The sequence below is a fragment of the Spermophilus citellus genome (genome assembly GCF_964194105.1).
Source record: "Spermophilus citellus genome assembly, chromosome: 8".
NCBI classification, from domain to species: Eukaryota; Metazoa; Chordata; class Mammalia; order Rodentia; family Sciuridae; genus Spermophilus; species Spermophilus citellus.
The window spans coordinates 147,746,263-147,987,699 of record NC_138189.1 but is presented as its reverse complement, the minus strand read 5'-3'; the positions used below and the strand labels follow the sequence as shown (position 1 = coordinate 147,987,699).

At 36.7% G+C, this 241,437-nt stretch overlaps 2 protein-coding genes across 8 annotated transcripts; one reads left to right on the top strand and one right to left on the bottom strand.

The window, feature by feature from the left end:
- Positions 1 to 7,006: 7,006 nt before the first annotated feature.
- Positions 7,007 to 181,454, bottom strand: SCLT1 (sodium channel and clathrin linker 1). 6 transcript variants are annotated; one of them, XM_081304470.1, is made up of 21 exons: positions 181,314 to 181,454; positions 173,544 to 173,611; positions 153,174 to 153,232; positions 152,587 to 152,659; positions 149,196 to 149,251; positions 140,987 to 141,122; positions 135,626 to 135,748; positions 133,770 to 133,835; positions 126,488 to 126,558; positions 88,928 to 89,018; positions 85,508 to 85,599; positions 79,206 to 79,383; positions 68,322 to 68,420; positions 63,069 to 63,140; positions 58,889 to 58,963; positions 56,808 to 56,953; positions 53,090 to 53,282; positions 48,874 to 49,070; positions 14,137 to 14,215; positions 11,332 to 11,427; positions 7,007 to 7,520 (listed from the first exon to the last, which is right to left on the bottom strand). In XM_081304470.1, exons 1-21 carry the CDS (start codon positions 181,345 to 181,347, stop codon positions 7,458 to 7,460), a joined length of 2,067 nt encoding a protein of 688 aa, XP_081160596.1. In that variant the 5' UTR covers positions 181,348 to 181,454; the 3' UTR covers positions 7,007 to 7,457. The 6 variants fall into 6 exon arrangements, 5 of the variants coding, with proteins under 5 accessions (XP_081160596.1, XP_081160597.1, XP_081160599.1 ...); XR_014023321.1 differs by lacking the exons at positions 7,007 to 7,520; positions 11,332 to 11,427 and adding exons at positions 12,471 to 12,522; positions 33,033 to 33,106; XM_081304471.1 differs by lacking the exon at positions 58,889 to 58,963.
- Positions 181,455 to 182,182: 728 nt separating this feature from the next.
- Positions 182,183 to 207,916, top strand: LOC308654805 (UPF0462 protein C4orf33). 2 transcript variants are annotated; one of them, XM_081304477.1, is made up of 6 exons: positions 182,183 to 182,314; positions 188,950 to 189,130; positions 200,940 to 201,000; positions 203,828 to 203,879; positions 203,988 to 204,187; positions 207,190 to 207,916. In XM_081304477.1, the coding sequence occupies exons 2-6, from the start codon at positions 188,950 to 188,952 to the stop codon at positions 207,308 to 207,310; spliced, it is 615 nt and encodes a 204-aa protein (XP_081160603.1). In that variant the 5' UTR covers positions 182,183 to 182,314; the 3' UTR covers positions 207,311 to 207,916. The 2 variants fall into 2 exon arrangements, with proteins under 2 accessions (XP_081160603.1, XP_081160604.1); XM_081304478.1 differs by lacking the exon at positions 182,183 to 182,314 and adding an exon at positions 184,342 to 184,406.
- The last annotated feature ends 33,521 nt before the right edge of the window (positions 207,917 to 241,437 follow it).

Here is a 241,437-nt window from a genome sequence, read left to right as displayed (position 1 = left end):
TTGCTTTCACATTCTCTTGTCGACTGAAGAGGCCACAACTGGGTTTCATTTTTGTCCCAGTCAATTAAACATGTTCCCAGTGTTTTTCTTTAGCATTAATTGTTGAGTTTGCTAAGGCCTTGCTCATTTCTCCTTAGCGACTATTTACTTCTACGTTGCTTGCTCCAAGACCCTAGAGACGAATAACTGTGATTCTTCCTACTAGGTCTTAAAGTTGAATAACCACAATAGTTCCCTAGGGAAATTAAGTCCCTAGGAGCCAAAGGAAGGGCCTGTCATCAGTAACCAAGCAATCTGTGATTGGAAACGCGGCACCAGGGACTCACATTTGTGTTTTCATCCAAGTCAGTTAGGAAATGGTTTCCACCTTTGAAACATTAGCCATCTGCAACAAACTTCGCCATTGACGTCAAGGTTGAAATCTTCAACAGGATTTCCCCTTAATGCTCAGAACTGCATTAGATGGTGTGCTCTAGGCACCTAGGAGTTTGGTGTCCTAGTCGTTGGAAGAGGATGCAAGCTCTTCAAGGCGGTTACCCCAGCCACAGGCCTTCCCCTGCTCCCTGTGCTGCTGCGCGAGCTCTGCCTTCCAGCCTTCGCGGAAGAAGCTGTTTACTGGGACTTTCTCGGACGTGTACAGGCATCAGAGATTTGGGGACTCGTTTTTCTCTGTCCTGTCTCTCAGCCTGGAACCTGGGAGTCTGAATCCTTTCTTCTTCAGTAGCGGATGGTGATCAAGGCCTGATGTGGAACTTCATGTCAGCCCAGTGTTTCTTGCTTCTCTTGATCCCACAGTCCAGGCCTCCTCATCTCTTGCTTGCATTGCCGCGCAGCCTCTGGTCTGATGGACCTTGACTCAAGTTGGGCGGAAGTCATCCCCTCCTAATTAGCTGTGACCTTGCCAATACTATCTGTACAGTGACAGCTTCTGCAACAAAAACTGATTTTGTCATTGCACGCGGCTTCAGGGGACCTCCTGACTTCTGCAGATAATTACAAAGGCTTATCAAGTGGTAGGCACTGTTCTGCATTTCAAGTGTATTAATTTGTTTAATCCCTGTAACAAGAAGTAGGCGTGATTATCTCCAATTTGCAGATGGAGAAGCCGAGGCACAAAGAAATTAGTGAAATAAGAAGTGAAGTGGTGGAGCTGGGGACGGCTCCAGCCAGCAGGACTGAGCCCGCCAGGCTCTGTGGCCTCCAGTTCAGGGGGCTGTATTTTTGAGTCCACTGACATACTTTGAACTTGAGTCAGTGGTTCTCTACAGTGGAGCTAAAAACCCTGGCCTGGAACATCATGTGCGCTACAGGCTAAAAGACTACGAGTGGAAGAACCTCCTTCAGTCCCTGCCTTCTTCTAGGAAGAGTGGAATTTAGTCACATTTACATTTAAGTAACATACATTACATTTGTAAAGTACATGCATATGTGATTAAAGAATAAAAAAAAAATCACTGCCATCAGGAATGAAGGAAAAAACAACAAATCAAATTCTCTTTCCTGACCCACAGTGCTTGGAAAGTTAAGAGAATTATTTAAAGTCAGTTTCTTGATAGTGAGCCTGGAAATAGGACTGATGTGGAATTTCAAATTGAACCTGTGCAAAACTTCCAAATCAGAATTTTTGTGATATAACATATAATCCAGCTAGTTTACCAAATAAGCAATACCAAATTAAGTAGCAAAGATTTAAAAAAGAAACACACTGTGTACTGTTGTTCCTAATGTAAAACCAATGTGACCTGTTATAACATCTTACATATGACTGAGGGTCTTTTTCTTTTTTGTTGTGGTGAGGATTGAACCCAGGGCCTTGTGCATGAGAGGCAAGCACTCTACAACTGAGCTACATCCCCAGCCACTATGGCTGACTTTTAAACAGTGCATTTGTAATCATGGGTTAATCAACTGTTGCTTACACTTGTCTGGCTAGTACTTCTAATTTCAGGATTATTACTGATAGAAAACAACTTCACGCCACAGATCTTTTCTCTCCTTTTCCCTCCCACTGTGATTCAGCCTCAAAGGGAGACCCTCCTTTTTCTCACCACTTTTGGCTCTGCTCCAGCTTCTCTGAATTGTTGGAGTTCACTTGATCGCTCTCTTTTCTAAAATATCAAATGTGTATGATGTTATCTTTGCCTCAACTATATCTTTCAAAAACCATGCTTTAAAATGCCATGCTTATTTTGATAAAAGAAATCATGTAATACAATACAATGTCAACCACTTTACAATTACCAAGTACAATGCAGCTTTCTTAGGTAGAATAAAATTGATGAAACTCATCACTCAAGTTGGAGACCTTGAAAAGGTAGATAGCTGACCAATGATGACTTCCTTTGCTTAGATGTACATTTTCCATTAGTAACTTGACATGTGTAGGTTATTTTCTAGGTTTGGAAAAACAATCAAATCCTACTAGATAGGATGCTTTTTCTAGGACATTTTCTATGATACATATACTTTGACAACCAAAAGGGCTTTTTGGGTTAGGATCAGATCAGAGTCAGGGCAAAACAAAACCAAAGAGGCTCACAACTCAGAATTTTGATAAGGTCTGTGTATGATGAAGTGGAAGAACTTTTCAAATCCTATTCTGCATCTGTATTTTTCATCAAGAACTGTACAGGACAGAATGTGCGTGGTCAGCCACCTTAGGTCTATGAGAGCACCCAGTTGTCTGTGTGAGGTGAAGTCTCCTGATCCAGGAGTTTACATCCTGGGCCCTCGGAGATTTCTCAGGCTTTGGCTGAATGTGCCACCAAATGGGAGAGGCATCCAAAGTGTGGGCTCTACCCTGCACAGAAGGAGAACGTGTGGCTTGAAACAGCTGGTGCTGCTTTCCAGCTATGACCCTGGGCAAATAACTTTGTACTTTTTATCTTTGGAACAGAAACGACAGTACCCTACCTGGCAGGGGTGTTGGATGATGGGCGATGATAAATGCAAATGCCTCGCACTTCACAGAGTCTCAAAAGACATTATTAAGTCCACAGTGTAGTTGTAGAAATGTGATTATAGCTTCTCAAATTCTCTCTAGAGTAGTTTACATGAAAGGAGATGCTGGTCTCAATCTTCACAAATCTGAGTGCTAACAGATTTCCTTATACATCACATCATGCTCTGGTGGCTTTTTTTATTCTGTGAAAAAAGGACTCTGCTGACATTGGATGAGAATTTCCATGATGCCTTCTCCAGGGAACTCCAGGGCTTTAACAAGCATGAGAGGGGCAGGCGGTGATCTCAAGGCTGCTGCGTGGAGTCACTGGGAAGACCAAGCACTTTCATGTTTTCATGTTTCAAGCATCTTTCATGTTTGTGAGGCAGACAACGGTCTTTCCTGATGTTCTCAGGACAGTCAAAGCAACAGTATAAAATACTGAAACAGGTTGAAGACCACCACTGATGGGTGCCGACTCTTCATTGTAAGGGAGCTGGTAGTGGGTGCAGTTTGTTGACTGTACTCATCTGCCTGGTCTTTCTCATCTTTTCAATGATTTGCATGAAAATATGGGTAGCATGTTTATCAAATCTGTGGATGACTTTTATTGTAAGTAAAAAATTGTCTGGGGTACAAGAAATACAGCAGTAAAGCAAAACTAAAACATAGTCATGGTCCCTGTGCTCCGTGCTAACAAACTAGCTGACAGAACCAGGAGCTAAAACGACCTTGGATGCATGGCCAGTCCTGCTTCTGGGACAAAGATTTGGCATAGCAACAAAACCTTGGAAAAGGACTTAGGGTTTTAGTTGACAATATGCTCAATATCTGTCAAACAGCAACTTCCAAAAAAAGAAAAGAAAAACGAAATGATTTTAAGCTACATTAATGGAAGTGTAGGCCCCAGAACGGTAAGACGCTGCTCATCTGAACACTAAGAAACATCACATATGAACATTTCCATGAATGGCTGCTGTGACTCTGGAAGCATGCTTTCTTAAGAATATGTCATCATTTTCTTGTGGTGGGGAAAGGCAAGGGCACAGAATTCAAGACCATATTCATCCCCTGGAGTTTCTGGTAATTGACACCCCCCACCCCTCACTCTCCTGCAGACCTCTGTCAGAATCTAGAACAAGGGACTGACAGTTTACTCCTTTGCTTTGCGGGGCATGAGATGATGTATTCTAAGCACACCTGGTGTGAAGCTGGGGTTCAGTAAGGACTTATAGACTGGATGAGTGAAGAAGATTTGCAATTTATATATCCAATTGCTGGTCGGTAACTGGGTAACAGGGACTCAAAACCAAGTCCTGTGAGAAAATAGGAATATTTACTGAGAGGAAAAAGAATTTATTGTTAAAAGCTTGAAAACTGCCGTGTGGAACAAGGTCTAGACTTTTTCTGTTACACAAGGTGGAACGAAGGCAGGAGACACACTGCAGTCCACTGTAGGGAAGAACTTTCCAAAGGTCAAAGCCCTGGAGAAAGGACTGGGCCACCTCGGGGGGAGGTGAGCTGCCCCTCTGTGAACTTCAACAGCTGTGCACACCATCAAAAGGTACTGCACTTCATCTGTGTCTCAAAATAAATGAGCCAGCAGATTCCAAGTTGCCTTCCCTCACTTGCTTACATTCAGTTACATTCAGTTCTGGAAGACACAGAGGTGGCCTCAGTGCACACCTCAGGAGTTTCAGAGGGAATGTGTGGCACATGGGGATTTTTTTGGTGAATTTTTGTGCTAGAGGCACTAGTTTTGTAAAAAAAAAAAAAATTACTTTTGATGCCTTTTCATCCTATGACTGTTATCTGAGTATACACATATTTATTTTTCTTCTCTATATAATCTAAGAGAACTAATATCATTAAAAAAGCTATACAATTTAAGGGCTGGTAAAAGGCAGATTTTATACATAACCTCAGGGTATTGCAGTCAGTGTCTCTCTCCGTCTATTTCTACCTACCGATACATACATTTTTCGGTAAACTAAAGACATTTAATAATTTTTGATAAAATTTTTGCAAAAAAGCTCATTACAGACTTATTTTGGAACAAATGATAGAACACATTATGGTTAAAGAACAGATTTCTAGTAAAATGTTTAAAATGTTTTTTCTCTCTGATTTGTTTGAGAATTGCTTTGGCAAGATGGTGCGGCTATGAAATATTCAATATCTGCTGAGTAAATGCATGGCTGAATTGTTGCTAATGTTCTCCCCACTCGGGCAGCTATGGTGCTCACACCAGAGGAGAAACCAGAAGATCACCGGCTGCCCCAATTTGCAGACTTGTGTACAAAGGAAAGAAGAGGTGATCATATCTCCTTTCTTCCTTAGGGAGACACAATAAAGAAACATGAATGAATAAAATGAACTAGCTGTGCTGTCCTCGATTTCAGATTTATGTAATTTTCCCACTCTCAGTCTCTGTCTCCTAAAACACAGTTTACAGGATAAGTGATACTGTCTCTATAAATGAAGTTAAGACTTACTGATATGAGAAATGTTAAAATCACAACATTTTTACATCAGTAATTACTAACTAACAAACTTCTTTTTTCTGTCTTTTTTGTGGTACCAAGCATTAAACCCAAGGCTACCCTGCCAATCCTTTAAAAAAAAAATTTTTTTTTTTCCAATTTTTGAGACAGGGTCTCTAGTTGCCCAAGTTGGCCTTGATCTTGGTATCCTCCTGCCTGAGCCTCCCGAGTAGCTGAGATTACGGGTGTACACCACTGTACGCACCCAGCACGAACAAACTTTTCTCAAAACAACAACACAAGAGCCCATCATGCTCGGTATACCTTAAGTCTGTTCAAATTCACAGAGGTCAGAGTGGCATACTGTTATAGGCCCCCCTCCCCGTCTTGGAGAATATCCAAGTACTGAAGAGGAGCGCCAAATGGAAAGAAAACTGTTAATATCAGAATGCAGAGAGGAGTCGCCCTGAGCTCATTTAACGTGCAGTCCGTAAGGTCTTGTGCTTGAACACTCAGTATATGAACAGTTACTGAACACCCTCTGCATGCCAGGAGCTGTGCTGAGTGTGAGGATACTGTAATGACCCACAGCAGACATTATACTGCTCCCAGGGAGCTTGCAGTCAGCTAGGGAGGAAAGAAGTCCAATGAGTTAATTGCAGATTTTGATCTATACTATGAAGGAAAACTACAGCACACTAGTAGGAGTGTCCTCACAAAGAGACTCAGGTTAACGTGGTGGACAGTGAGGGCTCCTCTAAGGAAGGAATGTCTGAGTAGAGATCCAAAGGTTATGTAAATGGAGAAAGATATGCTAGGAGGGAGGGCCATATGTTGATGGAAGTAAAGGAAGGCCATCAAGTCTAGAGCACAAGAAATGGAAGGGAGGCCAGGCATGGTGGTGCATGCCTGTAATCCCCGTGGCTCGGGAGGCTGAGGCAGGAGGATCATGAGTTCAAAGACAGCCTCAACAATTAGCAAGGCCCTAAGCATCTTAGTGAAACCCTGTCTTGGTGTTCAACTGCTGGTATAAAAACAAAGAAATGGAGGGGAAGGGTGACGTGGGAAGAGAAGAGGTGGCTAGCTGCATCAGGTAAAGTCCGAGGCAAGCTCTGATGTTTCCATGGCTTTAATTTTCATCTCCAAGCCAGATTCCTGTGATTACCCATTTTTTTTTTAAGCACCATTCCACTTCGGCTAAATATCTACACATGGATATTTTCATGTTACCCCCAACTCAAACTCTTTGTCTTTTAACTGGACAACTGCAACAGTCTCCTAACTGCTTCTCCAGACGCACACCTATCCACCCTCGTCACCAGAAACCATCGTGCATCAAGCTCAGGCCAGAAGCAGAGAATGGATCAAAGAAGATCCACAGGACTGTAATAGCCCAAAGCTGTGCATTCTTAGAATCAAGGATTTCCATTTGATTAGTTCTGTTTTCAGTAATATTAAAAAACCCCACCCCAAATCTTAAATTAATTGTGTAAATATTGGCAACCATGTAAGTTAAAAATGAATTACTATGATTATACATTAAAATACATGACAGCATGATTTTGGAAAGTGCATAATTTATTCCATTGAAGAGTTCATAATAAAATTAATTCTTAGGAACTTTAAAAATGAATTAGAAGTAACAATTAGATATAAAATTCCCAAATTTTGGAACCTGAAATATTAAGCTCTGAAATTTTCTTAAAACCTCTTTCTCATAATTAGCATAGTTTAAAAAGTATCATGCTCTTCCAAGGGAAAAAGGGGGATTAAAAAATAGACACACTGATGAAGCCCATAAATTCTTCTTGGCTGGCTTTATTCTCCACTGAAGCTCAAATATAGGATTATATTTTCTTTACTTTCAGGACGCTGCCCCTGTTCTGTTTTCCAAAACCCTTAAGACAGAATGGAAAATGCTTATGCAAAATGACACAAGCCTTAACCATTCTCTGCAGGATTCATCATTTCAAATACCTCTAGTCCAACAGCTTTCCCCACACTACAGTTCTGTGAGTGAACTATGAATATTTTTAAATATTTTCCAGATTCATCATGGAGGCTGCTTTTCTTCTCTGTACTGTAATCACACTGAGCTGCAATTAAAATAAACAATCAGTAAGTAGTTACTTTCTCTATGGAAAATCTTAGATTAATACAAAGCACAATGCATCACAACCTACAGTTCTTGAAAATAATCTCATTGGAAGGGGTCTTGAAAGGTCATTTTTTTTTTTTTTTTGGTTATTCATTTCTGTTTTAGTCTTGTGTGTTCACAGTGTCTGTATTACATGAGAGAAATGCATGTCAAGTATGACATTCCCCGGCTCAGAGTGATGTACTCAGAACTCCCAAACATGTTCCAGATGGATGAAAATCACCTAAACCAAAGTTAATCAGAAAAATGTCTAAACCACACAGTGAATGTCAGCAAACACAACACAGGCTGGTAGTAAAAAGATGAGAGGATGTAGTAAGAAAAGTCTAATAGTAAAATAATCTTTAGCTACTAATTTGAATTGTAGAAAAGATCTATGAATACAAGAGAATACGCGGCACTGGGGACATGACCTTCCCATCAAGGTCTTTCATTCCACAGACACAACCACTCCATTTACAACCACTCCTTCCAGCTTTTAGGTGTATTTTTAGAAATACTCTAAAAGATAATATGTATATATATACATATGTATTTCTTCATTTCTTTTTATTTAAAAATGATAAGGCCTATGTGCTTTTCATTATGGCTTTTTTCTTCTAAATGATCTGAATTAGAAATAATTTCATATTAGATCTACTTTCTTCTTCTTCTTCTTCTTTTTTTTTTTTTTTTTTTTTTTTGTTACTAGGGATTGAACTCAGGGCACTTGACCATTGAGCCACACCCCCTGCCTTATTTTTGTATTTTTTTTAGAGACAGGGTCTTGCTGAGTTGCTTAGCGCCTCACCATGGCTGAGGCTGGCTTTGAACTTCTGTTTCAGCCTCCCAAACTGCTGGAATCACATGGGTGTATCACGGCCCCTGTACTTTATTCTTTCAACATTTGCAGACTATTCCCTGTGTGCACATCCATGACTTAACCTGTCTCCTGTTGTTGGGTATGCACATGGCTTTTAGTCTGTTATAATTGGAGACATACTTTCTTCCTTGCAAAGACTTTTCCAGGTATAAACATGGGTCAAAGACTATGCAACATTAAAAATTTTGGGGAGATACTGCTAACCAGTCTCCAAAGAGGCTGTGTCAGTACACACCTACATCAGTAATGCACACAAGTGCCAGCACAATGCATTATCCAGTTTCAGGATCTGACAGGTGAAAATAATATGTGATTAATATTTAAATTTATATTTGTCTTGTGGGTGAGGATGAGCATCGTTTTAAAAGATTAAAAGACATCTGTCTTTCCTTCTCTGTAAAAACCCTTTATCCACTGTCTATTGGACAATAACATTTCTTTCTCTTTTTAAATTATTTTTTCAGTCGTACATGGACACAATACCTGTATCTTATTTTATTTATTTTTATGTGGTGCTGAGAACGGAATCCAGTGCCTCACACGTGTCAGGCAAGTGCTCTACCGCTGAGCCCCACCCCGGCCCCAGCACTTCTTACTTTTAAACTTAGGCACTTTTTCTGTGTACTCAGGAAACTAGCCTTTTGCTGGATGTGTTGCATATGTTTCTCTCAGTTTGTCACTCGCTCTATGACGTTTTTTTTTTCCCTGGTGCTGGGCTCCCAACAGGTCCTTGTGCATGGAAGGCAAGTTTTCTACCACTGAGCTACACTCCTAGCTGTATGACTTGACTTAGATGCAGACATCTGAAATTTCATATGGTTACATTTATTCAACCTTTTTTTTTTTTTGTAGTTTCTAGCTTTTGTGTTCCTGCACAGAAAGGCTTTACCACACTGATTTTAAAAAATGGTTCTGTTAAAAGAATGCAGTGTGGCATTCAACAGTTTAGAGTACTACACAGGACTAGAAGAAGAACACACAGACAGAGGTGGTCAGAAGAGCACTCAGGGCTGCTCCGTACACTGCTCCTGCTGACCCCACACAGGAACCCGCAGCCCTTTAACTCCTTTGTTTCAGTTAGTTTCTTGCCAATGTGGGACATTCTTTCTAAGAGCAATGTCCAGTTTTTAGAAGAAAAAAAAATTAGAAAAAAAAAATGAGAAAATTGGAAAGCAGTCAGAGAAGGCAAAGATAAAGATGAAAAAATGAACATATGTCCTATAAGAGAAAATTTATCATTTGGTCTCATTTAAAATAAAAATAAAATCAACTCTAGAGCAGAAATTCTTTTTTGTATGGGGAGAATGCTCAGTGGTTACTTCTTATCTTCCAATAAAAACAGAATGGAAGGAGAAAAAAATGTGAAGTGGTAATTGTCAAAACATAAAAGAGCTCTCAAAAAGAATGGTAGAAACTTTGCCACTAGTGAGTTTAAATGTCAGCAGGAACAAGTGTTGGACTGTTTTGGTTTAATTCTATCAGGAGGGAAACTTCATGAGATGTCACATGGATTATATAATTAAGATTCTATAATTATACCCTTTTCACTGTTCAATGCAGGGTGGTTGGTTTTAAGTAGGCATTTTCTTTACCATATTTCCTTAAAAGGTAAATGTGTTAGCCAGGTATGGTGTTGTACATGTAGAGGCCCAGCTACCTGGGAGGCTGAGCAGGAGGATCACTTGAGCCCAGGAATTGGAGGCCAGACTGTGTAACACAGCAAAGCCCCATTTATAAAAGGAACATAGCTTTAAGTATTAATGATACAGAAATTAATTTAACATATAGCTGTCTAATTATTTAGCTCTATTTCATCTTTCAATAACTGTATGACGGAGGTGTTACTATCCCATATCAAACAGGAAATTGATTAGGAAGCTGAAATTGCCCAGTCACATGGCTTCTTAATGGCAGTAGGCCACAGTCTTCCTATGTAAGAAAAATACTTATTTTGATAGAAACAGTATATTCATACTTAAATATAATTAATAATATGGCAGCTGCATTCTTTTTTGTTGCCTGTTGCTCCATCTACCTGCTTCTAGTCTCTTCGTTACCACTGAACAGGTCTATTTCATTCCAAATAGGAGGGACTATTGCTCCTACAAATGGCCCATTTTACGTATTTATTTATTTAGTTCGGGGTGAAACCCATGGTCAGGTGCACATGACGAAGGTGCTCTACCACTGAGCTGCCTCCCTGACCTCTGACCTCTGGCCCATTTCAGTTATATGATGTTATAAGATGTATTATGAGAAATTATTTGATTCATGTTCCTATTCTATTTCCCATTTGACAATTTTCATATTGTATTTTAGATTTATTTGGTTATACATAAATGTGCATTAAATACAGTTCACTTGTAAGTGAAATAATTTTTCCACTTAAAGCCAGTGCAATAGGTAATATTTGGAGCAATCTTATCTGTGTGGGGGCGAGCATCTGCCTGGGTTTAGACAGACTGTAAGTCTAGAGCAGTGCTGACTAGCAGGTCCTCTTCTGAAGGCAGGAATGTTCTGTATCCATACCGTCCACTACGGCTTCCCGTAGTGATCCAGGCTACCGAGCTCTTGAAATCTGGCGACTGTGACTGAGAATCTCAATTCTTAATTTTAATTGATTTAAATTTAAACAGTTGCCTATGGCCAGCAGCTATCATTGGATAGTGTAATTCTAGATACAGATGACAACTGGATGATATTAAGATTTATTTTTGTTTTTAAAGTTCACTTTTCAATCATGAGTATTAAAGGGACTAATTTTAAATACATTAATCAAGTAAAAATAAAACTACTAGCTCTAGGGAGGTCTGAGCATGTCCACTATGTCTTAATAGTGATCTACTCCAACTGTTCACTATTTGGGGATAATGAGCATGCTCCCTACCTGCTGGGAAGCTGAAGCCGCTCTCTCTTCTGCCTGAGTCAGACGCCTTTGAAGTCTGTTGGCTTTTTCTTGATGCTCTAGAATTAGCTTTTCATTCTATTAAGAGAAAATATAAAACAAATTAGAAAGCCATATGTGACATGGAAATGTTTTGTGGAGAAAAATCTGTGTTGAGAGCCACAGCCAAGTCGGGGTGGCACCTGGCATTTTGCCAGAGGGAGTGGTTGAGAGGTGATGCCAGCGAGCCATTGAGAAGATGATGGTTAAGTTAAGCTGCGTATTCAGTTGTATATAGACCTTTGCTGTCTGGCAATAGGGCGGCTCCTGCTTCCTCGGGCAGGCGCCTGCTACTTTGGAGTTCCGGTTGAGTTCCGAGAGACAGTGCGCTGAGTTCCCTGAGAGTGGAGGGTGAGGGTGTTCCCGGGAGCGTGTGTGGAGAGTGCCGGTGAGAGTTCGGGAATAAAGAGTTGCTGTTTGAACCTATAAGTGCTTCGTGGTGGCTCGGTTATTTGTGCCCAGCCAGACTGCGGCTATCTGGACATCATATTCCCACTTAAAAATAAAAGATAGTATTATCTCCAAATTTACATTTTCCAAGATATGTGCTTCAAAGTATAAAGCTGGTTTTACATTCTTTATAAATTGTTTTCTCCCCTTCTATACCACCAGAAAAAGCAAATTAAGAAATTCAAAAGCAAAGTGAATTAGAAGTTAAGAGCAAGACTTTCAGTTTTTGATTGGTTAACTTGAGATGTTAGATCACTGCTTCAGAACCACCTGGAGAGCCTGTGACCTAAGGACTATTGGGCCTTAGCACCACAGCCATGGAGCAGGGGTGCATCCCTAGAACACCTGGATTCTGCAGGGGCTCCTAGAGTCAACATGCTAAAATCTGAACCCCCAGTCCCTGTGAATGTGACCTTATTTGGAAAGAGTCTTTGCAGATGATTAAGATCTGATCATTATGACAGGCCATAATCCATATAACTGATGTCACATTACAATGGGAAATGACACAAAGGCAGACATGCACAAAGGGAAAACCATGGCAAGACACAGAGAACAAGGCCCACAAGCCAAGTAATGCCTGATGCTACAGGAGCTGGGGGAGAGGCATGTCCAGATCCTCCTTCAGAGCCCTCACACGGGTGACATGCCGACACTGCCATTCTGGACTCCTGGCCTCCAGACCTGTGAGAAAATAACTTTCTGTTGTTTACACTCCCAGTTTGTAATACTTTGCTATGGCAGAACTACAAAGACAGCATCAATACCAAGCTGTCACTGATTTTAATGTCACGCAGACAAGTTCAACTAACCTATCAATTAAAAATATGTTTGCTCTCAGGGCAGGGGTTGTAGCACAGCGGTGGAGCGCTTGCCTCACATGTGTAAGGCACTGGGCTCAATCCTCAGCACCACCTAAAAATAAATCAAGGTATTTTGTGTCCATCTTCAACTAAAACAATATTTTAAAAAATGTGTTTGCTCTCTTCATACTTACCTGCCTGGTCACAGTACATCTAAAAAATTGTTTTTTTTGTGCAACTAGAAATGCTAGACAGTTTTTCTGGCATTTATCTAAATTGAGAGAAAAATATAAGCCCAATCAGGAGTGGTTAGAAAATGCCTAACAAATCCTAGCATACAAATGATCAGAGTGAATGCCATGCCTAGTAATAGAAAACACTGAAATAATGGATTATCCTGCTCAAATAAACTTACTTTATTTCTCATTATGCCCAAAAGCAAAATTAAATTTTATGGAGAATTAACTTGGTTGTACCAATTTACCAAGATGTTGTGCCCAGCCAGACTGCGGCAAAATAGGTACTCTAAAATTTTAAGAGGTACATCATACATTAGAGAAAACTTGAGGAATAAAATCATATCATTTATAATAATCATTTTTATATTTCTAATTAGACTACATATCATGTACATTCATCTGTGCTGCTGTCATAATGGCTAAGAAACAGTTCAGACTGTAAATCACAATAAAAACAACTGTTTTTCCCCCCCCAATGGATACTTTTGGTTTCTTTTGATCTTTGAATATTATCAACATCACTATGTTGAAAATCTTCATTTTTTCCTTACTTCATTAAAACAGATTTCTGGAAGTAGGAATTAAATTAAGGACACTTAATAACTCTTCCTAGTTTTCTAAGTTGCCGATAGCAGCTTATATTGCCATGGTGCTTAAGAGCCATGATGTCACTGTGGCCCCTGTAGTAAACTACAGAGGTGAACCACGTCAACCATTAATGAAATTCTAACAAACACACTCAAAATTTGAACATCCAGTGAAGAACCAGAGCTCTGGAAAGCTTCAGTTATCATACAGAAATTGTTTAAGTTCTTAAAGCCTCAAGGAAAAAATAATGAACTTTTGTTATATTTAGTTTTAAGATATCAATCTAAATGTATATTAACACACTCCAGTAAACAAGAATATTTTCTGTGGGTCTTTTGTGATGGATTAAAACAAAATGAGGGAAATGGATTAAATAAGATAATCTTAGAAATGCATAGGAATAATGAGAATCCCAATAATCCTCTGAAACAATGAACAAATGACACTATGAAATGAGACTTCTACCTTTTATCATCTACAGGTGATGAATCACGGACTTTCAAAGCTTTTATCCACATTACATTACGGGTGGACTTTTAAGATTATGGATGATTTCTATGTGGCTATTTCCAGGTAGAGAATTAATTTGGATTTGGTGTAGATAAAATTCTTTAACACATGTATCAAGCTGCAGTAGAAAGTACTTCCCAAGGGAGTCATTATCTTACCTCAGCTACCTTTTCATTTGCCATTTCTAGCTGAGAAAGCAGCTCTTGGGTATGAAGTTTCTGTCGACTCAGCTCACTCCTATGAGAGAGAGAGAGAGAGAGAGAGAGAGAGAGAGAGAGAGAGAGAAACCCATTAAGTAATTTTTCCAAATCTAAAATTGAATCTTTATCAGTGAGACATATATTCATGTTTTGAACAAAAATATCATCTTGATGTGCAAAATAAAGTCACTAATAGACCACATCTGAAATTTTTAATTTCTTTATTATATATTCTAGAGGTTAAATGCATGACAATGTACATATACTTAATACTACTAAATTGTACACTTAAAATAGTTAAGATGGCAAATTTTTAGTGATACATATTTTGTCATAATTAAAAGTTTTATAATTAAAAACACAACTTATCACATGGACAATTTTGTTATATATATATATTTTAGCATAATAAAAAAAGAGCAAAACAAAAATTATTTTAAAGGCATAGACGCATTAAGCATTAAAATACTTATAAGACCTTAAGATAAATAAAAGCATATTCATTTAAACAGATATGATATTTGTTATTAGAAAATTTCATGAGTAATTGTGTTTCTTAGCTATGGTGTGCATTTTTTTTTTTTTTTTTTTTTTTTTTTTTTTTTTTTTTTTTTTTTTGCGGAGGGAAGGCCTGGGGATTGAGCCCAGGGCCTCAAAAATACCAGGCAAGCACTCTAACACTGATCCACACTCCCAGGCCCAGTAAGCATGTTTGAGATTGCACATTCAGTGCTTGACAGGGGAGTTCAACTCTAGAAATTTAAAGTAACATGAACTTCTCCAATGTCACTTTGGTATAGTATATTCAAGATTGGTCTTGGTGGTGTATAGACTGTATTTTATTCATTCATATCCTTTATGCTTCATTAGCTGAAATTATCTGTGCACAGAACTGCTGTGGCCATCTTTTTTGTTTGTTTGTTTAAAGTATAAGAATTATATTGCTTTTGGTTAAAGATCATTTCAAGAGTCCCAGGTGAAGAGTAGATACAATGTAGTCTTAAAAAGTAGTCAGAACAGGGCTGTGGCTGTGGCTCAGTAGTAGCACACTTGCCTGTCATGTGTGAGGCACTGGGTTTGATTCTCAGCACCAAATATAAGTAAATAAAATAAAGGTCCAACAACAACTAAAAAAACATTTTTTAAAAAGTAATCAGAACCGAGATCAAATCAACTGCTTAGTATTAAAAATGGTTAATTCAGAATTGGCTTCTGTCCTCTGACCTCATTTGTGCTTCTTAAATCACCAAAAAATTTAACAATTCCAAAATAACTTGAGCTTTGATTTTTTTTCAAATAAGCCACATGAGCAGCTTAAAACTTCAGTCTCTTAAGTGTCCGATATTTGAGTGAAAAGTTAAATTTAGAAAGCTATTTATGATAAATATGTAGGCTCGAGAGAAAGGTCATGTTGCTCACTAACCAATTATAGTAAGTTGCTGAACACCCCTTGTGGCTGGTGCAAGCAGGTGGAGGTAAACATGCGTGTCGCTGTTACAGAACCAATGTATTAAAAAGGTGACTACTTATTCCAACTCAGTGGCACTGACTGAGGAGTGAGCGCCTATCTCTGCCTCCATGCCAGCAAACTCAAATTTTATTTTAGCTTTATTTTGTGGTGATGACAAGACAGAATAAATTGTTGTGCTTATTTTATTTATTTATTTATTTTTTGGGGGGAGGTTCCCGGGATTGAACTCAGGGGCACTAGACCACTGAGCACATCCCCATCCTTATTTTGTATTTTATTTAGAGACAGGGTCTCACTGAGTTGCTTAGCACCTCACTGTTGCTGAGGCTGGCTTTGAACTTATGATCTTCCTGCCTCAGTCTCCCGAGCTGCTGGGATTATAGATGTGCACCACCGTGCCTGGCTATTGTGTTAAAAATTACTACCTCCCAATGAAAGAAAAAAAATGAAACAGAGAAAAACCAAAATGACTAAAGTGGTAGTCATCCATGCCAACTGTAACTAAAGGCAAAAACTAAACGCATTAGTCCCGATGGAAAACCACCTGTGAGTACAGCTGAGATCAGAGTGAAAAGTATGGCCCCTGTAGAGCATTAACCAACGTGCAGTTCACAGAAAACCGGAAAATGTCTCCTGCAAAATCTGATGCTTAAGCTATTTACTTACTACTCAAGACAACTGTCTCAACGATCCATAGCAATAAATTCCCACAAATCTTATAATCAAAAAGATCAAAATAATTAAATAAATATACACTTGACTTTTTGCCTTTATAAATATTCATCTCTGAATAATAAGCTGCTACCACTGGATGGTGAACCACCTTATTATTCATCTTCATATATTTATAATTTAGTATTTAGCAGCAGAGCTTGGTGATGGGGATGGTAACATCTAACACATTCACAGAGCTTCCTATCTGCCAGGTACTGCTTCCGGTACATTCAAAGATTGAATTTTAGTGAGATCCCATTTTTACATATGAGAAAATGAATTAACAGAGAAATTTAAAAGTTAAGAAACAAGCAAAGGTCATAAAGCTTGTTAGTTGTGAGGATTCAAAAACTTGATACTTTGAATCTAAAATCTGTGCTTTGAATAGTTTTTTTTTTTTTTTTTTTGGTGCTGGAAATTGAAACTGGGCCTAGCACATTAAGCCTGTGCTTTACCCATGAGCTATACACCCTACCCCTGCAAAGCCTGTGCTTTCAATTACTGCCCTGAATGGCAACACGGCAGGCCAGGACTAAGAGTTTGCTAAATGGGTAAGTAAGTGTGTGTGTGTGTGTGTGTTTCTAGGAATATTAATATTTATATACTTACTTGGAAACCGAGTAAATTAGATCCTTACTTCTAACTTCTTCCCTAATTTCTAGTCATATTCAAACTTACTGTGTCTAATAGTCAACTTTTCACATTTGACTTGCAAACCTATTTCTCATCATGCTACTTAATTTTTATATTGACATCTTTGCCCCAATGTCTACATTAAAAATCTTAAGTCAACTTGTATTTCTAACTTTGTCTTAAATGCAACATATCATTTGCCCTGAAGAAGATTCTCTCTTTGAAATGTCTTTCACATCTATTTTCCATTGCTATTCAGTGCTCACATAACAATGCAAATTCTTAGAACTCAATTTTTAGATTTAATGCAATGGCTTGGATATAAAATGTTCCCTGAAAAGCTCATGTGTTAGTTTGGGAATGTTCAGAGGTGAAATTACTAGATCATATATATATATAACTTAATCACTGAATTAATCCATACATGGATTAATAATTTGAATGGATTACGCAGGGGGCATGGTTAGAGGAGGCAGGTAATGGGGGCAGGCCACTGTGTCCCTGGCTCCTCACTTTCTCTGCTTTCCAGCTGCCATGAGTGGAGAAGATTTCCTTCTCTAGGCCCTTCTGCCACTATGACGATGTTCTGCCTCATCTTGGCCCCAGAGCAGGAGTTGGGATGACTATGGACTGAGACTGCTGAAAGAGTGAGCCCAACCCAAAATAAATTTCCTCCTCTCAGTGATTACTGTCAGGCACTTTTGTTTTGACAATAAAAAGCAAACACACTTGGGATTTTCATTTCAAGTGAAAAAAATATATGCTAAGCAGGGTTGGGGATGTGGCTCAGTGGTTGAGTGTCCCTGAGTTCAATCTGCGGTACCAAAAAAAAAAAAAAAAAAAAAAAAAAAAGAAAGAAATTTTATTCTTTTTTTAAAAAAATATTTATTTTTTAGTTTTTGGTGGACACAACATCTTTGTTTGTATGTGGTGCTGAGGATCGAACCCAGGCTGCACGCATGCCAGGCGGGCGCGCTACCGCTTGAGCCACATCCCCAGCCCAAGAAATTTTATTCTTTATTGCTCAACAAACATTTGCTGAGGAAGCTACCAGAAAAATATTTTAGATAAAGATTATTTTTATTTATTTATATTCTACTTCTTTCTACAAAGAACTTGTAGTTCCATCAGTCTTAGGGCTGTCTTCTGACTGAAATCTTAGAAGGTATTAAAAGATGAAGAGAGGGGCTGGGACTGGGGCTCTGGTAGAGCACTTGCCTAGCATGTGTGAGGCACTAGGTTCGATTCTCAGCACTGCATGTAAATAAATAAAATAAAGGTCCATCAACAACTAATAAAAATATATATTAAAAAAGATGAAGAGATAAGCAACTTCCCTAACTCTGTCCCAGGACTTTCCTGGAGCCTGTCTGTAGGTACTAGTGACTCCCTCATTTCTGTCAGGAGATTTCATCACAGGGATAAAGGAAAACCCCAGAGGGTCAATCAACTCTGTATGGAAGTTTCCTCTTCACTAGAGAACATAATTGAGAGTTCTCTGTATCATATGTGATGGAGGATAAACATTAAATACAACTGTCCAGAAAGTTTCATAGTGGCATTATAGTTGAAATACTTAGCAAGTAAAGCTATATATACCCTCTGCCATGGAAATCTTTGAAAACAGAAACAGTCTTACCTATCAGGGATGATTTACGTGTAGCTTGACAGAAGGAACAGAGATAGATGACATTTCCAATTTCTACGTGACATTATGGTGCTTAAAGAATTTAATATGAATGTAAATGAAACTGTGCCCAATTTCTCTACAGTTTCTGGCATAGTAAAATCTTCTACTAATTTAAAAGTACACTGGGAAGAATGAGGAGTCCCTTATGGTAATCACAGGAATTGTCTGCTCATTAGTGTCCCAAACATTTTTAGTTCACGTATATGATTCATGTTTATGTGATACAAAATCCTAATCAGGTCTATAGAATATAATTTATAAAAATAGTTGCAAAACATAATTTCTGGGTAAGTAAATGTTGAGGTTGAGTAAATAAATTTAAAAACTATCATGACTCACATTTATTTATTAAAACAATAAATGCTTTCTAAAACACTAAAATCGACATTGATAAATGACCCCATCAGGCCATTTGTGGGTCGTCAGGATTGCACAATGCAGTTTGCTTCTTCAGTTTCACTGTGGCAATGTTCCACGCAGGTGCGGCAGGCAGAAGAGCGAGGGCCTAAGGCCAGAGTCCTAATCTGAGACCTGTGGATGGGCTTCAGGTACATTCACAAATACCCTGAAATCATGCAAGATTTCGTGTGCTTACTTACCTTTTCTGGGAAGAGGTCCACAGATTCAGTCAGATTTTCAAAGAATTCTGAGGCCTAAAGAAGGATAATGTCCAAGACTTCTCCCTGGATTTAGTATTTTTTTTTAAAGGTATAGATACACTGTTTCTTTGGTCCTTGTCTTTCTTATACAAACTACATCCATTACTTACATTCTAAAATTATTTCCACTTTGGTTTCTTTAATGTGGTACAAGAATTTAAAAAGCACTTGGAAAATCACCTCAGTGCAAAAATTTTCTAGATTTTTATAGCCTTCCTTTTATTCTGTTGGAGTTGGCTTGCCTATACCTAATTCAATTGCAAATCCTTCAAAATTTTCTACTTATTTTATCATTTTATTGTATTCATATATCATTGGTTCATTTAAAGTTTAAATTATGTGTTTCCAAAACAATTACAACTAGCATAACCTGGTTTAGAAACAAACCCACTGATACTTGTTGAATGAGAGGGAGACTAGAACACTACAGTGCAATGGATGAGGGAGGGGGTGCGGCAGGAGCTGGGGTTCAGGGGACGGGGAGGGGTGTGAGTAGGTAGAGGATGAGGCAGGGCCTTGGAGTGCAGGGGAAGAGAGAGGAGGTGGGTGCCCTGACCTAGGTAGAGGAGAGGCAGGGGTGAGGATGGAGCAGGGAGAGCCGTGGGCACTGGTCAGCGTGCTACACGGAAACTAAGTTCAATGTTTAATGTTATCAGATGATTAAGTGGATACCAGCTCACAGTAACCCTTTTCTACTAGACTCTATCTTTACTTCAAGGCTGCAAACTAATATTAATCTCATGTCATAAGTAAAGGAACTGAGATCAAGTTATTTAATGTCCCTAAGGCCCAGGCAGTGATTAAACGAAAAAAACAAAAACAAAAACAAAAACAAACAAACAAACAAAAAAACGGGGTTCATACACTTTAAATCACAATATTTTCCCAACTAAACCATACTGCTTTTCATCTTAAGTCCAATCAATGACAAGAGGTGCCAGTGAAGCATCACTGTGATGTGATATCAAGACCTAACAGGCAAAATGATTTTCTGAACAACAACAAATGTAACCCTAAAAAGTGACAAAAAGGGTAACCTTACAAAACTGATGAGGAGAAAAAAAAAATTCTCTGCAAGGTTTCCATTCTTTTTTCACTCAACTAATAAACCATACCACAGGCTCAAGCAGGCGGGTCATCTTTAGGCATGTCAGAGTGCTTTAGGTCACAGTCCCAGGCTCCTCTCTGTGCTTTCCCTCTATAGTAGCTTATCTAGCACATGCCTATAGAGAACCTCACAAATCTGTACCTGTAACCTGACTACTGAGCATCTCACTTGTGTATCTGACAACCTACCTGACATGTCTACTAGGAACACTGGTAAGTACCTGTCCCAAATGGAAACTACTGAACTGTTCTTTTACCAGTTCCTTCCATCCTAGTAAACGGCACTCACCCAGCTGCTCAAGCCACAAGCCCAGCGCCAACTTTAATTATTCTCTTTTCCTCATCAGCTATATCTGTTTTATCAGCAAGTGTTGACCTACCCTCTCTAACATATTTCAAAACTCCCCACTTCTCTCCATCTTCATTGAAACAAGATTCCCCGCCATTCTCACCTGCCGCCTGGGCTTCTGTGGTGCTCTGTGTACACTCTTCCTGGCTCCACTTCCGCCTCCTCTAGCCTACTGGTTAAAAGTGGTCTTTCAAAAACCTGAGGCTGTTCAAATGCTCCAGTGATTCCCCATTATAGAACTTTGGCTTAAAATAGTCTTAATTGAATATTTTATTCAAAGTAAATAGAAATATCTTACTAAAAATAGTCTACTCATGATCTGACCTCTGCTTCTCAGCTCTCCCTCTTTACAGACTCTTTCTCCACTCACCGTCCTTTCCACACAGATCTGCTGTGCCTCAACACTGGGCCTTGGTACCAACCTTTCTTCCACCTGCACAGATACTTTCTTGACTTTTCTTTTCTTTTTTTGTCTATTTGATTTCTTCTCATCTTTCAGGTCTTACTTTAAATGGTACTTTTTCAGACTACTTTTTCTAAAATCGTCTAGATTTTAGTCTCTCCAGTCTTTCCCAGTTCCTCTAGTTCACCCATTTACTTTCCTCACAGTACCTAAAACATAAAATTATTATTTTTTACTCATTGATTTATCTTCTTACTCTTTACCTCTCCCTACTAGAATGAAAACTCTGAGTCAGGTGTGGTGGTGCGCGCTTATAAGCCCAGAAGCTCAGGAGGCTGAGGCAGGAGGATCGTGAGTTCAAAGCTGGCCTGAGCAACTTAGCAAAGCTCCAGCAATTCATAAGTCCCTGTCTCGTCGTGTCTGGCAAATATAAGGGGGTTTTCAACCTGGGAAAATTTTTGTTTATTCTACAGAATCAGCTGACTTGTTCCTTCAACATCTCCAATTTCCCATGTCGTGCTTTTCCAAAGTTTTTGTTAACTACATGTTCCCATGGCAGAACGAATGAGCTAATTCAGTGACTATAATTTTCAGAGTAGCCATCAAATGGTGTAATAAATTTGGGAGACCACTGCTAGGAAAACCCATGCATTCTAAAGCTTCTAGGGTAGAGATTATTCCTAGGAAGCTTATTTTTAAAAACCTATTTGAAGAATAAACTCAAGGTTACAAAGTAACAGGTGACACACCACCACCAGTTTTAAGTGCTTCTCTTAGACTGGGAGAACTACAAAGCTCCTTACGGAACACACGGAAATGAGTGCCTGTCACATGCCACATGCTGTGCTAGGGAGACGAGGGGGAGCAAGATCGACCAGGAACACTGGACGGTTACCAGGCCTGAAACACAGGCAGTGAACACTAGAGTCACGGTGCACACATGGGACACACACGCAGGATTAGGGGATTAGAGCTGTCCATCAGGGGAAGGAGGTGTTTACACCAGGTATGGAAGATAAATAGAAGTTAGGTGGACAAAGACAGGGAAGGAAAAGAACAGTGCTGCAGACAATTGAATCCATGTGTGAAGCTCAGGAAATACGAAAGAAGGATAAATGTAAGAAACGGAAAGAAATTCAGTGTGACTGGGACACAGTGTTACGGGGAGGGGGAGAGGAAGAGCTGGAAATGAGGGATCACAAAGGATTTTGTATGTCAGGATAGGAAATAAGATTTATCCTAAATACAGCAGAGAGGCAGTGACTTGCTTTAAGAAGAATTGACGTGATTAGATCTGAACATCTGAACATCTTGCTGATGGCAGCAGGAAAACAGGATGTAAGACAGTAGTCAAATCATGAAATTTTAGCAGTAATTCAGGTAAGCATTGTTGATAGCTCAAACTATAGTAATTGGAGAGAAATGGACAGATTCAGAGATATTTAGGAGGTGGAATTAGTAGCATGGGATTTAGAGATGTGAGAGAAGGAGCTCAGGATGACACTCAGAATTCTGCTTGAGCAATGGGTAGATACTACCATGGAAGTGGGAAATAAAGGTAAAACTTGGGCTGGGTTTGACGTACAGAGACGCCTAGTAGAGAGCTGTAAATATAGATTCCTTCAAAAAGGTGGGCATTAGAATGTTTTATGGCATGGTTAGGAGGGTAAGAGCAAGGCCTTCCCTACAATGTGGCAGTCTCTGGAAACACTGTGAATAGTTTAAGTAAAACAAGTCAGAGATGTTCCTTAACGCATGAGAGGAGAAGTTTCCATTTGGGCCAATGTCTGAGACATTATAATTAATTACTATAATAGTTCAGATCATTCTGTTATAATTAAAGCACAGTTTTCAATAAAGGTGAGCCATGTAGATTTTGGTTGCTATAACATAAAGGAAAACTCCTTCAATACATGCAATCCTGTAGTGATGGCTAAAGATTAACTCACAAAATGCATTATCCTATAGTATATGAGAGAATTTAAAACAAAAGGTGCACTATTCACTTCAGGGGGATGACAGATCTGCCAGCTGCAGCAAGCGCTTCCTTCAAAACTCTCTTATGACAAATTAACATAGCATGTGCCAGATGTTTTTTTTTTTCCTGCTGAATTATAGTATAATATGCTTCAGTTACTTTTAGTAATTATGCATTTTGTAATCTGCCAGTACCTGCAGCTGCCTCTCATCCTGTTAATTAAAAAAAAAAAAGCCTTAAAAAAAGCAGTTATGGCAGCCAAACATTACAGATGTACAGCCGAGAAATTATGTTTTAGAGAGTGAAAGGAACTTCCTAGGCTCAAATGCTGTGTAAATAATTCAATATGCATATACACGCACGCACACGCGCACACACACATACACTGAGCATCACTAATCCAAAAAGTGGAAACTCAAAATGCTCCCAAACCCCAAACTTTGTAATGATATACATGCATGTGCACACACATGCAAAGTTGGTCTTGAATAAAAGAAGCAAATGTCACATGTTGCATAATCATTTGTTCAACTCTTTTATTCAATATAATCTTATTAAATAGCTTGTTTCAATTTTATGGAATATGTCACGTAAGATGTTAGCTCATAGTTTTGTAAAGACATAAATGATAGTTTCTATCATAATTCAGTTAGTGCCATAAAAAGGAATGAGCAGAATGGTATGGGTGTGTAAGAACATAAAGGCCATAAATCTTTCAAGGGAAAGAAGAAAACCTCATAGAAAAAATGGCATTTGAGTTGGGGGTCTGGAGAGAAGAGAACCTTTCCAGGTGGGAGCTGGGGAAGGACATCCTTACAGAAGGCACAAACTAGCCCCAGGTGGTCCGCTCTCACTCCATCTACATCTGATCCTTTTAGTCAGCACCTTTCATTAGTACTTAAAATAAAAAAGGAAAACCCAATCAATCTACCTTTTTTTAAAAGTCATTTTAAATGTGGAAAAAGTTTGAGAAATTCTAACCTTAAAAGAGTTTATTATTCCAATTCATTCTCTTTTAAATTGACAGATAATAATTGTACACATTGATGGAATACAATGTGATACTTCAATTGTGTATGCAATGTGGAGTGATAAAAATCAGGGTAATTAGCAGTTTTCCTTAAACACATATTGATTTATTTGTTGTTATGGGGAAGCTTTGAACTTCTGTGTTCTAGTTCTTAATAAAGGATATAATAAATTGGAAACTACAGTGACCTTACTGTGCTTTAGGGCATGACAGCTTATTCCCCCTATGCAAATGTACTTTGGTCACCATAATCCAACCTCCCTTTATTCCCACCCCCGACCCCGCTCTCCCTAGTTTCTAGTGACCACTATTCTAATATCTACTTAGATTGATCATCCCCCCTCCCCTGCCCCCGTGCGCGGGGCCTTGTGCATGCTAGGTAAGATGTACAGTCAAGAAATTACAGGGCTGGGTTGTAGCTTAGGGGCGGAGCGCCTGCCTCTCAGGTGTGAGGCCCTGGGTTCAATCCTCAGCACCACATAAAAATAAGTAAGTAAAACTATTGGGTCCATCTACAACTAAAACAATATTTTAGAAAAAGAGAAATTATAATGTTTTAGAGAGTGAAGGGAACTCAGGTGGGTGCTGTGTAAATAATTCAACACACACACACACACACACACACACACACACACACACACACTGAGCATCACTAATTCAGAAAGTGAAAATCCAAAATGCTCCAAAATCAGGAGTTGTCAAGTGGGCAGGGCTAACATCATATTTAATTTTTAGGAAGATAATTCTGAAAGCAGTACAAAACATGGAACAGATTGGGGAAAGACTGATGACAGAGAAATCAGAGAGAAGCACGTCCTTTAAGAGCCATAGTCAAAGACGTGGGAGACCTGACCGGCACAGGGGCGGAGTGTCACTGCTCTTAACATGTATGGAGGACCTCTGGAGGCCATCCTGGGAGCTCTAAAAGGACCACACCATGGAGATTTCTGCTAGTTACCTTCCTGCCAGTACCCTCTGACGACTCCTGTTTACCAAGAACTTGCAGGCAATGGATGTTAACTATCTTTGACATTTTTGCTAACTTGCTGAATAAAATTATTGCTTAAAATTGCTTCTAATACAAGTGAGGCTGAACTCGCTCTGACACGTTTCAAGGAGTTTTGCCTTTCTGCTTTTGTGAGCTGCCAGTTCATGCACTTTGTCCATCTTTCTACTGGTTGTTAACATTTTTCTTAATTTGTGGAACTTAGTGAATTTTGCAATATTCATCTTTTGTTTTATTTTTCTGGTATGCTATTTAAAGTACAAATAGTATTTATGTTTAGTATCTTCTTTCATATAGAATATTCACTTTTTACTTTTACGATTAGATCAATTAATTACTCTTCCTCTTTTCGATTGTGTTTTGATTAGAAACACTTCTCCATTCTGGGAGAATAAAAAAGTCTGACTTCTTCTGATGTCTCCTTTTTATATTTAGCTATTTAATATATGTCGAATTTAGTTTATGTACAGAGTAAGAAATATTCTTTTAAAAGATTTTTTTAGTTATATATGGACACAATATCTTTGTTTATTCATTTTTATGTGGTGCTGAGAATTGAACCCAGGGCCTCACATGCGCAAGGCAAGTGCTGCCACTGAGCCACAACCTCAGCCCCCAGAGTAAGGAATATTTTAGATGATTTTCCAAAGGCATCTCTTTACCATTGTGTGTGTGTGTGTGTGTGTGTGTGTGTGTGGTGCTGGGGACGGAACCCAGGCCTTGTGCATGGGAAGAAAGCACTCTACCAATTGAGCTGAATCTCCAGCCTCTGGTCTCTGCTTTTCTGCATTCTGTTCCTACATTTGTGCTAATAATACCATACAGATTTATACTTTAATATTTGGTAAGGAAGATCACATATAATTTTTTTCTGTAAAGTTTTAAAATTTAATATATGATATAGCAAAGATTTCATATTTCTGTAAATTTGTAGAGATATTAGTTATAGAAGTTACATATTAATAAGTTAATGATTAAAATCACTTCCTTTTGGAAACTCAATATTCTGTTACATATACTTCAAGATAAAAGAGTAAGAGGGAATTATTAAAATTAAAATTTTACAAATTAAACTTCAAAGTGAAAGAAGATACCATAGAGTAGTTTGAATTTTTTATTTGTTCTTTATAGCTATACATGACAGTAGAGTGTATTTTGATATATTATACATACATGGAGTATAAATTATTCTAATTGAGATCCCATTCTTGAAGTTGTACATGATGTAAAATTTCACTGGTCATGTATTCACATATGAACATAGGAAAGTTATGTCTGATTCATCCTACTGTCTTTCCTATTCCCATCTCTCACTCTTCCTTTCATTCCTTTTGGTCTAATCCAATGAACTTCTATTCTTTCCTCCCATCCCCCTTATTTTGTGTTAGTATCTGCATATCAGAGAGAGCATTCAGCTTTTGTTTTTTGGGGAATGGCTTATTTCATTTAGGCTGATAAATTTCCAGTTTCATCCATTTACTGGCAAATGCTATAATTTCATTCTTCTTTATGATTAATATTCCATTGTGTATATATGCCATATTTTCTTTATTCATTCATGTTGAAGGGATGGTGGGTTCCATAGCTTAGCTATTGTAAACTGAGCTGCTATAAATATGAATGTGGCTGCATCACTGCAGTATGCTAATTTTAAATCTTTAGGTATATACTAAGGGGTGGGATAATTGGGCCAAATGGTGGCTCCGTTACAAATTTTCTGAAGAATCTCCAAACTGATTTCCACAGTGGTTATACCAATTTTCAGTCCCACCATCAATGTATGAGTGAATGTTTTCCCCACATCCTCATCAACATTTATTGTCACCTGTATTCTTGATAATTGCCATTCTGATTGGAGTAAGATGGAATCTCAGTGTAGTTTTAATTTGCATTTTTCTAATTGCTAGAGATGTTGAACATTTTTTCATGTATTTATTGATTGAATCATCAACAAATTTGGAATGGAGCCACCATTTGACCAAGTTATCCCACCCCTCAGTATATACCTAAAGATTTAAAATCAGCATACTTCTGTGAAGTGCTTGTTCAGTTTCTTTGCCCATTTATTGATTGGGTTATTTATTTTATTTCTATTAAGTTTTTTGAGTTCTTTATATATCCTGGAGATTAATGCTCTAGCTGAGGTACATGTGGCAAAGATTTTCTCCCATTCTGTAGGCTCTCTCTTCACATCTTGATTGCTTCCTTTGCTTGATTTTACTTCTTGTGCTTTAGGAGTCTTGTTGAGGAACTCAGTTCCTAAGCTCATATGATGGAGTGTTGTGCCTATGTTTTCTTCTTGTAGGCGCAAGGTCTCTGGTCTAATGCCTAGGTCCTTGATCCACTTTGAGAGATAGGGGATAAATTTCATTCTTCTACATAAGGATTTCCAGTTTTCCCAGAACCATCTGTTGAAGAGTCTAGTGGATTTCAAGCCAAAGGTAATCAGAAGGGACAAAGGAGGACATTTCATACTGCTCAAGGAAATTATACATCAACAAGACACAACAATCATAAATATTTGTGCTCCAAAGGAGCATCTACATACAACAAACAATCAAACAAACCCTTCTCAATTTCAGAAGTTAAATAGACTACGACATAATAATACTGGGTGATTTTAACACGCTTCTCTCATCACTGTTAGGATAGATCCTCCAAACAAAAACTAAATAAAGAAGATATAGAACTAAAAAATACAATTAATAATTTAGACTTAACATATAGAATATTTCATCCATCAATGACTGAATATACTTTCTTCTCAGTAGCACATAGATCCTTCTCTAAAATAGACCATGTCTTAGGCCACAAAACAACTCTTAGCAAATACAAAAAAACAGAGGTAATACCTTGCATTCTAGCAGATTGTAATGAAATGAAATTAGAAATCAACGATAGAAGTAAAAATAGAAGCTACTCTTAACACCTGGAGACTAAAGAATATACTATTGAATGACCACTGGGTTACAGAAGAAATCAGGGCTGAAATGAAAAAATACTTAGAGGTAAACGAGAACAGTGACACAACCTATTGAGATCCTTGGGACACCTTCGTCGAGCTCATTCATTAAAAGGATAGAAAGTCATCAAATAAATAACCTAACATTACGTCTCAAAGCCCTAGGGGGAAAAAAAAAGAACAACTTCCTTTTCAAAACCAAAAGCAGAAGATAGAAAATATTAAAATCACAGCCAAAATCAATAAAATTAAATTTTTAAAAAAGCTTCTGATCCTAAGCTTTTTTATGTTGTCAGGAAAATTATTTCCCAGGTGAAAATTATTTTATTTTTATTGTATTTAATTATGGCTATAGTTACTTACCATAAGAAACTGCAGGTACCTTGTGATCATAATTGTCCATTGCCAGAAGTAACAGAGGTTTTCAAAGGAAGCTAAGAGGACTCCAGCATCTTAAGTATTTTTTTGGCTGGACTTATATTTGCTTTTGTCTCAAATATTTTCCTAGTTATAGCAAATAAGTAGGCAAGCAGCAAGCCAGAAAATAGCAAACTTACAAGAATTTAATTGTTATAAAAGGGCAAAGGCAAATTGTCAAGTATTTTCAAGATTTGTTGAGTACAGCTTAACTGGGAAACCAAGAAGCACTAGCATTTGTTCAGGGGAAGCCTTTGATGCTGAAGATGGTACCACTAAGGTGTACCAGGAAGAAGCATGCTAGGGTCTATCTGAAGAGGCTCATTTCTGAAAGCTGCTAAAAACACATTTTATATGAATGACATGATATATGGGGAAAACACTATAAGGAGAGTCAAATGCATCAAATGAACCTTTGCTTTTTAAATATATTGTTCTGTTGCCTATTTTTCAATTTATTATTAATGAAAGACCTAACTGGTTGAAGACATGGGCTGTACTAGTTAATCACTCTAAAAATAACACTACCTCTAAGGAGAGCAAAAGAATCCTTCCCCAGTGAGATGGAAGTACTGTGCAGCACTTGGAACCACCACTGGTACAAGGCAAGCACACATCAACTGCTAGTGCTCAGGAGGGCTGCTACCATGCGTATGTCCAGGATAGACCGTCACCTTTATAACATAGGTTTTCACTGGAATAAGTATAAAATTTTCTACATCAAAAATGATAAACTTATGATAACTGTCATGTGAATTTGCATTATGACTAGCAGGTGAGACAGGCCAGTTGAAAACACTTTGGTAAATATACCTTATTGATTTGGTGTATGTTTGTTGGTATTATTTATGTTTCCTGTGGGCAGGAATATTATTCATGTATATAAATCTTACCTAAAATCCAGTGCTTTCTAGAACAAGTAATTTTTCACATAATTAAAGGTGAAATATGTACAAAAGCTTCTCATACACATCTCATACACTGTATCATGGTTTAGTTTGAATGCAATAATCTCTTAGCACTTAATAAAAACTACTCCCTAAATCCAGAGTTCCCTGTTTCCTTTCTAAATATTTAACATGCTGTGCGTGGAGTCAAAACCTCATATTTGTTATAAAAATGAAGCCTTATAATAGCATTTGGGGTTTACAGATAAGTATAAGGGATTGAAGCTATATGGGATTCAAATTCAGGTCTGACTGACTCCTGAGTCAGTATTCTTATCTACAATACTGTGCTGCCTCCTCATATGGTAAAATATTATACTGTTTTGTATTATTATCAAATACATAATCCTTTTACAAAGGGGAAGAGTCAATGCAAGAATCTTGTGAAATGCTTTCTACTTTTAAAGTAAATGCTTTAGTAGCACTATGTCAGGGCACACCAACACAGTGGAGAACTGCTGGAAGGCTTTCTTAGCATATTAGGAAGTGTTTCTGTTTCTAATCCAGTGGTTTTAATAGCCAACACAGGTACATTAGGCCAAGGCTAAATGTCCACAAAAAACGAGGTCTTCCTTTATGAAATCCTGAATATAAACAATGAAACCTTGTTCACAGTGCTTTGTCACATTTTCATAATCATATAAATTATGTAATGAAATATTTAAACACAATTATTCCTTTTTTAACAAGATGTCTAAAGAAAATGATAATGCCCAGAAATTTCAAAGCATTTAAAAAATGTAACCTATTTATTTTTGCTAACTACTTTCTCATTAGTTTTTGTGAAACTTGGGATTGAACCCAGGGCCTGTGCATGCTAAACAAGTGCTCTATTCCTCAGTTACATCCCCAGTCTTTTAAAAATTTTATTTCATGACAGGCTCTTGCTAAGTTATCCTGCTTGGTCTTCCAAGTAGCTGGGATTAGAGACTTGTGCTACCATTCCGGGCCCTTGTTATACTGCAGTGTGATTGAGCATCCTTAATTCAAACCTGAGATCTGAAGTGCTTAGGGAATGAGCATGATGCCTCGAGTGGGCAATTCCACACACAGCCTCGTGTGATGGGTCACAGTCAGCAGGCAGGTGCAATAAAAATGCTGTAAAAAGTCACCTTTAGGCTATATGTAGAAACTGCATGAAAAACAAAAATGAATTTCAGGAGGCTGGGGATGTGGCTTAGTGGTAGAGGGCTTGACTGACATGTAAGAGGCCCTGGGTTTAATCCTAGTGTGTGTGTGCACACACACACACACAGTAAAGAATTTCATGTTTTGACTAGGGTCTCCTCCCCAAGATATGTGGAATATTTCCCAAAATTAAAAAAGCTCCAAATCCAAAATGCTTCTGTTCTCCAGCATTTCTGATAAGGAATACTCAACCTATAGTCCTCCTTAACCTACTTTACCCACCCAAAATGTCACATAATATGGTATTTTTCAAATACAATAAAAACAGGGGGCTGGAGGTGCAGCTCAGTGGTATAGTGTCAGCCTAGTATGCACAGACCCTGGGTTCAATCCCCCCCCACCCCCGCAACAACAACAAAACCCGCAGCTGGCCTCTGATCCAAGAAACAGGAGAGGCGATGGCTGGAAAATTCTGGTTCACTATCCTCTGTCTTTAAGAAGCTAGTTCAAAGGAGGACTGTGATTTATTAAAAACTGTGTTACACTGAACTGACATAAGGAAAAGCAATGACAACAATTAATATCTCTTTGTTCTTAAAAGGATAGATGATAAAATAAAAAAATTGAAAATATTTCAAGGACATTCAAGGACTAGCAATTCAGGGACAGTAATTTAATTCAAAAACCAAAAAAAAAAAAATCTGGATAAAGACTATTTCTAACTCATTAATATGTCATATTTGCATGATGCTTTACAGTCTAGATGCTTTGATATTTTGATATTTATACTATTTCATAAATAAGCCTGCCATCTACTGTAGCTTTTAATCTTATCAATTATAAAACTGAGGTTTGGAAAAATCAAGTGATTTATATATAATCACACATTTGTGGGGCAGAGCTTGGGTTTGAGTCTAATGTTCTGACTTTTTATATACCACAACTGACTCCTATACTAAGAGTTTAAGTCAGTCACTCACCTTTAAAAGAGGAAATTTCTATGTCTGTAAAACTAGTATTTCAATGTTTAAGGCTGTTGTTAAACATGATTCTAAGTCTCATGATTTTCAATATATAAATGGCTGTCAAAGTCAGTTAAGCATCCAGATGAGACACTTTGGAAAGAAAGGCTGTCCTAGAGGACTCTGCCTAGACTGGAGATGAAAGGAACAGGATGCTTTCAGTTGCTGGTGCAGAATAGTGTGAGATGTTCCCATTCATTTTTGAGCCATTACTTAATAAGCTTTGAGAGCAATGGCTGTCCTTAGCAATGACACACAAGTTGAGTTTGATATAAATTTAAATTTGTAGAAATAAGGAACCATTTCTCACTGTACACTTGTGCTTCTCACATCATAGAGGACATCTGTTTTCTGGAGGTATTTGGGCAGGGCTTAATTCATATCAATGTCTGAGTGAGAGAGACACAGATTCAAATCCTGCCTCTGTGAGGATGTAGAGAAAAAGGCACATTCATATATTGCTAGTGGGACTACAAATTGGTAGGACCACTCTGGAAAGCAGTATGGAGATTCTTTAGAAAACTTGCAATGGAGCCACCATTTGATCCAGTTATCCTACTCCTTGGCACATATCCAAAAGACTTAAAATCAGCATAATATAATGATGCAGCCACATCAATGTTTATAGCAACTCAATTCATAATAGCTAAGCTATGGAACCAATCTAGATATCTTTCAACAGATGAACGGATAAAAAAAATGTGGCATATACACATAATGGAATATTACTTAGACACAAAGAAGAATGAAATTATGGCATTTGCCAGTAAATGCATGAACTGCAGACTATCATGCTATGTGAAATAAGCCAGTCCCAAAAAACCAAAGGCCAAATGTTCTCTCTGATATGGGGATGCTAACACACAACAAGGGTGGGGAGAGGGAAAAATAGAAGTTCATTGGATCAGACAAAAAGGGAATGAAGGGAGGGGAGGAGAAATGGGAATAGGAAAGACAGTAGAATGAATCAGACATAACTTTCCTATGTTCATATACGAATACACAACTGGTGTAACTCCACATCATGTACAACCATAAGAATGGGAAGTTTTACTCTGTGTAGGTACAATATGTCAGAATACACTTTACTGTCATTTATATCTCAAAAGAACAAATAAAAAAATAGATCTTAATTTTTTTTTTAAAAAGTGAAGATCAAACTTGCCAAAAACTTGGTGTCAGAGTAAACCTGCAATAAATTATTCTATTATAGTTTGACTTCCCAACTCAGAATGTAGTGTTTCTGGCCACAGGGACATGACTGCTTTCATGCTGATGTTAATACCTTTACTGTTTCTCTCTTTAAATTACGTAATAAAAGAAAAACAATAATCTTACCCAGTTTGATGTCATATGATGGTATTATTCTCTTGATTTTGAAGGAAATATTCCATTTCCTTTTTTCCTTTTATCTAAGAGGTAAAAAAATCACTAAATTACTAAAAATTTGATGGTTTTAACTTATTTAGTGCTTGGGAAGTCATTTAACCAAGACTTGGTTTTTAAGGCTGGGCAGTAAAAAAGGTAAGCTTTGAAATAGGGGGAAAAAAGATAGAAAAACACCTAGTAATACTGAATTTAAACACACAGCTGGATCGAGACACAGACTACTGTCTGGACGCTAGGCCAGGCCTGGCTCTGTCACCGACTGGGGCCTGCTGGGCAGACCTGATTGGTGGGGGTGAATATCCAGATGAATTTCCAAGCCACAATTTCATTTGAGCAGGAATGCTCCTTAGAAAGTCAGCTGGTTGGCTTTACATTGCTGATTCCATGGATTCTTCTTCCTGTTTGTTTCTGTCTGAGTGTAGTTACCCATGTCATGATGTGATGTTAGGCTTTCTATTTTTATGGGACATTGCTGTCAAGAAAGATTCTTTATATTTAAATGAGAATCCAACAAGGAGGCAGTATAGCCAAGTAGAAATGGAAGCTCGGGACAAATGAAGAGCTTGGCCTTATACCCAAGAAAGGACAGATTATGGCTATACAGAGTAGATGGGGACAGATGTGCAGAAGAAGACCAACAGAGGGTCACAAACTGTGGAATTCTCTATGCTTTCTCTTTTCTCAGTGAAACAGGAACTGAGGTCCTGAGGTTATCAATTGAAAGTGATGATGGAAGAGTAGATGCCAAAGACTGAGAATTAAAAGGGTATTAAATATCACCAAAGAGAACAGAATATACAGAATGACTGCATGTCAGTGTTTGGGGGAATGTGAATTTTTTTAATTTTAATTTTTCATTTTGGGGCTGGGGATGGAGCGCAGGCTGCTGCACATGCGAAGCAGTTGCTCTTCCACCCTGGCACCGGGTCATGGATTTAGAGACTACCCAGCAGGCTGTGCGGTTTTTTCCCAGCTACCTTCAGTTGTATATGGAGGACAATGAGCGGGATCTAATCAACTTTGTCCTGTTTTTGGACAATGAGAAAGAGGAGGGGCAGAAGGGCAGAGAAAAGGGAAGATAAAGAAGGACAAAGATTCCTGTTGACCCTTTCTAAACTGTTTATGTCAAAAATAGACACACTGCCCATTTCCTTTTTCTGCTTTATTCTCCTCTTTAGTGCTGACCATTATCTACACAGAGTACATCTACTTTCTTTTGTTTACTGTCTGTCTCTCCTATTAGAACGAAAGCTTCTTGGGGACAGAGATTTTTGCCTGCCACGCCCCCCTCCCCAGACTTTTAAAAGGAATGATTCTTGGGCTGGGGTTGTAGCTCAGTGGAAAAGCACTTGCCCAGAATGTGTGAGGCACTGAATTCATTTCTCAGCACCACATACAAATAAACAAAATAAAGGTCCATCATCAACAACAAAAATATTTAAAAAAAGTAGTCCCTTCTTTATAGAATTGTTGGAGGGTTAAAATTTAAAAAAAAAAAAAGGAAGAATGATTCTTTCCTGGGTAATGTCATTTAACAAAGAGAAGCATCTGGCTGGCTTAAACCTAACAACTATTTTTAAAGCACTGGGCAGTTAGGGTATTATTTTGATGTTTAAAACTGGTAATATTAATCTCTCATTATCATAAAGAGACCTCAAGGTGATGAAGGTCTCTCTAAAATCTTCTTATGGAGAGAAGAGTAATAAGTGAGAAGTTCTGATCAATGAGATTGGAAACACATAAGGGCCAGATGAGAAAATCCCCACAGCCAGCCTCTTCCCGAGGAAGGACAGAAGACAGGGAGTGGGATGGGTCACCAGGATCCTACTGTAGAGGTCGTTTCCTGCAGAGGGAGAAGGGTTTGGAGGGGAGACAGCCTGGAGTCTCAGAGACCAGCCAGAAAACTGCCGCAGCCACCTAGGTAAGAGACACCTTGAATCAAGGCAGCAGTAGTGGGGATGGAGGCAAATAAACTTGAAAAAATTAACGAGGCAGAACCAGCCAGACTTGGTGACTGATGGTGGAGGTTCAGGGAAGGAGGCAGAGGGAGGAGCCCTTGGCAGTAGACTCTCCTAGTCATTCCACGGGCCACATCCAGGTGACTTTGAAGATCACAGCTACTGGAACTACAGGGCTTCTTGCAGAGTATCTGAATTTGAGCTAAAAACAACCCGAAACTCCCTGAAAAACAATTAATTTCCAGTGCTCAGATGGAATAACAAGAAGCAGACGGCCAAGGGTTTCTGACATGGGATGCACTCCCATGCACACCTACAGGGCAGATGTCTGCCAGCTCTGCTGGCTCAAGACGCTGGTATTGCACCAAGAATTTGGCCTTGCACTGATGGATAGCAAACTCCCCTTATCACACTCTAATAATTCCCCAATAAATCACCTTTAAACTTTTAAAGGACAATTACTAAGTACCTAGCACTATGCTATGGATGGCTATGTTTACACAAATATTCATGTTCATTATGTGTAAATCCATCAACAAGTACTCTGTCAGTAACCACCAGGGACAAGTGTCTGTGTTCTGTGATCAATGTGTACTTATATGTTAACACAGGAGTTCAAACGTGATTGGAGAAATAATCTGAGCAACGTTTTTGTTTTATGTAATGTTTTCTCTGGAAGTAGGATCTTGACTATGAGCAGGACTGATTTTTTAAAACATTATTTCATCCAATTAATTCCAGTGCCTATATCCCAGACTATGTATTCCTTTATTAACAGTTTCCATAACAATTCTTAGATCAGTGGTACTTTCAAAAGTTTATGAGAAACCAATTGCAGTATAAAGCAATGGCATCATTATGGGAATTCAAGTTTCTTAGTGATGTCTCTTAAATACTGGGGAACATTATACTTGATCATTTTTCACAAAGTTCAGGTAGATTTTGGAAGCTAAAATTCTGCAGAAAAGAAGCAATGATTGAAACAATCCCTTAGCTTTCATTCATTCCCTCAGCAATGGAGATTTTTAGACTGGAACTTGGTGGAGAACAAGAAGCAAGTGACTTTACAGAGCTGACAGTCACACGCAGAAGGCAGAGAAGAAAACTGTAGAGAGACAAGTTCGAAATATGACCATTGATAATGTTGGGTGTTACAAGGAGAAACACGTGGGAAACTTCTTAAGGGCAAGCTTTACATTTCCCTCTTGTTTCTGGCATCTAGAAGAAGGCTTAGACTAAGAAGAACTGTCACTCACCTGTTTGTTATATAAATGAAAGAGATTTCAGGGATCTGTTTTTGTTTCTGGATATATTTGTGTAAGTGTGCAAACTGAAGAATTAAGACATTTTAATTTGCAAGGTGTAATTCTGAGCTTAGTAGAGTGAAGAGAGGGCAAACCAAGATGCCAGTAATCTCAATGAGGACTTGTAGAGGGTACTGGGACTCTGAATCAGAGCAAATTCAGGTATGCCCAGACAGGTTACTAATTCAATAAAGCAAGCAAGTAAAATATTAATCAGCTTCTATTCTTTCAGTTAATATATATCATTTTAATAATTTACATGTTATTTTCAATACAAAGATAATGTCATACCATACTAGTTTCTTTTTCTTTTTTTTTTGAGAACTATGGAAAAATTAAATATAGTGGGACCCATCAAGGGGTGTCTCTTTTACTTAAACTTTACACAAAAAATATCTGCTGAGTGTCAAAAGCTTTCCTTGAGTAGGTCTGCAGTTTCTAATCATCAAAACATATTGACAGAGGGAAACCATTATGCTAGGGAGTGGGGTGCTAAGCCTTTCCAGGATGGCCTTGCTCAGCAAGAAGTAGATTAGTAGTAGTAATTAGTGTACACTTTCCCAGAATGTTTTTAAGATCTCGGCCAATGCCTCGGGCATTTTTCATCTACCATTCCAACTCTGATAAGGTCACATACTTCCAGCTCATTAGATCCCTGTGTCCTTGTGTCCCAGGCTCAGGATTCTACATCATAAGTTGCTTCAAGGAATAATCCAGCTGTTTTTAAATGCTGTCTTGATTTAGTTTGAGCTGTTGGCTAGCGGCTGTTCAGGTTCCCTTCCTGAGCAGCCTCTTCCCTAATTGGGTTCTCACACACTGGGCCACTCTGCACCTGTTCTGATGACCCAGGGCCAGGTACTAGATGACCAGGAACAGTCCCTGTGCCCCAGAGCACACAGAAATTATTCAAATCAGCCAATCCTATCAGTTCCCTCCCAAGAAGACCACACTAAAGGCACTTGCTCCCTGTCCCTCCCTCTCCCTGAGCCTTGTGACCAACCTGGGTGCTCCTCTGCGTGCCCTGTGTGGTGTACTGTGTTCATTTAGGGAACTGTGAGGATGACAAACCATAAAACTCTTTCCATTTTCTCTCTCTTGATTCTCATCTGGTCTTACCATATGTCACACAAGGTAACAGTTAAAATACAAGAGTATATAACGTAGTCTTTTAGTTGAGAAATAATACTAAGATCAACTGCTAATGTTCCTTAATTAAAAAGTAATAAGTGCAACATTGGCTTTAATAACCCTAATGCTAATGCTCTGCAATAGTTCTTACTTATTTTGTAGCCACAGTCTATTTAAACTTCCTGGATACTGCAAATCACACAGTACATGTAAACTCTGTGTGAGTTTTCAGAGCCTGGCTTTTGCCAGGGTATACTGCACTATGCCAAGTGAGATAGAACACATGTACACACACACACACACACACACACACACACATACACACCTGTTGCTATTACTATTTATCTATTTTTTTTGTGGTGCTAGGGATGGAATCCAGGGTCTTATGAGTGTTCTACCATGGAATTCCAGCTAAAGGTAGAATATCTTTAAAGATCATCTATATGGATCCAATAAAGGCACACTAAATTACCCAGATTAATCAATCCATTGAAAACTCTACCACGACACTTTAAAAGCATTAAAGAGATGAAAATATACTAAAAAATTCCAAGACCATTTTTGAATGAAAGCTAATAACTATAAAAGCAAACAGAACACTGGAGCAAAAGCACTTCCTCCAACTCAAATGGTATTTTCAATATCTCACTCTTGGGATCTGGCCGTGTTACCACACACAGAAAGCAGTATGGCAGAGAGAACTTCTCTATCACTGATCTGGGATCCCAAAGGTAAGTTCCCTTAGGGTAAAGGTGAGGCTCATCTCTCAAAGTCATAAGACTACAGAGAAGTTACTTTGGTCATGAGCAAAGCAGGAGGAGAAAAGAAAAAAATAGACATAATGAGTGTGGCCACAAACCACAGATTTACCTCCAAGAACAAACATAGGGTATGGAAGAAATCCTACCCATGGCTGAAGTACTCACACTTCGTACTGTTCTCAGGCACCCAGAAGATGCGACGTAGCAAAAACCCTCAAGGGCATCACTAACAAGCAGATAGAGAAACCAGACCACATGCATGGAAACGAAAAACAAACAAAACAACAACCAGACATGTCCAACGGCAGACACTGAAATTATCATATAAGACTTTGAAATGATGTTTGCAATAAATTGCATTTAAAGAAAAGTACATAGAAAAACCTGAAAATATCAGCCAAGGATCCAGAAGCAACAAGAATATAAAATAGCAGTCTTAAAAAATAGCTAAAACAAACTTCTAGACATTTAAAGATTAAAAACTCAACAGGCTCATATAGTAGCAGATTGAACATAGAAAAAAGATTTTTTTCTATTCATTTATTTTGCAGTGCAGGGAGTGGAACCCTGGGCCTCACGCATGCTCGGCAACCTGCCACTTAGCTGTCTCCCCTGTCCACTGTACTGTTTTTTAAAACCCATCTTGGTGGGATATAACTGTGAAAAATGAAGTGTAGTCACTGGGAGCAGTTTGGTGAGGTTTGACAAATACACATATTAAGACATGGAATATGTCTGTCACTTTAAAAATTTCCCTTATGTCCCTTTGTGGTCATTTCTGCTACCTCCCAATCCTAGTCCTAAATATCCACCAAACTGCTTTGTCATTATCAATTTGAACTGCCTTTTCCAGAATTTCCTATGAATGGATCATACAAGATGCACTCTTTTATGTCGGGCTTTCTTTCCCATCTCTTTTTTGAAATTCATCTGTGATGTTCCACATTTCAAGTCATTTGCTCCATCATACGCTGAGCGTTCCTCCCCGCATCTGTAACTGGACATTTGGGTTTCTCATTTTTGACATTATAAAGTACCTACAAATATTTGTGCACCTTTTTTTTGTGTGTGGATGTTTTCATTTTTCTTGGGTTCATATATATCTATGAGTAAATTACATGGTTTATGCTAAGTATATGTTTAACTTTGTAGTAAACAGCCAAACAGTTATTAAACTGTAAAAGTTTAAAAATAATCTGAATATAGTCCTTTATTAGATACACTAATTGCAAATCTTTTTGTTTTGTTTTCATTGTCTTTATGGTGGTTTCTGTAGAGTAGAAATATTTAAGTTAATGTAATCCAATTTATTAATTTTTCTTTTTGTCACTCTAGTATCCCATGTAAGAATTTTTTGCTTATCACAAATCTTCAATTTTCTTCCAGAGGTTTGATTATTTTCCTTTTCATGTCTGGGCCTATGAATCATTCCTAGTTACTTCTGTGTATGGTGTGACGTAATGGTGTGGTAGCTACTCCTACCAGAGACCCCAGTGATCTGCACCTTCTAACTGATGGAATACAGTCAAAGTGATGGATGTCACTTCAAGATTGGGTGAAAAAGAGACCTTGGCTTTTGTTCTCTCAACCCCTGTCCCTCCTGTCTCACTTCTTCCCCGTCTCTCCTCCCTGTGAAGGAGGCAAGCTACCATGCTGTAGATTAGGAAGAGCCACAAAGAAAGCAGCTCATGTCTCCTGCGGGCATCGGTGGAGGCAGGGCATCCCTCAGCTCCCCACTGGCTGGGCTTTGAGATGCCTGCAGCCTCACCAGAAGCCTACCTCCCAAGGATTCTGATCCAGGCAGGCCTGCACTTAAGATCCTGAGAAACACGAGATCAATGTTCTCACCAGTGGGGTATGGAAAACAGGAATTAAGATCATAATAAGACATAGAGTAGTGTCTTACAGTCAGTTATGAAATTAAATAAATATAAAGTAAGATATCAAGAAAGAAAAACAAATTTTTATTGGTGCTTTTTCTTTTTTTGGTACTGGGGACTGAGCTTCAGGTACTCAGTCACTGAGCCACCTCCCCAGCTCTATTTTTGTATTTTATTTAGAGCAGGGTCTTCACTGAGTTGCTTAGCACCTTGCTTTTGCTGAGGCTGGCTTTGAACTTGAGATCTCCCTGTCTCAGCCCCCTGAACCGCTAGGATTACAGGCGTAGCCACTGTGCCTGGCTATTGGTTCATTTTAGTTACACATAACATTAGGCTTCATTCTGACACAAATATTAAAGCACGGAGTATAACTTGCTATAATTCAGTCTCTAGCACATCCCCTTTCCCTTTCTCCTCCCTTCCCCTGTCTCTTTCCCTCCACTGATCTTTCTACTATTTACTTCTAGTTTTATTTTTTAATTAGTGTCTTGTGAATATTCATAAAGATGAGACTCACTGTGGTATATTCATATTTGTGCATAGGAAAGCTAGATAAGAGCCACCCCGCTGTTCTTCCCTTATCCCATCCCTCCTCCCTCCCCCTCACTCTCCTTCATTTACTCCACTGATCTTTCTTTTATTTTGATGGGATTCTACCCACCTTAGGAAAGTAATTTTTCTTTTTCTTTTTTTCCCCCAAAGCTTTACTGAGGTAAAACTGAAGTAGAGTAAAATGCACATATTTGAAGTATGCAATTTGATCAGTTTTCACATGTATGTAACCAATACAATCAATTTTAAAAAAGCATTTCCATTTACTTTTTTTAAAATTTGAAATCATGCAGACTGTGCTCCCTGCATGATTTATTACATTAAAAGTCAATCACCTTAAGATACATAGAACCCCACACCCACATGTCAACTATTTCAAAATTAAATGGCACACTTATAAATATCAAGGAAGAAGGCATAAGTAAATTAAAAGTGCTTTTTTTTTTTTTTTTTTTGTGGTGCTGGGGATTGAACCCAGGGCCTTGTGCATGCAAGGCAAGCACTCCACCAACTGAGCTATATCCCCAGCCCAATTAAAAGTGCTTTGAATTGAGTGATAATAAAAGCTTAAAATATCAGGATCTCTGGGATGAAATAGTGTTCAGATGAACATTATAACTTAAGTATCAGAAAGAAGCTAGAGTAACAAATCATTTTCAAATTATGGAGTAGGAAGGAAAAAATATGAGTAGGAGCAGAAATATATGAAATAGGGAAGAAATAATACAGCTAAAATTTGATAAAAATCAAACAAGTCTAATAAAAAAATGAAAGAACACAAAAATTAATAGCAATGAAAAGGGAGCTATCAAAATAACCCTACTGATGCTAAAAATATATTAAGGCAATATTACAATTGTATGCCAACATATGTGATAGCTTTATTATTTCTAATATTGGCAGAGATACCCAAAATCCTATAAGGGAAGGAAGAAGAGTGAGAAAGAGGGTTAGAGGAGATGAAGCAAAAAACTAGTCAGTTTTTTGGGGGGGCAGAAATCATAAAATTTTCTCCCCAAATGGGGCAAAGTAAGAGATTTAGGAGAAAAAGAATTGTAATTTCAGCAATAAAGCTGATAATGAAAGTCCTGTACAGTAAATATCAAATCAAAAGAGTCTTTGTGGGAATAATTCCATAATATGACTAAAAAGGAATTCCCTATTGTAATATTTCTTTCTTAGATTTCAGCATTAACTACCTTTTATTTCAAGATTTGTTGCATATTAAAAATTGACAAATAGAAATATATTTCATTATGTAAACATTTGTTATTGCAGAATTTTAAGCCCAAAACCATCAAGGATGTCATTTACTTTTAAATTTTGGTCACCAATGTCTTAATGTTCCAGTGAATATGTCCCTCCAAACCTTATTAACTAATGAGCTTTTTCCTATGGTAAACCTTCAAGGTGATCACTGTGTTTATTCCTGAAAATCTATAATGTTTATCAGTATTGAAAACTGAGTCTGCATAAGCAAGAAAGTCTATTTTGGGTCTCGATTTAGTTCTTTTAGAAGAATTTTACCAAAAGATGGAAGCCTTTCCAATCTAGGATCAACTTGTTCATATTATCAGTTGGCACTATAATTATTGGGTGAGTATACAAAGTAACTTCAGCTACCAGAGTTCCATGTTTTGCAATTTACTCTGCATATTTTCACTAATAGAATATTTTATCTAGTTTTGTAAAATGATCATAGCCTCTGTGGGCTGATATCATGGGTAGGCTCTCTGCCTTCCCTAAGTTGACTCAAGGCCTCTCCGTTCTCAGAGTCACCACTGGTTTTGATTTTCTGCACGTGTAGAATGTGGCAACACAAATCTTTTGAGCCACACACCCTAGACCTCTGCCTCAGCTTATGTTTTCATGAATCCCACAGATTTATCTATTGTGGAAAACAAAATGAAAACATTTTCCTTTCTAGTGTACCTAACTTTAGAGATTATTTTAAAAGTATAAACTATTTTAGAGCATTTTAAATAAGATTTCAGTTGTAAAGATTTAATTTACTGAATAAATTAAGGTGTTTATTAGTCAAATAACCTCATATATTAAAAATACACGTATAAATCTAAGATCTCAACTTAAATATAAGATCTCTATATGATCTATCAAAAATTTATAAAATCTCTATAATTTTTGAAGTTATTCTTTGATTTCTCTAGATAAATTATTTCCACTGAAAATACGGATGTACCTCAACACGATAAAAGCCACATGTCTCAAACCCACAGCAAACATCATATTCAATTATGAAAAGCTAAAAGCTTTTCCCCTAAGATGAAGAACCCGGCAAAGATGCCCCTTTTTGCCACGTATATTCAACATAATACTAGAAATCCTAGTCTGAGCAAACAGGTATGAGACAGAAATAAAAGATATCCAAGCTGGAAAGGAAGAAGCTAGATTGTCCCTGTTTGTAGATGAAATGATCTTATGTTTAGAAAGCACTAAAGACACCACCAACACAGAATGAGTAAAAATAGAAACAACCTTAAAATTCACATGGAACCACAAGAGACCTCCAAATAGCCAAAGCAACTGTTATGGATTAGGTATGAGGTGTCCCCCAAAAGCTCACACGTGTGGGACAAAGAAGAACACTCAGAGGTGAAATGACTGAGTTATGAGGGCCTTAACGCACTCAGTGAATCATCCCCTCTTGGGGATTAACAGAGCGGTAACTGAAGGCAGATCAGGTATGGCTGGAGAAGGTGCCTTTGGGTTCCACATGTTATGAGCTGAGCTGAGTCTCTCTCTGATTCCTGATCACCATGTGAGCCGCGTTCCTCGGCCACACTCTTCTGCCATGATTTTCTGCTTCACCTTGAGCCCCAAGGAATGGAGCTGGCTGTCTATGGACTGAGACCTCTGGAACTGTGAGCCCCAAATAAACTCCCTCCTTAAAACGGTTCTTGTCAGGTCTTTTAGTCAGAGCAACCAAAAAGCTGACTAGAACAAAGCTGGAATCATCAAACTATCTGACTTCAAAATATACTACAAAGCTACAGTGATCTGTTTTTGTACTAATACATGTTCCAATGAAACAGAGAGTCCATAAATACATGCATGCATTTGTGGTTCAGTGCTTTTCAACAAGGGACCAATGGGGAAAGGGAAGAATTTCTTCAATAAATGGTGCTAGGAAAACTGCACATACACATGCAGAAGAACAGAACTGACCTTTATCTCTACATACAGAAATAAACTAAAAATAGGTCAAAGACTTAAATTTCAAAACTACTAAAAGAAAACACAGGAGACAAGTTGTATACCATTCAATGGCCTAGACTAAGAGTGTTTGGCTATGACCACGTTATTGTTTGGACCTAGAGTGCCCACCAAAGTCTCATGTGTTGGAAGGTTTGGTCTTCAGCTTGCAGCACTACTGGGAGGTAGTGGAAGTGTTTAGGAGTTGAGGCACAGTTGTTGGAAGTTACGTTATTGAAGGTGTGCCCTTGAGGGGGACATTGGCCATTGGGATCCCAGCCCCTGCCCCTACTTTGGTTCCCAGCTACCATGAGATGAACAGTCTCCTATATCACATGCTTCTGCTATGATATACTGTGCTGTCACAAGCCCACAGAAAGGTGGCCAAGTGACCATGGACTGAAACCTCTGAAAGCAGAGCCCAAATATTCCTTTCCTAATTTTAAGTTGATTTTCTCAGGTATTTTGTTACAGAGACAGAAAGCTAAACAAAGAACCAAAGCAGAGGCAACAAAAAGTAGAAAGACAAATGTGGTATTCAACCTACCCCCAAAAGGACTCAATCGACAGGGTCAAGAGACAACACATGGAATGGGGGAAAATATTGTAAACCATGTATCTCGACATGGAGTTCACATTCAAAATAAACAAGGAACTCAATTCAATGGCAAGAAAATAAATAACTTGGTTAAAAAATGGACAAATGACCTGAATAGACATTTCTCAAAAGAACACATATAAATGGCTAACAGGTACATGAAAAAACACTCAACATCACTAATCATGAGGGAAATGCAAATCAGTGAGATATTATCTTAAAATGAGATATTACCTCACACCTGGCAGCACGGCTATTTTCAAGGGGATGAAAGATAATGAGAACTGGCCAGGATGTGGAAGAAAAGCACCTGTGTACTGCTGTTGGTAAGAAGGCAAATTACCACAGTCATTATGGAAAACAGTATGGAGGTTCCCCAAAATATAAAAAATAGAACTACCAGATGATCCAGCAACTGGGTATAAAACCAATGGAAATGAAATCAGTATATCAAAGAGACATCTGCACCCCCATGTTCATTGCAACATTATTCACAATACTCAAGACATGGAATTAACCCAGTGTTGATCACTGGATGAGTAGATAAAGAAATAGTGGAATATATACACACTGAACACTGTTAGCCTTAAAACAGAAGAAAATCTTATCTTGTGACAAAATGAATGAACCTGGAAGACATTATGCTAAGTGAAATAAGCCAGGCACAGAAAGACAAATAACACATGAGCTCACTTATATGTGGAATATAAAAAAATTGAACTCACAGAAGTAGGGAAGAGAGTGTTGGTTATCAGGAAATGGGTGGGGGTGAGGAGTTGGAGAGATTGATCATAGGACACAGATTTCAGTTAAATAAGAGAAATAAGTTCAAGAGATCTATATTGCAACAGTGTGATGACAGTTTGCATCAATGCACTGTACTTTCTTTGAAACTCCCTAAGAGAGTAAATTCTAAGTGTTCTCACCATAAAAAATCATAAACATGTGAAATAATGCATACATAAATTAGCTAGCTGAGCAATTCCATAATGTATACAAACTTCAAAACATGTTGTATACAATAAATATGTACATATTTTTCAATTAAAATTAATTTAAAAAAGACAAGTAGGGAAAAAAGAAAATAGATTCCTCTTTAATCCTTAAAGAGTATGTTCCAAAACCCCCAGTAGTTGCCTAAAACCTCAGATTAATACTGATCCCTAAATATACAGGTGGAACATGAAACCGATATGATGTACGGTTTCAGAGTTTGGAGAGTTTTGAATTTTTTAGATTAGGGATGCTTGACTGGTAAAATCTGGGTAAACATTCCAAAATCCAAAAAAATTGAAAATTAGAAACACATTTCTGGACCCAAGCATTTTGATAAATGATAGTAAGTCTATATATAGTAAGTAAGTTTAATTTATAATTTATAAATTAGGCACAGTAAGAGATTAACAATGACAATTAATAATAAAAATACATTTTATAAGAATTTTGGATTTTGGAATTGTAGAAAATAAACTGGACTTTATTAAACTATTATTTAAATTATCACTATAATCATGTGCCTACAGAGGATAAGGTTCTGGGTAAACTTGTAGTTGCTCACACATATAGAACACCTAAGTGAATAAAGGGTAGGATGAGGCTAAGTGCATTGCAGAACTTTGAGAATGAAAAGAGGTGTTTTAACTTCTAAGCTCAATTAATTACCCTAAAACAAATCTTCATCTCTGCCTACAAAGCTGAGATTTTCAATAATAAGACCCAAAGTCTAATCATGTGGGCAGCTGAATTATATATAATACAAAACCAAATTCCCAAGTTTGCAAGGTATCCCTTCCTTTGAAAATGGGATGGGGCTTGTATAGAGCTCCTGTGAAGCTCGGGCCTTGGATCTCTGCATTCTGTCATGCCTCCTTTGCCAGGGGCAGCAGCACTTCCACCCTGTTTGGGAAGGTAAGTCTGCTTTTTGTGAAGTTTGTAAAGTCAGGGAGTTGCTTTGCACACAAAAGGTGACTCTCATTGTTTCTAAACTTGTAACCAGACAGGAGTCCACTTTGATATAAGAGAATGAGGGATAAGACATGACCTGTTAGGAGACAGAATTTAACAGAATAATTACATGATTCTTTCAATTTTGTGTAGACAGAAATCTGGAGAATGGGTATGAGAATGGATTCTCAGGGCTGGATTACAGTGCAAGAAATAAAATTTTGATTAGTCCATAACAATATGGGCTCACAGTGAATATCAATTTTCTAGATTTAATGTGTTAGCTTCAGTGTACTGGTTAGTCTAGTTGGTTGAATAAAATCTGAACTCAAAGGTAGATGATGCTAAAACATCAGAATTTCCGTTATTATATCGTAGAACAGAATCCCTTCTCTTGGCATGTCTGACATTTGGGGTGGCAAAAGTCTTTGTTGTAGGAGGCTGTCCTATGCACTGTAGGATGTTTAGCACCATCTCTGCCTTGAATATGTAGCAATCCTCGAATGTGTTCAGATAGTGTTGAGAGAAATATTCAGGGTAAGGGTAAGGGTAAGGCAACATTGTCTCTATTTGGAATAAAAGTAGTTAGCAAAGACTTGGGGAAACTGTAAGATTAAGTGGGTTTTTAAATGTAAAACCAGCTCATCCATCCTTCAATTCTGTCCCTTAGGAGAATCCAGAGGACATTCCCTTCACCAAGTCTGTGACTCAGTATCCCTACAGAGCTCTGTGGCAGCTATTCTTTGTGGCACAGAAATGACAGTGGGAACTGCTGTCATGGAATTGGGCTTCCAGAATTCAATGGAAATGCTAAGATTCTTAATGGCAAGAGCTACCCAGAGTCGTCATTGAAAATGATGGGGGCATGGTAACTAGAAGGAACAGTAGAGCTGGAGCAGTAATCAGAAGAGTCTGATCTACAGAGATCTTTGGGGTTTGTATATTCACCTAATAATTTGTCTACCAATTATTTTGTAATTTCTATATATACAACTCTATTATATGCTAAGGATGCCTGATTTCTTTTTGCCCTTGTCAACCTTTCATTTCTTTGTCTTTTTTAAAAATATTTTTTTAGTTGTGGATGAACACAATACCTTTTATTTTTATGTGGTACTGAGGATTGAACCTAGTGCCCCATACGTGCCAGGCAAGTACTGTATCACTGAGTTCCAACCCCAGCCCCCTCATTTCTTTTTCTTACTGCCATGTACTGATTTGGTTTCTGAGACAAAGATGAACAGAAGTGCTATTAGTGAACTTGTCTTTTTCTTAATCTTAAAAGAAATGTTATTAATGTTTTTTTGTCATTAAGAATAACTTTGCTATAGAACATGTACCTTTATAAACTTAGGAAAATTCTATTCCTAGTTTCTAGGATTTTGAAAACAATATTTGATAAATACCAACCCATTATTGCTTATTCCATTTCTGAAAAGACTTTACAGAGTTGGTTTCTTTCTTTTCTTTTCTATTGTATTTTGATTCTTATTTCTCTAGATACTTTTTTTTTCAGTCTCTTTCAGTGGAACACTCATCTCCCTAAAGTTTAAGTTTTGGAAACTAGTCCTCAACAACTTCATTCTCTACCTATTACTTTTTTCCAACATGTTCTCATTCCATGACTATAGAAATCATGTATATACACATGATTCCCACACATTCATAGCTCCTGTTGCAATCTCTTTTCTGAATACTAAAGTTAAATACAATTGACTAGTCTTCCCAGCAGCTCTTACTTATCATGGCCCAGAGTAAACTTTTTTTTTTTAATCTCCAGCTCTTTAAAGCCTAGTACTAATTGCCACCATTTTATACTTGGACTATTACAGTGTGGGTCTCATTCTCCCTTCTTCTACCCTGGACCCTTTACATTCTTTGTTTTCTTAAAATGTACTTTCTTTTCAGAGCAATTTCAGGTTAACTGAAGTTGATTCTTCATACAGCAAATTCATCTGTTGAACATAATTATGCCAGTTCACATCACTTCAATCAAAGCCTTCCAATTGCATTCCCACTCAAAGTTCTTGAGCTTCCCATTTCTTTCAGCACAGAAATCTCAAGTTCTTTCTGAAAAAGGGCTGGAAAATTTTTCTTAAAGGGCCAGAGAGCAAGCATTTTAGGCTTTGTAGGTCAAATGGATTCTGTTGCAACTACTGAATATCATAAATGCTACACCTATATGCAAATAGCAGTAAGATCCTAAACTACCATGACCAACGAAAATCATTGTATTTTGTAAAATATACATGAAATTTACAAAAATATAACTATTTTAATTTATAATGCTTAATATTTTTAGTAGTTCAATAAGTAATTTGCTGATTAAGAAATGAGTACAAGGTCCAGAATTATACATTTTTACAAAAAGATTATGTCAAGAACATTAAACTATAGTTTTAAATAATTTCTTCTATAAAATGTGTCAAACAATTATTAATAGAGAACTTACTTTAGATTGTTGATTCTAATTTCTGCACTTTCAGTAAGTTTCTTTGTTTCCTCTTTCCACCGATCAGCTGCCTTCTGTTGAGTAGCTAAGAGATGCCTCAGTTCAATAGTGGAATTTCGATTACTGTCTTCCATTTCTCTCAACTGAACTTCAAAACCATGTTCCTTTATTAACAACTCATGTTCCATTGTACTGATCTAAGGAATAAAGTGAACATAGTAACTTTTCTTCAAATCCTAAAAACGTCAGTAGGAAAAAAGTATATTATGTATCCTAAAACCATTTTCTTTAACTTACTCTTACTTTTGATGCCAGAATTCATAGAAAATGTTCATGCTTTTAGTAACTTAGAGCTAGGTTTTTAATGAAACAATTCTGGATTTATATATTGATTTTAAGATTATCTTTCAAAGAGCTTTGTAAAGTAGAAGAAAAGTATATACTGGAATTCCTTTACTATTTCAGTTGTAGTATAAATAATGTATTTTTAAAAGAAAATATAAATAATGGTCTTCAGAATCTCATGTGAAAATGTCTTAAATATATATATATATATATATATATATATATATATATATATATATATAAATTTTTTAAGACATTGTTGGATCTTTATTTGATTCATTTATTTATATGCAGTGCTGAGAATCGAACCCATTGCTTCACATATGGTAGGCAAGTGCTCGACCACTGAACCACAACCCAGCCCCTTAATTATATTCTATGAATTTATGTTATTATAGTAAAAACATCCTAACACAGAATGAAAATACAAGTAAGTGCCTTTTGGATACCCTGGAAGTTTCTTCAAGAGGTTCAGAGAGAGGTAAGTTCTAATGGCTCCAAGGCATCATATAAGATGAACTGCCTTTTCTCATCTGCACCTACAATGCAACTATGTGTCCTGTCCTTGAGGCAGCTGAGAAAGTGGTTACTGGGATAGTTTCTTATATTCTGTGGTTCAAAAGAAAGACCCAGGTGGGGAAAAGCTGGGAGGTAACGCGACTCCTTTGGTGGAGTCTCAGGCCATCTTTATCTTGCTACTACCTGAAGAAATAGGGCAAAGAAACCTGTCTTGTGATATTTTAAGGTAATGTATTTAAAAGTGGCCACAGATGGCTTGGCTTCTAGTAATTCATTTAATATAACTATTTTCAAACTGAAGATACAATGAACAACTCAACTTTACCAATTCAAAAACAACAAAGAAAAACCAAACAACAAAAATACCCATGGCTCATGTGGGAAAGCTTCAAACTTCCTATCCTTAGCACCTCTGATAAATGTAACATACTTTCTGTAACTCTTAAATATGTTTCTCAAGTAGTATACAAGTAGAATTTAAGATTATATCAGTTTGAGACACTGGAAAACCACCTTGCACTTATCAGTTGTCGTCCTGTTCCTGCCACGCAGTATTCCTGAGGCTCCTTGACACCTACTGCTGTCTTAATAACTTCTAAATGACTGAATTCTGCAAATTTAGATTTGAACACACTTTTCTTTCCTTCTCTGCCTTAATCTCCACTTCTTTTGGTTCCCTATGATTTTAACATCTTACTTGGAAAAAAACCTCCCAGTTTCTGTCAGTGTCTGCCTATCACACGTATTAAAAACCGATTTACGCATCTACATGCAGCTTTAGGACTTTGCCTGCTTAGACGACTTCCTCTTGTCCCTTGGAAGTTCTATAGTGCAACAAGCCTTGCTCTAAGGCCCGTCTGATAACCTGGACTCTGCCTACGTTTCCAACCTTGTGTGTCGCCACCATTCCCTTCCCCCTGCCTCTACCACAATGTGTTCTCACTCTGGGTCTTTCTCACATCTTGTTCCCTTTGCCTGGAATAATCATTCCCTTCCACCTACCTTTGTTATAAGGAAAACACAGGGCCCTCTGCTGGGAAAGAAAGAGGGGCTGGTAATTTGTAATTTTATGTTTAAAGTGTGCCCATCTCCATGCAGATTATAAGCTTAAGGATGGGTACCATATTTGCTTTGTTTACCATTGTATCTTTAGCACCTGGAACATAGGTTGTCAAAAAACATTTGCAAATTAAATGAAAGATGACTCCTTGGTGTCAAACTTCAGTCTTAAAACAAACCCCAGAGCCTTTAATCAGAGCAATTCCAACTGCTCAAGTGGGAGGTCTGCGTGATGTTGAAAGGCCAATGGCCACAACTGAATCTCTTTCTGCAAAAACTTTATTTTTTATTAAGTTCAGAATGTTGGGTTGGAAAAAGGAATTTAATGGTCTTCTACCTTTACTACAACTTACTTCTGCAGACAAATACCATGCAAACCGATAATAGGTTTGCTAAAAACTATTTCATTTCTTAATTTTAGATACTTATGGGGGGTATTCAGACCACAAAGAAACTGAGAACCTTTACAGAAAAAAGGGAAGAACTGGAAAAGGGGAGAGTTGGAGCTGAAAAGAATGCAGTGGCTCGAAAATCAAATGAAAATGTCATAATAAATTGTTAAGGTTTTCATCTAACTGACCTCCCAATATCTCCCTGTCTTTACCCCAGCAGCTCCTTTCAGTGTATCCACTAAATACCATATTCTCTTCCAAAGGGAAACAAAGAAGCAAAGAGTAGCACTAGATTTCTATGTTGTCAAAGAAATAATCAGCTGCAAAGGAGCTGAGAGCCCTCCTCCTCCATAAATAGAATTATAGCTACCTATTTTGGTTCCATCAAAGTATGGTGACCTTTGATTTTTTTTTTAATTATGGAAAAAGTTTAGTATGGGAACTTTCAGCACACATAAAGTGGATTACAGTGAATTCCTGTATATCCATCATCCAGCTTCTATAACCATATCTATTAAGCTCATAGTCACCTTTGTGTTTTCTATATTCCTACTCACTTTCCTCTGCTAATATTTATCTTTCTTTCCCTTACAATGAAGCAATGTAAGTTATTTGTTTGTTTTGTATGCATTTGAAGGACTATTTTCCACTTTCACTCTCTTCATGGTATCTTTGATGATTAAAAAATCTTAATAAATTATGAAATACAATTAATTTGTCATTTCATTACAATTAGTGCTATTTGTGTTCTATTTCAGAAATATCTTCCTACACAAGGAATGAAGATTTTCTCCTAGAATTCCATGGTTTTATGTTTTAAACCTGGTGATTATTAAATCTGAGTTTGGTTTTGTACCCTATTTTATGCCATTGATCGGTTTGATTTTTTTCAAACTTTATTCTGATGTCAGTAACATTATCTTAATTACTATAGTTTTATCTCAAGTATGGTTCCTCTCCTTGATTTTCAAAGACTTCCCACAGCCTAAAGCATAAAGTACAAACTTCTTTGTATGATATATAAGACCGTCTTTTCATAGTCCATGTTATAAATATCTGGTGTTCTTAATATTTACAATAGGAGGCATTAAATATATGTTGACACTAATTAGGCTGGAACATGACTTCTTATGAGTTCTTGCAGCAACAACAAAGAAAAACACTAATTTATCACTTTACATCCTTACTATAAAACTGTAAGAGGTAGAGCTTTATAATAAAGAGTCAGTGCCACTTTTTGCAAGAGTTTGTGGAATGGAGAAAGGTCAGTGAGGTTCCAACGGGGATTCTGACTTTGTTTCTGGAAACTCCCTTTAACCAGGTTATCATGCTCCTGTTACCAAAGTGTGTCAGCAGAAAGTAAAGGGGAGAGAAAACAAAAGAAAGGCTTTTGTTGTTGTTGTTGTTTTTATTTTATTTTTTCAAGATGAGACTTTTGCTCCTTGCCTTCTTCCTGTCGTGGAGTTTTGGGACTCACTGAGTGGTTTTCTCAGAGCACACTGATAATAACATCCTCTTACAGTTAGTTTTAGAAAAGTTCAATTTTTGAGAGGCTATAAGAGAGGGAGAAGGAAGGAGGGCATTCTGTAAAGTTGTCTAATCTATAGTTTTGCTAGTGTTGCTTAAATTGCTTTGGCAAGAATATCAGTGTATTTCACGGTTGGAAAAGAATTGTGTGTGTGTGTAGATAGCGAAGGCAATCATTCTCAAGTGTGCTTGCCAAGTTCTATAATACTGCAATGACTGGTTGACACTCTGAATTATGATTTAGTGCTATCTGATCAGAAGTAAAAAAAATGGGGGGGGGGCTTAAAAATGATGTTTTACTTGGTTTTTCTCAATATTCTCTATACTTTGATTTTCCCAAGAACACATTTAATTCTAAGTAGTCTTTAAAATACCTTTAATTTGGCTTTTTTTTCAGCTTCTAGAGCAATCTTTCTTAAATTCTCAGTCTCCTTCAGTAACTCTTCATTTTCTTGCTGAAGTTTCAGCCTTTGTTCACTGACGAAGCCACAATTCTCCCTCTCAGCCTCCAATATATTTTGAAGTTTCTGAATCATTTCATGGGAACGTGATATCTCTTCTGAGGAGCTGATTTTTAAAAAAGGCAAAAAGAACTCTTAACTCCTAATAACCAATAGTAGAAATCAAAATGTCTACCTACCTTTTCTAGTACAGACTTCTGTTTCCTTTATTCAGAGCCTTTTTTTTAACTTTATATTTATGTGGTTTCAAAATGCTATGTAATACATTTAACAATGAAGGCAAATATATTTAACAATCTTAACTAAGAACAGACAAACAACTGTTACCACTCATCTGGAAAATCGATGTGAAACTTATTTCAACTTTTCACTAACACTGAGAATCATTGTATAAGGACTTTTCAAGGAACAAACTGAAGACAATAATAACATAATCATAATCAAAACTTTGTTCATCAGTAAACTCCACGAGAAAACATAACAGTTGAATACACTATGAGATTATGATAAAATCTATTTTCATATTTTCTTGTTTCATGTCTTAGAAATGGTTTTATAAATTCTAGTTGTGTAAACTTGTTTTACCATAGGTATCAGGTTGTGTTTCTTGAACTTTCTCAGTCATGGATTATTAGGTGAGATAAACTCTCAACATGTATGATTCAACATGTACTTCAATAAATACACTTCTAATTTTTATTCCTATTTTCTAAAATTTTCATCTTTTCCATCCCAGATAATCACCACTCCAAACATTCCTGGTCAACAGGTATCAGAGTAAACACCTATCAATATCAAACAATATCACTTCTATATGTATATTGTAATGGCTTAAGTTGAGGCAGACACGGTTAGTTATTTTCTGACCTTTACTGCCTCCCTGCTGTATCTTTGCTTCCCCAGTTCCTCCCACATTCTTGTATGCTCTGATTTCTATATTAAATCCTTGATTCCACTAAACATGCTGCTCTTTTTCTTCTGTTTAAAGGTTGGTTGACAGAGTTGCTAATGAAAGGAGGTATCCAAGCAATGATAATAAAAGAATGCTAATATTAGAAAAAATGCTAAGATCAGAAACAACCACACGTTTCTGAGCCCTCTGTCAAAAGTCAAAAAGTCCACAATGGAACAGAAAAACCAAGTGAATGGCAGCACATCATATATGTCTTGAGTAGAGGAAACTTTACAGTTCAGAGAACTGTTTTTTTTTTTTTTTTTTAAGAGAGAGTGGGGGAGGGAGGGAGGGAGAGAGAGGGAGAGAGAATTTTTTTTAATATTTATTTTTTAGTTATTGGCGGACATAACATCTTTGTATGTGGTGCTGAGGATCGAACCCGGGCCGCACGCATGCCAGGCGAGCGCGCTACCACTTGAGCCACTTCCCCAGCCCAAAGAACTGTTTTTTAATCAAATTATTTGGCGAAAAAAATTGAAGAAGAAGGGAAACCTAAAGACAAATGAAGACTAAGAAAAAGCAGTCCTAGCATTCCTGAAACCAGAAGTGGATAGGAAAATTCACAATTAAGAGAAAACCTTTGAACGAAGTGACTGTAAGAAAACCTTACAGTTTTTTTTAGTGCACCTTCAAGCGCATGTAAAAATTTACATTGGAGAAAAGTCCTATGTGTGTAGGGAATGTGGGGTAGTCTTTGCTACTTTCTCATGTCCTAACAAACATGGAACAATTAATCCCAGAAAGAAGTATACTACTTGTACAGGGTGTTTGGAAGTCTTTAGCAACTCCCATTTCCTTAACGAAGCAAAAGAGCTCAAGAAGCCTATAAATGGAGAGAAGCTTTTTGCATGTAAGGAACATGGGAAAGCATTTCATCTAATCTTCACACCTTATTCAATATATTCAAATACATACTGGGAGAGACTTCTACAATTGAGGGTTGTGGGAAAGACTTCAAAACATCTTATACCTTATATAACCTATAAGACTTTATAGTGGAGAGAACTCATGTGGAAGTAAGGAAAATAGGAAAGCCTTTAGATAGTACTAATCTTTCACTGAATATGTAAGAACTCACATGGGGGGGGAGCATAAGATGTAATAAATGTGGGGAAGTCTTTAAAAATTTCCATTTTCTCATTTTTACATTAGAAAAAATTCCCATGCAAGTCAAGAACATAGGAAAGACTATATATCTTATACACCTTAACAAACATGAATGAACTCACGGTAGAGGGAAGCAATATATGTCTATATATACATACAAACAAGGATATGTATGTGTGTGTGTGTGTGTGTGTGTACACACACATATATACACAAACAATACACACACACACACACACACACACACACACACAGATATCCTTGTGAGTAGGAAATATGGACCACCCTTAGTTGTTACTCAACCTTTAGGAAAGAAGTGGGAACCCATGCTGGAGTAAAACTCTGTTAAGAAGTGAAATAACCTTAAATTGTTAATCTTCCTTAGGAAGTAAATAAAAGCCCCAAGAGAAACTACATTAATGTGAACAATGTGGAAAAGTCTTAGATTTTTCCTTATATCTGAAAATTCATAAGGATTTACAGTGGAATAAAATCTTACAAATGTATGAAATGTGGAAAAATATTTATTTTCTTTTCATTCCTGAAGAAAAATGTGAACATACAACTAAAAAGAAACCTCACAAATGTAAGGAAAGTGGGATAGCCTTCAGTTTTTCCTGGATAGTTGAGGAACATATGAAAATTCACACAAACATTATGAATGAAAGAAATGAGGAAATAGTTTTCTGTGACTGTGTCCTGTAGAAAACACATGTGAATTCACCCTGCAGAAAAAATGTGAATATAAGGAAAATGAAGAAGACTTCATTGACTTCTCTTTTTACTCTACACAGAAAAACACATAAATAGAGAGACACTGTGAATTAAAACAAATGCAGGATATGAAGGGATGTGCAGTGGAGGGACACCTATGAACACATGGTATTTGGAGAAACCTTCACTTAGTACATACAAAAATTTCTAGGAATATACTGGCTCCTTCTACATGCTTCCTTTGGAAGTAATCACACAAGCAATTATCTGAATAGATTACTGAAAATCACAATATGTTTATGAAACAAATATGCAGAATCTCCTTTTGAAAAAACACTTCAGGTATTAGTGTATGTATTTTAAGAAATAAAATTGTCTTCATTTAAAAATATCTTTTGAATATATAGAGAGATTAGAGTTTCAGGTAATTTAAATAAATCTTTACTATACTTATGTAATATTCTGGTGAAAAAAGGTAAATTCAGAAGGGATATGGCATTTTATAGGTTTATCACTTTTATAGATAATGTAATAAACATGATGGTTCATTAAATAATATGCAATATCACAAGAAACATACTAAAGATAATTACAAACAAACTATTACAATAACTACATAGTATGAAAAAAATAAAATGGTATGCCACTGTTAAATCTTTTCCTTCTGAAGAAACTGGTTTTTGGAAATAGTCTTGAAAAAAACTGTATTTGGTCCTTTCAACACAAGATGTATGAGTCCCTTCTCTCTCTCTCTCTCTCTCTCTCACACACACACACACACACACACACCCAGGAATCTCAAAATTCATGGGAATTCTGAAGATGTCATCACAGAAAACCCAAAAGAAAACTTACTTAATTTCAAGTTGTTTTATTCTACTTTCTGCTCTCTTAAGTCTTAGCTGAAGATCGTCTTTTGAGCTCTCTGCAATCAGATATCTTTGGTGCATTTCTTCCAGTTTTCTGTAGTCACTTTCATTCCCTCTGCCTTCACGGTAAATCTGCAGAAGAGGCTTATATGTGTACTTCCTTATAGAAGGAAACCCTCTTAATAAATTATACAGTTTAGATACTGAAATCAATGACGACAAAAAGTCACAATCATGTATTTATCTGTTTCCACTATAATGTATTAAAACACATCAAAGATTAATTCTAATTGCTTCACATTTACAAAATAAAATGCTGAAAACTGAGATGTAATCACTTATTTTTAAAAAATTACTCATGCTAATAATATGAAATGTAAAGCAGCCAAAGCTAAAAACAAAACAAAACATACTATAAATGTCAACTTAGAGATAACCACCGGCAATTCTTTGATAAACAACCTTTGAGATAATTCTCCAAAATTCAAATACTGCAATGAGTACAACTATCTGGCTCCAGAGTCCCCCTCTGGCTTATCTGGACAGTGATGTAGCTATGGGAGTTCCCCTTCCCCAGCAGTGGCTGAACCCCAGCTTAGCTTCTCCTGAGACTCTGGCCTTGCACGTACAGCACAGGGGCTGACACACCTCAAGGGAAGCAAGGTCTTCATCTGGTAGTATTCTCCATTTTGATAAGTCCCACCCAGCTACCCGCCAGATCCAGACCACCTGGCCACGCAACCTGTGTCTTCTCCACTGACTAGACTGCTGTCACACCTGCACTATGAAAAGGCAGAGCACCAGCATGTCTGCATGGTGTTGCTAGCACAACTGCACTTCAGTCTCAGCATGCTGACTGTGACCAGGCAGGCTGGCCTGCGGGACAGGGAGAGAGCAGGGAGTGTGCCTTTGCTCTGCCTGCTGCCTTCAGCCTTGAAGGTGCTCCATTTCCCCAGTGGAGCCTATTCCTTGATCCAACCCAAGTAGTGTTCAAGAATTCTTCAAACCCCAATGTACAGCAATAGGTGGCAAGCTAAAGAGGACCCAACCTGACAGATGGAGACTCACAAGGATCTACCTTCCAGGAGCGGGGTAACCAGGAAGGTCTCACTTTGAACACACATATACATTTCTTTTCTTGAAAATCAGGCTGTATACCAAGTTCTGCTTTATAAATTATTATTTTACTATCTGGTGTCATGATTTTTGAGAACATGGATATATCACATGATTTTTTGTCTATGTAGCTCATCTTTGAAAGTCAAATGCTTACTATCATTTACTATCTCTTAATATTGGACAAGTTATTTACTACTCTAGGACAGTTCCTAATACAGCATCTAAAATATTGTATGTTCAAATTTGGTCTTTTTCTTTTCCCAAGGCACTTTAAAAAATGTGATATTTGTTGTTAATAAAAAAGTGTAAAGAGCTAAGCTCTATGGCACATGCCTGTAATCCTAGCGACTCGGGAGGCTGAGGCAGGAGGATTTCGAGCTCAAAGTCAGCCTCTGCAACTTGGCGAGAAACTTTGCAACTCAGTGAGACCCTGTCTCTAAACAAAATATAAAAAAAGGGCTGGGGATGTGGCTCAGTGGTTGAGCACCCCTGGGTTCAATCCTCAATACAAAAAAAAAAAAAGTGTAAGAAAGAAAGAAATTTTAAAGTTTTTATTAATTGAGGTCAATATTTTTCCTAATTATTATAATTTTAAAGGCAAAATCATAGCAATGTTACAATTTTCTAGTTAATTATTTTGTTATTTTTGTAGATGGTCTAACCCCAGAAAGAGCTGACTTAAAATTAAAAAATGAAACTTCCTATTGGGATACAGTTAAGCAAGGAGTTTCATGGTCAAAGAATATGATTGTTCTTGAAAAGAAATGTATGCAGGCAATACCAGAATTTAAATGAAGACTCTGAGTATATTCCAAGAAAATAAAAACACTCACCAGGAGAATACTTATAAATACAAGGGTTGCTAGTAGATAATGTGATGAAAGCAGACAGAATTGTTGGATATTTGTAGTTGTGTTTTAGGTAGGTATGTTTCCTTTTTCTTTTTACCTTTTCTAGTTCTTCTTCCACAGCTTTTTTTTCCCTAATGGCTCGTTCAATTTGGCTTTGTTTTTCATCACACTCCTATAAATTCAAGTTATAGTGTAAATAAATATATTTGGTGAAACCTTAGGGAAAATAGGGGGAAATGAAAAACTAAAATGACTTGCCCATAACAGAAATATCATACTTACGTTAACAACAAAGTAAGGTCATAGTGACTAGAAAAAAACCAAAACTTAATTTTCAAGAGCTACTCATCCTAGGATTTCAGAAGTGACCTCTAGTTATAGACTGCCAAAGAATTCTACTTCAACCGACTAGGTGGGACATAGGTTGAGTGATGGGGAGGAAAAAATAACCAGGGTCCCTTTCTCACGGTACAGATTCTTTTGTGTACTCTTATTAAATATTTTGGAAAGGGAACATTGAGCTAGATAGTAGTATAATATCCTGCGGGATATCCTCAGGCTCAAAAGGTGGCAGGTGAGCAAATTCTAAAACAATTAATTTCTCTTTGCAAAACTTACAAACAACCATGGGAATACTAAATACGTTTTATTAGCAGGAACATAAAACACTTTTGCTCAAAAATTTTATGCTCAAAAGAATTTAATCAGCAAACTTAGAAAGCATATCAATTAATAAATACAATTTCATATTTTGCTAATAAAACAAAAATTATTCTAATTACTGGTTTTCTTCACAATTATTTATTTTATACGTTAATGTGTTTTGGAGGATGAATATAAATAGCTTTTTATTATTGTGAATCATGCTTTAGAGGAGACTGCTTTTCTGACAGTATTCTGCTAAAGATATTTAATTATCTTTAATTATTTTAAATGTGACCCCCAAATTAATCACTTTGGTTATAATGAAGACCTTTACCTGATGTTACAAATCAGATGAAAAATTTAAGTTTAGTATCTTTTATTAAGATAGTATATTCAGTGTAGACCAACTGCACCTTTAATATTTCATTTATGCTCTTGTATAGTGGAAGTTGTTTGTCTATTAAAAAGTAGTTTTGGGGGCTGGGGTTGTGGCTCAGCGGTAGACTGTTTGCCTAGCACATGCAAAGCCCTGGGTTCGATCCTTAGCACCACATAAAAATAAATAAAGTAAAGGTATTGTGTCTAACTACAACTAAAAAAAATAAATATTAAAAAAGGTAGGGGCTGGGGTTGTGGCTCCGTGGTAGAGTGCTCGCCTAGAATGCACAAGGGGCTGGGTTCAATCCTCAGCACCACATAAAAATAAAATAAAGACGTTGTGTCCACCGAAAACTGAAAAATAAATATTAAAAATTTCTCTCTCTCTCTCTCTCTCTTCTCTTTTTTTTAAAAAAAAGATATTGTGTCCACCTAAAACTTAAGAATAAATATTTTTTAAAAAGTTAGTTTCGTGATGCTGAATATGGTATTTCTTCTATTTTATAACTTTTCCCATGTGACTTTCAATATGTATGTTAATGACAAAGTCAGATTAAACTTTTGGGCCTGGCATGTGGGTAGAAAGACCAGCATGTTATAGGTATGTTACATATACATGGCCATGAAATTCACCATATCATATTGACAGGTGATATTAACTAAAAGAATATTGGATTAACCCAGTGTAACAAAGGTAAAATGAGACAAAATAGTTGAAGCCTTTATAGAAAATTTTCGTATTAATTCTATTAAAAACACACAACAATACTAACACAAACATTAAAAATTAATTATTAAAAGGTTTTTAGAGTTATTAGCTAATCACCCCTGATAAACCTATGTTTGGGGAAAACAAGACAAAATGAAAACAGCTATTTTTCAAGCACTCATGGAGTATTTCTGAAATCATATCCCAGCATAAAGGAAGCCTCAGCAAATTTTAAGACAAATATCATATATACCGTGATCTGTGTCCCTTGTGTAACCAAATTAGAAATCAACAATAAAAAGACAGTCTAAATTTCTGTGTATTTAGAAACTAAAAAATAGGTTTTCAAAAAAAAATTCAAGATCTAAGAAAAGATCATAATGAATGCTTCATTTCACTCCTATATATGTGTGCATTTATAACTGATCCTCTTCCTCGTTTGCAAGAGATTCATGGCAGAATTAAAATCTTGAGTGTTCTTAAAAGAAACTCTGTCTTGCAGTAGAAGCTAAAGGCTGGGGGGTGGGTGTTGGTCTCTAAAGAGAACAGTAGCTTGGAGTGCACTGCCTTTAGCTTTTTCTTAACCTATTTTAAAAAGGTGCATGCTAACCTAAATATATACGTTTTTTTCTTCCTGCAAGCATAACTTAATTTTGGGCTAGTCAAAATGTGTTAAACTTACTCTTAGACTTAACTGTTTTGGTAAAGATGGTTACATACAATTGCTTTTTTTAAAAAAATAATTTATTTTTTAGTTATAGATGGACACAATATATTTTATTTTTATGTGGTGCTTAAGATCAAACCCAGTGCCTCACACTTGGTAGGTGAGCACTCTACCACTGAGCCACAACCCCAGCCCCATACAACTGCTTTTTAATAACAGAAAACAGGGTTGTTACGCCTGAGACTACAGCCTAGATTTTTCTGGGAATATATACTTTTTAAAAGTAAATGAAAATGTCTTCATTTGAACATATTTTATAACATATTTAATGTTCAAACACTTTAAACAGTACAGTTTTTTTTATACACAGAATCAACATGACATCAGATTATGTTTGATGTTTAGAAAAATAACTTAGCTACGAGAAAGAATTGTATTATCATAAGCATTAGAAACATGTTTGGTAATAAACTGAAGTTATCAATTTTTTAAAACTTTAGAGTGAGGTTAATATAACTTTTGTTGTTACACAGATAATAATTATTTTAAAAATCCTTACTAGTTTCTCATTCCTTTGGGAAAACAGAACTAATTTTCTTGCTCTTGAAGAGTGGACAGTCCACTGAATAATTCTAGACCGGGGTAAAGGCACTGTTATTCCTCCTCTTCTACAGAGAAGAGAGTCTTCTAATAGCTAATCAGCCCATGGAATAGAATAAGCAAGATAACAGGGTGAGGTAAAACTGTATAACAGTGAATGGCACATGACTAATTAGCCATATTGCATCCCATTAATTTTACACAATGTTCCTATATCACCAAAACAAGTGATATTTAAAAAATAAATAAAAAGTAACACTGTTTCTGATTCTATACATTCAGGACCTGTACATAATGTACACTACAGTGTTTGCAGAATGTGGGAAAGACCTGATTCCTCTTTCAGATGTATTTAAACATCATTCAGTTAATAAATATTTATTTCAAAATATACTGTGTAAAAACACCATAGGAGGCAACGGGGAAAATGAAGGAAGACAAAAGACTTTCTACACCAAGGTGCTTCCAATCTAATTGAAGGGATAAGATTTCATGGAGAGAGCACCAGTTTGTGTGTGGGTGTGTGCTGACATACAAAAGTGCAGCATCTTTATTAAAAGATAGCTCACTGCTCCGATGAAAAGTGATAACAGGGATTCAGAAGTTAAGAGTTTGTGAAGATGTAAATATCATTCCATTTCCTGGAATTGCCTTTATTTTTGTTCTCCTATAAAATTTCATCTCCTCGAGGCTGGGGTTGTGGCTCAGTGGCATAGCACTCGCCTAGCATGGGTGAGGCACTGGGTTGGATCCTCAGCACCACATAAAGATAAATAAATGAAGGTATTGTGTCCATCTACAACTAAAAAATGTTTAACAACAAAAAAATTTATCTCCTCAAATTTTCAAGTTAAATTAATATCTCTAATGCAATCTCCACTACGCAAGCTCTCTCTTCCTCTCCCCCTTCGCCTACTTGCTCTTCAGTACTCCTTTCTTCGGGAGCTTCCCGGCCTTTCCTCCCTCTCCCTTTCTGCCTGGCCTCCCAGATGAAGCCAACACATGGGAGCAGCTGCAGCTGGGTGCTCAATGGCACTGTGTGTTCTGTCAAAGGCAAGTGATTACCAAGTACATGTGTTGAATGCCATCTATCTTTCCTGTTAGACCAAGGCACAAGACTGCAGAAAACATGTCTTTCTGGATTTTCACTTTGTCCTTAACACCTAGCATAGGTCATGGCTCAGTAAATATATTTTGAATGAATGAATGTCCAATACCATCTATAGTGGCTTTTAAGCAATTTTTCAAAGAAATTATTAATATAGTCTTCTCACATACCATTTGAAGGGCTGAAAGTTCTTCTGTTAATCGAGAAATCTGTACATGATATTGCTTTTTTGTATTTTCAACCTGTAAATTAAGACACTACAAATTATTTAGGTAAAAAGTAAAAATGATTAATATCTGATACAATTTTAGGATAATAAATGTTTTTTAGTACTGGAGATGGGAAATGATCTACTACTGAGCTAAATCCCGGTCCTTGGGATAACACTTTATATAAAAAGTAAAATTATGACTTTTAGGGCATAAAAGATGAATAAACACACAATGTATTTAAGAGCCAAGAATCTGTCATGAGAATAAAAGAAATAGGATGATACATCTAAAAGGACAGTGGCTCTTGTTTATATGGCTTCTTTATCAATATTTTACTGTTATTAGAAATAAAAACTGGAAACATTTTATGAAACTTAATTATTAATTCCTTTAAAACAATAATTTAAATCATATCAATTAGTATAAATAATATATTTTTATGAAAAATAAGTATATTCACCAAAACTAAACATTTTTTGAGAAGAGTGGGGTTATTTTACATCTTTGTGAATCTCCTTAATGTCTTGCGGAATAGAAGTCAGCTAGATTCTCTGATCTGTTTCTGTATTCAACCTGTTGTGTTGTTGCAGATCAGACAGCCTTTGGAAAACCATGCTACTGGCTTGTGATAAAATGGGCGTGAAAAGAGTAACAGTGTGGCAATGTCACTCTGAAAGTAGGTGTGGTTGCAGGATCTCTGGGCAACACTTTGGGAGCTGATGCCCAGAGCAGGGTAAGAGAAAAACAGCATCACACACTGCAAATGCGACAAATAAACTTTAAGGCACTTGTATTTCACAAATGGAAGAACATTTTATGCTGCACATAAGATTACATCTTAGAGCAAGCAAATTACTTTTTAAGGAAATATTCATTTAAATTAACACAGAAATATCTTCAGAAACAGTACAATTTATGTGCTCGGAGTATTCTGAGGAATACTTGTCAGGATGGTTCCTATGACAATATTTTTTTCTAATAGATATTCATGCTTTTTAAAAGGAGTGTGAAGAACACTGATGCCAATCGTATACTGTCAAGAAAATTTCCATGATCCAAAAGTCTTTGGGAATTTTCTAGAATTGTACTAAATGAACTCTTTTTAAAACATAATGAAAACTTTCTTTGGAACATTTAGAAAAATGCCATGTACTTTATCTGGTTTATTAATATAAACTATATTTTTGAAGATCTGTCAACATTATATGTGGCCGTATTTTAGGTCATAATTGATGTTGACTTCCCTTATAAAATTAAGGGTTAGGACATTAAAGATCAATCTATTTTGTTCACGGGTCAGTAATAAGAGATGAGCCTTTTAAGGATTATATATGTTGGGCATATGAAATTGTTATTATCTCCAAACAGGTTAGGAAGACTGAGCGCTTGGTTTGGATCTGGAATGTCTCCCAGGTCACAGGCAGAGGCCTGGTCCCAGTAAGGCACTGCTGGGAGATGTCAGAACCTTTAAGAGGTGGGGCCTGGTGGAGGCCTTCAGGTCACTGGAGACAGGCCCTAAAAGGGGAAACCAGGACCCTGACCCTTCTCATTCCTCCCATTCACTTCCCAACCATGCGGTGTGTGGGTTTTTTTTTTTTTCCCCCTTTGGTGCACTATTGTTGTACATAGTGATGAGATTCATGGTACATATTCATACATGCACACAATATAACAATAGGATTTGGTCAATATCATTCCCCAGAAGTCCCCTTGCCCCCTTTCTTCCTCCCTCCCCTGACCCCTTTCCTCTACTCTACTGATCTCCCTTGGATTTTGATGAAGGTGAGCGCTTTTGCTACTCCAATACACTCCTGCAGTGATTTGCAGACTCCCTATAGTCCTAAAAGTGATGGGGTACAATGATCATGGACTGGAATTTCTGAAACCATCAGCCAAACTGAAACTTTTTCTCCTTATAAATTAGAACTGGCAAGCTGATTAATACATTGAGGCAAAAAGAAACTAAGTCATGGATGTTCCCGTAATACAAACATTTTGATCCTGATAAGCATAGCCATGTCTATCTCTCACATAATTTCTAACAAGTGCTCCATTCATTGTCTAAAGTGGACATAGCTAACTTGAGGGTTCATAACAATAGCAGGGTACATATTCTAAAATATTTTTATACTAATGCTGGAGAATTCAGATGAACTCAGCTATTCATATTTTTGAAGACTGTGTAGAACTATTAACACTGCTGACATCTTGCTCCACTATGCTCCAAAGTTCATAAGGAATTTTCTAGTGCTAGTATCTGATGAAACAAAAGGTAAACCCTTATTATAGGAACAAACACACACATCTATGAGGTGATTTACTGTGCTTGGGGCTCTGAAGTCTACACAGGGACACATACCTTCTCTTGCTTCAACCTTATTTAAGAAAACTTTTCCTCCTACAATTTTATGGATAGTAAGTAGTAGTAGTAAGGTAAATTAACATGAAATAGAAATAGCAATTGCCAATGAGTATGCTAGCCATGATTTAAAATCAAAAGTAAATAATGTTTAGCTGGGCATAGTGGTGCATCCCTATAATCCCAGAGACTCAGGAGGCTGAGGCAGGAGGATCATAAGTTGAAAGCCAGCCTCAGCAAGTCCCTAAGCAACTTAGTGAGATCCTTCATAAAAAAAAAAAAAAGTAAACAATGCTTTATTTTTAAATAGATTTTATTTGAGAAGTAGCCAAGAAATAATATCTAAAAAAATAAACTTTGTTGTACCTTTTTGTTCAAATTTATGGCCAGAACAGAAATATGTAAAAATTTGTACATTATAATTTCTTTAGCCAATAAAAATAAACACCTGTAAAGTTATCCTCAATTAAACAGGTTTATTCTACGTATCTGGAGAGCATGTTAAATTTTAATAAGTAGGGAAATCATTACCAACAGAGATGCAAAATTAAAAAACAAAACCTTTTCAATATATTTTGAAGTAAAAATTAATGTAAGCAATATATGCTACATATTATATCCTATGACAAACAGCATATAAAATATATATTTTGTTTATAAAAAAATCTACTCTTTGAAATTTCAAACACTATAGAAATAAAAAATGTTAAAAGTGAAATGTGTCTTATTATTCTACCTCTCAGGCTTAACACTATTCACAGGGTGAGATATATAAGTAAATTTTAAGTATATATAAAAAAATTTTAGTATATATATTTTATCATATATTTAAAATTTTCATTTTAGTGTATTATAACAATGTGGGGTTCATTTTGACATACTCACACATGCATATGGCAGTTTTCTCCATTTCAATCCCCAGTCCTACACCCTTCCACCCCTTTCCCCCCAAATCCCTTCCTCTATTCTATTGGTCTTCCAGCTATTTATTTGTTTACTTCTTCAATTGAGACATTATAGTTATATATAAAATTGGATGCACTGTGGTACATTCATATATGTACCTAGTAGAATTTCGTTAACTTCATTTCCCAGTTCTTTCCCTTTTCCCTCCCCTCCTCCCTCTTCCTTGGTTTCCTACTTCTACTCTAAGATGTCCCTTTTATTTTGATGTATATATTTTTGTTCCACATATGCCATAATTTTAATTAAATGAAAATTCAAAGGAAAAATGCTACGCATAGTGATTATTATTTTCTGAATACTGGGTTTGCAATCTTAATTTTCTTTTACACAATGTTATATATCTTCCATTTGTTTTAACCATGAACCTGTATTATTTTCAATAATAATTTTTAAGTTTATATATATTAAAAAAAAAAAAAACACCAACAACCCAAATTGGCAGTAGTGTGAAACACAAAGGAGTCAGAGACGCAGAAAATGCTTGACACATAGGAAGTGCTCAATAAAGACTTCCTGAGTGAATGACCAGAGCAGTAGTGAGGGGCTGGGTATTAAGGAAATCAACAGGAGCACAGGAGAAAGGAAAAGATCTGAGAGGAAGAGAGTGAGTCCAGTTCTGACAATGAGCTTCCCCTGCCTGTAGGGTTCCTTATGGGGGAGTAACAGGAGGCATGGGAGGCAGTTAATATTCATATTTGTGAAGGTATTTGGAATTACCACCATCACATCACCTTAGAAAAAATTCCCTGAGATTATCTAATGGTTAATGCAAAACACAACCTCCACCAACCTTAAAATCAAAGTGAATTCATTTTAGGATTAGAAAATACAAGTGGAGTGTTAATATCATGATAGAATACTTTGATAAAAATACTTTTGCCGTAAAATACATACAACTTGTTAATTATCTATTTTAAAAATAAGTCTTCAAGAAAATAGACTTTAGACTCTGGCCTAAAGTTATAGTGTCTCAATCCCATAAAGACAGCATGGTTCTAGTAGGAATGATACAGAAGATCAGAAATAAAAAGCCCAGGAATTAGTTTGGATTCTGCCTCAAACTGGAATTTTTATATTGGGATTTTATCTAGTTTTAGTCAGTGACAAAGGACAGTCATGAATTGCTTAACAACAGGGTTTGTTCTGAGAAGTATATTGTTAGGTGATTTTGTTTTTGTGACAATATTTAACACAAACCTAGAAGGTACAGCTGACATACACACCTAGGCTATTGCTCTTAGACCTGTAACGGCATGTTGCTATACTGGACACTGTAGGCACAATGGTAGATATTTGTATATCTAAACATATTTCAACAAGAATAAAAACTTACTAGAATAAGAAATTACTAGGTGACAATAATTTTTCATCATAACCTTATGGAACCAATGTCATATATACAGTCTGTTGTTGACCAAAATGTTGTTATGTGGCCCAGGACTGTAATAGATTCCTAAGAAATACTTTTGTGGCAAGAAACATTATAGAGTGGCTTTGTAAGAATGCAAACTTTACCACTTATTTGTCTGTGAGAAAGCAAATCAGTTAACTTTATTTTTATTTATTTATTTATTTGTGGTGCTGGGATTGGACCCACAGCCTTGTGCATGCAAGGCAAGCACTCTGTTAACTGAGCTATATCCCTAGCCCTAACTTTATTTTTATTTTTTTTAAACTGACAATGCTATTAAAAACCAGTCTAAAATGGTTGTCCCTCTAGGAGTAATATTAAAGGAAAGGAACATTTGTTTTTAACCATTTATACTAATAATTTCATAGGCGGTCTTCCTGAATTTTACTTTTCAATTTTGAAGTCTCTAGGTAATACTTAGTTTTATAGTTGGGACTTAGATTTGGAATTTTAAATATAATTAAAAACTCCTTACTTCTTTCTTGGTTCTTATAGAGGTATTTTGTATAAGCTGAGAAACTGCTTCACTCATTTTCTTTTTATCTTCTTCATTTTGCTTCTTTTCAAGCAGAGCCTACAAAAATAATCATTTCATGTTATAGATCACATAATTATTAGCAAAGAGAATTTATTAAAAACCTACTAATCACTCTCTTTATAATAACATCACCTCCTAAACTTCTGGGACATATCCATTTGAAGATGTTGCCAGAGTCATGAATGATATCCGTTTTTCCAAACCTCATACATCCTTGTCCTAATTAAAAACTTACTCTGACATTTATTTCAGCCAGTGTTTCCATCATTCTTCCAATCTCTACAGATAGAAATCTTAGAGATTTTTAAATTTTTCTTCTCTTTCAAGTGCCTATACAAATTAAGTCATCATCCATTAGTATCATATTCTTGAAAAAAAATCTCTGAATTTCTCCTTCTTTACGTTATTTGATATTATTCAAATCATGTCTTTCTTACCTGGATCACACTGTACTACCTTTGATGCGTTTTTATCCCTACCAATCATTGCCATCACCCACTAAAAATACTGTTAAAATTCTAGTTCTGTTTGTCAGTCACACTCCATTTCTTTCCTATGGTGTAAAACCCCTCTACTCATCTCCTTCCATTCTTTTTACACTCCCTCCAATCAAGTTTTTGTCACCATGGTGTTACCTTTTGATGGTACTGAGATAACTTATCGCTTCCTTTTTCTTTGGCTTTCTGGACTGCCTTCAGCGCACCCCACTGTGGGTGTTCCTTCCATCTCACTAATGTGTCTTCTCAGTCTCAATGCTGCCTCACCTTCTTCTTCTGCATCTTGTAATACTGAACCACCCAAAGCGCAGTTCTTGCTCCTTTTCTCTCTGTCTTTTCCTTGTTGATCTAATAAAATCTTCTGATTTTTAAATACTTATATTCTGACAAAGTCTGAATTTGTATCTCTAACCCAAACATCTTTCTGAGCTGGGAATTCCTCCAATTAGGTCAGATTGAATCAATCAATATCTCTTTTTAAAGTTTTCTTTTTCTTCTCTTTCTTTCTTTTTTCTTTTTTTGGTGCTAGGGATGGAATCCAGGACCTTGCTCTAGGCAAGTGCTGGCCCTGTATTCTAACTTGACCATCTTCAAAATATACCATCAACATTTTCAAATAGGTTTCCTCCAGCTTAATGAGCTAAGCTAGTGAGACATAATAGCTGTCATGACCTAACAGTCTCCAGAAGGAGAGGGGATGATGAAGAAGGGGAACGATGCCAGGCTCTGCGGCCTACTTATTTGTTCGATTGGTGACCATCTTGTCCCAGTGTCCCAGATGCAGAACACCCACAACATAAATTGAGCAGCAAATACAGCACCTATGGTAACTTTGAAATAATTATCGTAGGTTTTTAGACATCTACTGAGAAAAGTAATAGGTGATTGACAAGGGTATTTGAAAATATTTTAAATTCAATGTGAGAATGGTATAAATTTTACTATAAAAATTACCCTACTTCATATGGAATTCCAGTTTTCCATATGTAGTAGAATAACTTTTATAGTAACCCCTATCTCTCACCCTGTATAAAATTCAGCTCAAAGTGGATCAAGGACCTAGGTCATAGAACAGAAACCCTGCAAATACTTAAAGAAAAGGTAGGCCCAACACTCTAACATACCAGCACAGAAACTGACTTCCTTAATAAGAACACGACAGAGCAAGAAGTAAAATCAATAATCAATAAACAGGATGGCATCAAACTAAAAAGCTTCTTCACAGCAAAGGAAATAATCAAGAGCATGAAGAGAAAGCCTACAGAATGATAGAAAAATCTTTACCTGCACTTCAGATAGAGCTTAATCTCTGGCATATATAAAGAACTCAAAAAACACCAAAAGAAAACCAAATAACCTAATCAATAAATGAGCAAAGGAACTGAACAGGCACTTCACAGAAGAAATACCAATGGTCAATAAATATATGAAAAAAATGTTCAACATGTCTAGCAATTAGAGAAATGCAAATTAAAACTACACTGAGATTTCCATCTCACTCCAGTCAGAATGGTAATAATCAAGAATACAAGTAACAATAAGTGGTGGTGAGGATGCGAGGAAAAAGGTATATTCATACATTGCTGGTGGGACTGCAAATTGGTTTAACCACAATGGAAAGCAGTGTGGAGATTCCTCAGAAAACCTGGAATGGAATCACCATTTGACCCAGTTATCCCACTCCTTGGTTTATATCCAAAGGAGGTAAAATCAGCATATTACAATGATGCAGCCACATTAATGTTTATAGCAACTCAATTAGCTAAGCTATGGAACTAACCCAAGTCCCTTTCAATAGATGAATGGATAAAGAAAATGTGGTAAATATACAAAGTGGAGTATTAGTAAGCCACAAAGAAGAATGACTTTATAACATTTGCCAAAGGTTGAATCTGAAGACTATCATGCTAAGTGAAATAAGCCAATCCCTCAAAAACTAAAGGTCAAATGTTTTCTCTGGTAGGTGGAAGCTAACCCACAAGAAGGGGTGGTGGTGAGAGGAAGGACAGAAGTGTAGTAGATTAGACAATGGGGGGTGGAGGGAAAGGGGCAGTAAGCAAAGGAAGGACAGTGGAGTGAGTCTGACATAGTTTTCCCATGTACATACATGAAAACACCACAGAGAATCCCACCACCAAGGATAGCCGTAAGAATGGGACTCTAACTAGAATACGATATAACTATATCAAAACGGATTCTGCTGTCATACAAAACTAAAAAGAAACAATAAAAAACTGTAAAAAAGTTACTCTAGCTAAATGATCAACTGAACAAAATATTTACATAATTGATAAGTAGTATAAAACAGATTCATAAAAGTATTCTCTAGAAAGGGGATGCCATTCTATCTTGAGGAACATGCTGCATTTCAAATCATCAGTGTTCTAGGAGAAGGACGCTGGGACACGTGTGGGGTGCAGTGACGTGTCTCGCCAGCTCTCGGAGGAGGGGCTAGCGGAGGGAATCAAAACAATAAGGTGCCGGTTCCCAAAAGCCGTGCTCCACATCCAGGAAACTGCAGGCACAGAGTGTAGTTTGAACTGCCGAGAGGCATCACACTGGGGAAGGCCTGGCTGACAGGAGAAGCCAGGGGACTAGAAACCAGGAATAAACCTAAGCTAACAGATTTGAGAGACAGCAGTGGGGGGAGGAGGGAGCGGCCTCACACGGATTGTTTCCTACAGCCGGAGGGCAAAATCTTGGCCCGGAAGGCACAGCACCACCTACTGGAAGCGAAGAACATAGAAGCCTAACAGTGTCCCTTTTTTCTTTTAATTTTTTTTAAAATTTTTTAATTTTAATTTTTTTTTCTTTTCTACAATTATACTATTATTTTTTTAAATGTAATTTTTATTTTACTGCATTTTATTATTTTTTTATTATCATTTCCTTTTCTTTTCTATTCTTTTCTCTTTCTTTCCTCTCTCCCTCTCTCTTTCTTGGTTTGCTTCCTTACCTTTTCACCATCTTTCCTCTTAAGCATGAACACCCAGATTACATATAACTTACTAAATGCAAATAGATGAATACTACGAATAGGTCTATAGTCTGCCTAAGCCCTTAACTACCCCCAAGTACTCCTGTCTATTCTATTGTTAATTCCGCCTGCATTTGAGCAACCCCCCAAAGAAGCTAACATATACTAACCTCCATACCAAAGTGCCCGACCTCAACATAAAATCCGAAGTTCAAACCTCAATTCTATACATGCCATCAAATTCTGTAGGCCTTTAATGAAACTAATGAATTTACCTTAAATCACAATTAAATCCAACATCTCTAACCATTTTCTCCCAACACAAAGGAGAGATATTGGAACTATAAAAACCAACACAAATTTAAAGAAGAAAACAGAAATATAGCAGTCAAACAGAGTTGGAAAGCAATGTGAGCACCATGAAAAAACAAGGGAAAAAAGGATTACAAACAATGCAGGACAACTTAAATTCACAGGAGAACATAGAGGCTTCAGAAAAATGGACAGAGAAAGAAGGCATACCTAACTCATATGGAACGGAATCTTAGAGAACACATTAGACAGCAAGTCCAAACAATGAAAGTATACTTTGAAAATGAATTAAATAAGCAAATTCAAGTGGCAAAGAACAAGCTATACCAGGAGATAGAGATTTAAAAAAAAAATCAAACAGTAATCCTAGAAATGCAGGAAACCATAAACCAAATTAAAAACTCAAACGAGAATATTACAAATAGACTAGATCAAATAGAAGTCAGAACATCAGATAATGAAGACAAAGTATATCAACTTGAAAAGAATATAGTAAACACAGAAAGGATGCTAAGAAATCACGAGCAATCTATCCAAGAGATATGGGATGTCATAAAAAAACCAAACTTGAGAGTCATCAGGATAGAAGAAGGTATAGAGGTTCAAATCAAAGGAATAAATAATCTATTGAATGAAATAATCCTAGAAAACTTTCCAGATGTGAAAGATGGAATGGATTGCAAATCCTGGAAGCCTACAATACCCCAAACATACAAAACCATAATAGACCAACTCCAAGACACATAATTATGAAGATATCCAACATACAGAACAAGGAGAGAATATTAAAAGCTACGAGAGAAAGAAGGCAGATTACATTCAGGGATAAACCAATTAGGTTAACGGCTGATTTTTCATCACAGATGTTGAAAGCAAGAAGATCCTGGAACAACATATTTCAAATGCTGAAAAATAATGGATTCCAACCAAGAATACTGTATCCAGCAAAATAAAGCTTCAGGTTTGACAATGAAATTAAAATATTTCATGATAAACAAAAGTTAAAAGAATTCACAGCCAGAAAACCAGCACTTCAAGGCATTTTGAGCAAAACACTACAAGAAGAGGAATTGAAAAACAGAACCCAAAACTAACACTGGGAGGTAACTCAGTAAAGGGAAGAAAAAAAAAAGAACCAAAAAGGAAAAATGAGCCATATTAAAATAAATAAATAAATAAGCATGACTGGAAGTACAAACAATATATCAATAGTAACCTTAAACGTTAATGGCTTAAATTCACCAATCAAGAGACAAAGGCTAGTAACCTGGATTAAAAAAACAAATCCAACAATATGCTGCCTTCAGGAGACTCATATGATAGGAAAAGACATACACAGGTTGAAAGTGAAAGGTTGGGAAAAATCATACCACTCACATGGTCCTCAGAAGCAAGCAGGAGTGGCCATACTCATATCGAATAAAATCAACTTCAAACCTAAGGTAATCAAAAGGGATAAAGAAGGCCACTATATACTGTTAAAAAGAACCATCCACCAACAAGACATAACAATTATCAATATGTATGCACCAAACAATGGAGCTGCAACATTCATAAAACAAACTCTGCTCAAGTTCAAGAGTCAAATAGACCACAACACAATAATTATCGGTGACTTCAACACACCGCTCTCGCCATTGGACAGATCCACCAGACAAAAGCTGAATAAAGAAACTATAGAACTCAATAACACAATTAATAACCTAGACTTAACCGACATATATAGAATATATCAACCATCATCAAATGGATATACTTTTTTCTCAGCAGCACATGGATCCTTCTCAAAGATAGACCATATATTATGCCATAGGGCAACTCTTAGTAAATATAAAGGTTTGGAGATAATACCATGCACCATATCTGATCAAAATGGAATGAAACTGGAAATCAATGATAAAAGAAGGAAGGAAAAATCCTGCATCACCTGGAAAATGAATATGTTACTGAATGATCAATGGGTTACAGAAGACATAAAGGAGGAAATCAAAAACTTCTTAGAGATAAATGAAAATACAGACACAACATATCGGAATCTATGGGACACAATGAAAGCAGTTTTTTTTTTTTTAAAGAGAGAGTGAGAGAGGAGAGAGAGAGAGAATTTTTTAATATTTATTTTTTAGTTCTCGGCGGACAGAACATCTTTTGTTGGTATGTGGTGCTGAGGATCGAACCCGGGCCGCATGCATGCCAGGCGAGCGCGCTACCGCTTGAGCCACATCCCCAGCCCATGAAAGCAGTTTTAAGAGGGAAATTCATTGCCTGGAGTTCATTCCTCAATAAAAGAAAAAAACCAACAAATAAATGAACTCACACTTCATCTCAAAACCCTAGAAACGGAAGAGCAAAACAACAGCAAATGTAGTAGAAGGCAAGAAACAATTAAAATCAGAGCGGAAATCAACGAAATTGAAACAAAATAAACCATTGAAAAAATTGATAAAACTAAAAGTTGGTTCTTCGAAAAAATAAATAAGATCGACAGACCCTTAGTCATGCTAACAAAAAGAAGAAGAGAGAGAACTCAAATTACCAACATACGGGATGAAAAAGGCAATATCACAACGGACACTACAGAAATACAGAAGATAATTAGAAATTATTTTGAAAACCTATATTCCAATAAAATAGAAGATAGTGAAGATATCGATAAATTTCTTAAATCATATGATTTTCCCAGATTGAGTCAGGAAGATACACACAATTTAAACAGACCAATAACAAAGGAGGAAATAGAAGAAGCCATCAAAAGACTACCAACCAAGAAAAGCCCAGGACCGGATGGGTATACAGCGGAGTTTTACAAAACCTTCAAAGAAGAATTAATACCAATACTTTTCAAGTTATTTCAAGAAATAGAAAAAGAAGGAGATCTTCCAAATTCATTCTATGAGGCCAACATCACCCTGATCCCGAAACCAGACAAAGACACTTCAAAGAAAGAAAACTACAAACCAATATCTCTAATGAACATAGATGCAAAAATCCTCAATAAAATCCTGGCGAATTGAATACAAAAGCATATCAAAAAACTTGTGCACCATGATCAAGTAGGATTCATCCCTGGGATGCAAGGCTGGTTCAATATATGGAAATCAATAAATGTTATTCAGCACATCAATAGACTTAAAGATAAGAACCACATGATCATCTCGAAAGATGCAGCAAAAGCATTTGACAAAGTACAACATCCCTTTATGTTCAAAATACTAGAAAAACTAGGGATAACAGGATCTTACCTCAACATCGTAAAAGCTATATATGCTAAGCCTCAGGCTAGCATTATTCTGAATGGAGAAAAACTGAAGGCATTCCCTCTAAAATCTGGAACAAGACAGGGATGCCCTCTCTTACCACTTCTATTCAATTTAGTTCTTGAAATACTAGCCAGAGCAATTAGACAGACAAAAGAAATTAAAGGCATAAAAATAGGAAAAGAAGAACTTAAATTATCACTATATGTGGATGATAAGATACTATATCTAACAGACCCAAAAGGGTCTACAAAGAAACTACTAGAGTTAATAAATGAATTCAGCAAAGTGGCAGGATATAAAATCAACACGCATAAATCAAAGGCATTCCTGTATATCAGCGACAAATCTTCTGAAATGGAAATGAGGATAATCACCCCATTCACAATATCCTCAAAAAAAATAAAATACTTGGGAATCAACCTAACAAAAGAGGTGAAAGATTTATACAATGAAAACTACAGAACCCTAAAGAGAGAAATAGAAGAAGACCTTAGAAGATGGAAAAATATACCCTGTTCATGGATAGGAAGAACTAACATCATTAAAATGGCGAAATTACCCAAAGTTCTCCATAGGTTTACAGCAATGCCAATCAAAATCCCAAGGGCATTTCTTGTAGAAATAGATAAAGCAATTATGAAATTCATATTTGAAGCAGGAAGTGTGAGTCAGGCGGTAGAGCGATACCAGATTTTGAACTATACTACAGAGCAATAGTAACAAAAACAGCATGGTACTGGTACCAAAACAGGCGGGTGGACCAATGGTGCAGAATAGAGGACACAGAGACCAATCCACAAAGTTACAACTATCTTATATTTGATAAAGGGGCTGAAAGCATGCAATGAAGGAAGGATAGTATCTTCAACAAATGGTGCTGGGAAAACTGGAAATCCGTATGCAACAAAATGAAACTGAATCCCTTTCTCTCACCATGCACAAAAGTTAACTCAAAATGGATCAAAGAGCTTGATATCAAATCAGAGACTCTGTGCCTGATAGAAGAAAAAGTTGGCTCCGATCTACATATTGTGGGGTCGGGCTCCAAATTCCTTAATAGGACACCCATAGCACAAGAGTTAATAACTAGAACCAACAAATGGGACTTACTCAAACTAAAAAGGTTTTTCTCAGCAAGAGAAACAATAAGAGAGGTAAATAGGGAGCCTACATCCTGGGAACAAATTTTTACTCCTCACACTTCAGACAGAGCCCTAATATCCAGAGTAAACAAAGAACTCAAAAAATTAAACAATAAGAAAACAAATAACCCAATCAACAAATGGGCCAAGGACCTGAACAGACACTTCTCAGAGGAGAATATACAATCAATCAACAAGTACATGAAAAAAATGCTCACCATCTCTAGCAGTCAGAGAAATGCAAATCAAAACCACCCTAAGATACCATCTCACTCCAGTAAGATTGGCAGCCACTATGAAGTCAACCAAGAACAAGTGCTGGCGAGGATGTGGAGAAAGGGGTACACTTGTACATTGCTGGTGGGACTGCAAATTGGTGCAGCCAATTTGTAAAGCAGTTTGGAGATTCCTGGGAAAGCTGGGAATGGAACCACCATTTGACCCTGCTATTGCCCTTCTCGGACTATTCCCTGAAGACCTTAAAAGAGCATGCTACAGGGATACTGCCACATCGATGTTCATAGCAGCACAATTCACAATAGCTAGACTGTGGAACCAACCCAGATGCCCTTCAATAGATGAATGGATAAAAACAATGTGGCATTTATACAGAATGGAGTATTATGCAGCACTAAAAAATGACAAAATCATGGAATTTGCAGGGAAATGGATGGCATTAGAGCAGATTATGATAAGTGATGCTAGCCAATCCCTAAAAAACAAATGCCAAATGTCTTCTTTGATATAATGAGAGCAACTAAGAACAGAGCAGGGAGGAAGAGCAGGAGGAAAATACTAACATTAAACAGAGATGAGTGGTGGGAGGGAAAGGGAGAGAAAAGGGAAATTGCATAGAAATGGAAAGAGACCCTCATTGTTATACAAAATTACATATAAGAGGTTGTGAGGGGAATGGGGAAAAAAACAAGGAGAGAAATGAATTGCAGTAGATGGGGTAGAGAGAGAAGATGGGAAGGGAGAGGAGGGGGGATAATAGAGGATAGGAAAGGTAGCAGAATACAACAGTCACTAATATGGTATCATGTAAAAATGTGGATGTGTAACCAATGTGATTCTGCCATCTGTAATTGGGGTAAAAATGGGAGTTCATAACCCACTTGAATCTAATGTATGAAATATGATATGCCAAGAGCTTTGTAATGTTTTGAACAACCAATAAAAAAAGATATTACATTGTCCAGTGTCCTATTTATAGGACAATCTTTGTTTTCATTCTTAATGATAATAAAGGATATATAAGCTCTAAATTATGATTCCCAATCTGTTTCAATGAACCTGTGTCAATTTTGTCAAAATATTCACAGAATTAAACACTTCAGAGTTAGTGGGTTTAGAGAGCTAGTGACTCTGAACATCAAACAAGTAACTGAAGATGGGATCCTCCAGCAGTTAAGCAAGGAGTCACATGGGAGATGGACACTCTACCAATAGGAAGCCTGTGTGGGCATCTATTAGAATTTGCATGATAAGATCCTGGGGGGAAGGCAATGAGTGTCTACACACCTCCTCTGTCCATAGTATCCTACACAAGATCTTCATTTTTGTGACCTGATGGTAATTCAAAGTGCTCATGCAATTAGGTTTCAGAAGATAGAGGTAAACAATTTTGTCCCGTCCTGAACATTTCTGGTTAACTTGGATGCTTAAAACAATACTCAGACATATCGTGTCTATTGTGTGCTCTCTTTGTATGTGGTGCTGGGAACTGAACCTGGGTCCCTGACACTCTAGGCAAGTAGTGTACCACACTGAGCTACACCCCCAGCCTTATTGTGTTCATTTTAAGTAGTCTAAGAGACAGAACTCAGATCACATAGGGAATACTACCTGAAAGGCAAGATAAGCACTTTAGTATTTAGCTTGTTCTGTTTTTAGTAGCTTTCTTGGAAAATTCTCCATCTTGTAAAAAATGAACCAATGCATTTCCTTTAAATGCCTCACATTTCCTAGTAGAACATTCTGCATACAGTTCACATATCAATAAATGTTGATAAATAAACTAGTGATAATATGAGCTCTACATAAAAAGACAGTGCCATTAAAGTATCTTTACCATTCATACAGAAACAGTACAAGGAAAAAAAAAAACATGGTATAAGATGGCACAGAAATCACAATGTTTAGAAGGTTAAAAAAGGAAAAGTGACAAAAAGAATCTAGTTAATAATCTTTAAAGTTAAAATTAACTCTGCCAATTAAACTTTTGCTCTATTAGAGTAATTGTGTAGGAGCTGAAGAGGAAAGAGGGTGAATAAGACTCATCTGATCCAACTGAATAAAATATAGGGTATACAGTGGCAAAGCATTATAAGAGTTTTTAAGAAGTGTGACTATAGGAGAGGAAAATCAGTTACACAGGGAAGTCTGATATTTAAATATTAGCTTTGGGAAAGAAGTGACATTTTACCATATTTCATGATATTAAGTCTTACCATTCAAAAATATAGTATGTCTGAGAACAGAATAGTGTCATTCTCCTGCATTTATGCTGCAGCTGATGATTCATTTACTATTAGGCCACAGAGGAATTTTTGGCATTTTATTATTTATAAACATGTTTGTGAGTTCTCTCTTTCTCTCTCTCTCTCTTTTTTTTTTTTGAGATTTCTTACCTGACTTTTTTGAAGGTTAGCTTCTTCTAGGAGTTGCATGCTATCTCTAGCTCTTAGAATAGCCTCATATTTTTCATTTTCTAATTTGTTACACATTGCTTGAAGGTCTCTGGTTTGTTTTTCCTGATGTGTTTTTTCTGTTCTTAACTGGTTGGCTTCTTGGATTGCAACACATAATCTAGAAATTAATAATCACATTATGAAAGTTAAATATTTTTAAAGGCAGGGAGGGAAACAAGATTTAATGAGGCCATAGTACAGGGCAGATATTATGCCAATAACTTTCTTATGTATTTTCTCATTTGATACATACTACAATTATGTAGTGGGTTTTATTATCTCCATTTTAAAGAACAACAAACATACCCAGAGAGATTCAGCTTTTGACTAAGGTCATATGGCTAAAGAGCAGAGGGGCTGAGACTGAGCCTAGATATTCTCTAATTAGGTTACATTTGCTGTGATACCACACTGTATAATATGACAATATTATGACACAAACATTTAAAGATGGCTTTGTTCTTTATATTTATATGATCTTCCTTTTCTCTTTTTTTCCTCTTGGCCCCCTTCTCCTGCCTTCTGCTCAGGTAAGCCTGTTACCTTACTAATGAATACTTTGAATATTTTTCTCCTAGTTCATATGATCATACATACACACACTTAGCATATATATATCCATAGGCTTCTGCACATATTTTTGTTAAAAGAATTAAAATCATCATATTATGCTCTTTTCTATACTTTTCTCATTCAATATATGAGAAAATTCCACTAAACAATACATCCAAAGCTTTATTTTCCTAGTCTGACGGACATAACCTATTCATTTGAATTTTCCTGGGGAGTTTAAACACTTTTGTTTTGTAAGCCATATGGATTTTTTAAAAATTTCTTTTTCATCTTCTCCATCAGTTTTTTCCTGATGAACTGTTTACTTATTCCTTTATAAGAACCCTGAATAATATAGCTATTAATCCTCAGTATGTACTTTATGCTACAAATGTTTTCCACATCTACTTGGTTGTTGTCATCATTGTCTGTTGACTGTACTTAAGGAATCTTTAACTGAAAAATTTTTAAATTTGTTTTATATATATATATATATATATATATATATATATATATATATATCTGACAGTAGAATCTATTTTGATATATTTATAGAAACGTGGAATACAGTTTATTCTAATTAGGATCCCAGTCTTGTGGATGTACACAATGTTAAGATTCACTCATTTGTTAAGATTCACTCAATACATTGAAAAAAATTTCAATTGCTTTTATTTTTTAAATGCATCACAGCGGAATGCATCCCAGTTCTTATTACACATATAGAACACAATTTTTCATATATCTGTTTGTATATAGAGTATGTTCACACCAATTCATGTCTTCATATATGTACTTTGGATAATGATGTCCACTGCTAACCTCCTGCCCCCTCCCTTTACATTGAAAATTTAATACAACTAAATGTGATGATTTTTTTCCCTTTTGAGATTTCAGCTTTTATAAAGATAGTCTTCCTCTGCCATACATATTTATTACCAAGAAACTTATTTTTCATTATAATCTTTGAGGTGCTATATGGCTTTTAAAAACTATCTCAATGTATTTTCCTTTGATAAAAATAAAGTTAAAAAATGAATATAGCCAGTTCACAACTAGAACACATTAACACATATATGTACAAATCTGCCCTATAGAGAAATGATATAAAAACTAACATAATATCATCTAGTCAATAGAAATATTTTTAAAACCTCAGGTTAATTTACAAACATTTAATAATAATATATTTAACAGAGTTTATATAAACCAGACAAGTCTTTCTTAGAGAGACCTGCCATTCCCTAGATTCCTTAGTCATCTAGAGGGACTTGGAGGTTTTCAGGGAGAGATCTTTAGAAGAGAAAAGGAAATAACATGCTTTTAAAACATTTATGGCATTTGAAAAGATCATAAACAATAATTTAAAACCCCAAATAATAAATACTTATTGATGCCAAAATATCTTTGACTTTATGAAACAGCAACAATTTGATAACACTAAAAGATCAGTATAAAAATATCCTTTTCAGAAAAGGGTTCCTGAACACATAAACTAGACTTTCAATAAAGTACCCTAAGATTTAATTTTCTTTTCTTTCTTTTAATATGCAGTGATCTCTTCTTAGGGTTCACTTAGGTTATAATATTATAGTTTTACACCAAAAACAACAACACAAAACCCCCAAAGATAACTTAAAGCATTGTTGAATAAATAAACATGATTATAATTCAATACAAACAGAACCAAAAGCAAGTGAAATTCACTCATTCAGAGTGAACAAACAGTCTGCCTGGTCACTATTTCACTTTTTCTAGTCATTAGCATAAACTAGCACAGAATGCTACTAAAATAAAAGAAATAAAAATCTTCAAACAGTGGTTTTTCTAAGTTTAACTCATAGAAGTTCAGGAAAGCAATAAAATAATCAACTCCCATAAAGTTGAAAAAAACCGCTGGTGGGACTGCAAATTGGTGCAGTCAACATGGAGAGCAGTATGGAGATTTCCTGGAAAACTGGGAATGGAACCACCATTTGACTCAGCTGTCCCTCTCCTCGGTCTATATCCAAAGGACTTAAAAATAGCATACTATAGGGACACAGCCACATCAGTGTAGCAGAACAATTCACAATAGCTAAACTGCAATCAACTTAGATGCTCTTCATTAGATGAATGGATAAAAAAAAAGTAGCATATATACACAATGGAATATTACTCAGCAATAAAAGAGAATAAAATCATGGCATTTGCAGGTAAATGGATGGATTTAGAGAAGATAATAAATACTAAATGAAGTTAGCCAATCCCAAAAAACCAAATGCCAAATGTTTTCTTTGATATAAGGAGGCTGATTCATAGTGGGATAGGGAGAGGGAGCATGGGAGGAAAAAGAGGAACTTTAGATAAGGAAGAGGGGTTGGAGGGGAAGGGAGGGGGCATGGGGTAATTAATGATGGTAGAATGTGATAATCATTATTATCCAAAGTAAGGGTATGAAGACACAAATTGGTGTGAATATACTATGTATACAACAAGAGATATGAAAAATTGTGCCCTATATATGTAATAAAAACTATAATGCATTCTGCTGTCATATATAAATAAAAAAATCAATTCGTTCTCAATCTGCTGTGAGCAAAGTAATTACTTTTATTAACATTTTGGAGAAGAGAAATTCAAATACACATTTTTTTTCTGGACATAGAATAAATTAGTTATGCATCTGTGACTAGAACTAAGATATGAGTTCTTGATATGCTCAGGTCAGTAGACTATTTCTCTGTGTAAGAGAGTCCAAAGGTACAGGATAAGTTTTTCAGATATAAACCATAATGTGAATCCACAGGCTGTAATCATTTTATCGTAAATGGATTACTAATGACAATTTTCAAGTTTCTTAAAAGAACAACCAATAAGCCTTAGGAAACAACAAAGACAAAAGATGCCAGAGTGATTTTTGTAATAAGATAGCAATTTATAACAAAACTATAGAATATACTTAAAAAGCAATTCAAACTTTCAATGATAAATAAATATTATGCTCCAGAAAACTCTAGGGAAAGCATAATGATTTCTCATCTTGTATAACTATTTAGTAAACTATTTACAATTTTTACCCTTCATTATTATTATTTTTTTCCTGTCTTGAAATGGAAAGAACATTTTCATTTTGTGATGGATTAAACTGACTATGACTGCTTTGGGGAAAAGGTAAAGGTAGTCAATAATAACTTGCTTGCACATGAAAAAAATTCTCATTGCTTCCTTAATTATTCAACATGTGCTATATATTCTATATTCTATTACTTTATTACTTGAAGCTTTTTGGGGGTGAGGTGGGAGCTGCTTCTAAATCCTACCCTTGTTTTCCTCCTGCTAGTCAAGTGGCTTAGTTTTTCTTGCATTTGGTAATTTTTGATAAACTCATTTCTGCCTGAATTTAATCTATGGGAATCTTTAGGAGCCTAAATTTAAAATGTTTCCCCTCAAAGAGATTTACTTTTGCATTTCCCATGCACTATGATTTGCTACCAACTTAACTGCCACTTAAGTTTTTTGGCCTGAGTTTCCAATGAACACCCCAGGCTCCTCTGTTGCCAGGGCTGTTTACACATGCTTAGAGAAGACTATAATGGTTATCTTGTTTTGTTTTTTCCACCTGACAATATGGTAAACAGTCTCATGTCATCTGTCTTTGTTAAGAGGCAAATACTTTTCCTATCTACCTTTCAATGAGGCTGTAGTTCTTGAAGGGGTCCATTTCAAGCAGGCTCCCCTAGGTTGAGGCTCCTGCCACTTTATACAGCTCCAGGCCTGGCTTCCTTCTTTATTTACTACTCTGATTTAGCTCCCTGTCTTTGCTTGTTTATACTCTGGGGGATTTATTTCTCTTACATTTAAATGCTTTATTTATTTAAAAAAATTGTGTGTGTGTGTATATATATATCTATATCTATCTATCTATATATATATATCTATATCTACTTTATCATCACAATGTTCACATGAAGAGCTTTTCCTATGTGAATGAGAATAGTCTGCCTATTGGTTGAGTCACTTTTGTCATCTTTGCTTTCTAACCTGTAGCAGTGGTCCACCCAAATATCTGCTTCAGACCTTGAGAGCAGATGCTGTGGCATGCTACACCCAATGTACCTGGCTTTTGTTCTTCCTTTTTACTGACAACATTGGACTACACTTGAGCCCTATGCTCCCCTGTTCTCTAACATCTTCTATCCTTTGGTGTTCCAGCAAAGGGATGAACACAAAGGATAACCTTGCACTTAGTATTCCAAGAACAGACCCACTTCTCCCTTCTCTTGACTCCCCAAAGACTCAAGCACCTCATCCTTGTTTACCTGCCTGTATGAAACTTCTAGCCCCTCCCTTTTTTTGGAAACAATCCTCATGAATGAATGTTCTCCCTTCTGCAACAATCTGAATAAAATCGTCTCCTATGTTTGTCTGGTGCATTTAGTCTTTCACAGTACTGAAGAGTCCCTAAATTACACAAACAAACCTCAAAAGGAAAGAAAATTTTAACTAAATTATATTTTTCAATCATTTCACATTACTCACTCTCAATCTCTTAAACATAAACCACACATGTGTGCACGCACATACACACACACACACATCCATGGTAACCTAGTTTCTGAAATGTCTTCAATCTGGGTAATGAGGATTTGCTGAAGAAAGAAGGAAAAATAGTAATTTGCATTCTGATTACATAAAAATGTGTAAATTTGGATGTATTCTTTAATAAATAAAAGTGAAATCTCAAACATCAATTTAGGTTGATAGTGGTAGCATGACTGTCTCAAAACAAAACAAAAGGACTGGGATGTAGCTCAGCTGTAGAGTGCCCCTCAGTTCAAATCCTAGTATCTCAAAAAACACAATAGAGTAAATAATTTTTAAAAATCCACAATATTCAACTCCTTGAGCTAATCATTCTTGGCCCTGATTACTAAAATATAGTTTAAAAACTAACATTCTCCTTTTTTTTTTTTTGGCAACACTGGGAACTGAAGGCAAGCCTCACACATCTCCAGGCCTTCTGCTTTCATGTCTTCTATTTCCATGGCTTACTTTGACTATGTAAGATGGAACTATGGGGGTGTCGAGGTAATATCAAGTTTCCTCTGATACTGTGATTTAGAAATTTTAATCAGTCATAAGAAGAAAGAAGGATTTTAGGTTTTTAAAGATCAACTAGGTTCACTTCAAATTTTGCAGGGTGACCTCAAGATAGAAGAAAATGAAGGCGTACTTTGTCATGCCGTACTAAAACAAAGGCCACAGCACTCAAAGAGTTTCACTTCTTCTTTAAAAAGTATTGAACTAAAATTGGTACGACTGTTCTCTTTAAAAATAATGATGGGCTGGGGTTGTAGCTCAGTGGCAGAGCGCTTGCCTCACACATGTGAGGCACTGGGTTCGATCCTCAGCCCCACATAAAAATAAATAAACAAAATATTGTGTCTATATATAACTAAAAAAATTTTTTAAAAAGTTATGATTACTATAGCACACTGTGTGAAAGGTATAGTCTCATTAAACAAATGATTTTTGAACATATGTTCAAAGTGTAATAATTTTCTGAAAGTGAATTTTAAAATAATGTCCAAAATATTGGATGACAATTTAGCACTTTATAATACATATTCTAACACCATAAATAGAAATTCTACTTTAGCACATCTGTTGAAGTATACAGACAAAGCCACACATATTTAACAACTTACCGCACTTCTAATTGTTTTATACTTGTTTGTAACTGATGTAGGCGTTTATCTGATGCGTCTTCTCTTCCTTGGGCAGACAGCATATCCTCCTCCTAGAAAATGGAGAGACTGGAAGCTTATTTCAAGTACATGAAAACTTAATACACCACTTTAGAGCCTGAAGAAAACAGCTCACAGCACGAAGTTATGCTGCTATAATTCAAACTAAGTTTAAAGAAGCCATGTGACTTTGGAAAGGAATGACATATATAACAAAGATAGGAGAGAACTTCACCATCAATACTATATTAGACAATCAATCAAAACAGTCATTGCATATAGATTTGTACAAACATAGATTTCTACAAAGGTTTCAAACTGATTCTATAGTGGGAATCTAACAGCAAGACAGGTATTTTCATTCAGACAGCTGGCCTTTAGGATATGGTCTTTTAAATCATTATCTACCACAGTAACCTCAGGGTGTTTCTCCTCTGACATAATGATGCTCTGAAATATATTCATAGATTTTATTTTATCATCTTCCTAAAAAATTTTCTCTATTCTCCCCTGCCTTCTTTTATGTTAAATATTTGTATGATGCTATTTAAATTCCTCTTGCTTTCAACTGTGTTTCTGAATTACTTTTTGTTGTGTGTGGGGGGTGCTGCTGTAGAGGTCATAATATGCTTCTTTAATTTATCCCTATGTAAAGTTAATATTAAATTAATTCAGAAATGACACTGGAACCTTGCAACAATATACCTCCATGTACTAGGTTAGTCCTTAGTGTCATCGTTGTCATTTATTATAACTGCATACTTGAATATGTTGAGAAAAGAAAAAAATAAGACATCTTCCTCTTGTTTTTAATTCTTCCTACATATGAGTTGCCATCAGTGCAAATTTCCTTTCAGCCTAAAAAACTTCCTTCAGAATTTTTTGAAATGTAGTTCTGTGGCGGGGCGGGGGGGGGGGTTGTATTAGTTTATTTAAAAATATTTTTATTTTGTCTTCATTTTAAAAATATAGCTGCCCTGGATACAGAACTCTTAGCGAGCATTTTTTTCTCTTCAGCACTTTGTGTCTGTTATTCCAATACTTTCTGCGTCCATGGCTTCTTCCCGAGAACTCTGCCATTGATCTTGTTGTGGTTTCCCTATGCAGGTCAGTGTCTGTTGATATTTTCAACTTTTTTTTTTTCTTTTAAAACCAATTGTCAGTGCCATCATGGTGTGTCCAGTACGGATTTGCTTTGTGCTTGGCTCACGGAAATTCTTGGATCTGTTAGTTTCCCACCAAACTGAGGAAGTTTCGGTCATTATTTCTGTTTTTCTGTTCCTCTTCTCCTTTGTGCAATTTCAATTATACTTACCGGCTCATATTGTTCCATTGATTACTTCAGTATTTTAAACATTTTTTTATTGGAAAAATTCTATTGTTCTGATTTTGACTTCATAAATCATTCTCCTTTCCAGTCTATTCTTGGGTCTATCAAATGAATTTTTTTCATTTGCTATACTTTAAGCTCTAGAATTGCTGTACTAAAAATTATTTTCTAGTTCTCAATCAAATTTCTCTCTCTCTCTTTTCTCTGAGAACTTACTTTACTCTAATTTAAAAACAGATGTTTCAAGAAATTCCCTGAACATATTTATAATTCTTGATTTGAAGTTTGCCTACAAAACTCAACAGCAGCATCCATTGAGAGACTCTACTGATAGTCTCACTTCCATTCTCCAAACTCCTGTCCCTCGAGTATATATCCCACAATTCTGTCTGGTAATTTATGGTTGAAAACTGGACATTGTAGATGATATACTTGAGCTACTCTGTATTCTGCGTTGTTCTTTTGAGGACTGCAGCTTTGCTATTGTTGTCCAGGGAGACAGCCACCTTGCTTGGACTTGAGTGCTGAAGTCTTTTTCCTAGTATGGAGCATCTGATGTCTGTCTGTGGTTAGTCCTTGCTGTTGCCTACTGTTATCTCTACAGCTGAGTTTGTGGGGAGTACCCTGTGCATGAGCTGAGCATCTGGCCAGATGTGGGCAGAGAGGGTTCACTCTCCGTGTGATTTCCTCGCTGCAGAGATTCACCTGTGATTTCAAGCTTTGGGCTCTTCCCTTTGATATTTCAAAGAGTAAAGCTTCAGCTTTCTGTTGCTCAGGTGTACACATATTTAGAATGTACTCAATTATAAAAAGTAGCAAACTCAAATATCTATTTTCGTGTATTTCTATCTTTCCAGAGCAGGTTTCTCTAGGACCTCTGCCTGCTTCTTCACTGGGCTTCCTGGGGTCCCTCCCCTCTACCCATATGCACGATTTGGATGTTACGTATGAATCTGGAAAGAATATAAACTTGGAAGCAGGGTCCTATTTTTTTTTTGTGACTCTTACTACTAATATTTTCTAAATTCCCAATAGCTTTTCTAGTTCTAAACTTTGGTCTTGAATACATGAAATCAATTTAAAAGCCTTCAGAAGGCCTTAAAATGTTTTAACAATTCTTACTTCTTTCACTCCTTTTTGTATTGGGATAGTTTCTAGTGTTTTTTAAAAATTATCCATTCCTTCCCCTCCCCTACCCAGTACTAGGCAAGTGCTCTAGCCCTCAGCTACATCCCCAGCCCTTTGTACCTTATCTAAGACAGGGTCTGAAAGTTGCCAAGGCTGGCCTCAAATTTGCAATCCTCTTGCCTCAATCTCACAAGTAGTTGGGACTCCAGATGTGTGCCATTTTGCCTGACTCAGTTTTTATAATGGATATCCATGGGAAAGTTCTTGTAACCCCTTCATAAATCTAACATTATTGGAGATTTGAAATTAGTTTTTTAGAGATCAGGGACTAAGGCTTAGAAATTTATATAGCTAAAAAGTGTTAGAGGTAGAATTTTTAATAATTAAGTCTATCTAAATCTAACCCAATTGTTTTAGTCAGCTTTTTCACTGCTATGAACAAAAGACTTGACAACAGCAATTTTAGAGGAGTAAAAGTTTATTTAGAGCTCACGGTTTCAGAAGTCTGGGTTCATAGACAGTCAGCTCCATTGCTCCAGGCCCAAGGTGCAGCAGAACATCCTGGCAGAAGAGTGAGGAGGAGGAAAGCAGCCCAGGACATGGCCACCAGAAAGCAGAATGAGCTTTCTCTCACCAGGAGACAGGCCCCCAGCGACCTACCTCCTCCTGCCACACCCTACCAGTCTACAGTTATCACCCATTTACTTGATTCAACTGGATTAATGCACTGATTGAGTTAAGGTGCTTATAATCCAATAATTTTACCTCTAAATGTTCTTGCATTGTCTCACATATTAGCTTCTGGGGGGACACCTCATGTCTAAACCACAACACCTATCTTTCCTTGATAAGCTGAAATTTCTCTAAAACATAACAAGAGTCAGTCTATTATACCAAAAAATATTTTAAGAAATAGAAAACACCTTCTTTTGCATTTGTTCCTGAAGATCTTCAGTCACTTTAGTTAACTCTTCTACTTTTGCTACTGCAACCCTCAGATCTAACTTCGTTTGCCTAAAAAACAAAGTAAACAAATGAACTCTGTTATCATAGACAATAAAGAATAAAAAAATTAGGGAAGAAATCTAAGTTTTGGGAAACCATTACAAACTCATGTGCCTAAAAAAATGGATCTGAGGGTAAACTCTGAAAGATTCCTTTATCACTAACAAAATGCATGTGAAAATGTAAAGAAGAAAAAGTACAGTTGATTAGGGAGAGGTACAAAGTGTGAGTCATTAATATTTATTTGGATAAAATATATTTAATGTACAAATAATTCAATGTATTTCATGAGAAAGAACTTGATCATTTTTATAAATTAAGGAGTTTCAGTACATAAAGTAGACTATGGTTATGTCTATAATTTCTTGAATCTATAATTAGAAAAACACTGCTGACTGGCCTTTCTATGAAAATGAACTCAATGAACTGGTGTCCCTTCTATTTTCATGAAATCTTTATCATTCCTTGAACATCACAATAAAAATTAAAACATTTGCCCTTGATAATATTTACTTTCTTCAGAGATAATAGTTGCAAAGGAAAAAACAGAGTATTCTAACAGAATCAAGTAAGTTTCAATATTTTCTTGATTCCCAATAGAAACAATTTTAGAACAATAATATGACTTTTTAAAACAGAAACATTTTAAATATTATACTAATTAAGTATTAAATGTACATACAGAACTCTTTGATTATTAAAAGAAAATAAATTTTTAGGAAGAAAACTAGAGTATAAACTGTCATTTGTTTCCTTATTACATTTCACGAGTATATTTAAATATGAATCATTACTGCTATTGAACTTATAGAAAGTATTAAATGCAAAATTCATAAATATATTCTAATTTATTAACCTTTAAATCTTAAACAGTATTTATAACTACTTTCTATATTAGCATAATATAATAGAAAATACAAATTTATAAATAGCTAATAATAGCCTAGCTAGTTAGTAGGTACCAGGAATTGTTGTAAATACTTTATAATCATCTCACTTAAGACACAAGAATTGCAAATTGTGTATTATTGAAGTTGAGGAGAATGAGGTTTATAGATGTTTGGGCTGCTTTTCCAATATACCTAAGAATTCATAATAAATAATGAAATTGGTATTTAAACAGAGTCCTCTACGACATGCTGTCCACCAAAGAATGACCCTAATAATATCTAATAAGGTTAATCATTTTAGGAAAATGCTTTGCTGTCCAACATTCTTTGCCTTTAAATAAAAGACTTATGTAAGCATGTTCTGTACAGTTTTGTGAATCCTTTCAAATATCTGAACTTCTGAAATCTTTGAAGAAAGCAATACAAATATCCTGATTTTATTTTATGAAGGAACTCTAATAAGTATATATTTATACTATTGACATGTAAATGCTTTTGATATGTATCTGCTATATATATAATTTTACAAAAGCCCCCCAAATTTCATTTTAGAAAAACCATGTTGACAAAATAACAGATATTAATCATCTCAATGTCATAAGTAACCAAGCATTTTATTTTTCCTCCAAATGTTTTATTTTTCATTCTATATTGGTGAATTATAATTACATATAACAGTACGCTCCGTTGTGACACATTCATACCTACACATAGCATAATATGATCCCTTTTCCTCTTTTCCTCTCTCGCCCTAATTCCCATCCTCCACTCTACTGGTATCCCTTCTATTTTCATGAGATCTTTCTCCTGATTTTTCATCCTAGATTCCACATACGAGAGAAAACATATAACTCTATGACTTTCTGAGATTGGCTAATTTCATTTTAGATGATGTTCTTCAATTTTCCTGCAAATTTCATAATTTCATTCTTCTTTTTGGCTTAGTAAAACTGCACTATGTATACACACCACAATTTTTTTAAAAATCTATTCATCTGATGGACACCAGGCTGGCTCCAAGTTTGGCTATTATGAATCATGCTATTCTAAACATGGGTATACATGTATTACTATAGTATGCTGACTTTAATTCTTTAGGATAAATACAAAGGAGTGGGATAGCTGGGTCACCTGGTGGCTCCATTCCTACTCTTCAGAGAAACCTCCATACTGATTTCCATAGCAATTACAGTAGTTTACAATCACACCAACAGTGTATAAAGCTCCTTTTCCACATATCCTTGCCAGGATTTATTAATATTTGTGTTCTAAATGACTGCCATTCAAATAAATGTATATTTTTAAATTTTTTTTAGTTATAGGTGACACAATATCTTTATTTTATTTTTATGTGGTGCTGAGGACAGAACCCAGTGCCTCATGCATGCTAGGCAAGTGCTCTACCTCTGAGCCATAACTTCCAGTCCTCAAATAAATATTTTTAGACGTACATTATTTCATTTGGGGGTATGCTTCCTTATTAATCCATTTTAAATTACTGGGATTTTCATTAATGTAATTTTTTAATACTTAAAATATTAAAGAAAATTGAATTAAATCTTTAAAAAACAAAATTTTGCTCTGCTAAGCAAAGTACAATCAAGTATAGCATAAAGGAAAGATTAATTATAGATTTAATTACAGCATCCACTTGGACAGAAATCAAAATACTTTAATTATCAATATATTTTTCAGACAACATCAAACACATTGAGCCTATTTTAAGATAAATTTACCTGTTTTTTTTTCCTGCGTTCCTAAATTCTATCAAGGAAATCCTATAAATGTTTATAATATATTCTCACATAATTAAAAATGGTAAGATTTTAAGAGAAATAAAACCCAATTTTCACTGCCCTGTGAAGGCCTGCCCCGTGCCTATACCACGCGCTGGGGTTCCTTATTCACCAAAGCGTGACTCCACAGCCCAACATAAGGGTACATATAGGCTTGAGGCTGCTGCCGCCATGAGACTGGGATATCACTGCTTCTAACAAGGTTCAATAAAGACCTGGTAAGATGTCGCCAAGGTCCCTGTGGGCCTGCCTGCACTGGAAGTTATCTCTACTACTGATGTTAACAATTATCCTATTGCTGAGGTAACAGGGAGTCTTGCATGGGGATGCCTCTCTCTTGCTTCTCCTACTAACAGCCAACTTCTTATGATTATCCCTCTCACTAGTCACATAATTTAATACTTCCATATTCTCACATCCTACCTCATAAACATCTCAGCCAACCCCCTAGATCCCCTTCTACCATTAGAAACTGTAAATCATTACGCAAACCTATTGACTATAAGGTAGAAGATAACCAAACTCATCATTTCTGATTATAGTGACAAACCTGTAAATGTAAAAATAGAAGCTAACTGATTTATGGCTGCACGTTGGGTACATTGAGTGCTGTAGTACTGATCTCCCTCTTAAAGGTGAGATATTGGTAACCTGTAGACACACTGTAAGACAATAGGGCAGAGGCTGTAATACCTTGGATCTACACTACAAGAGAGGAAGACACACAGACATCATGACAAAACAAGGGAGGAAAGTGCCCCAAACAATCCAAGATACTACAACAATAGAATCCATAGATAGTGCAGAAGGTAAAATGTCAGAGAAAGAGTTCAGAATATACATAACTAAAATGATCTGGGAAATAAAGAATGACCTACGTGAGCAGATCCAGGCAAAACTCAATCACTCCAACAAAGAGATAAGAGAACAAATCAGGCAACCATCAATCACACCAACAAAGAGTTAAGAAAGTAAATACAGGTTGCAAGTGATTACTTCAGGAAAGAGAGATTCTGAAAAAAACAAACAGAAACACTTGAAATGAAAGAAACAATAAGTCAAATAAAAAAACTCAATAGAAAGCATCATCAACAGAGTAGATCACTTGGAAGATTGGACATCAGACAATGAAGACAAAATATACAATTTTGAAAACAAAATTGACCTCACAGTGATGATGGTAAGAAACAATGAAGAGAATATCCAAGAATTATGGGATACCATCAAAAGACCAAATTTAAGATTTATTGGGATAGAGGAAGGTTCAAAGATTCAAACCAAAGGAATGCACAATCTCTTCAATGAAATAATATCAGAAAATTTCCCAAGCATGAAGAATGAATTGGAAAATCAAATACAAGAAGCCTATAGGACACCAAATGTACAAAATTACAACAGATCTACACCAAGGCACATTATAATGAAAATGCCTAGCATACAGAATGAGGATAGAATTTTAAAGCCCATAAGAGAGAAAAATCAGATTATGATAAGGGAAGACCAATTCCTATCTCAGCAGATTTTTCAATCCAGACCCTCAAAGCCAGGAGATCATGGAACAACATATACCAAGCTCTAAAAGATAATGCCAACCAAGAATCTTATACCCAGCAAAATTAAGCTTCAGATTTAATCATCAAAAAAACCTTACATGATAAACAAAAGCTAAAACAACTTTATAGCAAGAAAGCCTGTACTACAGAACATTCTAACAAAATATTCAAGGAGGAAATGAAAAACAACAATGAAAATCTGCAGAGGGAAGAACAAGAATAAAGGAAAAGCTAACCAAAGGAGAAAACAAGTCAAGTTAAATATCAAAAATAAACAAAAATGACCAGAAATACAAATCATGTCTCAATAATAACCCTGACTGTTAATGGCCTAAACTCACCAATCAAAAGACATAGGCTGGTAGATTGGATTAAAAAAACCACAACAATATGCTGCCTTCAAGAGACTCATCTCATAGGAAAAGACATCCACAGACTGAAGGTAAAAGGCTGGGATAAAATATACCATTCACATGTTCTGCGTAAATAAGCAGGAGTTCCCATCCTCATATCAAATAAAGTAGACTCAAGCCAAAGTTAATCAAAAGGGATAAAGATGGATATTTCGAACTGCTTAAGGGAACCATACACCAACAAGACATAACAGTTATAAATATACATTCCCCAAACATTGGAGCATCTATGTTCATCAATCAAACTCTTCTAAGTTTAAGAGTCAAATAGACCAAAACACAATAATTTTGGGTGACTTTAACACACCTCTTTCACCGCTGGATAGATCTTCCAAACAAAAGCTAAACAAAAAAAACTATAGAACAATAATACAATTAATAACTTAAACTTAACTGACATATGTAGAATATTTCATCCTTCAAGGAGCGAATACACTTTCTTCTCAGCAGCACATGGATCTTTCTCTAAAATAGACCATATATTATGCTACTAAGCAACTCTTAGCAAATACAAAAAGTATAGATGCTACCCTGCATTCTATCAGATCACAATCGAATGAAATTAGAAATCAATGATAAAAAGCAGAAGCTACTACAACATCTGGAGACTAAATAATATGCTATTGAATGAACAATGGGCTACAAAAGATATCAAGGACATTAAAAATTTCTTAAAGGTAAATGAGAACACTGATACAACATATAGAAATCTCTGGGACACTATAAGGCAATACTAAGAGGAATGTTCATTGCATGGAGTTCATTCCTTCAAAGAAGAAAAAGTCAACAAATAAATGACCTAACATTACACCTCAAAGTCCTAGAAAAAGGAGAACAAATCAACCCCCCAAACAGAAGATAGGAAATAATTAAAATCAGAGCTGAAATAAATAAAACTGAAACAAAAGAAACAATTGAAAAAATTGACAAAACAAAAAGTTGGTATTTGAAAAATAAAACTGACAAACCATTAGCCATGCTAATGAAGAGAAGAAGAGAGAAAACTCAAATTACTAACATCTGTGATGAAAAAGGAAACATCACGATGGACACTACAGAAATACAAAAGATAATTAGGAATTATTTTGAAAACTTGTACTTCAATAAAATAGAAAATATAGAAGGCATTGACAAATTTCTAAAGTCATATGATATGCCCAAAATAAATCAGGATGATATACACAATTTATACAGATCAATTTCAAGCAAGGAAATAGAGGACGCCATCAGAAGCCTACAATCCAAGAAAAGCCCAGGACCAGATAAATACCCAGCTAAGCTCACAAGACCTTTAAAGAAGAACTAACACCAATATTCCTCAAATTATGTCATAAAATATAAAAAGAGGGAACACTTCCAAACACATATGGGGCCAATATCACCCTGATTACAAAACCAGACAAAGACGCATCAAAGAAAGAAGACTTCAGACCAATGTCTCTAATGAACATAGATATAAAAATTCTCAATAGAATTCTGGCAAATTGAATACAAAAACATATCAAAAAGATAGTGCACCAAGATCAAGTGGGGTTCATCCCAGGGATGCAAGGTTGGTTCAATATACGGAAATCAATGAATGTAATTAATCACATCAACAGACTCAAAGATAAAAATCATATGATCATTTCAACAGATGCAGAGAAAACATTTGACAAAATACAGCACCCAGTCATGTTCAAAACACTAGAAAAACTAGGGATATCAGGAACATATCTCAAAATCATAAAAGCTATCTATGCTAAGCCCCAGGCCAACCTCATTTTAAATGGAGAAAAAGTGAAAGCATTCCCTCCAAATGAGACAGGGATGCCCTCTTTTACCACTTCTATTTAACATAGTTCTTAAAACTTTAGCCAGTGCAATTAGACAGTCAAAAGAAATTAAAGGGATACAGATAGGAAAAGAAGAACTCAAATTATAACTATTTGCTGACAATATGATTCTATACCTAGAAGACCCAAAAAATACCACCAGAAATCTTCTAGAACTAATAAGAAAATTCAGCAAAGTAGCAGGATACAAAATCAACACCCATAAATCAAAGGCATTTTTGAAGATAAGTGACAAATCCTCAGAAAGAGAAACTAGGAAAACCACCCTATTATTTACAATAGCCTAAAAACAAACAAACAAACAAAATACTTGGAAATCAACTTAACAAAAGAAGCAAAAGACCTCTACAATAAAAATTACAGAATGCTAAAGAAAGAAATTAAAGAAGACCTTAGAAGATGAAAAGATCTACCTTGTTCTTGGGTAGGCAGAATATTACTATATTATATATTACTAATTAATATTAATTAATATATATTATATTACTAATTAATATTACTAAATTACTATACTACCCCAAACACTATACAGATTCAATGCAGTCCCATTCAAAATCCCAATAACATTCCTCATAGAAATGGAAAAAGCAATCATGAAATTCATCTGGAAAAATAAGAGACCCAAAATAGCCAAAGATGTCCTTAGCAAGAAGAGTGAAGCTGGTGGCATCACTATTCCAGATCTTAAACTGTACTACAGAGCAACAGTAACAAAAACAGCATGGCATTGACACCAAAATAGACCTGTAGACCTGTACAGAATAGAGGACACAGAGACAAACCCACATAATTACAGTTCTCTCATATTAGACAAAGGCACCAAAAACATACATTAAAGAAAAGATAGCCTCTTCAACAAATGGTGCTGGGAAAACTGGAAATCCATAAATGAAATTAAACCTCTATCTTTCACCATGCACAAAACTCAACTCAAAGTGGATCAAGGACCTACAATTAAACCAGAGACCTTGTGCCTAATGGAAGAAAAAGTAGGCCCAAATCTCCATCATATCAGAGTAGGCCCCTACTTTCTTAATAAGACTCCTTTGGTGCAAGAATTAAAACCAAGAATCAATAAATGAGATGGATTCAAACTAAAAAGCTCCTTTTCAGCAGAAGAAACGATCAGTGAGGTGAATAGAGGGCCTACAGAATGGGAGCAAATCTTTCCCACAAGCACATCAGATAGAGCATGAATTTCTAGGGTATATAAAGCACTCAAAAACCTTGACACCAAAAAACAAAACAAAACAAAACAAAACAAAAAAACCAAATAACCCAATCAATAAATGGGCCTACAATCAATCAACAAATATATTAAAAAATGTTCAACATCTTTAGCAATTAGAGAAATGCAAATCAGAACTACCTAAGATTTCGTCTTGCTCCAGTCAGAATGGCAACTATTAAGAACACAAACAATAAAAAGTGTTGACGAGGATGCGTGGAAAAAGGCACACTCATACATTGTTGGTGGGACTGCAAGTTGGTGCAGCCAATATGGAAAGCAGTATGGAAATTCCTTGGAAAACTGGGAATGGAACCACCATTTGACCCAGCTATCCCTCTCTTTGGTCTATACCCAAAGGACTTAAAAACAGCATACTACAGGGACAGAGTCACATCAATGTTTATAGCAGCACAATTCACAATAGCTAAACTGTGTAACCAACCGAGATGCCCTTCAGTAGATGACTGGATAAAGAAAATGTGGTGTGTGTGTGTATGTGTGTATACACACACATACACACACACACACAAAATGGAATATTACTCAGCAATAAGAGAGAATAAAATCATGGCATTTGCAGGAATGGATGAAATTAGAGAATATAATGCTAAGTGAAATTAGCCAATCCCAAAAAAACAGGTGTTTTCTGATATAAGGAGGCTGATTCGTAGTGGAATTGGGAGGGGGAGCATGGGAAGGTTAGATGAACTCTAGATAGGGCAAAGTGGTGGAAGGAGAAGGGAGAGGGATGGAGGTAGAAAAGATGGTGGAATGAGATGGACATAGTTATCCTAATACATGTATAAAGACACAAGTGGTGTGAATATACTTTGTATACAACCAGAGATACTAAATATTGTGCTTTATATGTGTAATATGAATTAGAATACATTCTTCTGTCATATATAACAAATTAGAATAAAAAATAAATACGTTAATTTGAAAAAAAGTTTTTATTGATTTCTATATATTCTCAAAGTTTTCCTCCTGAAATTACAGAGTGCAATAAAGTCAATCATTTATATTTAAAGATTTTAGAAAATTCTTAAACATATTTTTTAGACAAAGTTCTAAAACTCTTAAAATCAGTAGGTCTTTAGGTAACTGACTTATTAGTCAAACTGAAAAATTTTATTTTCATTTTTTTCCCTTTACCAATCTTCACTGGTAGTCTAATGGTTAAACCTATTTGATAGAGACTTATGAAGAAACTAAGCAATGGTTGGCTTGGTGGCACATGCCTGTAATTCCAGCAGCTCTGGAGGCTAAGGCAGGAGGATTGTGCCTCCAAAGCCAGGCTCAGCAATGGAGAGGTGCTAAGCAACTTAGTGAGACTCTGTCTCTAAATAAAATACAAAAAAAGGCTGAAGGTGTTGCTCAGTGGTCGATTGCCCCTGAGTTCAATCCCTGGTACAAAACAAAAATAAAAACAAAGACCCTAAACAATGGATATGAATGATCTATATACTGAACTATTAAAAACTTTTTAAAACAGGAACTCTTCAGTCTTTAAGCAGTTTATCTGCACACAAGTTATACACAATTTAATTAATTAAAATCATACACTTAAAGGTAATTCACAATTAGACTTGTCTAATATGACTAGTGGTAGTTTCTCTCTACTCTCTGTGAGTGGGAATGCACCTTTGACACTACATGTGCACAGGCATTTTGTAACTGTCTCCACACAGGCTCTCCTTGAAACTTGTTCATCTCTGTTTTCCAGAACAGGTGGTTCTTTTATATAGGCATTATCTTGGAATTTACAAAATAATTACATAATTGACATGTTACTCTTTGTGTAAATAATGATTACAATATTTTAGTGTCATGTGACAAAGTGGACAAAATATTAATTTGTATTCACTAACAAGCAGACAATTCAAATCTTTTATGTGATGAACATGCTCAAAACATGTTAACCGTGTGTCTGCGACATTTGAGACACTATGGCAAAACACACAAAGGTTCAAATCATACAAAAATGGGTGAGATTCAGTAACCTTTAGGAGGCCCATAAAGCATGCTTCAAGCAACGCAAGAGATTAAAATAAAGCGTGGACTTAAAGTAGGTAGTACATCTGCATTTAGCTGAGAGAATACTGAAGTAGGAGGTATTTAAAATTAAAAACTGGCAGAGGAATTATGTATCTCCCAAGGAGAGACCAAAAGAAAGCTTTGGAGAAGGCAGAAAAGGGGGTAGGGGTGGGGCATACCTAGGGAAGATAGGGCCACCTCTGTGAAGGTCAAGAGGACGACAAGGCCAATGGTCTTCATGGATAAGTTACCTATTTTAATTTAAAGGCAAATGGGAAACTGCTCAAATAATGGAATCAGTGATGCACGTTACAAACTTAAAACTGACATGTGAAAAAAAAAAAAGGGAGTTAGAATGATAGTTTTGTCTGTCTAACCAACATAATTACCAAGCAAGAGTCGGGGAAGGTCCAAACTGTAATGATGTCACCAATACTTGGAAAGAGAACATAGATTTTACAAAAATGGAATTTTAGGAATTTTGTACGTTCATTCTTTGAACATATTTTTATTGAATGATTATAATATACCAGGTACTGTGAATAGAGTCTGGATATGTTATTTCAAAGTGGTGGTCATTCATTCAGTCTGTCAGTATTTCGTTCGTTTGAACTGTATTTCAGGCACTCCAGAGTTAATGATCAGTATGGGACCTTGACTAAGCATTGTCCACTGAGCCCCTACCTGAACTGTATCCTGACCACTGTCATCAGTCTAATGATAGCAGTAGTAAATGTGCTGGTAGGAGGAGGTGAGGCCTTTTGGGGGGTAATTAGGGTTAGGGTTAGGGTCCTGCAGCGTCCTCAAATATGAGACTAATGACCTTATAAAGGAGGCCCCAGGGGGTGTGTATGCCTCCCTTCCATTATGTAAAGACACAGCAAAAAGGTACTCCTGTGTATCCAGAAACAGACCCTCACTAACACTGCGTCTGTCAGGGCCTTCATCTTGGACTCCTCAGAACTGTAAAGAAACAAGTTTCTGTCCTTTATGGCCTACCAGTCTATGGCATTTTGTCACAGCAGCCAAAATGGACTAAGACAATGGCAGCCTAAGGAAACAAACAAACAAACAAACAAAAAAAAAACAGAGCTAAAGTCAAAGCTCACACCCTTTATACTTTCTATCACATAAAAGCACAGTTTTAGGAAGGCATACAGATGCACAGTATTTGCAAAAGAAGTTACAAATATTAGTTAAAAATAGTTTTTGAAATAAAATGGTAATCTACTATTAGAGACACGCATTCTGAACAATGGTGTCATGAATTTGTTTTATTTTTGCCAAACCTCTGAACAAGAACAAGATGGACAAAATACCTTTATTTTATTTATTTATTTTTATGTGGTGCTGAGAATTGAAGCCAGTGCCTCACACATGCCAGGAGAGTGCTCTACAGCTGAGCTACAACAGTAGCCACCCAACAAGAAAGCTTAATATTAATTAGTGGTAGTTGAATGGAGCTAAGACCCCATGCTTGACCAATCTGTTCAAGAAGTAAAAATTAAAAAAATTCTTTTCTGCCCTTTAAAGATTAAGAAAGATACAATGTGATACAAGTATCTCACATAACATAAAAGTAAAACAGTGTGAAGAGATAGGAAAATGACAGCAAAGCCCCATTTCTCTCATCTTAAAACCTGTTTTCTATGCTCAGAAAACTAGCTGCCAACACATAAGGAACTGTCTGGCAATTCTATGACTAAGCACATCTGCTCAGGGCCATTGCTCAGATGGGACAGTTTCCAAAGACACTATGAATCAAAACTAGTGATCCATGAATTTCAGATTTCCATGGCATTTTTATAATAGAAGACACAATATTATTCAAGTTGAAACATGAAACATCTGAGAAAAATGTGTTGTCTCAATAAACTATTACCTGGTATAAATACCTTAAGATGTATATAAAAATTATTGGCACATGAAACATTTTAGTGAAAAACAAAGAGCTAAATCTTTGTAAAAAAGATTTTAAAATGAATATCATGAATATATATAAACTTGGATGTATACAATTTACCTCTTGCATTCAGTATGACAGAGTGATACCAAGAACTATATTCCTATCATATCAGCATGTCTGCTCTTCAATACAAGAGCTTACTTGTAAATAATTTCACTCTCAATTTAAAATACTTCTTGGATTTTACTTTGAATTTACATACAGAGAACACTAAACATAAAGAAAATTAAATGCCTCTATCACTCATTGAAACTTTGAGATGACTGATAACAGAAACAGATCTAAAAGTACATAGCTTAAAGGCTGGATCCACAATGAGAATCTTTTAATTTATTGTGAGAAGCTTCTATTAATTAAAAGTGATTTTTTTCAGGTGCACAATTTTAGAAATCAAATTAAGTGGTCACACATTCTTGTATAGCTGAAGGGCGTCAATTTGGAAGGTACTGTAGTAGCTCTGATGGGATGGGCTGAGCAAAGGCAGAAACAATACACTGATGGAAAAATGAAGGGTCTGAGAGACAGTTATATGGTAGAATTGGAAAACAGAAGGTATGATCCTTCCTAGTTTTTTGAATCAGGAATTGGATGGTGTCATTCACAAATACAAAGAAAAGATTCAGAAAATATGATAATAAGCTCCATTTAGAATCTGTTGTATTTCAAGTGCCTCAGAGCCACCTGGGTGGATGAGATCTCATTAACCTAAAGAACTCTGAGCTAAAAAAATTTAATGAGATCTCACCCTCACAGAGACTTTCTAAGTCACAAAAGTGCGCATGAAATGAAATGGGGCAAGTTAATTTGGCTATCATGTCACACCCATACAGAAACTTATTAAAGACTCTTTTCTATCCTCAGAGGGCACACATATATTTTTAAGTTCTCAGAAATTATAAATTGATTGGCAAGTTACATATTCTTTAAATGAAGACAGTATCTATGTCCATTACTAAGAAGACCACTCCTTAGTGGCAAAGTTATTTTTAACCAACATTTGGATAACAAATTAATATGCACCCCTATGCAAATACTTTAGTCCATCTTTAAGACACATTCTTTTACAAGTTAGTGTTAAAAGATATACACAAATGATGATCCTTTCCTTTAAAGGCAATGTAAAATTTTGAGTACGTGTGACTTGGAAAATAATCATTTCACAACCCTGCTGGATATGTGTTGTAAACAAATATACAGAATGAAAAGGGATCTAAAGAGAACCAACAGTTCAATCTCAATTTAAATGACTAAGCACTGAGTAGATCCAAAAGAAGAGAAGAGTGAGTATCTGCTAAAAATGAATGAGATACGTCTTCATGGAGAAGGCAAGCTTTGGCCAGATTTTAAAAGACTAAGGATAAAAGGCAAAAAGGAAGGAAGCAAAAGATCTTCCCAGAGAAACAGCAAAGTGAGCAGTTTATACATAAATGGAAGCCAGGGAGGATGACGTTAATGAAGGTTCTTAAGAAAATAGGCTGAAGAGTTTTATCTACTGACAGGTTATCACTAAATACTCTCAAAAGGAAAATCACAAAAGATTCAATTAGAGATTCATAGGATTTTAATTTTTTACACATTATCAGGCAACAAATGAAACTAATATGTTTCAGTAAGTAAAAACTTGTGTTTAAAGAGTTCTAATTTAGTTATTCTTGGCATGGTGATATAGAGCATCTCAAAACCTAAATTCTGGTAATGTCAATATGCCCATCATTCAGAATCTGTCAAACTTGAAAGCAACACCCTTTTCCCTAAAAGAAGCATCTGCTTATCCTTCTGTTCCTTCAAATCTGTGGCAGGAAAAGCAAGCATAGTTTTATGTATACAACTATGAACTGCTTAATGTTAAGCTATGGAACGCTGCCAGTAAATATTATGGCAAAGTTGCTCATGGACAACTCAACACTGAGACCTTCTAGGTTTTAGAAAACCCCAAATAGCTTTATCAATCTCAGTTTATTTTATTTCAATTTGTAATCTTTAGTCTAAGGATCTACAAGCCAAAGGAATCTTCCACACAGATGTCAAAAATCAACATATCCGTTCGCTCTTCCCCAGTCCACTCTCATTTTTGACTTACTTATTGCTGTGAATACTGTCAGAGAGCCAGGCTTAGAAGCTCTCTAGATTAACAGTTAAAAGATGTGGGTTCTAATCTGACTCTTCCATGAGCCCTGGACAAGAGAGCTTCTCAGCTTTTGGTTCAGTTTCACTTATTTTATAAGTTTATTTTATAATTATTTATTTTTTTTTTTGGAGTTTTCTTTTTTTCAAAAATTTTATTATTTTTTTATTGGTTGTTCACAACATTACAAAGCTCTTGACATATCATATTTCATACATTAGATTGAAGTGGGTTATGAACTCCCAATTTTACCCCAAATGCAGATTGCAGAATCACGTTGCTTACACATCCACAATTTTACATAATGCCCTATTAGTAATTGTTGTATTCTGCTACCTTTCCTATCCCCTACTATCCCGCCTCCCCTCCCCTCCTCTCTCTCTACCCCATCTACTGTAATTCATTTCTCTCCTTGTTTATTTTCCCATTCCCCTCACAACCTCTTATATGTAATTTTGTATAGCAATGAGGGTCTCCCTTCATTTCCATGCAATTTCCCTTTTCTCTCCCTTTCCCTCCCATCTCATGTCTCTGTTTAATGTTAATCTTTTCTTCCTGCTCTTCCTCCCGGCTGTGTTCATAGTTGCTCTCATTATATCAAAGAAGACATTTGGTATTTGTTTTTTAGGGATTGGCTAGCTTCACTAAGCATAATCTGCTCTAGTGCCATCCATTTCCCTGCAAATTCCATGATTTTTTTCATTTTTTAGTGCTGCGTAATATTCCATGGTGTATAAATGCCACATTTTTTTTTTATCCATTCATCTATTGAAGGGCATCTGGGTTGGTTCCACAGTCTAGCTATTGTGAATTGTGCTGCTATGAACATCGATGTGGCAGTATCCCTGTAGCATGCTCTTTTAAGGTCTTCAGGGAATAGTCCGAGAAGGGCAATAGCAGGGTCAAATGGTGGTTCCATTCCCAGCTTTCCCAGGAATCTCCAAACTGCTTTCCAAATTGGCTGCACCAATTTGCAGTCCCACCAGCAATGTACAAGTGTACCCCTTTCTCCACATCCTCGCCAGCACTTGTTCTTGGTTGACTTCATAGTGGCTGCCAATCTTACTGGAGTGAGATGGTATCTTAGGGTGGTTTTGATTTGCATTTCTCTGACTGCTAGAGATGGTGAGCATTTGTTTCATGTACTTGTTGATTGATTGTATATTCTCCTCTGAGAAGTGTCTGCTCAGGTCCTTGGCCCATTTGTTGATTGGGTTATTTGTTTTCTTATTGTTTAATTTTTTGAGTTCTTTGTTTACTCTGGATATTAGGGCTCTATCTGAAGTGTGAGGAGTAAAAATTTGTTCCCAGGATGTAGGCTCCCTATTTACCTCTCTTATTGTTTCTCTTGCTGAGAAAAAACTTTTTAGTTTAAGTAAGTCCCATTTGTTGATTCTTGTTATTAACTCTTGTGCTATGGGTGTCCTATTAAGGAATTTGGAGCCCGACCCCACAATATGTAGATCGGAGCCAACTTTTTCTTCTATCAGACGCAGAGTCTCTGATTTGATATCAAGCTCTTTGATCCATTTTGAGTTAACTTTTGTGCATGGTGAGAGAAAGGGATTCAGTTTCATTTTGTTGCATACGGATTTCCAGTTTTCCCAGCACCATTTGTTGAAGATACTATCCTTCCTTCATTGCATGCTTTCAGCCCCTTTATCAAATATAAGATAGTTGTAACTTTGTGGATTGGTCTCTGTGTCCTCTATTCTGCACCATTGGTCCACCCGCCTGTTTTGGTACCAGTACCATGCTGTTTTTGTTACTATTGCTCTGTAGTATAGTTCAAAATCTGGTATCGCTCTACCGCCTGACTCACACTTCCTGCTTCAAATATGAATTTCATAATTGCTTTATCTATTTCTACAAGAAATGCCCTTGGGATTTTGATTGGCATTGCTGTAAACCTATGGAGAACTTTGGGTAATTTCGCCATTTTAATGATGTTAGTTCTTCCTATCCATGAACAGGGTATATTTTTCCATCTTCTAAGGTCTTCTTCTATTTCTCTCTTTAGGGTTCTGTAGTTTTCATTGTATAAATCTTTCACCTCTTTTGTTAGGTTGATTCCCAAGTATTTTATTTTTTTTGAGGATATTGTGAATGGGGTGATTATCCTCATTTCCATTTCAGAAGATTTGTCGCTGATATACAGGAATGCCTTTGATTTATGCGTGTTGATTTTATATCCTGCCACTTTGCTGAATTCATTTATTAACTCTAGTAGTTTCTTTGTAGACCCTTTTGGGTCTGTTAGATATAGTATCTTATCATCCACATATAGTGATAATTTAAGTTCTTCTTTTCCTATTTTTATGCCTTTAATTTCTTTTGTCTGTCTAATTGCTCTGGCTAGTATTTCAAGAACTAAATTGAATAGAAGTGGTAAGAGAGGGCATCCCTGTCTTGTTCCAGATTTTAGAGGGAATGCCTTCAGTTTTTCTCCATTCAGAATAATGCTAGCCTGAGGCTTAGCATATATAGCTTTTACGATGTTGAGGTAAGATCCTGTTATCCCTAGTTTTTCTAGTATTTTGAACATAAAGGGATGTTGTACTTTGTCAAATGCTTTTGCTGCATCTTTCGAGATGATCATGTGGTTCTTATCTTTAAGTCTATTGATGTGCTGAATAACATTTATTGATTTCCATATATTGAACCAGCCTTGCATCCCAGGGATGAATCCTACTTGATCATGGTGCACAAGTTTTTTGATATGCTTTTGTATTCAATTCGCCAGGATTTTATTGAGGATTTTTGCATCTATGTTCATTAGAGATATTGGTTTGTAGTTTTCTTTCTTTGAAGTGTCTTTGTCTGGTTTCGGGATCAGGGTGATGTTGGCCTCATAGAATGAATTTGGAAGAGCTCCCTTTTTTTTCTATTTCCTGAAATAACTTGAAAAGTATTGGTATTAATTCTTCTTTAAAGGTTTTGTAAAACTCCGCTGTATACCCATCCGGTCCTGGGCTTTTCTTGGTTGGTAGTCTTTTGATGGCTTCTTCAATTTCATCCATTGATATTGGTCTGTTCAAATTGTGTGTATCCTCCTGACTCAGTCTGGGCAAATCATATGACTTAAGAAATTTATCGATGTCTTCACTATCTTCTATTTTATTGGAATATAGGTTTTCAAAATAATTTCTAATTGTCTTCTGTATTTCTGTAGCAACTGTTGTGATATTGCCTTTTTCATCCCGTATGTTAGTAATTTGAGTTCTCTCTCTTCTTCTCTTCGTTAGCATGGCTAAAGGTCTGGCGATCTTATTTATTTTTTTGAAGAACCAACTTTTAGTTTTGTTAATTTTTTCAATAGTTTCTTTTGTTTCAATTTCATTGATTTCCGCTCTGATTTTAATTATTTCTTGCCTTCTGCTACATTTGCTGTTGTTTTGCTCTTCCTTTTCTAGGGCTTTGAGATGAAGTGTGAGCTCATTTATTTGTTGGTTTTTTTCTTTTTTTGAGGAATGACCACCAGGCGATGAATTTTCCTCTTAAAACTGCTTTCATTGTGTCCCATAGATTCCGATATGTTGTGTCTGTATTTTCATTTATCTCTAAGAATTTTTTGATTTCCTCCTTTATGTCTTCTGTAACCCATTGATCATTCAGTAACATATTGTTCATTTTCCATGTCATGTAGGATTTTCCCTTCCTTCTTTTATCATTGATTTCCAGTTTCATTCCATTATGATCAGATAAAATGCATGGTATTATCTCCACCCCTTTATATTTACTGAGGGTTGCCCTATGGCATAAAATATGGTCTATTTTTGAGAAGGCTCCATGTGCTGCTGAGAAAAAAGTATATCCACTTGATGATGGTTGATATATTCTATATATGTCAGTTAAGTCTAGGTTATTGATTGTGGTATTGAGTTCTATAGTTTCTTTATTCAACTTTTGTTTGGAGGATCTGTCCAATGGTGAGAGAGGTGTGTTGAAGTCACCCATAATTATTGTGTTGTGGTCTATTTGATTCTTGAACTTGAGGAGAATTTGTTTTGTGAATGTAGCAGCACCATTATTTGGTGCATAAATATTGATAATTTGTGGAGAGCCATTCTGACACGTGATTGGGTGACTCCCGTTAAGGGCCTGAGGCGCCCTGGCTGTGTCAGAGCTTTCCCGACCCTTTCCTGATGAGAGAGCCCATCCGTGTGGGGGTGTGCGTGACCACTGACCCCGGAGACCCAATCACTGACCCTGACCTTGGAGTGCAGCCCCCCCTCAACCTTCATTGGATGGAATTCTCCCCTGAATCTCTTGTCCCCCAAATAAAAGGCTACTCCCCGGCGTGTTCGCGCTCTCTCTCTCTCCTGCTAGCCCAGAGTAATCCTCGCTGCCCTGCTGGGCGGCTAGAGGCGGGAACCAGGGAGGCGAGCCGTCTCGGACCTAGCAATGTAAAATAAGGTACTGGTTTGTGTGTTTTATTTTGATCTCTTCTAACTAACTTAATGCCTAGAACCTCATTAATGAAACCACTGCGCAGGCTGCGTGGTAGAATTGGCGCCCACAACGGGGGCATTCTGAATTAGTTAGATTGAGTGAGAGAGCGCGCTAAAAAGATAAGGGAAAGAAATAAAGATAAAGGAAGATAAGGAAAAAGAAATAAAGAGGAAATAAGGAATAAAGAGGAAATAAGGAAAGTAAGGAATAAAGATAAAGGAAGAGGTGACATTTGGGTCACAAAAGTACCTGGAGATATTGAAGGAAAGAGATGTTAAATTACTTAAAATGGGAAATTCTACTTCTTCGGATAAGGAAATGTATCTGACTATTTTAGACAGTATAATTAATCAGAAAGGAAAACAGATAAAGAAAACTCAGTTATTACAATTCTTAAAGATTGTAGGTGAATATTGTCCTTGGTTTTGTGACCAAGAGTCTCCAAATTTACTTACTTGGGAAAAATTAGGAAGGAAGTTACAGAGAGTCTGTCTTTCTACTGAAATACCTGGAGGTATAGAGAATATACAGAAAACTTGGACAGCCCTAGAAGTCTGTCTTTTTGAATATATGGGCCAGAGTTCGTGGCCTCCTGAAGACCTTTTAAAAGGCATTCAAAGAGCTATTAGGTCTATTCAAATGGAAAATCAGCCTGAAGCTAAGTTAATTTCCTTTCCTTTGAGCCGTTTAAAAACAAAAGCGCTAGGAGCTAAAACAAAGGTTAAAATTATGCAGGCTAGCCCGCAGGCAGCTTGTACAGAAGAAGCATCTCTAATCTTAGAGAGCCCTCCGGAAGTGGTAAACGATCTTCCTGGAGAGGAAAATGCGGAAGAAACTCCTAAAGGGGCTCAGGGTTCTTCTCAACCACGTGAGTTAGAAACCCAAATTCCAAATGGCGATAGTGCAGAGTCTGACTGCAGCTCACAATCTGAGGAAGAAGAATTAGACATAGAAACTCAGGACTTAGAGAGAAATTTTAATAGACTGCATTTAGCACCACCTGCTCAAGCTTTTCAAATTCGGCCGGTACCTGCTAGAAGGACCAAATTTAACAGGTATGCTGAATTAAAGATGACTTTTCTTACCCCAGTTCAGCAAGGTATTAGGAAGGCTCAAGAAATGGGAGAGGATACTACTGGTTTTCACCTCTTTCCAGTTTTTGAGCAAACTAATGAACAAGATCAGAGAGTTAGAGTTCATGCTGTAACCCCATTTAAAACTATCGAGGAATTGAAAAATGCATGTGAAACGTATGGCCCAAATTCGCCTTTTGTTCAGAGTCTGATAGAAAATATTTGCTCACAACCCCTTCCTCCTAGCGATTGGATTTTTTTAGCCAGATCTTGTCTGAGCGGGGGAGATTACTTGCTTTGGAAAACTTATTGGACTGATTTTTGTAATGAACAGGCAGAAAGAAACAGAAGACAGGGCATAGAAACGCCAGTAACGATGTTTTTAGGGACCAAAGTTAGAAATGTGAACTTAGACTCGCAGCCCCATGCGGAGAATTCAGATGGCGCGGATCAGCCCGCTTTCTCACCGCCGCCGGCATTTCCTCCTAGCGGGAGCCCGGGAATTCCAGGGGAAGTCGCACAGTGTGACATCATCGCGCTGGCCATGGGGGCCGCCATCTTTAGATTTACCGGAGCAAAACAAACAGTTTCCGTGCCAACCATGGGGGCCGCCATGTTTAATTTTACCGGAGCGGAACCACAGTTTCCATACAAACCCCTAATGATTTTCAAGGCTTTTAAGAGAGATATTTTAGCCAAAATGGGATTGTTATTAGTTACTCCAAATTCTATAAGATCAGTTGAGGAAGTTAATCAGAGGTATTTTCCTGGAGATGATAAGGAGACCTTTCAGGAAGAATATCTGTTTACAAGCCAGTCTCCACGACAAAGATTAGTAAATACTCCAGACCAAAATTTTTACTAGGGGCCCTGAGTACTTCCCCGATCCCTAAGACAGCTGAAAAAATCACGTGGCTCACGGAGAGCCTATATGGATTTCTCAATGGCCCATCTCAGGGGAAAAGCTTAAAATAATTCATAGATTAGTTGAGGAACAACTTCAGGCTGGTCATATTGAACCAACACTTAGCCCTTGGAATACACCTATTTTTGTTATTAAGAAAAAGTCAGGAAATTGGAGATTGCTACAGGATTTAAGGGCAATAAATCAGGCAATTCAGCCTATGGGATCATTACAGCCAGGACTTCCCTCCCCCACAGCCATTCCTTTAGATTATAGATTGATGGTAATAGATTTAAAAGACTTTTTTTCTCTATAAGGTTACATCCTGAAGATTGTGAAAGATTTGCTTTCACTGTCCCAACAATTAATTTTAAGGAACCTGTTAAAAGATACTGCTGGAGGGTGCTTCCCCAGGGAATGCGTAATAGTCCTACACTGTGCCAAAAATACGTTGATCAAGCGATAAATCCCATAAGAAATAGCTTCCCTGATGCATATATTATTCATTTTATGGATGATATATTATTGGCTCATGCTAATCCAGAAGTACTTTCAGAAATTTTTACTCAGTTAGACTCTTCACTTACAGCAATGGGTTTATGTATAGCTCCTCAAAAAATTCAAAAGGTATCTCCTTTTCAATATCTAGGTCAGATAATTCAAGGGAGTACAATCCGTCCTCAAAATCTTCAGATAAGAGTTAAGGAGTTACGTACCCTTAATGATTTTCAAAAACTATTAGGAGATATTAACTGGCTAAGACCATCTTTAAAGCTAACTACTTCTGAGTTAAGTTCTTTATTTCAGATATTACAAGGAAATCCTTCTCCAACCTCTCCACGTCAACTAACTTTGGAGGCCAAGGCAGCCTTGAGAAAGGTTGAAATTGCAATTAAAAATGCACAGCTTACTAGAATAGATCCTAAAGAAATAATGTATTTATTAACATTTCCAACTGAACATACCCCAACAGGAGCCATATGGCAAAGATTAGGAGTTATTGAATGGATTTATTTATCTCACTCCCCTCAAAAAACATTAATTCCTTTTCATGATTCTATAGCTCAGTTAGTAATCAAAGGTAGAACTAGGATTTTACAATTAATTGGATCTGAGCCTGATATCATAATTATTCCATTTTCTGTTCAACAGACTAATTGGCTTTTTCAAACTTCTACCTCATGGCAGATAGCTTTTGCAGATTTTCCTGGGCAGATAGATAGCCATTATCCTCGTGATAAGATTGTACAATTTGCATCATTAACATCACTTATTTTTCCAAAGATTGTACGTTCTCATCCAATAGAGGAAGCTTTATCGGTGTTCACAGATGGTTCCAACTCTGGTAAGGCAGGTTTCTTCAGCCGTGTTCACACAGAGGTATTACAAACTTCTTATAGTTCTGCCCAAAGGGCAGAGATTCAAGCTCTGATTTGTGCCTTAGATTATTTTTCAAATGAGCCTATTAATATTTATTCTGACAGCTTATATGCAGTCGGAGTTACCAAAAATATTGAAACCTCAGTTAATGGATTTACTTCATCACAGGAGTTATTTGAATTATTTCATAATTTACAAAAGACAGTGCTAATGCGAAAGTACCCATGTTTCATTGGACACATCCGTGCCCATACTAACATTCCTGGACCTCTAGTTACAGGTAATGACAAAATTGATAAATTAGTAGCTTTTTGTCAACAGATGTCTTCGTATGACTGTGCACTAGCTTCCCATTCCTTGCATCATCAAAATGCTTCTAGCTTATGTAAAAAATTTAGTATTACCAGAGAACAAGCTCGTCAGATTGTAAGCCAATGCCCTAAGTGTGTTATTCACACTCCATCTCTGCCATCAGGGGTAAATCCCCGTGGATTAAAACCAAATCAAATATGGCAAATGGATGTAACTCATATTCCTCAATTTGGTAAACAATGTTATGTGCATGTCATAGTGGACACTTATTCTAGATTTATTTTTGCCACAGCACGTACTAAGGAAAATACTCAACATGTAATTTCTCGTTGCTTAGCAGCTTTTTCCGTTTTAGGGTGTCCTATGAAGATTAAAACAGATAATGCTCCAGCTTATGTAAGCTCTTCTTTTCAACAGTTTTGCCAAGAGTTTCAAATTAATCATAAAACAGGAATTCCTTATAACCCCCAAGGTCAAGCCATTGTGGAACAAGCTCATTTATCTATTAAGGTTCAATTACAAAAATTAAAAAGGGGGGATAAGATTGTGACTCCCCAAAATAGCCTTAATCATGCCTTATTTGTTTTAAATTTTTTAAACTGTGACACAGAAGGTCACACAGCTGCTGAGAGACAAATGTCTCCCTCAGTAACAGGCCCCTTAGGCAGAGTTCTGTGGAAAGATTTACAGACTGGTCAATGGAAGGATCCAAACCCGATAATAATGCGGGGAAAAGGCATGCTTGTATTTTTCCAGAAGGTGCTTTCCGTCCTATTTGGGTGCCTGAACGTGCTATCAGACATGGAGGAAATAGAACCCAGACTCAAGCGACTGAGGATCGACCCGGAGGAGCCACTACCCAGAAGGAGGAGATATCGGAAAAAGATGAAGAAAGACCAGATTGAACCAGCCGAGAAGCTGATTTCGTGGAAAGATGTGAAGAAACTAACAACCCAGGCTTCCCAAATACTTCGACGCCTAGGAAAGAACAGGACCCCAGTCTTGATGGTAGCAACAGTAATTGCCCTACTGGGCTGTCAGGTAAAAGGGAATCAAGTAGACACTTATTGGACATATTTCCCAGATCCACCCCTGGTACACCCAGCTGTGTGGACTGGAGAATCTATTCCAGTATTTACTAATGACTCATTCATGATGGGAGGATTTACAGATACTCATATTACTCCCAATCATGTGACTAGATTTAATTATTCTGGCTACAGTGCCCAATTGCCTTTATGTTGGTCACATGATAAACATGCTGGCTGTCTGAAAGTATCATTTGAAGAAAAGACAGCGATTGGTAAACCTAGACTGACAAATAATTCTATTTATGGGGACTTAAAACCTAATACTAGATCAATAATTAAGATGGGACTTTCCCATAACAAGCCAGTCATTTCTACAAAACCTCCACCGATACCCCACTGTCCAAATAGTTCTACAATTGAAATTGGCACCTTTCCTAAATGGATGGATTATGTAAATACCTTTCCTGTACAAATAAGGTGTCTAAAGCTAGTGGGTATATTTTAGACTGGTCTCCAAATATTGATAAGAGACAATTACGAAGAAATTCTGCTATGACACCTGCAGGATTTGTTAGTAATATTTTGACCTATAGTGAAGGAGGTATTCAAAAAGATATTTAGCGTTTAATTGCTGCCTCAGAATATTTACATTTTACAGATAAACCTTTACCAAAATTTGTCGGCAAGAACTGTAAAGAGGGATCTTGCTATGGCTTAAGAGCCTGTGTCCAATCTCCTTATGTTTTAATTATTGGAAATGTAAAGGTTAGATGGATAGATGACAGATATATTGTTACTTGTAATAAGTGCAACCTAACTAATTGTGTTTCTAGGTATAATGGAAGAAAAGGAGTGCTGATACTTCATCAGCCCTCTTTTGTTTTATTACCTGCTAATATTTCAGAGCCATGGTATGCTGATGCTGGTTTACAAGTCTTGCAGCAAATTCATGCCCAGCTAACAAGACCTAAACGTGCTATTGGAGTCATAACTGTTGGTGTCTTAGCACTGGTCTCATTTATTGCCTCAACTGTCTCTGCATCTCTGACATTGTCTCAGAATATTCAACATGCAAAATTTCTTAATAATTTAGCTCAAAATACTTCCAAGGCTCTGCGTAATCACGTAAATATTGATGAAAGGATTGAGACCAAATTAAACGCCTTAGAGGCGACTGTCATAAACATAGGTAATGAACTTTCAGCCTTAAAATTTAAGGAAAGGCTTAAATGCCATGCTAATTATAAGTATGTATGTGTTACAGCTGCCAAGTACAATGCTTCTCTCTGGGATTGGGAGAAGGTTAAAAACCATTTATTAGGTATTTGGCAAAATAGTAATAATAGCTTGGATATTCTGGAACTTCATCACCATATCCAAGACATTCAAAATAATAGAGCTGATTTTTCAGATCCTTCTTCTTTGGCTAACAAAATATTGAAGGAGTTAAATGGATTCAACCCTGGAAATATTCTTAAACACTCCGCTTGGTACATTATTGGATTATTCTCTCTGCTGTTAATTCTCTTTTGTATTGTAACCATAGGATGACGATTCTTCCAATCAAGAATCCAAGAACTTCAGAGAGTGAACCGCCGCCTCATTGTTAAGAAAAGAAAGGGGGAATATGTGGAGAGCCATTCTGACACGTGACTGGGTGACTCCCGTTAAGGGCCTGAGGCGCTCTGGCTGTGTCGGAGCTTTCCCGACCCTTTCCTGATGAGAGAGCCCATCCGTGTGGGGGTGTGCGTGACCACTGACCCCAGAGACCCAATCACTGACCCTGACCTTGGAGTGCAGCCCCCCCTCAACCTTCATTGGATGGAATTCTCCCGAATCTCTTGTCCCCCAAATAAAAGGCTACTCCCCGGCGTGTTCGCTCTCTCTCTCTCCTGCTAGCCCAGAGTAATCCTCGCTGCCCTGCTGGGCAGCTAGAGGCGGGAACCAGGGAGGCGAGCCGTCTCGGACCTAGCAATGTAAAATAAGGTACTGGTTTGTGTGTTTTATTTCGATCTCTTCTAACTAACTTAATGCCTAGAACCTCATTAATGAAACCACTGCGCAGGCCACGTGGTAGAATAATTGTTATGTCTTGTTGGTGAATGGTTCCTTTTAACAGTATATAATGTCCTTCTTTATCCCTTTTGATTAACTTAGTCTTGAAGTAGATTTTATTCGATATGAGGATGGCCATCCCTGCTTGCTTACAAGGACCGTGTGCGTGGTATATTTTTTCCCATCCTTTCACCTTCAGCCTGTGTATGTCTTTTCCAATCAGATGTGTCTCCTGGAGGCAGCATATTGTTGGATTTGTTTTTTTAATCCATGATACCAGCCTATGTCGCTTTATTGGAGAGTTTAAGCCATTAACATTCAGAGTTACTATTGATATATGGTTTGTACTTCCATCCATGTTTGATTATTTATCCTTTTTTTTAAAAAATTTAGTTTGTTTCTCCATGATTATCTTTCCCCTTGCCCTCTGTCTTTACTGAGGCACTTCCCACTGATGGTTTTGGTTATTGTTTTTCATTTCTTCCTCGTGTAGTGTTTTGCTCAAAATGCTTTGCAATGCTGGTTTTCTGGCTGCAAATTCTTTTAACTTTTGTTTATCATGAAAGATTTTTATTTCGTTGTCATACCTGAAGCTTAATTTTGCTCGATACAGAATTCTTGGTTGGTATCCATTGTCTTTCAGTGTTTGAAATACATTGTTCCATGACCTTCTTGCTTTCAGTGTCTCTGATGAAAAATCCGTTGTTAACCTTATTGGTTTACCCCTGAATGTAATCTGTCTCCTTTCTCTTGTAGCTTTTAACATTTTCTCTTTGTTCTGTATATTGGATATCGTCATAACAATGTGTCTTGGCGTTGGTCTACTGTGATTTTGTGTGCTCGGTGTCCTGTATGCATCTTCAATTTGTATATCTGTTTCCTTTTTTATTTCTGGAAAGTTTTCTGTAATTATTTCATTCAGCAGGTTACTCATTCCCTTGGTTTGAATCTCTGTACCTTCTTCTATCCCGATGACTCGTAAGTTTGGTTTTTTTATGTTATCCCATAACTCTTGGATGTTTTTCTCGTGATTTTTTACCAGCCTTTCTGAGTTGGCTAGACTCTTTTCAAGATGATATATTTTGTCTTCATTATCTGACGTTCTGGCTTCTACTTTCTCCACTCTGTTAGTGATACTCTCAATTGAGTTTTTAATTTGGTTTATCGTTTCCTTCATTTCTAGAATTATTGTTTGATTATTTTTTATAATCTCTATCTCCTGATAAAGAAGCTTAACTTCTTCTTTTATCTGTTTATGTAATTCATTATCAATGTGTTCTTTCGCTGCTTGAATTTGCTGTCTTGTATCCTCTTTAAGGTTCCATTCCATCTGTCTTAGGTGTCCTTGAGTTCTTTATATGACCATTTTTCTGATGACTCTAGGCCCTCCTGAATATTTAGGCTGTTCTGCATTGTTTGTACTCCTTTTCTTCCTTGCTTTTTGAAGCTGCTCATGTTACTTCTTGTTCTGTTTGACTGCTGAGTTACTGTTTACTCCTATAAATTTATTTGATGCTTGGGAGAAAAGGTATTAGAAGGGAAGGGAAGAAGTCACTAAAGAGAATGAGAGTAAGCAGGTAGAATTCAAGGAATGGGGGATAAGATAATTGAAAAGAAATGAAAAGATAAAAGAAGAAAAACAAGGAAATAAAAAAAGAAAAAAAATTTAAAAAAAAATAATAAAAAAATTAAAATTAGAAGAAAAATAATTTTTAAAAATTGTAAAAAAATTAAAAAAACAAGAAAAATGAAAATGAAAGAAAATCCCAAATCAAAAAAAAAAAGAGAAAAGAAAAAAGAAAAAAAAACTAATAAATGCAGTCTTAGAGTTTGATTAACTTCTCTTCCAGTAGATGGCACTGTGCCTACCAGGCCAAGTTTCTCCTGTCAATACGCGGGAACCAATCACTGTGCAGCAGGTCCTCCCAGACTGGCCCAGTCTCCAATCCTGAGTGCCTAGGGCCTCCTCTTGTGTCTAGTCACTTCCCACTTTTCCTCTAGCCAGGCCCCTCTCACGGGTGTCGCTCACCACAATACTGGCTACACGCCAGGTCTGCTGCTCCTGGGAGCCCTGTTTTCATGAACGACTGGGCACACTCTTCCAGTTTGCCATTCCCTCAGACCCTAAGTTTGTAGAACTTGGGGCTGAGAATCCTCAGCGAATTTTACTTGCCCTCCGGTAGCCACGCCCCCGGTAGCTGGTGCAAGAGACCTCAGCTGTCAGCACTGGTGGGAGCGGTAGTTCCACGCCACGGGTCCCGCGCCACCTCTGATTCCCTCGGTCTGGCTATCGCGCTCACGGGAGAGCTGGGAGGGGCCCTTACGGGAGAGCTGGGAGGGGCCCTTAAGGTTTCCCTGATGTGTGGAGAGGGAAGGCTAGGGAATTACACACCTGTAGCCGCAGGTTTCAATGAAGTTATCTCCTCCGCTGCAGTCTGATGACGTCAGTTCTCTGCCATGGTGGTGTCTCTTGCAAATGGCGACAGTTCGTTTCCCTTTGTCGGGTGACCAATGCAACGGCTGGGTCCTTACTGTCTCTCCCAAGCCCCGTTTCAAACCTGTGGCCACTACCTATGAAGGCTCGGTTGGCATTTACCTCTGTAGGATCAGAAGGGCTGACCAGATGTTTCAGCCGGATGGATTAGTGCTGAGTCACAGCTGTTTGTCTGTGGGAAGCAGGCGAATAGGAGCTTGAATTCAGCCAATCCGGGCTCAGTGTGTGTTCACTTTATAATTATTTTAAACATTATTTTATAATTTAACAGTGAAGTTAAATTAGATGATCATTAAAAGTTTCTGTCTTGCAACAAAATTCCAGGATATTTTCCCTTGACCTTAAGCCTAATAGCACCAAAGTTCCACCCATTTTCCTGTACAGAACCTTTCATATGCATTTTTATTTTTTATTTCCATCATCATTACATGATTACATGTTTTTATGAGCCACTTTTCTTACTATCTTACTTTTAGGATCTCTACATTCTGATTTAGCCTAGATGTGCCACAAGTCTTGTGTCTTTGTTTTTCCTTCCATTCTTTTCTGTGCCTCAAATGTGGTATTGAGTTGATTACACAATTCCATGACCCATTATCATTATTAGCTATAAAAGACTATTATCGTTTATTCTTATTTTATAATCCTCTCAAATTTCTCTCCATTTGATAAATTCCCATTAAATAAATGGTAATATCCTTGCCTATATTACATGCCTGGATAAAACACATATTACATACGTGTTTTTATGAGACATATATCTCCACATATAAAATTACTTTTTAGATCTATATATGTTGACATAACCATATCTTTACACATGAACACTTGTTTCTAAATGATTTTTTCCAAAGAGATATTATTACACTTTCTTAACCATTCCTTTAGTGATGAATACCTAGGCTGCCTTCAATTTCCCGCTTCTACAGAGAGTGTCACTCTGCAGAGACAATGACTAGCTTGAAGTTGTGGTACATAATTTCTGGAGATGTTTTCATTTTTTTCTTTTATAGATACAAGTATACACAAAATATACATTGCATTCTTTTACTATATGTATATTGAAAATAAATCTCTCTATATATATTATTAAAATATATATCCATAATCAATACACATAATTGTTTAAGCCATTTGAAATCTATATAAATCATATCATACTATATAGTCTTTGGCACTGTGTTTTTATACTCTATTTTATATTTTTGATACTGATGGTTGAATATGAAGAGTTACATGTTAAATATCCCCAATCCAAAAGTCTGACATTTGAAATGCTCCAAAATCTGAACCTGAGCACTAACATGATACCACAAATAGGAGATTTCACACCTGGCTTCATGTGACAGGCCACAGTAAAAATGCAAGTGAACTAAAAGTACTATATGAATTACCTTCAGGCTATGGGGATTAAAGTCTATATGAAACAAGTGAGTTTTTTGTTTAGACCTGGGGTCCAACCCCAAAATATCTCATAATACAGATGCAAATTTTACAAAATTTGAAATGAAATCCCAAATCTGTAATACCTCTAGTGCCATGCAGTATGGATGAGGGACACTCACATTGTTTCAACTTGCATTTTCCTGACTGCTGTGATTTTTGAAATGTTTGCTCACTTTCTCTGCTCAATATTCTGTGCATTTTTATTTATTTTTACTGTAATATGTCCACAATACTAATCTGTTGTCAGTTATGTGCATTATGAATGTCTTCTATCAGACTGTGGTTTGCCTTTTCATTTGATTTATACTATTCTTTGTAACAACTTTTACATTTTAACATAGTCAAATACATCAATCTTTTCCTCTTTGACTTGTATTTAAATCGTATTAAGACATACTTTCCTGGGCTGGGGTTGTAGCTCAGTGGTAGAGTGCTTGCCCTGCATGTGTGAGGCACTGGGTTTGATCCTCAGCACCACATAAAAATAAATAAGTAAAAATAAAAGTACTGTGTCCACCTACAACTAAAAAAATTTAAAAAACAAGAAATATTTTCCTATATGCAATGTATACCTACATTGAAACAAAAAACACCATGTTACTTCATTAATACGTATAAACTTTATGTTTATATGGACTGTTTCAAAAATAAATATAATTAAAAAGTTTTTTGTTTTGTCTTTAAAATAAATACTTCTCCAGCAAAATGTTAAAGAAAGATTCTAGGATATTTAAAAATAAAATCTGTGAAGTTTTGCTTCTCACATTTAGGTATTTATTCCAAAAATCAAATAAATACAAAATGTGAAAGGCAAGATTTTATCAATTTTTCTCATCAATAACAACCATTCCTAACATTATTTTCTCCCTACTGATTTACAATGCCAATGCTGTTATATACCAACCTTCTACATGTACTTTATATTTCATTATATTCACAAAACTCACACTTGGAAATAACTTGCATTTTATTCCTTTACACAAGGATCCTGGTTAGGATTACATTATCAAACCTGTCTCTCTTACACATACAGAACTGACATAACTACACATTTGAAAACACTAGATGATTACACTGATTTCAATCATAAGGATTTGAAATACATTCTCATTAGAGAATTAAATTTTCTTACCCACATACGGGAGTTCTACATTTTCTATTTAGTTCTTTGGCATATCTTCTATTTCTTTGTCAATATTTTTCATTTCTTTGTTGGGAATTTCTATTTTTTCCATTTGTTTAACTTGTTTATAATTGCTCACTGATACATTTTATGGCTGTTGAAAAATCTTTGTCAAATAGTTCTAGTATCTGTCATCTAGGAGTTGGTTCTAATAGATTATCTTTTTTCATTCAAGTTGAGTTATTCTTGAATCTTTAAGTAATGAATAATTTTGGTAGAAATTTAAGTATTTTTAGTGTTACGAGACTGTGAATATTACTTAAGCCTATTTTGACTGACTTCCTGTGACTCTGTTCTTTTAGAGGGAAAGGAGGTGGCCTTGTTTCGGCCTCCCAACTACGCCTCCACTGACATGGGTATAGGTGGGTCCACAGTTTGCTCCTGTATCATCTGGCTGCTGTGGACAGTTATTTTCTAAAACTTGTCATGCTAGGTTGCCCCTCTCCAGCCTTTGGCTTGAGAGAGCAGGTCTCTGGGGGAGCTTTTATTTGGTCTGCACTTGGTATTGCCAGAGTTCTAGTTTTTTCACTTCCAAGTCTTATGTATAGGAGGCAAAAAAGAAAAACAACATAGGCATCATGCCTTGGTTCCTGAGGTACCTTCCTGACCTTTTTGTGTTGTTGTTCTTTCTCCATCTCTTAGTCTTGATTCCAAGGTTTTTAGTTGTACTTCCCAGAAGGAATAGGAAAAAGTACTGCTCCACTTTCCTTCCCACTGTTGTTTTGTTTTGGTTTGTTACTGGGGACCGAATCCAGGTGCACTCTGCCAGGAAGCTACATTCCAAGCCCTTCCTATTTTTTTTTTTTTTTAGTTGTTGATAGTCCTTTATTTATTTTATGTGGTGCTGAGAATCGAACCCAGTGCCTCACACATGCCACGTGAATGTGCTACCGCTGAGCCATAGCCACAGCCCCCCTATTTTTTAATTTGTTTTTTAATTTTGATACTACTAACCTGCTGAGACTGACCTCAAACTTGTGATCCTCCTGCCTCAGTCTGCCAAGCTCCTGGGATTACAGGCATGTACCACCATGCCCAGCATACTCCAGCATACCTGGTATGTCCATAGTTTTTTAAATAAAATTGTGTACTATAATTAAAATTCTACTTAAATTGTATCTTCCTTCTTTAGTTGATGGGTATTGTTGCTCGTTCTACTCAGATCATAAATAAGCAAAATGTTATTCACATATTCCTTAGGCTGGTATCTTGCCTAAACATTCTGTCAGAAAATTAAGTACTCCTCCTAACCATGATACCTCTTAATGCCATAAAAGTCACCTTGCAAAGGTTGTAGATAGAGGTAGACAGGAGGACTGCAGCCACATTTGGAAACTGCTACAGTTCCTATCAGTGTAGGTCTGCTTCTGGCCTCTCCAAGTCTGTCCAGTTTGTCCATCTTTATGCTGACAACACTGTATTCCTTTCGCTTTATATTAAGTCTTGATATTTGGCTTTGGAATTCCCCTTAATTTATTATTCCTCTTGAAAAGTATCTTGTCTATTTTTAACCTTTTACATAACTATATAAATTTTAAAATCAGCTTTTCAAATTCTACAGAAATCCTACTGTTTTTGACTGGAAATTCATTGAACACAGGAATAATATTAAGCTTGTGCACAAATGTGCTTTTGATTTCCAAACATATGGTAATTATCTACATTTTTTTCTGTTATTGATTTATAACTTACTAGCATTGTCATGAGAAACTGTGGTTTATGTTAATTCCGTCCTTCAAAAATTGTTAAGAATTATGTTTACAGCCCAGAATGAGATCATTTTTTAAAAAAAATGTTTTGTAGAGATATAAAAAGGAAGCAGGTTCTAAAGTGTCCTTGTCAAAATCACAGTGACCTCTGTACTGAGTTGAATAGTGCACTCTACATCTAGCCCAAATACATGTTGACCTAAAGCTTATTTGGAAATACAGAAAAAGCTTATTTGGAGATATGATTAAGTTAAGGATCATTTTGGATTTAAGTGGGTTCTAAAACAATGACTAGTGTCCTCACAAGAAGAGAAGACACACAAAGAGACACAGAAAATAAGCTCGTGTGAAGAAAAACTGGCAGAGGTTGGTGCTGTGCTGCCATGAGCCAAGGAAGGCCAGGGGCCTCAGAAAGCTGGGCGAGGACGGAAAGTTTCCCCTTGGGAGCACCTGGCTGGAGTGTCAAGGAAAGGCTGCAAGCTCCAGCCAGGTGCTCCTCAGGAAAAACCTTCCCGTGACTCGCTGCTGCTGCCTCGATTTCACATAGTTTTCAGAATTAGAAGGTAGTCTGGGAGCATACTTCTCTATTATTTTTCGTCACTGTGTTTGTAGTAGTTTGCCTGGGACGCTGCTATAACCTCCATGTTGCTAACCTCAGTGGTCAGTGCGTAGACCTCATCCCTCTACCACTGGCTTGATTTAGTTGATGGCCACTCCTTCCCCCTTCCCTTGGCTGTTAGGACACTGCACTTTCTACTTTTCCTCCTAACTCACTGTTTTTTCCTCAGTTTCTTTTGCTGATTCCTACTCTTTTCCCTTCTCAATTTTAAGTATTTTTAAGTCAGAGTTCTCTTTATCGTATTTATGCCCTAGATGATCCATTCTAGATTTATGGCTTTAAACACTATTCTTATGTTCATCATCAAAAGTTCATATCTCCAGTCTGAAATGTTTACTTAACAACTCACTTGTTCACTGGATATATTCACTGGAATCTCCAGCAGTCACTGAAAACTCACTCTTGCCCAAACACCACCCCCACCTCACCAATTTGGCCCCTGCAGACTTCCCAGTCCATGGTATTATAATTTTTCCAGTTGCTCAAGAGAAAATCTTGGAGTCCTCTTTATCTGTCCCTGTTGCCTCCAGACAAATTATCAACGAAACTTCTTGAATCTTTAATACAAAACACTAAAAAACATAAAAACTAATCACATTTCCCACTAACCTCCTTCAGGGTCCTCCTGGTCAATAGGATCTTTTGCCTGGGTTACTGCAACAGCCTTCTCATTGCTCCTCTTGTTATCAATTTTACCTTTCTACAGTCTACTTTCAAAACGGCAGCCAGAGTGATATCTTACCAAAATTAGAAGATCTGTCAATCCTCCTACTAAAAACCACTCTTATTTTTCCACAGCAAAACCCAAAGTCACTATAGTGGCCTACAGGGCTCCATATCATCTTGTGCCCTTTCTCCACAACCTGTGTGACTTCATCTTTTGTTATTTTCCTCCTTGCTCACTCTGTTCCAGGTATACCAGGAAAGACTGTGCAAGTGGTCACAAATTTTACTTCTCCACATTCCCAACTTTTCAATATGACACTGAAAATCCTCCTATCGAGAGGGGGATCTACTTGCCCATCCTTTGAATTGGTTAGTCAGGTGACCTACTTTGCTATGCGGTATTAACAAACATAATTCAAAAGAGGGTGGAGAAGTATTTACATACTGTGATTTGCTCTCCTGCTTTTCTTGAGAACCTTGCCATGCCAAGAAAAGAAGGACTTTTCTCATGACCCCGGTGAAGTCTGCCAATTGCCAGACAGACTGACCATCACTATTGACTATCTGACCATCCTGTGTGGAGACACACAGACAAATTCAGTAGATCTCGGCTAAGTAGGCTCAGACAAGAAAATCTGCTCTGATGGTCCCCAAAATAATATTCTAAACAAATCAATGTGTTGAGTCACAACAGTTTAAAATGGTTTGTTAATCAGCAACAGATAGTGGAGAGAGCTCACTTCCTTCCTGTTCTTCCTTGCTGTTCAATCCTGCCTTTGCAACGGCTTTGCCTTTACTTGGAACCCTGTCCCTATTTTATAAATCTGGTTTATCAATATCGTCACATCTTTGTTCAAATCAATCACAACCTCTCAGTAAGGATTACTCCAAATCTTTAAAATGCCACCCCACCATTATCCTAGCACTCCAGTAACCCCACCCTGATCTTTTATTTGTTTTCTGTATTCCTTTGGCCTTTTAGCTTATTTTACTTGAACACTGTATTTGTTCATTGTTTGCCTGCTCCTGCTAAAAGTAAGTTTCAAAAAGAGAAAGGTATTTATTATAAACTGATGTACCCAGGTATCAAGATCAAACCCTGTACATAGTCAATGCTTGCTAAATAATTATTGAGTAAATGAATGCATTCAATGTTCTAGAGATGCCTATTAGATCAATTTGTTGATCACATTCTATTCTTAATTGTTTTCTGTTTATTTTATTTATCAATGACATGGAGTTGAAATCTTTACAAGGATTAGGTCCACTGCCTTGTATTTGTCAGTTTTTGCTTTAACATTAGTATTTTTACTATACAGCCATTTTGAAAGGAAGTTTAAAAAAATTATAACAAAACATTCAACCAAGATGACCTTTATTTTAAATGTCCTAAATAGGTTTCACTTTATAAATATTAGTAATCAAGATATTATTTAACAGTAGCATTAAAATAATAATCAAGACTAATTTTGGGTTGTTTATCATTTACTTAATATTCTAGTGCTGTACTAATCCTAAATATTAATAGAATAGAATAGACAGCCTTCAAAAGTTATTCTAAGAATGATACAGAAATATCAGTGGATAGAAAATAAGGATTCAATAAATAAATATAGCACATTCATTTAATATTATACTACATAACATTAAGAATGATAATATTATATCCAGCACTAAAAAAAGAATGATAATACTAATATGATCCTCATATATCAATAAGTGAAAAAGGCTATTCAACAGCGTTTATATTATCCTTTTACTAAAATATTCAAGTACACACACAAACCTAAACTTAAAAAGTTAAGTTATTTTAAATAATAAAATCATGAGATTTTTATTTCCTTTGTGTTATATCATAGTTGTATAACAGTGTATCTTGTTTTTGTTCCAGATTCTAGATCCCTGGTATTTCCTGAGCATCAGAATTATTTTTGTTATTTGTGCTGAACCTCTCGGACCATATCTATGTTCATGCTAATGGGATAACTTGTGGCAGGCCCCCAGAACCAGACTGGTTGTGGTGGCAAAACTGACCACAAGAACAGAGGGTTAGGACTTCGAGGCCCAACCTCCCGATCTCCAGGGAGGGGAGTGGGGCTACAGAACTGATTCAATAATGCGATTAATGATCTAATCAGTGATATGCATGTAATAAACTTCAGTGAAAATTCTGAACACAGAGGCGTGGGTGAACTTCCTGTTTGGTGAACACACTGTCACATCGCGGTGCTAGTAGGATGACACATCTTGCTTCCATGAGCATAGGACATGGAAGCTCTACATTGGGGACCTTCTCAAATCTTACCCTATAGGTGTCTTCTTTGGGTGGGCCCAGTTTATATCCTTTATAATTAAAATGTAATCATAAGTATAATGCTGTTCTAAGTCCTGTGAGTCATTCCAGAGAATTACTGAGCCAGAGCAGATGAGGGAAATGTCCACATTTGCAGTGTGTTGGTTTGAAGTGAGATGACCTGGGAGGTCCCCAAACTGGTGGTATCTGAATGAGGGTAACTTTAATGGGGACTGTGCCCTAAATCTGTGGAATCTATGCTAACTCTGGATAGTTAATGTGAGAATCACATTGTAATTTGACATAATCTACTATCTAGAGTATTTTATAATAATGGAGTTTATACTGGTTTCATAATTTCTTAAAAAATATTTTTTAGATATTGATAAACCTTTATTTAATTTATTTATTTATATGCAGTGCTGAGAATCAAACCCTGTGCCTCACACATGCTAGGCAAGCGCTCTGAGCCACAACTGAGCCACAACTCCAATCCATGGTTTCATAATTTAAAAAACAATTTCTATCTTGAAAACAGTAAGATCTTGTAATTAAATAAACCATTGTTATTTTAAGCTACAAAATCAGTAACAGCTAGAGAAATAAAGTGAATCATGTAAAAGCCACAAGTAAAATGTCTAAGGAAATAGAAAGTAAATATCTTATATTAAATTTGAAAGTTGACAAAGGCAATAAGATCAAAATATAAAAAGCTGTAAATAAAATTTTGAAAAAAATTAAAGATTCTGCTTTTAGAAAACAATATCTTATTTTGTGGGGTAAAACACATGCTTGTATTTTGAAAGGCATAATGAAATAGTTTATTTAACAAACCATAATTTATATTACATTATTAAAATATTAAAGATATTTTCAAATGAATATTCAAGAACAAATCTTACATGATTGTACTTCTGAATTTTAAGTATTAGGACTAGGAGAAATGAAAGTGAAATTTTTTTTTTAGTTATTTGGAGATTTGCCCGTGAAACCTATTAAATGCAATGATTATTAAACAAATGAATAGTAAATATACAAACAGTATTAAATTGTATAATTGGGGGGGGGGATCCTGGGGATTGAACTCAGGGACCCCCAACCACTGAGCCGCATCCCTATCCCTATTTTGTATTTTATTTAGAGGCAGGATCTCACTGAGTTGGTTAGCACCTTGCTATTGCTGAGGTTGGCTTTAAACCCACGATCCTCCTGCCTCAGCCTTTCATGCCACTGGGATTACAGGCATATGCCATTGTGCCTGGCTCTAAATTGTGCAATTTTAAAAAATCCCATACAGATGGTCCCTATTTATGATGGCTTGACATTATAAAGGTCTGAAACAGAGACATATTCATTAGAAACCGTACTTTGAATTTTGATCTTTTGGGGACTATTGACAGGTGTCTGGTACACTTACGAGGCTGGGTGGCAGCACAGAGCTATAGCCCCAAGTCAGCCAAGTAATCACGCAGATTAACAGTGGCCTCGCTATAATGTAGTGTGTTGCCAAGCTATGGTGTTGGTAGGCTGGTACGTTAAATGCATTACTGACGTACAGTATTTTCAACTTAAGGTGATTTTATTGGGACACGACCCACCATAAGTCAAGGAGCATCTGTGCTGGCTGCCTTCTACTTTCCTTCCCTGGCTCACTCCCCACTCCTCTACTGGTGGTGCTTCTTGGTACTACCTACTAGAGAAACAGCAGATGTGGGAACCATATAGCAGTTCACAGAAAGACAGGAAGTAGTGTTCTGTGTGTAAAAATATTTTCTCAAAGGAACTAGTTTTCTTCTGTATCACACTCCTTCACGTGTATGCTATAATTATTTCCTGACTAACCATCTTGATTTTAGTCTCTTCCTGTCCCACATGATCAGATATATAAGAAGCTACTGACAGATACTTAATAAAAGGAAGAAAAAAAAAGAACCCATAAGCAAATTATGGTATCACGAGCTCCTGTAAAAAAAAGTAATTACTAATAAAATAACAAAATTCAGTTTGGAAGATACCTGAGTTGTGCTCGGAGTTGCTCAGTTTCCACACTTTGTTCGGATAATGCTTTCAGATAGTGTTGGTTACTCTGTCACAGGAAAAGAAGAAAGACAATCAGTATTAGAACATTTAAGAACTATTTTTAAAGATTAACCATAAGGCATATAAGTAGAAAAAAATGAAATGAGAGTCATGAGAATGATATTGTGTTTTGAGGGTGAACCACGTCCCTGGTCGTCTTTCCTCATCTTTACTTCAGTGGACACCTGATTTGGTTCAGACAGCCTTATCTGCGTTTCTGTCTTCGCTTGCTCTGGAAACCTGGTCCTCTTTTGCTCATCTACCTGTGAAGCCTACACATGTAGAACAGCATTCCGCCCGGCATGACTAAAGTTGTTGGTGTATTGGTAACCCAAGTCCCCTTGGCCCGAGGGTGGGAAACCTGAGCCTGTGTTCTTCCCTGGCTTTCATATTTCATTAGTGGTATCAAGTTTCAGCCACAGAGCTAACTCGCTCAATTTCAAAAGTCCTTTATTAGCTTCCTTCTCTTCCCTACTCCCTTGCTGGTGTTATTTGGTATTATCTCCTAAATAAACAACATGATTTAGAACCCTTTCCTCAGGTTCACTTACTTACAGAGGAATTCAAAGTAAGATATGAGGCAACCCTCTACCTGGAGAAAAGCTTTTTTTAAGGGAAGTGACTTTTTATCTGTTTTGGTTTTACCGTGATGGTACAAATTCCTTTCCGGCAACACAGACACACGTATATTTATGTTGGGCAGGAAGAAAATGAAATCAAGACTATACATAATTATATTATACATAATATAATGTAGACATTATATTACAGTTACCACTTGATTTCAGTCTCTTCTTGCCCCAACAGATCATGTTTGCACCTCTCCTACTAAAGTCCCCAAGGCAGCTTTCATGTGCTTCTCTCATCCTCTATCCAATTTCATTGACTTCAGATTTTTAATCCAAGATTAGATTTCCCTTGCCTGAGATACTCACATTCTGCCTGAATTTAACCCTCAACACCCTGACTGGTCCACTCACTCTCAGGTTAAATTGACTACTTATTTTCTGCATTTAGATAAAACTTAATTTGTAACTTCACAATGCAAGCCATATTATATTTACAAATTTACTTATTATATTTATACATACATACAAATTTACATATTATATTTATAAATTTACATATTATATTTACAAATTTACATATTCTTGGTTATTATATGAGCCTTTTTTGAGGACTGCTTCTCTCAGAACTCTCAGAGCCTGTTATATGAGTCAGTACATGGGAGGCATGTAGACCTTTGAGGAATGAATGAGGGAATACCTTATTGAGACAAAAAGCAAGCCTTAGGATTTAGTTGTTATATGGAAAAGATGATTATCACAGACCAGAATTTAGTATTAAGTTCACAAAGCACAATTGAAAAGATCAAAAAATCAGAAAAAAAAATATTGAGAGGTAGGTAGATTACACCACACAAGTAAAGTGAAAAACAAAAACCAAACAACTAGATGGAATATTGGGCCTGTGATATTGTGATTTATACTAAGAAACAGAGTTGGTAATCCCAATTTCTTGGCAAGCTGCCCCTAAAACCCTTGGAACATCCAAATTAGTGGTCTTTTTATATGCTAACGAGAAGACTTGGCAGCAGAGCCCAGGAAAGCCTCAGGATGGGGGCTGGTCATCAGGGGAACAAACCATGTGATTAGAGGGCTAGAATTTTTACCCCCCTCCACCTTCCACTTCAGACTCCAGGGAGTGGCAAGGGAGTTGAAGGCTGAGTTGATCATCAATGGTCAAGGACTTAAGCAATCACAGGTACCTAATGGAAGTCTCCATAGCAAACACACAGATGGGGTTTAGATGCTGGAAGGCTGCTGTCCCACTGAAGGTGTCTGGAGGATGCAGTGTGAGGGGGTTTACGCGTGTTCCTCCTATGCAAATCCTCCAAAGAAGTCTTATCTCTAGTAGAGACCCTGCAGGCCACACTATGACTGACTGTGGAGCAATGGAATGCTGCATGTCTACAGCCAATATGATTTTGTGCTGCTGAACCCCCTGTGTTCACCAGGAGTCCCAGCTACTAAGGAGGCAGAAGCAGGAGGAAAACTTGGGCCCAGGAGTTTGAGGCCAGCCTGAGCAATATTGCAAGATCCCACCAAAACAACAAAGGGAAATGTGAAACATTGAGAATTAAGGTAGAGAAATGTAATTTCTCATATATCCATGTATGCATTCATTTACCATTATACTAAAGGATTCATATGTGTGATTCTTTTTAAGCATAACTGAGGACCTGAAAGACCTATGTACTCAAACCTACAAAACATTGATGAAGGAAAATTTAAAACCTCAAAGTTTTAAAACCTCAAAGCAGAAGGAAGAAAATAACAATGATCAGAGCAAAGAAAACAAGATACAACAAATAAAAACATTCTGTGTTCAAGGGTTGAAAAACTTAATTTTTGAAAATGTCCATACTACCCAAAGCAAGTTACAGATCCAATGCAATCCTTATCAAAATCCCAATGGAATTTTTTTGCAGAAATAGAAATAAAATCCTAAAATTCATATGAAATCACAAAAGTCCATAAATAGCCAAATCAATCTTCAGAAACAATTATAGAACTGGAGGCAAAACATTTTCTAATTACAAAATGGACACTGGCATGAAGTCACACTAGTGGATCACACTAGTGATCCCAGAAATAAACCCACAGATACGTGTTAACAGACCTTGACAAGAATGCCAAGAATACACAGATGGCACGGGGAGCCCTCAGTCAAGGGTGTGCGGAAAACCTAGAGGTCCACACGGAAAAGAATAAATGGGACCCTTATATTATATGCACAAATAAACTAAAAAATAGATTAAAGACCTAAACCTAGGACATGTACCTGTAAAACTCCTGGAAGAAGACCCAGAGGAAAAGATTTGAGACAGTGATCTTAGCCGTGTACATGAATATGCCACCAAAAGCAAAGGCAATTAGAACAAAAATGATCAAGTAAAAATTATAGCAATAAAAAGCTTCTGTACAGCAAAGGAAACTAAGTAGGTTGAAAGGCAACCCGTGGGCTGGGAAAAAATATCTGGGCAAATGGCACCTCAAACAAGAAGTAATCTCTAAAATACTATAGGAACTTTTAGAATTCAATAGTAAAAAACAAACAACTTGATTTTAAAATGGGCTAAGTATTCTTTTTTCAGCCTATGTGTGTGTCCTTAAATATAAAGTGAATTTCTTATACATAGCATATAATTTTTTTTTTTAAATCCATTGGGTCACTTTTCACTGAGGAGTTTAACCTATTTACATTTAAAGTAGTTGTTGATAGGAAAGGATTTAATACTGCCATTTTGTTGGCTGTTTTCAGTTAATCTTACAGTTCTTTTGTCTTTTTTTTATTATTATCTTACTTTCTGATACTTTCTGTTAATATCCTGATTATTTTCTCTTTCTTATGAAATTACACAGGCCACCTGGCCGTGCTGAATACAACACTGCTGTATTCAGCTGGGACTACTGGTTGTATGTGTGTGGGGGTTGGGGGTTGGGGGTGAGGGGGTACCTCATATTAATGCATTTTAAACTGATAACTAATTTCAATTGCATATAAAGGCCATTATATTTAGCTTCTCTTTCCCACATTTGTTATTATTGTTACAATTCACATCTATTTGTATTATGTATCTTCTAACATATTTGTACTACTTTTGCCTTTTAACTTTTATATCAGAATTAAAAATGATTTACTCACCACCACTAGAGTAAAACAGTATTCTTTACATCCCTTTGCTAACACATTTCACACTTTCTTATGTTATTGTGTAGCTGTTTAACATTCTTTCTTTTCAACTTAAAGAATTCCCTTTGCCATTTCTTAATAAGATGGATCTAGTGGTGATAAACTCCTGATTTTTTTTGTTTCTCTTTCATTTTGAAGAAGAGTTTCGCTGAGTATAGAATTATTGTTTGGCAGTGATCTTCTTTCAGTACTCTGAAAATATCATCCCACTCCCTTCTGGTCTGCAAGGTTTCTGCTAAAAAATCTTCTATTTGTTATTTTGTGGGTTCCCTTATATGGCTAAGTTGCTTTTCTCTTGCAGCTTTCAAAATATGCTGGCTTTCAAAATTTGACTATACTGTGTCTGGATGTAAATTTCTTTGGATTTGTCTTATGTAGTGTCCTCTGGGTTTCTTGGACATAAATATCTGTTTCCTTATCATGACTTGGGATGTTTCCAGCCACTGTATCTTTGAATCACTTTCTGGTCCTTCTTTTTTTTCTTGTTTTTGAACTTCCATAATGTATATATTGGTCTACTTAATGGTATTTCTTCAATTTTTCTTCACTTTTTGTTGTTGTTGTTGCTGTTCTTGATTTCACTAATTTATTTTTCAGTTCTCGCATTCTTTCTTCCTCTTGACTTAGCCTTCTATGGAAACTTAAGTGAAGTTTTCAAGTTCAGTGTACTGTGTTCTTTAGCTCTTTGATTTCTGTTTGGTATTTTTATATATTTTCTCTTTGTTGAAATTCCCATATTGCTCATGCATTGTTCTCTTGACTTTGGTGAACAAATTAATAAGAGTTACTTTTAATCCTCTATCAGGTAAACCACAACCTTTTTTCAGCAAGACTGATTTTTGGAGATTTATCTGTTCCTTTGTTTGAAACATCTTTAGCTGGTTATTTTTCTGACTCTATTTTGGTGTTTGTGTCTTAGAGAAAGCAGATAATCCTCGTAGTATTTACAGACTTGCCTTTTACAATAGAAGACCCCCACAATCAGTCAACCAGAGATTTGGGAGGCCTTTACCAATTCTTTTCCTCCCCAGGAAGATGGTGGGTGGCAGCTGTGATTTTGTTGTCCTTCTCTACGCTAAACTGGGAGTGTGCAGAGAGCTATGACCTATAAAATCCCAAGCCACCTTCTCCACTCTTCCTTGCTTGGCTAGACTGTGGTGGATTGAACAGAGCCTAACACTGGCAAGACAGACTAGTTCTCTGGAAAACCTTTGAGAAGCTGGGGAGTTAGACTCACAGATCTCTTTCTTGCTTCAGGGGGAAGCTGAAAGCTGGTTTTCCATTCACTTGCTCTATAGTGAGCAAGGAATAGGATCACGGATACTTGTCAGTCCCAGTCAGTGCCTGCATTCTCCTGTGGGAAGCTAGACTGCTGCATCTGTTAGAGCTTCAAAGGTGGGAGGATGAAAGGCAGTCTGGAGCCCCTTCAGAAAAGTTGGGGCTCTTAATGTGCATACCAAACTCTTACTTCCTCTGGATGCTGGTAGGAGTTAGGGGGTCCTTTTTAGATAACATGGTGCTTCATTTGAAGCAGAGTCTCCAGTAAGAGTCCAAATCCCCCTCCTGTGGTCCAGGAGTTTAGTTTCACGTTTTCCTGGGATGCAAGAGCCTTTTAATTAATTTCTGATTTCTCACAAAAGAAATTTGTCCATGAATAATTATCCAATCAGTGTTTGTGGGAAGAAAGAAGGTTCTAATTCTCCCTCCTCTGCCATGCTGCCCCAGTTTCATTCACTACACATGCATTAATTCATCATACATCTCTAGGAACCTACTCATTTTTAATGAGTTTATTCAGGTAATCAGAAAACAATTTTTAATGGAAATGGCTTGATATTTATTTATTTATTGGCAGTGCTGGGGATCAAACTCAGGGCCTCACACATAGTAGGCAAGTACTTCACCACTGAGCCACATCCCCAACCCCTAAACTGCTTGATTTTTTTAGAGGAAATTTTCTTCAAATTTGATCTTGACTCAAACTGGCTCCTCTGTGCTCTGAGTGCTCTCTGGGATACGCACGATCTTTCTGGGCACTTAAGGCTATTCCTTTTATACTTAGTAGTCTTGTTTGACATTTATATATATATTAAAAAAACTCATTTGAAAATTTCCCAACCATTTTCCTTTATTTTAACCAACTACAAAAGTTTTTCTTTCCTTTTTTTCTTATTTTTCTGGTTTTAGTCCTGAGGATTGGACCCATGGAATTGCACATGCTAAGCAGATTCTTTACCACTGAGGTTACAACCAGCCCCCACTTTGGTTTTTATAACACTTTCCTTTATCCTCTTGCCACTCCTTTATCACTTTATTTACTCAGAGCTTTGGCCTGACACCATGAATTCTTCTGCCTTAGATTTTAGGTATTCCTTATCTGTAATCAAACACCCATTCTCCATAGCTTTCTTTCATCAAAATCATTTTGGGCTATTTCTAATAAAGTAGGGTCTGTATGGTATATAAGGTACCAAAGGATTATATAATTCCCATGGGTCTAGGAGATACACCAAAAGAAATTACAAATAATTGTGATTAGGTTAGAGTATTAATTTCCTACAGAAATATATTTTTAAAAATATTCTTTTTAGTTTCAAGAATCACTAATCATTTTGTTTAGAGTACATCATGAGCATTTTAAAACTCTAGACATATATTGTTAAAAGTTCTAAGTGACTAGAATTCTAATGTTAGTATAAGTAGAACAGGGAGATGTTTATTGAATAAATTTTATATGTTTAAAGGAGAAAAAATTTTAAAGTAGAATAAAACTGGATAACTTACTTTTGATGATGCAACTCTACTCTTAAACAAGGACATTTTTATTGAATACTAACAAGAATCAGAAAGTAAATAAGCAAGAGTGAAGAAAGGAAGGAGCGAGATTACCTGGCATGTCATCATTCTATTACTCAATAGAGACAAGTAAAATTCTGAGAAGAAAAGAAAACAAAAGGCAAGTAGGACAACAAAAAGGTAAAGAATGCAACTAGAAGAACTAATTATATTTGTTGTAGGAGACTGCAGGGAAATTTAGGTATATCCAAGTTAGTACTGATAATTAATTGACACATGGTTCTTGGTTTCCTATTTTTTTGAAGAAAATGAGCAATTCATTCATTCAACAAAGAAGTGTACTCTCCTTGTCATACACCTGGTGTTAGATGCACTACAATGCATAAAGTATACAGTCTACTCATGAGAGTTCAGGTCTAGATTACTGATCTTAGGAGATCTTACCAAGGACACTAAGAGGGTCTTCAGATTAGGAATATTTCAGATACTGTGAACTATGTCATATGATTGAAAGTATAAGAGAAAGATAAAAAAAATACTGTCTACCTATTTTAATGTCATGAATGTTTTATGGTTTTTTTATTTAAATCAGCATAAATAAATATATTTACAGTGACAATTTCTAGTTTATATCAACAAGTATAGTAAAATGGATCTTTCACTTACCATTTCTGCACTCTCTTTACCAACATTGAGTTGCGTAGTTAGCTGTTGAAATCTGGTCAGCTGATCCTAGTGGGAAGGTAGGAGGAGAATATGAATAACATTTTCTTTGCAACCCATATTTGAAATAAAACTAAAATTAAATCTAAAGTCATTATGCATAAATTTAGTGTTTCTTCTATTATTGTGTGAATATTCAAAGAAATAAAAAATTTTAAATGACTAAATAATAAGGAAACAATGTTGATACTAATGTAGCTATTTATGTTTCATGTAAAAATCATTATTTCTAGAAATCAATCCATTAGTAAATACTATTTTAAAACTTAAAGACATAAATTCCAAATGCTAGAGAAACCCTGTCAAGTATTGGAAAACCACATTCAAAACTACTTAAAAAATCTACAAAAGAAACCACAGCAGAGGAATTACTGCCCAATGCTTTTTAAAAAATTCTCATGTTCTACAAGTATAAGGTTGTTTGATAAGTTGTTATGATCCTATTAAACACTATTTGTATAGGTAACACAAAGTTGGGAGAGGCTGTTAATAAGTGGGAAGACAGAACCAAATCAATAGGCAAGCAGGGAAATAAAGATTAAGTGTTATTTAAAAAGTCACATATTAAAAAAAAAATCTTAGTGCATAGGTATAAGAATGATCTTATTCAGGTGAAAAACCAAAAAAACCAAAAACCTCATGGGTTTCCCTGACCTAAATGAGGCAACAATCCTCAAGAATTTACTTTTATTAAAAAATGGTTTCTAGCCAGGCACAGTGGCACACTTCTGTAATCTCAGCAGCTCGGGAGGCTGAGGCAGGAGGATCATGAGTTCTAAGCCAGCCTCAGGAACAGCAAGGTGCTAAGTAACTCAGGGAGACCCTGTCTCTAAATAAAATACAACATAGTCTGGGGAGTGGTACCAAAAAAAAAAAAAATGGTTTCTAGACCTGAAAGGTAAAAGTTATGGCTCAAGTTACATGTGGGTTATTTAAAACCAGGGCATGTATAGAAAAAGTCATTTTTTTAAAACTGTAAAGCATCATGTGAGCATTGTTATATGACTTCTTCAGGTAGGAATTAACTATAATTATTATTGAAATATTCATAAATTAAAATTAAGAAAGTCTATAATGGGAGTTTAAAAAAGTATGAGAACCAACCTAAATAACTGCTTCTCAAGATACACAGAAAAGAGGTTAGAATTAGAATTTGTCCATAGTGTTCAATGTACTTGGCAGTCAAAAAACCAACAAAGGATTAAAGAAGGCAGATTTTCCAGTGGAATGGTCTCCTGAGGCAGCAAGTTCTTGTGATAGAGGTAAAACAAAATCTAGCTGTACACTTTGAAAGAATGTAAAATGACTTTGCTTCTGGTAGGAAAAGTTAAAAGTTAAAACAGTTATCTTAATAACTATTAAGATCTCTTTGTATTATATGATATTGATTAATTTATGGCAGATAAACTTGACATCTACTTTTAACAGGCCACATTTAATGATATGAACATTTTTATTTTACATAGCACTGTCACCATAACCTAAGGTTCTATTTTGTTTCAAAATAGGTAGGAAATCAAGCAAAGAAAGCTTCAGAGCTCTATTTATATAAAATAATCTAATAGCTGCTTCTTAGAACTAAATACAGCTTTTATTGCTAATCCCATTATAAAAGCAAATGTGCACTGGGGCAGTGCTTTAATTATCTTACCTGTTTAAGGGATTTCTGAGCAGCAGAGATCCATTTATTGTTAACATAAAATCACAGTAAAGAAAACTTTGGTACTCCTCTCTAATGCAGTTTCTTCAGAATGCAATTTCTTATAGACACACAAGGAAATCATGAAATCTAAGACTACCTTTTGCTTTTGGCTTTCAAATACTTGAATCTGGGCCTTGGTCATGTGCTCCTGGTAAATTTTCTGCAGTCTGTCCAACTCCTGGGCAACAGTCTGCCAGAGTTCTATAGCCTGAATTTTTTCCTATGGGGAAAAATTCATTAAATTATTAGCAGACTATTTACTGTATAGTGCAAATAGATCATGTCACAAATGAGTTCTTATCAAGTTAGAGACTGAAAATAGAACTTGCATGAAGAGGTAAAGTCACGCATGGCTTAATGACAGGAATAGGTTCTGAGAAATTCAATTTTGCCATTGGTGAACATCATATATTTACACAAATGGCTACTTGGTGAGGAGGTGATGAAATCTTGTGGGACCATTATTGGACATGCAGTCCATCATAGACTGAATGTCATTCTGTAGTACGTGACTATATCACAATTGTATCATATACATATTTTCCTTTATAGTACGAGGGATCAAACCCAGGCCCTCTCACAAAGTAGCAAGTACTCTACCTCTCAGCAACATCTCCAATCCAAGTTATAATTTTTGATGTTTTAAAATTGTATTAACAATAATTTAGAGAATAACCCCAAAGATGAAAATTTTCTTTCTCTGAAATTATCTTTGTACAAACATTTCACAGCCTTATCAGAGAGAAAGACTAAAACTATTCTACAGGAGGCTTACTTAAACACATGAGTTTGAGACCAGCTTGGGCAACACAGCAAGACCCCTCTTAAAACAACAACAACAAAACAATAATAATGAGAAGAAAATAAAGAAAAAGAAGGAAAAAAAGTTAACAAAGAAAAAAATTAACTTATAAAAAGAAAACTGTTAGTTGTTCCACAGAAAGAATAAACCTTAGAAATTCTAAAGTAGGTTTTAATTTGTAATACAATTGATATTGATCGATATATAAAACACAAAACAAAAACAAAAGGGTCTTTAAGGTTCTAAATAATTTTTAAGTGTTCTGAAGAAGGATCCTGAAACCTAAAAGATTGAGGAATGCTACTCCATTAGGTAGAGGCCATTACTGACTACATAGAAGTAGAAACCAAGGTTCAGGTAACTTGCCTAAGGTCCCTCAGCAAGTTGTTGACTGAGTCTGGAAGAAATCTTCATCGCTTTGTCCATAAATCCAACCTTTCAAATACCAGGTCAGAGCAAATCCACCCTCTTAGCTTCAGTAAGAAGGTGAAAGGGAACAGTATGCATTTTTAAAAAGAACACAGTGAGTAAATATAGGTTTCTGAGTTTCTACGAAACAATTCGTGAAGTATAACGTGCATTCAGAAAACTCGGAAATCATGAACTTTCATAGTGAACACAGTTATAGAATCAGCATTCAGTTTGAGAGAGCGAGCATTATTACCATCACCTGAAAGTCAGGAATCCCACCAAAAAACCGTGGTCCTGTCTTCTAATGCCATAGATTGGTTTTGCCTAAATACTACCATAGTTTTAAAAAGTGTAGACCTACACAGAATCTGAAGCCCGAAGACTTGGGTTGAAATTTTTAAACTATCTGCAGTTCACCTATGATATCTTAAAAATTTCGGCTGAATAATCCCAGATAATTCTCTTCATTTCCGTAAAACTTAGTTTTCATTTCATTTTCTTAATGACTCAAGTCATAGAAATGTCTCATACTTCAAAAGGTTCTATTTTTTCCCCAATCTGCCTGATGACAAGCATCACTTGCATTAGTAGTTACAAAACCCATACTCTCCTAGAATTAGTGGGTTCTCAAAAGACTAACATGGAGGCAGGCTGGAGTTGTGGCTCAGTGGTAGAGTGCTCACCTAGCATGCATGAGGCACTGGGTTTGATCCTCAGCACCACATAAGTGTAAAAAAATAAAGATATCGTGTCCACCTAAAATTTAAGAATAAATATTTTTTTTTAAAAAAAGACTACATCACCAGCCTCATCTCAGAACTGTTAGAAATGCAAACTATTGATATCTCAGATATCGTGGGTCACAAACTTGAGTGTGGCTAGGAGAGTAGTAATCTGTTTCAACAACCTCTCAGATGATCATGGTGGACACTAAACTAAATCTTGAGTACCACATTATATACTAATATGTTATTTTTTAAGAGGGTGTGGTGGCACATGCCTGTAATCCCAGTAGCTCAGGAGGGTGAGGCAGGAGGATTGCAAGTTCAAAACCAGCCTCAGCAACTCAATGAGACTCTCTCTCAAAATAAAATACAACAAAGGACTGGTAATATGACTCAGTGGTTAAGTGCCCCTGGGTTCAATCCCTGGTACAAAACAAAAACAAAACAAAACCCTAAAACTAATATATTATTTTTTAAATAGTATGAATTTATCATTTGGACAAACCACAATTTAACTAATTTCACATCTTAGATTTTTAAACTATTTCCAAATTTTCACTGTTAGAAATATTATATAAACACATTTATTCATATGTTTTCACATGTAACTCTTCAGGAGAGTTCCTAGAATCTACTTGATATCATTATTTAATTAATTACTTGGTCAAAGGATACAAACATTTCTAAAGTTCTTAGTGTCAAGTTGCCTTCCACAAAGATTTTTTAAAATCACACTACTGTAACAAAACAACATATTCGAAACTAAAAATATTAAGTAAGTTACTTAATACTGTATTTTTGCTATCAGCTTCTAAGGCAATATATTTGCTCTACACTATATCTTTTGCACATAATTTTAATTCTTACTTGTCTATCTTGCTGCTCAGTAATAATAAAAATATAGTAAATCAATTACCTACATATATGCTCAGCATTATAAAGTGCTTTATGGGGATTTTTAAAAACCTAATTGCCATAAGAACCCCATAAGATAAAAATTATTATAATCTCCATATATAAATGAGGAAGGTGAGACACTCACAGTGTCTGAAAGTAAAATGGAACCAATGTGACTAGAATCAACACCCACCATCTTGCCATACTTAGCTTCTAAGTCTGTGTGCACCCAGAGCAGGAACCAGCACTCCCTACTGCACTGCCAGAACCTGGCTCAGCAGGTCTGTCTGCCATGGGACAGGGAGCTATAAATATGCATGGAATGAATGAAGATGTTTAGACTGGCAGTCCACCATGGCGTGCTTGTTACAGTTCTCCCTTGGTATCCACAGGGTGCCTGTTGCAGGGCCTCACCCCACTGCTGCCTTCCCAGATACCAAAACCTGTGTATGACAGTCCCTTATGTAAAATGTCTTAGTAATTGTATATAACTTAAGTGTATCACCTTGTATACTTTAAATTATCTGCAGTTCACTTAATACAATATAAATGCTACATACTTTGATGACATATTGCTTAGGCAATAAATAACACAAAAGTCTGTATATGTTCAGTACAGAAAAAAAATTTTCCAAGCTATTTTTTGGGGGGCAGGGGGAGGAGTACCAAGGAAGAACTTGGCAGCACTCGACCACTGAGTCACATCCCCAGCCCTATTTTGTATTTTATTTAGAGACAGGGTCTCAGTTGCTTAGCGCCTCAGCAGTGCTGAGGCTGGCTTAGAACTCTCAGGATCCTCCTGTCTCAGCCTCCCCTAAGCTGCTGGGATTAAAGGTGTGCACCACTGCACCCAGCTTTTCCAGCTATTTTTGATCCATAGTTGCTTCACTGATATATAATACAAATATACAAGGGGCTGGCTGTACTTTGATGAAGCATAATGTTACTAAGAATTCTTTTTTTCTCCCAATATTTGACTTTAAATTATATTTAATTTTTATCTGATTAGTTTGGGTTCATGGAATTTTGATACATGACACAAGTTCTTTCAATTAGTAATGGATAAAAATGCAATTGTTTGTGTTTTATAAGACTTTCATAAATAAATGCAAAAATAGGTCCTCTATAAGTAATAAGCATAAGTGACATTTTGACAATTCTGTTTCATGGGTTTCTTAATACTTCTGAAGTAGTAAGAAGCGCACACTGTGCCACAGCTTTTGAAGGATAGATTTAATATTTGGTAAGAAGTCATTTAAGTATAAGCTAATTTCCACTTACTTACTTCGTAAAAACGACTGTAAATCCCTCCTAGTCTGGAACAAAGACTATGCTTTCCTCATCATTTTTTCCTAATTGATTTTTAAACTCCCTCAATTTACCTTTTTTTTTTTTTTAAAAAAAAATCAATGTTAAATACACGTTTCTTTTCAAGACAAATATAGCCTTTCTGACTTAACTAAAATATCACTTTCATAAGCAAAGAATTTCAAAACCAAACTCCCAAAGAATGTGACTTTTCACTGATAATTATAAAGTCAAATTGTGATCTATGATTCTAACCCCATTTATAAGTGAGGAAATTGAGGTCCAAAGAAGTTTTTCTATAATTACACAGCTAGAAAATAGCAGAATAGCAATTGAAAGATATGAGACACTTAGAATATGAAGTTGTGAAATAAATTCTCCTAAGTATAAACTGACAAAAATTTATAGTGTTGAAAAACAGGATATGTAGAACACAGCTACAGCTTTCCATAGATTTTAATCACTATGAGGGAAGAAAAAAAGAGAAAAAGTATAATTCTAGGAGAACTATGACTTTAGAAAAATGTAATAGTATAATCTTTGAAAATTGAATAAAAGAATATCAGAAGAAAACACAGAAAAATGAAAAATGTAAATTTAAGGAGGTAGGATAAAATTATTTTCTCTTTTTTATTTATTTTATTTTATTATTTTTTTGTGTGTGTGTGGTACTAAGCACTAAATCCAGGGACACTCTGCCACTGATCTATCTACACCCTGATCTACACTCTCAACCTTCTTCTTCTTCTTTTTTTTTTTTTTTTAATTTTGAGACATGGTTTTGCTAAATTGTAGAGGCTGGCCTTGAACTTTTAATCCTCCTGCTTCAGTCTCCCAATTCATTGAGATTGCAGGTATGTAATACTATACCCAGCTAATGTGGTTTTCTTTTAAAAATTTCCTTTCACATTAAAATATTCTTATAGGACAAAAAAATTAATCATATCAAAAGCTTTATAATTCAATTAAAAAGGATACTGGGGGGGATTGGGGTTTTGGCTCAGTGGTAGAGTGCTTGTCTGGCATGTGTGAGGCCCTGGGTTCGATCCTCAGCACCACATATAAATAAACAAATAAAGTAAAAAAATCCATTGGCAATTAAAAAAAATATATATATTTTTTAAAAGTATACTGGGCAAATACCGAATGGTAGTTATACAAGTTTTTTTTTTTTAAAGCAATTCTGACAAATTAAAGAAAATCATTAAGTGCCAATAATTTTGTTACTTTCTATCATTCATAAATAATATAAAGCACAAACTTTTAAAAATCTCTGTAAAATCAGTCTAAAGCTTTAAAAGATACCATCACTTACTTGATTGGCTAGTTGCAGTTGTTCTTGAAGGTTCTTGACTGTTTCTTCATCTGTATATATGTCACTTCCTATCTCTGAGCCAAAGGGAAGGGCCTCCAATTGCTTTTCAACAGCTTCTTTTAATTGACTGTGCAACCTTTGGGAAAAACAATTAATGTAGCAATAATTTCAATTTATTTTAATGCAGTAATTACTGTTTGGGGATCAATTAAATAAACACGTGGCTCCAAAATAATTCTTTGTACAATTTTTAAGTAGACTTCAAATAAAAAATTTAAAGTGCTTAATCACCATTAAATGCTGTGTTTTGTGAATAAAAAGATGAACAATTTCAAATGCATTAAATTGTAATAATTAACTGAAGCAGAGCTCATTTGTCCTTGATTTTATTTTTTCAAGAAAAAAAGGCAAAATTCAGATGTTACACCTTAGTAAATGATAAAAACAAGCCATTTTAGAAAGTAATTTCAAGTGTTAGTATCATGCTGTCAGATATATGGCACCTTATATCTTGCAGAATTATTTGTTACTTTCTTCAATGTATTTTGCAAAACTCATTTGAATCAATTAGTTCAGTTAAAAAACAGAGCAGTGGGGCTGGGATTGTGGCTCAGCGGTAGAGTGCCCGCCTTGCACGGGCAGGACCAGGGTTCGATTCTCAGCAACAAATTAAAAAAAATAAAGGCAGCCTTTAATCTTAATATTAAATTACAGATATTTCAAGCTTTAAAACAATTACCAAAACAAAACAAAACAAAAAAAAGGATAGGAAAGTACAACTTGAGACTTTAATTTTATGTAAAAGTACAACTTGAGAGACTTTTATATATATAGTTTTATATAATTTTTAATCATATAAAACTAAAAGGAATCAAATTTTATAATATTAAAAAATTTTGAAAATACATATTTAATATAATTGCTACCATAAAATATTATTTATAGCAAATATATCTCAAGGTGAAAATGCAAGTCACATCCCATCCACTTAAAACTTTAAGTATCTCATACTACAAATCTCCTCTGAAACTAGAAAAAACAAAGTTCTCAAATATAATAAAATGAAGGAAATAATTACTTTAAAAATAATGAAAATTACTCTCTAAGGAAGGACAAGACTTGCTAATTATTTTATAATTAAAAAGTACTTAGAACTATCAATAACAGGAATGCTTTTATTTTAAGATATCTACCAGTATTTTTAAAAGATTTGTCATATAGATATAAAATTATGTTTAATAGAGAAAAATGAACAGAAATATGGTAAGATTTCAGGAAAGACATGGTGAATTCCAGAGGAAAAACAATAATGCTGTATTTTCTAGCAGAATGTATTTTCTAGCAAAATTTTTACTGTTAAAAATAAACAAATAGATTTTTGTCATGCTGCCGATATAGTCTGCTTTGAAACTATTATTAAAATATTTACATTCTATTATGAAAGCTTTTCTATAAACATTTTAATGACATATATTTCTTCATCAAAAATTTACTGCATCATAATCTATCAATTCTCCCAATGATTTTAAATCAATAGCAAATGAAATGGACAAAATAATAAAACAAAGATCTAATTATGTATCATTACATGTGTTTTTATTTCTCTCAACTATAAATGGTGCCATGTATGGTCTTTGTAAGTTTTAATAAAATTTTACCGTTTATTTGAGTAGATTTTATGATAGTAAATGGTAAAATATACTCTTATCTACATATAGTTTATGCATCCATGACATACTTTTAAAAAACATTTCTAGGCTACATAGTGTGTTAATCTGCCAACTTTTTCAAATTGTTGGAAATCTACTCCATTTTTTTAACAAAGTCTCTAAGTGAACCCACAGAGTTTGAACCCATGTTGTTTAAGGGTTAAATACTCATGAATTTTAGCTCTTTTCACTATTTTCCCTGCATCTCTTACCTTACTCTCATATTCTCTCCACTTGTCTCTCTGATCTTGTAGCATTCCACTAATTCTCTCTTCAATTACATCTCATCTCTAGTAATGTATGTTTTTTCAGTTTAGAATTTGTATTTGGTCCTTTTTTTTTTTTTTTTTTTTTTTTAATTTTCTTTTCTTTTTTTTTTTAAGAGAGAGAGAGAGGAGAGAGAGAGAGAGAGAGAGAGAGAATTTTTAATATTTGTTTTTTAGTTCTCGGCGGACACAACATCTTTGTTGGTATGTGGTGCTGAGGATCGAACCCGGGCCGCACGCATGCCAGGCGAGCATGCCAGGCGAGCGCGCTACCGCTTGAGCCACATCCCCAGCCCTGGTCCTTTTTTTAAAAAAGGTTTTAGTTCTCATATCAAAGTTCTCAATTTTGTATCTCATTTCATTGAAACTATTAAGCATATTTTGGAGACCAGCCTGTGGATCTGTTTCTATTTCCCATTATTTATGATTTAGAACCTTGTTTTACCATGCTAACTCTAATCTTCCAGTCACTTGTTCTTTTTATGCCACATATAAGCTATATTATTACATATAAAAAAGTTCAGTGATATTTTGTGGCCTAACAATGATGTCATCTTCCTTTAAAATGATCTTCTTTCTTTTTCTCGAATCCTGATCATTTTATGCCAATATCAAAGAGTCAAGACACTTCAGAGCCACGCTTTTACATCAGTCCATTTGGAGTCACTCCTATTCCTAGGCTATCCCAATCCAACACCCAGAGGCTGAGACACTTATTACAATTCCATGGACAGTGAAAGTCAATATTCACCTTTCTAGCCATGTAAATTTGTCTCAAGTTCATCTTAGTTTTTAAACCTCTTTCCACCTCTTTAGGGACAGTATACCACCAGGGGAAAAAAGTCCCAAATGCAGGCTTACATTTCTGCGTTTCTTTCTTTTCCTGTTCTTACTTCTATAATACCTCACTAATTCTCATTCCTTTAAACAGATTTGATTTTTATTATTTTTTGTCCAGATTTATAGTTTTTCTCGTAAGAAGACTAATTACCTATTCTGCCTTTAATGGAAACAATACTATCTATTTTCAATTTATTAAAAATGACAAATTGTTATGAGAACTATTTTGGCTATATCTCATTAGTTTGATATTCTGTTCTTTTTTGGAGGCAAGATCTGGCTATGTCACCCAGTTGGTCAGAACCCTTGGGCTTAAGGGATCTTCCTAACTCTGCCTCCCAAGTAGCTGGCATTATAGATGTGCACTGACATGCCTAGTCTGTCCATTTTCGGTAGTTTTTAATTTTAGTATTTGATTCTTTATATCTGAAGTTATTTGAAAATGTAGTAAAGAGAAATTCTTTGTGTCCATCTTTTGCTATTTTATTATAGGCGTGATTTATTTATTAATTTTTAATTTGTATGCGTGCATGTGGTGGGCAGGGCTTGCAGTTTATAACTATGTTTGTAAATGTTTCAAGCATCTTTGAAAAATAAAGTATATTGTTGTTGGCTAATACATGAGTTTTTGCAAAAGATATACACATGCACATATACTTGGAACGAGCTCCTTATATTCTCTATGTCCTTGCTTATTTTTGGCCTTGTTTTCTTTGAAACATACAAATACATATTTGTAAATACTGATTAGATAAATTTTATCTGATTCTACAAAGATATTAGCAATATAATTGAGAAAAACCACTAAAGTACCATAAAGGTTTAGGGAGTTAATCTATTTTAAGGTACTATTTATTTTTATGTATGTGTTATAGTTTGAATATGAGATGTACTCCTAAAGCTCCTATGTTAATACAGGGATATTCAGAGGTGAAATGATTAGAATATGAGAGCTGTAACCTAGTTAGAATGGTCTAAATGGATTGTAACTGTAGACCAGCGGGGCATGGCTGGATGGGATGGGTCACAGAGGGTGTGGCCTGGAGGGGCTCTTCTTCCCTGGAGCACCTTCCCCTCCCTCTTTGCTTTTTGGCCACCATGAATGGAGCAGTGCTCGTCTACCATGCCTTTCTGCCATGCTGTTCTGCCTCACCTTGGCCTCAGAACCATGCACTCAGCTGACCATGGGCTAACCTCTGACACTGAGCCAAAATAGACTTTTGCTCCTCTATGTTGTTCTTGTCAGGTATTTTGGCCACAGCAATGAAAAAAATGGCAATGCAGTATGGTAAAAAAAAATCCATAAAAGTCCATGATTTCAGTTCAACAAATATCTGAACAGATTATATACAGGTTAATAAGACAGTTATGGTCCTATTTATATTCATTCAAATACACGAGCAAATCAAAATGGAAGAGCCATAGGAAAATAGAAAGGAGAAAATTCTATCATACTTACTTGGCTTGATAGTAAGAAGGGAAATCATGTAAAGATTCCAGGAGGCAAATAGTGTTATCCTTGTTATTAATAACTCTAATAGTACCACACATCCAATAGTAACATGCATAGTTGCTTTTTTGGCTGCTACCATTAGTTAGTTGGTTTCTATAGTGCACTACAAATTCTGGGGGAAAAAGTCAATCTTACTGGTTTAGCTAACTGCAGAACTAGTTTGTTGAGGGAACTGCTACATTGGCCACTGTGAGAAAGCTGGACTATCGGGAAATAGTTATACCAATTGGTGGTTACAGGATCACACCTGTTTGGCTGAGATCCTGAGATCAGGAAGTTGCTGGCAGAGCTGTCATTCACAGGAGCACCCTGTCACAGCTGTGAGAGATGTGACTGCTAAAGCAGTGGGCTCAAGAGCCATACTACACTTGTTAGATCCTCACAATCAAATACATGCCAGAGGCTCAGCCTCTCTTCCTACTTGAGTCTCAATGTAGGTCTCTTCAAGTGCTTATCATTAGCAGCACCCAATTCATATCCTGGACTAGTTTTCCAGCCTCTGAAGTATAGGAAAACATATTAAAAGGAGGTTGCAGCAGATCTTAAGTCAAGCTAAAATATCTGCCAAAATTTGTTATTATAACTGCATAATTGAATTAAATACGACACAAACTAATAAAAGTACAGAAGTTGTTTTTTCTGTGAAACCTAAGCCAAATGTGAAAATCTCAATAAATATAAATTGAACAATTGCTGTTAAAATGGAAGTAGTGAAGATAATTAATTACAAGAAGTCAGAAAAATTACAGTCACATAGGATTAAAAGGAAATAAAGAGGATCTCTGAATTCTCATTCTTCTTCAAAGAAATTGAAAAGGAAATTATAAATGAAATACACTTATATGGTTTACACATGACAGACAACAAAAAACTACAATTAACAGACTTAAAGTTAAGACCCTGGCATATCAAAAAATTAAGGAATGCACATTCCTTTATATTAACTCAAAGTCAAAATTTTTAAATTATCTATTTTTTATTATCCACCATTTTTTTGACTCTCAAACAAAAAACCAACTAGTCTGTCAGAAGATAAGAGGGTGTCTACTATATCTGATGCCAGCTATAATGTGAGTAATAAAGACAAAGAAGAATCAAACACAATTCCAGCCTATATGTCTCTGAACTGGATTTGTTCTTGATATTAAGATGTACTGTTCTTTTATGTACTAAGAAAAAGAAAAACTGCTGCCTACAACCTTTGACATGCCATGGACTCTGGATAATCTCACTTTGGAGGTGTTAAAATGGACAAAGGGGAGAAAGTACATCTTAGAATCAATTAAATGAGACAGAAGAGAGAGTTAGACAAATATACATAAATACAAAACATTCTAGACAACTGCTTTGTGTGACCTCTCCTTTCACCGGACAAACTTTCTTCATCCTCTAAATCCAAGCCTGCTTAGTGACAATGTCCACACCATGACTATGGGGCAGGCTTTATTTTGGGGGTTAATGCAGAATAGCCTGATAAGGCAAATTACTGATTCTCTTCTTAGGCCACTCCAAGGAAGGGTATTCTCCAGCTCTGAAGTACAACTGGAAACAATCCTTCTAAAGTGCACCCTCACCCTCTCCTGTGTTTAAAATCCTTCAAGGGCTCACTGTAGTGCTGCTATCTGTAGGAAAAGTTCAAACTCCTTAGCAAAATATGTAAAATCTTGTGTAATCTGGTCCCACTCCCCATCCAAGTCTCATCATGAATAATTTCCCTAAATATGCAGAGATATAGCCATATTAATAGACCTGTAATTTATGGTACATATATTTTATTTTCAGCTAATGAAATACCACTTATTCTGAAAGAGTCATCTTGAATTTCACCCAGCAGTTTGAGCCTTATCTGATATCTCCAGTCAGAGAAAGGTTTTTCGCAACTGCATCCTGATCTACAAGGATATGTTGTAGTTACTGTGTCTGCCGTGCCCAGACTTAAGTCACCCCGTCCATAGCCCATGACTCTAGGAAACTGCATGAGCTATACTGTGTACAGGGAAGTCAATGATTAAGTCAAGGGCAGCCCTATCAATCAAGGTCTACCATAAGCTGGCTGGTATGAAGAGCTCTGATGAATACAAGTGTTGGTAGTTGGTTAAACCAACAGGATTGGGTGTCTTGAATTTGAACTATAGAAGAGACAGAATTCTCCTTTTGGTTAGAAGAGTGGAAGGAGCTGCTACACAGAAGGCAGGGTGAAACCCTGTGAATTGGAAAGAGAAGCATATCCTCAGTGATGATCCTGATGTTTTCCCAGTTCTAGTTACAGTACATATATTTCCTCGTTATATATTCCAACTGCTTTAAAATAACATGAGCCTCTCTTTCTTGAAGCATCTAGATCTAAACAGGAATATATATGTAAATATGAATATATATAAATGTTTTATGTTAATACAACAAATATTAATTGAACATTTCTGACTAACATTGGCACTAAAGATATGATAATCAGGAAAAGTAAAGTCAAATTTTAAAACTTTATATATCAGAAAACAAAAACCAACAAACTTATTAAACAATAATGCAAAATAAATCACTTTAATTTATTAAGTACTAACTTTATATTCTTTCTGTTTTCTGATTCTAAAAACAGAAAGCTTTTTAGAATTTCCTTATATTCCCAAATAAATATCTTAAGGTAGTTTTTTCCACTATCTTAAGATTGAAAGAAAAAGATAGAAAGTTCTGTTCCTCAAATCCTGTAACCTGGGAATAGATATTTTAAACATCTATTGTCTACTATGTTGTATGAATAATTGCCACTTATTATTCATTTCTGTTCGTTTCCATATTTCTGCCTCTTATAAGAGTGGCCAAAAGCCTGAAACTATATTTCTTAGATATCTCTGAAGCTGGAGTTACAGATAAGATTAAAATTTTACCACTAGGAGGCATGTAAGGGAAATACAGACATCTTAATAAGAAAAAGATAAATAGAAAATTATGGGAAAGATGAATAAATATTTCATGAGAAAAGATAACCAAATGGGTAAACAAACATGAAAAATGATTAGCCATATTAGTATTTAGAAAACGTAAATTAAAACCACAATGAACAAAGTAACAAAATTTAAGAAGGTTGATAAGAGCTAGTGCTAGTAAAATGTATTGGTCAATATAAAGTTAGAAATATCACTGGTGAGAATGTAACTTTGAAAATTTAGTTGGTATTATATTGTAAGGTTAAACCGCTGTATAATCTATGACATAGTAATTTCATCCCTGGAAACTCTCGTACTTGGGAATGATATTCAGTGAAAAAAAGTAAGTACCAGACTACTAGATGACATGATGTTTATATAGTTTTTAAACATGAAAAACTAAACAACATATTGTTTGTGGATAGACACACCTATAAAATTTTTAAACAGAGATAAACACAAAATTCATGATAGTGTTTACTTCTGGCAAAGGGAAGAAGAATGGAAACAGGGATGAAAATATGGGTAGACATATCAGTACTGGCAACATTTTTAGTCCCTCCTAAGCAGGATGGGGGTTGACAAATTTCTGCTTTATCAGTATGTTTCCTAAAATACATAATACATGACACTCAATTGATTACATTTATAAGATACTTATTGTGTGCCCTATTCCAAGTCCTTGAAAAAAGGCTTTACCCTTACAGACAACCCTATGTAAAAGGTTTCGTTAATATTTCCAATTCACTGATGAGAAAACTAAGCAGAAAGAAGTTCGATAATTTACTTAAGGTCACAAGAATTGGAGCCAGGAGTAGAACAACAACAACAACAAAAATCAGATGCCAGAGCATAGTCCTTTAACCAGTAGATTTTATGTATCAAATAACAAAACTGAAAGTTGCCAAAAACAGCAAAAAAAAAAAAAAAAAAAGAAACAAAAGCTAAATGATCTACCTTTCATTTTCCTTGATGACATTTTCAAGTTGTAGTTTCATCTCACCCATCTGTTGCTGAAAGAGTAAGATATGGTGTAAGGATACATTTTCCAGATGATTAAATCTCCATCAACTAGTCTATTCACATGGAAGCAATCTGACTTAATATTAGTCTAAGATAAACTTACTCATTACTTTTAATAATCAACTTTAAATGTGAATAGTTTGATAATTCACAGAACATAAGGAAACATTCATTTTGAACAGGCTATAAATAAGATAAAATACTTTATGTAACACATTGAAAAATATTTGTACATATAATTCCTAACATTTGTAGCCATGAAAAAAGGATGAAAGTTACCTCTCAGTATCACATTATAACAAACACCAGATGATTCCCATATCTTGGATATATCTTAATTCAGCTTAGGTGAAGCCCCCTTAAGTGTGAGCATTTTGGTTTTCTTCAGCAGCCATTCATTTAGTCTCTGACTCAGCAGCTTCATTAACTATCTATACCTTTGCACTATGCAAGGCTGCTGTGGAAATCAGGCATGGTCACTGACTTATACTTAGTAGGAAAGAGAGTTTAAAAATAAAACACATTCTGAAGAACAAAACACATCCTGCACAGGGAACAAGTTGAAGTTTTGATGAACTTTCTCTGAGGGAATAAAGGGACTCCTAGGATTTCAAAACAAAAAGGAAGGAGAACTATAAGTAAAAGCATAAAGGCAAAGAATAACTAGTTGGCTCTCAACAAGAATAAATGGGTGAGTGGAAGAAGGAGGCCAGGTAAAAATTACACTTGAAAGTGCCATCAACTTGGACATGCCCATTGACCTTGATTGTGCACCCTGGTGAAGGACAGGAGCCAGGCCTGGAGTGAGCCCTGGCAAAAGACACATAGGACAGACAATTCTCCAAGTCTTCCTCTCTCCCTCCCAACCAGAGAAGCTCAAGGTAGCTTGCTCTCAGAAAGCAGCAATACTCAATTCTAACTATAAAGGTGGCGTGAAAGGTGAATTTTTCCCAGAACCCTGCTATGCCTGAATCACACTTAAACCAAAATGAATTAATTTACTACCAGAAAACTGAGCACTGACCAGACATGGAGTAAGAAATAACTGGAAAAGGAAGATGTGGATCTTCAATGTGCTGCCGAAAGATCTAGGTTTTACTATAGCAATTATCCTTATTTTAAAATTCTTTTTAAAAAATTGATCTTTAAAAATTTTTTAAATATAAGTGTATCTTGAAAAGTATTTCTTATTTGCAAAAACTTACAAAGGATACATATATATATCAGTTACATTTATAGATGGATAATAATGGTTACATTAAAATTCTTTACTGTAAAATATTTCAAAACATTTATTTGAAAGGGAAGGAAATTGACACAGTAGTTCTCACATCATCTAATTTCCCCCTACTATTTACATTTTTTTCTGGCAGAAAATCTTTCTATAGAGAATTACAGCAATTCTTTTCCTGCTTTGAAGATAGACTACTTTTGGATCAAGTCAGTAAGTCATAAGAATTAGTTCTACTAATTAATAATATCAATTTGAGCAGTGATTCTAGAAGAAGCTGTCAATATCTTTTTTTTTCCTCTCTAAAAGAAGTAACAACTATTTATCATCATAGATTCTGGACTTTCTAGTAATTAATTTAGTAATCACCCTTAGATGGTGAGAATGCTAAATGAAAATGAAACTAAACACTGTAGTAAAATAGCCGACTAAAGGGATGCATGAAACTTATAATAAAAAGTATAAAGACTAATTTCAAGATAATAAGTTATTCTATGCTATAACTATTAGAGCACATAATATGCCATTTCAGCAATTTATAGAGAGCAGATTCACAAAAACTTTAGATTCACTAAAGATAAAAGCAAAACATCATTTGTGCAAAAAAAAAGCTTTCTGTTGTTCTTTAATTGTCAATTAGAAAGATGAAAAGGCATTATTGTGGTTAGCTTAAATTTAAATGACCACAGGCTAAAAAGTACATAATAAAGACTAGAAAATGAATTAAGAATTGGCTTATGATAAAATAGAAAATGCAATTTAAAGAAAAGCCTGTTTTTGAAACTTAGGTTCATTTTTTACCTTTATATATTAGAGGAATAATCTTTTGTAAATGGAAGTCTACATATTTCCAAATGCAACAGAATAACCTAACTTTATGCTTAGGAATTGTAAGCATATATTCTCTCAGTAAAGCTACATATCAATCCATTAATTGAAAAATAAGAGAATGTTAAACTAGCTCTAACCATCATGTTTCCATAAGCCTTTTCATTTAATCATTCATCAGATATTTAAAGACCTACTATGGGCTATACTTTAAAGCATAACACAGGATCTTATCCTACCAATGCATAAAGAGAAAAGTAATGAAGACAGCAAGTGCTTAGTGTCTGCCATGTCTAAAGTGCCATTCTGAGAAAAATCAGTCTCAAGGGTTGTTTTTATGTCAATTCATTATACTTTCTTCCATCTGCACTAAATTAAGTCAACCCTTCTTGCCTTTCCACAACAAAACTGATCCAGGGATTGGTATCTTAGCCAAATACAATCATGAGTATATTCAAGCTCTAACAAAGAGAAGTCATTGCCAGCTGGTGGGCCTAGCTTCAGACGTGTAAATTCTAATTAAGAAGTGCTTCTATTGTATTATTATCCCAATATCAAAAATTTTGGGGAGAAAATTTAAAAGACATTCTCAGTTCAAAGAAACACATTATAAATATTAGTTATATTCTAAAAATGTAATGCATTGAAACTCGGATTGTATACTGAACAATTCTGTGCTATTACTCTAATTTTCTATGATTCTAGTTTCAGAAGCCCTGGAACCCAGAATCTGTCTGAAGAGACAGCTTTCTCTGTTTCTTTTTCCCTTCATTCCTAAAATAAGTGCTCATTGCTAAGAGGATTTCAGGAAAAAAAAAAAAAACTGTTGCAGTTCAAGTCTATATTAGAAGTGGATTAATAAAAATATGTAAAAATATAAACAAAAGCATCTGACTGAGACACTATTTCAAATTGAGGGGAAAGTCCATTATGCAAAAAGTAAGAAAGACAGGTAGAATGAAAATAAGAAGGGTCTTAAAGGATGAGTTAAGTTTGAGAGAGAGAAAAGCATATAAGCAAGCAATAAGACCAAAAGATTCTACTAAGCATCTAAGATGTTCCTGCCAGACAAGAAGAGCAAGGAAATACTGAATTAAAAAACAAAATTGAAGAGAAATTTTAAACAGACATGCATGCTTACAGAGAGCCAAGAATTGATTGACTATAGCAAAATATTTTATTTCTGACAATTTTTTAAAAGAATGTGAATCTTTAATATTTTCAAAATAAAATATTACAAAAAGATTCATAATTAAGATTTCATACCTGATAATATTTCAGCTGGCCATTTAGCTCTTCTAGTTGTTTATCATACTCAGTAATGAGAGGAGCCAAAAAGCTAAAGAAAAAAATGAATATGCTATATTTTAAATGCTATTTAGCTTAATAAGTATCTAACAAGTGAAATAAATTACACATCAACATTTAATAGGAATCAATACCTGGCCTTTTTTCCTAAATTAAGGGTTTTAAATCTTAGCACAATCAATATTTTGGACTGAAAGTTCTTTGTCATGTGTGGGATAGGGAGCTGCTCCTGAGCATTTAGACTATTTAATAGTGTCCCTGATTGTTACGCAGTAGATGCCGGTTGCTATGTCCCTGTCCTTGGGCTTTGCTTGTGGTAAGAAATAAAAATGTTACCAAGCGTCTCCTGGGGTACAGGGGCCAAATCACCCTCTGCAGTGAATCACTCGTACAGACTCTGTAACACTTGCGTTTCTTATCAGTTCAATACAAGTCACTTAAAACGAACTTAGCAGACCATGACAAAACTTCCCTAATACTAAAAGAAACCTTTAAATGATAATTGATATAATTAAGAAAATCACATTTTTGTGGTAATACTTTACCTTTGGTCAACTACTGAGTTTACTGATACGTCATCTCCATCTCCTTTGAGGAAAGTTTTCTATAATAAAAAATACAAATCTTTAAATGTTTTCTCACATCATTCTAGCCAAAACTGACAGTTTAAATGAAATATAATTTAAAAATTTAAAATTCATAAAAGCTATTGATGTAATTCAAAAAGAGAGAAAAAGGGGGAAAAAATCAATTTAACTGATATTGAAACTCATTTGGTAAATTTACCAGTCATATATGCCAAAACAAAATAAATCAGAACAGAACACTCTTGACAAATTAGAAATATAAGTAATTTTTCTTGATTTTAGAAACCGAAATTAATGACCATTCTTCACGATGACAGAGCAGAGGCGCCACATTACATTCAGCAGGGATACAAGCCTGCCCACTCTCACTGCTGACATTCGACATCATTGTTATGGTTTGGATGTGAGGTGTAACCAGAAGCACACGTGTAGGACAAGGCAAGAAGGTTCAAAGGAGAAATGACTGGGTTGTGAGAATCCTACACCGATCAGTGAATTAATCCCCTGATAGGGATTAACTGAGTGGTAACTAAAGTGGTGGGTGTGGCTGGAGGAGGTGGGAAATGGGAGCGTGGCTTTGGGTATATATTTGTATCTGGCAGGTATATATTTGTAACCTCTCTCTCTGCTTCTGGATCACGTGAGCTGGTTCCCTCTGCCACACTCTTCCTCCATGATGTTCAGTCTCACTTTGAGCCCTGAGGAATGGAGCCTGCTGTTTATGGATTGAAAACTCTGAAACTATGAGCCCCTAAATAAACTTTTCCTCCTCTACAATTGTTCTGGTTGGTCTTCAAGTAGCAGCAGTGAAAAGCTGACTGAAACAATCATACTAAAAGTTTTCGTCAATACAACATGATGTGGGGGAGAATTAAAGGAAGAAAAGCAGAATAACAGTATTATTATTTACAGACAAATTACCATTTACCTAGAAAATGCCATATAGACTGCTAATTATTAGGACTAATAAGAGAATATACCAAGTCCCAGATACAATATCAACATAAAAACACATCAGTAGATTCTTCAAACATTAGTACTTTTCTTTTCCTAGATCTACCTTGAAAGAGATTCATAAATTTTATGATTCTATCAACCTTTTAAAACAATGAACATTTTTAGCTTTGTAGTTTTTCCCAGTCTTATGTTCCCCACCCCCTTGATTTCTACCTCTTTCTTCTTTTTTTTTTGGGGGGGGGGTTGTGCTAATTTGCTCTACTTTTTCTATCTTTTCTCCTTAAATACTCATAAGGGAGGCTATGAACTTCCCACTGAGCATGACTTTAGTTACATCTTATAAGTTTAAAAAAATGTTTAGATTTTAAATTTTGAGATGATTATAAAAGATTCACAAGCAACTGTAAGAAATAACAGAAAAAAATGTCATATAGCTTTTGATCAGTTTTCTCCAATGGTAACACCTTGTAAAACTACAGTGTAATATACAGTGTAATATATTCCTCAACTTATGATAGGTTTGTGCCCTGATACATACATCATAAGATGAAAACATAATAAGTTGAAATATACACTTAACTTACCAAACATCATAGCTCAGCAACACAGTACACAGAAAAGCACAGGTTGTGCACCCTTCTGATCATGTGGCTGACTGGGAGCTGTGACTCACTGCTGCTACCCACCATGACAAAAGAGTGTTACACCACATACTGCTACCCCGCCCCAAAAGATGAAAATTCAAAGTATAGTTTTTCTATTGAATATGCATTGCTTTTCACCATCCCATAGTAAAAAAAAATCTAAAAGCAAACCATGGTAGGTTGGGGACTACCTGTAGTACAATGTCACCACCAAGATACTGATGCTCTCAAGATACAGAATAGTTCCATAACCCAAGGGTCCCTCAAGCAGCCAATTTAGCCATACCCACTTACCTTTCACCCTCACTGCCACTGAACATTGGCAACCACCGCTCTGGACTCCATTTATATTTGTCAGTTTTACAGTGTACACAAATGGAATCAAATAATATCTAATCTCCTGGGATTAGCTTCCCCCCCACCACTCAGTACACTATCCTAGACATTTGTTGCCTGTGTCAATAATTAATTCATTTTTATTGCTGAACAATATTATATTGTAAGCATGTACTACACTTCATTTAACCCTTCCCCCCAGAAGGGTATCTTGGTTGTTCTCTGTTTGGGGATATATGAACAAAGCTATTATAAACATTTGTATACAGATATTTTGTGAATATAAAATGATCAAGAATACAAATGCTGGTTCTAATATTAGTTCCATGTTTCCGGTTTTAAAAAAAACTACCAAACTGTTTCCCAGAGTAGCCATAATATTTTATATTCCCACCAACAATACATGATTATTACTAATACATTTTATGTTGCTATAACAAAATATCTGAGGCTGTGTAACATAGTAAAGAGGTTTACTTAGCTCACTCTTCTGGACCCAGAGCATGCTCTATTCTGGAAAGGATCTTTCCTGGCTCCACCACAAGGCACATGGCAGCATGGTGAAAAGTATGGAAATGGGAGGGATCACGCAGCAAGACCAAAGGCCAGAAAGTGATTCTTAACAACTTGCTCTCATGAGAACAACTCACTCACTTTGAGATTATCATTAACCCTTCTGAGAGCAGCTCCCCTAATGACCTATCGGCCTCCCACTAGTTCTAACCTCTGAACACCACCACCCTGAATACCATGCCTCCAACAATGATCCCTGGGGAACAACCACATCCAAATCACAGCAATGATTGATCCATTTTTTCACATACTCGTCAACATACGGTGTTGTCACTATATTTTATTGTAACCATCCTGGAAGGTACACAGTGACATTTCACCATGTTTTGTTTTAAATCTAGTGATTTAATTTAATTGTGGTAGGCTGAACAATGACCACCAAAAATGTTTACATCCTAAACTCTGAACCTGTGAATTTGCTATGGCATATGGCAAAAGGAATTTGGCAGATGTGATTAAGAATTCAAACACGGAAGAAAATTCTAGATTATCCAGACGGATAATCAATGTCATCATAAGGTCTTTATAAAGAAGGAGGCAGTTGGGATTAGAATCAAAATCTTGTTTTCCACACACTCTGCTACATGAAGAAGAAACCCACAGAGACGTGAAGATACGAGACTTCAGACAGAGCACAGCCTTGTGTATACTTTCAGTTTAGTGAACCCATTTCAGAATTCTGACCTCCAGAACTGTAAGATAAGAATTTGTGTTGTTTTAATTGTCTGTGTTTATGATTTGTTCAGCAACACAAAAATGATGATGATGAACATCTTCTCCTGTGCTTATGAGATATTGTATCTCTTTTTCAGTGAAAACATTATCCATTTTTATGTCTTTAGCCATTTACTTAGGCTATGCTGAGGTATAACTGACAAAAGAAAACTGTGTCTCTAAGGTGTACATGTGATATCTGATACACACATATACATGGTTAGGTGACTGCCACAATCAAGGTAGTTAACACATCCATTTCTTCATGTAGCTACCCTTGTGTTTTGTTTTGTGGTGAGAAGCCCTGAGATTTACTTTGTTAGCAAACTTCAAGTATATGACACATTTTTTTTTCTTTTTTTGTACCAGGGATTTAACCTAGAGGGGCTTTACCACTGAGCACATCCCAAGCCCTTTTTATTTTTATTTTTTGAGTTAGGATTTCACCAAATTGTTGAGGGCCTTGCTAAGTTGCTGAGATTGGCCTCAAACTTGCAATCCTCTTGCCTCAGCCTCTCTAGTTGCTGGGATTACAGGTGTGTGCTACCACAGCCAGCTATACTACATTATTCTTAACTACATTTACCATGTTGTATATCAGATCTCTGGAACTTATTTTTGTTATAACTGATAGTTTACACCACCTGAACAAAATCTTATTTGCTGCCACAATTTTACTCTTTGTTTTTATAAGTGTGATGTTTAAAAATTCTACATCTAAGTAATATCATAAAGTATTTGTCTGGTTTATTTCATGTACCATAATGTCTCCAAGTTACATCCATGTTGTCACAGATGGTAAAATTTCCTTCTTTCTTAAGACTGGGTATTGAAGAACTCACTCTCTCCATACATATGACAAAAAATCATTGCCAAGACCAATGTCAAGGAGCTCTCCTGTTTTCATATAGTAATCTTATGGTTTCAGGTCCTAGATTTAAGTATTTAATCCATTTTGAGTTGATTTTTTTTGGGGGGGGGTATGGCACAAAAGTCTACTTTCATTCTTTTGCATTTGGATATCTAGATTTCCCAGCACCATTTATTAAAGATAATTCTTTCCTCGTTGTACATTCTTGACACCTTTGTTGAAGATTAGTTGCCAACGTGTGAGTTGACTTCTGTGTTCTCTATTCTGCTCCACTGGTTTGTGTGTCTTTTTTTTTTTTTTTTTTTTTTTTTAAGAGAGAGAGAGAGAGAGAGAGAAAGAGAGAGAATTTTTAATATTTATTTTTTAGTTCTCGGCGGACACAACATCTTTGTTTGTATGTGGTGCTGAGGATCGAACCCGGGCCGCACGCATGCCAGGCGAGCGCGCTACCGCTTGAGCCACATCCCCAGCCCTGTGTGTCTTTTTTCATACTGTCTGATAAATATAGTAATATAGTTCTGAATGTAGCTTGAAATTAGGAAGTGAAATGCCTCCAGCCTTGTTCTTCCTCAAGAATTGGTTAGCAGTTTAGGGTCTTTGGTGGTCCCATACAATTTTCAGGATTCTTTTTCTACTTCTGTAAAAATGCCCATGAGATTTTGATATAGATTGCATGGACTCTATACTGCTATGGGTAGTATGGACACTTGCACATATTAAATCTTCCAATCCATGAACACAGGGTGTTTTACCATTTATTTTGGTCTTCTTTGCTTTCATCACTGCCTTAGTTTTCAATTTCTCAGTGTTTTTTTTACTTCCTTGGGTAATTTTTCTGAAGTAGTTTATTCTTTTTGATTCTATTGTAAATAAGATTGTTTTAATTTCTTTTTCAGATAGTTTATTGTTAGTGCATAGAAATGCAAATGACTTTAATATTTCTTTTCCATCTTGTAACTTTACCAGTTTTTTAAAATTAAATTTAACACCTTTTGGTAGAATTTTTAACTTTTTCTGTATATAATATAATGTCACAGAAACAAATAAGTTTTCTTTCTTCCTTTCTGATCTGGCTGCAATTAATTTCTTTTTCTTGCCCGGCTGCTACAACTTTCTTGCCGACTTTTGCTATGACTTCCACTACTATGTTGACTAAAAGTGGCAAAAATGATCTATCCTTAAAAATATTCCAAGTAGGCTTGAGAAAAACGTGCTGTTCCTGTTGGAATGTTCCATATGTTAGGCCCTTTGCACAGTTCATGTGCAATGTTCCTGTAGACTTTCTGTCTGAATGATCTATCCACTGTTGAAAGTGAAGTCCCCTATTATTATTGTATTGCTATTTACTTCTCCCTTCAGATATGATAATATTGCCTTACATATGTAGGTGCTTCAATTTTGAGTATATGTATATTTACAATTGCTGTATTTCTCTTAATGACTTGACTACTATCTTGTCTCCGACAATTTTTACTTAGTCTGTGTGCCTCACTGTAGCTCCCCCTGTGAGTGCTCACATCTCGTTCTCTGCCTGTCTGGTTTGCACCTTCATGGAGTATCTCTTCCTAATCCTTCATTTCCATCCTACGTGTGTTCTTTAAAGTTAAAATCAATCTCTTATATGCAGCACATAGTTGCAGTTTATTTTAAATTCAGTCACTTTGTGTCTTTTAATTGGAAATTTAGTTCTTCTATATTTTAATTAATTACTGCCAATACTTACTAATGCCATTTTATTTTTTTATCGGTGTTTTGTAGTTCTCATGTTCTTCTCATCTTCTCTTGCTTTCGTCCATGGTGGTTTAATAATTTTACTATAACAGTTTGCTTTAATTTTCTTCTCTTCTTCTGGGTATCTACTACAGGATTTTGCTTTGTAGTTAGTTACCATGGCCTTACATAAAATATCCCATAATTACAATAGTCCACTTTAAGCCTGTAATAAATTATCTTCAATTGCGTAAAAAATTTGTGCTTTTATACCTTGATTTCTCACAGTTTAAGTTTTTAAATCTCACAATTTACTTTTTTTCATGAGTATCCTTTAGCAAATAGTTATAGCTACTTTAAAAATTTGTCTTTTAACCTTTATACAACCACGGAAAGTGATTTATACACTATCATTACAGCATTAGAGTATTCTTAATTTGACCCAAACTTAACTTTTAGTTGATATTTTCATATTTCAACACACAACTTAAAGAATTCTCTATGATGAACCCCCTCACTTTTGTTTATCTAGAAAAGTATTTATCTCTTGTTTTTAATGGATAGTTTTGTCAGGCAAAGTATTCATGGTTGACAATCCATCCCCGCCACCATACTTTAAATACATCATCCCATTCTTTCACGGCCTGTAAATTTTCTGCTAAGAAGTCCACTAACAGTTTTCTGGAAATTACCTTGTATGTGATGAGTCTTTCTATTGTTTCTTTCAACATTCTATCTTTGATTTTGTGTGTGTGCGTGTGTGTGTGTGGTGCCGAGGATTTAATCCAGGGTCTTGTGCACCAGGCAAGCACTCTACCAACTGAGCTATATTCCCAGCCCTACCTCTTGATTTTTGACAATTTGGTAAAGTCATCTTTGGGTTGAATATGTAGTGAGACCATTGATCGTTATATTCTTCAATGTCTAAATCTCTCTCTTAAGATCTGTTAAGTTTTCAGACATTATTTTTAAAGTTTTGTGCCTTATTCCATTTTTTCCCCTAAGAGTGGTACACTGAAATGCTCAAGTTTGTTGTGTTTTCTCTCCTGAAGAATTCAGCCAGATGATCTTATGTGCTCAGAAGCCATCTACAAATGCTCATGCCCACTCTGAATGGGGGAGGGCAGTGCAAATATGGGGAGCCAGTCACAGGGCAGGGGAAGCATGAGGCACATGAAGCACTCACTGGAGTGACCTGTGGTCCAGCCAGTGGTGGTGGGATGTGTAGGTGAGGGGTCCTAAGAGTTTTGTGAGCAGTCACACTGGTAGAGTCTGCAGAGCACTAAGTAGAATACACAGCACTTTGTTAAGTTGCTATGAGTCCTGGCCTATCCTCTGTGTTTCTAACCTCTCCTAGACATTCAGCTATGCTGATACCCTCAATATTCTGAGTGGTTCAAGAAAAAAGTGGTCCTCTTGGGAATACCTGGCACAGCTAGGAAGCCACAGCACCCTTATTATGCCCACATGAAGACCTTCAGGCCAAGGGGGTCTCTCTTGTTACTAAGCAGTGCTACTTTGGGGGAGAGGTAATATGGATAAAGTGGCATTGCTTAGTCTCTTCAATGCACCGATTCTCTAAATTGTTTTGTTTTGTTTTTTGCCCCTCCAACAGAATGCTAGAACTTAGCTGCTAGACCCTTGGATTCCTAAAAAGGTACTCTTATTTGTGGATGGTTGTCAAAATGTATGGACTGAAGGGATATGATGGTAGAAAACTCCTACCTTCTTGCTCTCTATTGCTCATTTTCTACTGGTTATTTTTTTTAAAAACTGTTAAGTTTTAAGAGTATATCCCCCCCCCAAAAAAAAACCTCTCTTAGATGTACATTTGGAGACATGTCCAATAATGTATTTAAACAATATGGCAAAAATTAAAGAATTGGACAAAATCTAAATTTTCTCAAAAAGATAACAGATAATAGATTTAGTCAAAATAGTTTAATTGAATGTAATAGATAGCAGCAATAGTGTACATATTGGTAATATATGTACCAAATAGCAAAAGCAGTTCTGCAGAAGGATATGTGTAATACAATACTGTCAATTATGTTAGGGTTTAAAAATGTGACAAATGGTAACATAAAGCTATTTAGACTTGATCATACATATTAAAAGTATTAAAGTATGTGGAGTATTGAAAAGCAGTAAATTCAGGACAATGACTATCACTGGCAGAGGACAAAAAGAAATAAGCAAGGAAAAGGGTACACAGAGCGATTCAATCATTTCTATAATACTTTTTTTCTTAACAAAAACAATACAAGACAATAATTATGGCAAAAAGTTAAGAAATGACACAATCAGGTAGTGGGTACACAGGTGTTTATTTCTGTACTTGAAAGTATGCTTAAAAATGTATAAATTAAAAAAATAAATAATAGTTATATAGAAAGTATTTAATGTAATTCCTAACACATGGCAGGCTCTTAACAAAACTTAGCTCTTTAATTTTTCTTTTCTGAATATGAAAAAAACAAAACCCCAAATGTAATGGCTAACCCAAAGTACATAATTATAAGTATTCAATCCATATGGGAAGAATTAGCTCACAAAATGAAAAAATCTTCAAAATGACATGTTCACATGGTTCCAGGAGAAACAAATAAGAACTGGATAAAATAAAAAGGTAAGCTTAAAGAGTTAAAGAATGCCATCACTTGCTGCATAACATTTAGTCAACAACAGACTGCATATATAATGGGGGTTCTATAAGTTAATACCACCTATTGACATCATAGTGTGTAGGTCTGCATAATACTTTGTATGACGTTTGTATAATAATAAGAATGCATTTCTGAAAATGTGCCCCCTTTGTTAAGCGACACCACATGAGTATAAATGCATCCAGTAGCTTATGTATTCTCAGAAGGTGATTTATCCTAGGTTATTAAGACTTACCATGAGACCAGGAAACATGGGGTCTGCAGGTAAGGTAGTGGACTAAGAATTGGCTCCTCCACCACACAAGTGGAACCCAAGGGAGATCCTGTGGGTGGTCTTCCAGCATGGACTGGCAATTGCTGGGTCCTGGAGGTGCACTGATTTAGAATCTCCAGATCAAGTGGCATCCAGCAAAGAGCCTGGGGCTCGCCTAAGCCTAAACCACCTCCCCTCCAGGAGTTCTGCCTAGGGGATTCCCTTTCCCACACTAGCAAGATGACCCTGACGGTGGAGCAAGCATCACACTCCAAACATCCCCACCAACTACTGAGAAGAAAGGCTGAGCATCCTTTGAACTCCAAGGGAAACAATTCTTTAACTTTTCTTGGAGATCTTTTTTTTTTCTTTCCTGTTTCCTTTTCTCTGTGACCTTATTGTTCATGGACATTTACACATATTTATATTTATTTCATTTTTTCTTTTCTCATTTCTAGCATTTTTGAAACCAGTTAGTTTTCATGGATCAGTTTTTTTGAGTACTAGGAATTTTGATTAGTATATTTCATTTTATTTTGTATTCTTTTATTTTTAATTTTTAAAATTTTTAATTTATATATATATATATATTTTTTTTTTTCCTCTCACTGTTTCCCTTGAATCTTTTTCTCTCTTTTCTTCTTCTAATAGGCAATCTCTATTGTTCTTCCACTCTTCCTTTAATATTTTACTCTATGCTGTCTCCTCCCTCATAATCATCACATCCTGCATCACTTCTGTTCTCTCCCTGTCCACCATTCAAAAAAGTAAACCTTTTTGCAAACTCGCTATTTTTATTGTAGGGAATAACTAATCAAATCATTTGTTTATTGTGACAATATTGTCACAAAAAAAATTCACAGCAGGAATTATTTAGTTTAATGCAGCATATTGCTTGTATTGGTTATTGTTATTATTTGTTTCCCCCTAAACAGTGAGGTACTAGAAACCTTCAGGGACACTGTAAGTCTATGGGGGACAAACTCTTCTGCCTCACATCCATACTGTCAAATGAGAAATACACAAACAACATGAAAAAACAAGGAAACAAATCACCCCAAGCAAACTAAGATTCTTCAATAATAGAATCTATCACTACCACAGTGGAAGAAATGTCAGAGAAAGAGTTTAGAATGTACATAGTTAGACTGCTCTGCAAAGTAAAAGACAATGTAAGGAATATAGCAGAGAGAAAACACAGGAAGTGAGAGATCACTTCAAATAGAGATAGAAAGTCTGAAAAACTCAAGTAGAAATCCTCAAAATGAGGGAATCAACAAAAAGAATTAAAAACTGTATAGAAAGCTTCACTAACAGACTAGACCACTTGGAACACAAAGTTTCAGGCAATGAAGACAAAACATCTAATCTTGAAAATCAAGTTGACCATGGAGAAAAGTTGTTAAGAGACCATGAACAGAACTTCCAAGAAATACAGAATAACCTGAAAAGATCAAATCTAAGATTTATTGGAATAGACGAAGGATAAGAGACATAAACCAAAAGAATGCTTTTCAATGAAACAATATAAAAAAATTTCCTAAACCTAAAGAATGAAATGGAAAATCAGATACCATAGACTTACAGGACCCCAATTATACAAAATTACAACAGTTCCACATCAAGACACATTATTATGAAAATGCTTAACATACTGAATAAGGATAAAAATTAAAGTTGCAGAGAAGTCAAGTTGAATTTAGAGGGAAACCAATCCAGATCTCAGCTGATTTTTCAACCCAGGAGGTCTGAGCTAGGCACAGTGGCGCATGCCTGTAATCCCAGTGGCTCAGGAAGCTGAGGCAGGAGGATCCCCAGTTCAAAGCCAGCCTCAGCAAAAGTGACATGCTAAGCAACTCAGTGAGACCCTGTCTCTAAATAAAATACAAAATAGGGGCTGGAGATGTGGCTCAGTGGTTGAGTGCCCCAAGTTCAATCCTTGGTATCCCCTGCCAAAAAAAAAAAAAAAAAAAAAAAAAAACCCTAAAGTAAGAGGTCTTGGAATAATATATACAAGCTCTGAAAGAAAATGGATGCCAGCCAAGAATACTATACCAGGAAAATTAAACTTCATAATTGATGATAAAATAAATACCTTCCATTATCAACAAAAGTTAAAGAATTCACTAGAAAGCCTGGTCTACCAAACATACTCAATAAAATATCTCATGAAGAAGAAATGAAAAATAAAAGAGAAAAGGAGGAAACTACATTAGACTACATTAGAAGAACAGTCAGAGGAGAAACTAATTCAAATTATAAACCAAAATGACAGGGAATGTAAATCATATCTCAATAATAACACTGAATGTAAATGGACTAAATTCAACAATCAAAAGGAAAGACCAGCAGATTGGATTGAAAAAAAAAAAAAAAAAAAGACCCAACAATCCACAGACTGACAGTAAAAGGATGGGAAAAAGCATATCATTCACATGCATCTTGTAAACAGGCAGAGGTTTCCATCCTCATATCAAATAAAGTAAACTTCAAGCCCAAGTTAATCAGAAGTGACAAAGAAGGACATTTCAAAATTGCTTAAGGGAATCATATCTTAACAAGACATAACAATAATAAAATATTTATGCCCCACACAATAGAGCATCAAACAAACCCTTCTCAACTCCAATGATCAAATACATCACAACACAATAATACTGGGTGATTTCAATACACTTCTGTCACCACTGGACAGACCCTCTAAACAAAAACTAAATAAAGAAGCTACAGAACTAAAAAAAAGCAATGAAGAATTTAGACTAAACAGACATATATAGAATATTTCACCCATCAATGACTGAATAACTGTCTTCTCAGCAACACACAGATAACTTCTCTAAAACAGACCATATCTTAGGCCACTAAGCAACTCTTAGCAAATACAAAAAAAAAAAAAAAACCCAAAAAACAAAAAACTGAGATAATACCTTATATTCTAGCAGATCATAATGAAATAAAATTAGAAATCAATGATAAAATTAAAAATAGAAGCTACTCTAACACCTGGACACTTAATAATAAGCTATTGCATGACCACTGGATAGCAGAAGAAATCAGGGATGAAATTAAAAACACACAGAGGTAAATGAGAATAGTGATAGAACATATCAAATCTCTTGGACACAATGAAGGCAATACATGAGCTCATTCATTCAAAGAATATAAAGTCACCAAATAAATAACCTAACATTACATTTCAAAGCCCTAGAAAAAGAATGACAAATCGACACCAAGAGCAGAAGACAGGAAATAATTAAAATCAGAGCTGAAACCAATGAAATTGAAACAAACAAACAAAAAAAAAAAATCAAAAACCTGGTAAAAAGTTGATTCTTTGAAAAAATAAACAAAATTGATAAACCCTTAGCCAAGCTAATGATGAGAAAAAGAGACAAAACTCAAATTACTAAAATTCACAATGAAAAAGTGTATATCATTATGGACACTAATGAAATACAGATAATAATCAAAAACTATTTTGAAAATTTATACTCTAATAGAAAATTAGATTTTCTATTAGAGTATAAATTCAACAAATTTCTAGAACCATGTGACCTATCCAAATTTGAATCAGGAGGACATAGAAAATTTAAACAGATCAATTTCAAGCAATGAAATTGAAGATGCCATCAAAAGCCTACCAATAAAGAAAAGCCCAGGACCAGACAAATTCTCAGCCGAGTTCTACCAGATCGTCAAAGAAAAACATACACCAATTCTCCTCAAATTATTCCATGATATAGGAAAGAAAGGCACCCTTTCAAATTCATTCTATGAGGCTAGTATCATCCAGATACTAAAACCATACAAAGACACATCAAGGAAAGAAAATTTTAGACCATTATTCCTGATGAACATAGAAGCAAAAATTCTTAATAAAATTCTGGCTAACTTCATAGAAAAACATACTTTAAAAGATATTTCACCATGATCAAGTGGGATTCATCCCAAGGATGCAAGGCTGATTCAACATATGGAAATCAATAATGTAATTCATCATATTAATAGACTTAAAGAAAAAGCACTTGACAAAATACAGTACCCATTCATGTGCAAAACACTGGGAAAACATACTCAATATTATAAAAGGTATATATGCTAAACCCAAGGCCAACATCATTATACATGGAGAAAAGTTGAAAGCATTCCCACTAAAAACTGAAACAAGACAGGGATGTTCTTTTTCACCACTTCTATTCTACATAGTTCTGGGAACTCCACCTAGAGCAATTAGACAGAAGAAAGATTAAGGGGCTACAAATAGGAAAAGAAGAGCTCAAACTATCACTATTTGCTGAGGACATGACTCTATATTTGGAAGGCCCAGAAAACTTCTAGAACTCATAAATTCAGCAAAGTAGATGGATATAAAATCAACACACATAACTCAATTGTGTTCCTATGCATTGGTGATGAATCAACTATAAGAGAAATTAGGAAAACTATCCTATTCACAATAGCCTCAAAAAGGGGTGGGAGGAATCAATCTAACAAAAGAGGTGAAAGACCTCTACAATGAAAACTACATAATTCTAAAGAATAAAACTGAAGAAGACCTTAGAAGATGGAAAGATCTTCCATGTTCTTAAATAGACAGAATTAATAATGTTAAAATGACCATACTACCAAAAGTACTGTACAGATTTAATGCAATTCCTATTAAGATTCTGATGACATTCTTCATAGAAATAGAAAAGGCAGTCATGAAATTCATTTGGAAAAATAAGAGACTCAGAATAGTCAAAGCAAACCTCAGTGAGAAAAGTGAAGCAGGAGGCATCACAATACCAGACCTTAAATTACACTAAAGAGCTGTAGTAACAAAAACAGCATGGTATTGGCACCAAAATAGACATGAAGATCAATGGTACAGAATAGAGGACACAGAGGCAGTTATTTTAAACTACACAAAGGCACCATAAGCATACACTGAAGAAAATATAGCCTCTTCAACAAAGAGTTCTGGGAAAACTGGATATCCATATGTAACCACATGAAACGAGAGCTCTATCTCTCACTCTGCACACAACTCAAAATGGATCAAGGACCTAAGCATTAGACCAGAGACCCTGTACATACTAGACGAAAAAGTAAGTTCAACTCTCCATCATGTCTGCTTAGGAACTGAAATCCTCAACAAGATTCCTAAAACACAAGAAGTAAAATCAAGAATCAATAAATGGGATGGTATCAAATTAAAAAGCTGCTTCACAGCAAAGAAAACAATTAAGATGTGAAGAGAGAGCCTACAGAATGGGAGAAAATCTTTACCACCCACACCTCAGGTATAGCATTAATCTCCAGGATATATAAAGAACTCAAAGAACTTAACACCCAAAATAAAAAAAAAAAAACCCAATCAATAAATGGATTAAGGAATTGAACAGACACGTCACAGAATAAATATGGTCATTTAACAAATATATGAAAAAATGTTCAACATCTTTAGCAAGAGAAATGCAAATTAAAACTACACTGAAATTTCATCTCACTCTAGTCAGAATGGCAATTATTAAGAATACAATAACAATAAATGTCAGTGAAGATGTGAAGAAAAAAGTACACTTATACATTGCTGGAGGGACTGCAAATTGGTGCAACCACTATGGGAAGCAGAATGGAGATTCCTCAAAAAAAACTGGAAATGGAACCACCATTTGACCCAGTTATCCCACTCCTTGGTATATACCCAAATGACTTAAAATCAGCATACTACAGTGATGCAGCCACATCAATGTTTATACCAGCTCAATTTCAAATAACTAAGCTATAGAACCAACCTAGGTACCCTCAACAGATGAATGGATAAAGAAAATGTGTTATACACATACAATGGAATATTACTCAGCCATAAAGAGGAATGAAATTATGGCATTTGCCAGTAATGGATGGAACTGGAGACTATCATGCTAAGTGAAATAAGCCAATCCCAAAAAACCAAAGGCCAAATGTTCTCTCTGATATGAGGATGCTGACTCACAATAGGTGGGAGTGAGGAGGTATGCCAGATTGGACAGGGCAGAGTTGGGGGGACAGGAGGGAAGATGGAAATGGGAAAGACTGTAGACATAATTAGTTATATCATGAATCAGACATAACTTTCCTATGTTTATATATGAATACACCAAATTAGTGATAGCTAAATGAATAATGAGTAAATTTCTCTGATTATTCAGAAAGTAGTTGTTATTCTAAAAAAATGTAGTAGTCTACTAATGCTTAACACATTAAGTCCAAACTCCTCAACTTAACCATTCACGACTCCCTACAATATACTGTTTTTAATGTTATTTTCCTTTACTTCTCTCATGTATCCAAACACCACATAAACTGAAGTATATTTTATTTACTAAATACAGCTCTCACTTTCTTGCCTCCTTTGGCCTCTCATCAGATCAGTGGGTGCATCTAAAATGCTTTCATCACCCCCTCTTTTGGCCTCCAATCAAGTTCTTTTGAAATATTACCTACTCTTTATTGCCTAACAAATATGCTATATTCTTTAAAATGTTTCTCAATTTCTCCAACTATATTTCTTTTGTGACATATTTGGTTTTAATGCTTTTAAGATATAATTACATACCCTTTTACCCAGTTATTTAATATTTGTATCACCACATCTTGTTTTTAAGCTCCTTTGATATGGTCATTTTATTTTATTCACATCACTAAAGAACTTGGCATGGTTCCTTGCATAAATGTAGTACTCAATAAGTATTAATAAATTGAATTCTGTGAAAACAATGTTTAAAAATATATTGTAGTAACAGTTGCTGAGGAATAAAAATGAATGACCTGATAATCCAAAGCAATTATAAAAGGTATAAGATTCCTAGAATAAACATGATAAATTTACTTATATTTTAAAAAAGTCTTTGGAAGAATAAAAAATGTAGATTTAGCAATCCCTTCCCAGTTGATAGTGAAATTTTTAGAAAAAAAGATTCCATTACTTAATAATACAAGATGTAGTTGAAAAAAATCGTGCTGGGCAGAATAAGACTAAAACTGACTATATAAACATTTGTAAATGACTTTTCTACATTCTTTAAAAAAAATGAACAAACTATGCTAAATAAACAAAATATTTATAGAACTTTATATATAGTGAATCTTTAAAAAACCTGATCCTCATTAATTTCTATTAATCTTTGATTTCATGATGACTTTGTAAGATGATGGTGACTGTGAAACACAGAAAAAAAAAGTCAATAGATTGCAGTTAGGTAAGGACATTCTCTGGATATTTTTCTTCCTCTAACAAAATTATGCACTCATCAAACATTCTAATTACAATTCTGAGTTTTTAATTTTGCCTTTGATTCTAATCAGTATTGTCTATCAAATAAGTAAATGGCATACTCCCCATCCATTTATTCCCCAAATAAAGTACAGCCTAACTAGCATTTTGTGATGATGTTCTTGTACATTTCAGAGGATTTCAGCAAATCCTTTAAGCTTTTCATTCAGATCATAGGGAGAGTGATTTTCATCTTTTATCAGTACAGCATAAGATAAACAGCATAAGAAATTGCTAAACTCAGTTGGATCATTGTTTAAAAAATGTGTTAAATAATATCTTACTGTCATAGGATAATGAAAAATCAGTGCTTCAAAGGTTTATATGGATGATTCATCAGATTGGAAGTCTAGAACTACACTGATCAATGCAAGAGCTATAAGCATATAAGACTAGCTAAACCTAATTTCATTCATTTAAAAGCCAAATTAAATTTAAAAATTCACTTTCTCATGTGTAGTAGCCTAATTTCAAATGCTCAAAGCTTCATGAGACTAGTAGCTACCAAAATGGACAGTGCACAATTGTATATTTCCATCAGAGAAAGTTCTATCAGACAACAATGTCCTGAAAGCTTGGTATGTGACTCAAGTCAAAGAGTACAGATAGAGTGCTGTATTTAACCTGCTGAGTCTTATATCTGTTAACCCACAGCGCCTTAGTGTCTGCTTCCATGCAATTTTCATACATCCACTATTTGATCTGAGTTGGGAACAACTCCTGCATACTGCATAAAACATGCCAAATCCTTTCCTTTCTCAGGGCCTCTTCTTGGTACAGTCTTTGGTTAGTTCTTTATTTTCTGTTCTATCTTGAGTTAGAAAGGCCTTCTCTGACCTTCCAAAAACAGGTCTCTGTTACCCGACGGCCTACAAAGACTGTATCACAGTTCCCTTTTTATTTTCTTTGTAGAATTTTGTAATTTTAATTATTTAATTAATTCATATATCTTCCAAGGGAGGAGGATCCTTCATCTATCTTTTTCATAGCTCTGGCTCCAGAGCTTACCTAGCACAGGCGTACGTTGAGTGAATAAATTAGTGTTTGTTGAGTAAGCCAATGTCCTTCCCCACCAGAACACACTCACACAGCTCTGGCATTGTGCTTTTAGGTTATTCCTTACATCCTTTTAATTGCAGCTTAACATGTCTTTTTTTTCCTAGCAGACTATTCTTTTTAAATTTTAATTTTGTTTACAAGGGATAATGAGAAAAAAGAGAATTCCCAAGATAGAGGAGGAAAATATTTTTAGGATAGCTTTCAGAAAAAGTAACTTATTTTTAATATTTCACCCTGTCTCCTCAGCATATCCAGAGAGAGCCAAAATATTAGCCTCGCCTCTCAGTACACACATACTGCCATGGCACAGGTTACAAAGAGGATTCAATTAGCCTGGGTGCAAGAAAAGGCAAGTATGCAGTAGAAACAAACAAACAACAACAACAACAACAAAAAAAAAAAAACAGGAAGAAAGAATTAGGAAAAGACAGAAATTAATTTCCCACTCACTTCTTAAATGAAATATTTTCTAATTTTGCATATTTTTCATCTAGTGCCCATTACGACACTTTCAGAGTACAATGCCACTGGAAATATTTTCTACTTATATAGAGAATAAAAAATAATTTAAAAAGAAACTAAATTTCATAAGAATCCTGAAGGGATCATTTAATAAACAGTTACTATTTAAAATATCTTTAAAAAGTTACAAATAATTATAAATGCAGAAATAAGATTTTTTAAAAAGCTGATTATATTATGAATATATAATGAGCCAGATACTTAATATATTAAATATATAAGTTTTTCAACCTATTGAAAGACTCCAATATTCAGAGATGTTCATAGAATTTAAGTATAGCTAGTTCTAAAGATAACATGTATTCTTCTAAGAACAATACTCTTCAAATGGTCATTTTAAAAAGCAATTCACAAAACTTACTTTGCTCCAATATAAGCTCACATGAACATTTTATACTAATACCACTAAAGGATTTTTCACCATTACACATCTAATTTTCATTCACAAAAAATATTTTTGAAGTTCAAACTAAAAATACAAGAAATATCAAATTCCTGCAACTTTATTTTTCCAATATTGGAAAACCATAAAATATGTTCATCTAACACAAGTCCTGGTAATTCTAGGGTACCTCATGTACCATCTTGAAAAATAAAATGACAAAATATGCACTTGTATTTCCTAAGCTGATCATAACATTTCACATCTCCCTAACTTTCACTATATGTGACAATTCAAATCATGTTGAAAGATCATCAGGTAGGGATGGAGGGGAAAGATCAAGAAATATTGATTAAGCACCTCCTGATAAGAACTGCTCTAGACATCTGGGACACATAGCTGTGTGGAGGCAAAAAATTCATGAAGGATTTCTACTGCTTGCAGTAGCAACCAAATGACAGAGACAAGAGATCTGAGCCTGTGCTTCTGGGTCCCCTGTGCTCCTTGATAATATTTCCTGTGTACTTTTTCCCTTACTATAAAATGAACAGAAAACAAACAAACAAACAAAATTCTCCTGAGGATTTTTTTCCAGAAATTCAATTAATGTTTCTGGACTAAAGAACCTCAAAAGGAACACTCACTGCATAGGCCGAGACTATGGGCATTATGGAGAAAGCAGACTAATCTCCCTCTCTGCTTTTGTATCACTTCCCTTCTCAGATCACAAACTATGTAGTAAAAAGCAGGACCCATGGGGATGGGAGTTTTGAAACAGCAACATGTGCTAAAGATACGGGGGACTGTAGAGGAATCTTAGGCAGGAACAAAATGCTACCACTAAAAATAAGAGATAGGAATCAGGATTTGACTGATGTGTGTATAAGAGAACCTGCACCTTCAGAGAATTAAAAGAGGTATAATTGCTCTGAAAGGGTATACTTTTGGGTGAGTGCAGATTTGTCCCTCTTGGTCTGCTACCCTCAGGCTTCAACTAATTATAATCACAATGCATAATGCAGGTACATCTGAAGGGCTATCTGGATCACTGCTACGCTATCTGGTAAAACCATCTTTAATAATCAAGTCAGTCATAGCTTCAAGCAGATGCATTGCAATAACTTGCCCAGAGATCTTTTCAGGTCTATGCTACAAAATATTCAGCAGAGGCACAACAAAACAGAACAATCAAAAACCCTAAGGAAACTAATGAAATTAAAGGTTGTTGGATTATGAAAGATTTTCTATCATTTAATTGATTACAGTTCTTTGTTAAGTATCCATAAAAAAGTAATATAGGGCTGGGGATGTGGCTCAAGCGGTAGCGCGCTCAACTGGCACGCGTGCGGCCCGGGTTCGATCCTCAGCACCACATACAGCACTACATACAAAGATGTTGTGTCCGCCGAGAACTAAAAAATAAATATTAAAAATTCTCTCTCTCTCTCTCTCTCTCTCTCTCTCTCTCTCTCTCTCTCTCTCTCTCTCCTCGCTCTCTCTTTAAAAAAAAAAAAGTAATATATATAAAAAATAACCTGATAATCACAGTGAATAGAGGATGGATAGCTTTAGGATTCTATGGACTCTTGAGTTCAATTTTTGGAAGTAAAAACACAGAGCAACAACCGAACATTGAGGATACATTAAAAAATTTATAACTATATTCAAGCCAAATAAACTGGTCCTTTCTAATACCTCAAAAACGACTTCTTCATTTTTTATACATTAAAAACATTTCTGTTCCAATAATAAGATACACTTAGGCAAAACAAAACATTCATTGTTTCAGAAGAAAACCATTGCTAATCTAGGAGCCACCACTGTTCTTTTAATACTCTATACATGGAGTTCAATAAGAAATCTTAATGGTTAAAAAACTTCTTTACACCCAAAATTTTTATTAAAACATGATATTCAAGGAAATAAATATTTTAAAAATTCTATATATTACTATTTGAGTTAATTTATACTTCTGTCACAATTTATGAGAATTGAGAGTTATAGCACACAATTAGATACATTTTTAGAAACAAATTTAGGATGTTTGAAAACCTGAATGAATTTTATTTTTGGAACTCACAAGACATTTTAACACCACGCATTCCTCCAACATTGAGGGAGAATAAGCAATTCTTGTGGACAAGAAGTGTATTTTCATTAAGCAAAAACAAACTTTCCTCTTACAAGAATCGAAGTTGTAAGCAAAATTTCAAAGTGTTGTAGACAACTTCACATGAGAATAATTTTAAGTAGAACTTATACTATATGTATATTGATTTATATAGATATATTTACAACTAAATATGAATCTGGCTCATTAGGCCTTAATTAACTTACATACCTGTATAGATGAATGTTTGGAAAATTTTTCCATTTGATGTGTCCCAAAATCTTCATTTAGTCTTTGATCTGAAACAAAGGGAAAAACCAATTTAAGCTCATTGGGTAATGTTCAGCTTTTTAAAACTAGACAAATAGTAGTAGTTATTTGATATAACCTGTGAAAAATGGTTAGAGTCCACTTCCACTGCTCCTCAACATAAGATGAACAATTAATTTCAACATACTATTTAAGAACTTAAAATGAGTCCCTTTTGTATACCTATACAACCTAACCACTGTAAATGGGGGGGAAAAAAGCTTTGGATTTTGGATTTTCAGATTAGAAATGCTCAATCTGTAATAGGGGGGAAAAAAAGCCTGAAGCTACAAATCCATTCCAAAAAAGCTGGAAAAAAAAAAAAAAAGAACAGCACATTAAACCTAAAGAAAGTTAAATGAGGGAAATAATAAAGATAAACCCAGAGGACAAATACAAAATAAACTTACAAAAAGAAGATCAAAACTACTAATCTCGGCCAGGCATGGTAGTGCAAACCTACAATCCCAGAGTCTCAGGAAGCTGACGCAGGAGGATCACAAGTTCAAAGCCAGCTTCAAAAACTTATGAGGACCTAAGCAACTTAGAAAGACCTTGTTTAAAAATAAAAAGGGCTGGGGATGTGAGTGGTTAAGCACCCCTGGGTTCAATCCCAGTATATATATATATATATCAAGAATGTCAAAGAAGAATTGATGAAATTCAAGATAATTTTATGACAAAGTATTTCATAATATGATAATGAAAACTTACAAAAGCACAGAATAAATATCATAGTAAGGTAAAAAATGTTGAAAACTTTCTCTTGAAAATCAGGCTGACACAAGGATAAATTCTCATGATATTTACTCAACACTCTAGTGGAAGTGTAAGTTAATGCAATAAGGCAATAACTAAAAGAAACAAAAAGTATAAAGGCCATAAATAAAGAAAACCCTGTTATTTTTTATAATTAAAAGTGTGTATGCAGTTAATGCAAAAGAATACAAAGGGAAAAAATCTTAAAATCAATAATCAAGTTTAATAAGGTTGTTAGACAAGAAATAAAAAAAATAATTATACAAAAAAATGACAGGTTATATAATACTAGAAAACAATAAAAGATGTCATTTGCAGTATCATCAAATAACATCAATGGCTAGGAATAAATATAACCAAAGAAGTATAAGACCCTTACACACACGTGCACACACACACACACACACACACACACACACACACAAAAAAAACCCCTGAAACACCCAGGAGAGAGAAATTACAGACCTAGATAAATGACTTAAGAGATATTCATGGTTTACCGTAAAACTGTCAATTCTCCCAACACTGATCTATAGATTCAGTGCAATTCCTATCATACTCAAAAAAATTATAGAAATTGAAAATCTGATTCTAAAATATAGATGGAAATGCAAAGAAAATAGCCAAGACTAATGAACATGAACAGATTATGTCTATGTACAATGATATGAATAAATCTGAAATCTCAGGTTGGAGAAAACAAGTCACACATAAAAGAACACAGTTTATGATCTTGTATTTTAAACTTCAACCCAGGTAAAACTAAATTATAGTGTAAAATTAAAGACCCTGGTTACCTTTGACGATATTTGAAGAGAAGGAGTGGTTGTTCTGAAGTTCTAGCGATGTTCTATTTCTTGACCTTAGTTGTGGTTTCATAAGTATTGTACTTTGTAATACTTCACTAGGCTTTATATTCATATTTTCTGTTGTGTTATGTTACAGATAACCAAATACATACATATTAACCAGTTGCTTCTGTAACTGGTGTAGTCATTTATTGATGATATCTTTTGTGATAACCAAGTTTTTATTTCTAATGTAGTCTATTCATATATTTTGTCCTTTCACTTAAAAAAAAAAACTCTATTGAGGAAATCTTCCCCATCCTGAAGATATAAAGATACCCTCTTATGCTTTTTTTCTGAAAGTTTAAAGAAAATTTATTCCTTCAATCAATCTGGAGATGATTTTTTTACATACTGTAGGAAAGATAAACTTTTATTTTTCTTTCCTGTTTGGATGGCCAATTATCCCAGTATCATTCACTGAGCAATTTGAACTCTTCCCACTGGTTTGTATATTGCTTTATCTTATAATAAGTATTTATGAACGTGTGAATCCATTTCTGAATTTTTATTTCACTGACCCATGATCTATCAATTTGCAAAGATTATATTGAGTGAATAATTGGATGTTAAGTTTTAATACCTAGTAAAACGAAATTTCCCACCTGGCTTCTCTTTAAACTCTTGATTACTTGTTCACAAAGCTTTTAGAACTAGATTGTCAAAATGGATTGCATTTTGTGGGAGATTTGTGGGAGAACTGACATATTTACCATACGGAGTTCTCTAAGATATAATTTGATGTTTCTTCGTGAATCTAAATATTCTTTTGTAAACTATATAATTTTATAATGGCAAGCTATCTTTTCATTGCTTGAATCAGCCCAATAATTAAATGAATGTATGTATATGTACATAAACACACACACACACACACACACACACACACACACACACACAAATTCACTGCTGGATTTGTTAAAACTTTATTTTGGATTTTAGTTCCAATACACATAAGTAACATGAGTTTATAATTTTCCTTTCTTGCAAGTCTATTTTTTAGGGAATAGTTAAAAACATGGACAACAAAACCAGACTGCCTGGGTTCAATTCCCAGGTCAGCCACATACTGGTTATTAGTTAACCTTGAGTTTGAGGTGGTTATCCAGTTGAGATCTGTGGGTATGGGACAACAGGCTCTGAGCATAACAGTAAAGGCAAAGTAAGGGGCTGGGGATGTGGCTCAAGCGGTAGCGCGCTCGCCTGGCATGCGTGCGGCCCGGGTTCGATCCTCAGCACCACATACAAACAAAGATGTTGTGTCCGCCGATAACTAAAAAATAAATATTAAAAATTCTCTCTCTCTCTCTCTCTCTCTCTCTCTCTCTCTCCCCCTCCTCTCTCACTCTCTTTAAAAAAAAAACAAAAAGGCAAAGTAAGCAGCTGATCCCTGGATAAGGTGTTACTGGGCATATGCTATATAGAAGTAGGGGAATAATCATACTAATAACTTACAAAAGAGTAGATGGATAATGCACAGCAGTTATAGCCTATGCAAGAAAGTAATAAAAATGAACTGGAGAATGGAAGACAATAAAGAGTTCATAGAATAGAAGTTTTGATGAGGTCAAAGAATAGTTGTAGCTGGAGTAAGATACTTGAGTTTAAAACATCAAAAGTGGGGCAACTTAAGAGTACTTTTGCTTATGCCCATAAAGATACAAACAAAACCCAAATAAGTCAAGTGTGTAGGCCATCAGACATCAGATAATGGTGACTAGAGATATGGCACAAATGAGATAAGCTCTAGGACTGCCTCCATTGAATGACTGGAGAGACTTTTCAGCTCATGGTACAGGGAGAGAACATGAGGCAAACACCATCAGGCTGCAACAAAAAGATGGAGCAGAGATTTGGTGGAGACCAACTGAAGTAGAACTGGCAGGAAACAATACAGGTTATCCAAAGTGCTTGGTACCAGAAGTGTTTCAGATTTGGGAGTTCCTTGGATTTTGGAATATTTGCATAGACTTTAATAGTTAAGCATCCTAATCAAAAATCGGAAAAGCTCCAAAATCTATAAGTTTTTCATGACAATGCTCAAAAGTTTTGGATTTCTAAGCACTGCAAACTTCACATCTTTGAAATAGCAATGCTCAATCTATATAAGAGAGAAGGTTTCACAGAGAAAGAACTCTGAGAATTTAAGATCTAAAGAGATTACTCTTTAAGTACACAACAAAGTAATGAATAGCTTTCTATTTAAGAAGTTGAATTTGTAGTTTAAGATCCTTCCACAAAGAAAACTCCAGGTCCACTTGGCTTCACTGGTGAATTCTACCAAACAATTAAAGGACAAAATATACCAATCCTACACAAACACTCACAAAAAATTCAAGAGGACAAAATGTTTCCTATGTAATTCTAAGAGGTTAGCATTACCTGATATCAAAAATCAGACAGACATTAGAAGAAAGCAAGTAAAAAAGAAAGGGGATGGTTGGTTTCATGAACATAGATATTAAAATTTTAAGCAAACTTGGATAAAATCAAATTCAACAATGTAGAAAAAGGTTTATATTACACAGTAGAGTTTATCTCAGAAAGGCTGGTGGATTTAACATCTGAAAATTAATCAGCATAATTTTCCCTATTAAAGTAAAAATTGAAAAAAACATGATCATATCAGTGGATTCAGAAAAAGCATTTGAAAAAATACCTAGTATCCATTCCAATAAAATCTCTTGGCAAACTAGAAATCCATCCCATTTATTGATTCTTGGTTTTAATTCTTACACCAAAGGAGTCTTATTAAGGAAGTTGGGACCTAATCTGACATGATGGAGATTTGGGCCTACTTTTTCTTCCATTAGGTGCAAGTTCTCTGGTTTAATTCTAGGTCCTTGATCCACTTTGAGTTGAGTTTTGTGCATGGTAAGAGAGAGAGGTTTAATTTCATTTTGTTGCAGATGGATTTCCAGTTTTCCCAGCACAATTTGTTAAAGAGGCTATCTTTTCTCTAATATATGTTTTTGGCATCTTTGTCTAATATGAGAGAACTGTAATTATGTGGGTTTGTCTCTGTGTCCTCTAATCTGTACCACTGGTCTACACAGGTCTATTTTGGTGCCAATACCATGATGTTTTTGTTACTATTGCTTGGTAGTATAGTTTAAGGTCTGGAATAGTGATGCCGCCTGCTTCACTCTTCTTGCTAAGAACTGCTTTGGCTATTTTGGGTCTCTTATTTTTCCAGATGAATTTCATGATTGCTTTTTCCATTTCTATGAGGAATGTCATTGGGACTTTGAATGGGACTGCATTGAATCTGTATAGTGCTTTTGGTAGTATGGTCATTTTTTTTTTTTTGATGATATTAATTCTGCCTATCCAAGAACAAGGTAGATGAAAAAGAACAAACTTAAACTTTGATTTCAAGAGTTATCATAAAGCTGTAATAATCAAGATAGTGGGGTACTAGTGTCCAGGTATACAAATAGATCAGTGGAACAGAGTTCAGAAATAAATCAACACACATTAGACAACTGATTTTTAGCAAAGGTACAAAAGTAATCTGGTAGAGAAATAATTGTCTTTTTGATTTAGCAATCACATACACACAAAAAAAGTGAACCTGGACTCTTACCTTTTACCTTGGACAAAATTTTACTATTTAACAGTGGATCTAAACATAAAACCTAAAACTACAAAACTTCTTAAAGAAAATCTTGCAGCCCTGAACTAGGCAATGATTTCTTAGATATGACACCAAAAGCACAACTCATAAAAGAAACAAATTAAAAACTTCTGCTCTAATAAAGGCACAGTTAAGAGAATGAAAAGAAAAAAAATGAGTACATCACTGACCATAACTACAGGAATGAAAACATTGTTCCTCAAACTGATCTTTAAAAAGTCCCTCTTTGAACAGGTCCCTTAAGGACTATCAGACCCCCCTTTCCAGATGGAGGTGGAAAATGGTACACTGCCAATATGCTAGAAGTTTACTCTACTAGAAGAATGACTGGATATAGAGCAGTCTGTGCTTATCACATATAAAGATGAAAAAGTAATTCTTAAAGGTAATGGAATGTAGAGCTACCACATCAAAAATACCAAACCAAACAAAACAAAACCGTCTTGAATGAGACTATCAAATTCAAATGGGAAAAATGAAAAGAAGAAATCAAGATCCATGGAAGTCAATGTAGAGAAGGTGAGAGGCAGGTGGGAAGACAGAACCCATCTACTCTGTCTGAGCTTGTGTATAGGTTGGTTCTCTTAGTGGGGTAACCTATCACCTTTAACTGGCATGTAAGGTATATTTAAAGGAAAAAGAAGAAGGGTCATAGACCCTCATTCTCATGTCTTCATGCAAACCCTACCATTCTATGCTCCACTTTCATGCATAAATAGTTATTTCAAGACTGTGAATCTTTTCTTCTTCTATTTGAGATTTCCTTCCTCCGCTCCACCTGTCTTCTGAACTAGCTAATTTACTTCTTTTTCAAGAAGTAAATTACTATGCTTTGACTGTCTTATTTGGTTATTGGTCTAGTATTTAGATCTCAGTTTTATCTAAGAATTATGACTGGCTCATTCTTCTATAACTCATTCTTTCTAAAACTCAGGTATTCTCCCCACCCTAGCCAATCTCCTTACCATGCAATTCCTGTCCCACATCACTCAGATGGTGGCCCGTTAGTCATACTACAGAGCAGGGTTATTTCTAATGCTAATGTTATAGTATTACAGTGTTGTCAATTATGTTAGACACTGTGTGTGTATTGTATGTAATATAAACCAGAAATCATGCTAAGGGCTTTACTTGCATCATCCAAGTCTCAGAACTCCATAAGGGTTGTTGTGTTTATATACTAATTTTAGAAATGAGAAAACTCAGGCTCAAAGAAGCTAAGAAACTTGCCCAAGGCCAAAGACTTGAAAAGAGGCAGAGTGAGGAATACTAAGGACCCACACAGACTAAACTCAGAGGCTAAATTCTTAACCACTGGCTTATGATTCCAAAATGGAACTTACAGCCTTTTTTCTACCATCCCCATTGCTCAAGCCAAAAACTTGAGTTGCCCCCTTCCTCCTTCCAAATTCCTTGATCTTCAATCTATCTGCATCTGCCTTAATTCAGTTCTTACCTGAATAATGACAACAGTTACTTGATGGCATTCTTCTATCAAGCAAGTTCTTCAAAACAGCCAGACTGGCCTTTCCAAATCACAATTCGATCATGTCAATTTCAACTGAATTCCTTGCAGTGTTATTATATATAACCTATGCAATGATCCAAATTCCTCAGCACATGGAAGACAAGGCTTTTGACCATCCAGTTTCGTTCCTGCGCTTCAATACCACTTACTATTTCCCTATATAAACCTCCATATTCCATTCATGCCAACCTTGTTGCAAATCTTTAAACAAACTGTATTCTTAATCCTTCAATACTGCAAACACTGTACTATTTGGGATATCTATGTAGTTCTCACACACACACAAAAAAATTATGCTGATACTTCGAGTTTCGGCCCAAATAGCATTTCCTTGAGAGTAGTTTAATAATAATTTTTTTAGCACAATGTATCTGACACTACTCTAAACCCTTTATGTATTTTGATGCCTGTTTAATAATTCCAATTATCCTATGAGGAAACTGATAATTAGAGAGCCAGCAGTTGCTGCCACTTTGATGTATCTGTGGGATTCATATATTTCCCTCCAAGAATTTAACACTGTTCTCTTCATCTCTGCTTGTATAGTGCCTGGCACATAATAGAAACAGTAGTTCAATGAGCATCCTCTAAACAAATGGCGAGTGCTGTGCCTCTGGGTTCTCAGTTCTCCGCAGACTTGGAAACCCTTCCTGGCCAGTAGCCCTCTCATTCCTTCAGAGCACAAGAGGCGCATAACAAACACGTTCAGCGTCCCAGTAAGCTGAAGTAAACCTTCAAGCACTGACCGAACGCTCTGCCCATCCTCGAGCACACATCACCACGCTTTTTATGCAGCTAACTTCTTTTAACTTCTTACAAATGTCCACGCTGGGACCCAGCAGGCATTCAAAACACCCTGGTTCAGGATGACGACATTCGGCACCATTTATGAATTCCCCATAAAGGAATGTGGAGCTTACTTTGGTCTCCCAGAGGGTCGACTTCTGTGGCCATTTCGATACAGTTTCAGCTGGGAGCTTCCAGCACCTTCCCCTTGCTCCGAGCTCGCGATGCGGGAAAACACAACTCCGGCCGCGCTCGCGAGGCTGTCAGGCGCCGGAGCTGGGCATTGGCATCCCACTCACGCAGCGCCCGCCGCCGGCCGCCGGCCGCGCGTCCGGCCCCGAGGCGCAGCGAGTCCCGCGCCGGGGCGGACACTTCAGATTTCAGAGCTGTGCGGGCTCACCAAGTGGACTCGCTGCACGTTCGGCCGAATCCCACCGGGAGCGAGGGGGACCCGGGTGCGGAGGTGTCCCGCGGGTCTCTCGGGGTCCGGCGGGCCGCCTGCGCGTTCGCCGAAGGGGCGGGCGGGCGGTTCGGCGGCGGCGACCTTCGCGAAGCTAGGGGCAACGCTGGGACCTCCACGAAGCCCCGAGCCAGCAGCGGAAGTCCACTCGGCCCGCCCTGCGACTTTGAAACCGGTGCCCCGGACCGCTCCTTGGAGACGGCGACGCCTCCTCCGTCATCACGCGGGCGTCAGAGCCCACGTCACCGCGCTTCCTGCGGCCCCGGCACGCTATTGGCTGGCTGTCAAGAGGTGGGCGGGTCCGTGGGAACCTGGCTGACAGCAGGCTGAGCCACCCTAGTATCGCGGCTGGCGAGCGCGCGGGCCGGTGGCGCCAGGTGGTCAGCGTATTAGGCCCCTATTTTAAATTCCTGGGCATCTACAGTTGCGGATATTCTGAGCATTTCTGGACTGGGAAAGCCCGCTTTTCATCCACCTGCCAAAGGAGTTGAAAGCATGTAGGTTCCCACCGCTGCGGGGGAACCCGGACTGTCAGACTCCCTCATCAGGCTGCCCCTCTCGAGTATTTCGGGGCACGGACTTGCTCATCTCCGGAAGATAGTACGGTCTGCTCCTCGTGGGTCTTTAGAGAAAGAACACAGCTGTTGTCTGAATATTTAACTCTGTGGTGATAAGGTGTGCACTCCGAAGTACCCCGAAGATCCTGCACAGTTAGCAGTTCTTCCAAGATGTTTGTTTCCTCAGTTAGAAGGAAAGAGAAAATTTACATTTTGTGCAAGAAAAAAAAAAAAGTAAAATTTACACTTGTGGATAGATTAGTGTCCAGTTTTAAAAAGTAATTCTGTCTGAGCTTGAACCTTTTTTTTTTCACAAAACACATAACATTGGAAGAAATTATAACACTAGTAATAAAAACTTAACTTGAAATAGCCTCTAGTTTTAGTGCTTTTTAATAGATAGTATTCTTGTGGATTGAAATAAAGTTCCACTGAACCAACGTGTCATAAATGCACCTTGATTTGGTTTTCTGTTTAACAATTTAAGAAGTCTTTTTTCCCCTGCATTCACAGTGTCATATAAACAAAATAATGTTAGCAAAATTTATCAAGAATTTTAAAAATATGTTCATGTATGTCCAGTTAGGTATTTGAGGATTGTTACAGGTTTTACTCCATCTGACTATTAAGAAAATGAGATTGTTCTTTCTTCTAAAGACTGTTAAATATGTGTGTTTAGGCAATAACGGCAGAAAGATTTAATCGGGTTTGAGTCAGTTAAGATTGAATGTGTTCTGGTTTTTAGTGTCCATGAAGTTAACACAAAAACTTATTAAAAGGGAAAATTGAATGTGCAAGCTCCAACTCTTTCTTAAAGTTCAGTGACTCTTCATGAACTTCTCACTGACTGACCAAAGATTTGCTTACAACTTCTCCTACATTTGAACCTTGTATGTTGTCATATTGTGATTTAAGTTGATATTAAGCCAGTCCTTGTAGATTTAACTACATTTACACTCAAAGCTGACAGATTAAAAAAAAAAGTGTGAGTAAAAGCAGAGTTCCTTCTGGGTGTAAATGATGTGTTGTTTTCAAATAAACTGAATAATGAAATGGGAAATATTTTTGTCTATATTTTTAATTGTTTGGCTCATGTGATTGTGATGAAAGTGAACACAAACCATAGTTTTTGGTTTTTATTCATATTTTATGTTATAAGACTTTAGTGCTTGGATTCTAAGAGTATTTTCAAAATAACTTTCATCATTAGTAAACAAAATTGTAATGATTCTATTTATCCTTAAAGTATCCTATGTAGTCTTTCTCCTTATTAAATCTTCTCCTGAGCGCCCTATCCACTTTTCCCCAAGATAGGTGCCACCAAAAGGTAGGTGCCACCAAAGCTCTCAAATTCTTCCTGCAATCTTCATCAAACTAATCCATGATTTGTTTCCAGGCTTTATCATAAAGGTTTTTTTTTTTTCTCATGAATTAAAGAATTCAGTGAATGTGCATGGAAAGTAACTGCGAATGTAAAACTCTCTATGGATGAGAGGAGGAAAAAAAATGACTTATTATATGTTTATTCTCAAACCACCATGTCATGGTTTTATATTACTTTTCTTCATTAAAAAAAAAAACCCTTGAAAATTATATACATTGAAAATCAGTGACAGATTTCACTCTTATGAATTCATTCAATCAACTGACATCTAGTACTGTATGCAGGCCATTATGAAAAATGTGACTACAAAGTGGAAAAGAACACAAAGCTTGACATTTACGCGAGGTTCCAAGCTGATCACACAGTTAAAAAGCGTTGGGGCTGGGATTTGCGCAGTGTGCACCACTCCGTGGTCTCCCACGGTGCAGTAGGTGTGCAGAAGCCTAAAGTACTTCCAGGTCGGGGCCTTTAGCTGCAGGCCGTGAACGACTGCCTGGACGCCTGACGGCCGATTTTCGAATCGTTGCATAGTATTTATGCAGCCGAATTTCCCTTCTTTCCCTGAGAAAACCGCTCAAACTTCAGCGGCATGACGAACAGCGCGCACACGCTCCTCCGCGGCCCGGGCACGCGTTTCCTCCCTAGCACCGCCCCGGGACGTGCGCGCGACGGGCGGACGAGGCCACGCCCCCCGGGGCCGCCGCGCCGCGGGAGCCCGCCGGCCCGGGCGCTGCACGGCTTCCGGTCCGGGCGCTCGAGAGCCGCCGCTCTGCTGCTCCCCGCTCGCCCGTCGGGCCTCGGTCTTCTCCCTGGGAAATCCTGCGAGGTGCTTTACTCCGCCGCCGCCTCCCGCTGGCGTAGTCCACCCCCCCCAGACTGCCTCCCTCCTTTCTCCGTTTCTCATAAGAGTGAGCGGGGCGGGAGGGTGCAAAGTGAAAAGAAATAAGTATTGTTGAATGACCAGAGGACCTCTGCGAACACAGGAATTTGGAAATCTCCTTGCAAATAGTTTATTAAGGAAGCACCTTTCCCCTAACTTCTTTCTTTTAAACCTTCTGAAATATATATATATATATATATATATATTTTTTTTTTTTTCTTCCGCGTTCTTAACGGCCCAGAGTTTTGTCTGCTTCTCTTTTCCTGCTTTTCCTTTCAAAGGCCTTTCCTTATTAAGTGTAAAGCAATGAAAATAATAGACAAGAGTATCTTTTTTACTTCTTTTGATGAATGAATAATATGAAGAACGAAGGTTAAAAGCACAAAAGTTCAGATTAACAACACTATTATAAGAAATTAAAATTACAGAGTAGGACCTTAATCACCTTGATAATAATAATTCTGGCTTTTCGGAAACGTTCAGTCATCATACTGTTTAAGACACTTGGCATTAAATTAGACTTTATAAGTATTTTTAAATTATTTATTTTAAAATATCAATGCATACTTATAGTATAAAATTCAAACAGGTTAAACAAGAAAAATAAAGTTGAAAGTAAGCCTTCCTTCATGTCTCCAGCAGATAATTTTTTCGAGAAAATCAATCAGCTCTACCACTGGTTTCTTAATATGCTTCCTGAAAACCACCACTAGCATATATGCAGATAAGCTTGCTTTTTTATTAAATAACTGCACAATTGTACACCTGCTTTTTTCACCTCACAATATTCTTTAGATGGACATATAGAACTGCCTCATTGATTCTAAAAACTATGTAGTATTTCATTTTATGATAGCATACTTTCTTTGCCTGTCCTCTACAGAAAGGTAAAGATGCTTCTAATATTTTGTTAGTCTAAACAGTGTTACCACAAAATACTTACACTGTTGTCATTTTGATTATGCCCAGGTATTACAACTCTTAGAACTAGAACTGCTGAGTCAAAGGATATTTGCATTTTTATTTTGATAGATATTGATTTTTGCTCTTCACAAGAGGCTGTACCAATTTTACTCCAACTGCAGTTATGTGGTGTTTTTTTTTTCATGTATTCATTAACACAGCATATTATCAAAGTTTCTGATCCTTGCCAATTTAAGTGAAAATTTACTGTTTTGGTTTGCATTTCTTTCATTGTTAGTGACACTGAATATTTTGTGTTTTCTTTCTGTAAAATGGCTGTTCATATATTTAATCCACTTTTCTGTTGGGATTTTGTTGGTTTTATTTATTTCTAGAAGCTCTTTATGCGTTAAAAAAATAGCTATTTGTTTGAAATATAAACACATATACTTTTTCCAAGACTTCTTTTGGGTTTGTTAATGAGAGGTTCATTTTTGGTGGTGGGTGAGGGAGGCTGCTGCTTTTATTTTTAAGGAGTCAAGTGTTTAGGTTTGGGAATATATTTTAAAAGGCTTTCTCTACTAAAACAATCTTCTTTTAAACTCTTTTTGTTGTATTAGTAGGGATTAAATTTTTCTGTGTTTATATAGGTTGATATTTTATGTTTAAATCTTCAATTCATCTAAGACTTAGTTTGATGAAGGGATCCTATTGTATTTCACTGGATTGCAGAGAGAAGCTGTTGATAGTGGAAGTGGTGACCTGGCTGATTGCTCTGAGAACCATCCCAAACTCCCCATAGAGTTCTTCCACATATTTCCCCAGCACCTGGCATGTATCCAAACAAAATGAGTGCTTGATAAGAGCTTAGTGAACTAAGGAAAGGGAATTCCTGGGTATGAGAAATCATCATTTTAGCTCTTGTACTGATGTGTAGTGTTAAAGGGATGAGGTGCCACTAACAACAGGTTTCTCCTGGACGTAGCCTGACAGTCATAGAATTCCAGATGCAGAACCCAAAACAATATTCACTTAATGGATAAACGGTTAGCTCCTATTACTGACAGGTATCCTAGATGTGGCCAATTCTCTGATTCAAAATGGAGCAGTGTACCCCTAATAGCACATGACGTAAGGAGAATCCAGTAGAGAATGACCCAAGGGGAATGCGAGGCCAGGGGTGAAGGACAGTGGCTATCAAATCCTCTTGAATTAATGAGCATGTGGGCAGAGAAACTGAAAGGAGGGGTTAAGTAAGACTCAGGAATTGAGGGAGTTGTCAGTCATACCTAGATTGACATGAGTGTTCTTAAGCAATAATAAAGTTTTAAAAATTAATTTGTCATCCTAAAAATAAGTTATTTTTTACCATTAAAGTCAAACTTATCTTATGCCCTTGGACTTAACAATCAGCCATGGCATTACTCTGTACTGTTGAAAATCTAGTCACTATTTCTTGCAATAGTTTTAAAAAAAAAATGCACAAAGAAACCTTAGGGGAAAAGGGAAACACAAAACAAAACAACAGCCCAGTAGAAAGGTTTGGAGCTATCACTTCCTCATTCACAGAAAGAAAATCTCTGCTTTTTTTTTTTTTTTGTTCTTATCTTCCAGATTAAGATTAGGTTTTAAAGTAATTTGAAACCTACAAAGTATGTTTGCTCACTCTGTGTACATGGAAGTGACAGGCCACTTTTAGGAGCATATAAGTGAATTGGGTTTTATTCCATTTTGACATACAGACAATTGCCTGAGTATTGGGATTTGGATAGGGAATCCCTTTAATATATGCAGCACTTTGGGGGATATGGTGGTTGTATGAAGAATGAGTGAGTATATAAGAACTTCCCAGTTATGAGCTATATTATAGTTTGCCAGAATTGTCAGGATGGTCATACTCCAAATTAGGAAAAGAGCATACTCTGTCACCATTCTTGGTGCCAGAATCAAAGTTAATCCACACTTCTAACATCTTGATTAGTTGTATTTCTTTTTCTTCCTATGGCCTCAAGAGGATACTTATTCCAACCAAAATTTGGATGGAGAGTTATACATTTATTTTTGTAGAATAGTCCCTGATGTTTCAACTAAAGAAGATAAATTTATCTTTGAGCTATTTTATTCCCTACAAACCAAGACTACATTCCATATAAATCAGAGTCAGTTTATAGTCTTAGTGCTCTTTGAGCCTATTTCAGTAGTGAAGAATATGAATTACTGAGCATTTCTTCTGAAGTGCTATCAGTTTTTTATGAATTGTAATAAAAGAACTATTAATTTTAGAGCTTATTAAAATTTGTTAAAGATGAAAGTTAGCAGAACTACATACTTTAGAGAAAGGATTACAGAGATCTTGGATCCTTATGTGACACAGAGCTTAGCTATATGGCCTCCCACTGCTTGGCACATAGTAGAACATGTATTGATTGAATTAAATTCATTCACATTTAATAACTTCATTCCTTGATGTAAAAATAACATGAATCAAGGGGATTTGTTAAGAGATTGCAGATAAGGGAAGTTACAGTTTGGAAATATCATCAGATACTAAATCAGGATTATCTTCTGGGTAAGATATAGAAACCAGTAATAACTTGGAGAATCTACCACTTCTAAAATAAAGTTTTTGTCCTGCAGTGTCTTTGGGAAAACATGGCTGACATTGGTCCGGTTGCTAATCATGCTAGTTACGTGATCTTGTAGTAGTCTGTTTCTTCATTTGTAATGAGGATAATAATAGCTCCTCTGCAAGTTTGTAGTGACATTAAATGGCATAATGTTTACAAAGTAATGGACTCATGATGTTCAGCAAATGTTCTGATCTAATACTATGTCCTTCCATTGGAAACTTGCAAAAATAATTAAAAATGCAAAGTCTGTTTGTTTCAGTCTATTTCAAAGTTTAAATGACAGTTCCCATTTTTCAGTTGTAGAGAAGTGATTAACCAAACAAGAGGTTATTTAGTAATTGAAGTGTCAGAAATTGAAAAGGCATAAAAATATGTATATCTATACTGGAAAAAAAGAAGACAAAATTCAGCTCTACTAATCTTCAAATTGTTGGAGTCTTCCCTGACCTCAAAGAAAAAGTTTTTAGCCAAAAGAATAGTACAGCTTCTACTGATTTATAACGATTTTTATCAAGTTGAATTTTTTATAATGATCTTGATTTCCAGAGGATATAGTAACTCAGAATCCTATGTACTTTACAGTGAAAAAAGACACAGGAGAAAATATAAATTCATAGTGTTTATTGTTAAGTATATTAACAAGTTCTGCCATGGACTGAATTAGAACTTTTGAGAATGATTTTATCACATTCTTCATGAGGAAACTAGACCATGATCTAGATCAAACAAGTCTCAAAGCTTTTGGGACCCTCCCTACAAGCTGTTTTAGAATAGAACTTGGATTTCATGACTTGCCGAAACACTGATGGCCTGTGGACTCCCAGGACCCTGTTCTTGTACTAAGTTGCCCTCCTATTACTTGGTAATGAAATTTTCATTTCATTTCTAACTAAAGGAAGCTTTTGTATTTCGTGAAAGAGTTTATTTTAATATGTTTCTTCCTTCACGGTCTCTAGATGGATTTTAAAATCGAACATACTTGGGATGGTTTTCCAGTGAAGCATGAGCCGGCATTTGTCAGGCTGAATCCAGGTGAGGGAGGGGTGATGGTGGAAGTCAGTGCCCCATTTTTCAACGATCCTCCAGCCCCACTTGGAGAACCAGGAAAGCCTTTCAATGGACTGTGGGATTACGAAGGTAAGTGGAAGTACTGTATTTTATTACAAACATAAATCTCTTTATAATAGCCTCTCACAGAACTATTATTTTATCTTGCTGCTAGCAAGGGAGTGCAGTGCTCTGAGTGGCTGACTGTGCAGTGTCTGCTATTTCCTACGCATCTCTCATTCTGACTCTTTCTCTATTACCTATGTGACTTCAGCTATATAACTAGAACAGTGAAAAATGGCAATTGCAAATCCATATTTTTAGATTGCTGCCATATTTCCTATCCTGAGAGGAGTTGAGAAATTGCTCTTTTGCCTTTATCTTCAAATTATCATTGAAGCTTTATAAACCTTTATGGAAGTTTTGGGGTGTTTTACTTATTGTAGAAACAATGTCAACCCCAACATGAAATTTAATTTTTACTTCATACTGGCAAGTAATCTCACATATCAAATTAAGGCTAAAAAACATGTCACAAAAATACATGATTTTAGGTTTATTCTGTGATATCCTGTGCTTCATTGGTTTTAGTCAGCTTTTTTGGCACTGTGACTAAAAGACCTGACAGGAACATTATAGAGAAGGAAAAGTTGATTTGGCTCCCAGTTTCAAGGTATGAGTTCATAGACAGCCAGCTCCATTGCTCTGGGCCTGAACATCATGGTGGAATGGTGTGGAGGAGGAGAACAGCTCAGGATATGACAATTAGGAAGCAGAGAGAGCTCTGCTCAGCAGGGAAAAATACAAATCGAAAAGGCATGCCCCCAGTGACCCATCTCTTCCAGCCACACCTGCCTACAGTTACCACCCAGTTAATCCATAAAGTGGATTAATCCACTGATTAAGGCTATAATAACCCAGTCACTTCACCTCTGAAAACTCTTGTATTATCTAATACACAAGGGGACACCTTATATCTAAACCATAATATCTTCCTAACCAAGTTACTGGATTAATCTTTCTGAAATGCTTAATGATGCCATTCTGCAGATCATAAGCCATTATAAATATTTCTAGGATAAATTCCAAACCATTCCTGTAAGCTTTCTGTACACTCATGAATTGGGCCTCCATGTTCAACCAAAAGCTCTTAACTTCTTTAAGGTTAATGGTCTTATCGCCCAAACATATTCTCACCCACATATGGTCTCATTCTGCCCTCTCTGCCTCTAATGCACGTAGTTCCAGGTGTAATTTAGATTCCATTTCTTCAGAGATGTTTTAATGAATCTTCTAGTTAATGCTAACATCTTTCTCTCACCTTTTGTGTAGCATGCCTTTGTCAGTGTTAGTGTGTCATATTTTAAGCATTTACCTTCTTTTATTGATACAAAATTTGTATACTAGCTTTCTCATAGTAAACACACCAATATGACTTCTCTTTAGATACTTATAGGCACCAAACTCAACAGATCCTAATCTTAGCTCATCTGCTTTTCTTATAAACCTATTTCTTTCCCTAATTGCCCAATCTCAATCAATGAAACTAACAATAACTCAAATCATCAAATATGAAAATTGAAAGATCTTTCCAAGATATTTCTCTCTCATATCCATACTTGGATTTATTCACTAAGGCCTATTAGTTTCTCTAATTCAGTGCCTCCTTTTCATCCCTATCATCCTTGCTGTGGATTAGGCCTTTCTCATCTTCTGTCTTTGCTTTCTAGTCCTTTTTCCCTTTACTCAGAAGCAGAGTGATCTGTCTAAAATGAAAATTTAAACTCATCCATCAGTTAAAACCTTTTTGTGCTCCCTATCCTCTCAAGATAAATTTTACCCTTCTTAATAAGATCCCTGCGCAAGGTTTTCCTTGACCCAGCCCTTATTCTTTCTGTAGTATTACCAGTTTTTACTACATTTTGCCAAGTAAGACTGAATTGTTTATAGTTCTTTAATGCCGCAGTCTTGGCTGGGCACAAAATCACGAGCCACTCAAGCAGGAACAAAAACTTTATTTTGAAAAAGCCGCTAACACTCTCAGCGCCAGCAAGTCAAAAACCGGTCCTCCCACGAGGGTGTCCGACCGGAACCGCGCGTCCCGGAACCCCCCGTCTCCTCCGACCTCCTCCGGAATTCCCTCCTACTATCCTTCCCCAACCAATGGGAACTCTCCAGCAGTCCCGTAAAGTCCCGTAACTTGAGTCCGGTAGCAGGCCAAGGTGAACAGCGGGAGTCCAGTTTGCATATGAATGTAAATTTTAACATAATCATCTCAGTGGCTAGCTGGCGTCACTTTACAACCAAAGGTGCCATACATCGTATATATGCTTGTGGCTCCTAGCATCTGCCCCCTTCTGTTTAATTAAGCAACAAGCAATGTGGCTAGGGACCGTGCCTGGTAGGTTGTCCAATTTAACATATGGTTCTTACCCGTCATGGGAGAACTGACCTTTAGGCGTCAGCTTCCTGTCTTAGGTTGAATCCACTGTAATCAGAGCAACCCGTCGCTGACTACCGGTCCAGCATTCAGCCATGCTTGTGGATAGGCCTATGCACCAGTGGGGGGGTGAGGTTCTTGCCTCACCTCTGTTGGCCCCCAAATTTTGCCTTGGTGCCAGTGGGGGGGTGAGGTTCTTTGCCTCACCTCTGTTGGCCCCCAAATTTTAGACCATCACTAGTAGAAGGGAGGAGGATACAGAAATGCCACGACACCAAGCCAATTGATGGCTCCTTGGAAAAATTGCGTCACTGGTGACACCATCAGCAAAGATATGCCAGTATTACCACAATAAACATGGGGTGAGCTGGCAAGGAAATTGCATCACTGGTGACACCATCAGCAAAGATATGCCAGCAGTACCACAATTCGGTGCACCAGATGATATTTTACAATGTATGCAACTGATATATAGTCCAGGCAAGTTCTGCAAGCAGTTCAAATTGGAGGAGTCTATCAATATGTCCATTTCCTCCCAAAGTAAATCAAGTCCTTGATTGAGCATTACTTGTTGAGTTATATTCATTGATGCATCAGTTTATACAGTTTACTGTGATAGCTATCATAGAAGCTGTAGTTTGGTTTTATCTCAGTCTTCACCGGAATTGGGATGGAGATGGAAATTCTGGCAATGATGCTAAAGAGACATTATCCTGAACAGAATTATTAAATATAATGAAAAGGAATGGTGAAAGTAAACAAACAGATCTGTTAACCATCTTTAACAACAATCATAAACAGCTGTTCACCTAATTTAAATTAAACCATATAAATCACGTGAATAAAGAAAAAATTCGGATCCATTTTTTCATGAGCGCTCCTCATATAAGAAATATGGACATACACACATACAGACATACAACACAAAACAGAAGTGTGCACACAACATACAACACATAAGACAATAGTAAATAAAGGCCTTGTAACTATACTTAGGTGAAATCTCCATTGCAATGTTTAAAAACTCCACAGTCAAAAAAAATAAATAAATAAATAAATAAATAAATAAATAAATAAAAAATAAAACACAGTCAAAAAATAAAACTGATCAGAAAAACATTAACCTAGGTTTGTATGAGCTCAAAAATAAAATAGAACTTTATGATGTGGAAAAATGCAATAATAAAATAGATACTGAAAAAAACACCTTGGTTAATCACTGTCGCAGATGTAAGAATAGCCAAGCTGGAGCTCTGGATGTCAGCTGTTATGGATTTGAGTCAAATCATCTTCTTTTTCTGTAGAAATTGTTTTAGTTAATCTCTCTGGAATCCAAATCGGTTGCTGTTCATCCTGTGGGAAAACACAGACAGCGCCCCGATTCCAGACTATCACTGGATCCGGGCCTTTCCATTGTCCTGTTAGAATATCTTTCCAAAGTACCTTAGGCTTATGTACATTTTTGGGGTACAAGTGTCTTTCCGCAGCACTAAGTCCCGATGAATCTAAATTTAAAAAGTTTAGAGTAAAAAGGGTTATTTTAAGTTTATCTTTGGGGGATATATACCCCTTTCCAATTCCCTCCTTTTGTTTTAATAAGTACATTTTAATAGTTTGATGAGCTCTTTCAACTATGCCTTGTCCTTGTGGATTGTATGGAATTCCTGTTATATGAGTAATACCAAATGATGAGCAAAATTGTTTAAAAGAGGAGGAAGTATAACCAGGACCGTTGTCCGTTTTTAACTGTTTTGGAACGCCCACAGTGGCAAAATTTTGTAAGCAATGAGCTATAACATCTTTAGTTTTTTCTCCGGCATGAAGGGAGCCCATCAAAAATCCAGAAGAGGTATCAACTGTAACATGTAAATATTTTAATTTTCCAAATTCTGGCAAGTGTGTGACGTCCATCTGCCAAATATGGTTAGGTATTAGTCCTCTAGGATTGACTCCAAGATTAACTTGTGGTAAAAATGTCACACAATTTTGACATTGTTTTATTATATGTCTGGCCTGTTCTTTAGTTATTTTAAAACGCTTTTGTAAAGTATTAGCATTGACATGGAACCTTTTATGAAAATTTATAGCTTCTTCTATTGTGGAGAAAATATGTATGTCATGTGTAGATTTATCTGCTAGTTCATTGCCCATACTAAGGGCTCCAGGCAATCCTGTATGTGCCCTGATATGACCTATGAAGAATGGATCTTTTCGGTCCCAGATTAGACTTTGTATATCGGAAAACAAAGAGAAAACAGTAGAGGAAGGGGAAATCCTACCAGCATCTTCAAGGGAATTAATAGCATTAACTACATACTGACTATCAGAAAATAAATTAAATACAGAATCTTTAAACATCATAAAAGCTTGTAATACTGCATTAAGCTCTACCTTTTGAGCTGATTGTTTGGGTACTAAAAATGTAAAAGTTTGATCAGGAGTAACTACTGCTGCTGTACCATTGTTTGACCCATCAGTGAATATATTTGGAGCATTTATGATAGGGGTTTTTCTTGTCATTTTTGGAAAAACTACAGGATGCTTAGACCAAAAAGACAACAAAGGATTAGATGGTAAGTGATTATCAAATGAAACACTAGTTTTACACAGGATTATTGCCCAAGTATTTAACTCATTAGCTAACTCATCAATTTGATCCATAGTATATGGAGTAATAATTTTATTGGGAGAAATCCCAAACACTCCCTTAGCTGCTTTTATTCCTTTGAGTATTAATTGTCCTACAGCCTCAGGATATCTAGTAAGAATAGTGTTAGGGGAATAAGATAAATGTATCCACAATAATGGACCTTCTTGCCAAAATACTCCTGTAGGAATATTTTTTGTTGGTAGTACAATAAATAATAAAGGCAAACTTATATCAATTCTATCCAAATGCATATTTTCCATATATGTTTCAATGATTTTTAATACTTTTCTTGCTTCAGGCGTTAACATGCGGGGTGAATTTGGATCTGATGGACCTTTTAGAATATCAAATAAAGGTCCTAACTCTCCTGTTGGTATGCCTAGATAAGGCCTTATCCAATTTATGTCTCCCAATAACTTTTGAAAGTCATTAAGTGATTTGAGTTGATCTACTCGTATTTGAATTTTTGGTGGACGGACCATGGTTGAGGATAATAGAACTCCTAAATAATTAATTGGAAGATTTAATTGTACTTTATCTATTGCTATCTCTAGATTATAATTTTTCAATAAATTTGTAAGTGTGGCATAACATTCTAGTAATGTGTTTTTATCTTTATGTGCCAGTAACACATCATCCATATAGTGAAATATTTGTAGTTCAGGATTTTGGTTTCTAAGTGGCTGGATTGCTTTATTAACATAAATTTGACACATAGTTGGGCTGTTAGCCATCCCTTGAGGGAGTACTTTCCATTCATATCTCTGATCAGGACCTTCATGATTCAGTGCAGGGATAGTAAATGCAAAATGTGGACTATCCTCGGGATGAATTGGAATTGAAAAGAAACAATCTTTAATATCTATAACTAAAACATGCCAGGTTTTTGGTAAAGCAGACAATTGAGGAATCCCTGATTGAGCAGGTCCCATAATAACCATCTCATTATTAATGGCTCTTAAATCTTGTAATAATCTCCATTTACCAGATTTCTTTTTAATGACAAAAATGGGAGTATTATAGGGGGATACGGAAGGTTGTATATGTCCTTCCGCTAACTGTTGTCTGACCAAGTCATGGGCTACTTGTATCTTTTCTTTAGTCAAGGGCCACTGAGGAACCCACACTGGTCTTTCTGATTTCCAAGTAATTTTGATTGTCTCAGTGGCCCTTTCTGAAAACCCAATTCATGTCTATTTATTTCTTGATCTATTTGAATAGGTGCTGTCATACCTTGTTCTTGTTCTCTTAATCTTTTTTCTTTCCTAAAGCCTTGTTTAGCCCTAGTAGTGGGCGCGTTAGGATTGATGTTATTTGTTAATGTCAATCCTAATTGATCTAGGACATCTCGTCCCCATAAATTTACAGGAAGATGATCCAATACATAGGGCTGTATAGTTCCTTCACATCCTTCAGGATCCCTCCAATCTAATACCATAGCACTTCTATGGGGATTTGTTGCCACTCCTAGGCCTCGAAGCGTTTGAGTGGCTTGTTGTAATGGCCAATGTTTTGGCCATTCTTGACGAGATATTATGCTGAGGTCAGCACCTGTGTCCAGCAGCCCATTAAAGTCATGTCCTTGAATTTTTAATTTTAGCATTGGGCGAGAATCTAAATTTAAAGACAGCATAGCCCAATCTACACCTGTGGAGCCTAATCCCTTGGAACCTCTTTCTACATTACAACTGGAAAATTTATCATGCAGGCTGGGTATTATTAATAACTGTGCTATTCTATCTCCTGGTGAAATTACTGATATACCTCTTGGAGAACTAGCTATAATTTTTATTTCACCTTCATAATCGGGATCAATTACCCCAGGACTTATCATAAGTCCTTTTAGTGTAGAAGAACTGCGTCCCAATAATAAGCCTACTGTTCCTTTGGGAAGAGGTCCTTTTACTCCTGTGGGAATGATTTGAATTCCCATCTCTGGGGTTAGTACTGCTCTGGCAGAGGCGCAGATGTCCAGCCCTGCGCTCCCTCTAGTTTGTCTGATGAGGGATTTAATGGATAATGCGTCCTGGGCACTACCTTGATGGGGCTGTTGGGTTCCTCCATTGCCCCATATATTTGTGGTTTGGGGCCCCGGGGCATTGGGCCCTCTAGTCCGTTTTTTGGCAATGGAGCTTGATACCTTTCTCCACGATATCGTGGGTAAACACTTGGTCCTTGTCCGTTTTTTGATAACGGAATACCCTCTATGGTGGTTTGAGAACGGCATTCATTAGCCCAATGTCTCCCTCTACGGCATCGTGGGCAAATACCTGGTATTCTATTCCTTTGATATCCAGCTTTGTTAAACCCTCCTCTTATGGGGCAACTCCTTTTAAAATGTCCTGTTTGATTACAATTATAGCATGTTCTTGGCCTGGCATCTAAAGCCTGTTGTACTGCTGCTAAGACTTGCCCCTGTTCATTAATGTCTCTACATAATTTAATATATGTGTTTAAATCCTCATGTCTCCATGGTCTAATGACCTCTCTGCAGCAACGATTTGCTTGGTCATAAGCCAGTTGTTTTATAAATGGCATTACCTGTTCTGTATTTCCAAATATCCTAGAGGCTGACTGAATAAGTCTATCTACAAATTCAGCATAAGGTTCATTAGTTCCTTGTATTACCTTAGATAATTGACCTTGTAAGTCTCCATGCCCCTGTAAAGTTTTCCATGCCCTAACTGCATCTACAGCAATTTGTGCGTATACGCCAGGGTCATATTCAATTTGCTGTCTTTGACCTTCATATGGTCCCTTTCCCAATAGCATGTCCATATTTCTTTGAGGGTACCCAGCTTCTGCATTTCGCCTAGCTGTCTCCATGCAAAATTCCTCATTGGCAACCTTCCATAACAAATATTGTCCTCCGTTTAGCACAGATCGACACATGTTAGCCCAATCTGCTGGTGTCATGTCCAAGTTGGTAACAGATTCAACCATGCTTATTGTGAAGGGAGCTTGCGGCCCATAGGTCGTTACAGCCTCCTTTAATTGCTTTATCGTTTTGAAATCTAAAGCACGGTGAATTCGTTGCCCTCCTGCCTGCTCAAGTACAGGGCATGCTAATCTTTGGGGTCCTGCCTCAGAATTCCGTCCATCAACTACGGTAGTTGAGGGCCGCTCAGCGGTAGATGGAGCTGTTGGCTGAGTTACGCCCTCTGGTGATAGAACGGAGTTGGTAGCAACCTCCTGTTGTAATTCTCCACCTGATGGCTGCTTGTCCTCTAAGCTTGCTTTCTTTAAATTCTCCTCTGTCTGACTAGCTTGAGAGACCTTCTCTTTTGCTTGACCTAGCGTTTTTTCTACCATAGTCTGGACCTCTAACAATTTACTTAACAGTTTTTCGGTTTGTTTTTTATTGGATTCTAATCTACTATAACCTAACCCAATAAGGTAGGATAAAACAAAGCCGAAGCAGAATGAAACAAAGACGGAGCAGACAATGGTTGTATCAATTTTCTCTTTCTCAGGGCTGAATAACTTCAAACCTTGAGCCAACCATTTTTTCCAGTTCGCCTGAGAAAATTCTAGGGCTAGGGAGCTCGAAATAAAAACAAAATAAATCAAAACAAGAACACATTGTTTTCTGAGAAGGTCATCCATCCTGTCGCCTTCCCTCAGGGGCGAGCAATTTACTCACCTCTAAGCTTCAGGCGTTCCCCGTACGGGCCGCCAAATGCCGCAGTCTTGGCTGGGCACAAAATCACGAGCCACTCAAGCAGGAACAAAAACTTTATTTTGAAAAAGCCGCTAACACTCTCAGCGCCAGCAAGTCAAAAACCGGTCCTCCCACGAGGGTGTCCGACCGGAACCGCGCGTCCCGGAACCCCCCGTCTCCTCCGACCTCCTCCGGAATTCCCTCCTACTATCCTTCCCCAACCAATGGGAACTCTCCAGCAGTCCCGTAAAGTCCCGTAACTTGAGTCCGGTAGCAGGCCAAGGTGAACAGCGGGAGTCCAGTTTGCATATGAATGTAAATTTTAACATAATCATCTCAGTGGCTAGCTGGCGTCACTTTACAACCAAAGGTGCCATACATCGTATATATGCTTGTGGCTCCTAGCACTTTAAATCCCAATTTTTCCTAATTGTGTGTCTTTGAGTCTATGGCCCTGTCCCCCAGAATGCTGTTTTCACCATTCTTCACCCATTTCCAACTCAGTTTACAAGATGGAGTTTAGCTAGAACCATCTCTAGGAATTCTTTGCTAAATCAATCCTCCCCACCTCAGCTAATAGTCTATTTTTCTTTTTCCTATAACAACATATATGCCCCTCTATTTTTAAATTTTTTTAAATTTTCCAACTCAGTGTCAGACTAGATTGTGAGCTAATCAAGGTACTTGTAGAATCTGATATTGTGTTTAGTACAGAGAAGCCACAAAAGTGTTTGAAAGGTGATGATGGATAATAGAAATAAGAAAGCGTCTGTTGGCAAGGGGAAGGCAATGGTTTGCTTTAAGGAATTGTCTTACACAGGTGTAGACATTGGCAAGTCCAATATCTGCAGGGCAGGGGCTTAGCAACCCAGGGAAGAGGTGATTTTGCAGTTCAAATTTGAAGGCTCTCTGATGGCAGAATTCTTTCAGCAGTTGGTCTTTTTCTTCTATTAAGACTTTCAGCTGGTTGAATGAGGCCTACCCATACTGTAAGGATGATCTGTTTTATTAAAAGTCTGATGATCTTAATGCTAATCTTACAGAATACTATCAAGGAACATCTGGAATAATGTGTGACCTAATACCTGGGTACTGTGGATTAGTTGATAAATAAAAGTAACCACCATAGTAAACATTTTTTTTCCTTTCCTTTCTTTCTTTCTTTCTTTTCTTTCTTTTCTTTCTTTTCTTTCTTTTCTTTCTTTCTTTCTTTCGTGCTGGGGATTGAACCCAGGGCAGGGCTTGTAGCGTGGTAAGGCAATCACCATACCACTGAACTATATCCCCAGTCCTCACGGTAGACATTTTAATTTGTTTAAGTAAAAGATTTAGAGAGGGATAATCCAATTCTCAGAATTCTTAATGGAACTATATCTTAGCTATTGTATTGTAAAAATAACATGAACCATTAGAAACAATTTAAATGTCTACTGATAAAGGATTAGATGAATTAATTATAACATTCTGTAGAAAAATAATGTGGTCATTAAAAGAATATATTCATATGCTGGAAAGATTTTTATGAAAACAAGTTCTAGGCAAATATGATTTTATTTTTATTTTTTAAAAATCTAAAAAGGTAAAATAGTTTGTAGAAAGACTAAAAAATCCTGGTAGGTTTAAGACCAAAGGGGTAAAAAACACTTTGGCTTTTTACTTCATATGTGTTTGTATTGTCTTTATTATTTACAGGAATTATGTAGTATTTTCATAAGTAAATAATTTTAAAAAATATGCCAGGCGTGGTGACATATGCCTGTGATCCCAGTGGCTTGGGAGGCTGAGCAAGTCAAAGCCAGCCTCAGCAAAAGTGAGGGGCTAAGCAACTCAGTGAGACCCTGTCTATAAATAAAATACAAAAAAATAGGGCTGGGGATGTGGCTCCCTGGTTGTGTGCCCCTGAGTTCAATCCCGGTATCTCCCCCCCCCCCCAAAAAAAAAAAAAAACCAAAACACATACCTAGGAAATTCCAGAAGATTATAATAATAATTTTAAAAAATCACTGACCCATATTCCACAATCACAGATAAAGAGTCTTTACATTTTTGTGCACATTTTGCAGACCTCTAGCCATAGGCACTCTTGTACATTTTAACTGCATGTACCTTCGAACAGATGCTCTGCAGCTTACCTGTCAAATATCATGGATAGCTTCCCATGCTGTTTTAGTCCGATTTTTCACTGCTGGGTCTAAAAGACCTGACCAGGACAATTGTAGAGGAGGAAAAATTTATTTGAAGGATCATGGTTTTAGAGGTCTCAGTCCTTAGAAGCTGGCTCCATTCCTTGGGGCTTGAAGGGAAGGAGGACATCTTGGAGGAAGAGTGTGATGGAGGGAAGCAGTTCACATGACCATCAGAAAGCAGAGAGACTCCCCTAACTAGATACAAAATATATACCCCAAAGGCAAGCCCCCAGGGACGCACCTCCTCCAGCCAGACACTACCTACCTATAGTCATCACTAAATTAATCCCACCAGGAAATTAATCTATTTATTGGATTAAGACTCTAATAACTCAATCATTTCTCCTCTGAACCTCTTGTATCATCTCACACTTGAGCTTTTAAGGGGTACCTAATGTCTAACCTATAACACATGCCAACAAATATTTAACTGTATCTTTGATTGTAATGGTTCCATTGTATTCCATTGCATGGCATACATAAATTTCATGATTTATTTATCAGTTCTTCTGTATGATAAGAGATTTATTTAGAAAAATAGGAGCTAATCCTATGTAAGAGGAGATAACAATTTTCATCATTTTTATTTTTCAAGTAATACTTTGATGCATAAAGCTGTACTTAACATCTTTTGCTACTTGTCTGATTATTTCCTTAGGATAAATTCCTAAAAAGAGATAACTGCAACTAAGTCTATGTGACAATGTTGACTTCTCTATGACCTCACCAATAGTAGGTTTAATAAATCTTTTTAATTTATGGCAATATGATATGGAAAAGAATTGATGATGTTTTATTTCCTATGTATTTCTTCTTGCAGGCAGTGTTTATTTAACCCCTCTTTTTATTGAGGATAGTATAATCATTTTTTTAAATGTAATTAATTTTTTTCTAAAGGTATACAAAAGTATTGTTGAAGCAAAATTAATTTCTTCCATATGTCTTATCTCTGTTTTCAAAAGTCGTGGAAGTATTTTTCTTGAATGATGTAACTGAACAGTATTTAGAAGTTGAACTTTGTCCGTAAGTATAAAATATTTTTTTCTTAATCATTACTATATAATTTGAACACATTATTTTAAAATTATAAATCATATGGTTATAGTAGAGCTCACTGATTCCAGCTATTAGAGACAATGCTAACTTGCATTTCTTTTATTGTCAAATACAAAGCTTATATTCAGAATATATATTTAAAATACATATTTCAAAGTATTTAAATATATTATATCAATGTATCTTTTAATTCACTAATATTGTTAATTTTTGTGATCAATTTAAAGAAAATTTTTTTGCAAAATAAAAAATTATAAAACAAAAACTCATTCCCTCATAGTTTACTCTATACATTTGTTTTATTATATATCAAACACTCTAAATAAAGGGAGGCATGTAGATATAATGAATGTAACTCACAAAAATGTTTCTTTTAGGGGACTTTAAAATAAATATATTAAATTTTAATTTCATATATTGTATAACTGTATATTTATGTATTCCTTTCTTTATTCATCATTCTTTTTTCTAGTATGTACTATGACAAGTTTTTATTCAGTGACATAGATTTTCCTAGACTCACAGAAAATATTAACGTTGGAGTGTCTTTGTTGAAGTTTATTTCCCTGGGAAACTTCTCTACCTTGTTGACAAACTGTATTTTTTTTTTATTCTTATAGATGTGAAAAAGTAAAGTATGTTCACTTGCCATCTAAATTATAGCAGATTTTAAATTAGTAAAGTATTTAATGAACAAAATAGTCCTACATATTGCTATTATTAATTTCAAATGCCATTTAGACGCCTCCCAGTATCAATATCCAGTAGTTTTATTCCTTAGTGGACTGTTCAGAGAGCTGTAAACAATTCTTCTAAATGAGGTTTTAGATATCTTTTTAAATTTTCCTTCCTCTTGATTTTTTTACTAACGCTAGTGTGGAAATTTTTTTTAAAAAGAAGTACAATTATATGTCTCTGTGTGTCATCTCTTTATTAACACGACAAAATCTTTATTGGAAAATATGTTGAATTCTTGTAAACTGTCATGGAAGGTAAGGTAATTTCAATTACTGCGTGATTGTTCTCACTCTGTACACAGAAAAGCTAAGGCACTTATCATTTGTCTATAAAGTAAAGAAATTGGAGCTGCCAGAACTCTCAAGTTCCTTTGTTTTAATTTTATTAGATGATAATATTAGTTTATTTTGATAAAGTGTTGACATAACACTGTAGTCTAATCAGATTTTTTTGTTGTTAAGAAACAACACAGGGCTGGGGTTGTGGCTCAAGCGGTAGCGCGCTCGCCTGGCATGCGTGCGGCCCGGGTTCAATCCTCAGCACCACATACAAACAATGATGTTGTGTCTGCCGAAAACTAAAAAATAAATATTAAAAAAATTCTCTCTCTCTCTCTAAAAAAAAAAAAAAAGAAACAACGCAGTGGACATTGCCTATAAAATTAATAAATTTTAAAAATTAAAATCCTCAGAATAGTTTGGTTTTATATAGAACAGGAAAGCTAATCAAGAGTCATAGTTTTTCCTCAGGCAACCAATTCCTATAATGGTTCATTAACTTCTAAGAAAATAACATGAAGAGTATCATTGTTTTAATTTGTAAGAAATTTTACTCCTCATAGGATATTCCTTAGGCTACATAAAAACAATAAAAATAATCAGAGAATTTTAAATACTTACATTTAAAATTTAAGTATTCTGGTAGAATACTTACCTGAAGCCAGGCATTGTGTTGCCCAACTGTAATCCCAGTGACTCCAGAGACTGAGGCAGGAGGATCCTGAGTTCAAAGCCAGCCTCAGCAAATTAGCAAGGCCCTAAGCAACTTAGTGAGAAGCTGACTCAAACAATAAAAAGGGCTAGGGACGTGGCTCAGTGGTAAAGTGCCCCTGAGTTTAATCCTTAATACCAAAAAAGGGGGGGGGGTACTTAACTGAAGAAGCTCTTCCCTCACAGTATCACAAAAGACAATTCATGTGGAAATGTTCGATAGTCTTCCAGAAACAATACATTTGCTCCATGTAAATATGTGAAATCTTTTGATTCTTATTGACCTGCTAATCCCCATTATGCATTCTCATTAGAGTTTCCTTTTGAGGATATGTTGGGGTTTTTTTGAAAGTGATGTTGCTGTCTGAACTACAGGTAGATGCTGGAAGAAGCACAGGGCACATAGGTCAAGTGTAGTTGTATGAGAAAAATGAGACAGATTAAAATCTTTAGTGGGTTGGCTAGTTTTAGTCGGTCTGTGATTGCATTTTCTATCTTCCTAATGAGCATCAAAGTAGTTTTTTTGCAGAAATAACCTTTAGTAAAGTTGTTACATTCAGACTTGGAAATTGGTCCCAGTTCCCCTTAGGGCACTTCAGTTTTTGAAACTTATCTTATTATAAACCCCACAAAATGTGATATCCTTTTTCATACTTTGTGTCATCAAACCAAATGAAATATTTTATATTATTTCTTATTAAAATGTATAAAAAGCCATCTTAGAACGTGAAACTGTCTGCATTTGACAGAAGTTGTCTGGAAATGGAAACTCAAAGATGTCATTTCTAAGTAGCTGAACATACTGGCTCTCCCTGTAATGATCTAATATTTGTATTGCTTCTTTTATTTATTTGCAAATTTATTTATAAGCACACATATTCCAGAAATGAAAGATGATTAGGAAAAGAATATTCATTTCATGTGATGTAAAGGCTTTCTTTTTCTGCATATTCTGTGTTTGGTCCCCTCATCTTGGATATCATTACCAATAAAACTTTTTCATTAAAAGGATTAAAAAATAAAATTTATTTCTTTCAAACACTTATGAGGAACCTTAATTTTGACAGCCATGGACAGCATTTAGTGCTACTACTCTCTGGAAGAAGAAATGTGTGGAAAGTAAGTTAATAAAATTATGAAACACAATCTTTAAGTGTCAAGCAATATGTGTGTGTTTAAGGTACAAGTCTGAATTTAACTTTTGTGTATCACATGTTATTTCCATAGCAAGAACTTACTTTATCTTTCAAAGTGTCCAGAGGTGAGACAAAATGGGAAGGCAGAGCTTATCTTCCTTGGAGTTATTTTCCACCAAATGTGACAAAATTTAACGCATTTGCAATTCATGGATCAAAGGAAAAAAGAAGTTATGAAGCCCTTTATCCTGTACCTCAGCATGAACTGCAGCAAGGACAGAAACCTGACTTGTAAGTAGACCATCAATGTAGACATGTTACAACTATAGAGATTTTGGAGAATTAGTTCTTGGTGGAGCATTAGTGACACTTTTTGGTCAACAAAGATGATGTGTACCAGCTCCTAGTGGGTCATGAATTCCGTGATGGTCTCAGTAGGTACATTACAGGTTGCCTTTGGGCTGATAGTCTCTCTGCTGTTAGTGCAGCCCTTAGTTTTCTCTAGCACTATGAGAAAAATTTTGTTTAGCAAGTGTTGCATCAACTACTATAGAAATATGGCTTCAAATTCATTTATGAGCCCTTTTAGAGCTACAGGGCCAGAGTAATTAGTGTTCCTCGTGTGAACAAAGGACTAGTGAATCCTTTTGCTTCTGCAAAAGAATCTGTACTTCAGTTATCTCTGTAGTTCATCCTGGATGGCTGCAAGGACTACCCCCTTTGGGGAGGATGGTCAGATACTGTCCTTGGGGTAAACTGATTTCTGCTCTCTGTTGCCTCTGAGTGTGCACAGTGTGGTCAAGAGAGTCTTCGGGGAAGAGCTGATCGGAGACATCCCAGTGAGCATGATACCAGGGTAGACTGATATGCCCTTGGGACGTACAACACTGTCCTTCCTCTCCCTATTCGTCACCTTCCTGCTGGCATGCTCCTGATTCACTCTGCCTTGCCTTCATCTTTTTTTTTTTTTTTTTTTCAGTTTAACAATCCTAATTGGCTTCATTTTTAATTTTAAAATCAGGTAATACTTCATTCCATAAAACAGAATCAGTTTTCCTATGAGCCAAGTACTCATCAAAAATAATTTGTTGAGGTAACATCACATTATTTATTTTTCTTACACAAAATAAGGACAAGGGAACTTCCCTATTTCACCAGTTGAGAATGGCTCTTCTCCCTCCAATCCAGATTTCTCTTGGAGGACCAGATGTATCAGCTTGGTTTGATTCACTCCATGTTGTTGTCCGCCCCCCCCCCCGGAATATTGTCTCTGTTGAAAAACTGGCTTCACAAAGAAGGTGGCAGCAGGAAAATTTCAGAATCCAAAGCTTAAAAATAAGTTTTGGGCAGTGTGGGGTTATTTTCTGTCTCTGGGGGGGCGGGAATCATCCGGTGTCCGAGGCCTGGGGACAGAGGCAAAGTATCCAGCCACCCATCAAGGAGATGTCACTCTCAGTAGCGTCTGGTGTCCTGACCTGTGCTCGCCCAGGATGATGGTGGGTAAGGAGCAGCAGATCACAGGGGCCCCCTGACCCTCTGGGAGACAGAGCTCTCCCTGGGCAGACCCCGGGGCTGAGGGTCAATGGCTAGGGGAGAATCGACGACTCCCTGCCTGAGGTCCCTGAGGTCCTGGGGCAGGGATGCAGGAGGCAGCCAGTGTCACAAGACGTCCCTGTCCCCAGCCAGGCCGGGCACCTGGCTAAGCAAGGAGAAAGACGGTGTCCCTCCTCAGGGCCTGGCCTCTGCGCCTGGTCTCACTTCCTCCCCGGCACCGCCTGGAAGGGGAGGAAGTGACACCCAAGGGAAGACCAGGAAGTGAGGCCACCATCATCAAGTTCAGGGTACAGCAGCTCAGTCTGCCGCCCAACAGGCCCCATGCTCTGCTTCTCTTCATGGACCGCGTCCCTTCTGAGAGTCATGCCCTGCCCTTTATAGGCACAAGGCCCCAGAAGTTCCAGAGACATGTCCATGTTTAGGCCCTCGAATCTGGAAGTTCCTCAGGTGTCCATGTTTAGGCCCACCGGATCCGGAAGTGCCTCAGGCGCACATCCATGTTTAGGCCCCCGAATCCAGAAGTTCCAAAGGTGCATGTCCATGTTTAGGCACCCGGATCCGGAAGTGCCTCAGGCGCACATCCATGTTCAGGCCCCTGGATCCGGAAGTGCCACAGACATCCATGTTTAGGCCCCCAGATCCGGAAGTGCCTCATGTGCACGTCCATGTTTAGGCTCTAGGACCGGAAGTTCCTCAGTCCTCCACGTTTAGGCCGTAGCATCCGGAAGTTCCTCAGGTGCACGTCCATGTTTAGGCCCCCGGATATGGAAGTTCCAAAGGTGCACGGCCATGTTTAGGCTCTAGGACCGGAAGTTCCTCAGGTGCATGTCCATGTTTAGGCTCTAGGACCGGAAGTTCCTCAGGTGTCCATGTTTAGGCCCCCGGATCCGGAAGTTCCGCAGACACCCATGTTTAGGCCCCTGGATCTGGAAGTGCTTCAGGTGCACGTCCATGTTTAAGCTCCAGGATTTCCTTCATCTTTTATAGATTATTCTACCTGGCTCACTTTTGCGACTTACCTTTGCTTTTTTTCCAGTCCTGATCATTCCTACCTAGTCTCTTTCTCTTTTTCTCTCATCCCTCACTGTTGTTTCTTTAACTTCTTACTCTGGGATCATTAATTTTATTCTAAAACTGGTCCATCCTGGCCAGGTGGGCATAAAGGAATGGAAATCCAGGTGCAGCTGACTCTGGGCCTACATACCAAGATGGCACTTCACTCTGGCTCTTCACCAGCAAATACCTCCCTATGTATGGTTCTTCTGGAAAGAAAAGAGAAAGATGAGCACTCTCACACATCGGCCTCATTAGCTTCAGCAAAGAAGGGAATTAAGTCTGTCCTTCAACACGGAGTTGAAACTTTTTATTGCTTATATAACTGATATAAATTATATCAAAGTTTGCATTTCAGAATATATACAAGAGTATTTTATGATTCGTTTAAAGCTAGATGAAATGAGTTAGATTTTGAGGGCTGATTTTTATTTTTCCCTTTGACTCTGAGGGAGATATTTGTAGAATTGAAAGGAGAGTGCTTTGAAAAATAGGTGAATGTATTGAGAGCTGAATGTTTGATAGCTAGAATGAGAAAATTGTACATATAGAACATATATTACCTTGGGTATTTCTTAAAATAGAACGTTGTCCTATCACAGATGTGACAAAATAAATAGCTTTTCAGGACTACTTTTTCACAAATGCATAATTCATTTCAACTCCCACCTTTTCTTTGCTTTTAGCCATCATCTAGAATATTTCAAGCCTTTTACTTTTAACAAACTGTTTGGAAAAGAATGGAGACAACCAGAATCAAACCTGTGGCTAATAGAGAAACCTGACGTACAGGCGTACAATCAATAATTATATCAGTCATTGTTCCTCTATACCTTTTAAGGTAAATCAATAAGTACAATCTCTTTCAGACACCATGGACACTTTTCAACAAAAAATATTTTCATAGTGGTCACCATAAATGTAGTATCTCTGTGGAAGATTGTGTATGATTAACAAAATAAAGAGTTTATAGATGATTTTATCTTTAGTTAAAATGTTTCTCAGAGTCATTTAGTCCAGTCATTCTACCTTCTGCCCTGTATCACGGTCACCCCAAAATCCCTATTCTGTCAATCAAAATCATTATTTATCTCCCCATTTCTTTATATTTTAGCCAGCCTAAGACTAAGAAATCTTAACTGCAAATTTTTTAAGCTCCAATTAATATAGAGTATTTTTTTTCTATGAATCTACTATCCATTCTTGAAGTTAGTAGAAAACATTGTCCTGGTTCAGTTGAACAAGAAGTCTACATCTGTTAAGATGTCACTAAGATACACGAGTTATGTAAACAGCTGTTTTTTTCTGACTTGAGACTGTTTATGACTGTTCAGAAAGAAATGAAGTAGTCTTATATTCAGGCAGTGGACTCTACTTTCATTTACAAATAAGTGACTTTTTTGCATATAAAGAGTTTATTTTAAATCTTTTAAGGATAAGATAGAGTTACATCATAATTATAAAATTACTTACAGAATTAACAGATTCATATTGACATTTTTAGTACCATTAATCAAGATGTTAAAATGTATTTATTTTATTTTCAAAGTGGCAAATAATTCTATTACAGAATCTTAAAATTTTGTGTTGTAATGTTTCACAGTTCAAAGGCTTCTAGTAAATTATCTGTGAGCGTCTTCACCAAACTTAGTCCTTCTCAGCATTCTTAACTCAAAGACCAGCAGCTTTCCAAAAACTGAAGCTTTGTTACTCGTGGAGACCCCTGGTTACCTACCCAAGAGTGTACTGTCTCCTCTTCTTTACCAACAGAAATAGAGTATACTCTACTTAGAGACTACTTTTTTTACAAAACTGTGACAAGAAGCATGTTTGCCCATGGCATCCAGGAAGCAAAGAGAAAAGAAGGAGCCAGGGTCCCAGTATCCTCTTTAAGGGCATGTCCACAATGATCTGACTTCCTTCCACTAGGCTCCACCTCCTAAAAGTTCTGTCACCTCCCAATGGTGTCACAGTTGGGGACCAAGCCTTCAATGAGTCATTAAAAATAAAAAAGAATTTTTTTTATCCATTCATCTGTTGAAGGGCACCTAGGTTGATTCCATAGTTTAGTTATTGTGAGTTGAGCTGCTATAAACATTGATGTGGCTGCATCACTATAGTTTGCTGATTTTAAAAGTCCTTTAGGTATTTATATACAGGAGTGGGATAGCTGGGTCAAATGGTGGCTCCATTCCAAGTTTTCTGAGGAATCTTCATACTGGTTGTATGGAGATTCCATAATGGTTGTACCAGTTTGCATTCCTACAGACAATGTATGAGTGTACCTTTTCCCCCATATCCTTGCCAACATTTACTATTGTGTTCTTGATAATTGCCATTCTGACTAGGGTGAGATGAAATCGTGGAGTAGTTTTAATTTGCATTTCTCTAATTGCTAAAGATATTGAACATTTTTTCATGTACTTGTTGATCAATTGTATTTCTTTTTCTTTGAAGTATCTGTTCAGTTCCTTAGCCCATTTATTGATTGGGTTATTGGGTGTTTTTTTTAGTGTTACATATTTTTAAGTTCATTATATATCCTGGAGATTACTGCCCTGTCTGAGGTGCATGTGGCAAAGATTTCCTCCCATTCTGTAGGCTTTCTCTTCATATCTCAATTGTTTCCTTTGCTGAGAAGCAGCTTTTTAGTTTGAGGCCATTCCATTTATTGAATCTTGATTTTACTTCTTGCACTTTAGGAATCTTGTGAAGGAAGTCAGATCCTAAGCTGACATGGTGAAGAATTGGACCTGCTTTTTCTTCTGTAAGGCACAGGATCTCTGTTCTAGTGCCTAAGTCTTTGTTCCACTTTGAGTTTTCTGCAGGGTGAAAGATAGGGATTTAATTTCATTCTGTCATGAGTGGCTTTCCAATTTTTCCAGCAGCACCACTTGTTGAATAGGCTATCTTTTCTCCAGTAAATGTTTTGTACCATTGGCCTCTGTGTCAGTTTTGGTGGCAATACCATGCCGTTTTTGTTACTATAGCTCTGTAGTATAGTTTAAGGTCTATTGTTGTGATTTCTCCTGCTTCACTCTTCTTGCTAAGGATTACTTTGGCTATTCTGTGCTGAGGGCCATTGCCAAGTAGGAATGACGCATCAAAATTTCCTTGCTAGCGTACCCCATGTTAAATGGATTTCGCTGTTGACATTGCATGTAAGGTGACCTTGCTCAAGGACCAAGGCGAATCCGGGTTTAGAGCTGATCAGGTTTGAGGAAGTATCCCAGTCCTTGGGTTAAGGACGTTCCCGGTTTAAGACAATAGGGGTTTTAGGGAAGTTGGAGGTTGAAGATTATTGCTGCTGGGATTAGGGTGTTCCTGCTGCTTGTTTCCGTTGAGTTCTCATGAGATTCAAATGGGATATTGGGAAAAAAGCCTCGTGGAGTAGGTGAATTGGGCGAAGGAGAACTGGGATTGCCCCAGAACGTGTGTAGAGGCCGGTGTAAGTTCGGGAATAAAGAATTGCTGTTTGAATCTACAAAGCTGTGAGTGGCTCGTGATCTTGTGCCCAGCCAAGACATTGGAAATTCTGGGTCCCTTATTTTTGAAAATGAATTTCATGATTGCTTTTTTTCTGATTCTATGAAGAATGTCATTAGGATTTTAATAGGAATTTCATTGAATCTGTATAATGCTTTTGGTAGTATGGCCATTTTGACAATATTAATTCTGCCTATCCAGGGGCATGGTAGGTATTTCCATCTTCTCAGGTCTTATTTAATTTCTTTCTTTAGTGTTCTATAGTTTTCATTGTAGAGGTCTTTGCAGGTAAATGGATGGAGCTGGAGGATATCATGCTAAGTGAAATAAGCCAATTCCAAAAAACCAAAGGCCAAATGTTTTCTCTGATATGCAGATGCTAATTTACAATAGGTGGGGATGAAGAATAGAGGTACTTTGAACTAGGCAGAGGGAAGTGAAGGGAGGGGAGTGGATGTGGGGATAGGAAGAACAGTAAAATGAATTAGACATTATTACTCTATGTAAATATATAAACATATGACTGGTGGGATTCTACATCATGTACAGTCAGAAGCATGAGAAATTATACTCCATCTCTGTATGATTTATCAAAGTGCATTCTACTGTCATGTATAACTAATCAGAACAAATAAAAATAAATAAAATAAATAAAGAAGTCCTGATACATGTAACAACCTAAATGAAGCTCAAAAGTTTTATAGAACAAAGTAACCCAGAATAACATACTATATAATTTTTATTGTTAAGATCAATTATAGGTAAAACTAGCATATGGTTATATTAGAATGGTAATTCCTGTGGGTGAGGGCAGGGGATTCAGTTTGCCTGGAAGAGGAATACAAGGGAATGATCTGGTATGATTGTGGTGTTTTACATAATTTTGTCAACATATGGCTGCATAAATTTGACAGCATTTCTTAGATGTATATTTAAATTTGTGATGTTTATTTAAAATATGCCTTAATAAAATAAAATAAGCTGGAAATTAAATAGTTAATGTTAAGTTTATTTGAGTTTATAATCATCCATTGAACAGTTACTGGTGCTAGTTAAATATGGTTCAGCAATTCCTTCTTTTCATTTATTAACTATGTTCTCTATCTGCAAAGAGAACTGGTGTGACATAAATGCTGACTTTTCCAAAAGGAATCTTTAAGTGTCTTTGTGACCACCTATCCTGGTGGCAGTGTTAGGCATCTTAGATGAATTCAGAAAATGATTTTAAAATCGATAATAGCAACTAAGGTGTTTGATATACTAACTGTCTGCCAGTTTCAGATAGAAAAGGTCTATTTAAAATAATGTCAGTTGATTAATTTATAAATCACTGGAAATCATTTTATAATGAATATAAAGCTATTGAAATGAAAAAAAATTAGACAGAGTATCCTGATTTTTGAATCCATCACTTTGAATCATAGCTTCAGATATTAAGCATAACTACTTATATATTTGGAAAAATAAAGCACAAATACAGATAGTCATACCCATACAAAGCATTGAATTTGAATATTATGGTTTGTGAGCTTTCTAAAGCTATTCACCTATTTCTTTTATCTAAGATGTTTTTAAAACATCTGGATAAGAAATATTTTTCTTTTTCCAATACCAAGCAAGCAAAAAAATATAAATATTTTCTTTTGTAAGGAACACTACATTCAACCACAGAATTTTGGAAAGTTTGTCCATTAGTCAGAAACAAATAATGTACTATAGAAACTCGATATTTGAAAATGGGTGTTAGTAATAGCTGTTTCAAATTTGTTTTTCAATTTCAGGACCATGAAAGAATAATCATTGCTTTGTTTAAAATATGCACAGACGCATTTCCTTGCACTGTTCTGAATTGTTCTCAGCAGCAGAAGCAGTCTCTCTTGTCACCACCTGAATAGATTACACAGTGTGTATTTATTCAGGTGCTTTCTTGTGCTTTTCCCCAACTCCAATAAAGTATAAGTCACAGTCCAGAGAGAAATATGCCTTTTTATTTTTAGTTTCAAACTACTTTTTTTTTAACATTGTAATATTTTTGCCACAGAAAACCATTTAATCATTCCTCCTCCTCTTCTGCCCCTTCTCGTCTTTCTCTCCTACTCCTCCTTTGAATGTTAGGCTTTGTGGGAACAGAGGATAATGAATAAACTTAATCTGATATTCAAAAAGGAAAAGTAGCAGTGACTGGGTGGAGCAGTTGCAGTAAGCCCCGAGGACTTTGACTCACACCTTGAAGCCCAAGGATTGTCCCTTCTTTCCCATCTAAGTTCCCACAGTATTTTACACGTTGACTACAGCACTTACCTGCCACATATTGGAAAACTCTTCTGATGCTCTTCCCATCTTCTCAGCCTTTTTCCTCCAGAAACCAATTGTACACTGTGAACTGACCTGCAGTTGCCTGGGCTGCCCAGTGCATCCCCTGCTTCCTGCCCCCAGGGCCTCTCTACTACATGGACCTCCTGCTGGAGTCCACTTGGCTGTTCTCACACATGAGCTACTCATGGCATACAAAAGAGCTTGCACCACAGGACAACTCCTGACCAAGGATCAGAACGGACACATTCTTCTCTTTTCCCTTCCTCTTATTGACAACACTGAGGTCCCTTCCCACATCTAATAGCACACCTTGCATTGTCTTTCCCTCGTTTTATCATTTCCCATTTTCTCTTCCCAGCCTCCCTCCTGTTTGGAATTACTTAGCCAAAATCAACATCTGTGCAAGCTATTGTCCCTGGTTTGTTTTATTGAGAATCCAGGCTAAGTTGATTGATACCTAAACTGACTCTCGAAAGCAGCCCATCAAGGTGGAAATCTGGGATGGTATTACCCAGTGTACTTGGTGGGAAGGACTCCATTTCTGGTGGTAATGAGCCTGGTGGGGTCACATGACAGTTACTGAGACTCCCGTTGGGTAGAAGACTGGCTCAAGGTGCAGGTGAGGTGCCCATTGCGGTGAAAAATGAGCGTCTGTGACAGGTAGCACTTGGCATAGAGGTAGTAGGAAGAGTAAGGACTGTGGAGTTGCCTGATTTCTGAAAAAGGCTTTAGAAGCCTTGAAAAAAAAAAGGAGCCAACGACAAGCTGCAGGCCCACTGTGAGAGCTGCATGGCAGCATTTAAAGGAACCCTTGTTTCTAGCAGCTGCAGGCAGGCTATGGGACACTGCTCTCCAGGTTTAATGGTAAAAGTAGCTATGATTGCTTAACCTTGGCAGGTTTCCTGTGTTGAAGTGGGGGCTTTATAAGCCTGAGACCTGGGATGGGATGTTTGTGTGAATGAGTCTGTTATAACGTATCTTGAATCCCAGACACTTGTATGCTCTCTGCAGTAGCAGAGAAGCTCCATTACCTCTTTTTATTATTATTGTTATTATTTTTTGGAGGTGATTACCCTCAAACTTGATGGCGAGGGCCCTATTGATAGGTCATATATTGTTGTGAATTATCAAGTTATACTAAGATGTGCCTAGAAGCTCCACAAAAGTAACCTGAGGCAGGTTTTGCATAAATAATGCTCTTCTCTTCAAATATGCCTTCAACTCTCTTCATTTCCTCAATTTGAATTCCCTGAATTATGGAAAAGCCTTTGTTAGCAGATCTGGGAGCCTACTTAATCCTTCACTTATACTCTAGAGAATTATCCTTAAGGACAAATATTTAAGAATTCCTGATGGATGGTTTGACTGGTTAGTTATGGGCAAAATCTGAAGTTGGGAGGCAAGGAAGTCTGGAAAAGAGACCTGTGGATGAACTTAAGGCAATGAGCAGAAATCACAGTTATTAATGTAATGTCTTACATTAATTCCCACTAAAGAAAATCCACTATAGAGGAGGCCCTCAACCAGGTAGACAAAGTGACTTAACCACTGTCCTTGGCCACCGTAAGTTTGCACAGTTATCCATGAACAAAATAACTATGGTGAGTGGGCTAGAATCTGTGAACAGGCCCAATAGTATATATTCCTGATTGCTGTGCTAGTTAGTGCTATATGCTCAAATTCGTGATAGCCCAGACTAATACTGAGACATTGATATGATACTGACCCTTGAGGACACTTGCGAGGCACTTGCTTGCACATTGATTTTATCAGGCTCTTAATTGAGGAAGACATCAGTTCATCTGCTCTGTGTCAACACCTACACCACACTTGGATTTTCTTTCCACGCCTACAATGCCTTTGCCAACACCACCAATTCAAAGCTTAGAGACTACTGATCTACTGGTGTGGGATCCTATTATAGCTTCGCCTCAGACCAATTGGCCTTTGATGGCAAGTAAGAAAATAGATGTACAAGAAGATCCACACATCTTACTATATTTGTGTCACCTGGAAACAGCTAACCTAATAGGGTGATTAAAGGGCTTATTAAAGGCTAAGTACACACTTAGGGAAGTTCCCTGTAAAGTGGGCCACTGAGCCAAATATCCGGGAACCAGGAAATTGGTACTCCTCTACCTCACTCACAGTGATGCAGCCGTTGGTTCTTCTGGATTGAAAGTAGGGTGGGAAGTAGCCCACTACAGGACCCAGGAAATGTTCCACTGGATCAGAAACTATGAAAACCGCCTAGTCACAGTGACTCTTTGTGTCAACAACTCAGTAGGCAAATAGAGCCATGATATTGGGGGAGATTGCTGATGCTGTCTAGCATGAAGAACTAGAGTTATAGCTATTAATGTTGGCAGGATAGAAAGTGCCCTTCGTAGGGGCTTTATTAGGGCATATCTGTGCCTTAGGGTCAAGTCATAACATTAAATAGACAACTATAGCGACCAAAGCCAGACAAGGTAAAGCAACCAATGACTCTGACCCTGACATGACGGTCTAGGTTTTACCTCTCCAAAAACTGGGACCCACTGAAGAGCTTGCAGTAGAACTTGTGGTAGGAAAGAGAGATGGTAAGTATCAGTGATAACCCTAAGAGCTACTTCCACTACATTCATTGCATTGAGTCTTGAATGCAGGCTAGCCACCACCTTGAAGATTGTGACAGACTGGACTCAGTATGGAACCTATGTGGCTCTGAATGCTGCACAGAGTGGATTATACTGGATACACCTCCTGTGTTCCACCTCATGTCCATCAGGCCATTTTTAAGTCCAGCAATTTCACATTCCCTCTGTTTTACCAAGTATCTCTTGCTTTCTCTCTCAGTGTTTTTCTGACACCCTCTGCCACATGGAACACCTGCAGAAATATTATAATCTATTTTGACAGGAGTTTGAGGAATTAATATTCTCGGGCAACAGGAACAGGGATCAGTGAATAAATACCCCCCTCTTCTACCCTTTGGGCAAATCATTCTGAGGTATGTTCCATACATTTCCCTAGTAGTGCCTAGTGAACGGAGCTTTAGTTGTCTGCAGCAGTGACTTGCTTTAATTGTACAACTTTAGATGCCATATTTAATTTCTTTGAGGTTCAAGTTCATATCTCTTAGAATCACATTTCAAAATTAGTGAATTGCACATAGATTGGGTTATTATTATTATTTTTTTTGCTTCGAAAAAACAACCTTGAAAGAATCCAACTTAAGTTTCTTTCAAGTCCAAGAGGTAGCATTTGCATTTGATAGGAATATGTTTGCCTTATGAATCTTTTAATTAAGATCAATTTCATATATAATTAATTATACATACATGAGCACATGTATATATACACACACATACATACATATATACACACACACATAATTTTGTTAACTCATCTTTTTTGTGCTCTACCCATTTTCTTTTTTTTTCTTTTTCTTTTTTTTTTATTGGTTGTTCACAACATTACAAAGCTCTTGACATATCATATTTCATACATTAGATTGAAGTGGGTTATGAACCCCCAATTTTACCCCAAATGCAGATTGCAGAATCACGTCGGTTACACATCTACAATTATACATAATGCTCTATTAGTAACTGTTGTATTCTGCTACCTTTCCTATCCCCTACTATCCCCCCTCCCCTCCCCTCCCATCTTCTCTCTCTACCCCATCTACTGTAATTCATTTCTCTCCTTGTTTATTTTCCCATTCCCCTCACAACCACTTATATGTAATTTTGCTCTACCCATTTTCTGATCACTTCTTGTCCTAATTCTACTTGGAAAGAGCAGAACTTATAAAATCGACTATCAAAACCATTTATTTTCACCAACTATCATTTATCATATAAGGAATAGTAAAAGGAGTTCCCCCAGGCTAGGATAAGAGATGCATGAGGCATATAGGAAACCAGAAGTCATAAATCTATGAGAAGTGAGGAAGCCAGGCACAGTGGTGCATGCTTGTAATCCCAGCGACTCGGGAGCCTGAGGCAGGAGGATGGCAAGTTCAAACCCAGCCTCATCAACTTACTGAGGCCCTAAACAATTCAGTGAGACTCTGTCTCTAATGAAATATAAACAAGGGCTGGGGATGTGGAAGTGGCTTGGTGGTAAACTCCCCTGAGTTTAATCCCTGGTATCAAAAAAATAAAAAATAAAAAACATGAAGACTGTCTGTACAAATTTTATTTTATGATCTTGTGATAAACATCCAGTAATGAAAATTCTATATGTAATGAGATCCAATCTAATACATAAATGTAATACATAAAATGGAGAAAGGAAATATTGTGAAATGACGTTTCACTTAACCGTTTGTTTGAATAATAATAAAGTAATATATGGTTATATCCTTGGCTCTTAAGAGAATTTTATTTCTGTTCACTTTTACTTTGTCTTCTTGGGAAGAGCTACAGGAGGTGGAAGATTTAGCGCAGGCTAATTTCCTCTGGCGCCCCGTCCCCAGGAGGTCTGTTGAGGAGTACTTCTCACCCAGTGGTGCACTGGGAAGCCATGTTGGTGAGTGCCCTGAAGCATCAAATGACCAGAGTAGGTCTCTGAAGAGAAAGCTTTGATGAGATAGAAAACCAAGCTATAAATCAGTTTGAGCACTCCAAGAAGTAACGGTTGGCTCGATACGAAGGTATGTTTTTGAATGAGATTTGAAAAAAATTCTAAAAAAAAAGAAAGAATATCACTGATAGTATGCTTTGGTATATACTGCAGAAACACCAAGTACCCTGCATTCCCGGAAAGTTCTGAGTTTTCCTCTAACTACCTAAACTTGTGCAAGTTGCCTCAGGAAAATATGAAATACTTAAATATTTTAATATTATTTATACATATTATACATGTTATTTATGTTAGTAACCTTACATTTAATTTTGACTGCTACCTCCAAGAGAGTCAGATAGCCTTGGAATGCTTATTTTTAGTTTAAGAAACTAAGACCTATAGAGATTGTGTCTTGCCTAAAATCACACAACTAAGGAGGAGCAGATTTGAATCCAGAGCCTTTGATTCTCAAGAGGAGGCCCTGGACTACTGGAACCCTGGACTATGGCTTCTCTGAATCACAATGACTCTTCTACAAGATAACACCACTGGACCAGGAAGCCTTCCCCACCCCAACCCCAGTTCTCTGAACAGAAAACTACACGGAGAAGACAGAGGTTCACGATCCCCTCACTTGCTCATGGGACACGGGGCGAATGAGTACTCAAGGCACCCTTGTTATAACGCATGGGCTGAGGCAGACACGTTTGTTCCAGGCCTCTGGAGGGTCCCTGCTGCAGCCACATGTACGTGGAGATGATGCCCGGGGAAGCAGTGCCCGCGGCAGATGTACTTTGGTGTCTGATCTGAATGTGGCTCTCTTAGGATTTGCCCTGCTAGGACAGGAACCCTGGTGTGGCCCTGTGTTGGAGAGGAGGGAATCCAGGCTTCATCCATACTAAATGCTTTTACTTGTTTTTTTCAAAGATCAAAAGACAAGCATCAGATGACTTGGAAACTTGAGCAACCAAAAATGTCACCTGTGGGGCCTAGCAGGGACATCTTTAGGTCTTTGGGAGGCCTGCCCTAAGAAGGGAATGCTGTTCTTCTGGGAGAGCTCCTGGAAGAACGAGTTGTTATAAAAGCCTGAACCTGCCCCCTGAATTGTTCTCTGCTTCCTACCTTGTGGTAGGCGCTCTCACTCCCATGTGCTGCCACTGTGCCGGCATCCACCCTTGGGCCCTTACCAGAGGCTGAACCAAGGGGCCATCTGGTCATGAACCTTCAGCCTCCAAAACAAAGCTACATAAGTCTTTTTTCTTTATAAATTTATACAGCTTTGGGTATTTTGTTATAGTAAAGAAAAATATTCTACTTTTTGCATGAAGACAATGAAACTTTTTTTTCTCTTGAAAGGAATATCTTTCAAAACTAATGAAGTAAAGGGATTTATATTAGTGATATTTTAAAACTACACATTACAAACATTAGTGAATAGATTACAGAGCCTATAAAGTGGGTTATAACAAGTAAATATAACAAAATATCAATGTATTATGTTTGCATATGTCTGTTATTTGAAGACTTTTGTCCTTATTTTGAATTTAATCATAAAAATTAAACATGCATTCATTTAGAATGTTTGTAAAAAATGTTTTAAATGCTCTGTTTGCTACAGTATCTCTTGGGTAACTAGTGATAACTAGTTAATATCCAAAAGAGTCTCCAGGATCAGTCACTGGAAAAGATTTGAAGGTGTAGTTCACACCCAAATTTGTCTTTGATGCATCTTAAAAAGTAAAAGCAATTTTCAATTTAAATTTTATTTGAAAATTGAGAATATAAATAGATGGTTAATGATTTGCCTATATAGAGACCCTAAAGTTAAATCTACTCATTAAAAGTGGTTCCTTTTCACAATATGCAGCTCCTTCCCTATATGGTAGGATGATTCAGTTTACAAATAAAAATAAAGCTGACTTAAGCCAGCGTGAGCCATAACCAGAGGCAGGTAGACTTCCAGCAGTGTTGGACCCAGAGACTGGCAATCCTGTAGGTCCCTGTCTCCATGACTTTCTTGCTCTGCGTCCTTGAGATCAGATACAGCTTTTCTTCATGTGGATAAAATATCTGTGGCTGTTCCAGGTCTCACAATTGCAGATCATAAAATCCAGTGTAAGGGAAACTATTCAGTGATGTAGGATACCCTTCCAGATACTTTCCACACATTTTAGAAAGCTGTAGAGTTTTTTTACTGTCTGGGTTTTGGTAAATGTCATTTCCTGCTTTCAGATGTTCATATGCCTCCTATATTTTTTTGTGAATTAAATCTAGAAGCTTGGCCATGTTCAAGTTTGATTTTTAGAAAGCTTATGTCATGGGTGGTAGTGTGTTTTTCTATCAGGAGACCCACTGATAGATCTGGTTGGCTCCTGTTTTGTGGTGGCTGAAAGCATCGGTGAGCATCACCTGGATTCATGGTGTTCCATTGGTCTCCCACTTTTTCATTGCCTCCATATTTCTTAGTTGGAATGATTCTGAACGTAAATGCTTTCTTGATTCATCTATTGGGATAACATAAAACACTGTTTTTACAGGATAAATGTGGAATTCTTTCCCTTCATTTAACAGTTTTCAGAATAACTATTTTTCTAGTGTCTTACAAAGACAACTAATGAAATTTTAAAACAGAATTTTGAGTTCATGGGTTAAAAATGCTCAGTGTGCACCAATCCATCAGTTTCCTTACTGATGCTTCCATCTGTGGCCAGTCCCTGAATCTTCTCACATGACTCTATTTTTTTCCATTTCTGCATTGCATAATCTCTCTGACCTAGAGTAATAGGTGGAATCTTTATATGAGGTTTGTGGGTGACCTCACATGGCAGGGAGGGGTTAAGTCATGAGCTGCTTTCACTTTGCCTTCAGAGTGGTAAAGGACTTAGATGACATTTTCCTGGGAAACACCCTGTGAATCCCAAGTCTGGGCAAAACCTGACTAAGAGCATTCCACAGATAAGGACAGTCCTGCTGGAAAATATCTGTAGCCCAAGGAAGTCAGTCAGCACCATGAAAGGTTAGAGTGGAACCCCTGACTGTTTTCCTTTCCTGAACAGCGTCCCCTGGGAACCAGAGAGGAACAGGAGACAGGGGAGCAGCTTTCCTTGCTCTCTCCTTCTGATCTTTGCCGTGGATTTCTCAGGTATTTTTCATTATTTGTCTTTCACCATGTCTGTGGTGCTTTACACAAAGGATAAACCAATTAACTAGGTCAACTGCCAAGATTTCAGTGTACTTATCGAGGAGTAAGAATTCCCTCTAAAAAAGCAACTTCATGATCACACTGCTTCATAGATCTTTTGGTTTCTACTAACTCAGTTACCCTCTTGTGTTCTTTATCCACATTTATTTGAAACATTTTATAATATGTTGATGGAGGCATTTTAATTTGAATATACATTTTTTCTAAAATTAAATTCACTTCCTTCTCTGACCAACAAATTTCCATACATAGTAATATCTATCAGGAGATTAATTCATTTTCCAAATATTTTCTCATCCTGGGGAATCAGTGTTTATATAAATCTTGCTTTTTATTTTATGATATAAATAAATGTACCCATCACTTTTTATACCGTATAGATTGAACAGGGGTTAAAGTGATGTTACATATAACATGTATCAGTTAATATTTCAGGATCATATTTCAGGATCCTTTCCATTAGAAACAACTTCTTCCCATTCACCATATTTCCTATTATAGGGGTAGTATCTGGAGTCTATTGTCAATCAATCCTAGATCCCATCTGATGGGTTTCAGATATAGTAGAACAGGTTTTTACAGGTATCATTAGATAACATCTGCCCCCAGTAGGGATGATACAGTGATGCTTCTATATCTGAAGCTACTTACTACTGATTTCAAGAATATAGGAAGCTATCTCAGGAATCTGTTAGGGCATCTGCGTTAGCATTTTGTCCTTCTTTCTGAGCATCTGCATGATCCACTTTAATTCCTAATTCCCACAGAGATCTCCTTAATTGGATATTCTCTATTATCCAGTCATCTAGAACCCATTTACCATTGGCAGTAGCCCGAAGTCTGTAAATATCCAAATGTTCCTCCAAGTCTGTAATTCCTCTCCCATCATTAAACCAGCAGCTCTCACCTCTGCCAAATTCGCACAGTCGCCCATTCCTTCTCTCCTCAACACTTTTTCTACCAGTAAGACACACAGATGCCAATTTCTAAACATAAGCCAGGAACTCCCATCAGGGAACTGAGCAGGGGCTGTCTCAACTGGGAAAGGATCAAGAGCTTGGACCATGGACCAGCTCCTTGGAGGACTCCATCACTGGCTGTATGGGCAACTTGTTCAGCTGTGCCATGCACTCCCCCTGAATTTCCTGCCTTACTCCACTTGTCCCTGTAGCATTTCTTCCTTGTCAGTGAGCTTTGCTGTGCTGCCCGCTCCTTATTCAATGTCTCTGAAACCACTCAAGGCAAACTTGGCATCTGTCTCAGAATTATTTGATGCCCTTCTGTGACGGACACAGTTTTGACCAAGTCCGGGTAATAAGCTGGCAGTTATCTTCCAAATGGGCATTAGTGAGCAACTGCTTCAGTTAGTTTTCAAGTTCAAAATCCATGAGGTCTTTGGTGGGCATTCCTAATGATTTCTCCCACAAGCTTCAAGTCTGCCTGTGTCCTAGAGGCAGATGGTCCAGTATAGTCTGAATGGCTGGTTCATATAATCTGAATTACTGGGACTCCCTGGGCCACCACCCCCTGTAAATCTCTTAATGCCTGTTTCTTCTCAGGACTCCACTTAAAATAACATTGATTTTTTTTATGACTTTGTGATAGGGTATAACAGTATTCTTTTAAGAGTAATGAGATTTTGCCAAAACTCAAATAGCCCTGTTAGCTCTGAGCTTCCTGCTCATTAGAAGTGTCTGTGGGAAAGAGTGACTTAGTTCTCACAGTTTGAGGAATATCTCTAGTTGCTTCAGGCATCTCAGATTCTGCTAGACTTGACTTTTAGTCAGTGATTATGGTCTTTAACTCTTCTTGACTTTCTTCCTCTGAGGAGGCAATTAGTACGATAGCTTCAATGCAGTCCACCAACGTGTTCTCAATGGTTATTAAGTCCACCAGACTGACACACTGGTTTATGGTAATATGCCAGGAAATTTACATATTGTGGTGATGTAGTAAATTTGCAAGATTTCCATTCCATGGAAATGCAGGCTGTTCCTGGCAGGACTCTGAACTTGGAATTGAAAAGAGGCATACCATACGTGCTTGCTGCCCTTCCTATGTATACTCTGCATAGCTGAAGCAGCCAGAGGAACCCACCTTGTTTGGTCCTTGACAGTCTACTGTTTATTTCCAGGAGCCAGCTGTCTTAGGTAGTGGGTAGAAGGATGGTTATGAGTGGGAACCAGAACTCCTACTTGAGCCATTTCATTAATTAGAATGTGATCTGCTGTTGCCCTTCTGGAATTCCATATTACTTAGTGTTTACTATGGAGAAGATTCAGTCAATGCCAAGATTTATCATTTAGCATGGCAAATTAAAAGTGAAGAATGAGTAATGTAGAAAAGGTGAACAGTATGATCCCTGTTTTCAGCTACTGGACCGAACATACAAAGTGCTATACCTTAGTCAGTAAACATGTCCATTCTATATCCACTTAATTATATTGCTTATGGAATATTTTCTAAGAACTCATGCCCCTTAAGAAAACATTCCGTCTTTTTCATCATAAGCCATCTTAAACCAACCAAATATATCCTGCTAAAAAAGCAAACCATAGATAAGGACTTTTCTGGTAGCACACATCATTAGTTTGTTTGTCAGGAGTTTTGTCATTATCTGATTTCCAAGCAGATTTAACTGGTTTCTTTCTTTCCCAGTACATCCCATATAAAAGAGGAAAACAAGTTGCTGTTCTGCTGTGTGCTAGTTAGCTTTCCATTACTACGACAAGATACCTGAGATAATCAATTTAAGAGGAGGAAAGGTTTACTTTTGGCACACAGTTTTGGAAGATTCAGTCCATAATCATTTGGCCCTGTAGTTTTGGGCTTGTGGCTGCTCCACAGTATTTCACGGGAAGAGTGTGTGACAGAAGAGGCCTGTTCATAGTGGCCAGGAAGGAAAGAGTGAGACATTTTGGAGGTATCAAAATCCACTTCAAGGGCATGCCCCCACTAACCTAATGTCCTTCCTCTAGATCCCACCTCCCGAGGGTTCCACCACCTCCCAGTAGTGACTCACACTGAGGACCAAGCCCTCAACATGTGTACCTTGGGGACATTCACGATCCAAACTATAGCCTTCTGCCTAAGTATTTATTTCACAAAGATTGTTGTACTTTTGCTGGTATATTGTTGGAATCTCTTCCTAAGAGTGATATATTCTAGGTAAAGGGCAAATGTATATACAATTTTGTAGGAGAGTACAAAATTACTCTCCAAAAGAAAATCTGTACTCCACCCATCGAAGTAGTTCCTCTTATATCAAAGCTTCTTCAATGAGATTTTTGCTATTCTGATGGGTGAGAAATGTTATCTCAGAAAATTTGCATTTACTTTACTATAAGCTACTCAGACTCCATATTGCTTAAATATTAGAGGAATTTGATAATGCTGATTATTCCTTCCTATCCACATTTCCTTAACTTTTCTCCGGGATATCACTTTTTCAGTTCTCATTCTTCTAATTCTTCTTTTTAAAAAATTTTTTTGGGTTGTCAATGGACTCTTATTTTCATTTATTTATATGTGGTGCTGAGAATCTAACCCAGTGCCTCACACTTGCTAGGCAAGTGCTCTACCACTGAGCCACAACCCCAGCCCTTCTAATTCTTCTTGGCTAGTTCCTCTCTCTTCAAACTTTAAAAAATGCAATTCCTCAAAATTCAGTCCTTAGATTTCTACTTTCTATATATTCATTCATTTGGTAATTTTAGCTAATATTGTCTGCCGCGTCCGGCCTCAGGAACCGAGTCCGGCGAGGGACGTCAAGGTTAAAAAAATAAATAAAAAAAAAAAAACCACAGGACACCAAGGTTCTTCATCCAGGAGGAGGCATGTGTGCCCTTTATTATCAAAGTTTGTTCCCTTGTATACTTTCTATAACTGCAGTGGAAATTTAGCCAAAACAGGGGAGGAATAACACCTGCTACTCTTGGGTTACCGTGACCATCCCTTCTCAGGAAGCTCCGAGAAGGCCAAGATGTTCCCAAAAAGGCACATATGTCTGAGGCAGATAAACATGAAACCGCAAGCCTGCCTCACGACCCTGTGAGCTGGCCACTTTGACATGCAGAACAAGGAACTGGGGGCTGGGCCCCAGGGGCCAGGGAAGGCCTGCTACCAGCAAGTCCCCCTCTTTTGTTTTTTGCATGTCAAAGGGAATCAAGTAGCCCCTGTCTTAGGTCGTTCACCGCCCCTGCACCGCTTACCCGTCTCTGGGGAGGCCCCCTTCCCCTGGCTTAGGTTGCAGTGCAAGCGTGGAAGTTGCCCGTCACTGGGTACTACAAGATCAGCTCTTGTCCTACGTAAACGGACACTTTTCAGTTAGGGTGTCATGGCCAGCAGGACACAACTGCGGATCCCAGTCACCATCTTTGCCAGTGGGATAGCTATGACCAGGGAGCTTTCTGAACGTAAGGGTCTGGGATGACGGCACCAAGTCAGCAGGGTAATTAGGGACCTGGGCAAAAGCAGGCACATAGGAGGGCTAGGGTATTGGCTCCTGTCCAGTTACATCTCATCTCCGGATGGGTCGTAAGTACACCTCATGGGCGGAGTCATCCATCTTCAGGCATTGGTAGTGAACCTGTATTGGCTTGGAGGTTAAAATGGTAATCTGGTCCTTAATGAATTGAGTTATCCTATTTGCAACACCAGGTCCCAAGGTTGCAATCAAAAGAAGACTCAGTAAGGGCCCCAGGAGGGGAAGAAGGTAGGGCAGGAACCCATTCATCCCAGTCCAAAGAGGGTTCTCGAATAATTCTTTTCTCCTTTTCTCTAGGTCTCCTTGAAGCTCCTTGATTTTAGTGCGAACTATGCCCGATTTATTGGCATAGAAGCAGCACCTTTCTCCCAAAGCTAAGCAAATCCCTCCCTGATTGGCAGTCAGCAGATCTAGGCCTCGCCTTTTCTGAAGGACTACTTCTGCCAAAGAGTCAATTTGGTCTTGTAGGTCCCTAATAGTGCCAGACAGGGTCTGCACATCATCTATAAGCTGCTGAGATAGACGGCGATAAGAATGTATCGCTGTACCCAGTCCAGCTGTGCCTGTGCCCACAGCAGCCGTTATCCCCAGTGTGGCGAGTAGTGGTAAAGCCTGTGTAGCTCGCCTGTGCCTTTTTACTAGGGTGTCTAGGCTGGGGATGGGCAGGGGCTCATCCCCAGGGACAATGGTGATATCAGGGAGGAGCAGGGTGAGAACACAGACACCTGTCCAATTTGCAGGGAATTGGGGGAAAGCAGAGTTCCCACCACACATAAAAACAGTCCCATTAGGGGGACAGAGGGCTGGAGTGGGTGAGGAATAGTTCTTGGCTATAGAGATCGACCAGTTTCCAAAGGAAGTCACTCCAACATCAACATCATAGGTGTTGTTTTGCATCATACCCAGGAGACATTCTGTAAAAGTGCCCATAGGTTGGACCTTGAAAGGCAGCCTGGGCTGGCAGGTCTCATCATCAGATATGGTGGCATTGACAGGAACCACCACAGGCATGACCACCCCTGTTGTCATGCAGAGCCAGCAGTCACTAGCAAGCGTGGGGTCAGAGTTGTTAAGTAAGAAAAGGGTGGTTTTTAAGATATCCCACGTATAGGCATCCAGATCTGGGAGCTGAGAGTTAGGCAGCACCAACGGGTGGTATATGAGGTCAGGGACCTGTGGTTTCAAGAGCCTGATGATTTGAAGGTGTTTAACAGAATCCGTGCTTCCCCCCCCCCCCCGTCAGAGATCCCTGTGGGGGCTTCAGTGGGCCAGCAGGAGGGCTTACCGACTTGACCCTGGCACCCAGCTGACCGAAGTTTAGATTCAACTCCCCCTTGGCCGAAAAGAAACAGAGTGAAGTGAAAAGTCACTCCCACCCCCTCCCCCGACTGGGTCTCGGTCAATCTGGCCTCAAAATACTGTTGTCCCTTGTGTACACAAATCGAGGCCGTCTCATAGCAAGAGACATGAACTGCTGAAGTATAAGTGCAAGTTGTGGAGCAGTTACTGAGGGTTTTTTCGGGACCAGGGGGGTTAATCTTTGGTTTGTTCACGCATACCCACTCAGGGTGGTGAAATCCCCCAATTTGTTGATGAACTTCAGCCCGGAGGTAGGCTACCTTGGTTACACAATCGGCCGTCTGAATCCAGCTACTGGGGGCCTGATTCCAAGTCCCTCCCCTGCACTCGCAGGGGGTCCCAAAAAGATGTTGATAGATATTACCTGGTGGGGGATCTAGCCCTCCATCTGCAGGCCTGTATGACAGGACCGTTATAAGGAAGATCCATCCCGCAAAACTCATTCTGTCACTCCTTTGGAGAAATGAAAATGGCCGAACCTGAAGTCCCAGGGTCGTCGCTCCTTCCCGAGTCTGTGTCCACCGGTCTCGTGCAGTGTTCCGGGACCCAAATGGGTTTTTCCGTCCCTGGAGGGAAGACACATACAGCTCCTCTCACTCTAGCCAAGAGTGGAGCACTTTCCTGTAGATAGATCCTTCCACCTTATCTGTGCCTGTTGCATGGTGGGAGAGGAGAAGTGATGCTGCGCCGCTGTACGGCCTTCAGCGTCTGTGAGCAAAAAATTTAAAGTGAACAGAGTTATATTTAACAGTGCATGTGGTCCCTGACAACTCTGGTATATCTCCCCCTCTTTTGTTTTTGCAAAATAGGTTTTAAGATGTTGATGGGTCCGTTCTACAACGGCCTGTCCTTGGGGGTTATATGGGATTCCTGTCTTGTGTATAATATCCCACCGTGAGCAAAACTTTTGGAAGGTTTGACTAGTATAAGCTGGGCCATTATCTGTTTTTATGCATCGAGGGGTTCCCATAAAGGAAAAGGTTTTTACATAGTGCTGTATCACATCTTTAGCCTTTTCTCCTGAATGTAAAGTAGCAGAGATAAACCCAGAAAATGTCTCTATACTGACATGTACAAAGGACAGCTTTCCAAAACTAGGAATATGAGTTACATCAGTTTGCCAGATGTAATTTGGCTGAAGGCCCCTTGGGTTGACTCCCAGAGAAGGGGAATGGATAAAAGGTGCACAAGTAGGGCATAGGGAGACAATTTTTAAAGCTTGATCCCGGGAACATCCTGAGCGGAAGCGTAAGGATTGTGCATTTAGGTGGAATTTATTATGAAGATGTAAGGCCTTATCATACTCAGTTATTGTATATACAAGGTTAGTGGCATGTGTGGCAGCGTCTGCCATGGCGTTGCCCGCCGCCAGAGGGCCTGGAAGCCCGGAATGACTTCTAATGTGACCTATGAAGAGGGGGGTCTGCCCTAGCCCATATAAGAAGCTGCACTGTTTGTTGTTGATCCATGATAGTAGATGGTTTTCCAATATGGGGTGCTGTCTCAATGGTGGATGCAAGCCTGGCAATATAAAGACTGTCTGTGAAAACATTAAGGGGCACTAAATTGTAGGTCTGTAAGGCCAATATCAAGGCTGCAACCTCCGCTTTTTGGGCCGAACAATTGGCCACTCTCTTGCGGATGACCTGGGTCCCATCTGAAACGACAGCAAACCCATTTTTAGCCCGGTCAGTGAAGACGGTTTGTGCCCCCGGGAGAGGATCCTTTTTTAGGATCTTTGGGAAAATTATTGGACATGTTTTTAAACTTTCAAGGAGCCTGCTTTTAGGGTAGTGATTGTCAACCTGTCCCATGAAACTACAGAAGAAGAGACACCAGAGATCATGTTCCTGTCTTAATTTAGAAAGAATGTCTTGATTATATGGTAATATGAGAACATCAAAGGTTTTCCCAAACAAGGCATCTCCTAGATATTTTGCTTTCCAAACTAATTGTATTACCAGATCATGGAAAGGTATCAAGACCTGGGAGGGGGATGCAGGTAAGTGAACCCAATAAATAGGTCCAGTCTGCCAAAAGACTCCAGTCGGGGTGAGTTTTGACGGCAGAACAATGAATAACAAGGACTGGGAGTCGTCCACCTGCATTACCTGCATCTCTTGTAAGGCTGTCTCTATCAATCTAAGCGCCTTCAAGGCTTCTGGAGTAGGTTTTCGCGGGGAGGTGGGTGAGGGGTCTCCTCTCAAAAGGTCATACAGGGGTTTAAGTTAGTAGTTCAATATACTTAATGTTTAATCAACAATGTGAATTTATTTTCCAAAATTAATCTTTATCTTAAACAGTAAGAATTATTAGGCAATAAGGATCTTTCTTTAAAGAAATAAACTTACATTTTAATAGGTGTTTATCATGTCAAAATATGGACAAAATTTTAGCTAACATTAGTATAGTTAAATTAGGAAAATAACCTGAAATACCCTTAAATTAATTATAGTCAGTTTAGTATATATAAATCTCTTTTTTAATTGTTCTAACTTTTTACATCATCTGTTTAGATAACAATATAAAAATCTTTTTTTACTTAGGAAAATGAATATAAAGACCTTGTTTTACCCAAAGATGATTTCTTTCTTCTTTTTAGGATCCATGTGTGCTTTTTCTTTGTTGAAGCATCTTTTTCTTTAAAAAAAATACACTTTGGAACAATTTCTGAAAATCTTAGAATCTATAAACAAATTATTATACTTTGATAAGAAATATCAATGAAAATATAGTTAAAACCCTTAGATATTTTGTAGAAATAATTATAATAACTTATCATCTTATGAGTTTAAACAGTAACTTTGAGAATTAGAAACTACTTGATTGTATTTTCACTTAAAAGCAAATTTATAGTAAACACATTTATCTCAAATATCTGTAACTGAAAAGGCAGAGTATCTGATAAATGTAAATATAAAACATAAATTATGGGTTTTCTGTTGAAGAAAAACAATTAGGCAAATATATATTAACTAATCAATTAGGCATGTGCTAATTAATTTATAGATTAACAAATATAGGTTATCTAAATATATATAATATATATATATATATATATAATATATATATATATATATATATATATATATATATATTAAGAATAAGAACATAACTTATAATTGTATTAACTTTATGTAACCACGTGGTCTTAAAATATTTGGATCCATTTAAACTTATTTTTAACTAGGAGTGCACTCTTCTATGTGACGTCACTTGATGTAACTGAAATAAGATCCTTGAGTATACATTTTTATTTTTATAGTTAGCAATGAGAATAAGGATTTTTTGGTCATCACAGGAACTTTGCTGGCTTGTTCCTGTGGCGAGCAAATGCATCCTCATAACCTCCAAAATTAAAAGTAAAATATAAAGAAGCATATTTGATATCTCTCATCAATAGAACATTATTTAGTAACACAACTATAGAGAAAAGTCAGGTTATTTAACTTAGAACTAGCTTAAATTTAGGACTGTAACATAGAAACCTGTGGAATTAAATTTTGTCTGAAAAAGATATCTTTCGTTAGCATTTACAGGTAGGCATTTTTTTTTTTTTAAATACAGGCTCTGAGCAGCTCCGGTAGAAATCTGAAACACAGCAGTACAGGTTAGTGGCTGGAAGGCGGGACTAGAAGTCCTGTCTGAGTGACTGTGGAAGACCAATCGGAAGCCCGCAAAAGTGTGGGAGGTGGGACCAGGAAGCCGCTCTTCCGGCCAGGCACCCCATGGTTACCATGGTGATGCAAACAACATGGAGTCCGCTGCCCATTTTCGGGGCAAAAGTTCCCCAAGTTTTCCTAGCCGATTGCATTTTGTTTGATTTTGTCTGCATTTTTCCCCTCTGGCCAAGATCTTACTGCGGTAGCTACTTGTTCTGTCTCTGGACCACCCGGTACACTCTGGCTTCTGGGGCCAGGCGTGCCTTCCCGACCCCATCTACCCCCTTCGGGACAATTTCGTTTAATATGTCCCTCTTTCCCACATCGGAAGCAGCCTTTGGGTCGGGGCCCTTTACCATTAAACCCTGAAAATCCTGTTTTGAGGGCAGCGGCCAAAACCTGTCCGGTAATATGAGCTCCATCAATATCCTTACAAGCTCGAATCATGTCATCAACACTCTTTGCTATGGTAGATTTAATGGCATTTTGGCAATAGGAATTTGCATTTTCAAGAGCCAATTGCTTAATGACCAGCATGACTTGTTCCAAGTTAGGGAATATTTTTCCTGCTATCTGCATCAATCGGGCTATGAAGTCAGAATAAGGCTCAGAGGGTCCTTGAGCAATTTTTGAAATTTTTGTTTCAGCATTTGAAATAGGTAGAGCCTTCCAAGCCTGAACGGCTGCTGTAGCTATCTGAGCATAGACCCCAGGATCATAATTAATTTGCTGATTTATGATAGCATATTGTCCCGAGCCTGTTAACATTTCAAGGTTACGCCGTGGGAAGCCAGCGTCCTGATTGACTCGGGCTAGCTCGCAACACCTCTCTTGATTTTCACTTTTCCACAACAAAAAATCCCCTCCGGACAATACAGCCCTGCAAAGCTGTTGCCAGTCACTAGGTGTCAGCTGATTGGCAGAGAAAGACTCGAAGAGAGTCAATGTAAAGGGGGCATGGGGTCCGTAATTAGTAACTGCCTCCTTTAGTTGTTTAATATCCTTAAAGGCTAAAGGAACATGCACTCTGGCCAGCTGTCCATCGGCATTCAGGTTTTCAATTACTGGAAAAGTTTGGGCCGTCTTAGGCTGCCACTGAACCCCCCCCCCCCGCCTTCTGGGGTTGTCCTCATCCCAATCGGGGTTACAAGGAGAGAGCACAACAGCGATTGGGGCCGTAGGTCCTTTAAATCTTGACTTCCTCAATCGACCCTCCAGTTCCTCTATATCCCTTTCCAGTTCCTCCTCCTGCCAGCTGTTATCATGGAGCCCAGTTAGTAACTCCCTTATCTTAGAAATGTAGTCAGCACCATGAAGTCCAGCTCAAGGCCAGAGGCCTTGTTTACATATCTTGTGAAAAACTAGTAAAGGGGTGTCCAGCACCTGGAGTGCTGATTTTTCCCAGATAGTAGCCAAGAAAAACAGGGCAACATGAAAATAGGAAGCTTATCTACATTGAACTTTTTTGTAGAGATTCTTTTGCTGAAAGTCCTAAAATCAGCCATGGTGAATATTCTGGAGAAGGTCAGTTAAGACTTTTCTGTGGGCCTGGTAGGGAGGGGGAAGATGAGAAGGCAGGGTTGAGAGCAGCTAGGGTGGATCTAAGAATGAAGAAGGAGATGTGAAAGAATAATGGGAAAGGGGTAAGGACTCTGCCATTTGCTCTTCCTGGACCTGATTAAGGGCCTGTTCGCATTCAGCAAGCTGCTCCTTAATCTTCACTTTATCAGTTAAAAGAGCATCCTTTACCAATCTCCATAAAGAGAAAGTAGCAATCGGGACTCTATCCGGACCCTGGTCCCTCAACAACTTTTGGAGATCCTGCTTTACCAAATCCCAATCACTGTTTTTGAGAAAGCCTCCTGTCAGAAACCAAGGACAAGCCTGGGCTATAGTTTCAACGAATTCGGTTGCTGTCTTGGTTTTTATTCCTGTTCCTTGTTTGCTTAACAGTTCTTTAACTTCGTTGGCCAGATGAAGTTTCGCTGTTGAGTTACCCATGGTACATACCCTGTCTCTTTAAATTATCTTTAAACCAATCCTCCCCCTTCTCCCTTAGAAGGTGAGCCTCGTCCGCTTACCCCTGCTTTCCGGATCTCGGTGGGGACCTCCAGATGCTGCGTCCGGCCTCAGGAACCGAGTCCGGCGAGGGACGTCGAGGTTAAAAAAATAAAAAAAAAACACAGGACACCAAGGTTCTTCATCCAGGAGGAGGCATGTATGCCCTTTATTATCAAAGTTTGTTCCCTTATATACTTTCTATAACTGCAGTGGAAATTTAGCCAAAACAGGGGAGGAATAACACCTGCTACTCTTGGGTTACCGTGACCGTCCCTTATCAGGAAGCTCCGAGAAGGCCAAGATGTTCCCAAAAAGGCACATATGTCTGAGGCAGATAAACATGAAATCGCAAGCCTGCGTCACGACCCTGTGAGCTGGCCACTTTGACATGCAGAACAAGGAACTGGGGGCTGGGCCCCAGGGGCCAGGGAAGGCCTGCTACCAGCAATTGTCATTTAAATACAATGTGCATATTAATGATCCCAAATATGTACCTTCATCTTCTTAATGGGTGCCTGAACATTAAACCTCTTGATATTGCCTCTAACACCAAATGAACACCACAAATTCAGATGTCCCATACTGAACTCTTGGAAACTCCCAAACAAGTCTCTCCTATTTTGGTAAGTGACAAGTCTTCCTGTAGCTCAGGACAAAAATTTCCTTCTCATTCCATCACATCTGATTCCTTTGCAAGTCTGGTAACTACCCTTTTGAGTATGTCTGGAATCCCGCCACTTCTTAACACCTTCACGATAATTCCAGTCTAGCACAGGCCACTGTCGTCTTCCCTGCATGACTGCAACCACGAATAATCTTTGAATTGGTCTCTGCATCTCCCCTTTCCTTGCTCAATCTTCTACCCAGTCTAGTCTACACAGAACCTGGAATCTAGCTTTTAAAAACAACATCATTGAAGTAAAATTTACGTAGAATACAATGTCCGTATTTAAATGTATGTTTTAATCATTCTAAAATATCATTGTATTTGTCTACAGCTAATTCCTGTTATTATCCCTCCGCCCCACGCAATGCTAATCTATGTTTTGTTCTTAGTTTTCCCTTTTCTAGAAATGTTACACAAATATGGTCATATTCTATGATTCCAGTCTTTTGTGTCTGGAAACTGTCACTGGCATGATACATTTGAAGTTTCTCTACCTTGTTGCTTCTACCAGTAGATCAATCCTTTTTATTTCTCAGTAGTAATCTGTTGTATGGATGTACTACTCTTGATTGAGTGATTGATTCACTTGTTGATGGACTTTTGAGTTGCTTTCAGTTTCTGACTATTTTGCATATAACTATCAAAAACATTTGTATAAATTAATATTCTGTGAATGTAAGTTTTTGTTTTGTTTTGGTAAATATCTAAGGATCTAAGATCAAAATTACTTGATCATAAGCTAACTGTATGTTTAGCTTTAAAGAAAATGACAAACTATTTACAAAGTGTTTCTAACCATATTATAATACCAACAAGGCATGAGAGTTAGAAATGTTCCACATTCCATCAACCCCGGTACTGTTGATCCTTTAAATTCCTGGTCTTTGGATGAGGGCATGCGGTTTTCTTTCTTTCTTTCCTTCTTCCTTCCTTTCTTTCTTTTCTTTTCTTTTTTTTTAGTTGTCAATGGACATTTATTTTACTTATTTATTTTTATGTGGTGCTGAGAATTGAACCCAGTGCCTCACACATGCTAGGCGAGCGCTTTGCCACTGAGCCACAACCCCAGCCCACATATTGGCTTCTTAATGAGGTTTTTGTTTGTATTTCTTGGTTGACCAATGATTTTGATTATCTATCTGTGTCCTTATTGGGCATTCATATTTTCCTTTTGAAGTTCTGTTCAGGTATTTTGCCATTTTTTTTATTTGTTATAATTGAGCTGTGGATTTTTCCTTACATATTTAGAATACAAGTTCTTGTACAAATGTGTGTGTGTGTGTGTGTGTATGTGTGTGTGTGTGTGTGTTTCCTTTACAGCAAAGGATTTGTGTATGTGTAATGTGTATGTATCAAATTTTTTCTCCTGGTTTTCAGTTTAGTCTTTTCATTTTCTTAAATATCTCTTTCAAAGGGTAGATGTTTTGTGACTTTTTTCTCCTCTCTGAATCCACAATACATCCTACTATTAGAATATATGTTTTCTTTTTAGTCCTAAAACATTGTTATAATTTTTCCTTGAAATAATCAATTATATTTTATAAAAACTTAACCATAAGAAAATAACTCTAATATATGCCATATATTTACTCTTCCTACTGCTCTTTATTTCTTTGGGATCCAAGTTTTTTTCATCTAATATCATTTTCTTGTGCCTCGATAACTTCCTTTAATATTTAATATAGTATAGGCCTTCTGGTAGAAATTCTTTCAAAATTTGTTCTTTTGCCTGAAAAGTTATTTTAATTTTTGAAAGACAGTTTCATTGGGCATGGATTCTAGGTTGACTTTTTTTCTGTTTTATAGGCTCTTTGTTCATGTTCTTGATAGTTTCCTTTGCTGTAAAGAAGCTTTTTAGTTTGATGCCATCCCATTTATTGATTCTTAATTTTAATTCTTGTGCTTTAGGAATCTTATTGAGGAAGTCTATTCCTGAGCTGACATGATGGAGAGTTGGCCCTTTTTTTTCTTCTAGTAGGTGCAGGGTCTCTGGTCTAATGCCAAGGTCCTTGATCCACTTTGAGTTGAGTTTTGTGCAGGGTGATATACAGGGATTCAGTTTTAATCTACTACATATGGATTTCCAGGGTATAAAAAAGAACTAAAAAATTAATTTCAAAGAAACAAATAATCCAATTAAAAAATGGGCAAAGGAACTGAATAGGCACTTGACAGAAGAAGAAATACAAATGGTCAAAAAATATATAAAAAAAATGTTCAACATCTCAGCAATTAGAGAAATGCAAATTAAAACTACACTGAGATTCCATCTTATTTCAGTCAAAATGTCAATTGTCAAAAATACAGGGAACAATAAATGTTGGCGAGGACGTGGGGAAAAGGTTCACTTACGCATTGCTGGTGCGACTACAAATTGGTGCAACCACGCTGGAAAGCAGTATGGAGATTCCTTAGAAAACTTGGAGTGGACCCACCATTTGACCTTATTCCACTCCTCAGCTAATACCCAAAAGTGTTAAAATCAGCATACTACAGTGACGCAGCCACATCAATGTTTATAGCAGCCCAATTCACGATAGCCAAGCTATGGAACCAAACTAGGTGCCCTTCAACAGATGAATGGATAAAGAAAATGCAGTGTACATATACAATGGAATATTACTCAGCCATAAAGAAAAATGAAATTATGGCATTTGCCAAAAAAATGGATGAAACTGGAGACTATCATGCTAAGTGAAATAAGCCAATCCCCCAAATCCAAAGGCCAAATATTCTCTCTGATTTGTGGATGCTAACCTATACAAAGGGAGGGTAGGAAGGGGAAGTATAGAAGTCCATTGGTTTAGACAAATGGGAATGAAGCAAAGGGAGAGGGGATGGGAATAAGAAAGACAGTAGAATGAAATGAACATGACTTTCCTATGCTTATATGTGAATACACGATCAGTGTGACTCCACATCATGTACGACCACAAGAATGGGATCAAAACTGGAATGGGTTGCACTTCATGTATGTATAATAAATCAAATACACCCTACTGTCATGTATATCTAAAAAACAGCCAATTAAAAAAAATTAAAAGATGAAGTTTTATTACCTTCTGGCTTACATAAATTCTGATGAAATACACTGTATTCTTGTTTCATTTTTTTTTAAATTTGTTTTTAGATATGCATGAAGTAGAGTGCATTTTGACAAATTTATATATATAGTTTTTAAAAGTTTGTAAAGTGTCTTTTTTTTCTTTTTTAACTTGACCTCTCACTGTGGTGGTTTTCCTTTTGTCATTGGGTTTTGCCAATTTGTTTATAAGTACTGTGGTGTGCATGTGTTAGTATTTATTCTAATTGGAGTTTGAGGTTCTTAAATACCTGAATTTATAGTCTTAATAAAATTTGGGAAGCTTTGGCCATTACTTTCTAAATTACTCTCTTTCTGTGTCCCCATTATCAGTCAAGACTTGGTCTCGTCACATGTGTCACTGAGTCTCTGTCCATGTTTTCCAGTCTCTATGGGCTTTTTTTTGAGAGTTAGTATTGCTGTATATTCACATTCACTTTGCTGTTTCTTTGCAAAGCTAATCTGCTACCAATACTATAAGGTTAATTTTAATTCCGTATATTGTACTAGTTACCTTTTGATGCATATAAAATGCTGTGTTTGATCTTGGACTTTGCTGCCTCCAGAATAATGAGAAACAGATTGCTATTGTTTAAAATTGCCAGAGAAAGCCAAGGCCTGAGAGATTAGTTAAGAAAATTGATAGAAACATAAACATAAAAGACCACATTCTGATGTGGTCTTAGCTGGAATGAGTTAAAGATAGAATTATAAAATAAAAAGAATAGAAGGAAGGTCAGTGGCCTAGACAAAGGGGAATGAAGAGAAGGGAAGAAGGATGGGTTAGGGAAAGAGTATAATATATCTGACCTCACCTTCCTGTGTACATATGTGAATAAACCACAGTGAATCTCACATCATCCACATCCACAAGACACCAATTAAACAAACAACAACAACAACAACAACAACAACAACAACAACAAAACTGTAAGTAAGTAGCAGAAAGATCAGTAGAGAAGAGGGAAGGGAACAGGGGGAGGGAGCAGGGAAGGGGCAGGGGAGGTACTGGGGACTGAATTAGAGCAAATGATATTCCATGCTTTCATAATTATGTCAAAATGAATTCTGTTGCCATGTATAACTAAAAATGTATATTCTTTGAAGAAAATGGTTCCTGAACTTAAAGATTTTTGGAATATTCTCAGCCTGGGCCTGGTTCAGAGGGGAAGCAAAGGCCGACACCAGGCTACCCTTTAATAAGGAAATTGGTGTGAATAGAAGGAAGCCAGCTGCTTCTCAGCAAGACCCCAGGACAATGACCCCGAAGACATCTGGAGGTCTTTGAGGCTCCCATTCCCATCACAGGCTCAGAGTGCCAGGGACAGGATGGTTTTCAGGGAGCAGCCCAGAGCACCTGGAGACTTAGGGCTTGCCCCCCAGGACCACCTAAAGTCTCTACTCCCCTCCTCTGGGTGCTGTGATACTTAGCTGTCCATATTGCTCTGGTGGGCCCAGGAGTGGCTTGGGCTGCTGCGCTAGAGAGCAGAAGCTGTTAGCCTAGCAGTGTCCACGGGGTGCGGCCTCTCCAAGTGCACACATTGCAGAAGGTAGTTCCACCTAGATTTCAAAGGGCGCCTCAGAGAGCCTTGAGCCAGTAGAGAAATGCCACAGGAAGGGGTGCCACAGAGTGCTTTCGAGGACAAGTGCCTCTCAGAGCCAGGGGGTTGGGACCCTGGCAGAAAGTGCTCACTAGAGCAATACCTAGAGCTCTGGAGACAGGGCTACGGCAGAGTGTCCTTGCTAGGACAGTGTCTAATTGAGTTGGGAGAGAATGGTTGCCCTTCGGGCTCTGGAACTAGAGCCAGTAGAACGTCACCCACCTGGGAGACACCTGCAGGCGTGGAACTCCAACTCCTGGGCACAGCTGTGGACCAGGGCTCCAGGGCCTTGGGGTTCAGACCCCAGTCCCCAGTGCGTGTAGAAGGCGGGACATAGGGTCAAGATTATTCTCAAATCTTAAGATTTAACCTTGTTCCTGTTGGGTTTTGGATTTGGAGGGACCTGTTAGCACCGTTTGCTTTTCTGTATGTCCCTTTGGAATATGAATATTTATATTATGTCTGTCAACATTGTAGGAGTTTTTTTTGGTACCAGGGATTGAACTCAGGGGTGCTTAGCCCCTGAGCCACATCCCGAGCCCCCTTTTATTTTTATTTAGAAACAGGGTCTCGCTAATTTGCAGAGACTGGCTTTGAACTTGTGATCCTACTGCCTCAGCCTCCTGAGCTGCTGGGATTGCAGGTGTGCCACCAGCCACCATCCTATTTTTAAAGCACAAAGTTGTTTGGTTTCACAGGCTCACATCTGTGGAGGAATTTGTCTCACAATGAGCCATACCATGAGTCACCCATATCAGATTTACAGATAGTTAGATGAAATTTTGGACTTAGATTTTGAAGTTAATGCTGGAATAAGTGAAGACCTTTGGAAGCTCTTGGGATGCAGTGGATGTATTGTTTTGTGTGTAGTGAGACCCTGTCTCTATATAAAAAATTAAAAAGGGTTGGGGATGTGGCTCAGTGGCTAAGCACCCCTGGGTTCAATCCCTGGTACCGACCCCCCAAATAAATAGTGGTGACAGAAAAAGAAAGGAATTGCCAACATTTTCACCAACTGCATGTGGGTCAGGATGCCCACTTACCAATATGAATTGGGGGCGGAGAGGATGCTATTGTTCGAATAATATTTTATAACCAGTGTGCCCTAGAAATAATTTTGAATAAATAAAAATAATTTAACTAATGAAGATCTCTTCCCAGTTTCAGTGCACAATGTAGAACAGACGTCATATTGAAGGCCAGAGGATGTTTACAGAAGTTGATGAAAATGCTTTTTTAAACTTACACAGATTTTGAGCAGGTAAGTAGTTTCTCTTCCTTAATAGTGCTCTCATGTTTTTAAAGAACAAGGAACCATAAAAGAAGAATGGCCTTCTTGGGGTTGGGCTTGTGATATTGGTCTTGATACCTCAATCTGATGGTGTATTTGCCACACAGATCTGTCACCATTATCAATAAGTGAACAACCAAGGACAGTGGACATGATTAATCATACATAAGGTTTCTAGTAAATACTAAAACTTAATGCCTTCATCTTGATATAGATATTAAAGTATAAATAAGGTAGAAAATGATTTTCGTTTTGGCCTTTAAAAATGAAGGCCCTCGGATCCAGCTCTTACTGCTGCCTGCTGTGGAGGAACCCCAGGCTACTCTTTCCAAAGAGGTATTTGACTCGTTTTTATCAATTTTCAATCCTTTGACAAAATTACTATTTGTTAAGAAGGGTCATTTTTCTTGTCCTATGAAAATTCTGCTGTTTTTCCCCCTTTTCACCAGGTGTTTATAATAAAATTGGTTTAGTAAATATCCTATTACACATTATAGAGAAATGGAATCTATTGGTCGTAAAGGCAAATACTTCTGATTATTGGACTTTTAGATAAACACTGTGTGTGTATGTGTTTTAGAGAGAGAGAGAGAGAGAGAGAGAGAGAGAGAGAGAGAGAGAGAGGTGGGGGTATTATATTTAACTGGTTGATGAGTTGGGATAATCTTTCTCAGGAGCATCTACAGAAATTTCTATAAGAATTTTATTTCAAAAGATGAGAGAGTTGAATGATAGAAGCCCTTTTACTAATGAAGAATTAGCAGAAACAATGAAAACTGTTGAAGAATATTCTGTACAAAATTTTGTCTTTCACTATGGATAAAATAGAGAGGCTTGATTGAAACAACTGGTCAGCCCTTCTCATCCTACGGAGGTAAATGCCTACCGAGCCTTCATAAGTAGTGGCCACAGGTTTGAAACGGGGCTTGAGAGAGACAGTAAGGACCCACCCGTTGCATTGGTCACCCGGCAAAGGGAAACGAACTGTCGCCATTTGCAAGAGACACCACTATGGCAGAGAACTGACGTCATCAGACTGCGGCGGAGGAGATAACTTCATTGAAACCTGCCGCTACAGCATCAAATTAATTTATAGGAGTAAACAGTAACTCAGCATTCAAACAGAACAAGAAGTAACATGAGCAGCTTCAAAAAACAAGGAAGAAAAGGAGTACAAACAATGCAGGACAGCCTAAATACTCAGGAGGACCTAGAGTCATCAGAAAAATGGTCATATAAAGAACTCAAGGAACACCTAAGACAGATGGAATGGAACCTTAAAGAGGATACAAGACAGCAAATTCAAGCAGCAAAAGAACACATTGATAATGAATTACATAAACAGATAAAAGAAGAAGTTAAGCTTCTTTATCAGGAGATAGAGATTATAAAAAATAATCAAACAATAATTCTAGAAATGAAGGAAACGATAAACCAAATTAAAAACTCAATTGAGAGTATCACTAACAGAGTGGAGCAAGTAGAAGCCAGAACGTCAGATAATGAAGACAAAATATATCATCTTGAAAAGAGTCTAGCCAACTCAGAAAGGCTGGTAAAAAATCACGAGAAAAACATCCAAGAGTTATGGGATAACATAAAAAAACCAAACTTATGAGTCATTGGGATAGAAGAAGGTACAGAAATTCAAACCAAGGGAATGAGTAACCTGCTGAATGAAATAATTACAGAAAACTTTCCAGAAAAAAAAAGGAAACAGATATACAAATTGAAGATGCATACAGGACACCGAGCACACAAAATCACAGTAGACCAACGCCAAGACACATTGTTATGAAGATATCCAATATACAGAACAAAGAGAAAATATTAAAAGCTACAAGAGAAGGAGACAGATTACATTCAGGGGTAAATCAATAAGGTTAACAACGAATTTTTCATCACAGACACTGAAAGCAAGAAGGTCATGGAACAATGTATTTCAAACACTGAAAGACAATGGATACCAACCAAGAATTCTGTATCCAGCAAAATTAAGCTTCAGGTATGACAACGAAATAAAAATCTTTCATGATAAACAAAAGTTAAAAGAATTTGCAGCCAGAAAACCAGCATTGCAAAGCATTTTGAGCAAAACACTACACGAGGAAGAAATGAAAAACAATAACCAAAACCATCAGTGGGAAGTGCCTCAGTAAAGACAGAGGGCGAGGGGAAAGATAATCATGGAGAAACAAACTAAAATTTTTTTAAAAAAGGATAAACAATCAAACATGGATGGAAGTTCAAACCATATATCAATAGTAACTCTGAATGTTAATGGCTTAAACTCTCCAATAAAGCGACATAGGCTGGTATCATAGATTAAAAAAACAAATCCAACAATATGCTGCCTCCAGGAGACGCATCTGATTGGAAAAGACATACACAGGCTGAAGGTGAAAGGATGGGAAAAAATATACCACGCACACGGTCCTCGTAAGCAAGCAGGGGTGGCCATCCTCATATCGAATAAAATCGACTTCAAGACTAAGTTAATCAAGAGGGATAAAGAAGGTCATTATATACTGTTAAAAGGAACCATTCACCAACAAGACATAACAATTATCAATATTTATGCACCAAATAATGGTGCTGCGACATTCATAATACAAATTCTCCTCAAGTTCAAGAATCAAATAGACCACAACACAATAATTATGGGTGACTTCAACACACCTCTCTCACCATTGGACAGATCCTCCAAACAAAAGTTGAATAAAGAAACTATAGAACTCAATATCACAATCAATAACCTAGACTTAACGGACATATATAGAATATATCAACCATCATCAAATGGATATACTTTTTTCTCTGCAGCACATGGATCCTTCTCAAAAATAGACCATATATTATGCCATAGGGCAACCCTCAGTAAATATAAAGGGGTGGAGATAATACCATGCATTTTATCTGATCATAGTGGAATGAAACTGGAAATCAATGATAAAAGAAGGAAGGGAAAATCCTACATCACATGGAAAATGAACAATATGTTACTGAATGATCAATGGGTTACAGAAGACATAAAGGAGGAAATCAGAAAATTCTTAGAGATAAATGAAAATACAGACACAACATATCGGAATCTATGGGACACAATGAAAGCAGTTTTAAGAGGAAAATTCATCGCCTGGTGGTCATTCCTCAAAAAAAGAAAAAAC

Excerpts from the sequence above, each read along its gene's own strand:
- LOC308654805 (XM_081304477.1), top strand. The coding sequence starts at position 188,950 with ATGGATTTTAAAATCGAACATACTTGGGATGGTTTTCCAGTGAAGCAT. Across the intron at positions 189,131-200,939 it reads TGGACTGTGGGATTACGAAG|TCGTGGAAGTATTTTTCTTG; the intron begins GTAAGTGGAAGT and ends TGTTTTCAAAAG. Across the intron at positions 201,001-203,827 it reads TTAGAAGTTGAACTTTGTCC|CCATGGACAGCATTTAGTGC; the intron begins GTAAGTATAAAA and ends TAATTTTGACAG.
- SCLT1 (XM_081304470.1), bottom strand. The coding sequence starts at position 181,347 with ATGGCCACAGAAGTCGACCCTCTGGGAGACCAAA. Across the intron at positions 126,559-133,769 it reads GTAAAGAGAGTGCAGAAATG|AGTAACCAACACTATCTGAA; the intron begins GTAAGTGAAAGA and ends TTCCTGTGACAG. Across the intron at positions 85,600-88,927 it reads AGGAACAAATGCAAAAGAAG|GAGGAGGATATGCTGTCTGC; the intron begins GTGTTTTCTATT and ends TCCATTTTCTAG.